Genomic DNA, 288,358 nt, shown 5'->3' with positions numbered 1-288,358 from the left:
CCACCTCTAATACCTCCCACCCCTCATGCAAAAACCTGAAATTCAGTGCCTGAATTCAGGCACCTGTGACTCAACAACTTCCCATCCACCCCTGTCAGGGATGATGCTTGCACCTGCTATATACAGTGCTTCACCATCCAGCTGCACCCAGTTTCACCAATCACTTCGGGACTGAACCTGGAACCTAGGCTATTGTAGGATTTATGGATGGGCATATTTTCTGGGACACCTGAGAGGAATTTATATAAAATCTTTGCCACTAAAAGCACCCACCCAAGAAGCAAAGCCAAATGACCCATTTCAACATACATTCTATTCACATTGTCAAGGGAGAAGAAAAAAATCCCATCCAAACAAAATAAATTAAAATATAAGAAGTTGACAGTCTCTCCAAATGAGAAACCAGTGTAACAATTCTAAAAGATGAAAAATACAGGGGACCTTATGACAACCCCAGAGAATTACATTAACTCTCCGGCAATACATTCTAACAAAAAATAAAATTTTGAAGTATCAGATAAAGATTTCAAAATATTAATTTTAAAGAAGCTTAATGATGAGACCAAAGAGAAATTTGAAAACCAATACACTACCAAGCAAAAGAAAAAATTCTCAGAATTCGAAGAGAGCTCTTTTGAATTAATCTAGTTAGACAAAAGTATATAAAAAAATTTGACAAGTATAGGGCTATGTAAAATGTCTGAATCTATAAATCAAAGTATTCTTAAGGGAGAAGAAAAGGTAAAAAGTGTGGACAACCTATTTGAGGAAATAATTGAGAAAGACTTCCCTAGTCTAGCAAGAGATATAGACATCCAAATGCAAAAGGCTCAGAGAAATCCAGGAAAATACAGTTGCAAGAAGTATCTCACCAAAACACATAATCATCAGACTATCTAAGTCAATGTGAGTGGGGAAAAATAATCAAATTAGTAAAAGTGTCTGGTCACTTATAAAGGAAAGGTCATTATTAGACTAACAGTGAATTTCTCGACAGAAACCTTAAGAGCCAGAATATCGAGATTCTATTTTCAAAGTGCTTAAAGTAAAAAACTGTCAACCTTAAACTTTGTATCCTGCTCAAATAAGGTTCATAAATGAAAGAAAAATAAGGTATTTATCAGAAAGCAGTCACCAAGAGAATTTATCACAAGACCAGACCTACCAGAAATGGTCAATGGATTTCAAACATGGAAACAAAGGTCAATACTCTCTATCATAAAAACACACAAAACTATAAGGTTCACAGTTCTCATAAATCAGTTACACAAATGGTGAACAGAAAGATATCAATGGCAAAACAACAAAAATGCCACCAAACCCACAAAGGCAGATACAAATAAAAAAGGAAGAAATAATCTACTAAGCAACTAAATAACAACAGCATTATGACAGGAACAAAACTTTACATATCAGTATTAACCTTGAATGTAAGTAAATTAAGTTCTCCATTTTGACTGGAAGTTGGCTTACCAGATGCAGCCAGGAAGTGCTGACCCACAGAGAGCCACTGGAATTTCTATTACACCAGCACAAGTTGAACAGATTTTAAGAGCAAGAACCCTGAATGTGGATGAAGATGCTGAGGCTAAATAGGAAGGAAGCTGGGGACCCCACATCGAGTGTCTAAATGCTAGTACTGAATGCTCTTGGGAAGGGGTGAGTACTGGGTATGGGTGAGTACTGGGAATGGGTGACTGCCCACTCTCACTGCAGACCTTTGGGATCCTCACTGCAGAGGACCCCACACTCGTTCATGAATATTTGAGCTGACAGGCAGATCTCTCAGGAGATAAACTGAAATACAGCTGCAGCAGGCACAGAGCTGGGGACCTTTGTGCATGAGAAAGCTGGAGTAGATTCTGGTCATAAGTGCACATATACCATGTTTCCCCATATCCCTTTGAGAGGCCTGCACCCCAGCTAACTTCAAGACAAGGATAAAGTAGGGTTGACTTTCCCACAGCACTGGTGCGTGTATGTTCTGCATAGCTGCCTGTCCTCTAGCCCCTCCTTGGTGTCCTGTCTGATCACCTTGTAGGAGTGTGTACACAGTGCAGCCTTTACTGCCCAGCCTGGGTTCTTCGCTCCATCTGGTACAATCCAGAAGACTGGAAGTTCTTTAGACTCTGCACTACTCAATAGAACCCAGTCTCAAGGGTCTGAAGGAGGGAGCTGCAAGCAGGTCCTGACACTCCAGGGCTGCAGCCCATAGCTAGGGAGTACTGAGCTGGGATCTGTGCACTGGGCACTTGAATTGAGGAGTCTATACTCTCAGAAAACTTGCTGGGTAAATGCCATGTTTTGTACTTTGATAGCACATGGGTGATACAGGTTGCTGGTTGCTTTCATCTGTCAAAATTGTATGGCTACAATTTGTGTGTTTAAATGCAGGTAAATTTTATCTCTAAACTGAACTGTAATGTGGTTACAGTGAAGCAATAGTGAGCAGTGGGTAGACATATAGATGACATAATGGCAGAATGTTTGTAATAGTTCAGTCTTGGTAATGAGTACATAGGATTTATTAAAATTTTATATAAAGTATTTAAATTATGTATATGTATTTAATAAATTATTAAATTATTTAAGAAAGTTATTAAATTAATAAATGATTCAATAAAATTTCAATGAATAATTTGATAAATTAAGAATTATTCAGTTATTTAATACATATTTTATTAAACATTAAATTATTAATAATCATCAATTAAAGTTTATCATAATTATAATTACTTTTAAATCATTATTGATTAGTAATAAATGTTAATATTCAATTATGTTCGTTAATTATTTGGTGGTCAAATAATATCATGTGTATTAATTAAATACTAATTAATTAATAATTACTTATTAATAAATAAATAAAATTTAGCATTGATAACATTAAATTAATAATAAATACAATTAGTTAATACATAATTTATCAAATTATTTTGCATATATTGTGTTTTAAATCTTTTACAATAAAATATTAAAATAAACACTATCAGAGGAACAAAAAAAAAAAGCAAGAATAATTTTTTTTTTCTTTTGAGACAGTCTCGCTCTGTCGCCCAGGCTGGAGTGCAGTGGCGCGATCTTGGCTCACTGCAAGCTCCGCCTCCCGAGTTCACGCCATTCTCCTGCCTCAGCCTCCCAAGTAGTTGGGACTACAGGCACCTGCCACCACACCAGGCTAATTTTTTGTATTTTTTACTAGAGACAGGGTTTCACCAAGTTAGCCAAAAAGCAAGAATAACTTTTTAAATGTTCAATGCATACATTCAGAATTCTCTTGGTCAACTGCAGAGAGTGACAAAGGAAATTCTGTTCAAACCTGAGAATATAGGCATAACTATGTAACTTAGTGGCTGACCTGCTTATAGATCAGTGCTTGAAGAAAAGCTGAACTTAGCTGGCTGGTATGTCTACCACAGGGGGCCTCTCTCCCCGTGGGAAGACAGAACTTTGCTGCTTGGTATGTGTGTTCACCTCTCCACATGGCTTTCCATCTGCTTCTTAGTCTCTCTGATTAGCAACTACAGATCAAGTGCTCTATATTCCTGATCAGGGGCAGCGAGGACAAACCTGGGCAGCAGATACCACATGTAATGGGCTGGGTCAGCTCACACTACTGATAGACATAAGATGGTTTATGACATTTTTAAATTAAGCTAATAATCTCCAGTAGTATGTTTAAATATTTGTTATTTATTAATTTTATTTAAAAATTATTTTTTGAACAATTTGGTTTTCTCTCCTTAAACCTCCATTTTATTGCCATTTCAAAGACATACACTTTTTTAATTTTTTTATTATTTTTTATTTTTTATTTTATTTTATTTATTTATTTTTTTTTGAGACGGAGTCTCTCTGTGTCACCCAGGCTGGAGGGCAGTGGCGCGATCTAGGCTCACTGCAAGCTCCGCCTCCCGGGCTCATGCCATTCTCCTGCCTCAGCCTCCCGAGTAGCTGGGACTACAGGCGCCCTCCACCACGCCAGGCTAATTTTTTGTATTTTTAGTAGAGACGGGGTTTCACCGTGTTAGCCAGGATGGTCTCGATCTCCTGACCTCGTGATCCACCCACCTAGGCCTCCCAAAGACATACGCTTTATTTTTTAAAACCTTTTAAAGGCCAGGCACAGTGGTTCACTCTTGTCATCCCAGCACTTAGGGAGGCGGAGGCAGGTGGAACACCTGAGGTCGGGAGTTTGAGACTAGCCTGACCAACATGGAGAAACCTCATCTCTATTAAAAATATGAAATTAGCCGGGCGTAGTGGTGCACGCCTGTAATCCCGGCTACTCAGGAGGCTGAGGCAGGAGAATAGCTTGAACCTGGAAGTCGGAGATTGCAGTGAGCCGAGATCACGCCATTGCACTTCAGCCTGGGCAACAAGAGCAAGACTCCATCTCAAAAACAAACAAAAAAAAAACTTTAGAAAATTGTGGTATGAAAAGATAACATAAGATCTATCCTTTTAACACATTTTTTAAGTGTATAATACATATTGCTAACTATAGTCACAGTGCTCCACAACTATAGTCACAATGCTGCACAGTAGAGCTCTAGAACTTACTTGCTTAACTGAAACTTTCACTTCTTGGACAGCACTCCCTGTTTCCCCTTTCCCAGCCATTGGCAACAACTATCCTACTCTCTCTTTCTGTGAGTTTGACTCTTTCAGACACGTCACATAAATGAAATCATGCAGTATTTGTCTGTCTATCCCTTGCTTCACTTAGCAGAATGTCCTACAGGTTTATCCATGTTGTGATTTATCCATATGGCAGGATTTCCTTCTTTTCAAGGCTGAATACTATTTCATTGTTTATAAATATCACATTTTCTTTTGTATTTTTGTATTCAGTTGAAAAATAATAATTATATCTATTTATGGGGTACAATTTGATGTTTTGATATATATATACATTATGGAATAATTAAATTGAGCTAATTAACATACTCTTCACCTCACATACTTATCTTGTGGTGGTAAAAACATTTAAAACCTACTCTTTTAGCAATTTTGAAATGTACGTTACAATATTATTAACCGTAGTCACTATGTTATGTAGTCGATCTCAAAAATATTTTCTTCCTCTCTAGCTGAAACTCTGTACTCTTTGACCAACATCTTGTCAGCCCCTTTCCTCTCTGCTCGCAGGCTCTCATAACCACCATTCTACATTTTATTTAATGAGTGCAACATTTTTTACATCCCACAAATAAATGAGATAATGCAGTATTTGTCTTTGTGTGCCTGGCTTCTTATTTCCTATAATGTCTTCCAGATTCACCCATCTGTTTACAATTGATACAATTTCCTTCTTTTTAAAGGCTGAATAGTATTCAATTGTGTGTATATAACACACTTTCTTTATCCATTCATCTGTAGAAAAACATTTATGTTGTTTCCATAATTTGGCTACTATGAATAAAGCTATACCACACATAGGAATGCAATATCTCTTCAAGATCCTTATTTCAATTCTATTGTATATATGCCAAGATGGGATTGCTGGATTATTTGATTATTGTTTTTAATTTTTTGAGGAAACTTCATACTATTTTTATAGCAGTGTCACCATTTGCATTCCCATCAAAGTGTACTAGGTTCTAATGTCTCTACATCTTCACCAACACATTGTATTTTGTTTTTTTAAGTGATAGCCATTCTAACAGGTTTGAGGTTATATCTTACTGTGGTTTGGATCTGTATTTCTCTAATGACTGTAATGAAGTTGACCACCTTTCCATATGCCTGTTGACCATTTTGAGAAATGTCTACTCAGGTGCTTTGCCCGTTTCTAATTATTTTTTTGCTGTGGCATTGTAGGAGTTGCTGATTTTTTTATATTAATTCCTTATCAGATATATGAGCAAATATATTCCATTCCACAGGTTGCTGTTTTACTCTGTCGGTTGTTTCCTTTGCTGTGCAGAAGGCTTTGAGTTTATTATAGTCCAACTTATCTAACTTTGCTTTCTTGCCTGTACTTTTGATATCATATTCAAAAAATCATTATCAAGCCCAGTATCATGAAACTTTTCCACTGTGTTCCACTGCAGAGGTTTCACAGTCTCAAGTTTTCAGTTTAATTCTTTAATGCATTTGAGTTAGTTTTTGTGTATAGTCTAAGTCAAGGATCCAACTTATTCTTTTGCATGTGGCTGTCCAATATTTCCAACACCATTTATTGGAGAGATTATCTTTTTTCATCATTGTGTTTCTTGTCTCCCTACTGGAATGCAGATCAGTTGAGAGTATATGTATCGATTTATTTCTGGGCTTTCTGTTCTTTTTCACAGTCTTTTTGTCTGTTTTTATGACGGTGCTATAATGTCCAGAATGTTACAATATATTTTGAAATAAGAAATGTGATGCCATCAGCTTTGTTCTTTCTCAGAATTGCTTTGACTACTTTGAGTTTTTTGTGTTTCCATATGAATTGCATGATTGTTTTTTCTATTTCTACAAAGAAAGGACACTGGGATTTTAATAACAATTATATGAAATCTGTAGATTGGTGTGGGTAGTGTGCATTTTAACAACCTTAATCCTTTCAATAAAGGAACACAGATTTTATTTCTCTTTATTTGTGACTTCAGTTTCTTTCATCAATATGTTTATAGTTTTCATTACATATGTTTTCCACCTCCGTAAGTTTATTGCTAAGTATTTTATTCTTTTTTATGCTATTGTAAATGCAAGTTTTTTCTTATTTATTTTTATTGTTTATATTTAAGGTGTACATATATATGTACATGTATATATATTAAGATGTACAACAAATATTTTCATATACATATACAGAGTTAAATAATTACTACATATCTATCATCCCACATGGTTACCTCTCTGTGTGCTTGTGGTAAGAACCCTTACAGTCTAGCCTCAGCAAATTTCCAGTACCCAGTGCAATATTGTTATTGTTAACTATTGTCTCAGTGAATATTCCATGTGACCTTGAGGAGATTGTGTTTTCTACTATTGATGGATGGAGTCATTTATGTGTGTCAATTGTATCCCTTTGGTTGGTGGTGACTTTGAGTTCCACTATGTCTTTACTCATTTTCTGACTGCTCAGCCTGTTCATTACTGATAGATGGATGTTGAAGTCTCTATGATAGTGGATTTGCCTATTTTTCCTTGCAGTTCCATTAGTTTTTGCCTCATGTATTTGATGCTCAATTGTTAGGTCTGTGCACATTAAGAATTGTTTTGTGTCCTTGGAGAATTGAACCCTTTGTCATTAGGTAATGGTCGGCTTTTTTGAAGACAACCTTCCTTCCTTTGAAGACACTCTGTCTGAAATTAATGTAACTACTCTTGCTTTCTTTTGATTAGTGTTAGCTTAATATATTTCTCAATGCCTTTATTTAAATTTAAAGTGGGTACTGTTTTTGACCAATTTTGAAAATCTACATTCGTTTAATTAGTGCATTTACACCATCGACTGTTCATTTAATTAAAGTGATTATTGACATAGTGGGATTAACATCTATCGATTTATTACTGTTTCCTTTCTTGAGAAAATTTACCATTTTATTTTTCAGAGCTCATATTTGAAATATGGCTCAGAGTGATTCCCTCCACCCAGAGAACCCCTCACTCCTGCTGGTGTTTATCTTCTAAAAGTGACCCAGGCCTGGAAGCCATAGTTAGCTCCCAGAAATTGTGGCTTGTCTATTAGAGTTTCAGATGCATGAGATGCTGCTGTTGGAGAGCCAGGTTCGCAAAAGTGAGCACATGCATAGCTGTGGCAGAGCTAGGGTCTGGAGAATGTGTATGGATGTAACTGCCTTGGTTCTGGGTCAGTGGTGGGCACAGGATTGCGAGGGGTTAGTGGCTCTAATACCAGGGTTCTTTCTTACTGGAGCGAACCACGGGATGTCTCTCAATCTGGGGATTCCAAGGTATGGGTGGCTATTGTTACCTCAGTTGTGTGTGTAAGTGTGCCAGTATCCTCTGCAAACAACCCCTGGGGACTGCCTTGGCACTTGCTGCTTGGTTGACCCTGATAGCCACCCTTGTTCTTTGACTTAGCCATCTGCAAACATCACAGGTGTGCTTGTTTCCCCAGTGATTCATTCTGTACTATTATTCTCTATTTTGTTGTTGTTGCTCCACTGTTTTGCTACAGGTTTTTAAATGGACCTTTGAACTCAACACAATTTTGTTCATGAATAGCTGAACATGAAATCTACAATTATTCTGAAAACAACAAGCAAGAGGATGTAGAATAAGCTGGGAATGCAAGATCCCTTGATCGGGAGGAACTACCTAAAACAGCCCAGGCTTGTTTCTGCCCTTCCCAAAGAAAGTAATATTTTGAGAGAGGGAAGAATTGCCCCCAAGAGAGCCCACACTCTGTTTCTGTCTGCCTTAGAAACAAAACGTCAACTCCAGTTCAGCAAAACGAGTTGCCCCTGGGAAATAGATATGGGCTAACTCCCAGGGTCCTTGAAGTAGTGCATGCACAGCCAAGATTCCTTCTGCCCTTGGCAGATTTTAGGAGCCTTGGGATACTGGCTTATCATAAATCCTAGAGTCTGCTGTCCTTTCTTGCCTACCTATAAGTAATAAATCTGCTTCATATAAGTTATGTGTGTGAATGTTCTGTTTAACCAGACTGGGACAAGTGGTAAAGCAGCATTGTAGGCTACAGTGGGCTGAATTCAGTTACTAGACTCCTATTCCTGGTGGTTCTTATAGTGATGATCTTTACTATTCTCCATGCAGTTTGTGTCTTTTCTTAGAACTGATAACCAGTAAATGTATTTTGCAGCTATCTCTTACTCTGCCATTTTGCTGATATCACTCTCTGCTGTTATTAAAATGCAAAGTGATGATAAAAGATTTTGCAAGTTGTTTCAAGAAAAAGAAGAAATGGAGGTGGAAAGAAGTAAGTAAAAATGGAGGGAAGAGGAAATTTCTGTCACTTTTTTATTTTATTGATCAGAAAGACAAGTTTGGGGGTTTTCCATAATTCAGAGCTAAGTATTTTGATGAACTTTACTGAGGGGTTCCCTATCTCTTAACTTTGCAAGACACTTACTTCACTTTTCATTTTCTTTCTTTCTTTTTTTGAGTCTGGCTCTGTCGCCCAGGCTGGAGGGCAGTGGCGCAATCTTGGCTCACTGCAAGCTCCACCTTCCAGCTTCACACCATTCTCCTGCCTCAGCCTCCCGAGTAGCTGGGACTACAGGCACCCGCCACCACGCCTGGCTAATTTTTTGTATTTTTAGTAGAGACGAGGTTTACACCATGTTAGCCAGGATGGTCTCGATCTCCTGACCTCGTGATCCGCTTGTCTCGGCCTCCCAAAGTGCTGAGATTATAGGCATGAGCCACCGCGCCTGGCACCTTTTAATTTTTCTAATGATCTATTTAAATGTTGTAGGCCTATAAATATCTTAGCTGCAATTAAGCACCTGAGCTATGCTTTACACTCCATCCAATTTCAAAAATAATGAATCATTTCACCTGTATTTTTGAGAAACAGTAGGCATTCATGTAATTTCAAAGTTCATCTCATTTCTCCTCTTCATCCTGTTGGCATTTATATATTTCATGAATGCTCCGAAATCTTCTCAGATATTACATTACCTTCCTCAAAACAATAAACTCTTTGTACTCAGAGTTTTCTAGTTACAAAATAGATTGTGTTTCCCTACATACCCTTGGACCAAAACAAGCTCCTGCATCCCATTTATTACCTTTTACTCCAGGCTTGATGAAAAATATTTGAGAGATGATTATGATGCTGAAGATAACCAAAATAGTAATGACAAAACAAAGGCTGGTCTTTCTGATATCTCACATTCATGTTTATCTAACTAAATGTCAGATGCCGTGCAATGTGCTAAATATAAATTACAGTGCTTATAGAACATATAAACCCTAAGAGGTGTGCATGATTATGCTCATATTGCAGGAGAGAAAACAAATATATTCTCCCTTCCTTCTTTCATCCTGTAATCTGTCCCACCCAGAAGGTCATAATGCCCAAACTTGTTTTGAAGTCTGCTGACAGGCTTCTTCTTTCCATGAAATTCTTTACTGTCTCCTGACCATTGACCCAACTGCAGTGACCTCAGCATTTCTCACAACTTTGTGGTCCATTTAATAATACTCTGTACCACATGAGTATCCATAATTTGGAGCAGTTGGAGCATAGAATTTGTTAAACAATATAATGTGAAAAGTGATTCCTTATTGATCAGGGTGCTGAGGGATACCTTATCTACATTACCATTCTCCCATTACAGTGCCGAAAACTCCTGGTGTTTAAGTTTCAATTAAATAAAGGGGTGATCATGAGGCTGCATGGGGTAAGAGAATGGGTAAAATTTTTATTCTTTTAAATTCAAGTGTGTTTTATTATACACACAAACCTTGTAAATTAACATAAGTAGGTGTAAACCTTTTATAAACATTTACACAAAGGTATAAAATATTTACATTGACTCTGTAATTGATAATGGTTACAGACAACTAAACAAGTACAATCAATCTTCTGTTGCTCTTCCTGAGCACTCTGTGGGATCAAATTCAAGTTAAAATGAGTAGTAATCATGCTTTAATCAGGAATTTGGTACTGGTGAATACAGCAAATTGATTCATTTTATTTGACCAATATTGCTAAAGATTCTGAATCTACCATTGAATTTCTCCATTAGAAAAAATAATTTTTCTAGTGGTTTTAAATGGATTATACCTACAGTCCATGGTTTTTTAGACCATTGTGCCAAGTTCATGACACTTGAACATGCCTGCCTTTACTAAATCTCTAAGTACACTGAAAATATTTAATGCCTACACCCTTAGTAGTCACATGCTATAAACTTAAGACCACCATTGCCAAGTGTTTAAGATCTAAATATTTTTCTCTGAATTAAATAAAGGCTGCAGTAATGGGTATGTCATTTCCAAATTCTCTACTAGACATTTCATGCATGAGCTATAGAACTCCGGAGAAACATTACAGAGTACTTCAAGGAGAATCCAGGGCATAGACTCTCTATGGAGGATATAAGTTTCTTTTTCCATGGCTATGGATTCCTATGTCTTAATCAAAACCTTTGGAAGGAATGGCCATACATCTAGTCAGATTGCCATCATATTTATGACTATTCCATACTTCCAACAGTGAGAGAAAGATATCCTGGAATATATTCTGGCTACTAATAGAAAATTAGTTAACCCTACTTAGACTAGGCACTCTGGTGAAAGATTTAAAAATGTGGAACATCTCTGGTGCTCATAGAGCATTCAGGAAAAAAGATTACAATTATATCAGTGAGACAAAGATAACAATTCTTTTAACATAGAGGAAAAAGATACTATAGGAGCCCAGCAATAGGTATACACAGTCCATCATGATTGATAATTTGGCATGTGGTTTACCATACAGCTTTAAAAACTTTATTTATATCATATCTTATTGCTACTGTGTCATTTTGGATAAGAACTTTATATTCCCTGAAACTATACATTTAATTTTTCTTACAAATTTAGACATAACTGAAGCATGATATACAACACATTTTTATTGTACAATTTTATCATTTTGACAAAGACAACAAAAGCTTCCATCACTCAAACATTTCTCACACCACTTTGTAATTCATCCCTTCACTTAACCCATCCTTATTCAACTAGTGATCGGCTTTTCTTACTATAAAACAGTATTTATATTCTAGAATGTCATAATAGACACTCAGTTTCTTTTTTAGTGTAATAATTTCAATATCCATCCATGTTGTTGCATGTATCAATGATCATTACATTTTATTTCTAAACAGTATTAATAAATGTAACTCACCATGTAAACAGAATTAAAAGCAAAAATAATATAAATCATCTCAAAATCAAGAAACAGTCAAATACCACATATTCTCACTTACAAGTGGGAGCCAAATAATATGTACACATGGGCATTGAGAGTGGAATAATAGATATTGGAGGCCTCGAAGGGTGTGAAGGTTGTAGATGATATCAAATAACTTAATGGGTACAATGTACATTATTTGCATAATGGTTGCATTGAAAGTCCAGACTTCACCACTACACAATATATCCTATCCATGTAACAAAATGGACCTTGTTCTCCTTACCTACAAAAAAAAAAAAAAAAAAAGACATACAAACTGACAATAGGTAATTTTTTTTTTTTTGAGACAGTCTCACTCTGTTGCCCAGGCTGGAGTGCAGTGGTGTGATCTCAGCTCACTGCAACATCTGCCTCCTGGATTCAAGCAATTCTCCTGCCTCAGCCTCCCGAGTAGCTAGGATTACGGGCATTCCATCACATCCAGCTAATCTTTGTATTTTTAGTAGAGACAGGGTTTCACCATATTGGCTAGGCTGGTCTTCGACTGACCTCAGGTTATTTGTCCACCTAGGCCTCCCAAAGTGCTGGGATTACAGGCGTGAACAACCGCACCCCGTCGCCAATAGGTAAACTTTTAAATGCTCGATATGACTAATCATTAGTGAGATATTAATAAAAACTACTGTGAGATATCAGCACACCCCAGTTAGAATAACTATTATCAAAAGCCAAAAGATGCTAGCAAGGCTGTATAGAAAGGATGTATAGATGCTGGCAAGGATGTATAGATGTGGAAGACAGTGTGGCAATTCCTCAAGGGTCTAGAACTAGAAATACCATTTGACCCAGCCATCGCATTACTGGGTATATACCCAAAGGATTATAAATCATGCTGCTATAAAGACACATGCACACGTATGTTTATTGCAGCACTATTCACAATAGGAAAGACTTGGAACCAACCCAAATGTCCATCAAGGATAGACTGGATTAAGAAAATGTGGCACATATACACCATGGAATACTATGCAGCCATAAAAAAGTATGAGTTCATGTCCTTTGTAGGGACACGGATGAAGCTGGAAACCATCGTTCTCAGCAAACTATCGCAAGGACAAAAAACCAAACACTGCATGTTCTCACTCATAGGTGGGAATTGGGCAATGAGAACACTTGGACACAGGAAAGGGATCATCACACACCAGGGCCTTTTGTGGGGTGGGGGGAGGGGGGAGAGATAGCATTAGGAGAAATATCTAATGTAAGTGACAAGTTAATGGGTGCAGCACAGGAACATGGCACATGTATACATACGTGCCAAACCTGCACATTGTGCACATGTACCCTAGAACTTAAAGTATAATTAAAAAAAAAAAAAAAGAAATGGGAACTCTGTTGAATGGAATGCTAATTAGTACAATCAGTGTGGAAAACAGTCCAGAGGTTTCTCAAAACATTAACTACTTGGTATAATACTCAAAAGAAATGAAATCAATATGTTGAATAGGTATCTGCACTCCCATGCTTACTGCAGCACTGTTCACAATAGCCAAGATACGGAATCAAACCATGTGTTATCAGCAGGTGAATGGATTTTAAAATGTGGTATATATATGCAATATACTATTCAGTTATAAAAAATAATGAGATCCTGTCATTTGGTAATTGACCTAATTGAATGACTTTATAATGTATACATAGATTAAAAGATCACATTAGGCCCCATAAATATACACAATTATTGTCAGTTTAAGCATTTAAAAAATCTAATGGCTGAGATGACTAAGCTGAAAGGGCAATAGCTATTTTGTTTTGTTTTGTTTCAGTTTGGTTTGTAAATAGACTATTTTAGTCACTATGGCTTTTGTGTTGCAAATGAGAGGTTCTTTTTAAGAGCAGATTTTCTCTCTAAACTTACCTATTTTCTTTAGATTAATGATAGATGGCATGGGTGCTTTCTTAAAATATCAGTATTTCTGAGATATTAAATCTAACAAAATCTACTTAAATCTAGCTTTTATAAACCATATTGTAATAACACAAAAATTATTTGTATTCTTAAAAAGTAAATAAAAATGTTCTCTTTGGTTGACTGTTATATGGGACTTTTAATCACTTATTCAACCTTAAGAAAAAAGGTTAATAAATACCCTCTAATAAAACTTCTTAAAGTTGAGCAACTAATAGCCAAGTGTTTTCTTACTTACACTTTCCATTTCATATTGCCTACATTTTGAACCAAAACATTTGAACATCAAGAGTTTGTACCAGTTTACTTTTTTTGTATTGTTCACAGCTATCTTTTTTCAATTTTTAAAATTATTTACTTCTTAAATTGTGGTAAAATATAGATTATATAAAACTCACCATTTAACTACTTTAAGTATATAGCTCAAAAGTATTAAGTACATTCACATTATTATACATGGCAAATTATAAAGAGTTTCTTACATCTTTGTATATGATTGTGATTTCAATCTGATAATTTTGTGTGGGTGATTAAAAACTCAGACATTAAAAATCTTATAGATTTTCTTGAAAAAATGTAATGTTGGTAAATTAACAGCATTATAAAACTAACTAAAATACGAAAAAAGTGCTAAACAATAATATTCTGGCATTTATAAACTATTCTTAGATTTGAAAGATGTGTATCTCTTAAACGGCACACAATAACATTAAGAAAATGAACATAAATATCACTCTGGCTTGATATCTCAATGCCCATACGTTAGTTATTTAATTAAATTTCATATTAAATTAACATAACTAAATGTAAGTTGGTTATTTAGTTAACTAAATATAAAAAGTCATGTTGCTTGGCCAGGCGTGGAGGCTCATGCTTGTAATCCCAGCACTTTGAGAGGCTGCGGTGGGTGGATCACCTGAGGTCAGGGGTTCAAGACTAGCCTGGGCAAGATGGTGAAAACTTGTCTCTACTAAAAATACAAAAATTAGCTGGGCATGGTGGTGCAAGTCTGTAATCACAGCTACTGGGAAGGCTGAGGCAAGAGAATCACTTGAATGGGGAGGCGGAAGTTGCAGTGAGCTGAGATCATGCCACTGCACTTCAGCCTGGGTGACAAAGTGAGACTCTATCTCAAAAAAAAGAAAAAAGTTATATTGCTTAACATTAATATATGTAACTTTTACTAATTAATTTACAAATACTTTAAAAATATAATATTCTAGGTATAAATATAGAGGCATGTTAAGTTGGTGCAGGAGTAATTGTGGTTTTGTCCTTGTAATGCCTTTTTAATGGCAAAACCCACAATTACTCTTGCACCAACCTAATAAATAGTTGGATTTCTCAAGCTAGGCTTACAGACCCATAAAAAGTACCTTGGGAAAACTGGCCTCATGTTTTGTGTACACAGTTCCTGTACAAGATTCCTAACCTGTGGTAAGTAAAGAATGTCACTTCCCACCAGGCCCAGGAGCCCCAATTGTCTTGGAACCTCAAAAGAAGAGAAATCTACCCAACTTATAGGTATTTGACGGGACAAACCCATGGCTGGGCTGGGTTTTAAAAATGTCTTATTTGAGATTACTTATACAACAGAGTTCCATCAGAACCCATTTTAAAAGCCTATGTGAAAATAATTATTCCTGCTGCACTTTATGTAAATAGGCCAAGTTATAGTAAGACTGAAGTATATTTTGCGAACAAATCAGTCCCATCATTATTACTATTATTATTTTTAATTGTGAGATGGAGTCTCGCTCTGTCGCCGAGGCTGGAGTGCAGTGGTGCGAACTCAGCTTGCTGTAAGCTCCATCTCCCAGGTTCATGCCATTCTCCTGCCTCAGCCTCCAGAGTAGGTGGGACTACAGGCACCTGCCACCAAGTGTGGCTAATTTTTTTTGTATTTTTAGTAAACCCAGGGTTTCACCGTGTTTGCCAGGATGGTCTCAATCTCCTGACCTCATGATCTGCCCGCCTTGGCCTCCCAAAGTGCTGGGATTACAGGTGTGGCCACTGCACCCAGCCCATTTTTTATTTTTAACAAAAGTAAGAAATGGAGAGAAAAAACTATGTTTCAAAAATTATGATATACCTCTCATTAAATTCTGGTCTCATCAGTTGTTTTTAAGTTTTTGTCAGTATTTTAGACTAAGCATGCTTATTCCTGTGAACCAGCCAGTGATCTCTGGCTGCTGATCAGAAGAAACAAAAGGGATGAGTAATGTAAAAGTCTAGATCAATATTCTAGTTCTAGGTACATATTGGAATCAGGTGGCAGCCCCATGCACCCAAGTCTTAGCAGGACTAGCTACCAGTTACTGGGGCATGTAAGCAGCCTCAGGATTTTTGGAGCTGTCCTCACTCTCTTCTTTTGTTTTGAAATCTCTGCATGTTTCAAAACCCAAGGACTCTTTTATATTTGTGGCCAATCAGCTCACCAATGTCACCCTGCTAACTGAACTGGAACTTGTACCATAGGCTATTGATGGATTTGGCTCTGCAACCCCACCCAAATCTCATCTTGTAGCTCCCATAATTCCCATATGCTGTGGGAGTGGCCCAGTGGGAGATGATTGAATCTTGGGGGCAGGTCTTTCCACTGCTATTCTGCTGATAGTGAATGGGTCTCATGAGATTTGATGGTTTTAAAATGGGAGTTTCTCTGTGCAAGGTCTCCCTCTTCGCCTGCTGCCATCCACGTAAAATGTGACTTGCTCCTCTTTGCCTTCTGCCTTGATTGTGAGGCCTCCCCAGCCATGCGGAACTGTTAAGTTCAATAAATCTCTCTCTTTTATAAATTGCCCAGTCTTGGGTATACCTTTATCAGCAGTGTGAAAACAGACTAATGCAGCTACCCATCCCAAGACATCTTTACAGACCCTGGCAACCTCTCTTCCAGTTCCAATGACCAGAAATTCCATCCTTCCCATGATAAAAAGAGCTATCCAATTAATTCCCCTTCTTGTGGGACTTGGCATTACAGCCAGTACAGGAACCAAAATTGCTGGAATCACAAAAGCCCCCTTAACCAGCTCTCAGAGGGAATACCAACAACATTAACATCATGACTAGAACCTTAACTATTATGCAAGAACAAATTGACTCTTTAGCAGCTGTAGTTGCCAAAATTGTCAAGGAGTAGATATGCTAACAGCAGCACAAGGAGAAATTTGTTTAGCCTTAGACTAAAAGTGTTGCTTTTGGGTAAATCAACAGGGAAAAGTATAAGACAACATCAAATACTGCTTAAATCGTGCCTCCAAGTTATGGGAACAAGCTTCAGAGAGTTGGTTAGATTGGGAATAAATCTGAAAATGGTTCTGGGGGGTTCTTCTTTTGTCAGGACCACTTGTTACTCTCCTACTTTTGCTCTTTTTTGGTCCATGTCTTCTAAGTTTAATAATCCAATTTGTCTCCTCTTGCCCTCAGGCCATCAAGCTCCAGATGATCCTCAATGAAGAATACCCTCCTCTCAATATTCAAGAGGCACCCTGATACAGGGGACCCCTGGACTGCGCATCAGTGGGACCGAAAGGAGATGAAATCCTGCCCTTGAGTCTAAGCTAAACTATTTTGTAAGTTCCTGCCACTTCACAGACCCTGGTCAGAGTTAGAAACATTCCATGGGGCCATAGAAATATCCTGCCCAACCATCTGACTTTCTGATCATCACACCCTACCAGAAAAAGGGCCAACCACGTGATCACAAGAATTTTATCCACATCCTTCCAGGCAGCAAGCCATATTGCCCAGAGCCCTCCCACTACACCTATGATTATCCCAGCCTGTAAGTGGCAGATGGCTCTGGCATTAAGCTGGTCCCCACCTCTGCAGGTTACTCTGGCAATAAACCTGCATTGCCATAGACCTGTCATCTCTGTCTTTCTTTAACCCTTGCATTTCCTTAAAAACCTAACACCTTGGACCTGGCTGGATACCGCTTTCACCAACCCATGCAGTCACCCTGCCCTGACAGCTAGGAAGAGGACAAGACCTAAAGAACAACCACCACCATCAGTCAGTCAGCAGGAAGCAGTTATAGAATATTGACATTTGCTCAAAGATTTGGGGTCTTGGGCTCTTGAGGGGGAAAGTGTTACAAGAAGTTAGTCGGGCATGAGCAGGGCAGGAGAGGGCTCACCACCCCCACCTGCCAGGGATGTCAGGTGATCAGGAGATGGTTCCACTGTTGTCACATTGCCTCTCTAAGAATGGTAATTGGGCAGCCAGCACCAGGGAGAGACAATCTGCTGCTGATCAACAGCTGTTAACATTAACTTGTTAATTGAATGCAGGCACCAGAAGAAGCAATAAGGGTTTCCAATAAAATCACACGTATTGGGGTAGTGAGCCTGAATACGTGCATTAGGAGACAAAATGGTAGAGTATGACCTTTTGGGGGCACTCCACCAGAAGAGGAAACAAAGCCTCAGATGGGCATGCACACAACTTCCTAAACACACTGAGTGTGCTTACTTCCCAAGCAGAAGGAAGGCATTGTGCATGTGGACAGCCACTCTAAAGGAAAAATCATGGGAAAGTGAGAGGTGGGCCACCCTCTAAAGTCCTGGGATCAAGGTTAAACATTGCACTTTGTCCTTCACATCACCACTTGGGATTCTTCTCAGTGTAACTTCCCTTTCTTTCCTGCTCTAAAGCCTTTTAATAAACTTCCATTCCAGCTGTTAAAAAAAAAAAAAAGTAAATAGCAGGATTTCTGAAAAATAAATAGAAAAATCATGCTGTAATTCCAGTGGTCTTTAGGTTGATTTCATAATAAACTATATATTACTCTTCAAATGTAATTTTTAGAGTTAGAATATTTATAGAATTTGTTGATAAAATAAAGTGCAAATACACACTCAGATTTGAAGTTAACATTTATATAATTTATTATATAAATTTCTATATACATATATATATAACAGAACATGAGCGAATTTACTCACAATACAGTCTTAAGGAACAGTAAAACTACACAACATTTACAATCTGGTACCTTAAATGAAGTATTCAGAAATCTGGTATTTCATCAAAGCTACCATTGTGACAACTCTTGCGTGCTATACATTTTCCTTTATAATATATACTAAGTACACTTGCATATCAAACTCAGAGCCTTGAAATGTATACCTCCTAAAGCACTATTTTGATTTCATATGTTGTGTTCACAAACATAAGATTTAAATTCCATTATTTGTCCCTCTAAAGAGTGAAATACTAAACATAAAAAGCAAATGTTTAAATAAATAAAACCTGCAATGAGCACGAGGCTAGCCTGCCCTGCGCACCTCCCAGAGACCTGCCACTCCCAGTGTCTCTGCCACACATCCAGAGGCTTAGGCCCACTCACCTGCTTCTTCCACCGTACATACAGAACAAAATCCTGAAAATTGGCTTACTCCCCCTGCTGAGGTTGTTGGTTCCCACACATACTCTCCAGGAGGTCAGAGGGAAGACCAGACCACCAACCATACCAATAACTATAGATGTAGTCCAGGAGCCTGAGGATTGGCATATCCTATGTGCCACCACCACTGATGTGTACACATGCCATCCAGGGGCCTGAGGATAGGCCAGATGCCATTGTCACCAGCATTCAATGTCCTGTCACCTAACAGACTTAACATACCCATCACTACCCACCACTGTGGACACCCATGTATGTCATCCAGGATCCTGAGAACAGGTCCACTCTACTGGCTGCTCCTTGTGCCCATGTGCCACTGCCAAGGAAGGGAAACCAGCTTGCCAAGTCTGCCACCACCACTGCTGACGCCCATTCATGTTTGCCACTTGGGGCCTGTATACAAGCCCACCTAGTCAGCTACCACTATGACTGATGCAAAGGTATGCCATTGTGAGGCTTGAGTACCAGCCCACAAGGGACCCCCACTGCCACCTCCAGCACCCTTGTATGTCACCCAAGAGCTCAAAAGCCAGCACATCATTACCAATGCTCATACTAAATAATGGCCCTTCTGGTGTTCCCATCTCCAGGAAAGCCTACAACAGCCCCCACAAAACCCACAGCCTAAACCTCTAAGGAACTTATATAAAACACTAAAACTACTGAATAAATCATATGGAGAATACAGTAGAGCCCTCACCAGAATCAAGCCAAAGTACATTATGCAACCAACACTTTTGATACACATGCAGAAAAATAGGGCTTACTCTATAAAAGACAATTTATAAAATTATAAGAAGCAACCAGATGTGCATATATCAAACAAGAATTTTAAAATTGTGAGAAAGCAAAGGAACATAGCACCTCCAATGGAACATAATAATTATCCAATGACAGATCACAAAGAAAATAAAATTTATAAAATATAAGAAAAAGAAATTGGAATAATAATCTGAGTAAGAAAACTCAGCAAGACACAAGAGGACACAAAGAGATAATACAAAGAAATCAGAAAAACAATTTATGATCTAAATAAGAAATTCAATAGATAGAAATGATAAAAAGGAACCAATATCCTGCAACTGAAGAATTCAATGATTAAAATTTAAAAACACAATTTAAGCTCAATAATAGAGTAGACCAAACAGAGGAAAGAATTTCCTACTTGAAGACAGGTCTTTTTAAATAAACTAAACCAAAAAAAAAAAAAAAAGAATAAAAAATGCCAAGGAACCCTACAAGACATATAGAGCAAAATCAAGCAAACAAATAATTGAATTTGGAGTTTAAGGAAAAGCAGAAGAAATAGGAAAATAAATGGAAAATTTTTAAATAAAATAATAGCTGACAACTTTCCACATCTTGTGAGAGATTCAGACATCCACATGTATACTCTGAGACACATTATAGTCAAACTTTCAAAATGAAAAGGCAGAAAGATAATTCTCAAAACAGTAAGAGACAAGCATCAAGTCGCATACAGGAATTACCAGCAGACTAACAGCACTTTCTAGCAGAAACATTACAGAAAAGGAAAAAAATTGTGTGATATATTCAAAGTGATAAAATAAAAAAACCCTGCTAGTCAAGAACACTATATTTAACAAAGATATTATTCAAAAATAAAGAAAAAATAAAGTCTTTCCCAGCCAAGCAAAAACTGAAGAAATTCTCTACAACTATACCTGCCCCACAAAAAGTTACTTAAGGGAGTTCTACATCTGGGAGGAACTCTCAAAATTAGACATAGAAGAAACATAACTCACTTGAGTTATGCTGAGGTTGTTCGTTCCCACACATATTCTCCAGGAGCTCAGAGGGCTGTACTGTATTCTCCATATGATTTATTATCAACATAATAAAGGCCACCGATGATGAGCTCACAGCTAACATCATACTGAATGTGGAAAATCTTGAAAGCTTTTCCTTTAAAAACTGGAACAAAACAAAGATGGCCACTTTCACCACTCTATTCAATACAGTCCTGGAAAGCCTAGCCAGAGGAATAAGAAAAGGCATCTAAATTGAAGAGGATAAAAGGCATCTAAATTGAAAATGAGAAAGTCAAACTGTCCCTCTTTGCAGATGGCCTCATGTTATATGGAGAAAAAGACTTAACCAAAAGATCTGTGGAATTGATAAACAAATTTAGCCAAGTTGCAGAACACAGAATCAATGCACAAAAATTAGTAATGTTGTTTTACACCAATAATGAACTACTGGAAACAAAACCAAGCAAACAGTCTCATTTAAAATAGCTAGAAAAATAATAAAATATCAACTGAGTGCAGTGGCTTATCCCTATGATCCCAGTACTTTGAGAGACTGAGGCTAAAGAATTACCTCAGGACAGGTGTTTAAGAATAGCATGGGCAACATAGTGAGAGCCTGTCTGTACGAAAATGCAAAAATTACCCAGGCTTTCAGGTAATCCCAGCTATTCAGATGGTAGGGTCGACTGAGCCCAGAAGGACAAGTCTACAGCAAGCTGTGATCATGCCACTGCACTCCAGCATGGGCAACAAAGCATGATCCTCTCCCCACCAAAAATAATAATAATAATAATAACAAATAAAAATAAAATACCTAGGAATAAATTAAACCAAGGAAATGAAAGAACTCTACAATGAAAAGTAAAAGAACATTGATGAAAATTATTGAAGATGACACAAACAAGTGAAATGGCATTCCATAACCATGTACTGCAAAAATACTGTAAATATGATGAAAATACCCAAAGTAATCTACAGATTCAATGTAGTTCTATCTAGACACCAATTACATTCCTCACAAAACCAGAAAAAACAATTCTAAAATGTGTATGAAACCATGTAAGACACTGACTAGCCAAAGCAATACTGGACAAAAAGAACAAAGCTGACAGCATTACACTATTTGACTTCAAAAAGTACTGTGAAGCCATAGTACCAAAAACAGAATAGTAATGGTATAAAAAGACACTAAGGATAATAGAAAAAAATAGAAAACATAGAAATAAATGTTTACATTCAACTGATTTTCAATAGTGGTGCTAAAAATGTATATTGAGGAAGAGATACCCTCTTCAACAAATGGTACTGGGAAAACTGGATATTCATATGCAGAAGAATGAAACTAGATTTCTATCTCACCATATACAAAAGTCAACTTAATGTGGATTAAATAGTTAAATGGAAGGCCTGAAATTATGCAGCTAATAGAAGAAAACCAATAGGAAAGGCTTCAGGGCATCGGACTAAACAAAGATTTTATAACTCAGCTAAAACACCAGACAGCAAAACCAAAAATAGACAAATGAGGCTCTATTAAGCTAAAACAGTTCTGCACACCAAAGAAAGCAACGAACAGAGTAAACAGACCACCTATAGAATGGGAGAAAAGTTACTCAAGTTATTCACTTTGATGCTGGACAGGCAAGCCCTAAAGCAGAGCTTAGTCCACAAGGGTTCTTGGCTTTGCACAGGAGAGAGTGTAACGCCAAGCCAGAGGTAAAAGAAAACAGCTTTTCTGAAGCAGCAGTGTTACAGCTCCAGTGGTGTTACAGCTCTGTGAGTGCTCCTGCAGAGTGGGGCTCCCCCATAGGCAGAGAACAGCAGCTTAGGGCAGTTCTGCAGTCATATTTATACCCACTTTTAGTTACGTGTAGATTAAGAATTGGTTTATGCAGAAATTTCTAGGGAAGTGGTAGTAACTTTTGGGTCATCTGGTCACTGCCCTGAAAAGAGGTGGTAAGTCGCAGTCCCATTTTCATGGTAATGGTAAACTAACATTGCACACTGGGGTCATATCTCATGGAAAGCTGCTTCTGCCCCATCCCTGTGGGCGGCAAGCCACCCAGGTGCCAAGGCAAAAGACCAAGGGCACGAGTAGTTCCAGTATTATAAAATATATAAAATAAGAATAGTTATACTAGATATAGATCTTAGATATGATTATATATGAATATCATTAATCATTAGTTTGCAGCAATTCCTCTTTATTTCTCTTTATGACTGCCTTTTAGATAGCAGTAACAAATTAGTGAAAGTACTAAAAGTCTCTAATAAGCAGAATAATAGCGTAAGCTGTCTCTCTCTCCTCTCTCTCTCTGCCTTGGCTGCCAGGCAGGGAAGGGCCCCTGTCCAGTGGACACATGACCTTACCTATCATTGGAGATGGCTCACACTCTTTACCCTGCCCCTTTGTCTTGTATCCAATAAATATCAGCACAGCGTGGCATTCAGGGCCACTACCAGTCTCCGCGTCTTGGTGGTAGTGGTCCCCCAGGCCCAGCTGTCTTCTCTTTTATCTCTTTGTCTTGTGTTTTTATTTCTACACTCTCTCATCTCTACACACAGGGAGAAAACCCACCAACCCTGTGGGGCTGGACCCTACATCTGGTGCCATACAGAGATAGTTGACCAGATGTATTTGGGATCAGTGCCCTGGTTACATCTATATATCCATGTCGCTTGCTCATATATTTTTTGAATGTTAACCTAAACCTCCCCAAAGTTGCTAATATATAATAAAGGCAGCGGCTTTTAGTAATAAGTACATAGACTCCTTCTTGTTCAACTGGTAAATAATCCAATGTTAGTCTGTTATCAAAAACCACATTTGCGAGAGAGTCAAGGTGCTCATGAGTTCCCTTTAATACCTGATCTGTGTTGATTTAAGTTCTTTAGAGTTGACTCATGGTAAGCAAAGCTGCCCTGGAGTGTTGCTAGTCCTATTGCTGCCCTGATTCCTGCCAGAATTAATTCTACGGCTTGCTTACTTCTGGTATTCTTAGGTTTTAGGGTGTAATAGACAGAGACCCCCGCAGGGGCAAGGATGGCTAGTGTATATTCACCTGTGTTTCAAGTTTCTTATATACAAGGGAATGCTACTCCTAAAAAAACAGGTGGCTCCCTAGAGAGTTGACGGTGTTTATGGGGTGTGACACCTTCCTATTCATGGCCACAAACCAAAATGAGGCCAGCTGGGGCAGAAACACTCTGGAGGGTGTGATGTTCATCCTTTGCTGCCAAGTTGTGTCTATAGAGATATTTCCCTTCTGTTCCAGTGAGGGTGGTCAAAAAATTTTTTTTTCCGGAAGGGGGAGTACTGCAACCTTCCCAGACTAAGCAGTTGTTTTTCCCTTGTTTGTTCTGAAGTGACAGAAGGCACCATATATGGTCTCCTCACAGGTAGAATTCCATTTACCTTGCTGTGGCCTTGGGAATTTGGCAGCTAAAGTTGGATCATAGCATCACAGGGAAACTTCCACTTCAGTGTCATTAACACAGTAGTGGGTGCAAAACACAGAACTGTTAGTACACTGGAAACATAGGTACCTAACTTCCTAGGCCCACATGATAGTGCTGGGAGGTGCAGGTGGAATATATTATGTGGGGGAGGGTTTCACTTAGCAAGTAGGGGTTTGGTTATTTCAGGATCACTATGGTTAGTTAGGAGGTCTGAGGTCTGGTGGTGAGATTTTCCTAATAAGCCAGAAGATGCAATTCTCTATCCTGGCAATGCTGATAAATCCAGGAGGCATGAAGATGATTTCCTGATGCTATAATTGTTGAAATATTTACTACAGAGTTGTGTTCCCACTCACATGGGATCAAGGTAGTTGAGAGAGCAAATAGGACCAAGAGTGACAACATGGGGTCTGGCTGAGTGGGGCCTCTACACCCAAGAAGAACAAAAGCTGTTTCCTGGGAGGTTGGCTAAAGTGATAAAAAAGTAATGTTACAGTCGGGAAAAAGAGAATAGTTAAAGCTTTTATTGCCACCCATAGCATCATGTTACAAATTCTGGATGAATGTTGATTCTTTTAAATAGGTAGCAGTACTCCTCCAAAAGCTCTTAGATGTAGGTTATGGTGTCCTCCATTTGTGTGCCTACAGTTTGTGAGCAACAGCTTTAATCCTGGACAGTTGTACTGAACTAGGTAGTCCCTAAAGTTTAACAGGACTGTGACACTCAGCAATACCTGATAGGGGCTCTTCTATTTTGGTTATATCTTCTGCCATTATTGAAAGTTTCCTGAGCCCTCCCCAGAAGCTACTATACTTACTGAGCAAGCTGCAAAACCATGAGCCAGTTAAACATCTTTTTAAAATAAATTGCCCAGTCTTATATGTTTCTTTGTAGCAGTTCAAGAACACACTAATACTGCTGTCAAGTAAAAGGACCTGATATTGAAGTAGATGACCTCCTGTTAGCCACTGGTACTTTATTGCTCCTAGAGCCACCAGTGTTCCAAGGATCCCTCAGAGTATTGTTCTTTCCAAGTTTTTAGCAGATAGGGGGTCAATTATCAGCTTTGTGAGAGGGGGCAATAATTTGTGTCCATATGCTTGGAGGGCCTTTTGAACCTGGCTTAAGTTGATATTATGGGTGAGCATTCTATGTATCTTTTTATCAAGCAAAAGGTCAGAAGCTAAAAATGGCCTCCCATAAATCAGCTCAAAAGGACTAAGTTTTAGAATGTCCTTTTGGGGACATCCTTACTTGTAAAAGTGCTATGGCTAGGAGAGAAGCCCAGGCCTCTGAAGTCTCCTGAAGGGCTTTGCTAATGTCCTTTTTAAAACATAATTAGCTTTTCTATTTTACCTGAGGATTGAGGACTCCCGGAGGAGTGAAGGGGATAGATAATGCCTAAGACTGAAGAAAAGCTCCTGGGCCACTTTAGGAATGCAGGCATATTTATTATCTATCACTCTGCAGACTTTTAGGTAATCCAAACGTTTCAGAGATCTCATTAAGTAAAAATTTTGACCCTCTTTTTTTTTTTTTTTTTTTTGAGACAGTGTCTTGCTCTGTCGCCCAGGCTGGAGTGCAGTGGTGCTATGTCAGCTCACTGCAACCTCCACCTCCTGGGTTCAAGCAATTCTCCTGCCTCAGCCACCTGAGTAGCTGGGACTACAGGCACATGCCACCACACCCAGCTAATTTTTTTTTTTTTTTTTTTGAGATGGAGCCTCGCTCTGTTGCCCAGGCTGGAGTGTGGCAGCCCAATCTTGGCTCACTGCAACCTCCACCTCCCAGGTTCCAGTGATTCTCCTGCCTCAGCCTCCTGAGTAGCGGGATTACAGGCATGCATCACCACACCAGTTTATTTTTGTACATTTAGTAGAGACAGAGTTTCCTAATGTTGGCCAGGCTGGTCTTGAGCTCCTTACCTTAGGTGATCTGCCCTCCTTGGCCTCCCAAAATGTTTGGATTACAGGTGTGAGCCACTGTGCCCAGCCAAATTTTGACACTTCTAATATCTTCTTTGTCATTGTGGGGAAAGTCTCAATCCACTTGGTGAAAGTGTCCATAAATACTGGCAAATATTTCTATCCCCTGTAGGATGGTATCTAAAGAAAGTCTATTTGCCAGTCTTTCCAGAGCATGTCCCTCAATGTTGTAATGGTTTGAGTAGAGCTGGGGGTATGGGGTAGCTTCCTGGATCATTACAGGCACAAAGATCACAGGCCCTGGTGACCCTCTTTGCAGTGTAGAATAGGTTTTTTTCCTAAAACTTTGAGAAACTAACTTGATAGTTAAGTCATGGAAATGCCTAACTATCTCTCACCGCTCAGCCTCAGGGAGGAAGTTTGTTGCTTCCTACTAATCATCCCAAGGGATACTTTTGTAAGCCTTTCTGCTCTGCCCATTTAATTTCCTCAGGGGTATAGTGTGCTGTTCCTAACATGGGTGCAGTACCTGGCATTACTCAGTGTCCTATAACACTGGTGTTTCTCTAGCTGTGGGCTTAGCTACTCTGTCTGCCAGAGGATTTCCTCTGATAACGGAGATGTCTTCCTTTTGGTGTCCCCTGCACTGACTCACTGCTACTACTTTTGAGAGCTAGGAAGCATCTAAATGTTCCAAGATCTGAGAATGATGTTGTATGGGGGACCCCTTAGCTGTTAGCCCTCCATTGTTTTTCTGTATAGCAGCATGAGCACAGAGCACCAGGAACCCATATTTGGAATCAGTAAATATATTGACTCTTAAGTCCTTCCCAGCTTGAGGACCCTGATTAGAGCAAGTAATTGTGCTTTTTGAATAGAAGCTTGGAAAGGCAGTTTTGACCTCGATGACATCTTGTTGACTAAATACAACAAAACCTGCCTTTTTTACTCCCTCATGCATATAAAGCTATACCCATCTATAAAGTACTCAACATTAAGATTAGATAGAAGGTCATCTTTGAATTCAGTCCTACTACAGAAGTTTGGTTGTATGGTTTCCGCACAGGAGGGAAATGAGTTAACGATCTGTTTCCTGGGATGTGAACTCTGGGAACAGGGTAGCAGGGTTTAAAACCCAACATACTTTAAGGATTACAACTGAGGTGTTGATATGGTTTTACTCTGTGTCCCCACCCGCCCAAATGTTATGTAAAATTATAATCCGCAATGTTGGAGGTGTGTCCTGGTTGGAAGTGATTGGATCACAGGGGTGGACTCCCGCTGGGTGCTGTTCTTACAATAATGAGTGAGTTCTCATAAGACCTGGTTGTTTAAAAGTGTGTGGCACCTTCCTCCTCTCTCTCTTCCTCTCCTGCTTTAGTCATGTAAGATGTGACTGCTTCCCCTTCACCTTCTACCATGATTGAAAGTTTCCTGAGGCCTCCCCAGAAGCCATTATGCTTCCTGTGCAGCCTGCAAAACCGTGAGCCAATTAAACATCTCTTTTAAAATACATTGCCCAGTGTTAGGTGTTTCTTTATAGCAGTTCAAGAACACACTAATACAGGTGTCAAGCAGAGGGCCTGATATTTAAGTAGGTATCTTCCCGTTAGCCACTGACATTCTTTTTCCTCTAGGACAACCTGTATTGTTTAGGGGGTCATAACATTTAGTAATTGTCCCAAGATAAAGTAAAGTTACTGGTTTTTTACTTTGGCTCACAAGCATCCTGGCTGCCCAGCTGCCACCTGGTTTAGCTGTTTAGAAAAGTAAGCCACTGGCCTAGGGCTATTCCTGAGCCTTTGGGGTAAGACATCCATCCTCATGCCTTGTTTTTCAGTCACATAGAAGGTAAAAGTATTTTCTAAGTTAAAGGGCCCCAAAGCAGGAGTCGTTTTTAGTCTTGGTTTTAGGGTAAAGAATGCCTGTTGGCAGGTTCCATCCCAATTCAAAGGTGCATGATTACTGTCTTTTAGAGTTTCATAGAGAGGTTTTGCTGTAAGACCAAACCAAGGAATCCAGATCTGGCAGAATCTAGCCATTCCCAAAAAGCGTCTTGACTGTTTCTTAGTCTGAGGTAGTTGGACGGCCAAGATTGTCTCTTTTCACTTTTGGTCCAACGTTCTTGTCCCAGGTGTGAGCACATACCCCAAATATTTAACATTTTGCACAGAGATCTGGGCCTTGTGGAGCATACATGATATCCTTGCTTTCCCAGAAAATTAAGGAACTGAATTGTGTTTCTGTTGGAGTCTTCCGTAGTAGATGTAGAAATCCATCTACATGTTGCAAAAGAAATCCATTAGTTAACTGTAGTTCCCTTAACTCCTTGGCCAATGTATTGCCAAAGAGATGGGGACTGTGTCTAAAACATTGGAGAGGAACTGTCCAGGTAAGTTGAGATGTAGCTTGAGTGTCTGGATCAGTCCATTCAAAAGCAAAAATATACTGGCAGTATGGTGTAAAGATATACAAAAGAAAGCATCCTTTAAGTCTAACACTGTGAATCAATGAATGCCTTCAGGGATCTCAGTCATTATACAAGCATTAGGAACTAATGGGTGAACTGGGTCTACTGTCCCATCAAATCCCCTTAGATTCAAAACAAATCTATATTCCTCATTTGATTTTCTAACAGGTAAAATGGGGAGTTACATGGATACTGACAGGACTGTCATAATTTGTACCTTAGGACCCCCATTATTAAGGGCTGGATGTCCCTCTGAGCCTCAGCATTCAAAAAACACTGTTTTTTCCATGGGTAATTAACATTGGGTTTTAGGAAAATCTGGACTGGGGGTACATTAACAGCTCTACCAGAAATTTCCATGTCACAAACAGAAGGACCTACTAAAGAAGCAATATGAAATGGAAGGCAGCTCTTCTCCATATCTGTGTTAATGTAATACTTGGAGCTAAGAGGAGTTTTCCTTCTGGCCTGTTGCCTTCTCATGGGGCACTTTAAAGTGAATTGTGATCTGTAATTTGGAAAATAAGTTTCTCCCTAATAGAATAGAACATTCAGGTATAAGTATTAAAAAACCTCTTGGAAAATGTATGGTGCTTCACAGTGGAACCAAGCGAACGGGTACATCTCCTCATTCTTGGCTGGCCATTAATTCCTGTTACTGAACAAGAGTGGGAAAACAGCAGCCCTCAGAAATGGGTTAAAACTGACTAGGCAGCTCCCATTTCCAATAAGAACTCAATATTTTTGTCTCCTATACCAAGGGTTACCTGAGGCTCCTCTGTGGAGATGGTAAGGTGTCCAGTCAGAGATATAGAGAATCTGAAGCCTATCAGTCTTCTACTTTTCGGGCTATTACGAGTCTGAGTGTCTCAGACTATCTTTTAATCCTGGTGCAATCCTTCCAATGGCCTTCTTGCATACAGAAGACAAGTGCTGATTTAGGTCTAGAGGCTGGTAAGTGGGGGACCTCATCTGAGCATCCTAGATGCCAATGTCACCATATTTCTTTGAGAGGGGTAACTCTGAGGCAACAGTGGTCCTAAAGTTGCCACTAACAATTGTGGGTTTTGGCCAGTTCTTCTGGTTTTTGCCTCTTCCTCTGCCTTGTCCTGTTGCGGGAAGTCAGGGACCCCAAACAGAGGGACCTGCTGAAGCCATGACAGAAGAACATAAATTGTGAAGATTTCATGGACATTTATCACTTCCCCAATCAATAGTCATAATTTCCTATGCCTGTCTTTACTCTCTTAATCTCGTCATCTTCATAAGCTGAGGATGTATGTTGCCTCATCACCCTGTGGTGATTGCGTTAGCTGCACAAATTTTTTGTAAAGCATGTGTGGTTGAACAATATGAAATCTGGGCACCTTGAAAAAAGAACAGGGTAACAGCGATGTTCAGGGAACAAGGGAGATAACCATTAGGTCTGACTGCCTGGGAGCCAGGCAGGACAGAGCCATATTTCTTATTGCCAAAAACAGGTAAGAGAAATATCGCTGAATTCTTTCCCCAGTAAGGAATATTAATAATTAACAGCCCTGGGAAAAGAATGCATTCCCAGGCAGAGCCTCTAAAATGGCCACTCTGGGGGTGTCCACCTTATGCAGTTGTAGATAGGGATGAAACACGCCCTAGCCTCCTGCAGCGCCCCCAGGCTTATTAGGATTAGGAAATTCCTGCCTAGTAAATTTTAGTCAGACTTGTTGTCTGCTCTCAAACCATGTTTCCTGATGTTTATCAATGACAGTGTGTGCACAGCAGGACCAGGAACCTCATTAGTAATTCTAGTTTCACCCTGGCCTTGTGACTTTGCCCTGCCCATATGACTTGTGATATTTTGTTGCCCTTGAAGCATGTGATCTCTGTGACCCACATCCTATTTGTACACTCCCTCCCTTTTGAAAATTGTTAATAAAAACTTGCTGGTTTTACGGCTCAGGGGGCATCATGGAAACTGCTGACATGTGATGTCTCCCCCAGACACCCAGCTTTAAAATTTCTCTCTTTTGTACTCTTTCCCTTTATTTCTCAGACTGGCCAACACTTAGGGAAAATAGAAAAGAAACTACGTTGAAATATCGGGGGCTGGTTCCCCCGATACTGTCCCTATTATTGTAAACCCCAAGGGCAATGTCTAAGAGTTGGCTCAGGGCGGTTGGTGTCCCACTGCTACTTTTTGTTGCTTTATCCAAATGTCAGGGGCAGACTTAGTAATAAAATCACACCCAAAAGAGCTCACACTTCCAAGGGGTCAGGGTCTATATTAGTATATTTCCGCAGTGCCTCATACAAACAGCCCTGAATTAGAGTGGGATTTTCATCTTTTTCTTGAGCTATTTCTCTTACTTTATCATAATCAACTGGCTTAATCCCACAGTTTTTCTTACTATTAAACAAGTTAGTATGTAATTTCTGCATTTGACACCTTGAGACCCTTTCTAGTAATCCCATTGAGGTCTGGATCTGGAACTGCCTCTCTTCCCACAAGATAAGTGGCATGGCCTGGGTTACACAAAGCCGTTCTATCTGTATGTTTATAACAGTACCTGGAATTCTTCGTTATTCATCTACATTACATTAAGTGTATAATAGGCTGGGCACTGTGGCTCACACCTGTAATCCCAGTACTTTGGAAGACCAAGGTGGATGTATCACCTGAGGTCAGGAGTTCAAGAACAGCCTGACCAACATGATGAAACCCCATCTCTACTAAAAGTACAAAAAATTAGCCAGGTGGTGGTGGGAACCTGCAGTCATGGATGTGGTGGCAGGCACTTATAATCCCAGTTTCTCAGGAGTCTGAAGCAGGGATAATCGTTGAATCTGACAGGTGGAGGTTGCAGTGAGCTGAAATTGTGCCACTGCACTCCAGCCTGGTGACAGAGCAAAACTCTGTCTAAAAAAAAATAAAAATAAAAAAAGAGGAAGAAAGGAAGGAAAGAAGGAAATAAGTAAATAAGTGGATAATAATATTTGCATGTCATACCAAGTTAAATCAGTCAACTTTACAAACTCATTTACAAACTACCCCGGATCCTTTGAAGACTGAGCAATTTATTCCTTGCATATGGCCAAATCCGACATGCAAAAAGGCACATGTACTTCAATTGTTCCTCCATCTCCATCAGCTACCTCCCACAGTTGACACTAGTTTGATTTTGGGGGCTAACATGGGGCCTCAATCCTAGTAGACTGTTTGGGCTCACTTCCTTTGCAGTGAGGCATATGAGCCAGCGTTTGTTGGATAAGATGGAGGGGTGCCTGGTGACCTTGGGGTGGAATCCTGCACTAAATAACTAGTGGGGCTCCCTCAGAATTAGGGGACTGAGGAAGCTCTGAAGGAGAATTACAGGCCTTCTAGGAGGAGCAGCTAGGAAGAGGTCATCTAGCATATCTGATGCAGCTTCTGGATATCTGGGAGTATCATGAGCCAGACACATTCTACAGCTAGCCCTTAGGTTAGGATCCTGGTAGAGGGCCATAAAAGCCTACACATAAGTAAATTCTTTTCCTTCCTTTTTATAAAGCAAATCTAATTGTACAATATCATTATAATATAAAGAACTATTCCTAGTCCGAATGTATTAGTTTGCAAATTTGTATTGAACCCAAATATTATTGCTATAGTAAATGAGGTTTTCTTTTTCAATTAGTCTAATAATTTAAACTTACTTCAATTGTCTAAAAAACACCCTACTGGTAATTATTTTGGGATGCTTGCCATTGTCCATATGCCTAGGGTCACAATAAGCTAACTCAGCCTAAGTTTAGTAAATGACTACTGACTTTTCACTTTCTATAGATAGTAAGGTGTTACAAAAGTGTTATCAGGAGCTTCAAATGGGCATTTGGATGTTGAGCCTAAATTCCACAGAGAGTGAGCAATGGACAGAGAGGAGGGATGGTATCTATGCAAGAGAGGAGGCAAAGGGGTAAACAGCATTGCCCAAGGGGCAACATCAAAGGCCCTGACTTGTCAAAGAACCTACCCAGTAATAGAAATATAGAAAAAAAAAGTTGGGTGGCCACTTGACTACTGCTATAGGTGGCTGTCCATCAGACTAGGTGCCTGGAACCTCCTAGTTCCTTTGACCAAGATGGGCTTGAACAAGGCAGTTGTAGGATAGTACATAGAAAGCAGCTTGCAAACTTCTAATGCTAGGGCAGAACAAAGTGAGACCAATATTCCCCTAGGAGGAAGGGCTATAACCCACAATCCTAGAGGGAATGTCAATACCAAGTACTGCAGAACATCTGGGATGGAGGAACTGGGGGACCAAAAATATCAATGCTGAAAACTCAGAGTGCCCAAGTTTCAGCCAATGAGGGATGCCTCACCAAATGACAAAAACGTTCAGGCACCTGGGGGAGAGAGGCCAGCCAACAGTGAAACCAAGAAAAAGTTGGGGTCACAGAACACTACAATGCTTACATCCCAGGGTCAACACAATGGGGAACCTCACACAGCCAAGTGTCCTACCTTAAACAATTGCCCAAACATAGTTAACAGAAAGTTAAAAGTAAATGTAAGACTGCAAATAAAACACACACTTTAGATCTGAAAATAAATAACTGATAGAACAATAAAATAAAGTCAGAAGGGAAAGGACTGGGGGAAGAAGCGACAAGGACATGCTTTGGGGAATTTAAGTGAGTGGGGACTTCTAACTGATCACCTAGCCAAAGGCTTTTATTTTATTCCCTAGTTCTGCTACTATGCAGATGGGAACAGAAAGGACACTCAGCCATCCACCAGAGCAGAAATGGCACCAAGTGATCTTCCACATGGGACCCTGGTGAAGATCTCTCCAGGATCCCTTAGCTTAGGTAAACTCAGCTGCCATGGTGGTAGGGGTCAGCATGGGGACTGGTAACCCACCAGCCATTTCTCACTGTCTCAATTACTGCCCAGCTGTCTGCTGTCACGTCAATCACCAACTGGCTTCCTGCTGATGGCCAACTGTTGTCTCACTGACTGCTGTCTCACCATCACCTCACTGACAGCCACTTCTCAACCCACTTCTCACACCATCACTTCGCCATCTCTCACGTCACTGTCTTCTTTTCTCATGTTGTCTTCTCTCCTCACCCCATGTTGAGCACTACACTGACACAGGACAGGTGAGTGCCAAAGTATGGCTTAGCCCATGAGAGTTCTTGGCTTTTGTCAGGAAGGCTGAGGCAGGATCCCTTGAGCCCAGCAGTTTGAGGCTGTGGTGAGCTATGACTGTGCCACTGCTTTCTAGACTGGGTGATGAGGAAAAACCCTGCTACTTTTTAAAAAGTCATATATATATACACACAATGCAATGCTATTCAGCCATAAATAATGACTCTTGTCATTTGTACCAATATGTGTGGGCCTGGAGACATTACGTTAAGCTAAATAATTGTAGCATAGAAAGATAAATACTGCACATTCTCACTCATTTGTGAGACCTAAAAAGATATAAATTCATGAAAGTACAGAGTACAATTGTGAGTCTTAAGAAGTATAGCAAGGAGAGCAGCATGAACAGAGGTTGGTTAATCAACACAAAATGACTGTTAGATAAGAAGAATGAGTTCTAGTAACACTGCCCGGCAAATACGGCTAGCCATAATTTATCGTATATCTTCATAAAGCTACAAGAAAGGGGCCAGGCATGGTGGCTCATGCCTGTAATCCAGCACTTTGGGAGGCCAAGGCGGGTGGATCACCTGAAATTATTTGTTCAAGACCAGCCTGACTAACATGGTGAAATCCCATCTCTACTAAAACTACAAAAAATTAGATGGGCGTGGTGGTGGGCACATGTAATCCCAGCAATTTGGGAGGTCAAGGTGGGCAGGTCACCTGAAATCAGTTGTTCAAGACCAGCTTGACTAACATGGTGAAATCCCATCTGTACTAAAAATATAAAAAATTAGCCAGGCACGGTGGTACACGCCTGTAATCCCAGCTACTCAGGAGGCTGAGGCAGACGAATCGCTTGAACCTGACAGGTGGAGGTTGCAGTGAGCTGAAATCACACCACTGCATGCCAGCATGGGCGACAAGAGCAAAACTCTGTCTCAAACCAAAAAAAAAAAAAGCTACAGGAAAGGATTTTGAGTTTACAAAGCACAGAAATAAATATTTGAAGTAATAGGTATGATAATTACTCTGGTTTGATCATTGTAAGTGGTACAGTATACACATATCAAAATCTCACTCTGTATCCAATAAGTATGAAGAATTATATGTGCCAACTAAAAATGGAAGAGAAAAAAATTAAGAAATATTTCCAAATAAAAATAAACCTAAAATAATATCTGAACTGTTTTTATTGCATTTAAGATTCTAAGTTGTATATAGACGCACTGACAGTTGTAATGTAGGCACTTTTACCAAAAAATGTGAGTGTATAGTCCCTCTATTTTCAAATGTACTATTTTATTTTCAAAACCTATTACAAATACCAGTGTTTCTTATTCCAAGGCAATTACACATTTATGACTACTTACAGTGTCTTCTAAATATATGCAAACTTAAAATGAAAAGCATCTTTTTATAATTATGAGCTATAGTTGATTTGTAATAAATTATTTATACTTATTACAGGTAAAGGTAGAAATTATATTTACCCAAATAATTAACAAATTAAAATGATAGTTTTTTTTTCTTTAATTTTACTTTAAGTTCTGGGATACATGTGCAGAAAGTGCAGGTTTGTTACATAGGTATACATGTGCCATGGTAGTTAGCTGCACCTACTGACCCATCATCTAGGTTCCTCCTATCACCCCCACCACCCCAAAATAGCTCTCATATGTGTTGTTCCCCTCCCTATATCCATGTGTTCTCATTGTTCAACTCCCACTTATGAGTGAGAACATGCAGTGTTTGGTTTTCTGCTCCTCTGTTAGTTTGCCGAGGATGATGGCTTGCAGCTTCATCCATGTCCCTGCAGATGGCATGATCTCATTCCTTTTTATGGCTGCATGGTATTCCATGGTGTATATGGACCACATTTTCTTTATTTAATCTATCATTGATGGGCATTTCAGTTGGTTCCATGTCTTTGCTATTGTAAATAGTGCTGCAGTAAACGTACATGTGTAGTATGTGTCTCTATAGTGGAATGATTTATATAGTGGAATGATTTATATACCCAGTAATAGCATTCTGTTGTTGTTGTTGTTGTTGTTGTTGGTTTTGTTGCTTTTATTTTGTTTCTGAGACAAAGTCTTGATCGGTCACCCAGGCTGCAGTGCGGTGATGCAACCTCAGCCTCTCAGGTTCAGGCAATTCTCCTGCCTTAGCCTCCCAAGTAGCTGGGATTTCAGCCATGTGTCACCATGTGCAGCTAATTTTTGTATTTTTAGTAGAGATGAAGTTTCTCCATGTTGGACAGGCTGTCTCAAACTACTGACCTCAGGTGATCTGCCCACCTCGGCATCCCAAAGTACTGGGATTACAAGGGTGAGCCACCATACCTGTCCAAAATGATACTTTTTTTTCACTTTTGGGCATCAAAAATAAAGTGTTTCTTGTCTTAGAAGATTCTGTGTTGTATTATCTTCTATCTTTGGTGCATTTTTGCTGATATTATCTATATCCTATTTGTATTACAAATGTTGACATATTGTTACTAGATTAATCTCATGTATACATCATCATGGCATCCTTTCTTGTAACCTTCAATTTTATAGATTTATATAAGAGAATAATTTGAATAAGATCTAGCCAAGGTTGACAACATCCCCTGTAAAAAAGAAGCTAGTATTTAATTTAAAGTTGGTGATTTTGGGCCAGGCGTGGTGGCTCACGCCTGTAATCCCAGCACTTTGGGAGGGCGAGGCAGGCGGATCACCTGAGGTGGGGAGTTTGAGACCAGCCTGACCAACATGGAGAAACCCTGTCACTACTAAAATTACAAAATTAGCTGGGTGTTGTGGCACATGCCTGTAATACCAGCTACTTGGGAGGCTGAGGCAGGAGAATCACTTGAACCCAGGAGGTGCAGGTTGCAGTGAGCTGAGATCACGCCATCGCACGCCAGCCTGGGCAACAAGAGTGAAATTCTGTCTCAAAAATAAAAATAAAAAATGAATTAAGTTGGTGATTTTCTCCAGATTATCAGTAACTGGTAGCCAAGTAAACTGGAAAACAGCAAGTTGAATTGCAGGTTTCAGTTTTTCCTGAAGACCTTCAGAAAAGATGTGCTTGCTTTTGTTTTCTACAAAAATAGAGGCCCCCCATCAGTTTTTTTTACCTTTTTTTTCTTCAGGATCTTACTCTATTGCCCAAGCTGGACTACAAGGGCAAAATCTTGGCTCACTGAAACCTCAACCTCCTGGGCTCAAGTGATCCTCCCACCTCCGCCTCTAGGGTAGCTGGGACTATAGGTGTGTGCCACCATGTGTTGCTAATTTTTTGGTATTTTTTTGTACAGACAGGGTCTTGGCATGTTGCCCAGGCTGGTCTAAAACTCCTGCCACCTGCTTTTCAACTCAACAGGATTGCTTGATACAAAATCCTTATTAATATATTCTTGCTTTTCTGGCCCAGTAAGATTCAAATAAGTCAACCGGGAATTTCAAATCCTCAGTGTCTAGTAAATTCCTTAGTTCCAGAGTGGGGTCTTTTAAAGAGACTATCACATGGCTACTTATTTTACAGATAATAAATAGGAGAACCAGGATGGGCATGGTGCCTCACACCTGTAATTCCAGCACTTTGGGAAGGCAAGATGGTGGATCACCTGAGGTCAGAAATTTAAGACCAGCCTGCCAACATGGTGAAACCCTATTTCTACTAAAAACACAAAAATTAGCCAGGCATGATGGTGCACACCTGTAATCGGGAGGCTAAGGCAGGAGGATGAATTGAACCCTGGAAACAGAGGCTACAGTGAGCTGAGATTGCACCACTGCACTCTAGTCTGGGCAACAGAGTGAGACTCCATCTGGAAAGAACTAGAAGAACCAGAGAAAGGCTGATTAATTAATGCATATCACATCAGCAGATTTGGAGCAGAAAATATGAATACAGCCATCCACTCCTATATTCTCTATAGAAGCATTTTCACTACTTTATACTAACATTTCTAATGTTTTCTTTCTCTGCTTCCCTCCATGCTGTCACCATCCTGCCCCAGATTCCAGATCAGCCCAGAGACAGGGTAAGACACACAACTTCAATCTTCTGTCTCACCAAGTCAGCACTTCTGGCCTCAGGAATCACACCTACACCTGCAGATACAGGTTCTGGTTTACAAAATGCTACTTATCTTTTTGGCCCTACCTTTCTGCCCTGCCCTAATAGCTTTACACTCCAGGAGACCCACAGTCCAGGCCAGTCCCAGTAAACCTTGGTGACAGGTTGGCCTTCATAGATTAATCATTTTAAGAAAGCACAACATAACAAAATATAGAGAAATAATTCAGTGAGGTTAGGTAAAGAATAACCAAAACTAGAAATAAAGCAGAGAGATTAAAATTATTTTTTAACAATCAAAGAGAATTTATGGAGCTGGAAAATACAATGAATGAAAATTTAAAAGACGTGGAGAATATGAACAGCAGAACTAATCACACAGAAGAAAGACTCTGTGAACATACGGGTTACTTGAAAATAAATGATCAGAAGAGAAGATAGAATATAAACATTAAAAAAACTTATGGGATTGACAGAACAGCATCAAAAGAGGAAATGTTTTGAGATACAGAAGTTCATGAAGGAGAAAAGAAAAAGTTATAAAAAGCATTTACTTTTTCCTAAATCTTTGCCTTGTAGTATTTTATCAGTTAGATCTTAGTAAAGTAGTAAAACTGCCAAAATTTAAAAGGAAATCATTAATCTTGTTAGATAAGTTTAATTGTATAAGTAGTTCTCTTATTACTATCTTCAAACTATTTCTTGAACTTTATTAAGAAAATTTTTATATCCTTTTCAAAAAATTATATTAGTGCACACAGTGTTTGGAAAAGACACATTAAAACACCTTAATTAGGCTGAGCAACATACTGAGAACCCATGTCTACAAAAAAAAAAAAAAAAAATTAGACATAGCCAGGCATGTGCTCCTGCAGTCCCAGCTACTGGGGAGGCTGAGGCAGGAAGATCACTTGAGTCCTGGAGGTGGAGTGGGCAGTGAGCTATAATCATACCACTGCACTTCAGCTTGGGTGACAGTTAGGCTGTCTCTTAAAAACAAAGAAAAAAAACTCCTGATTGCAAAGCACTCAAATTGATTTTCACATCCTTTTCCATGTAAGTGATGCTTCCTTGTCTTTGAATTTCACTGTTTGTAATCTATTAATTTAAATTTTTTTTCGGATTATATAATAACTTCATTATTTTTAAATCAGAAAATAGAAGGCCAAGCATGGAGGCTTACACCTGTAATCCCAGCACTTTGGGAGGCCAAGGGGGTAGATCACTTGACGTCAGGGGTTCAAGACCACGCTGGCCAACATAACAAAACACAATCTCTCCAAAAAATACAAAAATTAACCTAGCATGGTGGTGTGTGCTTGTAATCCCAGCTACTCAGGAGGCTGAGGCAGGAGAATCACTTGAACCCAGGAAGTGGAGGTTGCAGTAGGCCAAGATCACATCACTGCACGCCAGCCTGGGCAACAGAGTGAGACTCTGTCCCCACCAAAAAAAAAGAGTCATAAAATGAAGAAAGAAGAATGACTCATCAATTATCTTTCTACACTCTCTGCATCTCACACAGTGATATGGCTGTAAATATTTTGTATATGTCCTTCTAGGCTTTTCTTATGCACATTTATTTCATCTTATTTTATTTTTAAATAAATAAATAACATATATATATAATGAAATAAACATAGGCTTATATATTCTGTTTTAACCTACTTTCTCCCAGTAGCAGAAAGGCACATTTTAATGGTTATACAATATCCTATAATGACAAATGGTTTGTAATCAGTCCTCAAATTACTTTCTATGATTTTTAATACCAATTCCATAAATTATTATTATGTATTCTGCAGAATTTTTAAATGGAAAGATTTTTATTCTCTTAATTTTATTCCCTTAATTCTACATCTTTTTCTTAATTTTTTGCCCTTACCAGTTCCTAATAAATGTCCTCTGTTAAGTGAAAGTAATTTATGCTTACAGGGTTATAAAAAATATAAGAGAGAATGTAAATGAGACCACTCAGTGGATGCTAGATTAAAAAGTAGCCATCTTTGTTCATTTAAATTTGACATTTGAAAACTTTCTAGGAGTCAGAACCTTGCAGAAGATGAAAAGAGTCAATGGAAATAATTTTTTTAAGTGAAAGCAAAGACTTACATTTCTAGGAGCTGGAATAAACATGCTTTTCACTTTTTAGTACACCCATTAGACTTTATGTATAAAACAACAATAAGAAGATTCTGAAAGATACACAAAAGGAAGAGTAGCTAGGAACCTTAGGACCCAAAGAACAATATTATGGTGTATTATGGTGATTACCTGAATTTTCTTTTTGTCTTGTGTGTCTCAGACTTGAAGCGGAAGATTCCAGCAACCTAGACATGCCAAGCAGTACAAACCAAAACCATCTCAAACAAAGCTTTATCTCAATAGCCTAAGGAAAAGAAAACGAATAATCTAGCAAGGCAGAAAACTTTAAACAGAAACTATTCTGCTCTGGTGAAACACCACCAAAAACAAGTGCAAACCTCACATTCATTCACACTGGTAAAGGCCAAATGAAGAACATGGACTTCTGCCCTTAGAAGCCTATCCTAGCCTCCCAGCCAGGGTGACAATGGAAAAGTTTAAATAGAAAACAAGACTTTTATCCCCACCCAAAACCCACCTACCACCTCAAGTGTCAATAGGTTATGGGGTGGAGAACTAAGTTCTACCTTCAACTGTGAATAACTATTCTCTCCATGACTTCTATCACCACCCAGGTGCTGCTACCTCCTTTCACTTTTGGAGTACTATCAGACAAAGCCATCTGAAATAGGTTTTAATAACACTCAGAATGTTATAATACTAAAATGTCCAAGTTTCAACTGAAATTTATTTATTACACAAACAGGAAGATCTGAAACTGAGCAAAAGCAGGCAGTTAATAGATGCTGACGTCAGGATGACAAACATATTAAAATTATCTTCTAAAGATTTTAAAGGAGTTGTCTTAGTCCATTTGTGTTGCTATAAAGAAATGGCTGAGACTGGGTGATTTATAAAAGAAAATAAGCTTATTTGGCTTACAGTTCTACAGGCTGTACAGGAAGCACAGTGCCAGCATCTGCTTCTGGTGAGGCCTCAGTTTGCTTCCACTCATGGTGGAAGGTAAAGGGGACCTGGAGAGTGGACAGACACATGGAGACAGAGAGAAAGTGAAAGAGAGAGGGGAGGGGAAGTGCCAGGCTCTTTTTAACAACTAGCTCTAGCAGGAACTGAGTGAGAACTTACTAACTACCATGAAATTGATACCAATCCATTGACACCATAAATGAGGGATTTACTCCTATGACTGAAAGACCTTCCACAAGACCACCTACAACACTGAGGATCATGTTTCAACATGAGGCTTGACGGAGCCAAACAAAGCATGTCCAAACTACAGCAGAAGCCATGATAAAAATGATGTGAAAAATTACAAACACACTTAATTTTTTTTTTTTTTTTGAGATGGAGTCTCACTGTATTTCCCAGACTGGAGTGCAATGGTGCATTCTTGGCTCACTGCAACCTCCGCCTCCCGGGTTCAAGAAATTCTCCTGCCTCAGCCTCCCAAGTGGCTGGGATTACAGGAGCCCACCATCATGCCCAGCTAATTTTTGTATTTTTAGTAGAGACAGGGTCTCACCATTTTGGCCAGGATGGTCTTGAACTCCTAACCTCAGGTGATTTGCCTGCCTCGGCCTCCCAAAGTGCTGAGAGGCCACCAGGCGCAGCAAAAACAAATTAATAATAGAAAGTTCCAACAATGTCTTAGGAAATAAATGGAAAATATGATGGCAAACTGAAGGGAATCTTTAGAACTAAAGATTTTAAATAATCAGTATATGAGCTCAATAGGAGAATGAAAGGGAAAGAATCAAAGAGAGTAAGACAAAAATAATGGACACTGCCTACTCTAAACAGAGATAAATAAACAGAAATAAAAATGTCTACAGCCCTATAGGCACTGGCCAGGAGCAGTAAAGAAATTTCAGCTCTCAGCATCAGCTGCAAAGATTTCACCTTTGCCATTCTCCTTGTCACCTTCAGAGCAGTTCCGCCATGCAGAGGGAAGCTAAGCTGTTCTTTAACCTCTCCTACCTGATGGGAATGACTTGGTGAGACACAGCCAGGGCAGCTTGTCTCACCAAGTAATTGTGATACTGCATCCCTCAACATGCTGGCTTCCTGACATGTCAGTGCTAGCAGTTTGATTTCTCACAGAATAAGGGGCAAGTATCCTCCCACAGCTTCTTCAGAGTTGCCATAGTTATGCTTGCCTTCTGGGCATTTGGTACACCCAGTCACTTACTCCACCCTGGCCACTCTCCTCTTCCATCAGCACCCACCTTCTTCTTGCCCCTTCCCCTTTGCTGCGTCTCTTTGCATGTGCCAGTGCAGCCCCTGCAGGGCCCTGGAGGCCCTAGTCCTGGTAGTTTTTGGATTTCTTGAAAGCCCATGTGGGAAACTCCCCAATGAATGTTGAAACCTTTTTCGGATTAACTGTACCAGAGTAGGGACAGCCTCAATTCTATTCAGGGAGGATGCAGAAAAGCAGATTTTCTGTGGTATATCTTTCTGGTGCATCAATTCTACTGCAAGATTTGGAACAAACGAATTTATTTCCAAGGAAAGGCAACAAGTACAGAGGAAGCATCTACTGCAGAAGTTCCTGAGGAGACTTCAATTGAAGCATCAGCAAAACTGAAAGAAGGCTGAAGCTTGTCCACACATTCAAAAATAGATGTGTCCTGTATCTGTTCTCACAAGCCAGCCAGCTGTCAAGAAACATGAGATGTGATTCTTCCATCTTACTGAATCTCTCATCAAGACGTGAACTGGGCTCCCTCTTACATTATGGACAGCTGGTGCATGAAGGTGGGTCTCTGGACTGGTCTCATGCTGAAGTCAAGCACTTTGGCCAGGGCTTATTGCCAAAATGAAAGCCAGCAATTTGGTAGTTTGCTTTTATGATGTTTCCTAGCCTACACCCAAGACACTTGTCCTGGCCACTCCCTTAACACTGACATAAGGATGTGCTGATATAAATGAAAACCCAGCTCTATGTGGTTCAGACTGCAAATTGGGCATTCAAGTACCAGGCAAGAGGCCTTAATGAGGTTTCCAACCAGACTTTCTAGAATTTCCCAAAAATACTGACTTTCCCCCTTTCAGGCTCCATCTCCCAAAGGAAGTCAAAGAGGGGCTCTAGACACCATTAAGACTCTCAGACTCTTCCCTAATGAAAATGGATCTGCCTACAAAGAGGCAACCTACTGACCTCAAAGACACCAGCCCAGATTCTGAGCATTGACTTCCTGCCTCCCCATGACAGACATCATCTGAGTACACCAAAGCCCACACTGTTCCTCAACATTCATCTTCCAGACATGTTCCAGAAGAGCCCCTCAAAATTGCAGCCTCATTTCTCCCTCCTGAAAAGTCTATACCTGCTGGTTAGACCTCTCATACTTTAGGGGGCTTAGTAGGAAGTTTGCCAGTTTTGATTATTAAAATAATAAATAATAAAACTGTTTGGTTAGTTTATGTTACAACAGTAACCAAATGCTCCCACAGATAGCATATTGCACAGATGTTTTGATTTGTCCTTTCACCTTAGGTCAATTTTCCTTAATTGTATTCATCAAATTATATTTACTTCAGATAAGAGAGACATTGTAGTTACCATGTGCTCTATGGATCTGTACTTTGTTAGATATACAAATTCTCAGTCAAAACTCAGACCCATTTTATTAAAATTTGGATTTTAAATGATACTTTGAGGTAACATATGCACACTAATGATTGTTACATGGAGTAATTGTATTCTTAAAAGGGGAAAGTTTATATAAGTGTATTGATCTGTAAAAAAGGTATAGGTAAGATCATACATTTCAATGTATATGCATTTTATCTTTTAAAAAGTAGAAAACAAATGAAGTGGGGGGTGGGGAATGGATTGACATATAGATGAAACAAGAATGGCACATGACTAGTAGCTGTTAAGGTTGGATGATAGGTCTATTATACTACTTTTTGTATTTTGTATATGTTTTTAATGTTCTGTAATTAAACACTTGTACAAAATGACAAAGTTGATCTACACTTAGCTCTTAATATCTTGTTTACCTTTGGGAAGAATGAGAAAGTGATTGTCAGGGGCATGAGCAAGTCTGATTTTATTTCTAGGTTATACAAGTGTATTTACTTTGTGATAATTCAGCAAGCTTTCCACAAATGTTTTGTGCATATATTCCTGTATGCATGTATACATTAATAAAAATTCGAATATTGAAAAAAAATGAACAAAGATTTAAGGAGCTGTGGTCCCCTGAAAACAAAACAAAAGACCTAACACTTGTGTCTTGCATCCTATAAACACAGCTGAAAGACAGCAAGAATTATTTCTTAATGAACTTAAATAAATAGTGGCTGAAAGATTCATAAATTTTGCAAAAGATATGAATCTATACATTCAAGAATCTGAACAAACCTAAAGAGGATAAATATGCATGTGTGTGTATATATGTGTGTGTGTATGTGTGTGTATATATGTATGTGTATATATGTGTATGTGCACATATGTATATATACATACACACACACTCTTCTGATTACATAATAAATCTAATAACAATAAAATCCATACCAAGATACATAATTGCCAAACTTCTGAAAGTTAAACTCAAAGAAAAAGTTTATTAAAATAAGTGACAGAGGCGGGTGCAGTAGCTCATGCCTATAATCCCAGCACTTTGGGACACCAAGGCAGGCAGATCACAAGGGTCAGGAGTTCGAGACCAGCTTGGCCAACATGGTGAAACCCTGTCTCTACTAAAAAATATACAAAAATTAACCCAGCATGGTGGCAACTGCCTATAATCAAAGCTACTCAAGAGACTGAGGCAGGAGAATCACTTGAACCCAGGAGGCAGAGATTGCAGTCAGTGGAGATCACGCCATCGCACTCCAGCCTGGGCAGCAAGAGCAAAACTCTGTCTCAAAATAAATAAATAAATAAATAAATGAGAGAAATGACACCTTAGCTACACAGAAAACAATTTGAAAGTAGATTTCTTATTACAAGCCATGGAGGTCAAAGAAGTGACTCAATAAAAGAAAATAACTGTCTACTCAGAATTCTGTATTTACTAAAAAAATATTTTTCAGGGTGGGCATAATGGCTCATGCCAGTAATCCCAGCACTTTGGGAGGCCAAGGTGGGCAGATCACTTGAGGTCAGGAGTTTGTGAACAGCCTGAGCAACATGGTGAAACCCTGTCTCTACTAAAAATACAATAATTAGCTGGGTGTGATGGCACACACCTGTAATCCCAACTACTTGGAAAGCTGAGGCAGGAGGATGGCTTGAACCCAAGATGGGGGTGGTGCAGTGAGCCAAAATCATGCCACTGCACTCCAGCATGGGTGATAGGGCACAATTCCATCTCAAAAAAAGTTTTTTTTCCAGAAATAAAGGGGAAACCAAGCCATTTTCATAGAAAGGAAAATTAAAATACTTCGTTGCCAGAAGACATATGCTAAAAGAATGGCTAGTAGAAATGCTCTAAAAATAAAACAATAAAGAACTCTGAAACATCAGGAAAGAAGAAACAAAGGAAAAACAGGAAAATACAATAGACTCTGTCTCTCCTTTTGGGTTTTTTTGCCCATTAATGAGTGAAAATGTTCGAGGAAGCAACTGAGATTTTTTTTTCAACAGGTGAATCATTAAACAAACAGTGATAATCCATGGAATACAGCTCAGCGATGAAAGAAGATGAACTATTGGTTTCCAGAGAATTATATTTGGTCAGGAAAAAAAATGGCCATCTCAAAAGTTACACACTATACAATTTCACTTACATATTTTTGAATTGATACATTACAGAAATAAAGAACAGACTAGCAGCTGTCAGAGGTTTGGGATGAAAATGGGGATTGGGAGGAAAGTGAATGTTGTCCTAAAAGTGCAATTCAAGGGATCTTTGTGGTCATAAAATTTTTCGGTATCTTAATTATATCAATGTGACTATCCTACTTTTGACATGTTCTATAATTTTGCAAGATATTACTACCAGGGAAAACTGAATACATAATACACGGGATCTTTATTGTTTCTCACCACTGCATGTGTACCTACAGTTATCGTGAAATTAAAGTCTGATTTTTTTTAGACTGGGCTACGAGAAAATGTGAAGATAGACTCCACTTGAAATGCCTTCAAATGCTTTTCTGAAGCATGTCAGGAAGACTGTTGGCAATTTCTGCTCCCCTCAGAGCTGCTGGGCTTTATAAGACTCCTGCAATTATCTTGTTTCATTGGTTGATTGGTTTTTTATTTATATTTACTATTTTTTTGAGGCAGAGTCTCACTCCTGTCCCCCAGGCTGGAGTGCAGTGCTGCCATTTTGGCTTACTGCAACCTCCGCCTCCGAGGTTCAAGCAATTCTCTTGCCTCAGCCTCCCTAGTAGCTGGGATTACAAGGGCAGGCCACCATACCCAGCTAATTTTTGTATTTGTAGTAGAGATGAGGTTTCACTATGTTGGCCAGGCTGATCTTGAACTGCTGACCTCAAGTGATCCACCTGCCTTGGCCTCCCAAGATGCTGGGATTATAGGCATGAGTCACCACACCCGGCCGGCCATTTGATTGACTGATTAATTTTTTTTTTTTTTTTTTGAGATGGAGTTTTGCTCTTTTTGCCCAGACTGGAGTGCAATGGTGCAATCTCAGCTCACTGCAACCTCTGCCTCCCAGGTTCAAGGAATTCTCCTGCTTCGGCCTCCCGAGTAGCTGGGATTACAGGCACATGCCACCATGTCCAGCTAATTTTGTGTTTTTAGTAGAGACAGGGTTTCACCATGTTGGTCAGGCTGGTCTTGATCTCCTGACCTCCAGTAATCCACCTGCCTCAGCCTCCCAAAGTGCAATTTATTTTTAAAAATTCATTAAATTTGGCTATTAGTAGTTACATTTTTGGAATCTAAAATGCAGATTTGGGCTGGAGTGGTGGCTCACATTTGGAATCCCAGCACTTTGGGAGGCCGAGGCAGGTAGATTACCTAAACTCAGGAGTTGGAGACCAGCCTGGCCAACATGGAGAAACCCCATCTCTAGTAAAAATACAAAAATTAGCTGGGTATGGTAATCCCAGCTACTTGGCAGGCTGAAGTAGGAGGATCACTTGAGAAGTCAGGGCTGCAACCCAGATCACTTGAACCAGTGCACTGCAGCCTGGGTAACAAAGCAAGACTCTGCCTTTAAAAACAAACAAACAAACAAAAAATTGCAGATTTTGGAGCAGATAGGGTTTGGTGCCCCTAATCCCTGCATTGCTCAAGGATCAACTCTATTCAGGGGCAGGGGAGTATATGGATAGTTGCATCTGTACTGACCGTGTACAAGAAGACAAGCTGAGAACAGGAAATTGGTTTTTTAGGCCAAAAGTGGCTCAAGAAAGCAGAAAGGGAACAAAAAGTGAATTAATCATTTCAAAGTTATTTTCTTATAGTGTTAAAACAGATGGGACTTCCTTATTTTGCTAGTTCAGATAAGCCAGGCCCTTTCTATTAGTACTGTCACTCTTGTTTTTTTGAAAATTGGTCCATTCAAAGTTGATTGTGTGGCACCTAGCCGTGTTACCTAGCATCAGTGACTGAATTCTGGTTTTGTCTGGTCTTTTGGGCCTAGTTCCTGAAAAATGCCACATTCCTGAAAAATGATAACATATAAATCCTGGCATATATAAAACAATTACCTGGTAGTGTCATGTGAATCATGTAATCATGTATATTAGATTTCTGATTCTTCAAAAGGGATTAGTAACCTACAAGAATTTCATATCCACGTAAAAGAGAGCAGAAGTAGGTATCTCTTGCCAAAATCAACTCTAACTCTACTACATCTGACTTCAGCTTTTTAGTATAACAATACCAATTAGTAATTTTGTTAGTGGTTTTTAATGCCTTGGCAGAAAACTGAAATAGGACCCAGAGGTTTTCAGCTTGAAAACCCTAGTTTCGTGCTGTTACTCTGCTGAAGTTCTGTGCTTGACCATAGCCACCACTTCTTAATAGCAGTTTTGAGATTAAAAAAAAAAAAAAAAAAACCCAGACTCCTGATTCCAATCTCAGACAATGTCTCCCATACTGCCAGGCTTCCTTCTCAGTGAGCCTCACAAGGGCCTTTCATTAGGGAAACTTTAAATGCATTACGTAAGTGTGAATGCAGCCCTCACATTTATGTAAGTAGCAAGTACTTTCCACCCCTGGTTGGCAATTTGAAATATGGTGAAGTGGATCTAAATCAGTACTGAGACCAGCCTGCTAATCCAAGTCTACCTAAGAATTCATTTCCTATAAGCTAACATCAAAGCTAAAATGAATAAGTTTATATATATGGTTAACAATTCAAATCAGCATTAACTTTCCTGAGGGGGAAAAAAAGATTGACAGAAGAGATTTAAAATAAATGTTTATTTTGTATATTTTGTTCTCTGGGTGGCTATTGTGTATCTTTTAGAAAAAAGTATAGGGGCCAGGGCAGTGGCTCATGCCTGTAATCCCAGCACTTTGGGAGGCCAAGGTGGGTGGATCACAAGGTCATGAGTTTGAGACCAGCCTGGCCAAGAGACCAGCCTAGCCAATATGGTGAAACCCCATCTCTACTAAAAATACAAAAATTAGCCAGGCATGGTGGCAGGTGCCTGTAATCCCAGCTACTCGGGAGGCTGAGGCAGGAGAATTGCTTGAACCCAGGAGGTGGACGTTGCAGTGAGCCAAAGATTGCATCATTGCACTCCAGCCTCATGACAGAGCAAGACTGGCTCATCCACACAGAAAGAAGGAAAGAAGGAATGAAGGAAAGAAAGAAAGAAAGATAGAAAGAAAGAAAGAAGGAGAGAAAGAAAGAAAGAAAGAAAAAAGGAAAAAAAGAGACAGAAAGAGAGAAAGAAAGAAAAAGAGAGAAAGAGGGAGGGAGGGAAGGAAGGAAAGGGAGAGAGAGAAAAAGAAATAAAGAGAGAAAGAAAGAACGAGAGAGAGAGAGAAAGAAAGGAAGGATGAAGGAAGGAAGGAAGGAAGGAAGGAAAGGGAGGGAGGGAAGGGAAGGAGGAAGGGAGGAAAGGGAAGGAGGGAGGGAGGAAAGGGAAGGAGGGAAGGAGGAAAGGGAAGGAGGGAGGGAAGGAGGAAGGAAGGAGGGAGTGAAGGAAGGAAAAGGAAAGGAAGAAGGGAGGGAGGGAGGGAAGGAAAGGAAGGGAAAAAATAATAGTTAATGAATGAAATCATTAAATGACACAAAATATAAACCAAGGGCCTTTTTTGTTTTGGTGTTAATATTCCACACACTGATTTTTAAGTTGTACTGGGAAATTCTTACTGCAAGATCTTTCCTTTTTTAAACAAGCATTAAAAGTCCCGAGAACCGAAGAGTTTGCTTATTTTTTTTGTTTTTGCTGTTATAACTACTATTACCATAAGCTTAAATAAGAGTAATAGTACTTTTTCTCCAGGTAAGTACATCCTGTTCATAGGATTCATGCTTGCTGTGCACACAAGACAAGTTTGTTTTCATTAAGACAAACACTCTGTGCATTGTTATTGATCCTGAGAATTAACAGTTCCAGAATCTGAGATGCTCTTTCTCACATAAGAAACTAAGCAACATAAGTAATATGGTTCAGAATCCTCAGACAAATAAACACATTAGTCTTATGCAGAGTCTAAACCATATGTTAGTGTACATTTACAACAGAAGTCTATTGTGGTATAAAGAATGATTTATAGAATAGTCACTCATGATTTTATTCATAAGTATAGCTCTAAAATGTGGAGAACATAAAAATATTCTTCCAGGCCACAAAGTCTCCTGAGAATTTTGAGTCCCACAATGTTTTCAGCCCATTTATTGTCCTAGTAGACATATACCAAGAAAACAGCAACCCAGGCCCAACTTTGAAGTGGAGATGGAAGTGGGTGAGGGAGGAATATGGGAAGAGATAGGAAAGGAAAGAACTCTGTGTCAAGAGCTGCTTTACCGGAAGAAAGCTAAAACAGATTCAGTACCTTGACGTAGCTACCTAGGTTCCTCTAGGCAGCTCCTGAAGTAAGCATATGTGATATTCATATCAAGACCCCTGTTGATTACCAAACTTAAAAATGAATTGGGTTGTTAGAGGGGAAAGAATTCAAATAGCAGCTGCCACAGATATGGCATCTGCAATACTTGGCTGTGCTGTCTTGTAACAGGTCTGCTTAGAAGGCCTTCTATTGCTAGTAGATAAAAGAAGGGTATTATTGTGCCTGGTAAGCATAAGTTTAATCGAAGGAGAAGACTGCTAAACAAAATTGTTATAAAAAGTACTATCTTTGGAGATGGCATAGACTCTCAGAGTACTCTTGGTTCTGTTTGGTAGACAAAAAAAATTGGCATAAACTTAGCCAAGGAATACATAATCTTGTCCTTTTACAATCCTTTAACAATTCAGGAAAATCGAGGTTTGCAAATATTCATTTTTTGCACTTTCACAGAAGATTAAATGTTTAAATTCACCAGTATAATTCATATTTTTGTTCCCTATTTCGCCATTTTATTTGGAAAAGTTGTGTTCCTTGGTAAAATTCTACCACTGTATTCGGTAACAAACATGTTTAACAGTCCATACTGTGGTTTCATTTTGTCCTTTTATTACCAAGTATTTATCTTTAATTATATTATTTTCTTCTATGGCACTTACTTTTCCTTTTATTAATTTCCCAAGCTGCCAAAATGGTGTTGAAATTGCCGCTGAATATCAGTTATAGAGAATGAGAAAAAAAACTAATTTGATTAAATATATTCTTATATATTTTAGTAGTTTTAATATATTTATATTTAGTAGATTGGTTTTGTTTCATTTGTATTTGCTTTTGCTATTAGAATAAAATAATTTTAGACCAATGGAACACAAGAGAGAACCTAGAGATAAGGCTGCACATCTACAAGTATCTGATCTTTAAAAACCTGACAAAAACAAGCAATGGGAAAAGAGTTCCCTATGTAATAAATGTGCTGCGATAACTAGCTAGCCATATGTCCAAGATTGAAACTAGATCCCTTCCTTTCACCATATACAAAAAATCAACTCAGGGTAGATTAACAACTTAAGTGTAAAACCCAAAACTATAAAATGTCTGAAAAACAACCAAGGCAATACCATTGAGGACATAGGCACAGGCACAGATTTCATGACAAAGATGCCAAAAGCAATTGCAACAAAAGCAAAAATTGACAAATGGAATGCAATTAATCAAAACAGCTTCTGCACAGCAAAAAAGACTATCAACAGAGTAAACACAAAACCTACAGAATGGGAAAAAAATTTGCAAACTATGCATCTGACAAAGGTCTAATATCTAGCATCTACAGGGAATTTAAACACATTTACAAAGAAAAAAAACAAACGACTACATTAAAAAGTGGGTGAAAGATATGAATGGACACATTTCAAAAAAAGACCTGTATGTAGCCAACAAGCATATGAAAAAAAGCTCAACATCACTACTTATTAGAGAAATGCAAATCAAAACCACAATGAGATACCATCTTACACCAATCAGAATGGCTACTATTAAAAAGTCAAAAAATAATAGATGTTGATGAAGTTGTAGAGAAAAAAAAGAATGCTTATACACTGTTGGTGGGAGTATACATTAGTTCAATACATTGTGGAAAACAGTGTGGCAATTCTTCAAAGGTCTAAAGACAGAAATACCATTCAACTGGCCAGGCACGGTGGCTCACACCTGTAATCCCAGCACTTTGGGAGGCCGAAGTGGGCAGATCAGGAGGTCAAGAGATTGAGACCATCCTGGCCAACATGGTGAAACCCCCGTCTCTACTGAAAATACAAAAATTAGCCGGATGTAGTGGTGCACGCCTATAGTCCCAGCTACTGGGGAGGCTGAGGCAGGAGAATCACTTGAACGCGGGAGGCAGAGTTTGCAGTGAGCAGAGATAGCACCACTGCACTCCAGCCTGGCAACAGAGTGAGACTCCATCTCAAAAAAAGACAGAAATACCATTCAACCCAGCAAGCCTATTAGTAGGTATTTATCCAAAGGAATAGAAATCATTGTATCACAAAGACACATCCATGTGTTATGTTCATTGCAACACTAGTCACCATAGCAAAAACATGGAATCAACCTAAATGCTCATCGATGACAACTGGATAAAGGAAATGTGGTACATATACACTGTAAAGTGCTATTATGTAGCCATAAAAAAGAACAAGATCATGGCTTTTGCAGGGACATGGATGGAGGTGTAGGCTATTATCCTTAGCAAACTAACGCAAGAATAGAAAACCAAATACCACATTCTCACTTATAAGTGGGAGCTGAATGATGAGAACACATGGACACATACAGGGGAACAACACACACTGGGGCCTTTCAGAAGGTGGAGGATGTGAGGAGAAAGAGGATCAGGAAAAATAACTAATGGGTACTGAGCTTAATACCTGGGCGATGAAATAATCTGTACCACAAACCCCCATGACACACAATTACCTATGTAGCAAACCTGCACATATATCCCTGAATTTACAATAAAGTTTTAAAAAAAGAAAAGTATTTTGTTGTTATTAACTTTCATTAGTAAACCATGCTCACATGAAAGTTAAGCACACATACGTAGCCAGAGGTTGACTATCTGACAAATTTATGTAGATCTACATTTTAGGAAAACAAGTTTTATATTCTTTCACTGGAAGAAAGCACTCCTATCTTTGGGTGAACATGTTTCCTAAAATAGAGATTTTTAATATTGTCTTTATTGTAAACCACAGTGAAAATGCTATGCTTTTAAGTAATAGCAAAAGGTATGTCCATATGCTGTGAGGTGATTATTATAAATTGATAATAAACTATCTAAACTTTAATAGTTAATGCCTGACATTGTAAATTTACAATAAACTACCTAAACATTAGTAGTTAATACCTGACATTAAAAGAATGTTATATCCTAGTTTGAAATTCCTGTAGAGATATTAAAACTGGTAAGAAATTTCTCTCCTTAGCTTGTCAAGATAAACAGATTAAGTTCTAAACTGTTCTGATGTCTGCCCATCTCCACTGGAGAGATGCTAAGTAGAATTAACTCAGTCTCTCAGTCCTCATTGTCATACTTCTGATCTCCTTTCTATATGGCTGTGTCTAGATTCTAGGTTTAGTGGCGTCAGTGTCATCATATCAGGCTCATTAGAGTCTCTTATAAATAAAAGGCCTCAAGGAAGTGTAAGAATCCTAAGACAGTGTTAAGAAGTACTGCTGCTAAGTATCTGAAGGCATCAAATCTTTTAATTTTTCCCCCAAAATCTGTCTCTGTCAACCAGAGACATCATTTTTTTTCCCCACTGTTCTATTTATTCACTGTAGATTTACTTGTTCATCAAATCTTACAATGATCAGTATCAGTAAGCCAAATAACAACTCAAATGTTTTTCAAGCATTTCCTATATACAAGGTACTATACCAATTGATGGACTATAGTAATAAAGCAAGTTCACATTCTAGTCAAGGAGCAAATACTGACCAAATAAGTATGTATTTAATTAAATCATTGTACCTATATATCTCTATCTCTATTTCTATACTTCAGAATGAGCAAAATAGCTTTTTAAACTTCCAAAATGCATTCCCTGCTTGAGGTTCACTGTATATAACTGAATGTATAAAACATGTTGAATCTTTAAATAGAAAACGAGAAAAAACTAATTTGTAATGCCAAAGTCAGATATGTATTGGTACAAGTAAAACTGAGCTCCAGAATTTGTTTCCAAAGAACGTTTTGAATATAAGGTATCAAGCAATGAGTCATGAAAGACCTCTGTTAGGAGAATGAAGTTAAAGTAGCTTCTAGGTCTTCTTGTTAGCCTGACTATAGAAATACCAATGAATAGCTTGGGTTATAAAAGCCACTGGTAACCGGTACCTCTCATGGACTTATCCTGATTAGTTCTGGGATAAACACAGATAGGCCTGGGGGTTTGAAATGTGTTTGCTGAAGAATGTACATTCTTTTTCTGCTTTGTCCCCTTCCTCCATACTATACTTCCCATATCCTGGAGATAACCAGTAATGCACATTGAGCAGTTTCTATGGCCAGTGTTTGTTGTACAAATTTGCCATCATAGGGAAAAATGTCTCCTTTGTCATGAAACAGATTTTGTTTCATACTTATATGTAATACATTGAGGTTTGACTTTGGCTAATTCTGGCAACGGTGCAAAAACAAACACAGAAATGTAATAAATTCAACTGACTTCCGCATGCTTTTTCTTTCCCCTATGCTCACTTCACCTTCAATCCCTCATCATGTGGAATGAACCTCTTCAGCACCTGCAAAGGGAGTCTGAGATCTTAGAGGGAATATATGCATACTACTTTGATCTAATAATTTTCAACAATAAAATTGATGAAAATGATTAGACATCTGGGAGAAGCTGTTGAGTTCATATGCACAGACCCTCCATGGGTCCCAATCCCCTAGAGCCTAGATATCTAAAGAATTTTAGTATAACTAGAAATCATCTCTTACCTCATCATCTGTCCTGTTTCAGCAGGTCTAACTAGAGACTAGTTATAGTGTTGCCTAAATTTACAATTATTGTCATGCTCAAAAAAAAGAAGGAAAAAAAAGTAATTTAAGGAGACCATATATTTTAAAACTAGTTCTCCTAAACTTTAATTAAATATATATTTAAGTGTATAACTATTTAATTATTTGGAATGATTAGAGATAGTTGGAAATCATAGCTTTTTATTGTCAAGGCTCCAACAGCTGCACAAAATAGCTGCTGCTTTCTATAATCCATTTTATTAATAAATTCTTTTATTAACAATAAGAAAGTTGTCTTGAACTGAGAACACTGCATTTTTTAGTCTGATTTTACTGATTAAAAGGTTTTTCTTAATTTATTTCAAACAGTGATAAAGTTATAACTTCTGAAAAACTTTTTTTATTTACATTCTTTCATGTAACTTCCAGATATAATATAGTATCTTCTCAATACTCTGAAAATCTTTTAAAGATATGAAGTTGAGTCTTGAGTAATGCATGTCAGAGCACTGTGCCTGTACCAAAGAAAAAAATCTGTAGTCTTTTTTAAAAAAATACTTTCTATCCTTGTTCTATAAACAAAATGTATAGTCTTTTATCAAAGTGCGTTTTATCTACGGCATACTCATTGGAAATAAAATGTTCTATAACTAAGCTATAAACCCATACACATCTCTTAAACTGGGGGAAATCTTTTTAATAACTGACTTTTACTACTAATAATTATATAGTGAAATATATTTGTAATTTTGTCTCAATTTCATTTTTGTAAGATTTTAGTTTTTTTTTTGAATCAAACTCTCCCTCTGTCACCCAGGCTGGAGGGCAATGGCACAATATCAGCCCACTGCAACCTCCACCTCCTGGGTTCAAGCGATTCTCCTGCCTCCGCTTCCTGGGTTCAAGTGATTCTCCTGCCTCAGCCTCCCAAGTAGCTGGGATTTCAGGCCGTACCGCCATGCCCAGCTAACTTTTGTATTTTTAGTAGAGTCGGGGTTTCACCATGTTGGCCAGGCTAGACTCAAAGTCCTGACCTCAGGTGATCCACCCGCCTCAGCCTCCCAAAGTGCTGGGATTACAGGCATGAGCTACGGTGCCTTTCCAGATTTTACAATTTTGGAATGTATTATCTGATAGTAATGTTTTAATTAAGCAAAGACTTGTATATTTTTAGTTTATTTTTTCACTGCAGCTTCAAACCCTTGGGCTTAAGCAATCTTCCTGCTTCAGCCTCCCAAGTAACTAGGACAGGCAGGCATGAGCTACTGAACTCAACTCAGATTTTCTGTATTTTAACCCAAATCAGTTTAGGCATTAGCTGTCAACTGAATTATTCCAAATAATTCACCTATCAAACAATGCAAACTTAAAATTAAGCTAGCAGGACAGTTTGAGTAGTTTTACAATATATATACTTACTCATGTGTTCAATAATTAAACATAGTTGAGTTCTTCATTTTATTATAGATACATCTAGTTTTACCACCCAATAATCTTTTAGATTTTAGAATTTGTTGGTGATCCTTTAACTAACAGAAGACCAGGGAATGAATAACAGCTGGAAGGACAACAAAATAATCTGAAATAGCACAGTTTGGGTCACTTCCAGAGTGGCTTCTGCTCTCTTGCTTTATCCTTGATACAGGAGAACAATCATTTCATATTCATTGAGAAACTATGTCATGATTTTAACTATCCTCCTGCTGTGAGAGGCACTCAAACCAGAGTGACTCCATCTTGATCAGGGGCTGGGTAAAATATTTTACTCCCTTCACATCCCTGTGTCATCAACCTATAAACCTTTTAAAGTCTGGCCGTGTATTCCCTTCCCTGGTGCGCCACCTTCCTTATGAAGTGAGTCAGGGCAAAGAAAACTTTTCCTTTTCCTTGTACTTGTTGCCAAATCCCATAAGACAGTTGAGATAGGGCCAATATGAGTAATTTCATAATTCTCAACTACTGCACGCTTTCTTTCCTTCTTACATCCTGGAGCTTTCTTTGCCCTGAGATGTGGCCAAAAAAATAAATGAATTTCTCATAGGCTGCCTCAAAGCTTGGCTACATTTTGATAAGCATCTCTCATCACTTTCTTTGCCAGATGTCATTAATTAACCTATTTTAATTTCTAATCCTATGCTTTTCAGAAATAGAAACATAACTTCTCTGACCTCTCATGTCACTTTCTGCTAGTCAAAGTATAACTAGAGAGCTTCAGTCTAGGTGAGGGCTCTTAATTCCTAAGGGAAGCTAGAAATCTCTTGTAATAGTCAACAAAATGTTCTGAGATGAAAGCATTGGGTCATTCTAAGACAAAGCTGGCACTACATGAGGCCACTGAGAAATTAATTTGAATTAGAGAATCCACATGAAACCCCATGATGTAGGAAGTATTTGCCCCAGTCAACACCTAAACTTTATCTAGGTCCAATAAAAGCGTCAGAGCTTAAATGTACCTACAATGAACTTCGTAGGGCTTCAGCCTCACTTCTTTGGTTTGCCAGTAAAAAACAAAAACTGACAATCCAGCTTGACAGATGATGATCACATCCTCCCTGGGAGCAGTTTCTAGCCTGGTATTAGCACCCCTGCACCTGGCATTGACAATTCTTAAGACCCCATAGCATCATCAAGGATGACAATGATTGGGAAATGGATCAGAAGAGTGCCTGATGCTCCCCTACCCAGATTGCTCCCCTACCCAGATTGCTCCTGGCCTAGTCACGTGGAAAGAGAATATTATTTTCCAGGACAACATATTGGTTGACAATTTAACCTCAGGAAGAAAGGCAGAGACTATCACTGTCCTCTTTGCCATCTCTGACACCATGGGCATGCAAAAATTATCCAGAGAAGAGCTGGTAGTACCAACAGACAGGTTCTTAACCTGCTCTGCCAATGTTCCTCAATGGTGACATGGAGCCACTAATAGCACTAATCTCCTAAGTTTAAGATGAAATACAAAGTTCTTAGGAATGCTAGAAATATTCTGTATATTGATCTAAGCGTGAGTTTATAACAACAGTGTATTTGCCAAAATTCATGGAGCTGTTTATGTAAGGTTTTATAAAATATTACTTTTGGGGAAAAAATCATCTACAAAATACATCTGGTGAAGAGAAAAATGCATGCATAGTAAATGTACAGGTCAATGAATAAAAGGTGAACATGTATCTCTGAACTATACCTACAAAAAGAACATCAGTTATCGATACCATAAAAGCCCTCTCTGTTAATATCCCTTCAAGGCTTCTATAACCATAGTTTTGCCATTTAAACTTTCTATACATGGAATCAGACAGTATGTACCATTTTGTGTCTAACTTCCTCAGCGCATCAGTTTGAGACTAACCACATATCAATTCTCATGAACATGATATGGGAGGGGTGGCAAGGAAGTGCTGGGTAGAGAAAGGTGGGGTCCCTGGTGAGGGCTCCACCCTCAGGCCTGTGCCCACGAACCTAGGTGAGGACTGGGACTGTTTTCACACTCAAATGTTGCATTTCCAAGACCACCTTGGCCCACCATACCCCCCATATTGTGCCTATAAAAACCCTGAGACCATAGTGGGGATGTCAAGAAGAACACACCGGCAGACAAACACACAGACATCAACAGGCCATCAACAGTGGAACCATACAGACACTGAGGGAAATTCAGCTAAGGAGAGCCTGGCCAATGAGTGGCCCGACTCTAGGGAAAGACCACCTTCCCACTCCATCGCCCTTCTGGCTCCCCACCCAACTACTGAGAGCTACTACCACCACTCAATAAAACCTTGCACTCATTCTACAAGCACATGTGTGATCTGATTTTTCCTGTGGGCTAGGGAAAGAACCCCATGATATAGAAAGCTCTCTGCCCTTGCGATAAGGCAGAGAGTCTAACTGAGCTGATTAACACAAGCTGCCTGCATACGGTAAAGCTGAAAGAGCACACCGCAACACATGCCCACTGGAGCTTCGGGAGCTGTAAACACTGAGTCCTACACACTGCCATGGAGTTGGACCCCACACTGCCCACAATCTGCCCATCTGCATGCTCCCCCTATGGGTTTGAGCTGCGGGACACTGAAGAGGAGGACCACTCCCAGAGTCTGACACCCTGCCAGGGGGATAAGGGAACTTTTCCTGTTTCAACTGGGGGTCATCTGGGATCCCAGAAGGTAAGAGCAAATGTGAAACTGTCAGATCTGCCTCTTTCCCAAAATCCTGCCACCTCTCTCTCTTTCCTGCAGATAAAAGGATCTGTTTCCTTTCAAGAAGATTTAATTTCCCTAACCGGGCTGGTCAAAACCCCGACTTTGTCTCTTTTCTCTCTGTCATGGTTTGAAATGGCTATTATCTCTTCCTTTATAATGTTAAAGAATTTTGCTACAGGCTGTGGCAATGCTCAGCTGCCAAAAACGCAAATCAGACAAATTGTTCTTAGAGGTGCCATCTCTGCCTCCACCCTGACACGTGCAGACGCACACAGCTCAGGGAAACTCCCCTTACCCTTTCTCCTTCCAGCTTGGGCACCTGGACATGTTCACAGCATGCAAAGGCTGTACTTAACAGCCACCAGCTGACGAAGGTAAGAGAAAACCACGGTGGTAGCCGGGACCTCACAGAGCTGGCAGGTGGGCACTTATGGCCTGTCATGCCAACAGAACCTTTCTTCCCCTGGCCAAGGAATTCAACACAGTCTGAACCCGGGAAAGGATACAAGGATTAAAAGGAACCTCTTACACTGAGCAAGGAGTTCTTTCCCCAGGACATTCCCCTTTTGACCCTTAAACTGTTTTTTCTATTTTTTTCCTTTTCTAAGTGAGAGGACTCCCTCTTCCCAACATTATTTCTGATAGGGAAGTTAACAAAGGAAATCCCTTGCTGGCTGATAACCAAATTCAGCAGCACTCATTTGAGACACTATCTAAATAGAAAGAGTCTCTGAAATATCTTTTCAGTCCCAATCCTGATTCCAAGCTTCAGGCTGAGACCTTAGAAAGACCAGGCTGGAGGGATCCAAAGCCAGGCCACAGGCACAATGTAAATGGGTAGCATCAGTTCCTGTAGACTAAACCCTCAACCCATGGAAGAAGACCATACTCCATGGCATAAACAGGCCTAGGGAACTCAAAGTTTGCCAACAGCAGGGAGAAAAGGAGGCAGAGGTGAGGGTGGTTAATTCCTATTCTCCAGATTTTCCCTGCTTCATGGGAACACACCACATTGGTATCTGTGGCCAGCACCTGCCACGGTCCCTGAGACTCAGGGATAAGAGGTGGAAGAAAAGGGAGGGCACTAGCTTTCTTTCTCCATCAAACCCTGAGTTTTTGCTTCAGCAAAACTGATGAAAGAAAATGATAAATTTCCTGTCTTTCAGAATGGGTAACCAGCTCTTTTCACCAACCCCACCTTCTACTCCTCTGCAGTGTGTCCTGAACCATTGAGACCATTTTGACCCTCAGAATCTGGAGCAAAAATGCCTCATATCCCTTTGCACAAAGGTTTGGACAAATTATAAACTGGGTTCACCCCAAGAAGGAACCACTCACCCTTATACCATCTGACATTTGGAACTTTTTCATAGACGTGAAGACATATGGTCTGCGTCCCACATATGCAGGCTTTCTATACCTTGCAAGGCAATCCAGAACTTTGCCAACAGTGTAGGATTGATTGCCATCTCAGGGAAGGCTGGAAGGGGCAAGCCCAGGGGAATTAAAAGATCTGAGTCCCAGAAGCACCCCCAGCAGAGGAGCCAGCTCCCTCCAGCTCTGCTCCTCTGGGTCCACACCAACCTCCCTATCGAGCTTCAGCCTCTCACTTGTCCTCTCCTAGAAATCCCTCCCCTAAACAAGCCCCAGTTATCACTCTTGCCCCTCCAACAGATGTCCAGTGAATTTGGCCCAAGTCCAGGTCCCCTTCTCCCTATAAAACTTAAAGCAAATTTCCAGAATTTCACCCAAATATTTGAACTCTCCTGGAAAGATGTTATGTTACTTTGGAATCAGATCCTGATGCACACTGAGAAGCAGGCCACTCTGCAAGCAGCAGACAGATTTGGGGATGAGCTTTGCATCACATATAGTGTCAGGGAAGGGAGCAAATATTATCCAACTGGAAGAAAAGCAGTATCAGTGAATGACCCTAAATAGGATCCCAGTCATGAGATGGCAGGCTGGAAGAGGAGATACTTTCTGGTGTGCATAATGGAAGGCTTACATAGGATGAAGACCAAGCCTCTCAATTATGCTAAGCTGTCCATGACTAACCAGGGATTCGATGAAAATCCCGCTGCCTTCTTTGAAAGGCTGAGAGAGGCCCTAGTAAAGTACACCTCTCTATCTCCTGACTCAATCAAGGGACAGCTAATCCTAAAGGATAAATTTATAACTCAGGCAGCCCCTGATATTAGGAGGAAGTTGGAGAAACAGTTCCTGGGGCCAGGTAGTATATTACAGGACCTCCTGAAAGTGACCACCTCAGTCTTTTACAATAGAAAAAGGGAGGCACAAGAGAGGCAGAAGCTTTAATGACCACCACACAAGACTACAAACACCAGAATTTCCAGGCAGGGCACACTTGTTAATTGCTAAAGATATGGCTACAATAGCTACCTCTCTTCTAAAGTTTAACTGACCCTATACAAGATTTAATTTCTTTCACCAGGGTAAAACAGCTAAGGATACAATGTTGTTGTTAGTATATTTCATTTCTTATCTCTGTAATCTTTAGCACTAAATTTTTCCTTGTATAATACACATTTAACGCATGCATACTTAACCTTATAAAGTTTTTTTTTTCCTCTCACATATAGAGGTCATCAAACTCCAGAAAGGCAACCAGAGCCTCAATGTGAGCCCTTAGATAGACCTCTGTCTGGGAGGAATCTGTTTTCCCAAAAACAACGCCCCATCAGCAGGAAGCAGCTAAGACTGGTTGTCTCCATATTTTTATGGCAGTTACATGTACCTCTTCAGAGGGGAAAAATGATACAAGAAGAGGGCAGAAGTGCTGGGTAGAGACGGGCAGGGTCCTTGAGAGGGCTCCAACCTCATGCCCACGGCCCTAGGTGAGGACACGCACTCCTGTTTTCACACCCAAATGTTGCATTTTTCCAAGACCATCCTGGCCTCCCATGCCCCCCATCCTGTGCCTATAAAAACCCCAAGACCATACTAGGCACACACACAAACATCTGGACATCAAGAGGAACACACTGGCAGAATACACAGACGGCAACAGGCCACTGACAGTGGAATGACATGCATGCTGAGGGAAATTCCATAGAGGGGGGTCAAAGGAGACAGCCCAGGCACTGAGCAGCCTGACTCCAGGGGAGACCACCTTCCCACTCCATCCCCTTTCTGGCTCCCTATCCATCTACTGAGAGCTACCTCCACCACTCAATAAAACCTTGCATTCACTCTCCAAGCCCACATGTGATCTGATTTTTCTGGTCCACTAAGACAAGAATCCAGGACACAGAAAGTCCTCTATCCTTGCAATAAGGCAGAGGGTCTAACTGAGCTGATTAGCACAACCTGCCTGCAGATGGCAAAACCTGGAGAACACACTGTACGACATGCCCACTGGGCTTCAAGAGCTGTACACAACAGGTCACATCCCACACTCGCCAAGACCTGCCTGTCTGCATGCTCCCCCTAAGGTTTGGAGCTGTGGGACACTTAAGGATTGAGCCACTCCCCAGTCACACACCCTTTGTGAGGGGGATACAGGAACTTTTACTGTTTCAAATACATAGTATCTCATTATAGAAATCTATTCATCTCCCCTTGCAACTATTAAATAACAGCATCATTGTGAATATGTTCATTTTTTGTAAACATACTGTTATTGTCTTCAAAGTTCTAAAAGCTCATTTTTCATACAGAGAACTGCTACATAGCACACATCAGTACCATTTCAAGTTCACATTTTCTTGCAGGACAGGCTTGTCTAACTTTTCTCGTGACTGCTGTAGAGATGCATCCACTTCATTTGTCCAATAGGAATGAGATCATTCCAGCTATACTTCTTGCTGGAACTCAGATCCTGACTGATCAATTATTCTCTGAATCTAAAGAACTCATACTCCTAAAAATGGACATTAGACCACTGTGGTCTTCAAAAGACAAATACACATACTTGTGCGCAAACACACGCACATTCAATTTCTGAGCCCTCAGTCCTGGAGAAGACAAATACAATGATTCAGTGGAAAATCACACCTAAAAATCACCTGAGCAGGAGGGAAGGAAATGGGAGACCATTTCCATTGCTAGAAAAAGTTACCTTAATTTGGTCACTATTTGGCTAGTTCACTGCAGAATTTCCACATAGTATGTGTTCTACAAATATTTATTTACTAATCTTCAAACATCAATAGTAAATTGTTAACTAAACTGTATTACCATCAACCAATCTGAACAACTTAATTGCAAATCCAATTTTACCTACATTGTATCTTTTATCGGGAGATAGCAGTACCCAAAAATCAGATCATTTACTAAGTGTGCCTGTAATTGATAAGGACAAATTCTTTTTAACTGCGTGAACCTCAACACAGCTCGTGTCGTATCAATCGTCATCAGGATGATAAATACAAATTAAAATAACACACCTACTTACATATATAAGGTGTGTAAGAAACCAAGTAATGTTGAGAATATAGAGCAACCACAAATAAACTGTGAGACCAAGTGCAAAACGGCATAAATACTTCTGAAAACCAGTAGTACCTACTGAAAACAGGTAAGACATGAAGGAGCATTGGCGTTTACCATAATCATATTAAAATAGTTTGTTGCTGCTACAAACTAGAAATTAGGTGCTATTTACACAACAGAATTCCACACAGCTATCAGAATGTTAAAAATCTAAGGAACATTGTAATTCCATCTCACGAACGTTAACACTTAGTGCAAAAAATGAGTTAAAAAAAACTGTTCATTTTCACCAAGTTTATTAGACTAAAGCTTATGTGTGCTGTTAAAAGAACAGTGCTTATCCTTTGCAGTTTGAGGTTGGTTGCCAAAAGGGGACACAAAGGGACACTGAGGTTCTTGATTTCCTTAAAAAAAACTATTTCAAACATTAACACGTTAGACCAGTTTGCCTATCGTGTTTGTTAAGCGGCACTAACTGCTGCAATGTGTTAAAGGGATTGTCAGCCACCAGAAAAAAGAAGTTGGACAAAACGTGCTTATGCGATTCTCAGCTATCATTAACCTACTCCAATTAATTCTTGACCTTAAGTAACTACTTACAATCAAAAAGTAATTTGTTAGGCAACTGACTTTTTACCCAATTCATTTAGTTCAGCCATCTTTCACATCAAAAATGCTTAAAATAGCAATCACACTCATATTAAGTTGCTTAGACCAAAATGCAATATATGCTGCATGTATAGACCTTTTAGATTCACATCAGTCAGAACACAAATCCTGCCTCACAACTCCAACCTTCTACCACCTTCGTCATTAAGGCAAAGAAGTACTTCTAGCCTCAGGACGGTATTTCACAAACAGCTTTGGTAGGTAGCCAAGAAATCAGATTTCCAATCTTCAGGTTAAGAGCACAAGTTCATCTTCAACTCAACATTAAGCTACAAGTGACAGCAGGAAGACTTTTGAACTTTTTATTTTAGTAAAATCAGAATAAACAGAGCACATGCAGTGCCAGCATCTAAAACTAATACAATAAGCAATTACTGAACTTTTACAGTGACTCGAGGTTCAATGATTACATTCAGCAATTCCATTCTTTATTTACTGAAGAATACTGCTGGCTGATAAAACCGAATGTTAAGTCACTGACAGAAATAACCATGTTTGAGGACTGTAAATATACCAGACAATCACTGAAAATCAAACACAACAAAACACATAACAAAACTCAAGAGAAACTTTGTGGATGTGGACACTTCCTATCAGTGTTCAGAAGTGTTTCATTAATATCTTAAGACAAGTATATCAAAACCTTGGCATGTTTTAGTTTCAAGTTGACAATTTTGTCTTAAATTTTGTCAGAAAATTACAGCTACATTGCCAATGCCGGGTCTGCTTAATTTGACTCAAGTTTAACAGACTTAACATTAAAAGCTCACACTACCCCAAAATATATTATTTCACATACGGTGACATTCAACATTCAAGTGCCAGTGTTTTTTGTACTGTCTTTTGGTCAAGTTTCTTTAAACTTTCAAAGAATCATTTTTAGGCTTACAAAAATAAATATTTGTCAAAATGTTCAATAAATATTACACAACTAGCAGCAAAAAGTATCTAAAATCTGTTGTGTGCAAATAGTTTTCTTCTCAACTACCATTCCATGGTCCCCAATAAAATTTAGGAATCTACTTCTTCACTGGCTGCATTCAACAATCTCCAAGAGACGAAATAAGATTGGAAGGTCGAGGACACCCACACAAGACATATATATATAAAATTCTCTGAATGTGCAACAAAATACTTTGTAAAAAGTTATGGGAGAAATGTACAAGAGTCTAAACCTACACTAATTGAAATAGCACCTTAACAAATGACCTCAATACTGTCAAGTGCACCTACTTAAAAGTTTTAGAACAAGGCACAATACACTTGAAAATCTATTGCACTTTAAGAAATTTTTGTCAACTTCTTATGCCATTGAAAAGATTTGTTTTTAAAGATCATTGCATCTGGCCACAAAATCAGTACAGAATTCCAAGTGGGAGAGGCATTTTTAGTGGTGGACAATCATCTTTGGCCAAATTTAGCACAAGAGACTATAAATACCATGGAAACCTATGCAACTAAAATACGCTAAAACTGCACATATAGAACACACACCTTGTGCAGTTTAGTACGTATTTGCAAGCTGTGTGATTTCAAGGATTTGTTAGTCTTAAGATTTGCAAAGTCTGCAAGTGTAAGCCATTTTAACATTTCAATGCAGCTTTAACAGAGCAGTATGAATCTACATTAAATTAAAGCCTGCTGCACAATCCTTCCTGTTTAAACCGTTCTTGACCAAAAAACATCAACACTAGCATGCATTAAAGACCAGAATCCAACCAGGCCTGTAGTGAGGCCTGGTCACTGCCATGGTCGGCCATTCTAATATTTCAAATTTTTATAGCAGGCATTAAAAAAACTGATTAAATCTCCCCCATTTTATCAAAGCTTTAAACCTTTCTTGTGATAGCATGCCGTTTGCCTAGGTTAGAATAAACTCCCTAAACATTACATGAGAAATTGCTGTACTTAAATTAACCTAAAAGAGCTCTTTCAAAAATATTAATTGGTATACTGATACATTCCACCTCATCATGACTGGAATGGCTTAAAGAGTGTAAGTTCCCAAGTGCCTATCCAGGATAGAGTGAGCAAGTCAGAACTTAATTTAGTAAGGTTGGCCATACAAAAAACTATGCTTTAATGCTTTAAGATGTTCTCCCAACCCCAAGTCTGCAAAACTCAAACAGTCCTAATGCAGACTACTGCCTTAAGTTTTTTTCCCTTTTTATATTTATGGATGAATTGATGACTCCTGTTAAAGTTGTATCATACCTCTGTGCCAAGGTTTGATTTTAGGCCAAGTTTAGTAAATTTATTTTGTCAAAACAATTGGTATCGTGAGCATTACTGAGCCAACAGGACATCAAAGTAGTAAGTTGTCTAAAGTTAAAGTCACAGTACGTTAACAAACAAACGATCCTCAGTCACAAAATTATAAATGCAGTTTGGGGTGGCACTAAAGCAGGAGGGGAAGAGTTTAATCCAAACTAGAGCAATTACATCTTCAAACCAATTTCTGAATAGGGCTGCTGTTTTTTCCTTTCATTTTTCTTCTTGTGACTTTGAGCTCCCTTGAATTATCAGGAGAATCACAGCTGGTAATGTACTGCAAGTTCTTGAAGCTACACAATATAGTCTGGCTAAGTTACATGTGGTTTCCATATTAGCTTCTTTGTAAGGGTGACTTTGCTGCAAAGCAGATTCAGTTGCCCCACCAGTCAACCCCCTGGGAGTTATAATTTCCTCCATATCCATCACTATTGTAGAAGCCTCCATAGCCACCTATCAAGAAAAATGTTTAGAGAGAAATTAAGTCATTCGTTAATACCTTTTTTTTCTCAAGTACTTTAACATAAAACCAGTAAAAGAAATCTAGAGTTGGATTTTGTGTCCCTCAGAAATCAAATCTCCCCAATGAATTATGCTTTGAAAAAGAGAACTCGTAAGAAAAACAAAGAGCCTAGGCCAGGCACGGTGGCTCAAGCCTGTAATCCCAGCACTTCGGGAGGCCAAGGTGTGTGGATCATGAGGTCAGGAGGTAGAGACCAGCCTGGCCAACATGGTGAAACCCCATCTCTATTAAAAATAGAAAAAAATGAGCTGGGCATGTTGCCACCCACCTGTAATCCCACCTACTTAGGAGGCTGAGGCAGGAGAGTCACTTCCAGTGAGCCGAGATCAGGCCACTGCACTCCAGCTTGAGTGACAGAGTGGGACTCCATCTCAAAAAAAAAAAAAAAAGAAAAACAAAAAGCCCTTCCTAAAAGAAAAATTAACATTACCTCCACCAAATCCTCTGCTGTTGCCGTAACCACCTCCACCACTGCGGCTGCTGCTTCCGCGACTAGCACCAAAGCCAGAACTGCTGGAACCACTACTTTGTCGATAGTCTCTGGCACCAAATCCTCCACTGAATCTATTACTGTAAGCAAAAATATGGCATGGCAGTGTTAAGTACAAAGTTCAATTAAACTGAAAATTACTGCTTAAACCCTGCAATTCCCAATTTGATTTTTCAGTTCAATTCCATTATGTTCCAATGGGAACCATCCCATTAATGTCCCAATGTGTTCTAACAGTGTTTCTAAAGGACTCAGGAGTAAGGACCTAACACTTAATTCCTTGTCACCCTCTCTAATAATCATCCCTTGCCCAAAATGTTTATTATTGTTGAAAATAACTGTTTAACACTTTTAAGTTAACTCTGAAAGCTTCTTGCCCCTAGTAAGCAATAACAAGAGTGAAGGCTCGAAACAGTGTGTACCTTTTAGATCGTCCACGACTGCCACCCTTGTAGTGGTGTTCATAAGCCATATTTTCCAACCAAGAAGGCACTTCTTGTTTAGCTTCTACAAGAAGATCCAACAAATCCTTTGTAATATTCATATTTTTTTCATTAAAGAATGAGGTGGCAAGGCCTAAAGTGTTCAAAAAAAGTACATGAAGTTTCCATAAAGTAGTGGAGTATTCTTATATTCCTGTATAAAATATAGTAAGAAAGAAACTAAAATACGACATTGTAATTTGTAATATAACCAAATCAAAGATACTGAAAGAAAAACTTTTACTTGGCTGATTAATCTGATATGAAATTTTACCTCAAAAATAAACATTCTATTTTTAAGATTCTGTGTCAAATCCTGGCTGTATGCATCACAATTAAAAAAAAATGAACTAACAAACCCCTTACCCAGGTTTCCTACACGTCCTGTACGGCCAATACGATGCACATATTCTTCAATATCACTTGGCAAATCAAAATTGATAACATGTCTCACATTTGAAATGTCTAGTCCTCGTGCTGCCACCTGAAAAATTAACTTCTTTTAAAAAAAAAAAGCACTATCCACACATGATAAATTAAAAAATAAAATATACATACAGCTGTAGCCACTAGAATTGGGCTTTTTCCTGAGCGAAACTGGTGAAGGGCCTCCTCTCGATCTCTCTGTGACCGGTCTCCATGAATACTAGTACAAGCATATCCTTCATGGTATAAGAAATCCTCCAGGGAATCTGCTCCCTTTTTGGTCTCCACAAACACTAAAGTAAGTGAATCACTCCCTGAAAAATTATAAGGCTTTGTTTACTCACAGTGAATTAGCATCACTACTTAATCTAAATTATTAACTGGCTTAATTCTAGTCCTTGTGCTAAAATACATCTTGGATGCATGCAAACAGAGCCAATTAATGTAAGCATTGTTTTAGCCATGTTTAGAAAGACAGGAAAGGCCAGAAGATATGTAAAGAGATTATCTTTACATGTAACTGACACTATTCTTATTCATAATTTACCTGTTGCACCTAAAATGTCCAGTAGAAATGACCGTTTATCTAAGTCTTCCACCCAAACTACTTTCTGTGTGATGTTCTCAGAGGTAGAGCCTACTCTGCCTACAGCCAAAAAGATATATTCATCCAAAAAGTCACGAGCAAGCATCTGAAACAGTGAGAAAAATACTCAATTACCTATTTTAATACATAAATTATCTGAAGATAATGAATAAACACAAATGTTCTGAATGAAAGTTCAAACGTCAAACAGTACCTGTATTTCCTTAGGAAAAGTAGCACTAAACATCATGGTGTGACGAACGCCCTTTGGTGGCATAGTATCTTGTTCAACTATACGACGTATCTGAGGTTCAAATCCCATATCCAGCATCCTATCAGCTTCATCCAACACTAAGTACCTATTACGAAAACCCTCAGTTGATACTGGATTATTAGATCTGAGAAACTAATTACTATATATAGTTGTGTAATTAATTGCACTAATATAGTAACTCAAGTAGTAACTATTGCAGTGTCACAATTTGACATATACTCAACAAATGCATACACACACAAACACACACAAAATCATGAGATGAAATGCTCAAGGTAACAACCGAATTACCCATGTTGATTGTTAAAATGAAGCTCAGAGCCTCAAATAAAATTTCACTTACTCTTTACAAAAACGTTAACTGCAATTTTCAAAACTATGTAGAAAATTAAATTATTGAAGTTAAAGCAGTACTAGTAAAATACAACAAAAGTAATCAACTTTTAATACAGAAATAGATGCACCCCATATATAAAAACTGACATACTTGCAGAAGTCTAATCCAATCTTTCCTCTTTCCATCATATCCACTAGACGTCCTGGAGTGGCTACTAACAAGTGGCATCCACGTTCTAAGTCCCGAATCTGCTGACCAATATCAGCACCACCATAAACTACACAAGGACGAACTCTAGATCGGTAGGAAAACTTTAAGCAAAGAACATGTCAGTGACTATAACAACATCATTTGACAAATAAGAAAAGCAATAATCACTAAAATGAATATTTTACTTTTCTGGCTTCCTCATAGATCTGTACAGCCAATTCTCTTGTTGGGGCTAAAACCAAGGATATTGGATATTGTTTGCGGCGCCCATACCTTCCATTTTCCTAAAACATAAATATAATTTTAAATTCATAACCCAAAACTTCAATTGTTTTTAAAAATTCATCACTTTCTCTTTATAATTTGCAGATTACATCTACAAACTTATTTTCAGTGGGTGAAAGGGGTAAAAAAAAAAAAATGAAAATAAGGTGTATCTGGCATCCGTTAGAAAAGTCAACAGGGCTTTGCAAAGCTTTTTAAAACAAAAATGTCTGATTTTATAACAAAACCTTTACCTTCACAGCCTTCAAAGCTTCTCCTGGACCATCTGTATATATCTGACTCAGTATGGGTAAAAGAAATGCTGCAGTTTTCCCAGATCCTGAAAACAAAACACTGGCTTATCATTTCTGAATATTAACAGATGACAAAGGGTTCTAAATGCCCTTGAATTGTAAGAAAATTTTTCTTACTTTATTTCCAATTTTCTAGGAAGTTACAGTAAATTTATATGGCAAACCTAAAGTGAGTACTGTGCTTTATTTTTAAACAATGTATTTCAATTTGTACAAAACACAACCATTTTTCTGAAAAGTGGCATCAACTTTCAGTTCAACATTTCTTTGTAATCACTACATACTGTTAGAAGGTAAAACAGGGGTCAGTGAACTTTCTGTAAAGAGCCACATGGCTCTTGCAGGCCAGTCTCTCTGCCACATCTCTGGCTAACCTCTACAGCTATAGACGTAACCAATGGGTATGGCTATATTTCAATACAGCTATTGAAAAATAAACAAGAGCTAGGTTTGACCTAAAGGCTGCAGTTTGCTAACTCCCGTGGAGTTAACTGTAAAATACGCAGTTCTATTTCTTAAAGAAGATTTTGCCATAAGCTTCCTCAAGATGTCCAGATAAAAATATTAGTTTCATCCCAAGGATCCAAAGGTATACACAAAAAGACACATCCTCAGCTAATCTTTACCTACCTCAAATGCTAAACACAGGATTCAGACATCCCCTTCAGAACATACTACTTTTAAAGTAAGTCTGATCAGGTATTCTTAACTTTCACTTTGTATTGAGTAAGCTTACCTGTTTGGGCACAAGCCATTAAGTCTCTTTTTCCCTTAATAATAGGAATGGCATGTTTTTGCACTGGAGTAGGACGAGTATAGCGAGTAAGTTCAATGTTCCCCATGATAATTTCTCCCATGTCAATATCGCTAAACTGCCAAGAAATTTAACCAGGTTAATCAAATACAAGTAAATACAGAAGTAAACATAGCAGATATAAAATGCTGTATCTGTCGCAATTTCTGTTTTATACTAACATATTAATGGAAGTAACCAACTAAACTGTCTGATTTAGTTTACAGATGCTATGATTTCAGTAAAAGATTCATGGCATTTTTTAAGAAAATGCCTGGGTTTAATCTACATTGAAAAAAGTTTTTGGAGGCCAGGTATGGTGGCTGATGCCTGTAGTCCCAGCACTCTGGGAGGCTAAGGCATGAAGATCACTTGAGATCAGGAATTTGAGACCAGCCTGGCCAACATGGCGAAACCCTGTCTCTACTAAAAGTACAAAAATGAGCTGGGTGTGGTGGTGTGCACCTGTAGTCCCAGCTACTTAAGAGGTTGAGGTGGGAGAATGGCCTGAACCCAGGAAGGAGGATGCAGTGAGCTCAGATCATGCCACTGCACTCCAGCCTGCGTGACAGAACAGAATCTGTCTCAAAAAAATAAATAAATAAAAATAATGGATGCTTCATAAGTTTGGTAAATTTTTAATTCCAGGATTATTCTTAACAATGACATTAATTTTTTTTTCATAATCCAATGGGTTTGCATTAATAACTTTAAGAGTCAAACAAAAAACTTACATTCTCAATATGTGGAGGACAGTTACTGCCGGTTGCCTCTACTGGTATATCATCATATTTCTCAAAGTTAATCCCCGTGTTTCCTCCAGAAAACAGTTCTCTGAAATCAAACAATTATTACATACATGTTATACTAAGCAATAAATTTCATAACAATTAACATACATTTCAAAAACTTACTGCTCCAAGCGTTCACTTGGTGGAAGTGGTTTTGACCAATCATCTTCAACTGACTTGTCACACCAACGACTATGTCCACTCCGTTCAAATCTGCCAAAGCCAGGTCTTTCACGATTGCCAATACCATCATAGTCACTCCGTCCACGATCATCAAATCTGAATAGCACAAGCAATCAGAAGTACACGATTTAGCCCATGTTAGATTATCATCGCTCTAGAAACGTACTTGGGTATCAGTTGAATTACTGAACACAACCACCCTTCGAAGATACTGGCAATTCAATATTCGTTTCTCATGTGAAGTAAGGCCCTCTAATTAACCAGTACTTAAAATGTAATTTATGTCTTCATTTTTAAGAAAATTATAAAAATTTTTATAAAATCACACAGCTTAGACCTCACATGCTAAGAATTAGGTTTTTAGATACTTATAACTAGTTACGTACTTTACATCTTCATTTAAAATAGTATCATCTAAATATATTTACTAGTAGGAAAGCAGGAATAACACTTGAATTTCTCCTTTATATGAAAGTAGACATGTGACAAGAGAATATTTTTAGAGTTTTACTCCTATTTGTGAAAAACAGAAAGGATTAAATACAGCCATTAGGTTTTTAAGATCAACTTATAACACACATCAAAAATGAAGTGTTTAAAGCTGTCACAGACAGGCTTTAAGTATCATTTAAGTTGAAACAGATTTCACTGTGTCAAATACCATATTCATCTAATTTAATAAATTAATAAAGACCTCTTACTGCTAACAAAACAATGAGTAAACCAACATTCTGCTTTAAATCCATTAGTAATCTGTTAAAGATATGCTTGACCACTGAAAGTATGAAGAATGAGAACCTACCAAATTAAAATTTCTAAATTTCTACTGTATACAAACACAAGCTGAGATTTACCTTCCCCTTGATCCACTTCCACGTTCACTGAAATAACCAGGCTTTCCTCTAGAATCTCGAGACCCAAAACTGCTATATGCATCCTTATCTTTGCTGCAACTCCAACCTGAACTGTCTTTATCATGGAATCCTTCAATAAAAAAGCAAAAATCAGAAGGTGACAAGACTTTTGAATAATTTGCATCTTTCAAAATATGAAGTCCTTCACATGTAGTCTTCCTTTATGTTATCTTTATGGGACCAATGGTCTACAAGTCCCATAAGCAGAATTGTTAAAAGCTTTAATGTTTTCTTCCACCAGAGATTATTATATGAAGCAAAGTAATCTCATGACCTGAGAACAAGGTAGCTTGCATGTAACATAGCTATGCTATTAATACTATACTATCGTAACAATTTTTTTCATTCATTTTTTAAGTGTAAATGTTACATATCCAAAATATAAACCTACTCCAATTAAATTATTTAAGATGAGTCTTTTTTTAAGCTATGACTAAGAGGGATTCCAAGTTCCCAATTTTTAAGCTGAACTTGTAGCTAGTGCAAGCCCATTGTTAGTTTCTTAGTTATGTCCCATCCTTGACAAATCCTGAATAATACAAAAGGTGTTAAACCTAAACATTTAACATATGCTATATATAATACACATTTTGGGAAGGCCCAGCTAAGTAAAAGATTACCTCAGGGACTGTGGGTTACCTACAGAAAAGCTTGAACTAAGAGAGCTACATAATCAGAAGAAATATGTCAGATGGATTAAAACAGGGATGGCTCACACCTGTAATCCCAGCACTTTGGGAGGCTAAGGCAGGCAGATCACAAGGTCAGGAGATCAAGACCATCCTGGCTAACACGGTGAAACCCCGTCTCTACTAAAAATACAAAAAAATTAGCTGGGCATGGTGGCGGGCACCTATGTAGTCCCAGCTACTCAGGAGCCTGAGGCAGGAGAATGGCATGAACCCAAGAGGTGGAGCTTGCAGTGAGCTGAGATCGCGCCACTGTACTCCAGCCTGGACAACACAGCAAGACTCCGTCTCAAAAAAAAAAAAAAACAGCTCCAACTCTATGCAGTTTATGACCAAAAACTACTCATACATAGTAGTATGTAGCAACTGTATGTAGCAAGCATCATAGTAAACAAGGACTCATTCAATGAAGAACCTGGAGAAGTCAACTTGCTATCTATCAACAATACTATAAACAGGACTAGTTAGCTGAGCATCTTAATTCATCTTTTAAAATCTAGCTTTGTCTAGTAACACCAAAAAGAAACAGATCAGCTAAATGGAAGTAGTCAATACAAAACAAGGAATTTCCATGTTGTCTACTTTGCTCTACCAGACCTCTAAAATAGCCTCAAATTCTAAAAGTCCAAAAGTAACTATGTAATCTTAATATGCTCGTTAAGAATAAGGTATACTTGTGTTAAAACAAAAAAACCCTCATTGTTGCCTACTTTCCATGTCTACAAACTGATAAAAAAAAAATGACAAGAGTAAACTCACTTCACAACCACACACTTACCTAAATTCAAACATTTCAATGAATGTTTAAAGTTACAAGTTAATAAAGTTATTTTCCCCTGCTTTTAAATCTCCAATATTAGACAAATGAATAATTGTACTTCCTAAATCTAGATCTATTGTACTAAATCGATTGTACTTCCCAGATTTAGGAAGTTAGATGTTTAAGGTCTCTTCCATCCCCTCAAATACTAAAATATTGCCAACTCTCCTTAAGGCAGTTAATAAACCTTTGATGCAATTCCAGCCAGATGCAATATTTTTTCAGAATAACAATTCTCCAGTTATTCTGAAAAAATAATACAATCATTAGCTAAGTGGTCTTCTGATAAACAGACCTAAAGAGGCTACAGACTAAACATAGAAATACAAACCCACTCCACACCCCTTTATCATTACCTTCTTTCCTTTTGGTTTTAAATACTTTTCCTGACCTTTCCTTCTCCTAGAATTTTTTTGATGTATATGCAGCACTCAAAACATCACCCCAATTAAACTTTTCTAAATTACAAATTTAATAGTAAACCATCCTAAGTGTTTTAAGGCATTTCATGCAACACCTTTCAAATGAAGTTGTTTAGGCTGAAACCAGACAATCTCACCAGCTTATTGGATGTGGCCAAAAGTGGTAATCTTAACAACTGTTAACTAGTCTAAAAAAAAAAAAACCCACTTTTGCTGTGCTAACTTTTCCAGACAGCAGCAAGCAGGTCTTTATCACTACACAGTTTCTTTTACGTAAGGCATTTCCACAAATACACTGGTTTCAAATTTCAAAACATAAATGTTTACAAACAGATAAACCACTATACAAAACTCAGATTCTTTGGGCTCAGTTTGCCAAAGGAAACAACTATCCATCATTCAACATTATACAAACTGTTCCAAAAACAGAAAGTGCTAGTTCTTAAAGACAGTCTGAAAGAGGCACAGGAGGGGACAAAAAACATTTATAGACCTCCTAAAGTTACTTTCTTCCCTAGGCTTTGATTAGCTGCTAAAGGTTAGGTCTACAAAGTTGCCTTAAAGACGTACCTTTAGATGCTTCTCTGTTCCTTAAGTGAGGAGGTATATAGCGCCCTTCTAAAAGAGAAAATGTAAAATTAGAAGCCTATAACATCGCCAAGATACTGCTTTTAGAAAATGTCTATTAAAAAATAGGTCCTGGAAAACAAACTTTTAAAACCTGTATTTTATACAATAAACTACTTTGCAAGATGAGCGGAAAAAATGCTTACTCTAAAATACATTGCAAACCACAAATATTTCAGTAGCTAGTAGTGGTTATCTAACAATTATCTTTTAAAAGGATCTATTTCCAATAACTGCTTCATGAATCAACACTGACCATTAAACATGGTAATTACCCCAGTATAAAAGCCTACTAGGGAAAAAAGACTCTTATGTGCTATACTAAATTAACTAACCAGTAAGAGGCTTTTAAAAAATCTGTACTGGGCTGGTCACGGTGGCTCACGCCTGTAATCCCAGCACTTTGGGAGGCCAAGGCGGGCAGATCACGAGGTCAGGAGATCGAGACCATCCTGGCTAACAAGGTGAAACCCTGTCTCTACTAAAAAAAAATAGAAAAAATTAGCCGGGCATGGTGGCCGGCACCTGCAGTCCCAGCTACTCAGGAGGCTGAGGCAGGAGAATGGCATGAACCTGGGAGGGGGAGCTTGGGGTGAGCCGAGATCGCGCCACTGCACTCCAGCCTGGGCGACAGAGCGAGACTCCGTCTCAAAAAAAGAAAAAAAATTCTGTACTGGTAGATTAAAGTGATACCATAAAAACACATGAAAAGTTGGAAAGTGAAAATGATCTGGAAAACAAATCAAGTGTTTTCAGTTAAATCAACAGGCCAGTCTATGATTAAGAAGTAAAAGAACTTATGAAGTAGACAGTACTTAACTACCTGATTTTGTAACTCAAAAATCCAAATTTGAACTAAACCTCCTACTTTTGGATTTAACTAAATATCCAAAAATGTCTCTACCATTTAAATATCTGTAATGTTCATATAACGACAAAGTTTGAAATAAATTTATAAAACTTAAAAGTGTTCTGTTTTGTTTTGTTTCAAAGCATACCAACTACTTTCCTTGTTGAACAACAGTAAGAAACCTGGACTCAAACCAGGGATACTACTGAATAACCACCAGCCTTACTCTCCTATCCAAATACTAACCTCACCCAATCTTCCAAAACCAAACAAGACCAAGTATTTCAAAAGAATGTCTTTATAACTAATTTCCTTTCACAGGAATATAGCTAACTCATCACCTTAAAATCAGATGAGCTTGGTTTTATCACTGAATGTTAGGTTCTTCGTCGGCAACAGCAGTAGGTGTAGCACATAAATGCACAGGTTAAAGTTCTTTCATTAGGTTTAACACAATGCAGGTCAATTCACAAGGATGGGCTTATATCCCATGCTGGGCCAGAAATGAATGGCACTGCTTTTCTAAAAATAATGTGTATTACATTAAGGTTCTTGGTTTTTTGTTTTGTTTTTTGAGTCAAGGTCTCTGTAGCCCATGCTGGAGTGCAGTGGCCTGATCTCAGCTCACTGAAGCTTCCAGCCTCCCAGGCTTAAGCAAATTCTCCCATCTCAGCCTCATGAGTAGCTGGGACTACAAGCACGTACCACAGCGCCAGGATAATTTTTTGTATTTTCAGCAGACATAGGTAAACAGTGTATTTTATTACCCAGACACACCAAAATATCTCATATTTTCATATAGTCAAGTTGTAAAGAAAAAAATGTAAATTTAAAATTAACAAGTCCAGTAAGACATTAACATTAAGCTCTGATAAACACTCCATTTTTAAAAAAAGTTTTACTTACTGCTCGCTGTACTTGCTCCTCCACTCTGTTTTTCAGAGTTCAGGTCCAGATTAGCAAGCTAGAAGAGATATCAATAGCTCACATGCTGATACACAAGAACAGATAACATCACAAAAGACAAATGAGACCTAGATTCCAATCTTATCCTGTACCACAAACTTAGCTGCCATGTCGGCCTGGTATTACCTGCCAAATTTTAAAGATGTCCAGGTCTACCAACCATGACAAATGCAAATGGCATCAGCTGAATACCAGCAGTTTCACAGTAATGAGTTCAAATTCATTAATTCAAAACAAATTTTCCTTAACAATTTTCCGAAGTGAAAACTTTCCTAACTAAAAAAATTTACCATCAATTTCTCAGTAACTTCAACATCCAATTTAGCTACAGTCATGATAGTGAAATGTTCCCAATGACAGTGGTTTTCTTGATATTCTAACCCTAAAAATAAATGGACATTAAAATCATTTGAAGATTCCTTAATTTATCTTTGCCCTGAAGACGGTACAACTATTTTTAATGCAGATAAATTCCTAAACATCAAAAGCTCAAAAAAAAAAAAAAACTTCACTATGTTTTGAGTACTACGCGGCTTTACACAGCTGTCACTTAATGTTCGATACTTTATGGAGATGGTAGCATTTATTTCTCCCATTCTAAACATCAAATTCGGAGGTCTTTGGTTGCGAAGTTAAAAAGCAACACATCTCGTATTTAATGTTTCTAAAATGACATATCCAATCTCAATTCATGCCTCCTTATACTGATGGATTTTAAAACTAGAAAAAAGGTTATTTCGCTTTAAGGGCTTTCAGCATAATACCTTACCTAGAACAACTCTGAAGCGGTGGCGGGGGTGGGGGAAAAAACCATGTACGTTAAAATAGATTTTTTTCAAAAAACACGTTAAGACCAATGCCAAGAGCACCTTGGTCACCTTTTTGCACAAACTTTCTATGCCGTAGAAAGCTTACATATATAAGTTCAAGATACTATCACATTACATGAATCATCAATTAAGATACTACTGTACTTAAAAATCTTGCCATCTGAATTTACTACTTAATTCTAGTGAACTAGACAGCACGGTTTATCAAGAGTTAAAGGGATGCCAATTACATAGAAAACATAAATGCGTATTGCCCAGGCTCTTAATTTTCTATTTCTGTGGTCTATTTAACACGTCAAGTCTCAGTAAACTGCAGGCGTTAATACGTCGTCAGTGGAAAAATAACCTTCAAAGGCAGACCATTAAATCCCTCAAACGACACCTAACAGCAAAATTTAAAATCATTTAGCATCACTAAGCTTTAATTACAACTAAGAAGTTCCGACGGTATTTTTTGGTTAAAAAAAAAATGTATGCTCTTTATTCATTCTCTCCCCTAGACTTGGGAGGCAGAAATGCAGGGATAAGCTTGCAAACGACTGGTGTGCCAAATGCAAAAGCGCGGTAGGTTCCTGACACAGAAAACGAGCCTGATCTAACACGTAGACCACCTATCTTCTGCCTCATCGCCCAAACTTCCAAAGGATCTGCCCTTAATGGAAACACAGTTAAACCTATATCAACAATCCTTCGGCGATAACAAGAAAGTAAACCACAAATAACCTGTCCCGCTAATCAACATTCGAGGTTAGTTTTCTACCGGACGACTTCTGCATGTATCGCCTAAAGTAAAGATACAATACCATATAAAAACCGCACAGCTCTCGGCTAGGCGGCTGTCCAGTGACTGAATTAACAAAGGGGTGTAGCGCAATGCTGGATCTCTAACCTTCCAGGTGTCTTTCCGCGGGCGTCCAATTTCCATTATTTCTACAGGGTCAAGAGAAGCACGCGGCAGCCATCCTTCCCTACCCTCCCCACCATCCCTTTCCGGTCCTTCTGCGTCACAAAACTTTCCATACCGGAAGCCCAGTTTCGGCACGCTCAGCACCCGGGCAACGGTTGCTCCGTGGCTACGGGACCCCACCAGAAACAAGATACAGGATACTTGTTACGTTGTGCTATATTATAGTCACTCGTCTTCAAGAATTCCACAGGCCTGGCCCCTCTGCTCAAGGAACACAGCGCTGCCAAGTCACACAATTGTATACACAAAGACTCTGGCCATTTGCCCGAGCAAAGACCATACTACTCTTTCTTCTCGCTACACAAACTGGGTGGCCTGAATACACTTTCTTCTTAACAATGACACTACTGCGAATACGTCAGGGGCGCCAGATAAGAGCCTCACCCTGGACATAAAAACGGTCCGCTTTTGCGAACCGCCTCCCTCCCCCGCCCCCTCACAAACGGGTTCGTGGTCGCACATGCGCGTCTCCACGGGACAAGCAAACACAAAAGCCGCCATTGCGTGAGGCCCAGTACTATACCAGAATACCAGCGTAACCACTACCATTAACGTTACTGCCATCGCACGATCCCTTCCGTACGTGGTCTTGTCATGGTCTCATGCAGTTTCTCTCCCCATTTCCCTAGAGTCCCAGTCACATAACACACGAACCCACCAGAAGTGAAACTGAAAAACCAATTAACAGTGCGCCACAAACCGTCAGGCCAAGTAAAGGGTCCCGTAGAAAGCCTCGGTAGGCTTACTTTGACTCACCTGCTGGTCCAGTTCAGGGTCATTTTTCACCACCACATGACTCATCCCTGAAGAGAAGCGAAAAATCGGGTAGTCCACTGTAGGTGTGAGACCGAATAGCGGAACTCTTACACTGGACCTACAGCTATTAAGCGCACTGGTTAGCCTACGCGGTAATATGGCCCCTCCCACAGCTATACGACAGCACGCACAACGTGCGTAATCGTTGGCTCCACCCCTCCACCACCACCACCCAATCCCTTTATCGCTACCGTTACTTCTCCCTAAATCGCGTTCGTTTAGTCATAAGATCGCGGGATTACGTAGTCCCAGCGCCTCTCAAAATTCGCGCGATGTTTGCTATCCCCGCCCTCTCCTAATGCCTTCGAATTCTAGGGATCTAGCAAGATATCTTTCGCCTTTTTCGCCTTGGGGAAATCTTAAACACAGTGACAATCTACCACTAACTCCCGCTCCCTCCTTACCCACCCTCAACTTCCCTTCTTCCTTAAGCACTCTCTCTTCCCTTTTACTTCTGAGAATAGGAAGTTTCGTAAAATTTTTCCGTTCCAACTAGCCGTCACCTACCTTTGACAAGCTTCAGCAAAGTTGGAACTAGTCAAAAAACTCTCTGAAGCCAAGATAGATAAGGGTTACGGGATCCCAGGTGTTAGGCGCAGTGACCATTTTACGTGAGCGATCCACGGTGGTTTGAATACAATCTTCAGGTTAGGGAGGTGAAAGAACAGGTCCGCAGAAGGTCCCTCTGCAGGATGGACCTGACTGCACCTGAGGAAAGCTGAGTGGATTCCGCAGCACGTGTGACCAGCCAGAGGCTCGACAGACTTGACAGGGTTAGGCTGCTGGGGTTCACCTAGGAACTCCAGACCCCTCTAGTTTTTCTACCGGTGTGCCTGCGCTTTATGAGCATACGGCTTTAGCATCACAGGATGAAGAAACAATGAAACAATTACATACTGAATGACGTTGATGATAACACACCTACCAGGGGACCTAGGCCTAGGCCCTTAACGCACCCTGGCATAGTGATGAAGAAACAATGAAACAATTACATACTGAATGACGTTGATGATAACACACCTACCAGGGGACCTAGGCCTAGGCCCTTAACGCACCCTGGCATAGTGATGAAGAAACAATGAAACAATTACATACTGAATGACGTTGATTATAACACACCTACAAGGGGACCTAGGCCTAGGCCCTTAACGCACCCTGGCATAGGTCCCTTGTTTTCACGAAACAATGAAACAATTATATACTGAATGACCCTGGTGATAACACACCTACCGGGGGACCTAGGCCCTTAACGCACACTGGCATAGGTCCCTTGTTTTTCTGGGCACCCTGCAACCTAGGTTAACCAGTGCTATACTACGTCCCCAAAGCCAGCCTAGCCATGGGATTGTGAAAGACTCTTTTGGTTGCCCAAAAGAATGAGGGTTGAGGGGGATCGGCCTACTGAAGGAACCACTACACCAAAGTTGTCCTACGTTCGTAACAACTTACAGGCGCTGCAGTGGGTGGGAAATAGTCTTTTGCCCTAGAAGGAGTTACTTTTTTTGGCCAAATTCTCAGTCCTCCCTCTAGTCCAGATTCAGCAGACAGGCAGGAAAAAAAAAAAAAAAAAAAAAAAAAGCTTAGTACTAGATTCCTGGCTTTAACTAATAGCCATATACGTGGTTTTACAAACACTTCTTCCCTCTGAACTCTCAGCGAAACCAGATTAAATATCCAGATTTTACACCGTCCTTCAAAGGGTTTCCTAGTGCTAAAATTCAAATACCTCCATTCTCAAAACATTATCACAAATATTTCTGCTTTTCCGAATTTAAAATTAAAACATTCAAAGTGATTGGAACATACACTTTCTATTCAGTGTTCCCAGAGTGAAGTTGGTTTACTGCTTTGGCAAGTTAAAGTTGTCAACTAGATTTCCTTTTTTATAACATATTTTGTGTCGACACCTTTACCATTCTCAAGTTAAATTCACACGTGATATAAAATAAATTTATTGGCCTTCTCCATTTTTGACCTTCCTTTCCTCTCTCTTTGCCTCCCAAAGAAATAAACTCAAATGATGCACAATGACACCCCTCTGGCCCCTAACAAACCTAATTATTATATAATTAAAAGAATATTTATAATAAAATATGTATTTTGGCATGTAAATGACCGCCACTGCTACACTGACAAATACACAAGTGGTTGCCTAATTTAGCTGCAAATACAAACAGAATGTATTCACAACTCACTGTATTATGAACAGGGTTGCAAACGGTAGTATTTCTAAAATGGTAAAAACAATATAAATTTATACAGTCGTTGCCTTCTCGGGGGGAAAAAAAACACTCCCTGTATGTTTAAAGTATTCAAAAATCCTTTTGGTTTGTTTGTTTGTTTGTTTTTGTTTTTGTGACAGGATCTCACTTCCTCATCCAGGCTGGAGTGCAGTGGTGGGATCTTGGCTCACTGCAGCATCCACCTCCCAGGTTCAGGTAATTCACCTTAGCCTCCCGGTAGCTGGGACCGCAGTTGCACACCACCCACCATGCCAGGCTAATTTTTTTTTTTTAACTGAGAAGGGGTTTTGTCATTTTGCCCAAGCTGGGCTCAAACTCCTGAGCTCAAGGGATCTGCCTGCTTTGGCCTCCCAAAGTGCTGGGATTGCAGACACAAGCCACTGCAACCAGCCTAAGAATACTTTTGAGTTTATGTTTAAAGCAATTTTGTAGGTTTAAATCCTAACCAAAGTATTTTCTACTGTGAATGTCCCTGAATTACAGGACATCTAACACCCTGAGCCCTGCCTGCTAAAATGTCAGCAGCCCATGCCAATCATTGTGATATTCAAAACTGCTAGCACAAGTTTACAAAATACGATCTTGAGAAACTAGGCTTGAAGACCTCAGGGTCTATTCCAGCTCATTTATGAGATTCGTATTATGGAGCACTGTTAAAGTACATTTTTGGCCTCACTTATTTCCTTTTTGTATAGACCAGGGAAAACATGAGCTTCTGATATTCAGAAGCTGTGAATTCTGACAGCTCTCATTTGTATATGAAAATTAGCAATAAATAGGACATAATGACTAACCTGGCTCTGGGACTTATTTTACTTTTGAATAGTGCTGAAATGCAGGTATTGCAATAGGAGTACCTGAAAAAAGGTTATATATATTATACATACATATATATATAGCAGTTTCCTATTTTCAGTTATTCTACAACTACTCAAGTCCAAACAGCTAGTGTGGTTTGTTAATTAGTATATTATGACACAAGTATCAAATTAGGAAGAAAAAAGATAAACTTTTGTCTTAGAATGTATACAGGCTAAAAAAGCTAAAGTTACATACTTAGGTAGGTAAGTGAACAAACTTTCACAGCACCTCAAATGACTTTTATTAAGTAATCATTCCTACTCTATATTTTCCTATATTGTATTATATTTGTCTTTTTTCACTACTCTGTGGTTCCAAGTCTCTTACTATCCATGTAATATTGAGATATGTAAGAAGCTGAAATAATAGTAATCATTATTATTGATATTACTGGGATAAACTGAAATGATGAAAATAAATAATGTGCTTAGGTAAACAAAATCATGCTGAAAAAAGATCATAACAAAAGGTAGAGTAAAAGTAATTTCTGGTGGGGCACAGTGGCTCATGACAGTAATCTTAGCACTGTGGGAAGCTTAGGTGCTTGGTGAGTTCGAGATCAGCCTGAGCTACATGACAAAAGGAGCAATAGCATTTGATTCTCACATAAAATATCTAGAATGTGCAAATTAATAAAGACAGAAAGTAGATTAGAGATTTGCCAGGGTCTGAGATGAGAAGGTAATAGAGAGTTATTGCTTACTAGTTACAGAGTTTCTGATTAGGGTGATACAAAAAGTTTTGAAAAGTGATAGTGGTGACAGTTACACAACATTATGCCTGTAATTAATGCCACTAAACTGCACACTTAGAAGTTATTACAACGGCCGGGTGCGGTGGCTCACTCCTGTAATCCCAGCACTTTGGGAGGCTGAGGCGGACAGATCACATGAGGTCAGGAGTTCGAGACCAGCCTGACCAACATTGTGAAACCTATGTCCACTAAAAATATTTAAAAATTAGCCGGGCATGGGCCGGGTGCGGTGGCTTAAGCTTGTAATCCCAGCACTTTGGGAAACCGAGGCGGGCGGATCACGAGGTCAGGAGATCGAGACCATCCTGGCTAATACGGTGAAACCCCATCTCTACTAAAAATACAAAAAATTAGCTGAGCGTGGCGGCAGGCGCCTGTAGTCCCGGCTACTCAGGAGGCTGAGGCGGGAGAATGGCGTGAACCCGGGAGGCGGAGCTTGCAGTGAGCGGAGATCGCGCCACTGCACTCCAGCCTGGGCGACAGAGAGAGACTCCGTCTCAAAAAAAAAAAAAATTAGCCGGTCTTGGTGGTGGGCACCTGTAATCCCAGCTACTGGGGAGGCTGAGGCAGGAGAATTGCTTGAACCCAGGAGACAATGGTTGCAGTGAGCCGACACGCTCGCACTGCGCTCCAGCATGGGCGACAGAGCGAGACTCTGTCTCAAAAAAAAAAAAAAAAAGTTATTACAATGGCAGATTTATATTTTATATGTGTACTACAATTTAAATTAGTAATTTAATAAATTTTGGTATACTATGTTAATAATAATATATATTCTTTATACTGTATTAATATTTAATTATATAGTATACCAAAAGTTATTAAACTTAAAACTTTAGGTGAATTGTATGTATACTTCAAATAAATATAATTGTATTTGAATACCACACAGTATTGCTGTTTTATAAAAGTTAATTGCAGACCTAAGATCGCCTAGATTTTCTCCTTTGTCATTTTTGTTTTTGTTTTTGTTTTCTTTTTGAGACAGGGCCTCACTCTGTTGCCAAGGCTTGAGTGCAGACACACAGCTATGGTTCATTGCAGCCCTGATCTCCTGGGCTCAGATGATCCTCCTACCTCAGCCTCCAGGTGGTTGGGGTTACAAGCGTACAGAAACACACCTGGATAATTTTTGTATTTTTTTGTGGAGATGGGATTTCACCATGTTGCCCAGGCTGGTCTTGAACTCCAGTGCTCAAGCAATCCTCCCACCTCAGCCTCCCCAAAGTCCTGTGATTACAAGCCTGAGCTACTGCTCCCAGTCTCCTATGTCTTTTTTAATAAGTTTTATAGTTATTGGGTTTATAATTAGGTCTATGATTCATTTTGAGTTAATTCTGTAAAAGGTATAAAGTCTGTGTCTTGATTTTTTTTCTCATGGACAATTGTTTCACTATCATTTGTTGAAATGAGAATCTTCTTTTTTCTTTTTATCTTTGCTTCTATGTCAAAGATGAATTGACTATACTTATGTAGGTCTATTTCTGAGCTCTCTCTCCTCTATTCCATTCATCTGTGTGACTATTCCTTAGTATGCTAAGCAAGACAATATGATTCCTATAGCTTTCTAGCAAACTTTGAAGCCAGAAAGTGTGAGTCATCCAATTTTGTTCCTCACTATTGTGTGAAATTATTATTATTATTATTATTATTATTATTATTATTATTATTATTATTTTGAGACTGAGTCTCGCTCTGTTGCCCAAGCTGAAGTGCAGTGGAGCAATCTTGGCTCACTGCAACCTCTGCCTCCTGAGTTCAAGTGATTCTCCTACCTCAACCTCCTGAATAGCTGGGATTACAGACACCCGCCACCATGCCTAATTAGTTTTTGTATTTTTAGTAGAGATGGGGTTTCACCATATCGACCAGGGTGATCTCGAACCTCTGGGCTCAAGTGATTCGCCAACCTTTGTCTCCCAGAGTGCTGGGATTACAGCTGTAATATTAAGTGTTCTTGAGTAATTCTTAGAAAATTGGCCCATTTATCATTATTTAACTGAAACCAATTACTGGTATCATTGTTTCGCATGTTATCCTAGGTTTTTGTTTCACAACTGAGAAAATTAAGGAGCATGGATGCAAAGGGTGAGGTTGGAGTGAAAGTTTACTAAGCAAAAGTAGAAAGCTCTCCACAGTGCAGAAGTGATCCCAAGTGGATTGCAGTTTTACTGTTGAGTGCAAAAGCTTTTATATGAAACTCTTCTCACCACTGTAGCTGTTTGAATAACCGGTCTTATCTATAAAGCCATCTGCACAACTCCCTATCTATTCAGCTGTGAAATGTCTTTAGGTAAGCACAAATCACAGCTTTTCTTGTTTATATAATTGTGGGTTTGTTTTAGTTAAGTCCTTCTCCTGCCAGTGCAAGTTCCTGTAGAGCTCTCCACGTATATGCCTGAAAAGAAGAGGAAACTTCTTCCTGAGAACCCACTAATCACTCAAAGAACAAAAAGTTTGCTATGCTGAACCTTGCCTGCCTTGTCTGCTTATCTCTGTGCAGGTGCAGCCTGAGTTTACCCCAGGCTGCTGTATTTTTGCAAGTACCTGTGATTTTTCAGGCAGGCAGCTTCTCTGATGACTAGTCTTAGTTTACCCAGTTGATTCTTCCTTTTCTTCTTCATTTCCCCTCTCAGGAGTGGAGACCCTAACTGCTATTAGGGAAGTTGGGCGATGGTCTTTCTAGCTACTTCCTGCTGGAGAGGGGCATTGTGTGGGGAATAAAAGCTAGGGCTTTTCCTGGGGCTGGTCCAAGGGTCCTTGGAAGAATGCATGTCCATGTGGGGTTCCATTTGCACCACCATTTGGAGTTTAATAGCCTCAGCCAAGAGGAAACAATTGGGTTACAGCATGGACTATACAGGCTCCAAACATTAATGCAAGACATTAAAAAAAAAAAAAAGATCCCAGTAAAGGAGCTAATCAGGTTCAAAAAGAAGATTGAGATCCTTCAAGAGGGGATTGTAGCCAACTCAGACTAAAGCCCACTCATTCTCTCTTAATATGGCAATGATTCTGATTTGATTCTTAAGCACCTGTAAATTTTCTTCCACTTGATTAGAGGTGTTGATCCAAAAGCAACATGTTTTATTTAAGAGTGCATAAGTGCCCCTACTTCAGCTGTAAGAACATCTAGGGCTCTCCTATTTTGCATTACCACTGAGGCTAGAGAGTTTATGGATTGTTGTTATGCCTCTATGGGTTCTACTGTTGCCTTCCACCCTCACCACATCATAATAGAGCTATTAAGCCCTGATTTCTCAAGGAGACGAATGTTGGCAAATGAAAATGGCCTTTAGCTCTAACATGTCTCATTCCTGGTCTTTTCAATTCAGTATTGTCCTGTGCATGTCCTCCCCAGTCCTCTCTCAGTTAGATCTCCGTACAATGGCATGGAAATGATAGATCTGTTTGTTTGCTGTGCCCAAGATAGGGCACTTTCTAGAATGCCAGATTAGGAATTCCACCAGATGATGTTGCCATGTTGGAGGAGTTTAAAAATAATAGGTCAGGGACCACTGCCACTATAGTGCATATTCCCATCCAGTACCTAGGGAGGATTAGGTATAACCAGGAACCAAGAAGAAAATAAAGCTCTGTTGCTTGAAAAGAGGGTTCTAGGTTATAATGTGTAATAGATCCAGCTTGTCTTTGCCCAGGCCTCATAAAGAGGTTTCCCATACATTTAATGGGAGCATCTTTGGTATAGGGATAATCATAAAAAGTATAGTCATGTATGGTGCCATTTACACACTAGGTGGAAAGGATCCTTCTGACAGATGGAGTTTTGGAAGATTATGGACATAATATGTCCTGGCCAGTAACTCAGCTGATTCTTCCTGCAGTGGCTCTCAGTCTAGACATTTCCTGTCCATGAACAGATGTGTCATTATTAGTCATTATTAGGTCATTAATAGTATCAAATAATATACAGAGGTTCAGGATTCCCTGAGGTGGCATGTTTGAGAAGCACCATGTGTTATTTATTATTGTGACATAATAGTGGTAAGAGGAGTTATTCAGGGGCTTCCACTCAGATTTGGAATTCCAGTTAGGAGGTATGGATAGGATTTTAAGGGTTTTGCAGCAATTTATCTTGTGTTTTAGGTTAGCTTTCTCCTCTTTTTACCCTCCAGACCTCCTCATTTTTAGAGATTGTAAATGTAATGTTGCAATATTTGAGATCCCCCCAGGTATAGTCCTTTTCCTCTGCTTTAATGCAGAGGGAGGTGTTTGTTATTATTCTGTCAAGTGTGCCTGGTCTAAGATTCACAAGGATGTGAGTCTTAGATATGTCTTCCCACATGGAGTTTTAACTGGTATGGGGTGCTCGCATACCAGGTTCCATTTATATCTGACAAGTCCTTGATGTTTAGGGGCAAAGCTATCAAAGGGAACCCCAGGATGGTGAGTTCAGGATCATCATGAAGCCCCCTAGTTTTAGTGTTATTAAAATAAGCAAATCATTTAGGGCAAGCCATGCAATTAGTTGTATATATGGGCAATGGCTGACATTGTAGGGGCCAAAGGATGAGAAGCGTCGCTGCCTCTAACAGGCTGATAGGAATAAAGTCTTCACATTTGCCTCTTATCTGTTACTACTGTCCCTGCAATAAGGAGGATAACTAAATAAAATATTCCGGCAGTGAGACTTTCTGTTTGATAGTCCACTCAGGAAGTACCACAGTGTATAACCCCAGCACAAAAAGCAAAGTAAACAAGATAATTCCTGCAATTATGAAGTAGTAGATGGTTTCCACCTGAACTTCTATTTCTCAAAATATTGGATTTCTCTATGGGCATCTATGAGTCACAAATTTAGTCCCACAGAAAATTAAAGTTTCTCTGTAAATATGCATCAAAAAGAAGCTGCGATACCTGACAGTGGATCTCAAAATGAAAAGTGGAAATAGCTGAAAGAATATGTTAAATGTGGTAAAGGTGAGAGTGAAGACAGGTAGTCCTCAATCACTTACTTATCTTTTGTAATCCGGTTTGAAGTTCCCAAGTTCTTTACCTTGATATCCAGGATGTTCTTCTGGACTGTCAGGGGTTGCTCCTCCTGCATTCCAGGACTTGAGTGTGATGAATCCAAGAATTGAGTCCCACAACCTTCACCACCAAGGGGGTAGAAAGGAAGATGATGTAAGGTCCCTGGAGTCTAATGGGGAGGAAGAAGAGGGGAGAGCCTTCACCACTACCAAGTCTTCTGGGTTGAATAAAGGTAGTCCTATTTCTTGGGTTTGGGCTTCTGATAGTTGTTTTAATTCTTGCTGGAAGTGGGCCACAGAGGTTATATGTTTACCCAATTTACAAGTTTACTGGTTTAATAGGAAATTATTGGTAAGGAAAGGCCAACCATACATTATTTCAAAAGAGCTTAAACCCAATTAGAAGGGATGTTCCTCACAGTAATAAGGCCATGGGAAGAAGAGTAACCCAAGGGAGGTGAGTTTCTTGAGACAGCTCTCTGAGGTTCCTCTTAATGACATTATTTGTTTTTTCTACTTTTCCTGAAGTCTATGGTCTCCAGGCCCAATGTAGATGGTATTGTATGCCCCAGTGGTTTTGTTACTTAGAACCTCTGAGTAACAACTGCCTTGAATGAGGGGCCATTGTCACTTTAGAGTTACTTGTGGAGTCCAAATCAAGTTATCTCATTAATTAGCATGCTCATCACCTCACAGGACTTTTCTGTTTGGCATGGAAATGCCTCCACCCTGTTAGTAAATGTATCTAGCCATACTAAAAGATATTTAATGCCTTTTACTTTGGTATATGAGTTAAGTCTATCTGTCGGTTTTCCCGCAGTAACTCCCTATCCATTGAATTCAGGGTTTGAGGGAGGAGCTGCCTATTGAGATTTTTTTTTTTAAGATGGAGTCTGGCTCTGTCACCTAGGCTAGAGTGCAGTGGCGCAATCTCGGCTCACTGCAAGCTCTGCCTCCTCCCGGGTTCACGCCATTCTCTGCCTCAGCCTCCCGAGTAGCTGGGACTACAGGTGCCCACCACCACGCCTGGCTAATTTTTTGTATTTTTAGGGCTAAAAAGTGTGTCCTTGAAAGGTGGCCCATTCTATCTTTGCAGGAGAATACTGAGGTCTTATTTTTCTTATGGAGCTATCCCAGATTAGAGGGGTGTCAAGTGTGTCAGACCTCTTGGTCTTTTTGCCACTGATTTGGCTGCTTGATCTGCTAGTCTTTGTCCCTTGGCCATGTCATCAATCCCCTTCTGGTGTCCTCTGCAATGTATAACTGTCACTTCCCATGGAAAGAAAACTGAAGATAACAGTCTACCTATTTCCTTAAGGTATTTACTGGGACATCCATTGGCCATGAGAAAGTGTTTTTTCTTCCAGATAGCACCATGGGCATGAAGACCCAGGAAAGCATACTTAGAATCAGTATAAATGTTAACTGACTTTCCTTAAGGGCTTAATTCAAGTATTTTGTGAGAGTGACTAGCTCAGCTAGTTGAGAACTGGTGCTCGGTGAGAGACGCATGCTTTCAACAATGTCATCCTAGGTGACTACTGCATACACTGCCATGTTCTGCAAAGGAACTTCAGTCTGTAAAGAGAGTCCAGTCTGAGTTTTCTAGGGGACTTTCTCCGAGGTTCTCTCTGACTGCATAGGTGTGCACCACTATCTGTTTACAATCATGTTCAGGTTCTTTAGTTTCCTCTGGGAGGAAGGTGGCAGGGTTTAGGCAAGGTCAGTTATTTAACTGGACGGCAGATCCTTCTAGCAGCAAAGCTTGATATTTGAGGAGGCAATTTGTCTATTAGTCAGAGACTCTCTTTAAAAGATAATCAGTCCTGCTATATTATGTGGAGTGTAAACAGTCAAATTATTCCCCATGGTTAACTTGATGGCTTCTGGCACAAAGCGCCCACAGCAACTGCTCAGAGGCAGGCTGGCCATCCTTTAGCCACCAGGTCAAGCTCCTTGCTTGGTAACCAACTGGCTGCTGGGCTGGACCTCAGGCCTGAGTTAAAACTTCCAAGGCTAGTCTTTTTCTTTCTGAGACATAAAGATTGAGTGTGTTTCCTGTGGGAAGACATAGGACAGGTGCTTTAAGCAAAGCTTGCTTTAGATAGTTAAAGGCTTTTTGGGCTTCAGGTTCCCAGGTCAAAGAATGAGTTTAACTGCTTGAGTTTTTTTTATAAGGTGATATAAATGGTGAGCTATTTTTGCCATACCCAGGTATCCACAATCTGAAAAAGCCTGTATTACCCAAAAATCCCCTTAGCTGTTTGAGAGTTTTGGGAAGGGGGAAAGAAGGAATGGGCTTAATCCTGTCTTCACCCAACATTCTTATTCCCTCTGACTAGACAAAGCCTAGGTATTTCACTGAGGTTTGACAAAGCTGGGCCTTAGATTTTGAAACTTTATACCCTCTGTCAGCTGGAAAATTAAGAAGAGGTGAAGTGCCTTCCTGAGAAGCCCCCTCAGTTGAGGCAAAAGGAGAATGTCATCAGCACATTGTAAAATTTTAACTTAAGAATGAGAGAACTCAGAGATGTCTCATGACAGTGCACAATCAAACAAGTGAGGGCTGCCTCAGAATCTCTGAGGCAGCAACATCACGGTTAACTGGGTGGTCTGTGAGGGGTGGTCCTTGAAGACAAACAAGTATTGGGAGTCAGGGTACAATGGTATGCAGAAAAAGGCATCTTTCAAGTTTAGTACTGTGAAAAATTTTGTTCCCTCAGGAATTTGAATTAGCAATGTATAAGGATTATGAACCACTGGATGAATTGGTTAATGAGACAGAGGTCCTGAACAAGCCTCCATTCCCAGTGTGGTTTTCTATACCCCTCACATTGGGGTGTCACAAGGGCTGCTGCAGGGCATAAGGAGGCCTTGCACTTTTAGATGATCAGTGATGGCTTCCAGCAATTTTCTAGCTTCTGGCTTTAGGGACATTACTTCTGGATAGGAAAAGAAGTGGGATCCTTAAGGTGAATCTGGACTGGTATAACTGTTGTAGCCTGGCCAGCCTTTCCCTGAATTGCCCATACATCTGGGTTAATATTGGTTTCCATTAAGGGAAGGCAAAGAGTTTATTCTGGAGCCATTAGGATGGTGGCTCCCATAGAAACAAAAATATCCCTGCCTAGCAAAGGAGTGGGACTTTCAGGCATAATTTAAAATGCGTGGGTAAACAGCAGGTCTAATTGTTGGATAGTATTAAAATTAACACTTCCCTAAAGAGGCTGGGCTATTCCACCCTGGCACTGGTAAGAAGGCGATGCCCTTATACAAAGAATATGAGTTACTTTTTCTTCAGGGTGTGAGAGTCAAAGGAGTCCCAGTGTCTCAGGATGCATGTGAGAGGAGTGCAGGCTGAAGAGGATTTGTTACACATTTAGAAAAGAGAAGGAGAAGGCATTCATTAGTTTCCTTCTTTTTGGAGTGACCCAGGGTGGAGAGAAAAGGCCAAAATGGCATCCCCCTTCACCCCTTTCCACCCAGCCTCTGGGTCCTGGCGACCATTACAGGTGCCACCCATGGATGCACGCATGACCTTCACTCATGGATTTGGAAGAGTTAGTCAACAGGAATAGTTACTGTTATCTGTACAACATCCTAGTCACCTATGGCTCTTCCCCTTTAATTACTTAATTTTGCATGAATGGTATGGTCCCCAGGTCCCGCAGATGGAGGGATCATGGAAAAAAAACATATAATAGTTGTGCCTGGGCCAGGCCCCCTAATGAAGGGAAGGTTCTGTCTCGTAACATATTAATTACTCTTATTTTAAATTCCAGGTCTCATAGTTCCAAAAATCTTGAGTTTTATCTAAGTCTAGTTTTAATGCTTACTTGGTCTCCTCAGACTGTATTTTCTTGCTTCTTGTCATGCTTTGTAATTTTTGGTTGAAAGCCAAACATGTTATATGTGATGATAAGTTCTGAGTTAATTAGACATTTAAGTGTAAGGTTTTATTTGGTTTTGTTTTTGAGACAGAGTCTTGATCTGTTGCCCAGGCTGGAGTGCAGTCATGCAACCTTAGCTCACTGCCACCTCCACCTCCCAGGTTCAAGCAGTTTCCCTCCTCAGTCTCTCAGGTAGCTGGGAGAGTTTAACCTTACAGTGTTAAAAGAATTTTGCGTGTGTGATTAGATTAAGGACCTTAAAATGGAGAGGTATCTTGGTAGATCCATAGTCAATGTACTTAAAGACAAGAATTTTTTTTTTTTTGAGACGGAGTCTTGCCATCGCCCAGGCTGGAGTCCAACAGCACAATCTCGGTTCATTGCAGCACTCTGATCCATGATCAAAGTGTTAAGATCAAGCTATTCTCCTGCCTTAGCCTCCCAAGTAGCTGGGACTACAGGTGCACGCCACCATGCCTGGCTAATTTTTTGTATTTTTAGTAGAGATGGGATTTCGGCATGTTGGCCAGGCTGGTCTCAAACTCTTGGCCTCAAGCAATCTGCCTCACTCAGCCTCTAAAAGTACTGAGGCCCAAACCTGGGCCAAGTGTAAGGTTTTATGTTAAACTGGGTAAGGATTGGGCTATGTTTAATGTTTACTGTAGCTCTAGGTATCAGGAGCTTCCTCTGGCATCCTGTTTTTCTATGCCCTTTTATATTTGCATTTCCCCAGTAGCTCCTTCTTAATTAGAGGATACAAGTGCTGATTTTTCCTTTTCTTTCTTTCTCCATCTTTAGATAAAACAGAACAGCTAAAGGATGATTCAGCATGGTGGCTCAGGCCTGTAATCCCTGTCACTTTGGGAAGCTGAGGAGTTTTGAGACTAGCCTTCCTAGCAGACCCTGTCTCTCAGGAAAAAAAAAAGTAAAAACAAAAAAACAAAAACAAAACAAATAAAACCACTAACCAGTCATGATGTCATGCACCTGTAGTCCCAGCTACTCAGGAGGCTAAGGCAGGAAGGTCACTTGAAACCAGGAGGTCAAGGCTGCAGTGAGTTATATGATCACATCACTGCACTCCAGCCTGGGTGACAGAGAAATTCCATGACTCAAAAACCCAAACAGGAAAACTAAAGGCTACTGGATTTTGGTAATTGCCCTCTGCCTAAGTAGAATAAGTTTCTGTTAGTTTTTTCACAAGACAGTAGATCTCTGTGATGGAAAATGTACTGGGTATTTTTCCATTTTTCTTGACAAAATCAAGAGGTCATTTTTCTGGGCTATTAAATTTTAAAAGTTGATGGGATTTCTGTGGCCAAAATCCATGAAATTAAAGCCACTTTCCCCCACCCCATTCACTGTAAGACAACAGTTCCAGGAGGTTTCCCACTCTTAAGCTAGTCTAGACATACTCTCCAAAAATTCATTAAAATTTTTATTTAATTGTTTCTACAATTTTATAGCTCCAGTAGCTTCTGCTTGAAGTAAACTAAACTCAGTCACATTTTCCTGCATTTGCCTATTGCTCCAGATTTTAGGATCACAGTTGGCCCTGCAACCTTAGTTTTCTAAATTGAGAACAGTCATTTATTTTCAGGTTTTGGGGGCGTTTTCCTTGTTGAAAGGATGGAGTGACAACTTCCAAGCTTTTTACATGCTGGAGGTGAAACAATAAATTCTTGAAATCCATTTTATATGTCCTTTATAGCGCACAGGCTAACCTGTCTCAAATTATGTGTAATAGTACACAACTGTTTCTGCCAGTTACATATTGACTGAGAGCGGAAACTATTTTTACTTTGGGAGGCCGAGGCGGGCGGATCACGAGATCAGGAGATGAGACCACGGTGAAACCCCATCTCTACTAAAAATACAAAAAAATTAGCCGGGCGCGGTGGCAGGCGCCTGTGGTCCCAGCTACTCCGGAGGCTGAGGCAGGAGAATGGCGTGAACCCGGGAGACGGAGTTTGCAGTGAGCCGAGATCGCGCTACCCTATTCCAGCCTGGGCGACAGAGCGAGACTCCGTCTCAAAAAAAAAAAAAATAATAACTTTCACCCAACTTGTTGGTTCAATATAATTAACAGTCCATTCATTTGCATTCTCTTCTGTATTAGGTTGGACAGATTGTAATACTTGCAGACTAAATGAAAGTTTGTTTCTATAAACCTTAATTTAAATAATGTTTACTTATGTGTTACTTTATGCTATAAATAGAAAAAGTAAGCAGAGCTTTGTTTCTTGTAATAATTGCTTTAGAAAAGGGAAAATATTGCCATTCACAAATTGGTACTCCTTTCTTAAAATATTTCAAATCAATTTTTTCACACAACTTAATCTATAATACAACAAGAAGTGTTTAAAAAATGTAACTTTTTAGTAATTTTGATAAAATTTGAATGTAAGTAATAATAAGACATAATTTTATCACAGCACCTAAGAGTGATATGTAAACATGGCACCATAAAATTATGTCTGTCTTTCATGTATGAAGCTGGAAATCATCATTCTCAGCAAACTAACACAGAAACATGAAACCAAACACTGCATGTTCTCACTCATAAGTGGGATTTGAACAATGAGAACACATGGACCCATAGAGGGGAACATCCCACACTGGGGACTGTCAGAGTGTGGGGGCAGGGGAGGGAGAGCATTAGGAGAAATACCTAATGTAGATGACAGGTTGATGGGTGCAGCAAAAGACCATAGCACATGTATACCTGTGTAACAAACCTGTGTGTTCTGCACATGTATCCCAGAACTTAAAATATAATTTAAAAAAAGAAAAAAAAATTATATCTATCTTTATTTCCAAACCAATCTACATTTTAAGTAAAATTAAAAATAAAGTACATTTGTATGAAGAAAAGCATCAATGATTCACTAATAGTCTGCAACAATTTATTGCACCATTCCTTCTTCAGCTTTCCCCTTTATACAATAAAGATAATGAGAACTATTTCATGACATAATGAGAAATTTGTTTATCTTTGTGGTAGAAAATTAATTCAGATTACTGTTGCAAGCAACAAAAAGATTTTTATAAACATTATGGTAGAGGAGAAACCAATAAGTTTAAAAATTGCTTTTCCATCATAAAACTGAAAAAACAAGATGTATAAGCAAAAATAATACTTAAAATAATATGAGGATATATGTGGTAAATGTCATCTAGACTGCAAACAGTTTTATAGTGAAACCTGCATCTTATTTACCTTTGTAAATGTAAGAAATGTATAGTAGAAATTACAGCTTTTCAAAGGAGGAGGATATATCAATTCACTGGGAAGCTAGAAAAGTCTTTACAGTTGTTAAGATTTTAGTCAAACCTAAAAACACCAGAAGGATTCAGGTTATCAAGGAGAATGAGAAAGATTAGTTTTAAAATGGTGGCAGTGGAGAGGAAGGAGAAGACACTGAGATGTGCAGAAATTTGACAAGAATGGTGAAGGCATTTTGGAAACAGTTAGTTTTGAAAACAATGGCCAGGGCCGGGTGCGGTGGCTCACACTTGTAATCCCAGCACTTTGGGCAGGCTGAGATGGGTGGATCACTTGAGGTCAGGAGTTCAAGACCAGCTTGGCCAACATGGTGAAACCCCATCTCTACTAAAAATACAAAAATTAGCTGGGTGTAGTGGCACACGCCTGTAGTCCCAGCTACTCACTCAGCAGGCTGAGGCACGAGAATCGCTGGAACCGGGGAGGTGAAGATCACAGTGAGCTGAGATTGTGCCACTACACTCCAGTCTAGGCAACAGAGTGAGAAATAAATAAATAAATAAGAAAACAATAGACATGGAATTTAGAAGGATAGTTGATTTTATCAACTTAACATGCAATCATTAAAAATCCACAACACACCTGGGTCCTGTGGCTCTGACCTGTAAGCCCAGCAACTCAGAAGACTGAGGTGAAAGGATTGCTTAAGGCCAGAAGTTTTAGATCAACGTAGCAAGTTCCATTTCTTAAAAGAAAAACAAAAGAAAATTAGCAGGGCTTGTTGACACACACCTGAAGTCTCAGCTACTCAGGAGGCTGAGACTGCAGCATCCCTTAAGCTCAGGAATTTGAGGCTACAATGAACTATGATTCCATTACTGCACTCCAGCCTTGGCAACACAGCAGGACTGTGTCAAAAGGAAGAGAGAAAGAGAGACAGAAAGAAAGAAAGGAGAGAAAAAGGAAAGAAGGAAGGAAGGAAGGGAAGAAAGGAGGGAGAAAGAAAGGGAGGGAATGAGGGAAAAAAGGGAAGGAGACAGGGAGAAAGAGAGGGAGGGAGGGAAGGAAGGGAAGGAGGGAGGGAGGAAGGAAGGAAAGAAAGAAGGAAATGGAGAATCCACAACACATTCCTAGGGGCTGGAAATATAATGTGGTAGACAAGACATTGAACCCTTGACCTAATGAAGACACTTTCAATGTTTTACTTGGAAGAATGTCTAAAAAACTAGTGGAAAACAAAACTTGGAATGTTCGGCTCATGCTTACAATGTAGTATAGTGTGTAAGAACTTAATATTGTAAGCAGTGAGAAGTATGTGAAGAATTCTGAGCAAAGGACTGACAGGAGGAAATGCTGCATTTAGATTATCTGTCAGTGTTGTATACAGGGTTAATTAGGGCAGAGAGAAGCTAAGGCTAGGACTTAGCTTGATATCTCAGGTGAAAATGCAATAGGTAGAAGAAGGATGAGAATATGAGCAAGCATGTCACACAGAACTGACAAAATGGGAAATGGGTTACTCATTTGGTGGGAGACAAAAAAGCATTATCAAGTTACAAGCCTCAAGTGTCTGTTATAATGATAATTCAATTTCTTGCTGTTAGTTTTTTCCAATATTTTATTGTAGTAAAGACAAAAGAGTTAAGAAAAGTGAACAGGGCCTAAGGGATGCAAATCAAGCATAAAAACATAAATATTGTGAGAGTGTCCAAAAAAAGAAGGGATAGAAAAGGAAACTGAATGAATACTTGAAGAAATAATGATTGAAAACTTCCTAAATTTCATGAGAAACACGAGTATAAATATCCAAGGAACTCAAACATTTCAAAAAAGATTAATTTAAAGAAAACTTCACCAAAACACATTACAATCAAATTTGAAACTCAAAGACAAAAAAAAGAACCTTGGAGGCAGCAAGAGAGAAGTGATTCATCACGCAGAAGTGATCTTCAGTAAGATTATTAGCAGATTTCTGATCAGAAATTTTGGAGGCGAGAAGGCAGTGGATTTAAATATTCAAAGTGCTAAAAGAAAGACAATGTCAACCAAGAAGCCCTTGTTTGGAAAACTGTCCTCTAAAAGTGAGAAGGAGATTGGGCATTGTGGCTCACACCTGTAGTGCTGGCACTTTGGGAATATGAGGCAGGTGGATCATTTGAGTCCAGGGGTTTGAGACTAGCCCTGGCAATGCAGTGAAATCCTGTTTCTACAAAATAGAAAAAAATTAGCCAGGCATGGTGGCATGCCCCTGTAGTCCCAGCTACTCAGGATGCTGAAGTGGGAGGATTACTTGAGCCTGGGAGGTCAAGGTTGCCATGAGACATGATTGTGCCACTGCACAACAGTCTGGGTGACATGGGAGTCAGGCAGAGTAAAAAGAAAGGATGCTAGACAACAACTTGAAGCCTTATGAAGAAGTAAAGAGCTCATTAAAGGTAAATACATGTCTAATTATAACAGCTAGTATTATTGCAACAACCATATGTAACTCCATTTTTAATTTATATTTTACATTTTTTAAAAAGCAATTGTAAGAATAAGTGCTAGTATTTTTGTAACTTTTGCTAGTAAGTTTACGTTTTGTTTTCTACATAATTTAAGACACTAATAAATTTTTAAAAATTGTTAGGTTTACATTTTGAGGCACAAAGTATATAAAGATGTGGTTTTATGACATCAATGAAAATGGGTGGGACACATTATAAAGAGGCAGTTTTTGTATGTTTTTCATGTGAAGCTGGTATAAATTTAAATGAGTATTATAACTTTGGAATGTTACCATACTTTAGGATGTTAACCACAAAGAAAATAGTTAAGGAATATGTACAAGAACAAATTAGAATGGAATTTAAACATTTTATTATAAAAAATAACATCATAAAAATAAACACTAATGTAGAAAATTAGGGCCAAAAAAAGCTATAATGCATATGTGAAACAAGTAGCAAAATGACAGAGGTAAGTCTTTCTTATTAGTAATTACTTTAAACATAAACAGATTAAACTCTCCAATTAAAAGGGAGAGATTGCTGAATGGACAAAAAATATGGTTAACCAGGTGCTATCTACAGAAACTCACTTTAGATCCAAAAACACACGTAGATTGAAATATATTAATAGGAAGAAAAAAATGTTCCAAGGAATAGTAACCTTCATCCCTGAGAAGTCTGAGGAGAAAAAAAGAAATAAGTGATCAAGTAAGAGCAGAGATGCAGTTAGACCACAAAGCAATGTACTAATATCAGACAAAACAGATTTTAAATAAAAAAGGCTATAAAAGATAAAGAAGGACATCATATTTTAAGGAAAGACTCCATAGAGGAAGAAGACATAACAATTATAAATGTTAATAAATATTTTTTTACCTAATGACATATCTTCAAAATACATGAGGCAGAAACAGAAAATTGAAGGAGAAATAGATAATTCTGCAATAATAGTTGGAGACTTTAATACTACACTCTCAATAAGTTATAGAACCAGAGAAAAGATAAATAAGAAAATAGAGAACAACACAATAAACAAGTAGATCCAAAAGACATGCAGAATACTCTACCCAACAATAGAGGAAAATCAAGGAAACAAAAAGCTGGTTCTCTGAAAAGATGAAAGAAATGGACAAATCTTTAGATAATAAGACTAAGTAAACAAGAGAAAAGTCCCAAATGCCTAAAATTAGAAATCAAAATAAGGACTTTAATACTGATTTTACGGAAATTGAAATGATTATGTGAGTATTATAAACAACCTTTGCCAACAAATTGGATAACCTAAATCAAATAAAAAATTTCTAGAAACAAAATTTCCCAAAACTAAGCCACAAAGAAATAGAAAGTCTGGATAGATCTATAATGAGGTAAGAAGATCAAATCAGTAATCAAAAATATTTTGACAAAGAAAAACTCCAGACCCGATGGCTTCCTGCACAAATCCTAGGAAACACTGAAAGAATAATACCAATGTGTTTCAAGCTTTTTCCAAAAACTGAAGGGAAAGAAACTTTCTAGTTCATTCTATGAGGTCGACACTACCCTGATATCAAAACCAGATTATAAGGACACTACCAGAAAGGAAAACTACACATTAATATCTTATAAACATTAATGCAAAAATCCTCAATAGAATACCAGCAAATCAAAATCAGCATTTCAAAAGGGTTATACACTGTACCCATAACCAAAAGGGATTCATTTTTAGAATGCCAGGATGTTTCAACACGTGAAAACTAGGGTAGCAATCCCATTACTGGTATATATCCCAGTGAAAATAAATCATTCTACCAAAAAGACACATGCACATGTATGTTCATCACAGCACTATTCACAGTGGCAAAGACATGGAATCAACCTAGGTGCCCATCCACAGTGAATTGGATAAAGAAAATATGATACATTTACAGCATAGAATACTATGCAGCTGTCAAAAAGACTGAAGTTGTGTTTTTTGCAGCAAATGGATGGAGCTGGCAGACATAATCTTAAGTGAATTAATGCAAAAACAGAAAGCAAGAAGCCACAAGTTCTCACTTACAAGTGAGAGCTAAACATTGAGTACACAGGGATACAAAGGAGGTAACAACAGACACCAAGACCTACTTGGGGGTGGAAGGTGAGTGGAGAGTCAGGATCAAGAAACTACCTATCAGCTACTATGCCTATTAATTGAGTGACAAAATAATGTATACAGCGAACCCCAACAACAGGCAATTTACCCATGCAACAAACATCCACATGTACCCCCTTGAACCTAAAATGAAAGTTGCAAAGATAAAAGGAGTTTAAGGTATTTCACTAGATTAACAGAACAAGGTGGGGAAATCCATGATCATTTCAATGGATGCACAAAAAAGCATTGTAAAGAATTCATTTCCCTTTCATGATAAAAACATTCAACCACTGAGGAAGAGAAGAAAACTACCTCAACATAATAAAAGCCCTATATGAAAAACACACAGCAAACATAATATTCAATGGTGAAGGAGTGAAAGTGTTTCCTCTAATACGTGAATCGAGGCAAGGATGCCCTCTTAAGGCACTTAGTTACAGCAGTTAGTTCAATAATAATAATAATAAATATGTTGGGTACAGTGGCTCACACCTGTAATCCCAGTACTTAGGGAGGCTGAGAAAGGAGGATCGCTTGAGCCCAGGATTTTGAGACCAGCCCCGGCAACATGGTAAAAATGTCGTCTCTACAAAAAGTACAAAATCCTCAGATGGGAGGATCACCTGAGCCGGAGGAGGCTGGGGCTGCAGTGAGGTGTAATCACATCACTACACTCCAGCCTGGGCAACACAGTGAGAATGTGCCTCCAAAAGTTAATTAAATAAATAAAAATAAAGAAATAAATAATAAGGCATCCAATTTGGGAGAAAAAAGTAAAATGATCTCTATTTTCCAGATGGTATCTTATACGTAAAAAAAGACCTAATGACTCCACAAAAGCACTGTTAGAGCTAATAATTAAATTCAGCAAAGCAACACACACTAAGTTCATACAAAAAATTAGTTGGATTTCTATATAGTAACAATGAATAATTTGAAAAGAAAATTACAAAAACAAGTCCACAAACATTAGAATAAAATAAAATACTATTTTATTTCATTAATTTTAATAGCTAAATAAAATACTTAGGTATTTAAGATATTTAGGTATTTTAATATTTAATACTAACTACTTAGGTATTTTATATACTAACTACTTAGGTATTTAAAATACTTAGGTATTTTATATACTAATTACTTACATATTTAAAATATTTAAGTATTTTATTTAGGTAGTAACTCAACCAAGAAGATGAAGGACTTATTCGGGGAAAACTATGAAACATTGATGAAAGAAGTTAAAGCAGACATAAATAAATGGGAACATATCTTACATTCATAAATTGTAAGACTTAGTTCTATGAAGGTGTTAATACTACCCAAAGATCTACAGATTCAGTGTGATCCGTATAAAAATCTCAATAACTTTCTTTTGTAAATATGGAAAAACTAATATTAAAATTCATATAAAATGCAAGGGATGCTGAATAGTAGCCAACACAATCCGGAAAAAGAACAAAACTGAAGGACTCACACTTCCTGATTTCAAAACTTTCTACAAAGCTTTAGTAATCAAAACAACATGGTACTGGCATAAGACAGACATATGAGCCAATGGAATAGAAAGCCTAGAAATAAACCTTCACATAAATAGTTAGATAATTTTTGACAACATTATTCAATGGGAAGTAACGGCATTTTCAAAAAAGCACTGGAGAAACTGGAAATCTGCAAAAAAGTGAAGTTGGAACTTAACAAATGTTGCATGCAAAAATTAACTTAAAATGAATCAAAGATCTAAACATAAGATCTAACTATAAAACTTTTAGAAGAAAACATAGGGCAGAGCTTCACGACATTGGATGTGGCAATGATTTCTTGGATATGACACTATAGGCACAGGCAATGGTGTCTCATGCCTGTAATCCCAGTGCTTTGGGAGGTCGAGGCTGGAGATTGCTTGAGTTCAGGAGTTCAAGAGCAGACTCGGTAACACAGTGAGACCCTATCCCTATAAAAAATTTAAAAAGTAGCTGGATGTGGTGGCACATGCCTATAGTCACAGCTACTGGGGAGGCTGAGTCAAGAGAATCACCTGAGCCCAGGAGTCTGAGGCTGCAGTGAGCCATGATCATGCCACTGCACTCCAGCTTCAGCGACAGAGCAAAACCCAATCTCCAAAAAAATAAAAATTAAAATAAGGCACCCCCCAGAATGAAGGGCTTGAAGAGAGCTTTCTTCAAAAAGATATAAAAATGGCCAATAGGCACATAAACAGGTACTCAGCATCACTATTAATGAAATGGAAATAAAACTACAATGAGCTATTTCTTCACATGTATTACAATAGCTACTATAATATAAAATAAAAACAGAAAATAAGTGTTGGTGAGAATGTGGAGAAATTGAAATTTTGTGCATTGTTGGGTAAAATGGTAAAGCCATTATGGAAAACAATATAGTGATTCCTCAAAAAAAAAAAAATAAAATTACAATTTGCTCCAGCAGTTCCTCTTCTGGATATATACTTAAACAATTAAAAGCAGAATCTTGATGAAATAGTTGTATACACTAGTGTTCACAGCAGCATTATTCACAATAACTAAAATGTGGAAGCAATCCAAATGTTTATTGATGAATAGATAGCAAAATATAGTATATGCACAATAGAACCAGCCTTAACTTAGCCTTAAAAAGGAGGGAAATTCTGCACTATGCCATAGCACAGATGAACCTTGATGATATTATGCTAAGTGAAATAAGCCAGTCACAAAGACACAGTGTATTATTCCATGTGTAGGCAAATATATGATTCCACTTCCAGGAGATATAGTCATGCACTGCATAATGACATTTTGGTCAACAGTGGATCCCACATCATATTATAATACCATATTTTTACTGTATCTTTTCCTTTTTTTTTTTTTTTAAGATGGAATCTCACTCTGTCACCCAGACTGGAATACAGTGGTTCAATCTCAGCTCACTGCAATCTCCTCGTCTTGGGTTCAAGCGATTCTCCTGCTTCAGCCTCCTGAGCAGCTAGAATTACAGGTGCATGCCGCCACACCCAGCTAAATTTTGTATTTTTAATAGCACGGGGTTTCACCATGTTGGCCAGGATGGTCTCGATCTCCTGACCTTGTGATCCGCCAGCCTCAGCCTCCCAAATTGCTGGGATTACAGGCATAAGCCACTGTGCCCAGCATGCTGTATCTTTTCTATGTTTAGATACACAAATACTATTGTGTTACAGCTGGCTACAGTAAAGTACAGTAATACAGAAAAGTACAGTTACTTTTCTGTATTAGGCCATTTTTGCATTGCTATAAAAGAATGCCTGAGGCTCAGTAATTTGTGAAGAAAAGAGATGTGTGTGTGTGTGTGTGTGTGATGGAGTCTTGCTGTGTCGCTGAGGCTGGAGTGCAGTGGCATGATCTCGGCTCACTGCAATCTCTGCCTCCCAGGTTTAAGCGATTTTTCTGCTTCAGCCTCCCAAGTAGCTGGAATTACAGGTGCACACCACCATGCCTGGCTAATTTTTGTATTTTTAGTGGAGACAGGTTTCACCATGTTGGTCAGGCTGGTCTCAAACTCCTGACCTCGTGATCCACCCACCTAGGCCTCCTGAAGTACTGGGATTATAGGATTACAGGCATGAGCCACCGGGGCCAGGCCAAGAAAAGATATTTAATTGGCTCAGAGTTCTGCAGCTGTGCAATCATGTCAATGGTATCTACTCACTCTAGTTTGAACCTCAGGGAAGTTTTACTCATGGCAGAAGATGAAGCGGGAGTAGGCACATCACATGGTGAGAGTGGCAGTAAAAGAAGTTGAGAGAGGGTGCCACAAAGTTTTACACAACCAGATCTCATGAGAAATCATTATCATAAGGACACCACCAAGAGGATAGTGCTAAATCATTCATGAATCAATCATTTCCCATCAGGCCCCACCTCTAACATTATGGATTACATCTCAACATGAGATTTGGCAGGAAAAAATATCCAAACTATATTAAGGAATATTGTCAGGTTATATTCATATCAGATTGTTTCAGTAGTAGTTGAGACAAAAAAAAGTAGGCTTAAGATGAGTACACACATACAGCAGATCACTTGGAGAGTCCTGAAATGTGATTCTTGCAGTTTGGAGTTTCAGGAGACTGGTATCAGAGTCTGAGAAAGCTAAAGTGGATAGGAGGATCACCTGAACCCGGGGCTGGGGACAGAGGTTGCAGTGAGCCGAGATGACACCATTGCACTCCAGCCTGGCAACAGAGCAAGACTCCGAATCAGAAAGAAAAAATCATGAGAAAATTTGTGGCAAATAAATGGCAAAGGAATTCCTGATACTTTTTGCAAGAGATTCTGTTCTCCCTTAAATTCCTGCAGGTGACTATCCATTGCACAGCAGGAAGTGGAGACATAGGACTAGGACCCTAAAGAAAGCTTTCTCAAAGAAACTTGGAGGCTGTTATGTAAGCCTGAGACTTACGATTTAGTTTTCTGATTTACTAAGTGATAATTAACCTGAAGTCAAACAGCAAATGTAGAATGAGGGCCCAGGAGTACTTCAGCCTGAAAGAATACTTCGTATCAGCCAGGACACAATATCTGCAGAGCTTTGATTTTCTCCCTCAATGGTGAACCACAGGCAGAGTTCTTTTAGCCAAATTTGTCTCGTGTTCTTGACAAGCTGGACATTCCCAAATTTTTGCTGTCTGGATGTGTGATATCTAGACCTGAGCTTCCCAAAGAGAATGTCATCACTATGTGCTGGGAATATATTATAGTTGTGTCATAAAATACTGATCATTATATGTTTGTTTGTTTGTTTTTTATTTTTTATTTTTATTTTTTTATTGATCATTCTTGAGTGTTTCTCGCAAAGGGGGATTTGGCAGGGTCACAGGACAATAGTGGAGGGAAGGTCAGCAGATAAACAAGTGAACAAAGGTCTCTGGTTTTCCTAGGCAGATGACCCTGCGGCCTTCCGCAGTGTTTGTGTCCCTGGGTACTTGAGATTAGGGAGCGGTGATGACTCTTAATGAGCATGCTGCCTTCAAGCATCTGTTTAACAAAGCACATCTTGCACGATCCTTAATCCATTCAACCCTGAGTGGACACAGCACATGTTTCAGAGAGCACAGGGTTGGGGGTAAGGTCACAGATCAACAGGATCCCAAGGCAGAAGAATTTTTCTTAGCACAGAACAAAATGAAAAGTCTCCCATGTCTACCTCTTTCTACACAGACACGGCAACCATCCGATTTCTCAATCTTTCCCCACCTTTCCCCGCTTTCGATTCCACAAAACCGCCATTGTCATCATGGCCCGTTCTCAATGAGCTGTTGAGTACACCTCCCAGACGGGGTGGTGGCCGGGCAGAGGGGCTCCTCACTTCCCAGGAGGGGCGGCCGGGCAGAGGCTCCCCTCACCTCCAGGACAGGGCGGCTGGCCGGGCGGGGGCTGACCCCCCCACCTCCCTCCGGGACGGGGCGGCTGCCGGGCGGGGGGCTGACCCCACCACCTCCCTCCCGGAGTGGGTGGCTGCCGGGCGGAGACGCTCCTCACTTCTCAGACGGTGTGGCTGCCGGGCGGAGGGGCTCCTCACTTCTCAGACGGGGCGGTTGCCAGGCAGAGGGTCTCCTCACTTCTCAGACGGGGCGGCCGGGCAGAGACGCTCATCACATCCCAGACGGGATGGCAGGGCAGAGGCGCTCCTCACATCTCAGACGATGGGCGGCCTGGCAGAGACGCTCCTCACTTTCCAGACTGGGCAGCCAGGCAGAGGGGCTCCTCACATCCCAGATGATGGGCGGCCAGGCGGAGAGGCTCCTCACTTCCTAGACGGGGTGGGGGCCGGGCAGAGGCTGCAATCTCGGCACTTTGGGAGGCCAAGGCAGGCTGCTGGGAGGTGGAGGTTGTAGCGAGCCGAGATCACGCCACTGCACTCCAGCCTGGGCACCATTGAGCACTGAGTGAACCAGACTCCGTCTGCCATCCCGGCACCTCGGGAGGCCGAGGCTGGCGGATCACTCGCGGTTAGGAGCTGGAGACCAGGCTGGCCAACACAGCAAAACCCCGTTTCCACCAAAAAAATACGAAAACCAGTCAGGCGTGGCGGCGCGCGCCTGCAATCGCAGGCACTCAGCAGGCTGAGGCAGGAGAATCAGGCAGGGAGGGTGCAGTGAGCCGAGATGGCAGCAGTACAGTCCAGCTTTGGCTCGGCATCAGAGGGAGACTGTGGAAAGAGAGGGAGAGGGAGACTGTGGGGAGAGGGAGAGGGAGAGGGGCAGGGGGAGGGGGAGGGAGAGGTATATGTTTGTTAAGTGGTGGTAAAACTGCATAAAATTGACCATTTGAATCATTTAAAGTGTATAATTCAGTGGCATTAAAGACATTCACATTGTTATGCAATGATCACCACTATCTATTTCCAGAAATTTTTCATCACCCAAACTGAAACTCTGTACACATTAAACACTAACTCTGTACAATATTAACCTCTCACTTAGTCCTTGGCATTCTGTCTCCTACTTTCTATCTCTTATGATTTTGACTCCCCTATGTACTTCACATATGTGAAAACCTGCAGTATTTGTCTTTTTGTGACTGGCTTGTTTTACTTAGCCTAATGTTACCAAGGCTGTTGCGTGATGTAGTATGTGTCAGATTTTCCTTCCTTGTTAAGGCTGAATAATGTTCTAATGTATGCTATACTATATTTTGTTTATCCATTCTTCTGACATGGCCACTTGGATTGCTTCTACATTTAGGCTACTGTGACATAATGCGCTATGAAGTATCTCTTCAAGTGCCTGCTTTCAATTCTTTCAGGTATATATATCCAGAAGTGAAATTGCTGGATCATATGGTAATTGTATTTTTAATTTTTCTGAGACATTATCATGCTGTTTTCCATAGCACCTGCACCAGTTTACATTTTTCACCAATAGTACATGACTCTTTCTTATTTCTCTATATCCTTCCCAGCACTTATTTTTCATTGTTTTGATAATACCTGTCTTAATGGAGATGTAAACTGGTATATTATTGTGGTTTTATTAGCGCTTCTCTTTTTTTTTTTTTTTTTTTTTTTTTTTTTTTTTTTTTTTTTTTTTTAGACAGAGTTTTGTTCTTGTTGCCCAGGCTGGAGTGCAGCAGCATGATCCTGGCTCACTGCAACCTCCACCTCCTAGGTTAAAGCAATTCTGCCTCAGCTTCTCTGGGATTACAGCTGCGTGCCACCGCACCTAGCTAATTTTCTTTTCTTTTTTGTAAGACAGAGTCTTTCTCTGTTACCCAGGCTGCAGTGCAGTGGCATAATCTCGGCTCACTGCAACCTCCACCTCCCAGGTTCAAGTGATTCTCCCGCCTCAGCCTCCTGAGTAGCTGGGACTACAGGCATGTGCCACCACACCTAGCTAATTTTTTGTACTTTTAGCAGAGACTGAGTTTCACCATGTTAGCCCAGATGGTCTCGATCTCCTTACCTCATGACCTGCCCACCTTGACCTCCCAAAGTGCTGGGTGAGCCACCGCACCTGTCCTAATTTTTGTATTTTTAGTAGGGAAAGATTTTCACCATGTTGTCCAAGCTGATCTCGAACTCCTGACCTCAGGTGATCCTGCTGCCTCAGCCCTGCAAAGTGCTGTGATTACAAGTGTGAGCCATCACACCTGGCTATTTGCATTTCTCTAGTGCTGAGTTATGTTGAGCAGCTTTTGAAAAGCTAATGATTGTATATTTTATAATAGCTTCTTTTGCAAGTTTTATACCAGTTTGATACTTAATATCTTTTCCAACATTTTATTAGCATAACTACATAACAAAAATAAAACTGTATCATTCACTTTATTTTAGGCAGTCCTTCATAGACCCTGACATATCCTTTGCAATTTACTCCAGTGAGATGTACAAATATTACCATTTCCTGAGTATGCTGCAGTGTGAAAAAGTTTGTGGAGTGATGATCTAGACTCTTTGCTGATCTTCTATGCTATATTCTTTCTTTGAATAGGATCAGAATATAATTACTGAGGGAACTGCTTTCTTTGACTCTCATGTTTCCCTGAGACTACCACTGAAAATGAACTGGGCTGCAGTTCCAATTTCTTACCTGAAAGCTCAAACCATCACCTCTTGAGCCGAATGAAGAGTGAAATGGATATCCAGAGTAATATGTGAGCTATTGCCAGCCTCACAATTCAAAATTTTCTAATTTTCCTTTGCACTATTCCTGCTAAAACCAAGGGATTGGTTCTGTTTCTCAGCCTATGTTACTTAGTTGAGGGGCATCAGCCTGCCGGAACTTGGGGCAGGTTCCAAAGAACAAGAATTACTAATCAGAAATGACCAACAACTTTGCTTCATCTCTTCTCTTTTAATTTTTGAAGGCAATATAGTGATGGTTCTTAAAATGTGGCACTATATAGCATCACTGAGAATTTAGAAATGCAAATTCTTATTTTCTATCCTAGACATACAGTATCATGGAAAATATGGGAGGACAGCAGGCAGCACTTGGTTCTTTATCAGACTTTTCAGGTGATCCTCATGTAACTAAAGTGTGAAAACTACTCTGGTAAAAAAAAATTGAAGGCTCTTTAAAGTACATATCAGTTTAGTTTTAACTCGTCAAATGCTGTTTCCCTAGATTTTTATTAGATTGCAACTTTCCCCACCATGAAGTTTTTGAGGCAGACAAAGCTATTGACCGGAGTAGCCAATGTTAGACAGGCCAGACTCCCTCATGGTCTTGTGCACTTCTAAGCAATCACTAGGTTTCTTCCTGGGATGTGTAGGTGGGGGAATCACTAATCTCTTAGTAAATTCAATCTCAAAAAAAAAAAACACACACACACAAATAAAGTTCTACAGTGAGTCTCTCTGAGAGAGAAAAGCAGAGTTTAGCTTTTCTCATTCTTCCTTCCTTTCCTCCTCTCTCTATTTCTTTTTCTTTTGTTATCAGGTGCAGAGATTCTTAATAACACTCTCCTGTTAATGAAATATTATCATGACTTGTGCACACCTGGCACCTTGTGGGTTTGTTTTCTCTTATCTCCATTTTCCACTTCCACTTCCTTGTCCCATATAGGTAAGCAATCATTTATATATACTTATTTTCATAAGTACTTCCAAAACAGCCATTATTTTGTAGGTATGCATTTTTATTTTAATGTAAATTTCATAGACATAATACTGTCAATGCAAAAAAGTGAACAAATCACAAACACATAGCTCTACAAATTTTCAGAGTAAACACCTCTTTGAAACCAGCACCCATGAGCCAGAAATGTGACACAACCAGAACTCCAAAAGACCCCCTCTGGCTACTCTTCCAGTTATTAATCCCAGGGATCACTAGCATTTTGACCTATAACAGCATAATTATTCTTTTTCATATTTATAAAATTTATTTTCTTTCTTCTTTTTCTTTCTTTTTTTTAAAAAAATAGATATAGGGTCTTGGTGTGTTGCCCAAGCTGGTCTCAAACTCCTGGGGCTCAAGTGAGCCTTTTAGAGTGCTGGGATTACTAGCATTAACCATTGAAACTTGTTCTGTAATTGAAGTTTCTATAGGGGTGTGTGTGTGTGTGTGTGTGTGTGTGTGTGTGTGCATGCTATGTGTGTGTGTCTGTGTGTGAGAGAGAGAGAGCAAGACAGAGAGAGTGTGGGAGAGAGACCGAGAGAGAGAGAGAGAGAGAGAGAGAGAGAGAGAAAGAGAAAGAGAGAGATTGGATCTGTGTCTATTCCCCAAATCTCAAGTTGAATTGTAATCCCCAATGTTGGAGGTGCGACATGGTGGGAGGTGACTGGATCATGATGGCAGTTTCTCTTATGAGATCTCTGGTTTTCTTGGTTTTGTTTTGTTTCTTTCTTTCTTTTTTTTTTTTTTAGATGAAGTTTCGCTCTGTTGCCCAACCTGCAATGCAGTGGCGCAATCTTGGCTCACTGCAACCTCCGCCTCCTGGGTTCAAGCAATTCTCCTGCCTCAGCCTCCCAAGTAGCTGGGACTACAGGCATGTGCCACCACGCCTGGCTAATTTTTGTATTTTTAGCAGAGACAGGTTTTCACCATGTTGCCCAGGCCGGTCTTGAACTCCTGATCTCGTGATCCACCTGGCTCAGCCTCCCAAAGTGCTGGGATTACAGGTGTGAGCCACTGCACCTGGCCGTGAGATCTGCTTTTGAAAAGAGTGTGGCAACTTCCCAGTCTCTTGCTCCTGGTCCAGCCATGTGAGATGCACCTGTTTCACTTTGCCTTCTGCCATGATTTTAAGTTTCCTGAGGCAGAAGTCGCTATGCTTACTGTACATCCTGTGGAACTGTGGACCAATTAAGCTTCCTTTCTTTATGAATTACCCAGTTGCACTTATACTTTATAGCAGTGTGAGAACAAACCAATACGGTATGTGTATTCCTGAGAATAAGAAAGTATTAGTTTGCAAAGAGAGTTTTGACTGCTCTTTTCCCTGTAATCCTCCCTAGCATAGGGAACCATGCTACTCAATTGCTTTGAACAAGGACTTCAAAAAGAAGCTGAACTCTGTTCTACAAAGAGATTTATGAGGAGGCTATGATACAAGATAACAATATACATCAGCAGTACCCAGTTATTTTGTCTTTGTAGTTTTATTAGAAAATAATTTCTTGGCTGGTAAAGTTCCTGCTGGTATACCTTGTTTCTCTGTGATTAGATCTGCCCACTCAAGTGTCTGCCCAGCAATCTGTAACAGTCTGGGGCTCAGAGAAAAACATGACAAAGTTCTTTGCAGTCAATTTACCATTTGTCCCACCCTTTCCCACCTTTGTAGCAAAAAAGCAATTTATTTGACATCTGGGAAGGTTTAAAATCCTGGCTTATCACGTATCTGTGTTTTGTTATTATTTTTTTCATTGTGGTAATATATGCATTAAAAAATTTACCTGTTCAACCTGTTTAAACTGTAGAATTCAGTGGCATTATGTACATTCACAACACGGTATGGACATATATTTTTAATTTACATAAATAGTACTGGATTACCTGTTTTATCTTATTTCTTACTGTATTTGTAAGAACAAAGCTTTTTTTGTTGTTTTTTGTTTGTTTGTTTGTTTTTGAGACAGAGTTTTGTTCTTGTCACCCAAGCTGGAGTGCAGTGGTATGATCTCAGCTCACTGCAACCTCCACCTCCCAGCTTTAAGCAATTCTCCGGCCTTGGCCTCCCAAGTAGCTGGGATTACAGGCACCCGCCAACACGTCTCACTAATTTTTTGTATTTTTAGTAGAGGCGGGGTTTCACTGTGGTAGGCAGGCTGGTCTCGAACTCCTGAGTTCAGCTGATCTGCTCACCTTGGCCTCCCAAAGTGCTGGGATTACAGGCATGAGCCACTGGGCCTGGTCAGAACTAAGTTTTAAAGATCAATTTCTTTTCCTATGTATATATCAAACCCATTGCTTCCAATTGTATTATGATATTCTGTGGTGCCCCCCCCCCCCAACATTGAACCCAACTAAACCTCTGAAGTGGACACAGAGACTGCCTCACAATCTCTGCTGCAACAAACCACACAGGAATAGGCCTCTTGTAAATGTCTCCATGGGCCTGTATAAATAGTTAGGTAGGATACACTCAAAAGAGACTGCTGGGTCATGCAGAATGCATGTGGTAAAACATTAAGTGCTGGCCAGGCGCGATGGCTCACACCTGTAATCCCAGCACTTTGGGAGGCTGAGACATCGTATCACAAGGTCAGGAGATCAAGACCAGCCTGGCCAACATAGTGAATCCTGTCTCTACTAAAAATACAAAAACTAGCTGGGCATGGTGGTGCACACCTGCAGTCCCAGCTACTTGGGAGCCTGAGGCAGGAGAATGGTCTGAACCCGGAAGGTAGGTGGAGATTGCAGTGAGCTAAGATTGCGTCGCTGCACTCCAGCCTGGGCAACAGAGTGAGACTCTGTCTCAAAAAACTAAAAATAAAAAATTAATAAGTGCTGTTAATTATACTTCTTCCTCCACTTTAACCCTGTTATCTCCTTCTTTTCCAAATCTGTGGCTTTTTTCCTTTAAATTTTTCTTATGCATCATCTCAGTCCATTAAATAAGATTGATAATTTGCTTATTTTAATATGTTGATTATTTTAATATGATAAATAAAACGATGATTTCCAAAAGATATCTATCTTCTAATCCTTAGAATGTGTTAATATGTAACCTTACAGTGTTAAAAGAATTTGGCATGTGTCATTAGATTAAGGACCTTAAAATGGAGAGGTATCCTGGTAGATCCATAGTCAATGTATTTAGAGCCAAGAATTTTTTTTTGAAGCAGATTCTTGCTCTGTCGCCCAGACTCGAGTGCAATGGCACAATCTCGGCTCATTGCAGCACTCTGATCCAAGATGAATGTGTTAAGATCAAGCGATTCTCCTGCCTTAGCCTCCCAGGTAGCTGGGACTACAGGCACATGCCACTATTCCCAGATAATTTTGTATTTTTAGTGGAGATGGGATTTCACCATGTTGCCCAGGCTGGTTTCAAACTCCTGACCTCATGATCCACCTGCCTCAGCCTCCCAAAGTGCTGGTATTACAGGCATGAGACAAAGCACCCAGCCTCTTTTTTCTGTGTGATTATGAGCAAGTTTGCCAATATCTCTAAAATGAGCACAGCATCTACTTTGCAGTATTGTTTTCAGATAAAGTGAGTAAAGTGTTGTCTTACTCAGGCTTCATAAGATACTTGGACTGGGTGGCTTAAACAACCAAGAATTTATTTCTTCCAGTTCTGAAGGCTGGGAAATCCAAGATCAAGGTGGTAAGATGAAGGCTGGTTAACTTTTTCTGGTGAGGGCTCTCTTCATGGTTTACAATCTGCCATTTTCTTGCTATATTTACCCATGGTGTAGAGAAATCCAAGTTCAGTCTCTTTCTCTTCCTACTGAAGACAAGACATTAACTCTATTATGCAGGTCCCACCTGTACCTCATTTAAACCTAATTACTGCCCACAGGTATTCTCAAATGCTAATATTTTGGGGGCTAGGACTTCAACCTATGCATTTGTGGGAAGGGGAACACATTCAGTCCATAAGAAGGATTTATGACTATAGTTCAAAAGTAGGTAACAATTACTGTTAAAACTAGATTAAATTTAAGTATGATTTTTTTCTATTACTTTATTGTCAATGAAAAATACTCGTGGAGCACTTACAATGGTGTATAGTATAGGATATTATCATTACCCTTATAGCACTCACAATCTAAATGAGGCTATCTTTTTCCATAGTACCTGCTAGAATGCATAAAATAACGGTAACCAACATTTACACAAGGCTTTCTGTTTGTACCTCTGGGATATTTTTAGGTTTCCTTAAGGGCAACACCCCTCTGTTTAGCCCCTTATTGCTTAGTAACAGTCCCTTTGTACTCATTAACCTGCATTGTGTAGACAGCTTTCTATGTTAAATTCTAGCACAACCTCTGCCTAGTTGTGGTAACTTGAGTGTGTAATAGCTTCTCTATGCTTCAGTTTCATTATTTATTAAATGAAGAATAATAATAATAGTACTACTTCATGAGAGCTATGTCAGAATTAGATAGGTTGATACATACTGTAACAGCACCTGAAATGTGGTAAGTGGCCAATAGATAATGCCGTTATAATTTCACTTCTGTGAGTGGTGCTACTGCTAACAAAGGATATGGACAGCATTAATGGGGAAAATACTAGTCAGTCATATATTCGGCATATATCCTATGGTGGAAGCAGTGGTGATTGTGAGGCCAATGATATCTACTACTCATGCTTCCTGAACCAGGTTATGAGGTATTGTAAATGACTACTTTTGCTTGTTCTTGGTCACAATTTGCAGCATTTCTGGCAAAACATAGCCATTAGCTATAGGTGAATTTGATAGAGGTGGCTTGAAACATGAGTACCCCTAACATTACAGGAACAGCACATATTTTATACTTCTGCCTCATCGAGTTTCCTGATACTTCACAGTTATTTGGATAGCATTTTGTATTCAGAAGGGGCTACAGGATGATCTCAAAATCATGGTATTTGGAATAAAGCTACACAACAATGTTAGAAAATAAAATATTGGCTGAGTGTGGTGTCTCATGTCTGTAATTCCAGCACTTTTGAAGGCCAAGCAGGCAAATAGCTTGAGCTCAGGAGTTCAAGATCAGCCTAGGCAACACAGGAAAACCCTGTCTCTAGTCAGGTTTAGTGGTATGTACCTGTAGCCCCAGTGAACTGGGAGGCTGAAGTGAGAGGACTGCTTGAGTCCAGGAGGTAGAAGCTGCATTGAGCCATAATTGTGTCACTGTACTCCAGCCTGGGTGACAGAGCAAGAAGCTGTCTCAAAAGAAAGAAAGAGATAAAGAGAGAAAGAGAGAGAAAAAGAGAGAGAGGGAGGGAGAGAGGGAGGCAGGAGGGAGAGAAGGAGGAAGGAAGGAAGGAAGGAAGGAAGGAAGGAAGGAAGGAAGGAAGGAAGGAAGGAAATAAATACTGCAATGCCTGAGAATTTGAATTGTTATCTTTTTTTTTTTTTTGAGAGAAGTCTCACTGTTGCCCAGGCTAGGGTACAGTGGTGCAATCTTCGCTCACTGCAACTTCCGTCTCTCAGGTTCAAGCGATTCTTCTACCTCAGCCTCCTGAGTAGCTGGGATTATAGACGCGCACCACCATGCCTGGCTAATTTTTGTATTTTTAGTAGAGATGGGGTTTCACCATATTGGCCAGGCTGGTTTCAAACTCCTGACCTCATGATCCACCTGCCTTGGCCTCCCAAAGTGCTGGGATTACGGGCATGAGCCACCTCACCCAGCCGCTTCTGTTTAATCTTTAAATTATTTTTAAGGTAACATTTTTGATAATTCTCCCTTCAAACCATGAATTTCCCTCTCCTTCAATGTGGCTGGATTTAGTGCTTTCCTTCTGTATTCGTCAGGGTTCTCCAGAAAAATAGAATCAATAAGACAATAGGGTGTGTGTATGTGTGATTTATTATGAAAAACAGGCTCATGAAATTATGAAAGCTGAGAATTTGCAAGATCTGCAGTCAGCAAGCAGGAGAGGAGGTGTAAGTTCCAATAGAATGACCAAATGGCTCAAGCCCCAGAAGAGCTGATGTTTCAGGCTGAGTTCAAAGGTAGAGGAAAAAGATATCCCAGTTTGGCCTACATGCAGTGGCTCATGCCTGAATCCTAGCACTTTGGATGTCAAGGTGGGCAGACTGCCTGAAATCAGGAGTTCCAGGCCAGCCTGGGCAATATGGTGAGACCCCCACCTGTACTAACAATACAAAAAATTTTCTGGGTGTGGTGGTGCAGTCCTGTAATCTGAGCTACTGGGGAGGCAGAGGTGGAAGGATTACTTGAACCTGGCAGGCAGAGGTTGCAGTATTGCGATCTTGGCTCACTGTAACCTCTGCTTAGCAGGTTTGAGCCACTGTACTCTATCCTGGGCAACAGTTAGAATATGTCAAAAAAAAAAAAAAAGATATCCCAGTTTGAAGGCAGTCAGATGGGAGAAATTTCTGTTAACTTAAAGGAGAGTTTTAATTTTTTGCTTAACTCAGGCCTTCAACCGATTGCACAAGGCCCCTATCTTAGGCAAGCTGATCTGTTTTACTCAATCTACCCATTTACATGTCAATTTCATCCAGAAACACTCTCACAGACATACCCAGAATAATTGGCCAGATATGTCACGGCCCCGTCAAATTGACACAAAATTAATAATCACATCTCCTAAAAACTGAATGTGGCAAAAGTATCAGGTGCCACACAGTAAGGGCTTCCTCATAAATATTTAATCTGGAGTGAACTTTGGAGCTGATCTTTTTGGAGGCTTTTGACAAAAGGAACCAGAAAAATAAATGCTTATATGTAAAAAGACAGATATCTACATTTCAGTTATTGTGGGTTTGCAAGCATCAGTTCACTGAAGTCAGCCCCTAATGACCAAAACTGTGAAATAAAGAACTCTGAGATCTCCCCAAACCCGCTATGCCAAAGAGAAAAGTTAAGGTTGGAAAATGGGTCACACAGACACTCTTTTCTAAACAGAAAGCTACAAGACAGTAGGCCATATCATCTCCCCAGGTAGCCTCTGTCATCTCAACAATGCAAATGAACAACTTATCTTCCTAAGTCTGGGACAAGAGGAGCCTAGAAATAATGGAATGCATGTTTGACTTTTTTCTCTACTCCATGTTGACTTTATGTTGTGTAAAGTGCAGATGTACCGAGTATGAGATCAATACAAAATTGCATGTTTTTCTACCCATTCCCTTTCACATGCAACATGTAGAATCAATGAGTGCTAAACAAAGCCTCAAGAGAATACAACCGTCTCACTTGTCTGCCTGCCCCATTTTTTCCTGCCTCCCTTGCCTCTTGCCCCCCTTTTTTTCCTTTAAATATTGAAGCCCTCAAAACCCTCTTTGGAAAAAGTGTGAGCTACAGATCCTACTGTGGCCTGTGTTTCTTTTTCCCAAGTATGCCCTCAATGTAGGCAAAATAAACTGATAAACTGATGGAGACTTGTGTCAGATACTTTTTTAGTTCTGTTCTTTGGAGATCTGTTCTTACTTTTGGAGATCTCTTCTTACTCTAGAATTCTAGAGTTTGCCTTGAATTCAGGCTTCTTAAGTTCAAGTCCACAGTATGTCGCTTATGGTTATGGGATCTCCACCCACTCCATGTCTAACTTTTCTTACTTGCAAAGTGGAAATAGGAACCCTTATATCCATTTGAGAATGATGTATGCAAAATGTTTACAGCATATTAACAGTTGACTAATACTGAAAGAATGCTGGCTGTTTTTTTTTTAATCTAGATTAGTGTATTTATATAAAAGATTTTAAAGTTGTCTAAACACTGGACTCTTTCATTAATAGCTCTTTTATTTGTGAAATAAATTGTTTTAATATGGAGGTAGCTCACATGTAGCTAAAGAGTTAATATCACACATAGCTCAAAAGTTATTACCAAAAGCTCTTATCACTTTTCCCACAATTAAGTAGGGGTGGATGGTAACATTAATAATGAAGACAAATGGCAGGCATGAAGACAAATTGGCTTAATGGAAGCCACATCCTAAAGTGATTATTAAAAAGGCTGATTACAATTAAATACAGCTATGAAAAAACATTAGGGAAAATTTAAAGCTACATTTTAAAAAAAGGGAATTAGCATTAAAGCACGTAGGCATAGGAAGTGGCTGGGATGTTTTTCTAAATGTTTATTTCAACATTGTTACCTACTTGCATATTTGTACCTTGTTGCAGGAATAAATGAAGCGATTCCCATAACAATGGAAAATACTGTTATGGATTGCTCTGGGCTATGTTGAAACAAAATGCAGTATATGTATGGTCTTCGATTTATCCTTGAAGTACAAAAAATGTCTAAACAGTAAGAATAATATAAAGATATATGTTTTTATCATATGTCAAGTACTGTTTTTAGCTGTTTGTGTACTTTAATCCTCATATATTTATCCTAATTTTACAGGAGAAAAATGAAGCACACAAAGGATCCACTAGCTGCTGAATCCAACAGAGCTCCTATTGCTAATAATAGAGCTCCTACTACTCTTAACACTTCACTGTATGCTAGCTTTAGCATAATGGCCACAAATTGTGGGTTTTCTTAATTGTCTTTAGTCATATTGATTTCAGATGAGGGTAAGAAGGAAAGTCAAAGGAAATCTATGGTAGTTCTGCATACAATGGAAAAGCACTATTAACTAATTTAGTTACCTATGTTCTTGCTTCTAGTACAGAGAGGTACTAGAAAGCAGGAGCAGTTAAGTTTGATTTAGTATGATGCTAAACACTGAGAATGTTTATAATGATATGGTTAAAAGATGAAGGTACACAAGAAGAAATAACATAGTTTTGGAACTGTTTCCAAACTTACTACCTTTAATTTGCAGCTTTCAGCAAGAAAGTTACTTCTTGCCATAAAAAGACTAATAGAAGCCAAACTAAAGCTGCCTGGCTTTAATTCTAAAACACATTTCATTTGAAAAAATGATGTTCTTGAACATGGAGTTAGAAAAGTATTTCAAGTTTTGTCTGGGACCCATAGCATTGCTAATCTTAGCATTTAGTAGAATGATGAATAGACAATAAACCATGACAATTGTACTTCTCATTATTTTATTTTTAATTAATTAATTTTGTTTTATTTTATTAATTTTTTGGAGACAGGGTCTCACTCTACTGTTGAAGATGGAATGCAGTACTGCAATCATGGCTCACTGCAGCTGTGACCTCTAGGGCTTAAGTCAACCTTCTGACTCAGTCTCCCAAAACAGTAGCAGGTAAAACAGGCCTGCACTACCCTACCTGGCTAATGTTTTATTTTTTGTAGAGATAGGGTGTTGCTATGTTGTCGAGGCTGCTCTCAAATGCTTGGGCTCAGGTAATCTGCCCACCTCAGCCTCTCTTGGTGCTGGGATTATGTGAGAGTCAGTGTGCCAACCTCATTATTTTAAATGCACTAAAAACAGGTGTGGCTTACTGGGTACATAAGGAAATACAAAAAGACAAGTAAGCTAAATATACAATCCCTTGGTTATTGTTGTCTGTAATAGCTAAAAAAAAAAAAAAAGTAAAAGAGCGTTGGGGCAAATTCTAATACTGGGCCAAGCTCAGATTTCAGGTATCTTTACATTTCAGTCTCAGCTTTGACTGATAGCCTGAGGACTACTATGAAAGGGGAAAATTGGGCCGGGCACAGTGGTTCATGCCTGTAACCCCAGCACTTTGGAAGGCGGAGGCAGGCAGATCACGAGGTCAGGAGTTCAACACCAGCCTGACCAACATGGTAAAACTTTGTCTCTACTAAATACACAAAAAAAATTAGCTGGGTGTGGGCATGTGCCTGTAATCCCAACTACTCAGGAGGCTGAGGCAGGAGAATCATTTGAACCCAGGAGGTGGACGTTGCAGTGAGCTGAGATCATGCCACTGCACTCCAGCCTGGGCAACAGAAAGAGACTTCATCTCAAAAAAAAAAAAAAAGAAAAAAAAAAGAAAAAAAGAAAAGGGAAAATTGTATCAACACAACAGCTAACACATCTAGGACTACACATCACCAAACCAATTGTCTAGGTAATCACTTTTCAGCCTCTTGACTAAGATCAAGTGCAACACTCCAAGTAGAAGAAGGGTAGAACCAATAAGCTACAAGAAGTAAGCAAGTATAGAGTGCAAAAGGGTTTTATTATTTTGTGGACTGGTATTGTCAGCTTTCTGAAGAATCTTTACTAAATGGATTGTAAGAGCAACAAACTTCTCCTAAGAGCAGTGCATTTGGTTCGGAATGCTATTAAACAGAAGACTGTGTTTTGATTGATATAAGATTCACAGCTTGGTATGAACAACAGAGGGCTGTACGTGATTTCCAGGAGAAAGCTAGCTTCTGGATAAAAGCCACTGTAAAGTTTGATTACCATGAGAAGTCGTTTTCCTTCCATCTATGACAAGTGATATACTCATGGGCATGCAATCCTGCACTGGCCTCAAGATGATCTGGATATTCATCTACTGAGTAAGACCCCTTATCCAGCTACCAGCAAATGCTGTCTTATTGGGGTGGGGGTCCCTTTTTATCGATATATCCTATAGCCTTACTGAATCAAAACTAAGAAACAGTCCTAGAAGTCATATTGGATATGTTGTCTCAGATTCCTTTTATAGGCCTTACAGGTACTCAGAAGATTCATAGGAAAGGGAAAAAGCAAAAGGAGGGAGACATTCATTCACAGACTGATTCACAGAAAAGAGATATTCACAGAAAAGGAAAGGAAAAGGGGCCCTAAATAAATCTGCACGATTTATCTCAGTTTCCAAGTATTTAAAAAGCCAGGAGTAAAAGATAACAATAAGAAACTTGCCTTTGAATTGTCTGGGTAATTATCTGATGGACAGATGAATCAAGATGAAGATTGGCATAGGGTCAGGACATACTGATTTGATTCCAGACTGGGGACCCAAAGCACATATATATACATCAAATGTGCAGAGGGTAAGTATTTTTCTGGGATTCAATGACATGGGAACACCATGCACTGTGATTCCAAGACCTGGTGGGGACTACAGTTGAGAGGATAGGGGATCCAACAGTGATTAATTTAAGGTGAATATCTGCAAGAAAATTTGAGATGAAGAAACTTTGTGATGTGGTTTGTCTGTGATGGTACAGGCCTATCCAGCTTCTCCAACCTCTCTCCAGTCTGGCTCTGTCATCCAAGTTGTAGAGCAGTGGCGTGATAATGGGTCACTGCAGCCTTTACCTCCTGGGTTCAGATGATTCTCTCACTTCAGCCTCCAGTAGCTGAGATGACAGGCACCTGTCACCACACCTGGCTAATTGTGTTTTTTGTAGAAATGCAGTTTTGCCATGTTTCCCATGCTGGTCTCCAACTTCTGGGCTCAAGCAATCTACCTGCCTTAGTCTCTCGAAGTGCTGGAATTATGGGCATGAGCCACTGCACTCACCCTATGCTACTTCTTATAGTAAAATAGAAGGCATGAAATTTGCCCTCAGTCCAGACTTGATTGAATACATTAAAATAGGAACAACTAGAACTACCTATGCTCATAAAAATTGTTGAAACAGCGTAGGATACTTTGTGGACAACAACAATAAAACCCCAAACAAAAAACACTTTAACTAATTTAATTAGAAACGAAAGGACTAGTACTGACAAATTATCTAGAGTAAGCTTTTTGTGACCTAGGAGAAAAAGAGTTGGTTCATGGAAACAAATCTAGAATAACGTAGTGCTGCATATACCATCAATAGTGTCGACATTCCTTTCCACAGTACAACAAAGAGACTATAGGATAGTGATATGCATTCATCTTGCAAATGTTTTTCTTTGTCTCAATCTTACAAGAGTCAACTGCATGTGGAAAAGATCCCAAATGACATTAACTATTAATATTTTGCCATAAGATTACTATCATAACTTGGTTATGAGAGATTTGGGCTTGATGCAGTTCTTCAATGTACTACTACAACATACTGAAGATGACATGTTAAAACTGAAACTGAAGAGCAATCTAACACAGACTTATATATGTTGATTCACATGACCAACAAGGAGAGATCATAAATCCAGAGATGCACCCAAATGGTGAAATTCTTAGAAACACCTGGAAAGAGACACTGTGACACTTCATAGGTGACCTAGAATGAATTTCTGTCATTACGTACTCCTAAGCAAACAGGAAGCCCAGCATTTGGTTGAATAGGATTTTGGGGATTCCTATTACACATCCGAAAATATTTCTAGCTCCTTTCCAGAACACTACCCAAAAGAAGTTTCATTGAAGGGACATTAATTGAAAAAATCCAGGAATGTTTTCATTCATAGATGGGAAATAAAAAGTTGATCTCATGAAGGTAGAGAGTAGAAAGATTACCACAGGCTGGGAAGAACACTAGGCAGGGGAAGAGATGAGTTAGTTAATGGGTACAAATAGCATTAGAAGGAATAGGTCCTAACGTTTGATAGTATAGGAGGGAGACTATAGGTATGAATAATTATATTTCCACATAACTGCAAGATTAGATTTGGAATGTGCTCAACACAAATAAATGATACATGTATGAAGTGACTAACATACCAATTACCAATACACCAATATACCAATTAGTGATTTGGTCATTATTGTCTACATGTATCAAAATATCATTTGAACCTCATAAATATGTACAATTATAATGCATCAACTTAAAAAAAGAGAGTGGGGTTTCTTTAATTAAGAAATTGCACTAAGGCAGGCCATGTCTGAATTTCAAAAAGTGCTCTCTCTCAATATTTTGGGGCGTTATGATCCACAATCTGATTTTGGAAGTGCTTGCAGGTTATTAGGCAGACTGAAACTATGGTTAAACAAACAAACAACTGCACATGCCACTCTGCAGCAATAGCTGGGAATTTTGGACCAGGAAATTCCTGGATGCCATGATATAATATGTGCCATTTGAGAGATACTTAATAGCTTGCCTTGCATTGGTGTAGTTCGCCTTGACAAGCTAATTACTAGCTTGTCTTGCCTGCTTCTGAGACTGAAGACCATAATCTTAAAATCTGAAACACCTATAATGTGTTGCGTGAATTAAGAAAACATTCTAATGAGGAAGTGCTCAGAAGAGGTCCAAAATAACATGCAAAATGGATTTATAGACGGACATGTTACCAGGAAAGTGCAAGGAGGTGCTAATCATGTTAAAGAGCAGGTAGTCTCTTTTTTCCTATGATCAAGTTTGGAACCACTTCAGGAACTACTGCATGCTACTTTTGCATGGGCAATACCCTTTGAATAGCTCCCTACTGACGAAGAAAGACCTGCTTGGTTTACAGATGGCAGTTTCAAGGTGGGTGAACAATGTCCTGTTGGCAGGCTTTCATAGAGACTAGAAATGAAAAGACCGATTGAAGATAGAATAAACAAATTAGTTGAATGGTTGAACTGCATGTTGTTTTCTTATGAGTATTAAAAAATTTACAATTTTTTTTTAAACACTGCATTTGTTTGAATTCTTGCCAATTCATGAGTAGTGACTGACGGCTTGGCCACAGGGACAATGGAAAACTGAACTATTAAGCATATGCCAGTATGTGACACAGCCCTTTGGAAAGTACAAGGTGGAATTTAAGGGGTATGTTAAAGAAGGGTATGTTGACATCCACCCGAAGGACCCTCTCCAGGACGATGGGGAGGTGACTAGAACCAGCAAGTTGATATCCTGGTGGATTTGCTTGAGGTGGTCACCTTACAGAGATGCAGCAGTAATGCAGATGGGGTGAATCTAGACATATTCCTCTTGTACTCTGTGAGGAACAAAATCCCAAGATACATTTCCAGGTGAGAAGAGAGACACAGACTGCAAATAACTATGGCCTGAATAGGAAGGCCCTTAACATAGCTGGATTACAATGGACCAATGGCAGTAGCCCTGCCAGGGCATTAATGGATCCTGACGACTGTATTCGCAGAGGTCAGTGATAACGCTTAAAATGCTATATATAAAAAAAGATATTATAACCAATTTGGACAAATGAATTGCATTTCTTCATACTAAGCAACACATTCCAGGGTCTACTGTGTCCAACAATGGGCAAAGAGATATTACATCAAATGAACATATTACACAGGTTACAGAGTGGTAGTTTGGGAGAGTATAAGCATTTTAAATATTGATTGTATAAAATAGTTCAACATTTGCTAATTTGGTATTCATGGTGACTTTATAACTGTGAATAACAAGAATCAACTATGTAAAAATGTGCCAAAAGCACAAAAATGATTAAGCTAGAAAATTTTTTTACAAGGCCAATATCTTAATTTTTTTTTCTTTTTTTAGGTCCTTAATGAAAGGCCAAGGGCCAATTTTTTTATGCATAAAAACTCAATGTGTCTGAAATGCTGAATTCAGTGTCATGCCAACGCATGCCATGCAAATAATTAATTTAAATGCGTAGTCCTTAAGAATACTACAAGAGAGTAACAAGAAACAAAAACACACCACAGGACAAAAGTCTTCTTAAATTTTATTTGTGAATTCAGCAAAATAATTTCTATAAAACAAAACAGCCAAACATTTAAATAGTATAGGATAGGCTGTATCTATTTGCAGGTATATTTGGTTTTTAAACAGGTTCCAAAATATTACACACATTCAAAATTTACCAATTCTCTTTTAAATATAGTATTAACTCACAGGTTTCTTGGAATCTTAAAACAAATGTTTTTTCTAAAATGGTACCTTAGAATTACATTAAATAAGCAGGAGCTTAGATCTTAATTAAATCTTGTATCTAACAACAAGAGTTTTAGAATAATGAAAAAAAACTACAACAATTCTTTCTTTCAAATAAAAGTGTGACTATGAATTCAGTCAGACATCTTGGTGCAATGGTACTTCAAAGTACTATGGATTCTTATGATGTACACTTCACCGGGATCAGGAGAAGCAAAGTTTTAGAAACTTCACTTAATAAATTCTATGGAAAAAAAAAATCGCAAGCACACCAAATACAATCTATTATGCTCCACCACATTCTGACATAGGAAAATTTTGTGTATTGGTTTTAATATTTTAAAATTCGTATTATCGATACTTTGATATTCTTCAGCTCAAGAAATTGAACTATCAAACATTAAATGTGAAGAATATGTGTGCAATGAAAAACTGCTTGTCTGTCACATTTTTCCCCCATTTTATATTTATTCTAGGTATAAGAAATAAAAGCTCTGAGCAATATACAGCTGTCACTCTGGGCACTGTCATTCATGTAATTCTGTCCTCTTGGCTACACAAACAGTGTGAAGCCATGCTAACTGTTACAGCATAAGAATAGCTTTAAAGTGGTTAGCCTATATACCAGAATAAAAAGGTAATGAAAAGTATCTAGAAATGTTACACTGCCAATTTTCCACATCAACCATATAATTCAAAAGTTACCACCAGCCTTATATATCCAGGAAAGAAGGATTAACAAGAAACTATTGGTGTAAACTGACAAAGATGGGCTCTTTTATGTTCCCTTTTTTGGGGGGAAGTTGGTAAGTTGACCAAACTGCTCAAAGCAGGCAATATCAATTGCACAATGTAGTGAACACAACAAAAAATAATTGTGTGACTGTGTAGATCTGACTTGTTTTCATCAAAAAAAGTTTCTTGCTTAAGAATTAACAGTCAGACATTAACATAGTATATATACCTTTCTCATTTACAGATTAGGACCAGTCATTTGTTACAAAACTCTGTACACTTCACCCTGCATGTGTCTTATACACTGACAAATTGCAAATTACTGCAAATAAACCAGTGAATATGCTCTTTACTCCATGTTGGTTTGGAGCAGTTTATCTAGTTTTCAATACTAGCCAGACACAGAGAAAGTTTGGACTATAAGACCTTAGTGCATAGTCATAAAGGAAGCAGTTAATTATTGCTTTTCACTGATCCTTCATCTGAGGTGAGGATACTTCTTCATTGCCTTCATAATTTTCTTGTGTTCGTTGGCCTGTTTTCTGAGGGTTGTTCAAGTGATGTGCTGCTGGTCCTGTATATGGCTGTCCATGTACATGATTATTCTAAGAGGGTGAAAGAGACCAGCATTGTAACACTTTTCAAATATTAACAATTAAAAATTTAAAACCATGGGGTAAGGTTGGTCAAAAAGTAGACATTTTTAAACCTGGATCTTTAAAAAAAAAAAAAGAACTTACAATCTGATTTTTATATTTGAAGAGAAGAAGTACCATATGAATAAAGTGTTTTGAGAAAGTGCACACACATAAATGTGTCAGCTTCTGATAAAAATTCATTTCACCTCCCTAGAGAATGTACCCAAGAGTCTTGGCCAGGTGCAGTGACTCATACCTGTAATCCCAGCATTTTGGGAGGCCAAGGTGGGCGGATCACAAGTTCAGGAGTTCAAGACTAGCCTGGCCAACACAGTGAAACCCTGTCTCTACTAAAAATGAAAAACTTAGCTGGGCAAAGTGATGCAAGCCTGTAGTCCTAGCTACTTGGGAGGCTGAGGCAGGAGAATGGCTTGAACTTGGGAGGTGGAGGTTGCAGTGAGCCGAGATCAGGCCACTGCACTCCAGCTTGGGCAACAGAGTCAGACTAGGTCTAAAATAAAAAAGTCTTGGATGGCCAATTATTGTGCTAAGCAGAAAGGTTTTCCATGTGTTTTCCCCAGAGCAGCAACACTTGGAAATTTATAAGAAGTGACAATTGTTGGCCAGGTGCAGTGGCTCACGCCTATAATCCCAGCATTTTGGGGGGCCAAGGCGGGCAGATCACAAGGTCAAGAGATTGAGTCCATCCTGGCCAACATGGTGAAACTCCACCTCTACTAAAAATACAAAAATTAGCTGGGCGTGATGGTGCGTTCCTATAGTCCAGCTACTCGGGAGGCTGAGGCAGAATTGCCTGAACCCCAGAGGCGGAGGTTACAGTGAGCTGTGATTGCACCACTGCACTCTAGACTGGTGACAGGGTGAGACTCTCTCAAAAAAAGAAAAAAAAAAGGCCAATTCTTGAGCCCCACGATAGCCCTGTAGAGTGACAATTTCTGGACCCTGCAATTGCTGTTCTCAATCAGTGCATTTACATGATTATGATGTACATTAAATTTAAGAACCATGGCCTTAAAATGACTGCATTAGCCACATTTGCGGCTAATCTTCCCAGAATCTTTTCCCAAATATACCTGTTTTGCAAAAGAACTTATCAGAAAGTTTATTTATATTTTTCCGAAGTTATATTTTTTCAGTTAACCATCTATTAAAGCCAGTCAAACTGAATTTTTACTGCCACTGAATCTCAGATACTTTTGCTTTCACATTTCTTCAACAATTACTGAAATATCACACAATTTTATTAACCATAGCAAATAGCAAAAGGGGGTAGTACCTGGTTACAAAGAACATATCACAATGGCAAAATAAAACATGACGTCATTTCAACTAACACTCTACTGATCATCTTGTCAAAGCTGTTCTAGATAATTTATTACTTTACAGTCACAGTGGATCCATCTTCACTCCATGTTGGTTTGGAACAGTTTATCCAGTTTTAAATATCAGCCAGGTACAGAGAAAGTTTGGACTTTCAAAATATTTAAGAAAATAATAATTGAAGACCTTTTAAGTAAAGCATCAAAATGGGTTTGGGGGATAAAAATGAAAAATCCTTTTTACCTGTTGATACTGAGAGGCAGGTGAATGAGGATATAATGGGGCATCTTCTGATGGAGAGGGCTCATGCTCATCTGGGGCATCCTGGTCATCTGGCTCCTAATTTTAAATATTTAAAGAGATTAAGCATTAGATTATAAAAGTAACTTCAAATTTATATTTAATTTCCTTCATTTAGAATAAACTTTTAAAAAATGCACAAAGCTGGCCTCTTTAACATCTTTGCATTTACTGCAAATAATTTAAAATATAAGAAAACAGGCCGGGTGCAGTGGCTCATGCTTATAATCTCAGCACTTTGGGAGGCCAGGCAGGTGGATCACTTAAGGTCAAGATTTGAGACCAGCCTGGCCAACATGGTGAAATCCTGTCTCTATTAAAAATACAAAAATTAGCCAGGCATGGTGGTGGCTGCCTGTAATCCCAGCTACTCGGGAGGCTGAGGCAGAAGAATTTCTTGAACCTGAGAGGTGGGGGTTGCAGTGAGCCGAGATCACGCTGCTGCAGCAGCCTGGGCAATAGGGTGAGACTCAAAAAAAAAAAGAAAAAGCAAAAGCAAACAAAGACAAAAAACAAACAAAAGAATATCTGAATTCTCTCAGGTATGTGATTTTTAGACAATTTCACAGAAATTTTTTCCAAAAGGAAACTCCTTTGTTAACTTAAGATCAAACAAATCAAGCTAACCACTAAAGCAAACAAAACTGCACATGATTTTTTTAAGCACAATATTAATAAACATGGGCCTACACATTAAAAAAATACTTTTCTTTTTCCCATTTCCATCTGCTGTCCATTGGTAGCCTTTTTTTTTTTTACCTCTTCTGGACAGAGTTCACAAGCTTTTGCAAGTGTCATCCTAGCACTATGTGATCTTTCTAAGAAATAACCATTTGCTGTTTCATTGCTTTGTACTGGAGGAGACCAATTGTTGTAACTATACTGAGGATTGCCAGTATATGGTCTTCTTTCAAGTTCATCTCCTAGCCATTCCACTGCCCAGGTCCATTTTCTTTTAAGATCTCCGTTACCCTTTAGAAAAAAATAAAACTATTTAGAATTTAGAATGATTTTCAGTATCAGCTTAAAATGCTAATACAAAAATTTCACGATCATTTCCTTACTTGTGACAGAGGTTTCTACAAATTTATAAGAGAAAAACCCTCACCTGTAAGATCTGGTAAGCAACAGGACAACTGCTAAATAGAGCTACCATACATTTTATGCACTGATATGCTCGTTTTTGATAGTGATTCTTCGAGCGCTGTATTGTATCGAACAGCCCATCTCTGTCATCTGGAATTCCTTTAAGTGCATTATGAATTCTAAAACAGAAGCAGATGTAAAACTTTGTAATATCCAATAGTAGCTAACATTTGAGTTCCTAATTATGTGCCATTTAGTACTTTTTTGATGTAATCATATAATCTAATTAACATTAGAGTTACTTTCCTAAGTAGGTAGGAACAAATTAAAATTAGGAACATTTTAACAAATGAGAAAACAAGTACAGACAGCACAAATAGCTTGCCAAATATTACAGATCTGGCAACTTGAGCAGCTGGTTAGCAATCTGACTTAGTCAGACATAGGAATCTCACTTAGATTGCTAACCAGCTGCTCACAAAAATTACTAAGAGCAAATTAAGGACAATGATGCCACATAATTTTTCATATTTCTTTTCCTTTCTTTCTTTCTTTTTTTTTTAAGAGATAGAATTCTTGCTCTGTGTCCCAGGCTGGACTGCAGTGGCATGATTGTAGTTTGTGGCTCACTGTAGCCTCAAAACCAGAATACAAGGAATACTTTCACTTCAGCCTCCCAAGTAGTTGGGATTACAGAAACACACCACCATGTCCAGTTCACCACATTACTTTACTAAAGCTATTAGTCTTTTAAGACTTCTTTAGTTGAAAAAAACTTACTGATTATGGAACAATGATATAAATTGGCAGTATAAAATTAACTTGAATTCTGATACTGTGAAAACACATACATGACGCATAAAGCAATTTTCACTGACAATGATAAAATCTGCCTGATTTGCTAATGATCAATTATTTTATTTCAGGACTGCCTAACTGCAACATATTTACATAGCCAACTCTTCCCTGTTTCTCCTTAATAGTCAATTTAAAAAATTGCAAACGAAGGCTGGGCGCGGTGGCTCACACCTGTAATACCAGCACTTTGGGAGGCAAAGCTGGGTGGATCACCTGAAGTCAGGAGCTTGAGACCAGCCTGACCAACATGGTGAAACCCTGTCTCTACTAAAAATGCAAAAATTAGCCAGGCATGGTGGTGCATGTGCGTAATCCCAGCTACTTGGGAGGCTGAGGTTGCAGTGAGCGGAGATCACCCCACTGCAATCCAGCCTGGGCAACAAGAGCAAAACTCTGTCTCAAAAAAAAGTTACAAACAAATATATGCTTTCTTTCTTTTGTGTCATTACCTACACAGAAAAATAACTTGAAATTTCTTTTCTCTATACCATGTATCTTACTTAACAAAGTATTTTTATATTCCAGGTCAGATGTTAGGTTTTTTTTGTTAGCTTCAGAGACATTTATAATACAACTTTTGTTTGGAAAGGGCAACTTTTGAAATCTAATCATTTCAGACAAAAAATAACATGGATATGCTTCCTGCAACACTTGTGATGTATCATATTCCATTTTCTTATTCTCTTACAGTTTATAATGAAGTGATAATAACACTGCTTGGCACACAGCAGATGTTGATATATATATCTGTTGAATACTGTTTACTGAATAAACTCAATGTTCATTATACAAAACACTTCAAGCTTATGTTTGTAAGGACAATATTAATTTTGTACAAAAGTCTACTATTTTCCACATTAATCCAACATGTGTACCTTTACTAAAATCACTTCCTTGGATAAGATAAGAAGGCTAAAAATGTGATTTAGCCTTATAGTAACTACAAGATGTACATAGCTGGCTGGGTGCAGTGGCTCATGCATGTAATTCCAACACTATGGGATGCCCAGGCAGGTGGATCACGAGGTCAGGAGATCAACACCACCCTGGCCAACATGGTGAAACCCCGTCTCTACTAAAATACAAAAAAATTAGCTGGGCGTGGTGGCATGCACCTGTAGTCCCAGCTACTAGGGAGGCTGAGGCAGGAGAATCACTTGAATCCGGGAGACGGAGGTTGCAGTGAGCTGAGATTGTGCCACTGCACTCCAGCCAGATGACAAAGCAAGAAGGAGTCTCAAAAAAATAAAATAAAATCACATAGCAAACAATATTTGTCTAAAAATTCTTTCAAACACAGTAAAAATTTTAAATAAAAATTGGAACCCATTAAAACAAATGAGATCTAATATAAAACATTACCCATCTAATGCCACTTTTACATTATTTGATCTGCTTGATGCTGGACTGAATCACAACTTGAGAATTTTAATTGTTGAAATCTAATATTTTCGGTTCTCTAAAATTCAAGATTACAATGATTTACCTTTAAGCACTGTGTTCTGCAGCTTTATAATACATTTGTTTTCGGGTTCTTTTGCTTATTATTATGTCTAATAGGTGTGTTTCTGTGTGTGTGTATGTTTGTGTGTGTTCCTAAAACAAGCTATATTAAAATTCTCACGAGGAGAAAAGTTAGAATTTTCAGGCAGAATTAGGCAACTAATTCTACAGTATAATTCTTAGACTGATTTTACTGAAGAGAACACAATTGAGAATTCTAGGGGTATGTTTATAGACCTGTTAGTAGCATAATCTCAGTTCTGAAAAATTACCACTCCGATTTCTTATATACTAATACAACTACTTAGAGGCGATGGATTAAGTGTTACCTATTGTAACTAATTCTAGAAAAAGTACATCATAATCCTAAAATATTAACAGAACTTAAGGAGGTATCAAAAGCCTTACTGGGTTCCTTAAAAAAATAAAAACAGTAAATGGAAGACAAAACCTAATATTAAGGATGAAAGTGGAACATTAAGAGAAAAGAATGTGATGGAGAAATAGGAACAGCTCTGGTCTGCAGCTCCCACTGTGATTGATGCAGAAGATGGGTGATTTCTACATTTCCAACTTAAGTACCTGGTTCATCTCACTGGGACTGGTTGGAGAGTGGGTGCAGCCCACGGAGGGTGATCCGAAGAAGGGCAGGGCGTCACCTCACCTGGGAAGCTCAAGGTGTCCAGGGATTTCCCTTTCTTAGCCAAGGGAAGCTGTGACAGACTGTACCTGGAAAAAAGGGATACTTCCGCCCAAATACTGCGCTCTTCTCAAGGTCTTAGCAACCAGCAGACAAGGAGATTCTCTCCCATGCCTGGCTCGGTGGGTCCCACATCCACAGAGCCTTGCTCACTGCTAGTGCAGCAGTCTGAGATCGAACTGCAAGGCAGCAGCCTGGCTGGGGAATGGGCATCCACCATTGCTGAGGCTTGAGTAGGTAAACAAAGCAGCTGGGAAGCCTGAACTGCTTCCGCCCACCGCAGCTCAGCAAGGTCTGCTGCCTCTAGACTCCACCTCTGCGGGCAGGGCTTAGCTGAACACAAGGCAGCAGATAACTTCTGCAGACTTAAACATCCCTGTCTGACAGCTCTGAAGAGAGCTGTGGTTCTACCAACACAGTGTTTGAGCTCTGAGAATGGACAGTTTGCCTCCTCAAGTGGGTCCCTGACCGCCAGGTAGCCTAACTGGGAGACACCTCCTAGTAGGGGCCAACAGACACCTCATATAGGCGGGTGCCCCTCTGGGATGAAGCTTCCAGAGGAAGGATCAGGCAGCAATATTTGCTGTTCTGCAATATTTGCAATTCTGCAGCTTCCACTGGCGATACCCAGGCAAACAGCGTCTGGAGGGACCTCCAGCAAAGTCCAACTGACCTGCAGCTGAGGGACCTGACTGTTAGAAGGAAAATAATAACAGAAAGGAATAGCATCAACATCAACAAAAAGGACATCCAACACCAACACCCCATCTGTAGGTCACTAACATCAGAGACCAAAGGTAGATAAAACCACAAAGATGGGGAGTAACCAGAGCAGAAAAGCTGAACACTCTAAAAATCAGAGCGCCTCTTCTCCTCCAAAGGATTGCAACTCCTCGCCAGCAACGGAACAAAGTTGGACAGAGAATGACTTTGATGAGTTGACAGAGGTAGGCTTCAGAAGGTTGGTAATAACAAACTACTCCGAGCTAAGGGAGCATGTTCGAAACCATCGCAAGGAAGCTAAAAACCTTGAAAAAAGGTTAGACGAATGGCTAACTAGAATAAACAGTGAAAACCTTAAATGAACTAATGAAGCTGAAAACCATGGCACGAGAACTTTGGGACACGTGCACAAGCTTGAATAGCCACTTGGATCAAGTGGAAGAAAGAGTATCCGTGACTGAAGATCAAATGAAAGAAATAAAACAAGAAGAAAAGTTTAGAGAAAAAAGAGTAAAAAGAAACAAACAATGCCTCCAAGAAATATGGGACTATGTGAAAAGACCAAATCTACGTTTGATTGGTGTACCTGAAAGTGATGGGGAGAATGGAACCAAGTTGTAAAACACTCTACAGGATATTATCCAGGAGAACTTTGCCAACCGAGCAAGTCCAGCCAACATTCAAATTCAGGAAATACAGAGAACACCACAAAGATACTCCTCAAGAACAGCAACCCCAAGAACATAATTGTCAGATTCACCAAGGGTAAAATGAAGGAAAAAATGTTAAGGGAAGCCAGAGAGAAAGGTCGAGTTAACCACAAAGGGAAGCCCATCAGACTAACAACAATGGCTTTCTCAGCAGAAACCCTACAAGCCAGAAGAGAGTGGGGCCAGTATTCAATGTTCTTAAAGAAAAGAATTTTCAACCCAGAATTTCATATCCAGACAAACTAAGCTTCATAAGTGAAGGAGAAATAAAATCCTTTACAGACAAGCAAAGGCTGAGAGATTTTGTCACCACCAGGCCTGCCTTACAAGAGCTCCTGAAGGAAGCACTAAACATGGAAAGGAACAAGCGGTATCAGCCACTGCAAAAACATGCCAAATTGTAAAGATCATCAAGGCTGTGAAGAAACTGCATCAGTTAACTGGCAAAATAACCAGCTAACATCATAATGACAGGATCAAATCCACACATAACAATATTAACCTTAAATGTAAATGGGCTAAATGCCCCAAATAAAAGACACAGACCAGCAAATTGGATAAAGAGTCAAGACCCATCGGTGTGCTGCATTCAGGAGACCCATCTCATGTGCAAAGACACACACAGGTTCAAAATAAAGGGATGGAGGAAGATCTGCCAAGCAAATGGAAAGCAAAAGAAAAGCAGGGGTTGCAATCCTCGTCTCAGATAAAACAGACTTTAAACCAACAAAGATCAAAAGAGTTTAAACCAACAAAGAAGGCCACTACATAATGGTAAAGGGATCAATTCAACAAGAAGAGCTAACTATCCTAAATATATATGCACCCAATACAGGAGCACCAAGATTTGTAAAGCAAGTCCTTAGAGACCTACAAAGAGACTTAGACTCCCACACAATAATAATGGGAGACAAAATTATTATTTTGTGTGACAGTGGAGACTTTAACTCTCCACTGTCAATATTAGAAAGATTGAGACAGGTTAACAAAGATATCCAGGACGTGAAATCAGTTCTGCAACAAGCAGACCTAGTAGACATCTACAGAACTCTCCACCCCAAATCAACAGAATATACATTCTTCTCAGCACCACATCACACTTATTCTAAAATTGACCACATAGTTGGAAGTAAAGCACTCCTCAGCAAATGTAAAAGAACAGAAATCACAACAAACCATCTCTCAGAGCACAGAGCAATCAAATTAGAACTCGGGATGAAGAAAACTCACTCAAAACTGCACAACTACATGGAAACTGAACAACCTGCTCCTGAATGACCACTGCATAGTGAAATGAAGGCAGAAATAAAGATGTTTTTTAAACCAATGAGAACAAAGACACAATGTACCAGAATCTCTGGGACACATTTAAAGCAGTGTGTAGAGGGAAATTTATAGCACTAAATGCCCACAAGAGAAAGCAGGAAAGTTCTAAAATCAACACCCTAACATCACAATTAAAAGAACTAGAGAAGCAAGAGCACATTCAAAAGCTAGCAGAAGGCAAGAACACATTCAAAACACATTCAAAAGCTAGCAGAAGGCAAGAAATAACTAAGATCAGAGCAGAACTGAAAGAGATAGAGACACAAAAAACCCTTAAAAAAAAAAAAGTCATGAATCCAGGAGCTGGTTTTTTGAAAAGATCAACAAAATAAATAGATCACTAGCAAGACTAATAAAGAAGACAAGAGAGAAACATCAAATAGATGCAATAAAAAATGATAAAGGGATATCACCACTGATCCCACAGAAATAAAAACTACCATCAGAGAATACTATAAACACCTCTATGCAAATAAATTAGAAAATCTAGAAGCAATGGACAAATTCCTGGACACCTACACTCTCCCAAGACTAAACCAGGAAGAAGTTGAATCCCTGAATAGACCAATAACAGGCTCTGAAATTGAGGCATTAATTAATAGCCTACCAACCAAAACAAGTCCAGAACTAGATGGATTCACAGCTGAATTCTACCAGTGGTACAAAGAGGAGCTGATACCATTACTTCTGAAACTATTCCAATCAGCAGAAAAAAGAGGGAATCCTCCCTAATTCATTTTACGAGGCCAGCATCATCCTGATACCAAAGCCTGGCAGAGTCACAATAAAAAAAGAGAATTTTAGACCAATATCCCTGGTGAACATTGATGCAGGAATCCTCAAGAAAATACTGGCAAACCAAATCCAGCAGCACATCCAAAAGCTTATCCATCATGATCAGGTGGGCTTCATCCCTGGGATGCAAGCTTGGTTCAACATATGCAAATCAATAAACATAATCCATCACATAAACAAAACCAATGAAAAAAACCACATGATTATCTCAATAGATGCAGAAAAGGCCTTCAACAAAATTCAGTAGCCCTTCATGCTAAAAACTCTCAATAAACTAGGTATTGATGGAATGTATTTCAAAATAAGAGCTATTTATAACAAACCCACAGCCAATATCATACTGAATGGGCAAAAACTGGAAGCATTCCCTTTGAAAACCGGTACAACACAGCGATGCCCTGTCTCACCATTCCTGTTCAGTATAGTGTTGGACGTTCTGGCCAGGGCAATCAGGAAAGAGAAAGAAATAAAGGATATTCAATTAGGAAATGAGGAAGTCAAATTGTCCCTGTTTGCAGATGACATGACTATATATTTAGAAAACCCCATTGTCTCAGCCCAAAACCTCAAGCTGATAAGCAACTTCAGCAACGTCTCAGCATAAAAAATCAATGTGCCAAAAATCACAAGCATTCCTATACACCAATAACAGAGAGCCAAATCATGAATGAATTCCCATTCACAATCACTTCAAACAATAAAATACATAGGAATACAACTTACAAGGGATGTGAAGGACCTCTTCAAGGAGAACTACAAACCACTGCTCAATGAAATAAAAGAGGACACAAACAAATGGAAGAACATTCCATGCTCATGGATAGGAAGAATCAATATCATGTAAATGGCCATACTGCCCAAGGTTATCTATAGATTCAATGCCATCCCCATCAGGCTACCAATAACTTTCTTCACAGAATTGGAAAAAACTACTTCAAAGTTAGTATGGAACCAAAGAAGAGCCTGCATTGCCAAGACAATCCTAAGCCAAAAGAACAAAGCTGGAGGCATCACGTTACTTGACTTCAAAGTATACTACAAGGCTACAGTAACCAAAACAGCATGGTACTGGTACCAAAACAGATATATAGACCAATGGAACAGAATAGAGGCCTCAGAAATAACCCCACACTTCTACAACTATCTGATCTTTGACAAACCTGAGAAAAACAAGCAATGGGGGAAGGATTCCCTATTTAATAAGTGGTGCTGGGAAAACTGGCTAGCCATATGTAGAAAGCTGAAACTGGATCCCTTCCTTACACCTTATACAAAGATTAATTCAAGATGGATTAAAGACTTAAATGTTAGACCTAAAACCATGAAAACCCTAGAAGAAAACCTAGGCAATACCATTCAGGAGATAGGATGGGCAAGGTCTTCACGACTAAAACATCAAAAGCAATGGCAACAAAAGCCAAAATAGACAAATGTAAAGTAAAGAGCTTCTACATGGCAAAAGAAACTACCATCATAGTGAACAGGCAACCTACAGAATGGGAGAAAATTTTTGCAATCTACCCATCTGACAAAGGCCTAATATCCAGAATCTACAAAGAACTCAAAGAAATTTACAAGAAAAAAAAACAAATAACCCCATCAAGAAGTGGGCAAAAGATATGAACAACACTTCTCAAAAGAAGACATCTATGCAGGCAACAGACACATGGAAAAAAGCTGATGATTAGAGAAATGTAAATCAAAACCACAATGAGATACCATCTCACACCAGTCAGAATGGTGATTCTTAAAATGTCAATAAACAACAGATGCTGGTGAGGTTGTGGAGGAATAGGAACGGTTTTACACTGTTGTTGAGAGTGTAAATTAGTTCAACCATTGTAGAAGACTGTGGCAATTCCTCAAGGATCTAGAACTAGAAATACCATTTGACCAACTGATCCCATTACTGCGTATATACCCAAAGGATTATAAATCATGCTACTATAAAGACACATGCACATGTTTGTTTACTGAGGCACTATTCACAAGAGCAAAGACTTGGAACCAACCCAAGTATCCATCAATGACAGGCTGGATAAAGAAAATGTGGCACATACACACCATGGAATATTGTGAAGCCATAAAAAAGTATGAGTTCATGTCCTTTGCAGGCACATGGATGAAGCTGGAAACTATCATTCTGAGGAGACTGTCACAAGGACAAAAAACCAAACACTGCATGTTCTCACTCATAAGTGGGAATTGAGCAATGAGATCACTTGGACACAGGGCGGGGAACATCACACACCAGGGCCTGTCGGGGGGTGGGGGCGGGGGTGGAATAGCATTAGGAGAAATAGCTAATGTAAGTGTCAAGTTGATGGGTGCAGTAAACCAACATGGCACATGTATACCTATGTATCAAACCTGCATGTTGTGCAGATGTACCCTAGAACTGAAAGTATAATTAAAAAAAAAAAGAATGCAAGTAAGTGGCAATTTTTCTTCATATGTTTTTAAAGACAACATTAAGCGGAGTATCAAAGATAAAAAATGTGTATGGCAAATGACAATTCCAGTCATTTCAAGAACTTGGGAAATTCTAATTATTCTGGTGGCAAAAGGGTATTCACCTGTGAGTCTGCCAGGAGTCCTCAATCAGTAAAATTTGGAAAAGTAGATCTAAATATGGCCGAAGTTCATAGGTATATGAATATGCAACCTACAAATAGGTAAGAGATAGTGAATTATGTATTTTTAAAAAATGAATAGAATTACAGATATATAAATGTTTATTTTTCTTTCACCTGCCAGAGAAGTTCGCTGAGGACAGTAGATGAGAACTGAGGATTCTCCCAAGAGCAAAAGCGAAGTAATTTGATGGTATCCTCTGAGTTACTGCAGTCTTCAATAATTTTCTTCACATAACTTGTTCTCACAAATAAAATGTCTAACACATTCTGCTGAATTGGCATTATAGGCTGTGATAAATTAAGGTCACCGAAAGGATTGGGGAGAGGGGGATTACCTAGAACAGATTTGTTATCAATGAAAAACCAATAGAATTCCTCACAAAATTATAATAATAAACTTCTTAACTTAAAAAATACAATCTGATTTTAAATTAAATTAAAAATTCACCTAAATGGTCAGGTATATACCAAGATGATAAAATGCAAAATATAAATGCTGACACTAAAGACAAAGTTTATCATTTTTACACTAAGCATTTCATAAGATATCACAGTATCCTACATTTAAAAAATAAACTCCCTATTAAACATATGAAAAAGCTAAAACTTAAGAAATATAATATTCTAGAACATAGGCCTTCAGACTAATTTCATTTTTATAAATCTTCAGAGCTACTTTTTATCAAGTGCTACATAAAGCTAGCATTATTTTTAAACTGCTGTAAAAGAAATGGAACATGCTACTTTACCATTGATTGAAGACTGCATTGTTGATGACACATTGCAACAACGAATCAGCTGAGACACTACTGAATATAACTTGCCTAATTCAGCATACTGATATTTGATTGGAGGACCTGGTCCTTCGTCTAAAGACACAAGCATAAAGGTAGCAGGTACATTCAATTTCAGAAGCTGTGTTTTTTCTGCCACACCTATAAAAAAGGACAGAAAAATAATATGTAGAAAAAAAAACTAAGAGGGTAAGTACTGCAATAATTAAAAATTAATTATTATAGCTCTTTGTAAGTTATATTACTAAAAGCTCATTCTCTTTGCTTAGAATAGAAACAATACAGGCAGAATGCTGACAGAACAGAAAATACACTGATATAATTAAATAAGATACAGTACCGTAACCCTGAAATAATGATCATGACTATGGCATTCCAATTAGCCTAGGTACTAAGGGAAATGTATACTTTCTAGGGCCTAGAGAAGCTGGAAGGCCCTAGCTAAAGAATAACTTTCATCATAAGAAAGTAAGACAGAAACTAGCTGGGAATAGTGGCTTACACCTGTAATCCCAGCACTTTGCAAGGCCAAGGCGGGTGGATCACCTGAGGTCTGGAGTTCGAGACCAGCCTTTTCAACATGGTGAAACCCCATCTCTACTATAAATACAAAAATTAGCTGGGATGTGGTGGTTGGTGCCTGTAATCCGAGCTTCTTGGGAGGCTGAGGCAGGAGAATTGCTTGAATCCAGGAGGCGGACGTTGCAGTGAGAGGAGACTGTGCCACTGCACTCCAGCCTGGGCGACTAAGCGAGACACTATCTCAGAAAAATAAAATAGATAAATAAAAATAAAACAAAGTAAGACAGAAACTAAATAAAATGAGCCATAAAAACTGTTCTAGAAAAAGTTTCCATTCTAGGACATTCCCTTACGTGGCTTGTTTTTTGTAACTACATCTATAGTAATAGATGTATCCAAATGATTTTAGATGATTCCAAATTCTGGACATATGTATCCCACTACTGGATTTCTTTATATAGGTATCCCATATGTTTTTAAAATGCAATCTGCTCACACAACTCCTTTTTCCTCTATCAGAAAATGGCACTACTATTTTCTCAGTTCATCAAGTCACATGCTGGATGTAGGCTTAACATCTCTTTCCTGCTCCGCTTTCTCAAATATCAAATTACCAACTCCTGCTGATTCTAACTCATAAAGAGCTCCTGCATCTGTTCATACCTGTCTTCCATACTGCCAGTTTCCCTAATATAAAGCAGCCGCAATTTTTTTCTATTGATAATTTTTAATACTTTCTTATCTTGGTCTATCGTAAGCCATTCTACGTTATAGACAGTGTGATGTTTTTAAGTTAAGCTTCTTGTGATCCTCTAGTGGTCCATTCATGCCCTCCTGATAATGTCCAGAACACTTTACAAAATCAGAGTAGCATAATTAGAGAATCCTGGAAATCAGTCCTGCTATTCTGTATTCTTCACTGTATAAAGTCACACTGAATACCTCACACTGTGTCTAAGAAGCAAAGTTATGTCAATACTAAGCCTGCATGCACCAACCACTCTGTTTAAAAAATCCTAACCAACCCCTTTCTCCTGGCAAGCTGCTTCTTCCACCCTTAAAGGAAATATTAATTATTCATCACAGAAATATTAGCATGTTTGATTGTAGGGTACTGCCTGAGGCCTTACTGGGAATCTCACACGACGTGTGGCAAACGCATTGTCTCATTTTTCTGAAATCCAAAAACTTCTAAAACCTAAAACATACTGCCCTAATGACTTAAGAGTCATAAATCTACACTAATTCTTGGCAGGGAAAATTATCATTAAGTTGTATTATAAACCATCAATGTGTTGTATATGAGCAGCCAATATCTAAAATAAAATAGTATAAAATAGGATTTTTGTGAATGCATAAACTTAATACTTTTATATTTAAAATATAAAAGTGACTTCATTTATGTTTGTGTAATATCTGCTTCTTACTCTATTACAAGTATCCAGGAATCTCATATGTAGTCAGGCAAGGCAGAGAAAGAGAAAACACAGAGATGATCAGAGAAGGAAGAATAACTGATAAAATGTTCTTCCTGCTCAAGTTAAAGATTAATAACACATATAACACTTTCATTAGAAGAATGCATGACTACAGAACTTAACTTTAGGTAGTAAGATATTTGTGATTTTTAAAAGTTAGCTGAATAACTTTTAAAAATCACAAATACCACAGATATAAAAGTGTAATATAGATACACAGTTATAAAATTTAACTTTTAAAAATCACAAATATCATAGATATAAAAGTGTATGTGCTAATTTAGTCAAATCTTCAAAAAATGTGATCAAATACTTATTACTAACACTAAAATTTTAACTAGTCAATAAATTTTAATTATATCAATAAATTATTAATTTTGAAATATTGTTGTACTAACACCTGAATTGCTGATATTCAAATTGGATAACTACATCTGTAATAAATTTACTCTTCTTTCCACACAATAAAAACAACATAAAACAACATTGAAAACACTATAATGATTTTTGATGTGGATTCCTGGCAATCTATCCATGCATTCAACAATGACTGAGTTGTTCTATGCAATCCCCACTCATTGCAAGAATTCTGCTACCTAGCTGGGGAGTAAGGCAAATATTTTAAAAACCATCAAAACACAATGGAATAAGCCAAACAGAATTTTTTGGGTAAGCATTCTAGAGGCACTCAAAAGAAGAAATAAATAGGTTGATGTGAGAAAAAGCAGGCTACCTTAAGAAAGATATACTGAAAATCACATTTCTTAATTGATGTTAATATTAATATCAACAGAAGAATTAAAGTGGATTATAAATTTGCATTATTATTAATTTCAATTTAGTTTATTTTAATAAAACATATGTACATGTCAAATTCTTTAAAGAAATAATTCTTAAACCTGATAAGCAACACAAGCACTTGGGGTCCTTTAGAAATATGGATTCCTTATCCAAGCCCTAGGAATTCTGATTCAGATAGTGTGGGGTATGACCAGGAAGCCAGTATTTTTCAAAAAGCAATGTTAAGAGATAACATCAATCAGACAAAGTATGTGATCTTAAAGATTACCAGAGAAATAAAACAAGTGCATAAATTACCATATAATATGAGAAATGCCATTAAAGTTACACAGAAAATTTGCAATGCATTTTAAGAATATGAATATGGTATATTGCTTCTACTTCAGAACAAATTACATGTAATCACTTGATTAAAATGTGCTTCCCATTTAATATTTGAAATTGAAACAATCATTAATATAGTTGTGAAAAATTCTTACCTAAATTGGCATACATTACAAACAAATTAAAATATTGCTGTAAATGATGTCCATGCTCTGAAACTTCCCTTCTCAAGAGATTTAGTGTGGCTCTTAGTAAGTGGTCACTCAAGCTCAAGTTATCACATGCCTGTGAAAAATGAAATATTATTTTATCAGCATCAAGATGCAGAAACAGCTTTTATTTGCATACAAAAGGTTATGTTCCTATACGGAGCAAATCTTTCAGAAAGAAAATTATTAAATATAGTTGCTCTTTGAGAGAGAGAATGAAGAGCTCGGCTAGACTTCATTGTAGATCTTGTATGTTACTGTAACTGTAAAACAAACAAACAAACAAACAAAAAGCCCTGGCAACTTCAACAGAAGAATTTAAGTGGATTATTTATTTACATTATCACTAATGTCAATTTCATGTTACAGTGTTTCACTGAAAAGCCTTTAGCCATTATAAAAATAAATCTTAAAAATGTCAAACTTAAGGATTTACTAAATAACTAAATAATTGAATACACAAAAGGAATTTCCCTTCTTTTTCAGAATGCCCAGCAATCACTATTACCATGAAATAATTTTACGAACTCACAAGTGTCATAACATACGTATGAATTTGTTTATGGTGAATACATCAAAGAGAGGAACATAAATTTGCTAATATGAATTTGCAGAAACAGAATTTACTTCTAAGTATTTAATTGCTTAAAAAAAAAAAAAAGCCATGCAATTACCTGACTAGAAGGTCCTGGAGATGCAAAAGGAGAAGGACAAGACCCATCTTGCAAGGAAAAGTGTGCAATAAACACTATAAGTTTTGCAAATGCACCCCTCACTTCTGCACTAGGGCACTCCAGAAGGTATTCAGAGAAGCGATTTGATACATTAAAAAGGACATTATGAGTAAACCAAAAACGTACATTTTTGCTGTGACGGAGAAGAACGCACAGTGCATCATACCTAAAACAGAAACATCTATGAACGTCAAATTTTAGTGATGTGTTTATTTTGCTTGGTACATGGAAGAAACAGATTTTTATGAACCAAACAACGATCTGAGATGTTCTCTCCAATTAACGGTCAGTTGGTTTTAGTACAAATATCAGATTGATAAAGCTGTGTGACTTTAGTCCCACAGAGTCAAAAAAAGGAATGAAATACGAAATATATGTAGCTCTCTGCAAATCCATGATCAAACTCTCCCCAGTGAAGTAACATTTCTTTAATATCTTTCAACGTGAGCAATGCTAAGAGTTGTTAAATCAAGGCATTATAATGTATTCCGTACTTTTATAATTAATAGTAACTTAAAACTATACAGCTATTTTAAAATTGTCTTTTTTTAATTTTTAAAGAGGCAGAGTCTCTACTGACCAAGCTGAAATAAATGTAGTGGTGCAATTACAGCTAACTTCAGCTTCAAACTCCTGGGCTCAAATGATACTACTGCCTCAGCCTCCCAAGTAGCTGGCTCTACGTGAACAAGCTACTAGCTAATTATTTTAATTTTTTTTTTTTTTGTATACAAGATATCTTGCTATGTTGCCTAGGCTAGCCTCAAACTCCAGGCCTAAAGTGATCTACCCATCCCAGCCTGTGGTGGATTAGGTGGATCCTAAAGTGCTAGGACTACAGGTGTGAGTCACCACACTGAGGTAATTTAACTTTTTGTTGAGACGAGGTTTCACTATGTTGCCCAAGCTGGTCTTAAATTCCTGGCCTCAAGTCCTGCCACCTTGGCCTCTTGAAGTGTTGGGATTACAGGTATAAGCCACCACACCTGACCTAAAAATCATCTACCTTTTTAACTATAAGTGAGAATTTCATCTAGTAAAAATAAAATAATTAAATGATGAAATAGACTCAGATATGATACAAATTCACAGGACTAGGAGCCAGTTTTTAAATAAAGGCACATTTAATTTATCTCATGACTACTGCCAAGATTTTTATTCTATATTTTAAATTTGAAATGATATTTTCATGGTTAGGAAAAAATAAAACAGGAAAAAATAAAGAACCAAACAACTATAAGTACTATAAGAATGAAATCCAAAACCATGTACCAGTCACTGGCAGGACCACGAACTATTTTCTTGGTGTGAAATCCAGTGGTAAAGAGGAATCTAGCAGCAAGCTGAATACTAATCATAGTAATTTCTTCTGCTTCAGGCAACAAATAATCCTGCCCTTTAAATAAAAAGTATATATATGGTTAAAAACATTTTTATCTTCAAACTCTATGTTAAAAAATCTTAGTTATTCTTAGTGATTATCTTACCCCTTCCCTAACCCATATTTCAAACTAATTCTTGAGTAAAAAATAGTAATTACTACAACAAATGCTTTTCTATATTTCCATATATTAAGAATCACTGTTCAAAGGTACAGATATCATAATTTTTTCATTTTAAAATAACTATACCAAAAAAGCCAACACATTCATATAAAATGAGGTTAAAGATTCTATGAAAAAATAAAAGAAAACTGAAGAAAAAGGTGAAACACATTTGATGCCCTGTAAGGTATCCTAGAAGCCAAATAAAAACTATTCTTTATTAGAAGAAGCTACTTTCAAAGCTTACCTGGAGCAGGGTTTAAATAAACACCATTACATGTAAGCAGTTTTTTCACAAACTGAAAATACTCTAAACTATATTGCAATCGGTTATGCATAAATTTCACATTTTGTTTCCGTACACTTCTCTCAATGGCTGGTGACATAATGATCTGATGGGGTCTTGCAATAGTTAGCTCTGATATGTATCTTATCATCTCATCATCTTCATCTATCATATCCATTTGTTCATAAAAAAGTATGTAAGCATTCCACCACCTCTTCTGTCGCCTATATGACATGCGCTTCATCATGTGATCAAATACTTCTCCCATGTACTCTCCACCAAAACACTGATTTTTCATTTCTTCATCATCATCCATTTTGCATTCTGTTACATCTCCATCATCAAATTTATACCAGTGATCTGTCTGATCATCTTTACCATTCCTTTGAATGATGTAAGAATAATAATGCCCACCGCTTGCTTGACCACTGTGTACAAGCACTCCTACAAGTCTGTACTTTGTGCCTCCTGCAGTTTCATTGTCAGACTGCTCTTTCTGTTCAATCAACTCATTTTCTGAGTTTACATTATCCCTTTCCAGGTTTGCAACACCTGCTACTGTGTAAGGTCCCATATCCAGCTCTCGAGGAAATTCAAAATAATCATTGAATTTAATTGCACATTCTCTTTCCCAGTCATAGTCAAATCGTTTGAGTTGGATAGCAAGAACCCGAGGCAATTTTTTAATTAGCAGGCGCTTTACTGTGTCAACCTATAATAAACAGAGAATATAAACAAATGTTCTCTTGTAACTAGAACAGAAACTAAAACAATTTCATGTTAATTTTAAAGTTTACAGTCTATTTAAATTTATTTATAAGCAGATGAGTAAATAAAAATAAATACCATCAGGGTAATTATGTCATAACTGACTTAAAGAATCCTTACTTACCAAAGCTAAAAATATATAAATATACTCATCCTTTGGTATCTGTAGGGGACTGGCTCTAGGACCCCCATAAATATCAAAATCTGTGTCTGCTCAAGTTTCTGATTTAAAATGGAGCAGTATTTACATATCATCTACAGACATCCTCCTGTATAGTTTAAACCATCTCTACATAACCTACTTAATACAATGTATTAAGTATGCTATGTAGATGGTTATTACACTGTAATGGCTTTTGAATTTATATTACTTTTTATGGTAGTACTGTTATTTTTTGTTTTCAAATATTTTTCATACATGTTTAGAGGAAATGGTGTTTGCAGAAGCTGTGGATATGAAAGGTCCTTCATTTCTTGCAAACTGGAAAACATTACTGATAAAGACACTGATGGCTATGTAGTTCCATATGGCCACTATTACTTGACTGTGTTACTCCTCTGATGTTTTCTTTTATGCTAATGAACAGAATTTGCTGTGAGTAAACTGAAGACATATGATAAGCAATTTTAATAGCAGCTAATATTTATAGCACTTAAAAACCAGGTAATACACTAAGTGCTGCACACATATTAATGAATTTAATCCTCACTGTCTTATAAAAAGGTACTACCTATGTATAATTATTTTAAAACATGTGGATTAAGAGTAGCAGAAAGGGTGAGAAGAAATAGTCCCAACTGTCAGAAGTGTGGGTAACAGGCAGTATGGCTTTATAAACAAACCACAATCTAAGTGGTGCATAAGTTCAAAACCATGTAGGCAGCTTGAAGGTGAGGGGTTTTGAAGGTCAAGGAAAACACATACATTTTTTAATATATAATATCTTAAAAGACATGTTATCATTCCATCTCCCAAACTAAGTGCCAGAGATAAAAATTAGCTGGCTAGGCCCAAAAAATGAAATCTGGGCTGGGTGCAGTGGCTCACGCCTGTATTCCCAGCACTTTGGGAGGCCAAGGCAGACAGATCATGAGGTCAGGAGTTCAGGACAAGCCTGGCCAACATAGTGAAACCCTGCCTCTACTAAAAACACAAAAAATTAGCCTGGCGTGCTGGCAGGTGCCTGTAATCTCAGCTAGTTGGGAGGCTGAGGTGGGAGAATTGCTTGAACCAGGAGGCAGAGGTTGCAGTGAGCCGAGATCACACCATTGCACTCCAACCTGGATGACAGTGCAAGACTCCGTCTGAAATAAAAAAAAAATTCAAAAAAATGAGATCTGTTAGTGAAACTACACGTGGTTGTGAAAATCTGATGTAACCCAATAAAATTAGCAAGCTTCCCTACTTCAAGAGGAAACTAGAGTAAGAAAATAATGTTTTCTACTACCAACTCTTCAAGATTGAAGCATTCAATTGCAATTGATTTCAGGGCAGAGATGGAAAAACTTGTAAGATTCTATGACTTTCAAAATTATTCACCCAATAAAAATGTTCTGTTTTTCCTAGTCTGCCACGCACTGTATTTTCTCAATGTTATTTTGCTTTAAACCAGTTATCATGTTGACCACCTCTCTGCTACCACTGTAACAGCAGAGATAAAGCAGAAGTTAATTTTGAAGATGAGCATAAACAACTCCAATGTCCTCCTATTCTGTTCAATGCAATCATTATTTTTCAAAAGTAAAAAAAAATACCTTTTTATCACATTTTTCACAATGATATGCATTTGCACCTTCCAATAAATCTCCTTTGATATACTGTTCCAAAGAGTCAAGAAGATTTTGATGATTTCTAATATCCACATTCAAAGTTGTAAAAGATTCTTCACATTCATACCTAAAGATATTATTAATGAAACAAATTAAAAGAATGTATTCTATAGGTTTAGTTTTTTTTTTTTTAATCTTTTAGAGACAGGGTTTTTCTCAGGCTGGCGTGCAGTGGCACAATCAGCTCACTGTAGCCTTGAACTCCTGGGCTTATGCCAGGGATCCCCAGCCAGTACTGATATGTGTCCTATTGGGAACTGGGCTGCACAGCAGCCAGTGAGTGGTAGGCAAGCTGGTGAAGCTTCATCTGTATTTAAACCACTCCCCATGGCTTGCATTACCACCAGAGCTTCATCTCTTGTCAGATCAGGGACAGCATTCGATTCTCAAAAGAGCAAGAACCCTACTATGAACTACACATGTGAGTGATGTAGGTTGTGCACTCCTTGTAAGAATCTAAAGCGTGATAATCTGTTACTGTCTCCCACTGCCTCCAGATGGGACCATATAGCTGCAGGAAAACAAGCTCAGGGCTCCCACTGATTCTACATTATGGTCATTATGGTGAGATGTATAATTATTTCATTATATATTATAATGTAATAATAACAGAAATAAAGGGCACAGTAAATGTAAGACACCTGAATCACCCCAAAACTACCCCCCATCCTCAGTCTGTGAAAAAAATGATCTTCCATAAAACTGGTCCCTTGTGCTGGAAGGTTGGGGACTGCTGCCTTTGGTGATCCTCCCACCTCAGCCTCCCTAGTGGCTAGGCCTACAAGTGGGTACCAACATGCCCAGGCAAGTTTTTTTTGTTTTTTGTTTTGTTTTTTGTAGAGATGGGTTCTTGCTCTTGACTATGCTGTCCTTCAACTCCTGGGGTCAAGTGATCCTTCTGCCTCATCCTCCCCAAATGCTAGGATTACATGTGTGAGCCATCGTGCCCAGCCTGGTTTCTAAATCTTATCCTTCTGGGTGCCGTGGCTCATGCCTGTAATCTCAGCACTTTGGGAGGCCAAAGCAGGCGGATCGCCACAAGTCAGGAGTTCATGACCAGCTTGCCCATCATGGTGAAATCCCATCTCTACTAAAAATATATATATATAAAAATTAGCCAGGTATGGTGGCACATGCCTGTAATCCCAGCTACTTGGGAGGCTGAGGCAGGTGAATCACTTGAACCCAGGAGGCAGAAGTTGCAGTGAGCTGAGATTGCACCACTGCACTCGAGTGTCTGGGAGACAGAACAAGACTCCGTTTCAAAAGTAATAATGAATACATCTTTTCCTTAACTGTGAACTTGATGAAAAACACATATGCAGTATTTAACACATCATGTCAAGTATATTAATCATACAATGTTATTAATAAGTAATATCTTTTATCAGTTGCTTATTTTGTACTGGGCACTGTATTAGATTCCTTACACAGATTATAGCTCATCTTTACCTTGATAAAAGCCCTGTTAGAGGTACATATCCATCCCTACTTTAAAGCTAAGACAATGGGGTTGAGTAGGGAAGTCAAAAAGAATAATTTGATACAGTTTATTAGGTGGAATGATGCTTTGAAAACCAGCTTGTTTGGCCTTACCTCTTAAGTTCTTTATGTTCTATCACACTATGATACATATTATCTGTTTAAACAGTAATTCATGACGAGGTAAAAATAAGAATTAATCAAGCTCTAAAAAAAGCCTATACTAAACCATTAATGAACTTTATTTTTAAGTGTCCCTCAATTTCTGTCATAAACACTTTCCTAATGTGTAAGTTCAAACACTTATCATGCTTAAATGCCTCTGGTGTTCTTGTCTATAAAGTCGTAAACATAAGCAGAGAGCCAGGTGTGGGGTGGCATTTGTCTGTAGTGCCAGCTACTCAAAAGGCTGATGTAGGAGAGGGTCACTTGAGGCCAGGAGTTTGAAGCTGTTGTGTGCTATGATCACACTTTTGAATAATCACTATACTTCAGCCAGGGAAACATAGTGAGACCCTGTCTTAAATAAATAAATAAATAAATAAGTGGAGTAGAGAGTAAATAATGTGGGACTGAGTCAGCATCACAGATTATGGTAATTTTCTACAAACTCAGAAAATGAGATGGGGCAGGCACGTCAACCATCAAATCCATTCATCTAACCAATATTTTCAAAATGTCTAAACAGTATCTCACTCTCTTGCACAGTCTAGAGCATAGTGGTGCGATCTCAGCTCACTGCAACTTCTGCCTCCCGGCTTCAAGCAATTTTACTGCCTCAGCCTCCTGAGTAGCTGGGATTACAGAAGCCTGCCACCATGCCCAGATAAGTTTTTTGTATTTTTAGTAGAAATGGGGTTTTACTATACTGGTCAAGCTGGTCTTGAACTCCTGACATCAAGTGATCTGCCAGTGCTGGTGTCCCAAAGTGCTGGGATTGTAGGTGTGAGCTACCACCACTGGCCAGTTTCTCACAGTTGGAAACTTTTGATTTATTCAGGAAAAACAAGACAGTCACAAAAATGAAATTACATTTATAAATGACTTATGCAAGTTGCTTTTGATCAGGAACCACCCCATAGAGAAGTATAAGGCTATCTTAGAGAATAAAATAATTAAAAGATCCTACAATTAAAAGTGATACTCTGGCAAGGTGTAGTGGCTCATGCCTGTAATCCCAGCACTTTGGGAGGCTGAGGCAGGAGGAAAGCTTGAACCTGGAGTTCGAGTCCAGCCTGGGAAACATGGTGAAACCCTAATTCTACAAGAAATACGAAATTTAGCTGGGTGTTATGGCATGTGACTGCAGTGCTAGCTACTTAGGAAGCTGAGGTGAGAGGACTACTTGAGCTTGGAAGGTTGAGGCTGCAATGAGCTGTGATTGTGTCCTTGCATTCCAACCTGGGTGACAGAGTGAGACTCTATCTCAAAAAACAGAACAAAACAAAACAACCCCCAATGCCTTATAATATAGAAGTCTTGGATGCTAATAACAAGTTTAGTTAGAATAAATATTTTATTTATGCTACTGATATTTTTACTGTTTCCTGTCTTGTCAAATCTTGCTAAGTGGTTTGATGTGCAAGCATATGTAACACTTCTCAAGAATAGTAAGAATTGAGAGTAATTTAAGTCATTTAAATGTTACTTCCTTCGGAGATGTTTCAAAATCCAAGAGATGGCTAAAACCTCAGATAGCATTGAACTCTGTATACTATGTATATTCTGTTTTCTTCCTAAACATACATACTTAAGTGTGATTATGTTTAATTTATAAATGATGCACAGGAATAGATTAGCAGCCGCTTTTAGCCTTTTCTTTGGCGCATCTGAATTACCAGAATATTACTAAGTAAAATAAGAGGTATTTGAACTAAGTTGTGTGATATCTTTGACAATCAATCTGACAACTGAGACAGCAACTAAGTAGATAACAGGCACAGAGACAGTATGGATATGCTGGAAAAAGGGATGATTTACATCCTGAGAAGGACAAAGCAGGAGAGCCCCAAATTTGATCACATTATTTAGAATGGGGCACAGTTTAAAACTTATAAATTGTTTATTTCTGGAGTCTTCCACTTAATTTTTTTTTTTGAAGAGTAGCTGGGATTACAGGCACATGCCACCACACTCAGCTAATTTTTGCATTTTTGTAGAGATGGGGTTTCACCATGTTGGCCAGGATCGTCTCAATCTCCTGACCTCGTGATCCACCTGCTTCGGCCTTCTAAAGTGAACGATGAGGTGGAAACTGAAACCATGAATAATGGGTTACTACTCCAGTCTTGCCAATTATCTTTGGAAGTTCCATCTAAATATTCTGATTGCTAGTTAGAACATAAAAAGAAAATGTCTATTTAAAGAATAAGTGTAGATTTATGGAAAATGCCATTTTAAGACACAGGATAAGACAAAGCAAACAAGAATGAATTGAGGAAGTAATGAAGTACTAACCAAATGTTCCTGGGAAGAAAAAAATCAGAATAGTGTAGTATGCATATGAATTTAATTCATTCATAGTCCTAGGCTTTTGGTACACTCTGCTTTTATATAAGTACTAATGAAAGATTTACACTATTATTAAAAAAAAAACAACACGAAGTATACATTAAAAACATAATTAGCACTTACCTATGTGGGCAGCCTTGGCAGATCTTCTGATCAGCAAAGGAGCCTCCTAGGACTTTACTTAGTATAGCCGGGTGTCCTAAAGCTTTTAAAGCTTCATCTAAACTATCCACCAAAGAATTAAAAAACTCTAAGGCATCATGTTGTTCACGGAGATTAACAGGTTCACCCCAAAGCCTAAGAAGGAAAGGAAACAAAATGAGTTATGTAATACATGCCTAGAATATCCATATTTTATAACAACAAAAATAACAATGACAAACATAAGCTGAGAGTTTAAGCCACATAGAAAGGAGAAACGCACATTGTTTGCAGATGCAACACAATCGAAGTGCTTACAGTAATAATGATACTACAGTGTCAAAAAGTTATAAATGGTGTGACTAAGCTGGATAGTAGGTTTAGAATAATGTTTGCTTCATAAAGCACAGTATATTCAAGCACTTTCAATTCAAGTAAAAAATGACATTTACATGAGAAAGAACCTAATGCTTATGTGGATGCTATAACTACTGCGTTAAAACTTTATTCTGCTTATTTCTGGTGATATAGTGAAAAGATCCTACCACTTAGTTACCATTGTTCATCAAAGCAATTTTTCCAAGTGAAAAGTGAAAGGTTTCCCCGTTCTAGAGTAAACATATTTTCAGTAATCTAAATAGGCATAAAAGGTGAACCAATCCTAAGAAAATACCAATGATAAGTATACAAAATGAGAACTAATGCTGCTGAAAGAGGTTATTCTGGAAGCTATTGAGAACATCTAACAATATTTTCCTAATAATAAGCATCAGAAAATGTCATTTTTAGCAAAAGGTATGGGAATATTTTGAACTTGCTAAGGTGGTACACTGTGTTTTTCTTTGCGGTGAACTTTCACAATTAAAAAAATTGTTATAAATTTAAAAATAAATTTTAAATATTAATACATACAATAAAATTCACATACAATAGAAGCTACTCTGTTGAAGCCATAGGATGTGAGTTTTACAAATGGCAGCCAGCTGTGTAACCACCACAATTGGAGTATCAAACAATCTCTTAAGTACCTTCCTAAATTTCCTAATAGTAGCACTTTGTAAGCCAAATGAATCTCCTGCTATTAATTCCTGGCAACCACTGATCTGTTCTTCATAAATCTGAAGTAGCCTTTTCTAGAATATTACATACAGGAAAGCATATAGATTTAGTGTTTCCATCCTTTTTATTATTGTGGTAGAGTTTACATAATTTACTTTTTATCCTTTTTAAAAAAGACATTAAATTTAATCAGGAAAAATGTAATCGATAATTTAGAAGTATGACAGCAAATTAAAGAGAGAGGAGCACAGAACAAGTAGGATTCTTTATAAAACCAGGAGATTTTAGTTTGTCAGTACAAGTCAACAGGACAATGTAACTAATAAAGGGGTAAAATGCTAATGTGTTAGGCTTCACTAATACATAAAGAGAAATCTGGTACCACATCTGGAGTATTCATTCAACTTTAAGGCCACCCTTTAAGAATACTGATGAACTGGAATGTGGCTTTATTCTTTTGTTTTTAATTAATATTACTGTGGTAAAATAAATACAACACAACATTTACTTTTTAAATCATTTAAGTGTAAAGTTTAGTGGAATTAAGAACATTCATGATGGCTGCTGTACTACCATTACACCATTCCATCTCAGACCTCTCTTCATCTTGCAAAACTGAAATTATACCCATTAAACAACCCCTAAAAACTTCTTATTGACAACCTCTGAAAATCAGCATTCATTTGGTACCTATAAATACAACCTCATGTAAGTGGGATCATACAGAATTTGTGTTTTTGTACTTGGATCATTTCACTTAGCATAAAGTCCTCAAGGCTCATCTATGTTGTAGCATATTACAGAATTTCCTTCAATGGTGAATAACATTTCATAATATGTATATAGATTTATCAATTTATCAGATGATACAAACTAAAAATATTTTTACATTTATCAACTGTGAATGTCACTAACTACCGAGTGTACACTACCTCTTTTGAGACCCTGCTTTCAATTCCTTTGGGTTTATACCCACCAGGGAAATAAGAGAAATTGCTGGAGCATATGGTAATTCTACTTTTATTGATTTATTTTTGAGACAGAGTCTTGCTGTGTCATCAAAGCCAGAGAGCAGTGGTGCAATCTTGGCTCACTGCAACCTCTGTTTCCCAAGTTCAAGTGATTCTCCTGCCCCAGCCTCCTGAATAGCTGAGATTATAGGTGTATGCCACCACGCCCAGCTAATTTTTGCATTTTTAGTAGAGATGGGGTTTCCGGCTGGTCTCGAACTCGACCTCAGGTGATTGTCCGCCTCCACCTCCCAAAGTGCTGAGATTACAAGCATGAGCCACCACACCCGGCTGTACTTCTACTTTTAACTTTTTGAGGAAGCACTATATGTTTTCAACAGTGGCTGTACCATTTTACAATCCCACCCTTAGTACACAAGGGTTTCAATTTTTTCACAGCCTCACCAGCAATTACTATTTTTATAATGGTCATTATAATACATCTAAAATGGTATTTCAATACAGTTTTGTTGTGCATTGCCTTTATGATTAGTAATATTGAACATTTTTATATGTACCTCTTAGCCATTTGTATGTTTCTTGAAAAAACATTTATTCAAATCTTTTGGTCATATTAGTCTGTCTTCACACTGCTGTTAAGTACTGAAACTGGGTAATTTATACAGAAAAGTTTAAGTGACTCGGTTCCACATGGCTGTAAGGAAGCAAGACTGATAGGCCTTAGGAAACTTAATCATGGTGGACAGGGAACCGGAAGCAAGCACATCTTATATGGCAGAGCAATATAAATCTTTCACCACCTTGGTTAAATTAATACCTAAGTATTTTATTTTTTGATGGCTATATAAATGTTTTCATACTTTCTTTTTGGGACTGTTTACTGTTATTGTATAGAAATGCAACTGATATTTGTGAGACTTTGCATTCTGCTACTTTGCCTAATTCAATTATTTACTCCAACAGTTTTCGTAGGAGTATCTTCAGAAATTTATACATGTAACATCACAGCATGTGTAAACAGAGATAATTTTTCTGCTCCTTTTCCAATGTGGATGCCTCTTCTTTTTTCTTGCCTAACTGTGCTGGGTAGGACTGCCAGTATTATATTAAACAGCGGTGGTATAAGTGGGCAGCTTTGCCTTGTTCGTTATCTTAGAGTAAAAGCTTTATATTACAAATATGCTTGCTCAGAGTTTTTTATACATGGCTTTTATTAAGCTGAGGCAGTTTCCTTCTGTTCTGTATTCACTGCATGTTTTTATCATGAAAGGCAGTTCTGTTAAATGTTTCCTCCATCTCAATTGAGATGACAATGTGCTATTTTTTGCTCATTTATTAAAGTGGTGTATTACACTGATTAGTTTCACTTGTTGAATCATGCACATATTCTTAGAATAAACCCCACTTGGTCATGATATAATATTCTTTTAACATGCTGCTAAATTGGGTTTGCTAGTATTTTGTTGTGGAATTTTGCATCCATGTTCATAATGGATTACTGGTCTATAATTTTCTTGCAGCATCTTTGTCAGGCTTCTATATGTTAGATGTAGATTTGAGGCTTTCCTTTAGCACAATGAATGTGAACCTTTAACTCAGCTCAGTGTGTCAATAGCTTAATCCTTTTTCTTTGCCGTGTTGTATTTCACCATATGAATGTACCAGAATTTACTTATCTATTAGCCATTCAAGGGACAAAAGTTGTTCCCAAAATTGCTGGGACACAAGCAATTTAGCACTGCTGATAAAGCTGCTATAAATACCTACAGACAGGCTCTATCTTAGTCCTCAGTTCATTTTGATAAATATCCAGGAGTCAGCCTGCTTAGTTGTACATTAAGTTTATGAATAAGTTTGTAAGAAACTGGCAGTTTCCCAAAGGATCACAACTTTGGAAAATTTTATCAGTAACGGCTGAGTATCATGTACTCCTGATCCAAACCAGCACCAGAAAAAAACAGGGGTGTAGTTGTATCTGTTGTGGTTTTAACATAAAAACCCCTAATGAATAATGATGTTGAACACAGTTTTATACCATTTATCTTCTTTGGTTAAGTTTTCAAATATTTTAAGAATTTTAATTATGTACTTTTTAATATTGAGCTAGGAAAATTCTTTATTTTGTATGTATTTTGCAAATATTTTTCCCATGCTATGCCTTTTCATTTTCCTAATGTCGTCTTTGGAAGAGTATATGGCTTTCCTTTTGATGAAGTCACACGTATCAACATTTATGAATTATCATCTAAATATTGTTTGATAACAATTCAAAGTGACAAAAGGTTTTTCTTCAATATTCTCACATTCTAGGTCTGAGTTTCATTTTGCATTAAATTTGTATAAGGCACAGGTTGAGGTTCACTTTAGGGGAAAGGATATGAATGTCCAGTTGTCCCAAATCACTAAAAGTGAAGACTTTGCATTCTCTCCCCAAGATGGGAAAAATGCGAAGTCTTTTCATTAAATGATCTGGGACATTAGTCATATTAGTATACATTATTTTCCAAAGCTACACATGGTATTAATCTTTGTGCCTATCCTTTTATTAATGCCATGTTTTAATTTTTGTGGCTTTAATGGCAGTCTTGAAATCACGCAGTGGAAGTTCTCCAATTTGGATCATTTCCTTTCCCAAATTGTTTTAGCTTTCCTTGTCCTCTTTCCTTTCATGCTAATAATTGGTAAATTAATATATGTAAATATCCTGATAGAAAACATAGGTTTATAAATCAATTTGGGAAGAACTGACATGTTAGCAATATTTCATCTTTCATTAAAGGGATAGTATGGTATCTGCATGGTCTTGTGGGAAAAAAAAATCGTTGTGAGTTTTTTTCTATCAATTTTTACCTTCTTTGATCTCTGCAGTTTTTTTTCAGTGTTCAGCATTCAGAAGCTGCAATTAGTTTTCAATGTTGTTGGTTTTTTTGTTTGTTTCGGTAAAGAGTGTTCATATACAGTAAACAGAAGCATAAACGATAAATTATAACAACACACATACACACACCCCTTGTAAAATCACCTCAGTCAAGATAATGAATGTATCCAACACTCAAATGATTTTCCTTTTTAACCTCTCCATTTTGCCCCTGCCATCCCATTCTTCCCATCTCAAGCAACCACTTTGTGCTTTCTGCCAATTAGAATATTTCCATTTTCTATAATTTTAATACTAATACAATCACACGATATCCACCATTCCTGTCTTTTTTTTTCCACTCACAATAATGAATTTGCATTCAACATGATAGCTGTAGGCTGTCTGCAGATGCCTTTTATCAGGTTTTCTTTCATTATTAGTTGTGCTGATGTTTATCAGGAAAATCTATTTTGTCAAATGTTTTCTTACATCTACTGAAGTCATCATATAAGTTTCCTTTTTAGTTTGTTTAATGTAAGTATATTAATTGATTTAAACCAACTAAGCTTTCCTAAAATATATTCTCCTTTGTCATCAGGTATTGTCTTTAACATTGTTCACTTCAACTTCCAAAATTATTTTTAGAAACCGTGCATCTAACACCAGAAATGTGGTCTGTAGTTTCAGTATTTTTAAATGTTTGTCATATTTTGCTATCAAGCAAAGTAGTTCTTGAAGAATCTTAATAAAAACTTTTTATTTAGTTTTAGGCCATCATATCTTCTAATGCCTTTTTTTTTTTTTTTGATTTCCTTCTCCTGTTTTGGGGAAATTAATTAGATCATCTAAGGTTGTCCCACAGCTCAGTGATACTCTTTTGTTTTAGAAAATCATTTTACCCTTGTGTTTTATAATGAATACATTTAATAGATCTTTTCTTCTGCAGTGTGTTATCAGCTGTTAATCTCATTTAGCGTCTTTTTCTTTTCTTTTTGAGATGGACTTTCACTCATTGCCCAAGCTGGAGTACAATGGCGTGGTTTCGGCTCATTGCAAACTCCACCTCCTGGCTTCAATCGATTCTCCTGCCTCAGCCTCCCAAGTAGCTGAGATTACAAGCATGCACCACCACACCTGGCTAGTTTTCTATTTTTTGTAGATATGGGTTTAACCATGTTGGCCAGGTTGGTCTCAAACTCCTGACCTCAGGTGATCCACCGGTCTCAGCCGCCCAAAGTGCTGTGATTAGAGGCATGAGCCATGACCGCGCCCAGCCTTAGCGTATTTTTCATCTCTTTTAAGTCTTCATCTGCAGAGCTTTGTTGTAATTTTGCTTATCTCTAACTTTTTGAACATATGAATATACATTACAAAAACTTTTAAAAGTTTTTATCGTTTAACATCTGAGTCAGTTCTAGGTCAGGTCCACCTATTTGTTGATTCTTCACATGGTAGGTCATATGTTCCTGCTTCTTTGCATGCCTGATAATCTTTGACTAGATAGAGATATTTTGAATTTTACCTTATTCAATGCTTGATATTCTGTACTCTTTTAAACTTTCTCTAGCTTGGTTTGAGACGTAGTTTGATTTTCCTGTTCACACTTTAGGTAGCCAAAAACAGTGCATAGTATAGGAATAAGTATTCCTTGGTACCGAACAAGGCTCTTCTAGATACTCTATACCCTGTGAACTAACAGTTTTTCTAATGTGGCTGGGAGGAACAGCTATTTTTCCTGTTCTGTGAGAATTTAGACTGCTCCCTCTAATTCTTTCATGTGTTTCTTTCCTTACCCCAATTTGTTTCCCGATTTACATGTAGTGCTTAGTTCTCTCTTGAATATTCAAGGAGAAATAAAAATTACTAGAATTAATGCAGCTCTCTGATGCACTATTACAAACCTTAGATCCTTTAGTCTCCTTGGATTCTCCACAATGTTTCCTTAAGTCAGGAATTCCATTGGTCTGATTCACTGTCCCACCCTACACTGTAGACTAACTAAGGCTACTGCAGGGCTCTCATTTGTTTCCTATCTCAAGAATAATATTCCTTTTTTGTCTGATGCCTAATGTGTTGAAGCCATAGTTTAATGTACTTTATCTGTATATTTTTAAAAAATTGTTTCACCAAAGGAGGCAAATTAAGTCCAAATTACTTCAAGCTGACAAGAAGTAAAAACACATTGTTTTCATTTTTAGCACTACTCTAAAGTTTCTTTCTCTATCACTTCTTTTTTTTTTTTTTTTTTCCAACTTCATTGGTTTCTAGTACTTCTGAAAAATCTTTGCTTGTTTTGGGTTTAATTTACTATTTTCTCCACTGTATTTTTTTCTTTCCTTTTTTTTTCTTTTTCATTTTTGTTTTTTTTTTAAGATAGGATCTTGCCCTATTGTCCAGGCTGGAGTGCAGTGATATAATCACAGCTCACCACAGCCTCAACTTATTGGGTTCAAGCAATCCTCTTCCCTTAGCTTCCTGAGTAGCTGGGACTACAGGTATGCATCACCATGCCCAGCTAATTTCTGTATTTTTAGGAGAGATGGAGGTTTCACCATGTTAGCCAGGCTAGTGTTCAACTCCTGGGCTCAAGTGATCCGCGCACCTTGGCCTCCCAAAGTGCTGGGATTACAGGCATAAGCCACCATACCTGGCTGCTCCCCTAGTTTTAAGGTACAAAACAGGTTAATAATTCCTATATGAAAATATACCGTTTACTGGCCTGGCATGGTGGCTCATGCCTGTAATCCCAGCGCTTTGGGAGGCCGAGGCTGGTGGATCACCCAGGGTCTGGAGTTCGAGACCAGCCTCACCAACATGGTGAAACCCTGTCTCTACTAAAAACACAAAAAATTAGCTGGGCGTGGTGGCAGACGCCTATAATCCCAGCTACCTGGGAGGCTGATGCAGGAGAATCGCTTGAACCTGGGAAGTGGAGGTTGTGGTGAGTCGAGATCACACCATTGCATTTCAGCCTGGGCAACAAGAGTGAAACTCCATTTCAAATAGAAAAGAAAAGAAAAGAAAAGAAAAGAAAAGAAAAGAAAAGAAAAGAAAAGAAAAGAAAATATACTGTTTACCGTTCAACTATTCCCCACTAATTTTGGTAATCAGTGAATCTTTCTTGCATCAGTTATTACTGTGATGCTCTAATGGTGTTACTCTATTTCCTTCATTTATTTATTCAGTTATTTGCTTCTATCAGTATGAGCATTTATTTTATGCTAAGTATTATAATCTAATACTATTATTATTTATCTTTTTCCTAAAATTGTTTCAATATTAAACACGAGAGCTTTTCAGTTGGCTCCTATGCTGACTTGGTATTATTTCTTTTCTTTTTTGACAATTTCCTTAATGGCTTGCATCTAGGCCAATATGCTCATAGTCGTCTGCTCCTGCCTGGGAACACACCAACTTTCCAGGCAGGTCTGGTTCCTTTTCATCAGAAAATGGTACTTACAAATTAAACTCTAGATACCAACTGCTAGATACCTATGTACAAATTAAGCTCTAGATACCAACTGCCTAGATAACTATGTACAAATTAAGCTCTAGGTACCAACCGTTAGACACCTACATTATTGGGGTCATTATTTTTAGACATTCTCAGTGCACAGAACTTGGAAATATATGTGTATATACCACATCAATGCTCACACACACATATCTCTATTGCTACGCCTATCTGTATGTATGTGTCTAAACTTAAAACATATATACAAGACGCATGGTGGCTCAGCTCAAGCTGTAATCACAGCACTTTAGGGGGCTGATGGGGGCAGATCACTTGATGTCAGGAGTCCGAGACCAACTGGCCAACATGGTGAAACCCCATCTCTACTAAAAATAACAAAAAAAAATTAGCTGGGCATGGTGATGGTTGCCTGCGATCCCAGCTATTTGGGAGGCTGAAGCAGGAGAATCGCTTGAACCTGTGAGGTGGAGGTTGCAGTGAGCCAAGATTGCACCACTGCATTCCAGACCAGGCTACAGAGCAAGACTCTGTCTCAAAACAAACAAACAAACAAACAAACCAACAAAAACACAACCACCAAGAAGCATACATACATATCACACCACGTATGTAGTTTAAAATAAACATGACTACAACTACATACCACTGTTCACTCAAGCCACCTACCTTCCCTTACCTGTAACTTATCTTTACAAAAATTACAATCCTGGCTGTTATTATCTGTGCTAGATTTGTTCACCTCTAATAAACATCTAAAGTAGTTCCAGAATTGGTAACACTTGGAAATAGAATTGCAGAGATTAGTACTTCTGTACAGTTCTTTTTATTTAGCTTTACAGTACCTACTCAATACACTGTCTTCCAGAGTTACTTGGGATGGTTCTTTCAACTTTTCTTGGTTAGTGATTTCCTATTTTCTTTTTCCAAGCTTGGATTTTTTTTTTAAAAAAGTTGAGATAATTGTAGAATCACATGGAGTTTTAAGAAATAACAGAGATGCTGTTTTCTCTGTTTCTGTATTTTAATAAAGATATCTTTTATCCAATTTCCCCAGCAATAGCATCTTGCAAAACTATGTAACACAGTATCACAATTGGGATACTATTATTGGTACAAGCCAAAATCTTAAATTACATTTCTCTAGGTTTTACTTGTACTTATTTCTGTATGTACGTTTAGCTGTCTATGTCTGTGTAATTTTACATAAACACACACAAATATATATGTATGTAAATACATATACAGAATATATGTATAAATTATATACAATTGCTTTATGAATTACATTATCACAGTGTTAATATTTTACCACTTCCATTAAGATACAGAAGCTTCACAGCCAAATAATAAGCATTTACTTTTCTCCATATATAATTGTCAAACATACTAAAACCATGCATAATTACCCCTTAATGTTATTTTTATTTTCAATACTCATAGAAATTTAAACAAACTAGGAAAGAAAAATAAGACTACTACATATACCATTTCCTGCTTGTATTCTTTCTTGCAATTACATGTGTCCCTGTGTTTAACTACCTTTCTGCCAAAACTTTTGACAGAATTTAGAAATTTCTTCACAAGTTTCCTTTCTCATGAGAATAAATGTATATCCCAGTAACTACTAAGAGATATTTTCACTGGATATCAGAATATGACTTTTATTCTTTATCTACTTTTTCTTCTGCTGCCTGTACTTTTGATGTAATCAAACAAATCACTGCCAAATCCAATGTCATAAATTTTCCCTTTAAACTTATAAAATTTTATTTATTATGTTTAGCTTTGATTCATACTGAGTCAATATTTAAATATGGTCTAAGGCAGGATTGTCCAAGGGAGAGAATACACTCATGGGTTCTGAGTTTCTGTTTCTTGATAGGCCAGTAAAGTTCCTTCCTCACCCTCGTTTAATCTTATCACTAGACACAGAAACTAAAAACCCATGGCTTCAGGCTGCTTTTAGCCTAAAAGAAAACAAAACATAACAATGAAATAAGGCAGGTTGGACAAGCTTGTCTAAGACAAGGTTTTAATGATGAAAGACTAAGAGCTTTTCCTCTAAGACCAGGAACAACTCAAAGATATGCACTTTTACCACTTCTATTTGACACAGTAATTCTCCTAGACAATCATTAAAGAAATAAGAAACAAAAAGCATCCAAATTGAAATCCTAACGATTACACACAAGTATACATCACTATGATAAAATAATTCAACAAAGTTTCCAAATCAGCACCTCAAAATCAATATGGGGATATGAGGGAGCTATTATTAATGAATATAAAGTTTCAATTTAAAAGAAGAAAAACTGGCAGGGCACGGTGGCTCAGCCTGTAATCCCAGCACTTTGAGAGGCAGAGCGAGGTAGATCACCTGAAGTTAGGAGTTCTAGACCACCCTGGCCAACATGGTGAAACCCTGTCTCTACTAAAAATACAAAAATTAGCTGGGCGTGGTGGCAGGCACCTGTAATCCCAGCTACTCGGTAGGCTGAGGCAGGAAAATTGCTTGAACCCGGGAGGTGGAGGTTGCAGTGAACTGAGATCACGTTACTGCACTGCAGCACAGCAAGAGAGCGAGACTCCGTCTCCAAACAAACAAACAAACAAACAAAAAAAGATGCAAAACCTTCGGATATAGTGGCGTAAAGGTATATAATGCCAGTCACCTGGACAACTAAAATCTATTAAAAGGGTGAATTTTTATGTTATGCACATTCTGCCACGATAGAAATAGTAAATCACAGGAGGAGCCTGAAAATGAAAAGAAAAAAAAAGATAAGTATGATTTCATCAAAATTTAAAACTCTTGCCTGGGTGCTGTGGCTCACGCCTGTAATCCCAGCACTTTGGGAGGCCAAGGCAGGCGAATCATCTGAGGTCAGGAGTTCAAGACCAGCCTGGCCAATGTGGTAAAACTCCGTCTCTACTAAAAACACAAAAATTAGCTGGGTGGGGTGGCACAGGCCGGTAGTCTTAGCCACTTGGGAGGCTGAGGCAGAAGAATTGCTTGAATCTGGGAGGCAGAGGTTGCAGTGAGCCAAGATTGCACCACTGCAATCCAGCCTGGGTGACAGAGTGATACTGTGAAAAAAAAAAAAAAAGAAAAAACCTCTTAAGCATAAAGTGTACTATAAATATACTGAGAGGATAATCCACAGATGGGAGAAAATATTTCTAAATAATTTATCTTTAAGGGCCTAATATCACAAATACGCAAAAAAGATACAAAGAAGTCTTACAATGCAACAACAAAAGGCAATCAAAAAATGAGAAAAGTACTTCAACAGACATTTCCTCAAAAAAGTACAGAAATTGCTAATAAGTACATGCAAAATGCTCAATAGTACTAACAGTCATTAGGGAAATGCAAATCAAATTCAAAATAAGATACACTTCACATATTTCAAGATGGATATACTAAAAGTAAGGAAACAGCAAGTGTTGACAGATGTAGAGAAACTGTAACCTTCATAATTTGCTGACAGAAAATGTAAATGTCTGGGCCAGGGCCAGTGGCTCACACCTATAATACCAGCACTTTGGGAGGCCAAGGTCGGCAGATCATCCGAGGTCTGGAGTTTGAGACCAGCCTGGCCAATATGGCCAAATCTCATCTCTACTAAAAACCCTGTCTCTACTGAAAATACAAAAATCAGCTGTGGTGGAGTGCTGATGGAGCACTCCTGCAGTCCCAGCTACTCAGGAGCTGAGGCAGGGAGGCTGAGGCAGGACGGTTTCTTGAACCCGGGATGTAAAGGCTGCTGTGAACTGAGATTGCACCACTGTACTCCAGCCTGGGTAACAGAGTGAGACTACTTCTCAAGGAAAAAAAAAAAAAAAAGAAAATGTAAAATTCTACAGGGGCTTTGGAAACCAATTTGGTGGCTCCACAAAAAATTAGACATAGAATTACCACATGACCCAGTAACCGCATTTCTAGGTCTACTCCAAAAAGAAATGAAACATGGATCCACACACAAACTTGTTCATGAATTTTCACAGAGGCACTATTCACAATAGCTCAAAGACGGAAACCATCCAAAGTTAATCAATGGATAAATAAAACATGGTCTAGTCATACAATGAAATATAATTCAGCCATAAAATGAACAAAGTGCCGATACATGTTACAAAATGGACATACCTTAAACACACCATATTTAACATTAGAAGCTAGACAGAAAGGCCATATATGCTGTGATTAAATTACAAGAAATATCAAAAATATGCAAACCTATATAGAGAGAAAAGTAATTTTTTGTTGTCGGGGTAGGAAGAAGAGAAAAGTGGGCTGAATGATTCTTTAATGAGCAGGGAACCTCTTTTTTTGGTGAGGAAAATGTCCTGGAACCAAATGGTAGTGATATTTTCACAAAAATTCTGAATGTACCAAAAAGCACTGAATTGTACACTATTAAATGGTTAAAATGTTGAATTTTATGAGAACTTTACCACAAAAGAAAAAAATGTAATAGGAACATATGTGTCTACAGTTTGTGTAACACAAATGTTTTAGGACAAATTGTGAGCTCCACACTTATTTGGAGAGAATCACTGAGAGGACAAAAACATACATATTTAAGTACAAACACATTATAGCTTAATACATTTAAATACAGATTATAAAGAAGCAAAACGATATATATCTATATATGTGTGTATGAAATTCCTCTATAATGTATATAATTATGTAACTGTGTATTCAGTTATCACACATATATTATTAAGTGAAAGATTTGAAGACAAATCTAAAAGTGTTATAGTAAATTGGAAGAACAGGAACAGAATTGTTGACTAGATTGCAGAAAAAAGTCGAGGTAAAGAAAGCATACGCTAGGGAAAGAAAAAAACAGTTGAAACAGGTAAAAAGGGGAGCAAGGCACGTGTGAAGTTACATAACTGAAAGAGGAAAAGAAGAATTATATATGCATATCGTACTTATAATCTAGGCTTACAGCTCAGCTACAGAATACAGAAATTTATACTGAGAGATATAATGGGGAGTCAGTGTACTGTAAGTTTGTGACTTTCAAAAGGAATCAAAGTGATATGCTAATACATATAAGGGTGGCTGCCATAAGTGCAACAGAAAAAGCAGCTCAGAAATCAGAAGAGCCCTTTCCTTTCCTATCTCTGAGCTATCAAGGAAGTATCTTGTTGAAAGAACTCTAAATTCTTATGAGGGGCAGCAGCATTTTTCTACACATTAGGAAGAGCATGTATTACAGTATATAGTAAAAAGTTGTGCTACAGTGTTTAGTAGCATGTATAACACAAAGTAGGCCTTGATAAAATAGGTGAAACAAACAAACAAAAAAGACAAGTTCAAGATGTAACTGAGCTCTTTCTTTGTTTTTTTTTTTGAGATAGGGTCTCCCTCTGTTGCTGAGGCTGGAGGCCAGTGGCTCCATTACGGTTGAGGTGATCCTCCTGCCTCAGCGTCCCAGGTAGCTGGGACTACTGGCACAGGCCACCACGCCCAGCTAAGTTTTTGCATTTTTAGTAGAGATGGGGTATTGCCATGTTGCCCAGGGTGGTCTTGAACTCATGGGCTCAAGTGATCTGTTTGCCTTGGCCTCCCAAAGTGATGGGGCTACTAGTGTGAGCCACTGCAGCTGGCCTAATTGAGGTTTTCCAAACCTAAAAAGAGGCCAAATTTTATTGGTCACTTTTGGAGGATGTTAGGGAATCATCACTTTACAAATTTGTAAAGAAAAATATACCTATATATATAAAAATATAAAGTTATAATTATATATAATATATACAGTATATAAAGATATATAATAATACACATATATTTTTTGTTGCCAGACTAGGAAGGGGGACTTCCTTTCTAGTGGTGAAAATGTTCATTTCTTTATGAGTAATGCTGGTCTTCAAGGTGATTATGATACATCACCTCAGGGATCAACACTGCTCCAGAGACCAAAAGATATCATTAATGCACTAATCTAACTTATAATGAAAGAAGTTGAAAGAAACTAAGAACAAAAGTTAGTGAATGAAATGATATTCCACTCACTAAAGGAGCTGAGACTACAGGTTCATATTACCATGCTTAATTTTTGCATTTTTTTGTAGAGACAAAGTTTTGCCATGTTTCCCAAGATTATAAAGTAATTTTTATTATATGTGATAATGTACCATGATCATCTTCTTAAAGAAAAATGTTAGGGATATATAAAAAAATCTATATAGATAAAACAATATATTTGACATTTGCTTCAGCAGAGAGCTGTTTAAGCAAGGGGATGACTGTTTTAGTATTTTGCTTTTATATCATTTTTTATTAAGATTGAGTTTCCTCTTGTTGCTCAGGCTGGAGTGCAATGGCACAATCTTGGCTCACTGCAACCTCTACCTCCTGGGTTCAAGCGATTCTCCTGCCTCAGCCTTCCGAGTAGCTGAGATTACAGGCATGCGCCACCACACCCGGCAAATTTTGTAGTTTTGGTAGAGATGGGGTTTCTCCATGTTGGTCAGGCTGGTCTTGAACTCCTGACCTCAGGTGATCCGCCAGCCTTGGCCTCCAAAAGGGCTGGGATTACAGGCGTGAGCCACCGTGCCTGGCTGCTTTTATATAATTGATGTCTTCCAAAATGAAGAAGTAAATTACATCTTAAGAGATTAAAGAACACAGTGCCTTTCTTTACTGTGACAAATTTTACTTCTTTCTATTGGGATAATAAAACATTCTATTGGGAAAATAAAACAAAACTATGACCAAGAAGGATAATTAGAATATTAGTACAGTTTAAATATTAAATATAAAACTAATTATGTATTCTAAGCTACATTTTAGAAGTTTACTGTATTGAGGTTTTTATGAAACTTAAATGATCACCCACCCATAATTTACCTGAACTGTTTCCAAAATCCTCTGGGTACATAGTATTGTAGTTGGGAAGCAGCTAAATGACCAAAGATGACCTGAAGGTGTCTTAGGACACCAATATTATACTCTTTCCTATCTTCTGTCTTACTTAATGCTGGCTTGTCTTCAAATTGATGAGGATATCCAAATACATCATCTCGGGGATCAACATTACTCTAGAGACCAAAAGACATTATTGATGAGCTAATCTAACTTTAACAGTATAACGAAAGAAGCTGAAACAAATACCAGAAGTTAGTAAATGAAATGTTATGCACTTTTTTATATTTCTTACTTCCAAAGCACTTAATTTTTAATATTAGTGCTCATTTCACAGATGGGTTATGATAAAAGATTTCACAGATAAGTTATCATAAAAGAATAGTTAAAAAAATACATTAGAGGTAGTGTAATATAGTAAAGTTTGGTCAAGTATACAGCAGTAAAGACAAATGAGTGCTCTGCCGTAAGTAACTTCAGGGGAATAAGTTACTTGGTCTTCCTAGGACTCAGTATTTTCTTGTGAGCATAATGCATTTTCCAGATTCATGAAGTAATTTACATAATGTTATCACAATTATTAACAATAAATAAAGTTATTAAGAGTAGCTGTGGAAGGTACGGGAGCATATACAGAAGCTCCATAGGTCATAATCTCATTGTAGCTACAGAGCAAAATACAGCTACTTTACAAATATCTAACATGTTTCTATATGCTTTGCTCTGTATCTGGTATTTGTGATACAGAAATAAATAATACCCAGTTCCTGCCCTGGAGAAGCTCATTGCATAGAAAAAGTAGGCAGACACATGCATGCCATAGTACAGTGCTGAGACAACATAAAGCACAAGCAACCAAGCACAAAGGTGGGTGACCTAATCTGAAAGTTTATGTTCTGTTGGCCTCACTTACTTCTTGTCAGTATGATTTGCCATCCCTATCTGTTTTAAATTCAACACCCTATGGGTAACATGGGCTATAAAAGTAGGACTTAATTTCCAATTTCCTTTCAGTAGTGGCTCTTAACCTGGTATTGGTCAACAACCCACATGGAGATTCTACTGTAAGTATAGTTACCCAGATAGGAATGCCTGGATGGTGTGATTTATTAGATCTTGAAAGGCGGCAGCAAGTGTTTGTAATCTCCATAAATGATACACTACAATCTGAAACTCAAACTATTTCTGATCACTGAAGGGAAGATATGTAGAAATTGGAGAACCATTTCCTGCAGTTACAATTTTTGTTTCTGCATTTAGTTCCTATCAACATATATGCAAAAAAGTAAAAGATAAACAGTCTAAGTATAAACATGACCGAAATTTTTTTTTCTTTTCAGATGGAGTCTCACTCTGTCACCCAGGCTGCAGTACAGTGGCACAATCTCAGCTCACTGCAACTTCTGCCTCCTGAGTTCAAGTGATTCTCTGGCCTCAGCCTCCTGAGTAGCTGGGATTACAGGCATGTGCCACCACGCCTGGCTAATTTTTGTGTTTTTAGTAAAATCGGGGTTTCGCTATGTTGGTCAGGGTGGTCTCAAACTCCCCACCTCAGGTGATCTGCCCGCCTTGACCTCCCAAAGTGCTGGGATTATAGGCGTGAGCCACATGCCCAGCCAAAATATGACCAAAACTTCAAATTTTCCATATACATGTATTTAAGACCTGCATCTTAAATATGTGATCTGCCACTAAAACCTAACTTTTTTACTGCTTTATTTTCAACTGGATACATTTCATAGGCAGCCTGACTGCAACTGTTAACTAATATTGTTAACAGGTCCGTGAAGCATTAGCTGAGAAACAAATTTGTTTCCTTAGCAGAAAGAGCTCTAATTTGAGAAAAATAGAGAATCCTAAAAATAAGTACAGCTTATGAAACACAGACAATATAAAAAGTGAAAGAAATGAAATAACAGATTTTAAAAAACAAGGCAATGAAAATGTAATTATTAAAAATAAATAGATTCATCATTTTTCAAATACCAAATTACATTTACCATGTCACACAAAATGCGATTATATTAACTGTGCTTTGGAGACAAACAAAAAAACAGTGTTTAATTATCAACTGGAGTTTTAAGTCTATTACATAGTGAGTACTACAAGTATGCCAGACATAGTATCTCAGAGATTCTGTCTGTATCATCAAAATGTAGTCCCCATAACATCCCATGAAAGTATAGTAATCTGAGGGAGAACAACAGCATCTGCTATCAGACTCTTCAAAGAAAACAGTATTAAAATTTACCTCACTGTCCTGCTTCTCATCCCCGAACATATCATCGTGTAAATCACTACCTGTGCCTTCAATTGCAAGAATACTGTTCCTGATAGAAGGAATCATGTATAGCTGCTGGATCACAGAGTTCATGTAACACGTAGCACCAGCATTTTTGAGTCCCACAAATCCTTTTGGTGGGCGGGGTCCAACAGGGGGCAGATATTCCCACTCAGTAAGTGCTTCACAAGCTGAGTTGAAAAGAGAAAAGATGCTTATACTATGAAAACAGTGATTCTGTTCACCATTTTCAGGCTAACAAATTAATAATAGCAACACCTCCTTCACCACCACAGCCACTTTGAAACAGTACTTTAAATTTTGACACCAACAACATAAGCCACCATACAGATTTTAACTACAGACCTTGTTAAGTTGATGTTTTTAATGATACTGCTTCTGTAACAGTTTTAAGAGTCATATAAGATGATGTAATATTGGCCAGTGCCGTGCCTCATGCCTGTCATCCCAGCAGTTTGGGAAGCCAAGGCAGGCAGATCACCTGAGTTCAGGAGTTCAAGACCAGCCTGACCAACATGGTGAAACCCTGTCTCTAGTGAAAATACAAAAGTTAGCTGAACACGGTGGCATGTGCCTGTCATTCCAGCTACTTGGGAGGCTGAGTCAGGAGAATCGCTTGAACCCATGAGACAAAGGTTGCAGTGACTCCAGCCTGGGCGACAGAGACAGACTCTGTCTCAAAAAAACAAGATGGTATAGCATTAAATTTCCATGTGTTAAACACAGGCTTAGTGTTAACCATTATTATTTTACTAATTAAAAACTTCTAGCCGGGCATGGTGGCTCACGACTGTAATTGCAGCACTTTGGGAGGCCAAGGCGGGCAGATCACGGGGTCAGCAGTTTGAGACCAGCCTGGCCAACATGGTGAAACCATGTCTGTACTAAAAATACAAAAATTAGCTGGGTGTGGTGGCATGCACCTGTAGTCCCTGCTACTAGGAAGGCTGAGGCAGGAGAACTGCTTGAACTCGGGAGGTGGAGGTTGCAGTGAGCCGATATCGTGCCACTGCACTCCAGCCTGGCAACAAGGCCAAGACTCCCTCTCAAAAACAAAAACAACAACAAAAAAATAAACTTCTGTACCTAAGTGTATTGAATTCACTGTGGTCAGAACTCTATATAAACAAAATACTATGGTTTTCTCACTTTTAATTGCATATAGGACCACTTTGTTTTATTTATAATGAAAGTATGTATACATTACAAACTTGACTTTGTCAAGTCGTGGTTCTGATTCTTAAAAAAGTATAACCTTCACGTAAATATCTGTTTCCTTCCTTAGTAAATAGTGATAATTGCTTTACCAATATCCAGTTTTATTGTGAGATAAAGTCAATGGGATGGTGTATTTCAAATCACTGTGAGAACTATAAATCCCTCTCTTACTTGCATAAAACCAAAACAACTTAAACATCAATCACCATCAGAGATGAATTACATAAACTGGAGCACATTGAACTGCAAGTTATGTAGCTAAAAAACAGAATTATACAGACCTTCATGTGCTGACAGGTGTGTCACAAAGTACAAAACAAAATTAACAATATTGTATTTTGTACATTCTCATTTGTACAAAACGAATAGCTATACATACATATAAATGCATAGACAGAGATAATCTCTGGACTGGAAACATAAAACCTGTAGGAAGTTAATAACTGTTAACATGTATCCTCTTTTGTATTTGAAAATACATATTTACCAGGTATAAACTTTAGTAAAATAAACAAGTGTTTCTTTTTTTTTTTTTTTTTTTTTTTTTTGAGACGGAGTCTCTCTCTGTCGCCCAGGCTGGAGTGCAGTGGTGCAATCTCGGCTCACTGCAAGCTCCGCCTCCCGGGTTCACGCCATTCTCCTGCCTCAGCCTCCCAAGTAGCTGGGACTACAGGCGCCCGCCACTACGCCCGGCTAATTTTTTGTATTTTTAGTAGAGACGGGGTTTCACCGTTTTAGCCGGGATGGTCTCGATCTCCTGACCTCGTGATCCGCCCGCCTCGGCCTCCCAAAGTGCTGGGATTACAGGCGTGAGCCACCGCGCCCGGCCATAAACAAGTGTTTCTAAAAAATAAACTCTTTTGAAACTACACTTACCACATAAATACATTAGCTAAATAAATTAACAAAAGAAGCGTTTTTAAAAAAGAAACTTTTTAAAAAAGAGTGACTCACACATGTAATCTCAAGTAGTTACTCACACATGTAATCTCAGCGCTTTGGGAGGCCAAGATGGGTGGATCACCTGAGGTCAGGAGTTCTAGACCAGCCTGGCCAACATGGTGAAACCCTGTCTCTCTAAAAATACAAAAATTAGCCAGGTGTGGTGACAGTCGCCTGTAATCCCACCTACTTGGGTGGCTGAGGTAAGAGAACTGCTTGAACCCGGGAGGCGGAGGTTGCAGTGAGCTGAGATGGCGCCATCGCATTCCAGACTGGGGAACAAGAGTGAGACTTCGTCTCAAAAGAAGAAACTCTTCTCTCTATGCAGATTCAAAGCGACAAAAAAACATCTGACCTTCTAAGCAGGGAGTTTAGCTAGAAACTCCTACAATGTGATTGAAAACGTCCTCACCCAGAGAAAGACATAAGCAAAGATAAATTCATATTTATTAAAGATTTATAATGAATGCTGTTATTAATTATATTTTTAAGCCTTGGGTTTTTCCTTGAAATGAACTAAATTTTATATTATTATCTGTTATTTTACTTATACCACCTCCCACTCTGAGTTTCAGTTCTATGTAAGATCTGAACATAGGTACTCACTTTGTGGGACTGATGTAGGCATTTAGAACTTAGTAAAATACACTCAAATATTCTCTTCTCACACTGTGATCTTTAAAACCATACCTTCCTTAGAATTCAACTAAAATAACATTAAGCAACTTCAGTGTTAGGATTATGAAAATCTTTTCAATACATACATTTTAAATATAAACTTTTTATGGCATTAAATTTGCCTTCCTGTTACTCTGAAGTTTTGGTTTTATTTCACATATGATTAAATAAAACTCATCTAAACAAACTATAAGGAGCATTTAAAAGACACAGCTAAAAATTTTTCTGAATTAATGTTCTCTGACTAAAGTGGTTTTAATTGTATAACTGACAGCTAAAAAATGTTAAACTCATTGGATCAAAAAAAGTCCATCACAAGTTAATTTTTTCTAAAACACCAAATAAAATTTTACAGTGAAGTATTATTAATGAACAAAACAGCTTTATAATTTAAAATACTCACTAGTAATTGCTGTGCCCATGTAATACATTTCAGTCAAACAGTCTACTATCTGTTTGAGATTCCTCACACAGCCAATAGCTAATGCTACAAGTAGCTCAAAACCGGCATTGATGGTAACGGGTGAACTACAGACTGGAATAGCCTGCTCAGCTGGTAGTTCTCCACTTCTTAAATACTGCAGGTAAACTTTGGATGCGGGAAAGATGAAATCATCAATTAATTCCTAGTAAGTTAGAAAAAGACATTACATGTTATTAGTAGAAAATATAGGTTAGGAACAATATGTTTCTTCAAAGGGAATACTTTAGTAATTATCTGACATAATTAAATATCTCATTATATCTCAAAACAAAACCCCACAAAAAAACCCGAGTACAATTAATAAATGTAATCAGTTTTCCAGATTAGATTTTTTGAAGTGATTTAAACAATTTTATACCAAAGAAAAGTGACATTCTAAATAAATTTATTTCTTTAATCAGATATAAACAGAAACAAATTCATTTCAAACAGGAACAGAATGCATCAAAGTTATATTCTTTTTCTTGAATTGCATGACATATAAAGAAGCTCACCAAGAAATAGTGTATAAAAAATGAAGTTTTGCAAGACAGAAATTTCTCTCATTTAGAAATCTAGTCAAGAAAAATTGAGATTTATTCAACATGAAAATCACCTCAATGCTGCTTACTGACTTTTCATACCACTTTATTGTAACTCTGATTTGTAATTACTTTACAAAATCTCTTAAAGTGAGGCACACGTTTTAAAGTTACTGTAACCTCTTCAGAGATCCTTTTTAAAAGAGAAGTGGGACAAGAAAAAAGAAAAAATATCAAGATTATGTCTCAAAGACATTATACAGAGGTCAATCAGACAGATTTGCTAACATTTATGAGGTCATGATAAGAAGTTCAGTAACAAAATTCAGAACTTACCTTAAAGAGGCTGGGTGCGGCGGCTCACCCACTTTAGGAGGCGGAGGTGAACGGATCACTTGAGGTCAGGAGGTCAACACCAGCCTGGCCAACATGGTGAAACCAGGTCTCTACCAAAAATACAAAAATTAGCCAGGTCTCTACCAAAAATAGAAAAATTAGCCAGGTGTGGTGACACATGCCTGTAATCCCAGCTATTTGGGTGGCTGAGGCACGAGAATCACTTGAACCCGGGAGGTGGAGGCTGCGGTGAGCTGAGACGGCACCACTGCACTCCAGTCTGGGCCACAGAGCAAGACTCCATCTCAAAAAAAGAAAAAAAAAAGTACTTACTTTAATGAGATTAGCACCTCCTTTTTCACAACCAAAGTGATACTTTTTCTCAGAAGTTTGAAAGGCCAATAACTCTTTTGTTACCCCAAGGTGGCCTTCCAGTATTGGCTCTTCGACACCTGTTTCACCTGTGTTTTTAACATTATCCTGCAAAAGGAAAAATATTATAGGCCCAACTCACAACATGGAGATAGAAAAGGACAAGGAGTTAGGAGAACAGAGAGCTGGAAGGAAATGAGATCTTCTATACAACTTCCCCAAACTGTTCAAGTGGTTTCCTATTTCTTTTTGAGAACTCTCTAGAACAGTAAATGCAAGCAATTTTGCTTACACAAACATATTTGGGATTTACAACCACGAGGAAAGGAGGTTACTACAGCACTGAGTGGAAGAGGCCCGAAATGCTGCTTAACATCCTACAATGCACAGCAAAGCTCCTCCCCAAAAGGAATTATCTGGGTACACAACGTCAATACCAGGGTTCAAAAACCGTGCTCCGTAAGTAAGCTTTATAATCTACTAGAAGCAGCTAACCTGAAGCCCAAAGCCATACACTTTAGAAATATACTCTCATAGAACTTTGTGAAGTAAGATATCAGATGGTTCAATGTAAATACGAATCTCTCAAATTCGATTTTTTAAAAAGTCTTCAAATGTGATAATTTCCCCAAAAAAGGCCAAGAAGCACCAAAGTGAAAGAAACAGAATTATCAGCATTCCAAGTTTCAAGAAAAGTAAAACACATTGAACAAAACTAGCTATGTTTGTTTCTATGAATCTAAGTTACCAATTCACTAGTGAAAAGTACACATTTTGTTTGTATTTATTCTCAGAGGCATTTTGAGAATTTATTCTCCTAAGTTGTCAAATAAAAATAGAGACTAAATAAAAGACTACAAACCTCCTTTTAATAAGACAGCTGATTTGGTCATGACATAATAAACTAAATACTATTCAACTTACCCTAATCCTTTTGAGCCAATCAATTTCACTGACAAGAAGAACTTCAGCATTGGGTATGTTAATATTGCCATTGTAAGCATAATTGAGAAGGTGCCGTAAAAGTGTGAAATAATCACCTGAATATTTACCCTTCTCTCTTGCTGTGCTCTGAAATATTAAATTAAAACAACATGAATTCACAAGTCTACACTCAGAGTCCATATAATTTTTTTAAACCCAGAAAAATTAAAATTGGCAATATTTCATATCAATGACAAAGATGTACTATATTTTTCCTACAGACGTACTATATACATAAAATAAATATATAGTACATCTATAGACCTACTATATATTTTTCCAAGACGTAGTGTATTTTTCCCAAGAACTGTAAAAAAACAAAAAGCCAATCTACAAATAGTAAAAAATTATAATACTGCATTTATTAATTATGCCTGTTCTAAATACAATAAAAGCTATCGTAGTAACTTTCTGAATGTCTCTCATGTTAAGAATGCATTATATTGATAAGTTCATTTGAAAACTTCTCACCCCCAGTATGGTAAAGAGTAAAGTAATGAAGAAAAGCAGAGGCCTGTGTCCCATGCAACATCTGGTGCACATTAAAAAGAACTGCTCCTGTGCCAACTGACGAACAGTTCTGAAATAAAAACAAAATGTATCTTATGAACAACAACAAAATAATTCCAACACTGATCTATCTTTAATAGGAGGTATATACATCAATAGTAAAATACAAGGTAACCCCCATTTTAGCATTTGGCTAGCAACACAGAATGAATGAGTTTAAAATACTTGTCAGGGAGCTAATCCTCAAATTGTTACCTAGTAGGCTAGGAATATTACTACTTACTATTTATTGTTCAAGTTTGTTAATGTATGATTTCTTAGATCTTCTAATATTTACTGTGAATCAGGGGTCGGGGTGGATCATGTCAAAGGTAAGCATCAATCAATAAAATATAAGCCTCTTATTTTGCAGGACATATTTTTAACAACCTCTCTCGGAAATGCCTGGAAACACCCTCTAGATACTATACAAAGGTGCTATGAATTAAGCTTCTGTATATCTTTTTTAGCCTCCCCAGAATCACTTTCAATGAACCGTGCATTGGAGCAAGCAACTCATGGAAATGCAACATGGCTAAAGATATGTCTGATTGTATCAATGATTCTCAAACGTGATTATCAGACCAACAGCATTAACATCATTTGAGAACCTCGAAGACATACAGATCCTCAGATTCCATTCCATACTTACTGAGTCATTAATTTTGGAAGACAAACCCAGAATCTCTTTTTCTCTCTCTCTTCTGTCTTCTCTTCTCTCTCCCCTCTCTCTCTCTCTCCTCCACCCCACTCAAACTTTAATCAACTGAACTTTTCAAGGGCTTATAAAAGTCCCTCCTATTTATGAAACCCACAGGTTGGGCTCAGAAATCTTCAAACTATAGTATCAAAGAATTCCACATGTATGCCTTTTCTTCACAATTTTCTGGAGAGACAGTCCAACTGTGTTAAATTCCTAAAGGTGTCTGAGACTCTAGATTTAAGGATATTTAGCAGACTTCCAGCCTCTCACCACTAGATGCCAGTAACAACCTTACCAATCCCACTTCCAGTTATGAACCAGGCTTAGAGTAAAATCTAAAGTAATATCTATTGACCTATATAAAACATGACCTATATAAAGCTATCACATGGACTGTCCGTTATCTCTACGAGCTCTTCATCTATAATTGTTCTCCTTTTTCATCCTGCCTCAGCCACACCGACCTTGCTATTTTTCTAACAAGCTAAGTAGGCTTATGCCAGGGATCTTCATACTTGTTGATCCTGCTGCATACTTACATGATTATTCCCTTGTTTGTTCATTTAGACATTTACTTGAAAGTCACCCTGGCAACGAAGTATTTTGTGACTCTCCTATATAAAACCAAACTGTACTTTATAACAAACAAATCCTGCCTCATGCATTTTATATGGAATCGATAATCTTACTTAAAAACAAAGCAAAGAAAAAGTTTCATACCATATCCACTAAAACAAAAACCTAACATCTAGGAACCCAAATTAGGAGGTTAATATACTACTTAATTATTTTAAGGAAAATTTTTAAGGCACAAAAGTGTAAATCTCCTAAATAAAAATGAACTCTGAGATCGGAAAACAATCAGTGCTTCATAAATTAAACTGAAAGCAAAGCTACAGGACAGACACTTTCAAACCCTCCAAAGAAACAGCACATCAACCCAAAACTGACAGGACCCTGGAAATCAACAATTTATATCAACCAAGCAAACACTGAGCCAAGAGAGATAATTTTTAAAATGGTAGGAAAGTCTTGTGGTGTTACCATACCACCTCCCAGGCACAGCTGAAGCCTTCGAAAATGCAATCCACATTCTCAATGTGAGGCCCTGACCCCTGATTCTAGAAGGAGTAAAGAAGACCTTAGGTGCTAATTTATTGTGTTTTATTTCTAGTCTGTCTAGGAGTTACATAAAGAATTGGTGAAACACACATATCTCTGTTTTGCCTAACTCAGAACTCACTCATGGTTGAAAATGCCAGGCATTAGTCACAAATATTTAAGTTGCTGGGAGCAAAGTATATGATTAACCCATAAAACAGACAACCTGAAAAAGAGGGCAAAAGCTGGAGAGATCTTTCTTTTGGAGAAATCAGAATATTTGAAAGCAGTTAAATATACTAAAGAATTTAGAAAATCATGCACATGCTCATGACAGGAAACATTCTCAAAAAACATGTAAAACTCTAAGTGTTAGCCCTCAGGCTTAACTATAGCTTCAATGTGAGAAAAAACTGAAGGCTGAGGCAGAATTGTAAACAGTCTCCCTAAGTATTAAAGGGGTGTGTTAATACAGATCCAGTTGTAAAAACTGATAGTTTTTATATTACACTCAATTAAAACACTGTTGCAATGCAAGCTAAGCCTTCAATAACTAAGAGGACACCTTGGAGAAATGAAGACTTCCAGAGTTAACACACTGCAACATTTCAAATATAGTTTTCTACAAAAAAACAACAAAACACACAAAAACAAACAGGAAAATATGACCAATGTGAAGTGAAAAACAGAAACTGAAAATGTCCTGAACTTTATACACAAAGACTATAAAAAAACCAAAGTTTTGGCTGGGCATGGTGGCTCATGCCTATAATCCCAGCAGTTTGGTAGGCCGAAGCAGGTGGATCACGAGGTCAGGAGATCGAGACCATCCTGGGTAACACAGTGAAACCCCGTCTCTACAAAAAATACAAAAATTAGCAAGGCGTGGTGGTGTATGCCTGTAATCCCACCTACTCAAGAGGCTGAGGCAGGAGAATCGCTTGAACACGGGAGGAATAGCTTGCAGTGAGCAGAGACCGCGCCCTTGCACTCCAGCCTGGGTGACAGAGAGAGACTCTGTCTCAAAAAAAAAAAAAAAAAAAAAAAAAAAAAAAAAAAAAAAAAAAGAGTTAAGCCTAAAGAAAAAAACAGCAGACAAATGATAAAAGAACACGAGAGTATCAATGAGACAAATTATAGAAGAAAATATGGAATATCTAGAGATAAAAAAGCACAATGATGCAAATGAACAGTTCATTAAAGGAGTATATAACAGCAGGTAAAGATTAAGTCTGAAGAAATGAAAATTGAAATAACCCAGTGTGAGAACAGAAAAAAAGAAGAATTTGAAAAAGTGGGAAAAACCTAACAAGTACACAGAACGCCATGAAGCAGACCAATGCATGCAATATGGGTGTCCCATAAGTGCAGAAGGAGAAGAGGCAGAAAGAATATCTGAAGACATAAATAGCTGAAAATTCCCAAACTTGATGAAATATCTGAATGTCCAAACTCAAGAAGGGTAAAAATCTCCAACAAGAACATAGTCAAAAACAGCCAGCCACACCAAGAAAATTATAGTCAGTCAAGAACCAAGACAACTGTAAAAACAGAAAGGGAGAAGCAATTTGTCATGCAGAAGGGAGTCTTGACTGACAACAGACACCTCAGAATGGAAGCCATTTGTTATGTAGAAGGGTGTACTGATTAACAACAAACAGCTCAGAAAGCATGGAAAATACAGAAGCCAGAAAGCGATAACAAAATGTTAATAGAAAAAAGCTATCAAACACGAAATCTGAATCTGGCAAAATGATACTTCAAGCAAAAATACTTCAAGCAAAAATGCCTAGATACAGAAAAGCTAACGGAATGCGTTACTACCCCTGCTCTACAAGGATTGCTAGAAGGAAGCCATCAAGTTAAAATGAAAGGACATTGGACAGTAATTTTAAGCCACAGGAAGAATTAACATTGTAAAGAAAGCTGCTATTACTATTATAACAACTGGGAAAAGTAACTATTACTATTGTACTTCTGGTAGGCAGCTATTACATAAAACAATTACAAATCCATTTTAATGGACACTGTGTACAGATATAATCTGAGACAATAACATAGATTAGGAAGGATGGAAAAGTACAAAAGCAGCATATTTATATACTGTTGAAACTAAACTTCATATTATTCAAACAAGTTAGTATTACTCAAAGTAGGCTATTTTAAGTTTAGAATATTAACTGAAGTCCCAAATATAATTAATAAAAAATATAAAATATACAGAAAAGGGAATAAGCACATTTTTTTTTAAAAAACAAATTTTTAAAATGAGCATCAAGTAATAATATAGTGAGGATCAAATATATAGTGAGGATCAAATATATAGTGAGGATCAAGTATATAATGAGGATCAAATAATATAGAGAACAGGCAGAAAATAAGTAGGTAAATGTCGGAGTAAACCATTACTTGCTTGTAATAACTTGAAATGTATGCTCTGTGTGAAAAGGCACAGACTGGCAAAATGCATTTTTAAAAAATGGATTCACCTATATGAAATTTATGCAAGTCTCACTTTAGGTGTAAAGACACAGAGGTTAGAAGGAAGAGGATACAGGGTTCTGGGAAGAGGGCAACAATGAACTACAGAGCACCATGAATCTGTCTCTCCAACTAGACAATAGGTGCAGTTGGCAGAATTGTGTGATACAATTATTTTGGAACCCTACAGTCTATCTCAAGGTTTACAGCTTTCAAAAGAAGACTTGGATAGTAAACTACAATTAAATTTGATCAATTTCATAGCTTGGCTCAACAGCAGCCACCTACGCTCCATCAACTACCACTGTGATATGCTGCCTTGCAAACACTTCTGGAGCAGCCTGCAAGAGCCAGGATGGACAGAAAGAACCCTGTCCTCCAAATCTCAGGAGGACTTGTGCACTGATTGCCGCTTCTGATTAAGATGGTCCCGACAAAGGTGGGCAGTCATTGTTACATTCCCCAACCATTTTGCAGGAGCTTCCTCCTCCTGCTGAAGCAACTTTCCAGGGATTAAAAGGGCCAGAGCATTTTCCTTTCTCATTTTTCTATTCAGATTTGAGCAGACAGAAGGGGGGAAAAAGCATACCTAAAGAAAAGGCAGTTAAAATTATCAAGTCAGTAAGAGAAAGAAAAAATAATAAAGAAAAGTGAACACAGCCCAGGAACCTGTGGGACACCATCAAGCAGACAAACTTACACATTTTGGAAGTTCAAAGAGAAGAGAGAAAGAAACAGAGTATCTAACGAAACAGTTGTCAAGAATGTCACAAATTTTAGGAAATAAATAAACACCAAGAAGCTCAAGAAATTCCAAGTAAGATAAACTCAAACACACACAAAGATACATGCTAATTAAACTGTCTAAAACAAAGACAAGGAGAATCTTGAAAGCAGCAAGAGAAGTCACTAGTCATGAACTAAAGACCCGCATTGATAATCAGAGGATTTCTTTTTTTTTTTTTTTGAGATGGAGTTATGCTCTTTCTCCCAGGCTAGAGTGCAGTGGTGCGATCTTGGCTCACTGCAACCTTCGCCTTCCGGTTTCAAGTGATTCTCCTGCCTCAGCCTCCCGAGTAGCTGGGATTACAGGTGCCTGCCACTAAGCCTGGCAATTTTTGTATTCTTAGTAGAGACCAGGGTTACACCATGTTGGCCAGACTGGCCTCGAACTCCTGACATTGTGATCCACCCGCCCCGGCCTCCCAATCACCAGCACGTTTCTTATCAGACACCTCAGAGGCCAGAAAGCAGTGGGCTAACATATTGCAAGTGCTGTAATGATAAACTGTCAAACAGAAATCTTATGTCCAAACAAGCTGCATCAGTGTGAGGGAGAAATTATGACATTCCCAGATAAAAGCTGGAGAAGTTTGTTACCACTAGATTACCCTTCGAGAAATGCTTTATGGAGTACTTCAGGGTGAAATGAAAGGACACTATACAGCTGTCTGAATAAAGATTAAGGTAAAGATAAATATATGGCCAATTATGAAAGCTATCAAAGCTTTTAACAATGTGCAACTCCACTATTTGTTCTCTACATGATTTACAACAGTATTATATTAAAAGGCTATCACCAGCTTATGTTTTTGGACATAAAATGCATCAAGGTGTAATTCTGTGAACTTAATAACTGACATGACGGGGTCTGAGCTATTAAGGAGTGGGGCTTTTGTATGCTACTGAAGGTAAACTAGTGTGACTTTAAAAGTGTTATAACTTTCTTAAATGTAATTGTCACAGCAACCACAAAAGGGAATAGTAACAAGCAGGTAGGACGCTTTCTGCATGACACCCGAGACCAGGAGCTGGGGATCCAGCTGCTCTTACCTGAGGCATCTGCCTAGCCCTGCATCATGGGACCATGGCCCCAAGCCCGAGCTGGCCCACCAGGGAGTAAGTGTGGAGAGCCAAAGGCAGTTTCTCCACACAACTTCTTCCCCACCAGTGGCCACAAAAGCAGGAGAGGCTCATACGTGCCCAGCGCCTGGTGGAGCAGTGGAGGCAGAAGTGGTGGCTATGTGGGGACACAACTGAAACAAAGTGTTGGCCACCTGGCACAGCACCTGCCCCAACCCTGTCCACCCATCCATGGTTTCCCAGGAGTTTGAGGTTGAAACGACTGTTGACAAGACAAGAAAGGGAAGACAGATTATTTGGTTTGGTGGAAAGGCTATGACAACAAGGATGACACTTGGGAACCAGGGCCACACCTCATGAACTGTGGGCAATATATTCACGATTTTAACACATCCCACACTGAAAAACAGAAAGACAACATACTGGCCAGAATAGGTAGAACTTCTTCAAACAATGCCAAAAAAGAAATCTCCAGCCTTACCAAAACCAACTTTTCTAAGAGCTCTTTTAAGATGCTAGCGATTAGCAAAGACCACAAGTCCAAAAACAGCCAGTTGTCTGCTGCCAGCCAGAACTTTGGGGAGAAACACAGCTTAATCTCTCTCCAATCCAAAGAATATGGAGCTAGTAAATTCAACTATCAGTTGAATTTGCTTGCACCTCAGAGCCCCAGTAACACCAGGAACACAGTGGGTGGCTTTCAGGAACCTGAAAAACTGGACCCTGTTGAGCCACATCAGCAGGACACAGTGGTGCTCAAGGTGGCAGCAGAGAAGCCAGGCAGAGCTTTATCAGACCCCAGGGAAAAAAAGGCTGGGATGGAGAACAGACCCCAGATCTACCCACTAATGCCTCAGATGTCTGGCCCAGTGACTGCTGCCAGGGCCACAGGCTCAGCTAACAAGGAAGAAAGTACATTGCTATTAATCGATCCATTAATAGCCCATGGAGCAACAAACATGCAAACATCCGTACCAAGAGTGAGAGGTGGGAAAAGAAAGGTTGTTGATGACAGGCTGGGTGTGGTGGCTCTCTCCTGTAATCCCAGCACTTTGGGAGACTGAGGCAGGTAGATCACCTGAGGTCGGGAGTTCAAGACCCTCCTGACCAACATGCAGAAACTCCGTCTCTACTAAAAATACAAAATTAGCTGGGCATGGTGTCACATGCCTGTAATCCCAACTACCCGGGAGGCTGAGGGAGGAGAATAGCTGGAACCCGTGAGGCAGAGATTGCGGTGAGCCAAGATTGCACCATTGCACTCCATCCTGGGAAACAAGAGTGAAACTCCAGAAACTCCATCTCAAAAAAAAAAAAAAAAAGAAAAAAAAGAAAAAAAGAAAGCTTATTGATGACAGAAGAAACCAGCCTTTTGTCAAGAGGGTGCGTTTCAGCACAAAGCTAACAAAGTGCCGACAGATACTGAGATACTGTGGTGAGGAAGAAAGATGGCTTCACTCAGATCCTGCTATTAACTAGATCAACAGAGAATAACTCCCTAAATACAGAAGTAATGAAAGAAATTCAGGGTACTCTGAATAGGGCTGCTGCCAATGACAGCAAGCTCCTGCTACTCAGCGTAGCTGACAGTGTCTTTGCTGTGGCCTTGATTTTGTGTTCTTTGTGAAGCATTTAAGAAATGATAGAAAAAGGGAAAGCATTAAAAGAGTGGACACTAGCGAAAACTTTGTGAATACTCTCATTTAGGGTAAGAAGCCTATTATTTCATCAGTCAATGGCCCAGCCATTGGACTCGTCACATCCATACTGCCTCTTTGTGATGTGGTTTGGGCTAATGAAAAGGCGTGGCTTCCAATACCTTTGGTGTTTGGAGGCGTGTACCAAATGCCTGGTCTCTCAGGCGTTTTGGACGACACCTTTCACTCAGAAGGTTATGGTTCAAATTAAGGAGCTTGCCTCCTACAATCCTGTTGTGCTTGAGGAATCCAAAGCCCTTGTGCACTGTAATGTGAAGATTGAGTTGGAACAGGCCAATGAGAGTGTGAACAGCTGAAGAAAATCTGGGGCTTCGCACAAGGGATAGAATCTGTGTTAAAAGTATGTGCAGAAGAAAATCTATCAGTTTTGATTGTCAGTCTGTCTGCTCATGACACTAGTACTGGGCTGAGCAGAATACATCATTAGCTACAAGACGCCCTAATCCAGCCTCATAGCCTGAAACAAGTTCACCCATAGCTAACACTTGGAAGCAGGACTAGAAATATCCAAGCTCCTTATTTAATATTACAAGGCATTTTTAAGCACTGTAACTTTAAAATAAGTAACGACAAAGCTTCTTTGCCCAAATGTCATTATTTTATGCACATATACACCCAAATATAAAAGCATACTGGTGAGCACTAGACTGTTCTTGGAAGCTCTAATTTTTATCTACAGCCAGTGATATATAAAAGACCACAATTGTGTTTTATTACTTTTGGATGACAGAAAAGTCTGAAATGATGTTTGTTTTTCTTATTTCTTCCTCCTAGAATGCCGAGTCTAAAAGGGTATGAAGCAGCCTCCCTCAAATAGATACACAGAAACTGAGATACTGCCTTTGTCTTTATGAAGATACAAAATACCTCAGAGACAGAAAATTCTAAATCAAAAGACTTATTTTTTAGAATAAATATTTCTGACAAAAATTCCACTGAAGATCATTCCCGCAAACCAAACATACACTTAGGATTCATGCTGACATATCGATTTTCCTTTGTTTTTAAATACCTTGTTCTTACCCAGTTAACATGAAGAAACCATTATCACTCTAGAATAAAACTTCTTGTGCAATATTAATGAATCATGGAATCGTTTAGGTATTGTTGCGGGATTTTGTAAGGAATCAGAGAAACCAATGGGGTTCAGGAGGATATTTATTACTTAGGTACTCCGGCCCAGTCGGATTGACATCCAAAGGACTGAGCCTTGAACAAAGAGTTAAGTTACCTTTTAAGCATTTCTTGGGGTGGGGGGAGATCTGTGCATGGGGAAGCATTACAGAAGTGAGAAACAAAGGCAGTTTTTCAATTAACTGAGACATGCATTACATCATTTCTTACTTTCCAAGGAAAAACATGTTTTGCGATTTAAGTTTATCTGTCTAGTGACCTTGCAGCTGCACAGCTAGAGAACCAGGGTCTTCACAATGCCTTGAAAAGGAGAAGAAATAAGGCTCACTAGCCACAGAAAAACAGGCAGTTACTTTTTAAAGTACTCCAGCTCTTTCTCTTCCTCAGGGGAAATTGGGTTTTCTTACATACAACTGAGTTTTTGCTTACACACTCTTTAATTTCTTTTAATTCCTGTTCCAGTATAAACATCTAAGTTATAATGTTTATAAAGTCTAGTTTTTAGGTTCAGTTGGAGTATTTTTAATATGTGAAAATTCTTGACACACTTAAATGCAGAAACTCCTTTCAAAACAAAACAAACTACCTTACATTTGGCATTAAAGTTTCTTGATGTCTGCTTTTATGTGCACACCACCCTCCAGGAAACTACATGTTCAGCTATCTAGAAGCTCTCTGAAGCCTGTCTTCTTGTCTGTCTAAGGACACGTCATTAAATAGGCATGATTAAATAATATTCTGGTCACCGGCGGTCAACTTGACCTTCAGCCACTCACTCTTCTTTCCTAGAAACTGCCCCGTGGGGCTGAGCATCCCAACTCTCTGTTAGCGGTGGGTCTTTGTTCTTAGAGCTGCCAAGATGGTGGCAGGCTGCTCCAAAGATGGCAGCAAGCCTTCCATTCTCTCACCTGGGGTTCTTGGCTTCACAGTTTCTAAGGAATGGAACCTTGGGCCATGCAGTGAGTGTTATAAGTCTATTAGAAGCCATGGGTCACAGAAGAGAACCGTGGAACCCAGCCACTAGTTTTCAGCTCGATTAGGACAAACCCAGGCACTTAGCCACGCAGGAACAGTAGCAAGCCTCTAGCCTGATCGGGAGCGGCAATGGGCGCCTCCCTGGATCAGAAGTGCAGTGGATACCCTGCCAGATCTGGAGGGGTGGAAGTCAATGGTGGGTCTGCAATGGCGGCATTCAGCAGTGGTGGAAGGCGAGGGAAACCTCAGCTTGAGCCAGAACAAACACAGACCAGAAAGGTGTGCAGTTGCAAGATTATTTAACAGAGTGAAAACAGAGCTCCTATACAACGGGAGGGGACTCAAAGGGGTTTGCCACTGCCGATTCAAATGCCTGAGTTTATATCCCGATCATTGTCCCTCCCCAGTGTACTCTCAGGCGATAGATGACTTGACTATTTCTTTACCTCCTGCTTTTAGCCTAATTGGTATTTTAATGACTTCTCTTTATTACCTGATTGGTCAGGTGTGAGCTGAGTTACAAGCCCCATGTTTAAAGGTGGGCGCAGTCACCTTCCCCAGATAGACTTAGGAATTCTTAGTCAGCCTAGGAAATCCAGCTAGTCCTGTCTCTCATAATCATGTCTTCCTCTTTCCAGTCAACACTAGCATATAAAGAGACAACACTTTGGAGATTCCAAAGATTTTAGAAGTTCTACTCCAAGAAAAAGGGACAAACACCAAACTCATTTCACAAGCTCACATCTATTAAAAAGAAAACCCCAGTGATACAGGAGTTAAGAAGAAATTACTCAGGCAGAGAGTAAGGGTGTGGGAGTCCTCCATAAGGCTCTTTTTCATGACTAGCAGCCCCAAATCATTTACCAACAAATGGCGGCCTGTAAAGTCGAGTTGCAGACATAGACAAGCAAGCTGGAAGCTTGCACAGGTGAAGGCCGGCAGGAACAGGGACTAGACATGTTCAAGATGGCAGCTCCATTGTCCCTTCTCTGCCAGCCATGTGTACAATAATGAGCAGACAAGATGGCTCCGATCAACTGGCACAGCCCAATATGCAAAATAACCTTAGGGTGGGGCCTCTGGATGTCGTGGCTCACCCCTGTAATCCCAGCAACTTTGGGAGGCGGGAGGATCACTAGGTCAGGAGTTCCATAATGGCCTGACCAACATGGTGAAACCCCATTTCTACTAAAAATACAAAATTAGTTTGGTGTGGTGGCACGCGCCTGTATTCCCAGTTACTCAGGAGGCTGAGGCAGAATTCCTTGAACCTGAGAGGTGGAGGTTGCAGTGAGCCGAGATCCCACCACTGCACTCCAGCCTGGGGGACAGAGCAACGCCCCTTCTCAAAAAAAAAAAAAAAAAAAAATTAGGGTGGGGCAACCAACCTTCCTCACACACTATGTAAATGTCATAGCTGATCAAACCAATCTGTGAACCCTATGTAAATCAGACACAGCCTCCTCAAACTGGGCTAGAAAATCCAGCACATCGGCTGCCAGCCAGTCCTTTCCCCTTGGAGACCCCTCTGTCTATAGAGACAGCTGCTTCTCTTTCTCTCCTCTTCTGTCTATTAAACCTCCGCTCCTGAACACCTTGGGTGTGTCCATGTCTTATATCTTCCTGGTGTATGACCATGACCTCCAGGGTGTATACACCAGACAATGTAGCTGTTTCACCAGGACCAGAGTGTTCAACTGTTGAAATCTACCAAATGTTCAAATTAAAACAAATTTTTCCCTTTTCCAAAATCATTTATTTTAAAACAAGACAGTACAGGTTGACCATCGCTAATAACAAAAATTAGAGGTGTTCTCTAACCTGAAACTTGAGGGCTGACACAAGTGAAAAACTCCATCCCTCAGTCTTAACGCAATCTTTGTTTCACGCACAAAACGAATACACAAAATTACCTTCATGAAGATAGATGAAAAATAAATGAATTTCCTGTTTAGACTGGTTTCTCATCACCAAGATATGCAAACATTCTAAAATCCAAAACACTTCTAAGTCCCAAGCATTTCAAATAAAGGATACTCAACCTGTACTTCTTAACTTATAAGACCAATACTATTCACCTAACAAAGCTAGACAAATATTTTTTCGAAAGAAGGAAGGACGGAAGGAAGGAAGGAGGGAGGGAGAGAGGGAGGGGAAGGGGGAGGGAAGGGAAAGGGGAAGGGAAGGGGAAGGGAAGGAGAAGGGAAGCAAAAGGGAAGAAAAAGGGAAGGAGAAAGGAAGGGAAGGAGGGAAGGGGAAAGTAGAGACCAACACAATACCTTTTAACAATGAGGACGAAGATCTGACTTTTTATGTTGCCCAAATTCCTGTCTAAAGGGTCTGGGGAGTCATTCCCTACAAATCATAAATCCTCATCAGATGGCTTTTATTTAACCCTATATATCGTGACTTACTTTTCAGTCTGACTCTGGCATAACATTACGATACAAGGAAGAAAATCAAAATATTTTACCCCAAAACATGTTTCTTAGCCATATCTTGAAACAGCTCTGCAAAGCTTTCCTTTGTGGGAGAAAACCTGCATCTGTTAAGAATCTCTATTAATATAGCCAAGTGTTTTTCTTCCAAGCCCTGTCAATCCTAAAGAGATTAACTGAAGGTCCAGCACCTTTTCAAGATCTGAATAAAAAACATTTGTCATTTATTGTCTCTAAGGGCAGCCACTGTAAAAAGACTTCACAAGAACCTTGGTCTCCACAATCTTTTATCTTAACCTGAACATGTGCTTTCTATGATCCCAGGTCTTTGCATAAAACCAATTGTCAACCAGAAAATGTTTAAATTTACCTATACCCTGGAAGCCCCCATCACCCGCTTTTGAGTTGTCCCGCCTTTCTGGACCAAACCAGTGTATTTTGTACATGTATCTGATTGATGTCTAATGCCTCCCTAAAATGTGTAAAACCAAGCTGCACCCCGACCACCTTGGGCACATGTTCTCAGGACCTCCTGAGGGCTGTGTCACGGGCCATGGGCACTCATATTTGGCTCAGAATAAATCTCTTCAAATATTCTATAGAGTTTGATTCTTTTCATTGACAACAATATACATGCAAAAATCCTCAATAAAATACTAGCAAGAAATCCAGCAGCATATTAAAAGTACAAGGTACCACGATGAAGTGTGGGATTTATCAAGAACGTAAGGGTGTTTAAACATATGAATTGATTCCTAATATATTGTCAGAAGCCTCTGAACCAGAACAATTCCATCTTGAATAGGGGCTAGGTAAAATAAGGCTGAGATCTACTGGGCTGCATTCCCAGAGGGTTAGGCATTCTAAGTCAAAGGACGAGACAGAGGTTGGTACAAGATACAGATCATAAAGACCTTGCTGATGAAACAGGTTGCAGTAAGAAAGCCAGCTAAACCCCACCAAAACCAATACGGCAATGAGAGTGACTTCTGGTCATCCTCACTGCTGCAGTCTCACCAGCGCCATGACAGTTTACAAATGCCATGGCAATGTCAGGAAGTTTACCCTATATGGTATAAAAATGGAAAGCATGAATAACCCAACCCTTGTTTTGCATATAATCAACAAATAACCACATAAATGGGTAACCAGCAGCCCTCAGGGCTGCTCTGCCTTTGGAGTAGCCATTTTCTTATTCCTCTACTTTCTTTTCCCCTGCCCCTCCCCCACCCCTTCCTGACAGAGTCTCACTTAGCCGCCCAGGCTGGAGTGCAGTGGTGCAATCTCAGCTCACTGCACCACCGTCTTCCAGGTTTCAAACAATCTCCCGTCTCAGCCTCCCAAGTAGCTGGGATTACAGGCACCTGCCATCATGCCTGGCTAATTTTTCTATTTTACTAGAGATGGGGTTTCACCAGGTTGGTCAGGCTGGTCTTGAACTCCTGACCTCTGGTGATCTGCCTGCCTCGGCCTCCCAGAGTGCTAGGATTACAGGTGTGAGCCACTGTGCCCGGCCTATTCCTCTACTTTCTTAATAAACTTGCCTTTACTTTATGGTCTCACCCTGAATTCTTTCTTACATGAGACCGAAGAGTCCTCTCTTAGGATCTGGATCAGGAATCTTTTCCAGTAACAGTATCATCAGAAATACAATAAAGAAAATAAGGCTTAAGGCTATCTCAATTGAGTCAAAAAAATTATCCAAACTAATGTAAACACCTTTTCATAATAAAACTGATTTTGAAAACTTGGAATACAAGAGAAGTTTCTCAACAGCATAAAGGCCGTATATGAAAAACTAATAGCTAACATGGTCACAGGTATTCGAACCAGAGCGACTCCCACAGGAAGTCCACACAAAATGCAGGTCACAAAGACCCTGCTGATAAAACAGGATGCAGTAAAGAAGCTGGCTCTTTGTACGCTAAATATAATGCATTAGCTTGCGAAAAGACACTCCCACCAGCGTCATATCACTTTACAAATACCGTGGCAACCATCCAGACTTTATCCTATATAGTTCAAAAAAGGGAGAAACCATCAGGTGGGTTGGGAGTGGGGAGCAGCAGATTCCCACCCCTTTCCCAGAAAACCCATGAATAATCCACTTGTTTAGCACAAATAAACTTTGTTTCGCATGTAATCAAGAAATCACCACAAAAATAACCAACTAGCAACTCTCAGGGCTGCTCTGCCTATGGAGTAGCCGTGCTTTTGGTTCCTTACTTCTCTATAAACTTGCTCTTATTTTACTCTGTGGACTTGACCCAGGTCCAGGAACCCTCTCTAGGGGTCTGGATCAGGAATAACAACATCACTAAATCGTGAAAGACTAAAAGCTTTTCCTCAATCAGGAACAAGATAAGTACGCCTGCTCTTACTACTACTAATCAAGGCAGTAGAGCATATAGGCAAAAAAGGGAAGAGATAAATTTGGTCCAAAAAGGAAAGAAAAAGTAAAACTATGTTATTTGCAAGTGGCATGATCTTACTGTAAAAAAACCTCTAATTCATAAAGAAATTTAACAAAATTGCAGGATAAATAAAATCAATATAAAAAAATTAGTTGTTTTGATATACTAGCAATGAATATCCCAAAACAAAATTAAGAAAACAATTCCATCCACAAGAGCAGCAAAAAGAGTTAGCACTACAGTACTTAGAAATAATTTCGCAGAGAAGAAATAAGAGTGTTGAAGAAGTAAACAGAATCTAAGTAAATGAAAAGACATCCCATGTTCATGTCTTGGAAGACTTAATACTGTTAAGAGGCAATCACTCTTTTGAGAGAGATTCAATGCAATATCCAGCTTAAAATTTATATGGATTTTTATAGAACCTAGAAGGTCCAAATAACCTCAAAAACAAATAAAAACCTAGGCAAAACCAAAACACAAACAAACTAAAAACCCCAACAAAGCTGAAGGACTTATATTCCCTGATGTACTAATCAGGAGTGTGGCATTGGCCTAAGGACAGGCATATAGACCAAAGGAATATAATTTAGAGCCTAGAAACAACCCCTTGTATCTTCAACAAGGTGCCTAGACCACTCAATGGGGTAAGACCATGTTCATCATGATGGGAAAGCTGGATATCCACATTCAAAAGAATGGAGTTGGACACTTAGTTTCACATCATTCACAAAAATCAACTCCAATTGGATGAAAGATCTAAAATTAAGAACTATAAAAATAAAAAATTCTTAGAAAACAATGTAGGAGAAAATAGCTTTTGCTCTGGATTTGCCAATGATTTCTATACTGAGGATGATGGAAACACAGGAAACCAAAAAAGACATAAATTAAACTTCATGAAAATTAAAAACTTCTGTGCATAAAATAACATTATCAGCAGAGTGGAAATAAATCCTGAAGAATAGGAGAAAATGTTTGTAAATCATTAGTCTGGAAAGGAATTAATATCCAGAATATATACAGAAACTCACTACAAAAATAATCAAATTCAATAATGCTATAAAAACTGGAAGATACATTTCTCTAAAGCAGATATACAAGTGGCCAGTAATATCACAAGAGCCAATGCTCAATATCACTACAATAGTCATAAGGAAATGTAAATACAAACCACAATGAGGTTACATCTTACATACGTTAGGATGGCCATTAACAAAAGTGAAAATAGTGTGGGAGAGGATTTGGAGAAACTAAAGCCTGTGTAAGGTGAGGTTGGGAGTGTAAAGTGGTGAAGCCAATGTTAAAAAAGTTCAGCAGATCTTCAAAAAGTTAAACACAACTTACCCTATGACCCAGCACATCCATTTCTACAAATATACTCAATAGCTCTGAGAATAAGAACTCAGAGATCTGTGCTCATAGTAATATTCACAATAACAGTAATCAAGAGCTAAAAGGTAGAAATAATCCAGGTGTCTATCAACAGACCGATGTATAAACAACATCTAGTATACACATATGAGAGAGTATCCCCTGAAAATGAATCAAGTTCTGACCATGCTACAACATAGATGAACCTTTAAAACATTATGCTAAGCTAACAAACTAGACACAAAGGCACAAATTTGTGTGATTTCACTTATGTGACATACCTAAAATAGGAAATGCATAGAAACTAAATGAATATTTTAAGTTATCAGAGATTGGAGGGTAGTGAAAATGGGAGTCATTAGTTAAAAAGAATTTGTTGAGGGTGATAAAATATTTTGAGGGTGATAAAATATTTTTGAGATAAAGCAGGAGTGACTGCACAATATTGCAATCATTCAATATACACCAGTCATAACTGCACAATATTGTGCAATTAATGCCACTGAATAAAGCTAACTTAAAAAAGAGGTTAAAATGGCTAATTTTGTGTTATGTATATAATTACATGATTTACTACAATAAAAAAAAGTAAAAGAAAAAAATCAATGCTGGCATCTTGCAGAGAAAAAAATTCAGGTTAACTGGAAATGTTTTTAAAAAAATGCTTCTACACTTCAAGGTATTACATGGGCAAGTAAAAGGGTTCCTTCCTTCACTTCTGGAAAAAAATTTTCTTCAGAAGTCATTCATTTCTGCTTGGAACGGTAAGGTAAGCCTTCCTTCAAATTACACATAAAAATCACATACTTGCTTGGACAGTGCAATAATAAGTCAATGATGAAGGTCTGCCAGGCTTTTTCTTTACTAAGTGCATCCAACGCTGTTGGAAGTAAAGCAAAACATAAGGTCATCACTTCCAGTGCTTCACAGCAAACTTGTTCATCTTCCACCTCCAGCTTATTGCTTCCATTGGTGGTCTGCAAAATTAGAATCAGGAGCAAGTTACCTAGAGACATATTCAAGAAGAAATTCACAAACCCTCTGGTTAACATTTACAATTGCCTACTTGGTAAAGACCATGCGGCCTCAGACTCTTCACTTGCGGCTAGAGAGGCTCTTTGGGATATACTCCAAGGGGGATTTAAGAAGCACATTCAGTGATAGGTACTCCTCACTTTTCATGTTCTTCTGGATGTGACTGATCTGCCTCAATCATAACTGCTACTACAGAATCACTTTGGCACTGCAGTTTGGGTCTTTGAGTAGTTCTATTGTAGAGCCTACCTACAAGTCATTTCATTCAAAAATTGATCATAATACAAATGTTCAGGAAGCCTATGGAAGACTTCTGCAACCTAAAATATAACTAGGTAGCTAATAATTTTTAATCTGTCACTATCCATCAAAATGTAACTAAGACTTGTACGTTTGGAACAGAATAACCATTCAACTATTCCTAAAACGGAAGTTGTATAATGCCATGACACACTTTCTCATTTTAACTATACTAATGTATATTTAAATACACTAATGTATATTTTAATGGAGACCATCAGGGTTCTATATGGGTAGGTAAACACCACAGACAACAAAGAGCTAAACAGTCTTATTTCTGTAAATAGCTTGCTTAATGTACCACAAGGCTGGTGATAATACCTAAATGTTAGACACTCTTCCTGCTGTTGAGTGTTCTAAAAGAACCACGTAAAATGGATTGATTGATTGATTGAGACAGAGTCTTGCTCTGTCACCAGGCTTGAGTGCAGAGGATTTCCACTCACTGCAACATCTGCCTCCCAGGTTCAAGTGATTCTCATGCCTCAGCCACCCATGTAGCTGGGATGACAGGCATGCGCCACCATGTGTGGCTAATTTGCCCCCTTCCCCCGCCCCCCACCTGCCGGAGAGATGTGGTTTCACCATGTTGACCAGGCTGGTTTTGAACTACTGACCTCAGGCGATCCGCCCACCTTGGCCTCCTAGAATGCTGGGATTAACAGGTGTGAGCCACTGTGCCCGACGCCAGGTAAAATTTAAATGCCATAATTCCCAAAGAGACAATTACCAAAAATTTACACAGGACAAAATCAAGAAGAACTAAAGAAAATAGGGAGAGGTGGATTCATTACAGTATAACTATATTTGAGTCAATGAGAAGTCTTTTTAAAAAAGTAGGAAAAGAAAGCTGCCTCATAGCAGGCTTCTAGAGTATTTTATTTCCAAAATAAAACAATATATTCTCATTTTATTTATAGGTAGCAATAAATTTTAAACCATTAGATACAAGCGACTTGGTCTATAAGGTGACAGAAATGATGAAAATTTAATCACATGTACAATGAAGCAACATTTTCTTAAAAATCTATTTCTGTAATAATTCTTACCATCTGATAAATTTTAGTTATTTCTTCATTTGGGCTAAAAACTAGTCCTAATGCCCCACATGCTGATGCCCAGATAATTTTCTGTATAGCCCTAATTACACAAATATCAGGCATATATCTTGAAGCCTGCAGAAAAGAAATAAATAATTAAAAGTGCTGGCAGAACATTAAAGTGAATAATCAGGAAAACAAAATATTTCTCTTAGTGAAAGAAGTGGAAATGGAAGTAAAAGTAAACATGCATCAGACCTGCCTTTAAGGACCAAAGTTCCCTTGTTCTCATTTTTTTAATATCTTAACATTAAGTCAAAAAATATGGCTTCCCATATGAACGGAAGACACAGCAATACCCACCAAGTATGCTTCAGGTTCAAGTCTGATATGGCTTTATCCTATTTTTCATAAAATTTTAAAAATAACAACAGTCAAATTACTTAGCCATGCTATGCAGAGGTGTTCACCCAAGAGATATAAAAATGTATGTCCACAGAAGCACTATGACTTGATGAGTTACCCAAAAATTTTATTCACAACAGTCAAAACTAGACTGTTGTGAATAATCCAAATGTCCATCAACACACGAATGAATTAGCAACATGTGGAGTAACCATACATGGACTATTACCCAAAGTGAAATAAACTACACACATATATAACAACATGAATAACTTTCAAAATTTTGCTGATGGATATAAGCCAGACCCAAAAGAGTACAACGTATATGATTCCATTTATGTAAAATTTAAGAGAATAAACATCACAAGAAAACTTCTGGAGCCATTATAAACGTCCTATTCCTTGCTTGTGTGAGCAGTTTAAACATATACTAAAACTTATTTGATCTAGTTTGTGCAATGTAAATTATAACTCAGAAAGCTTATTTAAAAATTTCAAAATTTCTAAAGCTCTAATATTAATATTATCAGCAGCTATCAGGTCAAACATAACTTTATGAAATTTTAAATAAATTGAGATAGAGACTAAAGTGTTTTGGGTCTACAATATTTAGCCTCAAATTCTCATAGCTTAATTTATTTACGTGTTAAGTAGAGATCATTCAAGATCCCAGAACTGTCTAACTTTCATACTAACCTCATTAGATATTTCCTGAGCAAGAAGTATGGACTCATTTCTAAGTACGCACTCGGATGAGGGATTAGGAATGCTCTGAAGGGCACTTTGTAGCACCACTGCTTGATCATGAGTAACTTGGTTAATCTGAAAAAAGTGAATCATTTTACGTCAAATGAAAAAACTGTATATACCATAATCCCTAAAATTTTTACATTAAAAAAATTTTTACTCCTCATCCATCACCACTTCCTCGGCATGTTATTCCTTCACTTACCCCTGTGGAGTTTATGGGGGTTTGCATAAAAATTATTTCACATTGCCAACATTATGGAGCTGTCTTTCAAAGTGATAGACGTACGGAGGTGTTTACCCAAGAGATATAAAACCATATATCCACAGAAGCTCTATGATATGTTGATGAGTTTCCTAACAGTTTTACTCCCATCATCAGCCAAAACTAGAAACAATCCAAATGCCCATCAACAAACGAATTAACAAAATGTGGAATTACCATGCCTTGAATATCGAATATTACTCAAAGTGAAATAAACTACACACGTAGTAACACCCTGGAAACTCCAATTTGAGATGAATTCTATTATTTCTGCACTTGGGCTCATTTGCAGGGGATAAATGATACAACATGTCTCTGGGTAGAAACTTCTCCTGGTCCCCCTTTGCCACAGGTGACTAGGCCTACCATAATACAATGGAGAAAACTGAGGATACCATTAAACAGTCCTTTAAAATCTACAGACTTAGTCTTTAGGAAGCTACTTATTTTGCCCAAGGCTGATTATGCCACCTGCATTCTAATGCTCATTTCACAGACAGGCTAAAGCTTCTCGCAGCTTAACCTATTATCCTCTCTACCGCTGTTATTTACACAGTAAAGTTTTATTTTATTTTCTTAAAATTTGAGACAGAGTCTCAATCTGTCACCCAGGCTGGAGTGCAGTGGTGAAATCTCGACTCACTACAACCTCTCCCTCCTGGGTTCAAGCAATTCTCCTGCCTCAGCCTCCCCAGTAACTGGGAATACAGGCACACATCACCACGCCCGGCTAATTTTTGTATTTTTAGGAGAGACAGGGTTTCGCCATGCTGACCAGGCTGGTCTTGGACTCTTGACCTCAAGTGATCTTCACCCCTAGGCCTCCCAAAATGCTGGGATTATAGGCATCAGCCACCACACCTGGCCTAAAGTTTAAAAAAAGTTTAAAAAGACCATATTAAAACAGATATTTTAAGAGATTCGAGAGCCTGGGGGAGATGTTACTGCAACTGTCAGGCGGTCAAAGCGTTAAGACTGAACAAATCAAATACTTCCAGCCACTGTTTCCAACTTCAACCAACGAATTTTAAAATTTAACTGTTATGTACATATTATTTTCATTTTTCAATAAAGTTTTCACAAACAATTTGCCAAGTGATACTACATAAAATTTCACACACAAAAAAACTAGTATTGCAAAGGTGGTAAAAATATAGTTTCCAAGTCAGTGGCCTCATGGAATTAAAAATTTCAGCTGGCCGGGCGTGGTGGCTCATGCCTGTAATCCCAGCACTTTGGAAGGCCGAGGTGGGTGGATCACCTGAGGTTAGGAGTTTGAGACCAGCCTGCCCAGCATAGTGAAACCTGTCTCTAGTGAAAATACAAAAATTAGCCGCGTTTGGTGGCACGCGCCGGGAGTCCCAGCTACTTGGGAGGCTGGGGCAGGAGCATCACTTGAACCCAAGAGGCAGAGCTTGCAGTGAGCCAAGATGGCGCCCCTGCACTCCAGCCTGGGTGACAGAGTGAGACTCCGTCTCAAAAAAAAAAAAAAAAAAAAAAAAAAATCTCAGCTGACGGTTATCATTTTGGACCAAGCTACTTCATGGCTCCAGGTCTCAATTTTCACTTACTAAATAGAAAGTAATAGCAGAGGCTCAACAAATATAGCTGTCTTCGTGATTAAAGGAGATAAAGCATAGTGACTGGCATACAAGAAACAGCTCAATATATTTTGACCATTAATATCCAATAAATTTAGAAATTATGTGAGGTCTACATGCATCTCTAGCAATTATCTGTTTTATACTAGGTACTAAGTACATACATAATATCAATTACTTGTTGAATAAAAAGTTACACAATGCTTTAAAACTGCAAATTGAATTTTGCTAATCCAACTAGAGTTTTTCATGTCAGCAAAGTCTTGTGTCACTTGTTCTTACACCAAAATTGTCTTGTTAACATTACTGGTAATATATTAACTCTCTAATTCAACTCAGTAGCAAAAGAAGGATTAGGAGTGCTCCAAAATGCAAAAATAACTGTGTTTACTCTAATACTGGCAGAACCAAATATTCTCTATTCATAACTTCTCCATGGAAAGGAATTATAGTAATCAAGGATTAATAAGTGTGGAATGTGTAGAAAGTACTACAACATCTTACTTAATAGCATAAAAAGCTTTTAAATCTATGAGAGAAACCCCTCAGAATTTTCTTTGCGTTTTCCAATTTCTCAAAAGGTAACCTCTTGTACGTATTGTAGACAGTCGTACATTAAACATATTTTAAAGACTAATTTTCCTTAAGCTCCTTACCAGAATATGATTAGAGATTATTATGTATCTCTGTGTCCTTTGGTAGCACACTTCTTAAACATGCATACAGAAAGAAATATGTAAAAAGATACAAAAAATATCTTGTTTGTATTTCAGTAAACTCCCATAACAAGGACCATAATAAGAACCCTACCTTTTTTTATGTAAATATGCATGAAGCCCACAATATAAAGCAATAAAACTTACTCAGGATGGAGACAGAGCTTTGTAAATTAATATCTAAATTGACATGTACAAGACCACTTTCTTCTTTTTGTCCTTTTTTTGAATGAAACATTTCAAAAAATATATAAAAGCAGATAAAAGAATATAATACATCCTCAAATACCCATTATCTAGCTTCAATAATTATTAACAAATGTTTAAACTTGTTTCACTGACTCCCCAAGAAACAAACCCAGAATTATATTACCCCAGAATTATTTTGAAGCAAACCTGAGACATTTTATCTTAGGTCAATAATGACAGCATGACTCATACCCAAAATAAAATTAATCAGTCTAGAATATACAGATAATCCAGTCACTATCCAAATTTCCCTAATTAACACCTCACATATATCTAAATGTAATAATCTGTATCCCTGAACCATTTTATCTTCAAGCAGTAATTAGTAAAACCATCCTTTATAACATAAGTGAGTGAACTCAATTTAGTTAGAACTGAATTCATCTTTTGCATCCAATCTAAGCACTTCTTGAGAACTGTTGGTGATGCTGCTCAAGGCTAACAGCAAAGGAGAAAGAGATTCACAGTTGTGGGAAGAGAGGTTTGCTGCATGGCAATTATATATTCTCCTTTATGACGAACTGTCTTTATGTATCTTTTTGGTATGACTTAACAAAAGATTCAGGTGAAGTTTTCATTACACTTTAAACAACTGAAAGTAAAAAATGATTTAAAGAGACTGGGAAGTTCACTCAAAGTAGGATAGGCAACAGTCAATCTTTACATTTTTAATATAAATACAACTTAATCAAAAAAATCCCTAAGATAATATGCTATCTGTTGAATTATTTCCATCATCTACTTAAAAGTTTACATTTATTAAATAGTAATAATTAATAATTATTACAGAGTTTACATTTATTAAATAGTAAGGACTAAATATTTTTAAAAGTTTCTTAACATTTATTACCTGTGTTATGGGGTCTGTACCATCTACAACTGGCTGACAAGCTTCTGCTACAGCTCGAACATGGCCATAGCCAATCGCAGTTAACAACAGTTTGGCTATTTTAAGAGCATTTAAATAAGCACCCCTTCGAGTTTCCATATCTGTATTTGGCAAGAAGTTATTTCTTATTAGCATACTCAGTACAAGAGGTAAGCCACCACTTTTCAAGAAGTGAACTTGAAAGTCAGAGGACCCATCAGTTAGAGGCACACCAGCAGGCATTAACAAGGCATAAACTACCTGGAAAAAAAAAAAAAAAAGGAGAGTATATTAAAAGGGATTTAAAAAAAAACTTAGTAACATCTATTTCTCCTCTGATCATTGCTAAGAAATTCGACTATTTAAAAAACTTTCTTTACAGTCTTATCAGTGTTCTTCACATTACCGTATAATATAAAAATTACATTTTTGCAAAGGCAAAAACCAACCTCTGTTAGGTATAGAACTTGGGAGGCAGAAGGACCAAAGAAAAGAGAGTCAAGGGGTGGACTAAGTTTGCCTTCTCCAAGTTTTGCATGGTCCAAACAAACAGCTCGTAATTTTTCTACAGCTGTTCTATCTGCAAAGGAAAAAGACACAGACTAAAATAAAGTGTAACTCACGTGTTATTAATGTTTCACATTTGCCATTTTGAAGAGTATTATCTTAAATAAATAAAAATTATATCCACAAATCTCATTAAGCTGAGATCAAATGTTACAATATATAACTAGAACTGAACTGACTGATTAGTGATCAATCAGGACTCCTTAACTGCCAACACAAAATATGAAGGGAAGGGTTTCCTATCCAGAGAGTTCAGATCAATAAATCCTCCTTCATCCACTGCAGACAGAAAGGAAAAAAAAAACCCAAAACCAAAAACTGGAAAGAGAAATAATACAAGCATTGACCACATATAATTGAATAATAAAATGACAAATTATCAATTAAAAATGAGCAAAGGATGTTAACAGACATTTCTTCAAAAATAGATAAATGGCTAGGAAGCAAATGAAAAATTGCTCAGCATCATTAGCCATCAAAGAAATGCAAACAAAACCATATTAACATCCCACTTCAACATCAGTAGAATGGATAACCAAATCAAAAAAACATTTAAGTAGTATTGGTGAAGACGAGGAGAAACTGTAACACTCCTACCTTACTGGGAGGATTGTAAAGTGGTACAGCCACTTTGGAAAAACTTGGTAGCTCTCAATAAGTTAAACATAGACTTACTGTCATCCAGCCATTTGAGTCCCAGATATAAAACCTAGAGAATGCAAACATAAGCCCCCAACAAAACTTCTACACAAATATTCAAGGAAGTATGGTTCATGGTAGTCAAAAGCTGAAAACAACTTTACTGTCCATCAACAGATGAGGGGATCAACAAAATCTAGTATACACAAACCGCACTATATTATTCAGCCTTAAAAACAAAACAATTCTGCCACATGCTAAAACATGATGAACTGTGAGGACATTACTGAGCGAAACAAGCTGGTCACAAAAAGAAAAATACTGTATTATTTCATTGGCATGAGCTACGTAGAGCAGTAAAACTCAGAAAGAGAAAGTAGAATGATGACTTTGAGGGTAGGGGAGCAGGAAGAAATAGAAGAGTTGTTTTTAGTGGGTACTGAGTTTCAGCTTTGTAAGAAGAAAAAAATTCTGGAGACTGGTTGCACAACAATGTGAAAACACTTATTACTAATGAACTATACAATTTAAAATGGTTAAGATGATAAACTGTATGGTAACTTTTCCACAATTTCTTTTAAAAAGTGAATTGCCTGATGGTAATAGTCAGAAGGCATGCAAGCCCAATTTGAGAAATATTGTACAAAACTGGTCTTTTTCAACAATGTCAATATCATCAAAGGTGTTGTAATTCCTGATATTGATAAATTCTTCTGTGGTTATATAAGAGAATGTTCTTGTTCTAAGGAAACACACTGAGACAGTTAGGTAAAAACACAGGTTATGTGTAACTTCCTCTCCAAATGTTAGAAGAATTATATGGAGGAAAGAATGATACAGCAGGTGTGACAACATTTTAACAGTTGCTGAATCTGGAAGTGTATATGGAAGCACTCTGTATTATTCATGATGACTTTAAAACTATTACAATGTCAAAAGTTGGTTATATTTTAATAGAAGAAAAAAAAGATTCAGTGGACAGGGGCGACCATGCAAAACAGAAGAAACCAAGCAAAACTCGGTACAGGCGCTGGAGAAATAAGCTTGCTTGTTGTATAACAACACATTTCTATAATACCAATTAGCTCATTTCCAATCGGCAAAGAGGGTCATAATATTAGTATAATGTGTAAGCTAAGCTTGGCAGATGGGATCCCTCATAGGCAAGAAGAGCCAGAGAGTAGAAGTATAACCTTCAGATAGAAAGAAAGAAACCATTAGCTTGAGTGCTACATACATAAAAGCTTTCAGCTCTACCTTAAGAAATAAAAAGGGAACACCTATTCCCATCCTTGTAATGCTCTCAGACCACATCACCTGCTGATGCTTTTTATGTTCCACCTATATGGCAGTCCCTCTGTTTCAGAATATTCTATCATTCACTTGCTTTATCTCAATGCTGTTAAGCCAACAATTTCTCTTTTCATTTTGTGCATACTTAATATCTTCCAAAACAGGAGCTGGTCACAGTGAGGCATCTACCTGGGCCATCCAAATTATACACAAAGTCAGTAACTCTTATTTCTAGTAGTACTCTGCTTAAATTGTATGTTGCATGGCAGCCTGGCATTAGAGGCTGAAGCCAGAGCTAAGTGAAGAGGAGGTTATCTAGGCAAGGAAAAGGTTGGTAGAGAAGATAAATAATTGGTAACTATAGGATTAATCAAACAAGTAAATATATTAAAGAATAATACTCAGCCAGGTTTCTCACTCCTGGAGACAAAACTTTCGTATAGGGAAAGAGAAAAGAAACAAAAAGAAGCTTGTGGAACTGAACTAAAATTGGAGGTAATGGTGTGATCTCATTCATAGATAGATAGATAGATAGATAAGCCTGGCTTTATTGTGCTCTACTTCACTATCCTTTGCAGATACTGTGTTTTATACAAATTGAAGGCTTATGGTAACCCTGCATCCAAGTCTATCAGCACCATTTTTTCAATAGAATGTGGTCATTTTGTGTCTTGTGTCACATTTTGGTAATTCTCACAGTATTTCAAAGTTTTTCATTATTATCATATCTGTTAGGTGATCTGTAACCAGCAGTCTTTGATGTTCCTATTGTAACTGTTTCAGGGCACAATAAATTGCACCAGTATATCACAGCAAACTTAATAAATGCTGTGTGCATTCTGACTGCTCCACTGACTGGTCTTTCCCCATCTGTCCTCCTTCTCAGGCCGCCCTATCCCTGATATACAATAATGCTTAAATTAGGCCAATTAATAACCCTACAATGTTCTAAGTGTTCTTGTGAAAGGAAGTCACATATCTCTCACTTTAAATTAAAAGCTAGTGATTAAGCTTAGTAAGAAAAGCATGCCAAAAGCTGAAATGGGCTGAGAGCTGGATCTCTTACACCAGTTAGCCAAGTTGTGAATGCAAAGGAAAAGTTCTTGAAGAAAATGAAGTGTTGCTCCACTACACATAGGAAAGATTAGAAAATGAAACAGAATTATTGAAAAGAAGAAGAAAGCTTTAGCTGTCTGGATATATCAATAACAGCCACGCCTTCCATTAAAAGCCAAAGCCTAAACCAGAGTGAAGCTCTAACTTTCTCCAATTCTATAAAGGCTGAGAGAAAAGAAAGCTGCAGAAGAAAAGCTTAAAACTAGCAGAGGTTAGTTCATGAGGTTTAAGGGAAGAAGCGATCTCTAAAACATAAAAGTACAAGTTGAAGCACCAAGTGAAGCTATAGCAAGTTACCTAGAACATGGAGCTAAGATAATTGACGATGGTGTCTACAGTAAATGGATTTTCAGTACAGACAAAACAGCCTTGTAGTAGAAGAGGATTCCATCTAGACCTTTCTTAACTGTAAAGGAGAGATTAATGCCTGGCTTCCAGGCTTTATAAAACAGGCTGACTCTGTTGTTAGGGGCTAATGTCATGGGTAAATTTAATTTGAAGCCAATATTTATTTACCATTCCCGAAAATCCTAGGGTCCTTAAGAATTACGCGAAATCTACTTCGTCTGTGCCCTACAAGCAAAATAACAAAGGCTGGATGACACCACATCTGTTTACAGGATAGCCTATTGAATAGTGTAAGCCACTGTTGAGACCTACTATGCAGAAAAAAAGATTTTTTGAATGTATTACTGCTGATTGACAATGTATCTGGCAACCCAAGAGCTCTCACGGAGATGTATGTGGAAATGAATGGTGTTTTCATTGCTTGCTGACACAATGTCCATTATGCAGCCCATGGAGTAATTGTGAGTTTCACTTTATCACTTAAGAATAGCTGGGTGTGGTAGCTTACACCCATAATCTCAGAACTTGGGTAGGCCAAGGCAGGCAGATCACTTGAGGCCAGGAGCTTAAGACCCAGCCTGGTCAAAACAGTGAAACCCCATTCCTACAAAAGATACGATAAATTAGCTGCACGTCGTGGCACACACCTGTAATCCCAGCCACTCTGGAGGCTAAGGCAGGACAATCACTTGAACCTAAAAGGCGGAGATTGCAGTAAGCCAAGAGGGTACCACTGCAATCCAGCCTGGGTGACATAGTGAAACTGTCTCAAAAAAAAAAAGGATTACATTTTGTATGGCTGTTGCTGCCATAGACAGTGATTCCTCTGTTGAATCTGGGCAAACTATGTTGAAAGCCTTCTGGAAAGTATTTTCCCTTCTAGATGCCACTAAGAACATTCACGATTCATGGGAAAAGGTCAATATAACAACGTTACTGGGAGTTTGGAAGAAGTTGGATGACTTTGAGACATCAGTCGGGGAAGGAACTACAGATACAGTGGAAACAGCAAGAGAACTAGAATTAGAAGTGAAGCCTAAAGATGTGACTGAATTGCTGCCAATATCACAATAAAACTTTAACAGAGATGAACTTGCTTCACATGGCTGAGCAAACGAAGTGGTTTCTTGAGACAAAATCTACACCTGGAAAAGATTATATGAATACTGTTGAGATGACAACAAAGGATTTAGAATATTACACTACATAAGCTTAGTTGATAACGCAGGAGCAGAGTTTGAGAGGACTGACTCAAGTTTTGAAATAAGTTTTACTTGGGGTCAGATGCTATAAAATACTATCCCAAGCTACATGGGAATCTATCCAGAAAGGAGAGTCAATAGCAGAAAAGTTCACTGTTGTCTCCTTTTAAGAAATCAACACAGATGTCCCCAGCTTCAGCAACCATCACCCTGATCAGTTAGCAGCAGTTGATGTTGAAGCAAGACCCTTCAATGGCAAAAAGTTACAATTCGCTGAAGGCTCACAAGATAGTTACTATTTTTTAGCAATAATGTATTTTTAATTGCTGTATACCTTTTAAAAAAGATATAATGCCATTGCACATTTATAGTGTAAAAAACTTTTATGTGTATAGTGTATAAAACTTTTAGTTTTATACTAGTGTAAAAAACTTTTATGCGCACCGGGATACAAAGAAACTTGTCTGACTTGATTTATTGAGAGGTACACTTTATTGTGGTGGTATGGTAATGGAAACCACAGTATCTCCAAGGCACATCTATAGACATATACATATGGTAGATTTTATTTATATGTTAGAGAGCCCATATTTTATCTTCTATGGAACATGTTACACTAAAAGAAATCAGTGATCAGGTAAATGGCCAATTTAGTCTTGGAGCTGGAAAATGGCTCATTTGTAGGCCAAGAAATACAAGCCATTTAATGACAGTAAGTTCAAAATCAGATGCTATTTATACAAAAATACCAATTTCTCACAGCTGAAGAAACTACTCTTTCAACTAACAAGATCTGTTGATTACTTAGTACACACAACAAACAACAAAAAAATCAAAGTAAAACTACCATTCCAAGGCACTTCATCATTAGATTTCAGAACTAAAGAGTTAAAAACAAAGCTTCTAGACAGAAAGTTAAGACACAACAGGTTCAGTCCTCCCAGCAGCCAATATTGCCATGAAACTGCAGATGTTCTACTTTCAGCTCTATGTTCAACCAACTCCAAGTAAAAAAATAGAAAAAAACAAAACAACCAAATAATAAACTACTGCATGTGGGAGAGTTTAGGTGCATTCAGAAAAGTAATGTCTTAACAAAAAAATCTTGTTTTCCATGTATCGATTTTTAGGAGGGTGTGCTTCGGCAAAATGAAGATTAACTCAAGAAAGATGCAAGACCAAGGAGCACCAGAAGACCACCAAAGGAAAGGCTGTATACAGAAGTCCCAGAATGATAGCTGTGTCAAAGAGAACAAAGCACAAGGCAGCAGGAAGATGAAATGCTCCAAGAAAACATGATATAACAGATCTGACCACATGAACAATTGTTGTAGGAAATTACTGGAAGGAGTATGAGAAAATTTAGTAATTAACACCAAGAAAACCAAGCAAATGATAAAGGCAATATTAAAATCTAGTATAATCATGTGTGAGTAACTTAGGAGATTGTAGTATTTTCACATTGTGTTAAAAATGTGAACAATGCATATAGATTTAAACAAAAACTGTGACATGACCAGAGAGTAAGGATGCGGTAACGCATAAGAAATACATTTTCACAAGTCAATACTTAATGTCTAAAACCTGACACACAAAAATAGCATGGGCATAGTGCTTAGAAAAAAAGTGGTATATCCAGTAATGAAAGGTAAACCTTGAGGGTGAGTTTTCTTTGATAGATGGATGAGGTAGGAGACTGTTGTTCATCACTGGGAGCCTTGAAAGAACCCTGACTTTCTGAAGTATTAGTTTTCTAGAAGTATTTCATGAAAATTACATGCTCCTAAATATTTTCCCATCCATGAAAATATTTTCATCAGCAACACTATGAAAGACACATGTTCAACATTAGAGACTATTCCACAAAGTATATTAGATTTGCAAACAGAATTTGTTAATATTTTCTTTTTCATCCATCATGTAGTTATGAGCATCCTTTCTGTGGAATAGGGGGATGGACCATTTTCTTACCTGGTGGCATAAGTTTCATAAGTACTCTTGCTCCATCTCTAAGAGGTGGCATATTCAGGTTGCTACCTAAGTCTGCAACTTGCCAAAGGAAAGAGATGTATCTGGGATGCACTGACATTATCTAGAATACAGAATATACAAAATATTTACCTGCAAATTGTGCTACAAAAAGTTTTTTGTTAATGAAAATTTATCCACTCTCTATCCTTCAAATAAGGTTTCTATTGGTCAATCACATTTCTGGATATACCATTTATACCACCCCAAATGACTATTTTTACATTGATAAATCCATTGATTCAACATGCAAATTTATACATTACATATTAAGCTTTCTAATATACTTTGAGTAATTTCATTGCAACAGTTTTTCGATTTTTTTGTAAACTGTAGTTTCACATAGTACTCAGATGCTGATTATACAAAAGGCACCTCACTCCCTCAGGAATTAAATTCCTAATCCAATTTTTTCAGAGACTTAAACCTCCCTAATGCTGAAGTGACTGGTATAATTGTAGGCATAATTTTTAAGAGGCTGAGGGAAAGGCTAAGAAAGGTAGAAGCTGTTGTTCCTTTACATATGAGATGTATTTCTAAGAATCATAGAAAATAATACATCCTATTTTTCTTTAAAACTATCCTAAAAGACTGAAAATATAGTAGTACCTTCTAGAGCTATATATTTAATACCATACGTAAGCTATAACAGATTAATTCTACCTACATAATTTTATTATAAATTCCTACAACTAAGAAATTCACTCAGAAGTTAACAGTTGACTATACCGTTGACATTTTGACCCATTTATGAATCTCTATAAATCTATGAAGCTCCTCAGAAAAAGAACTATTCTACACATTTCTTCATATTTTGAATAGAGAATTACTCACCACCCCAGGCAAACAACTTTCCACCTCTAGATTGGGACCATCATTGTAATGATTACGGTGGTTTCCAGGAGATGCAGTTGAGGAATCGGAAGAGCTATCAGGACTTGATGGCATATTGAAATTTATTTGTGTAAGTTTGGCTGTAATTAGCTGAAAATAACAGTGTGTTTATTAGCAAAGACAAGGCAAAACATTTCTACAAGTAATGGGAACTAGATACATTGAAAGGTTAAAATACACCTTAGGCTTTAATTTTAGAAATACATTTAAAAATTACTGTCTAACATAACCATTTAATTGTATTTCCTTTAAGTTCTGTGACATCTATCTTATTCAAGGTGATTATAATCTAGATACCAACACAGAAGTTTGTACATAATAGTTAGATGCCCAACAGACATTTACTAAATAATACGTTAATAATAAATGTTGAGGCTTACTAATATAGCCTCAACATTTAAGTTTCATGACTTATTTAAAAGCTGTATTTACTTACAGATTTATCTTTTAAGTTTAATTGTCCAATTAGCTTTCTGTCATCTTCAGAATCTATCAGCTCACCACCCACAAAAAGTTCAATTTTTTTGTGGGCTACATTGGCTTTAATACGATTAACAATACATCGCCGTACTGAACCAATTGTGTCATTCGTATGAGACCATATATCCAACTCATCAACCTGTCTGCCCTGGTTTGGAAACCGAACTATAAGAGAGAGGTGTTTGCCACGAAATGCTCTGAAAAATAAATAAGTAAATAAAAAGAATTTTAAAAAAAGAAAAAACCACAATGATATTCAGCAGACTGCTAAAAAAAACCCTGAAAATTTAATATTTTATTATTAAGTCAGAGGATGACAGTTAAAACAACTTATTTTGTATTTAGGATCTTTAGAACACCATGCTTCTTTTAAACAGTGAACAAACATCACAATCTTGGAAATGCAATAATCAAATTCTGTTGTTAATCTTATCTCTGTGAAGGCTGAAAAAAAGCTTCCTACTTATGATAGATCACAACAGACATGAATAATGCTTCAGTTATTTTCATGCCACAAAACTCAACTCACTAAGACTATTTTCAAACACGGAATATGAGTTTCGGCTTGAACATATCAACAAAAATGCTAAAATGCACATTTCTGTCAAAATATACCCCAAAATATTTATCTTGGTATAATCTTGCTTACTTTATTCTCTTCTGATAGGTAAGATGCAAAATAAACAGTATTAAAAAGCAATTTTACATTTTTTCAGTTAAGAAAGTGGAATCAGACTTTTAAAAAACGTGATTGTGCTCATTCTGTAAACTTTCCCCAAAACTGTAATTGCCATTAAATTGTTAATAAGTAACTGACTTTAGTTATACTTATATGATTTAGTTATATGATTATTATTCGTATCACATGCTATAGAATTTGGATATAATTTATGATTATATTAATATCTGACTATTAGATCATCTAATTATTTTATGGTAATTAGTTTTTAAATTTAAAGGAATTTTAGCAAACACCATTTAAAAATATTCCTTCTCATACTGGCTTAATAAGCAGTTCTTAATTTTATTTTTAAGAACGTTCAAATAAAAAAACCATCAAATGCAAAATAACTCTATCACACTTAAGGAATGATAACAACTTGGAAAAATAAAAGAGACACTGTTAACTAAGGAGTGAAATACCTTACCAAAATATAAATCAAAATAAAAATGTACCCTATCAAAAAGCATCTTTTTTAAAAAAGATATAGCTGTTTTTAAAGGTGAGAATATTGGAATTCAGAAATAAGAATATCCCCCACTTTCCTTTTAACCTATTATTACTTTCCTAAGTAAATTTCTAAGAAAATATTAAGTAATTGTAAATTAACACTAGAGATCAACTTCACACAAACCTCGACATAGGTAGAATCATTCTTTCCTTGTGATAATCACTGTCACATTCATTAATGTACTCTTTTATAACAGTTAATACTCTAACCATTCGAATGGCTTCTTGTCTTGCACAATTAATGCTGTTTTTGTCACCATCAAAAACACACAGTGTATCATATGATGCTTTTAAACGATCAAAGCAAGACTGAATGAAGTCTTCATGGATAACCACCTATAAATAATGGACAAATACAGATAATCCAGGTTGTTTACAAATGAAATGTGACATCAATCTAATAAAAAGCAGTAAAATGTCAATTTAAAGGTAACTCAATCATAGTCATATTTACCCAGTAGTAAAACACAAGTTTCCTGAAAAGGAAACTGATTACGTGAAACTAGCAAGTATAAACCAATTTTGTTTTTAAAAAGTGAATGTTGGCCAGGTGTGGTGGCTCACGCCTGTAATCCCAGCTCTTTGGGAGGCCGAGGCAGGTGGATCACCTGAGGTCAGGTGTTCAAGATCAGCCTCACCAACATGGTGAAACCGTCTCTACTAAAAAAATACAAAATTAGCCAGGTGTTGTGGCAGGCGCCTGTAATCCCAGCTACTCGGAAAGCTGAGGCAGGAGAATTGCTTGAACCTGGGAGGCGGAGGTTCAGACAGCCAAGATCCCGCCATTGAACTCTAACCTGGGCAAGAAGAGTGAAACTCCATCTCAAAAAAAAAAAAAAAAAGTGAATGTCCAGTCGGGCACATGTGGCTCATGCCTGTAAACCCAGCACTTTGGGAGGCTGAAGAGGGACGATAGCATGAGCCCAGGAGTTAGACACTAGCTCTGGCAACATAGTGAGGTCTCATCTCTAACAAGAAGAATGAAAAAAAAAATTAGCTGGTGCGGTGGTGTGCGCCTATAATCAGAGGCAGGGAGATAGCTTGAGCCTGGGAGTTCCAGGCTGTAGCTGAGTTGTGGCTGCACCACTGCATTCCAGCCTGGGTGACAGACAGGAATCTCAAAAAGACAAAAAAAAACAAATGCCTAGACAAAAGGCCAATCTAAGACAAAGTTCTGGCCATCTCAACGTACGATAATGAATAATTACATTTAAAATTATTTCAATCACCTAAGGATAATTATCAAAGAAACATTTCTTTAGTCAGCATTGGGCAAGGGAGAAAAGTGGATTAAACACTGAAAAAATATTTTTGACAAGAGTTAAAGATTATTTTCTAGTTATTTTCAGGTTAAAAAAGATACTACCCAACAACTTAACCCAATTGTTGTGGATCTTTTTAAGCACTTCAATTCTCACCTGATTGGCTTTTAATCTTGGGCCAAGGTTTGTGTATATCTCTTTAAGAAGATCTATAGCTCTGTTAGCAATCTCGTCACTACTCTGAATCACAACCTGGTTCCAAAAATATTACAGTATTAAAACCATTCAAGATACAGTTTAATTTGGTATTTAAATTTAAATCATATCCTTAATTATTTTTAATATAATCTTCAATAACTTAAAGATAAGTTGATTGATACTTAATATACAATAAGGGATCTTAAGAATTCAAAGATTAATAAAAAATACAAGTTTTCTGAACAAAGCCGTTTGCTTAAGAATGAAAGACACAAATACTTCAAGTGATAATATTTAACTTGTCAACTTGTTAGTCAAGCTGATAGGTTTTCAAGGGTTAATTCAAGTATGCTAAAAAAAAAAAGGTGCGAGAAATACTATTTAACATAGAGCTGTCCTGCTGGCCCCAGCAATTTTTGTAAATCTTTACCAATCATTTAATAAATCAGTGTTTTTCAAACTAAGTTTAGAATCCTTGCACCTTAGAGTATTTCAGGAATGAAAATTTGGGGAGTTTGAAGACAGAAAGGAAATGAATAATGGGAAACTAAGCAAAGAAATGCAAGCTTTCCTCTCTTACTTCCACTACCTGTATATAGTTTTTTAATTGATAGGAGTTACTACTAGTTAAAATGTTTCAAAAACCACTGGTTTTAATGGAACACCGTAGCAACTTCTCAGTTTACATAAAGTTTGTCCAGAGAATAAGTAAATAATAAAACCCAAATATAAGCTGTGACACAACAGATTAGATATATCAAGATGGCAACAAGATATATTACACTATTAATATGGGAAAGTTAGCTTTATGAGCATGCAACATTTATTCCAGCTATTTAAATATATACAAAGTGAACAATATCAATAAAGGTATTGATTCATAATGATATCCTAGTAATAGTCTTCTGTCCATCGTTCATGTCAGCATCAAATACATATAAACTTCAAGATCTATCTTATATAAAAAAGAGAGAATAACTTTCACAAAGGAGGGGAGAATAGAAGATGTAGTCAGCATGTAGAGGGTTACTATAATTCTTTTTTTTTTTTTTTTTTTTTGAGACGGAGTCTCGCTCTGTCCTCAGGCTGGAGTACAGTGGCGCAATCTCAACTCACTGCAAGCTCTGCCTCCCAGGTTCACATCATTCTCCTGGCCTCAGCCTCTCAAGTAGCTGGGACTAAAGGAACCTACCACCACGCCCGGATAATTTTGTTTTTGTATGTTTAGCAGAGACGGGGTTTCACCGTGTTAGCCAGGATGGTCTCCGTCTCCTGACCTTGTGATCTGCCTGCCTCGGCCTCCCAAAGTGCTGGGATTACAGGCATGAGACACCGCACCCAGCCTACTATAATTCTATACATCTGAAAAGGGTGACAGATTCTAAGTTAGTACAACAGGGTGAGAGAAAAAACCAGTAATGAATAAAATATAAGAAGGTAAAGAAGAGCAATTATCCTTGCACACCTAGATTTCTAGGACAAGCATCAAAACAGAATATAGCCATGAAATTCTCAGGCAAAATTATGACTCTTGAATTATTTTTAAAAAGTAACCTCAGGTACAATGTTGGCATATGAAAGTTCTTACTACTCACTTACCCTCCAAAGGTAGTCTAGTCCAATTAATTCCAAATCATCCATCATATAGGATCTTCTTTTTGCTATTAGTTTCCTTTCTCGACAATTGACAGCTTTGAAAAATCTTTCAAAGCATTTCATTCCATTTTCAGTTAAAAGGGAAGGATCAAGCTGAAGTACATTACTTTCAAAGAAGTCCTTATTAATATCAGGATCCAAGTCTGGTTCATCCCCCATTAACTTGGAATACCACTTAAAACAGGCTTCACGATCACAAAGATAAACTGCATTTTCTGCTAAGCACTTCCATATTTGTTTTGCCTGAGGAGCACAGAGCCACAGTTGGCCATCCTTCAGTAAAAATCTTGGAGAAACATAAATCAGTAATTAGGGTCAACATAGTTTTTTCCTGCAAAGCAAGTTTTGACAGGCACAACATAATACTTCACCACAATTATATTTTAATTACAGCTTTAAAAATATGAATTCTTTCAAAATAATTTGTTAAACACATATCTGGAATTTAAAATGTGTCAGGTATTCACATTTGTTTAACAAATATATATGAGGCAGCTACAAAATGCCAGCAACTTTGCTGGGTGATGTGCCCTAAGTAAGAAGACTTCTCCTCATTTTCAGCTCTCCTTCTGAAACCCAATACTGATTTAGCTCTCCCTTAAATTATATCATTGCAAAATAAGGTTATTACACTAAATGACTTTCAGAGATAACTAAATATCACCATGAATTTAAAGCGGCTTAAACTGCTTACATTTCTGAAAATATTGCACTCATAACTAGCCATATGAAACAAAAAATCCACCAGTAATTAAAAATTATGTCTATCTCTGTAATCATTAGTGTGTCCTCAGTGATGTCCTCGAGCTTTTTAGTTGTTTCACTATTTATTAGTTCACTACAATAAAACAATGATTAGTCTGCTTTAAGCAGTCTCTTTATTTGGTTGGCTTCCACTTTCTCTTAGCACTCTTCCACCCACTCTGTCTACTATTTCTGTGAATGACAATGAAAGGAAAAATAAGTTTATTTTAATTTGAATAATAACTTCACACTTAGTTAACAAAATGACAGTGGCTTTATTCCAAAAAGAGTGTGGTGTTTTTATTTAATAGCAGAAGGTTTCTTCTTCTGGATCTTTTTTTTTTTTTTTTTTTTTTTTTTCAGACAGACTCTCACTCTGTTGGCCAGTCTGGAGTGTAGTGGCACAATCTTGGCTCACAGCAACCTCTGCCTCCCGGGCTCAAGCAATTCTCCTGCCTCAGCCTCCTGAGTAGCTGGGATTACAGGCGTGTGCCACCACACCCAGCTAATTTTTGTATTTTTAGTAGAGACCCAGTTTCACCATGTTGGCCTGGCTGATCTTGAACTCCTGACCTCAGGTAATCCGCCCACCTCGGCCTCCCAAAGTGCTGGGATTACAGGTGTGAGCCACCACGCCTGGCCTGGATCTTAATTTTAAGTTGTTAATATCTCTGTAAGAGTGCTGAGCATGAAGGGACCACCTAGATTAAATCTACCTAATCTCTCTCATCCTAATTTATAAATGAGCAACAAGAGATCCAGCAAGATGAAACACAGCAGTTTGTAAACTAACGTTTCAGTGTAAATGTCTGAAAATTCACTGGTGTCATAGGGCAGACACTTTTAAAAACTTCTATATGGGTAATCTGGTCTCTATCACATACCAGCTGTGTGATTTCAAAGCACTTTGTTTTCCCCAAATGGAATCCCAATGAGGAGTTAACACCTGCCTCACAAGGCTGTCATGATGAGTAAAGTGATTAGCACAAGGCCAAATATATACAGCCGGCATTAGCTCTTATAGCTTCCCCCTTTGATTAACTGTAGTACTGTAATATGAACTCTGGAAGGTCATCTGATTCTAAACTTTACTAATAGAATGAATAAATTCTAACTAATTTTTCCAACCCAATAAACCTAAGGAACACATTTACCAAAAACAATGGCTCACTTTGGAAGAGATACTCAATATTAAGAGGCAGATTGTTTTTCTATGTGGTTAAAAAAAAGGTACTACAAGTGTCAGAAAACCTGATACTAGAATATTTTGCAAACTGAAATCCTATAATAAAGATGAGATCTATCTGGCAGACCGTAAAATCCTCAATAGTTATGAACTGACTGAATAAAAAAAAAAACAGACTTTATGTCAAATAAATATTGTCCCATAAATTATCTGATTGATCAGCAAACAGAATTACATGCTCTGTAAAAAGAAAACTAATCCCAGAATTAATAGAGAGAAACAATGAATTCAGTAAATTTTATAAAACACTGATAAATAGTTCTGGCAACTTTTCTTAGTATACTTATTCAAATACTTTTCTTGCAATAGTATGGTAAACTGCATTTCTAAGAGATCTCTCAATACTCAAGCTATACATACATAAAAAAATACATGTCATTAAAAGCTATGTATTACTGAGTAAATTCAGTTTGGAACATAGGTTTGGCTTAAAGGACAGACAACTTTACTTATCCCATTTAAAGTAATGTTATTATACATAGTTAGAGGTTGCTTTTGTCTCTATCATTGTTAAAATATTCACAAGCCACTCAGGAGGCTGAAGTGGGAAGATCACCTCCTGGAGAGGTTGAGGCTTCAGTGAGCCTAGATTGCCCCACTGCACTTGAGCCTGAATGACAGAATGAGATCCTGTCTCAAAAAGAAAAAATAAATACAGAATAACCCTGCATTCCTTATCACTGCAGTGCCTTAAAAGAATAGCACTGATGGTTTAAAACAAACCTAAGGAAGTTTAGTCGTTCTTGAACTTCTTGAACATGACTGTATCGACTTCCAAGCCTCACTGTTTGTGGATCATAGTCTTCATGATCTGCAAATAAACCAAAATTATGCATTATACACATGTATATCCACAACATTATTGACTTAGGTAAAAAGAAATTATTAAGTTAATAATCATTCTCATTAACGGAAACTTGTAATTATGGTATGTTTATTTAAACCCTTTACTCCCACAAAAATACAGTCACTTTTTACACAAAGAAAAATATAACTTGCTGAACACGTTATCAAAAATATTTTTTTAGTCTTAATTCCCCCTTCATTCATCACACACACTGGCGCAATTTGTGAGTACAGCCTACGATTTTTTTACCATCATGTTTCCATTTTCCTTCCTTCTTTGTAGGCAAAATATTTCCTTCCTTCTTTGTAGGCAAAGTATTTCAACATTAAAAATATCACTTCTTTATTCACTCAAAAAAATTAAGATGAGAGAAAATGCTGTATTTTATAAAGTTATCATATGAGTATCTCAATCACCAGGGTATGAACTGGCTCAAACAGTCTCAGATACTCTGAAAAACCTACCTTGTCATTATGATTATAAATACTTGTGTTGGAAACCAGGCCTAGCCTATGTCAGAAATCTTTATTTTTTAATATAAAATTGGTAAATGCTTTTTATTTACTTTATTAACATCATCTACTGGGTGAAAATCTCAGTGTTTGTAAAGAATTTTTTTTTTTGAGATGGAGTCTCGCTCTGTTGCCAGGATGGAGTGCAGTGGTGCGATCTTGACTCACTGCAACCTTTGTCTCCCGGATTCAAGTGATTCTCCTGCCTCAGCCTCTCAAGTAGCTGGAGCTACAGGTGCACACCACCATGCCCAGATAATTTTTGTATTTTTAGTAAAGACGGGGTTTCATCATGTTGGCCAGGATGGTCTTGATCTCTTGACCTCATGATCTTCCTGCCTTGGCCTCCCAAAGTGCTGGGATTATAGGCGTGAGATACCATGCCTGACCTGTAAATACATTTTAAACAGCAAAGATTAAGTTCAAAGCTACTGTCCTGGCTAGGCACGGTGGCTCACGCCTGTAATCCTAGCACTTTGCTAGGCAGAGGCAGGCAGATCACAAGGTCAGAAGATCGAGACCATCCTAGCCAACATGGTCTCTACTAAAATATATAACATTAGCCGGGTGTGGTGGCACACGCCTGTAGTCCCAGCTACTCAGGAGGCTGAGGCAGGGAAATCACTTGAACATGGGAGGCAGAGGTTGCAGTGAGCCAAGATTGCTCCACTGCACTCCAGCCTAGGTGATAGAGCAAGATTCCATCTCAAACACACATACACACACACACACACACACACACTTATTCAAAAGGTAACACTCAACTAAAATATGAATTTACTCCAACACAAAAGCCATGCTTTTAAAGAAAAGTGCCCTAAGGTGGCTTATCCCAATACCTAGCAAAATAAAAGTAACAGAAGAAAAGCATTAGAAGAATACGATAAAAACCATATGCCTGAAAATGACTGTTTGCGAGATTAAACAGAAGACAGTTGAAATACATGCCAATACCAAGTGTTGTCAGGAATGAAAGACCTTTATCCCGAAACTTTTAAACATAGTATGGGAGGAAATATGTTGTTTTTCTTCTGCAACAGACACAGGTATTTCTCAGGTATACATCTCTTGGACCTTGTAACGTTCACACTTGGTGCCAAAAAACGTTCTTCAATTAGAAGCAAAATCTTGACTTGCAATAAAGATGGAATAGAATGTTTAGAATGTGCACTATTTAGTGAAGAAAGAAATCTCACATATTTTGACTCGTGGCTTTTTACTTCTATATACAGGAACACCTGCTAACTGTTGTAGAAACGTACAGCTTACTTCCATGAGACTGACAGATTGCACCAAATCTCAGAACCTCAAGTTTTCTTTAAAAATCTGGCACAATAATATAAAAAGACTTTCAGTTGCATATATGTTTTCTTGTTTTTCCGACCACTGATACTGAAACATCTGTTTAAACATCAGACTGGCACTCGAGGTACTTTTTCATCCCCTATACACTTTGAACTAAAAGCTATTTTTTTTTTCTTGAGGGGGAGTGTGTGGCATGGGGTTGGTTTATGTGTATGACTTTACATTTTAATGTAATTTCAAATTTATAGACGAGGTGCAAAAATAATACAATGAACTACTGTTTATCCAGATATATCAACTGTTTAGATGTTGCCTATTTGTTTTTACAGGTATCTCTGTTTATATGTATATGTCATTTTAATGAACCATTTGAAGGTAAGCTGGACACATCACCTAATTTTATTCCTTAAAGTTATGTTTATTTCCCAGTAACAAGTACAGTTGACCCCTGAACAACATGGGCTTGAACTGCACTGGTCTACTCATTAATATATATGGATCTTTTAACATAAATGATGAGTATTGGAAAATTTTTAGAAAATTTGTGACAATTAGAGAAAACAGATGAACAACATAGCTTAGAAATATTGAAAAAAAAAATAAGAAAAGGCCGGGTACAGTGGCTAACGCCTGTAATCCCAGCACTTTGCAAGGCCAAGGCAGACACATCACCTGAGGTTAGGAGTTCAAGACAAGCCTGGTCAACACAGTGAAAGCCCATCTCTATTAAAAATATAAGAATTAGCTGGGCATGGTGGTGGGCACCTAATCCCAGCTACTCACAAGGCTGAGGCAGGAGAACTGCTTGAACCCAGCAGATGAAGGTTGCAGTGAGCTGACATGGTGCCACTGCACTCCAGCTTGGGTGACAGTGAGACTCAGTCTCAAAAAAAAAAAAAAAAATTTAGAAAAAATGAAATGTCATGAATACTTAAAATATGTTTATTTCAGTGAGCTCCAGTGTTGCTGAGTATACTTAAAATGCTGTGTGATTCTAAACTCCTGAGTGAGCAGTTAGTCTCTTCAGTAAATTATGTATCATGGTAAAAAGTAATCTCTTGGCTGGGCATGGTGGCTCATGCCTGTAATCCCATAATCCCAGCACTTTGGGAGGCCAAGAAGGGAGGATCATGAGGTCAGGAGTTTGAGACCAGCCTGACCAACATGGTGAAACCGTGTCTCTACTAAAAATACAAAAATTAGCTGGGCATGGTGCAGCATGCCTGTAATCCCAGATACTCAGAAGGCTGACGCAGGAGAATCACTTGAACCCAGATGGTAGAGGTGGCACTGAGCTGAGATTGTGCCACTGCACTCCAGCCTAAGCGACAGAGTGAGACTCTGTCTCAAAAAAAAAAATCTCTTGCAGTTCTCATGTATTTTTTGTGTTTAGTGCAATAATGGAAACAATGAATGACACCAGAGGACCTAAATGATGTGCTTCCCCCAAAATAGTGAAAATCATGATATCACAAGAAAAAGCTGAATTGTTTGATATGCATTGCAGACTGAGTTCTGCAACCATGACTGCCCACCATTTCACGATAAATGAATTCAGTGTAAGGACGATTGTAAACACACACACACACACACACACACACACACACAGATACACACACTCTTCATGAAGCTGTCATTGCATCTATGACAATAGAAACAAACTTTGCACTTTTGTGAAATATCTTCAATTTTGTATTGAAAATGCAGTTTTTTTGAGTAAGACTGCTATAAAAAAGGCACACTTATAGACTAATCTAACGGGAAAAATCAAAGTCATATGACAACTTAAAGCAAAAGGTGTAGGAGTTCGGTCAGGGTAGTGGGAGAAATTATAAGAAGAAATTATAGGAAAAGATGCAAACCTTCTTGGAAGGCTGGGAGGTTTTGCAAAAGCTTTGAAAGATAATTTGGCTGAAGGCAGCCAAATTCTCTTATCCAGAGCCTGAGAGCAAAAGGTAGATAACAAGGAAGTGTAAAGGAATTGATCTAGGTAAGTTAAGTTTACTTAGGCCTCAGAACCTGGCCTTTAATCATGTGCGTGCAGGACTGCTCTCTCCAGGTAAATACCCACAAGTTGTGTTGACTGAAAGCCTTTGTCATTAAATGTGTATTAAATAAATGCCCACTTCTCAGGGCTGCAACTGCTGTGACTCTTTACAGCACCTTCCTGGGTGTCTGTGAGCGGTCAGTCCCCTAGCCGTGTGCCCAGGCAAAAAAAACCTGTGTCTGCGTACATTTTCTCATCCGTCGCTTGGCCAGAGTCTGCGGGTCAGACCCAGCAAAAAGGAAGGTGAAGGATTTGAAACTGAAGAACTGCCAGCTTAGGATGATGTGATAATTTCAGAAAGTGGTTTGTCTTTAAAAATATCAAGATAACAGGAGAAGCAGCTTTTGCCAAGCAAGAGGCAGCAGTTGAGTTCCCAGATGGCATTCGTAAAAACTATTGAGAAAAGATCTCTGCCTCAACAGACTTTTAATGCAGATGAAAGTGCCCTATTCTGGAAGAAAAAAAAGGCACAGAGGACATTTGTTAGTAAGAAACAGGCAAGTACTAAGATTTAAGGCAGGAAAGAGTATGCTAACTGTAGATGCAGTCAGGCTAATGATCAGGATGGCTCTTTTCCTATAAAGTGTTAATGCTCCACCTTGAAAGGAAAAGATAAACACCAGCTGCCAGTCTTGTGGTTGCACAACAAGAAGGCTTGACAAGTAGAAGAACCCTTTCTCTGGGTTGGTTCCATCAGAGCTTTGTCCCTGAAGTCAGGAAGTACCTTGCCAGTAATGGGTGCCTTTTAATGTTCTTTTTGAAATTAGACAATGCCTCTGGGCAAAGGCATCAATGTGGTCTGCTTGCCTCCAAACACGTCTCTAATTCAGCCTCTAGATCAGCAAGTCATAAGGAACTTTAAGGCTCATTACACATGGTACTCTCTAGAAAGGACTGTGAATACTGTGTAACAGAACCCTAACAGAGAGAAGATCATGAAAATGTGGAAGGATTACACCACTGCAGATGCCATCATTTTAACAGAAAAGATGATGAAAGCCCTCAGGCTGGAAACAACACATTCAAAACTATGTCCAGATGTTGTACATGACTTCCCAGGATTTACAACAGAGCTCATTAAGGTAATCGCATGAAAGAGATCATGCAAACAGCAAAAACCGGATGGGTTAACGGTTTAATGATATGAATCTTGGACAAATTCAAGAGCTAATAGACACTACACCAAGGAATTAAGACACAAGACAACTTAATGGAAATGAATGCTTCTGAACCAGTGGCAGACAATGAGGAAGTAGTAGAAGCACTGACAGAAAACAAACTGACATTAAACAAGCTGGCAGAGGATTCTGATCACTAAAGACTGCTTTTGCCTTCTTTTATGACATGGACTTCCATAATACAGGTGCTGAAACTACAGCAAATGGTGCAGGATGGATTAGTACTATACCGCAGCAGTCCCCAACCTTTTTGGCACCAGGGACAAGTTTCTTGGAAGAAATTTTTCCACAGACTGGGTGGGGATGGTTTTGGGATGAAACCGTTCCACATAAGATCATCAGGCATCAAGTGCAATGACCACTCAACCTAGAGAGCTCGCATGTGCAGTTTACAATAGGGTTCCCGCTCCTATCAGAATCTAATGCCACCACTGATCTGACAGGAGGCAAGACTCAGGAGCTAATGCTCTCTCACCTGCTGTTCACTTCCTGCTGTGTGGCCCAGTTCTTAACAGGCCAGGGACCAATCATGGTCCTTGGCCTAGGGGTTTGGGACCCCTGTTGTATAGAAACATTTTTTGAAACATGACAAAGCAAAAACATCAGCCAGAAATAATATTTCCCTAAAGTTACACGAGTGTGCCTGCCTTTCCTGCCTCGCATTCCATTTCTTCCTCAACTGACACCCCTGAGACAGCAAGACCAACACTTCCTCTTCCTCCTTGTCCTCAGCCTGCTCAATGTGAAGACAACCAGGATGAAGGCCTTCAGGGTGATGCACTACCACTTAATAAACAGTAGAGGTTATTTTCTTTCTTACAATATTCTCAGTGACATCTTGTTTTTCTAGCTTACTTAATTGTAATATAGTGTACAATATGCATGAATATATAAAATATGTTTTAATCAGCTGTTTTGGTTATCATTAATACTTTCCAGTTAACAGTATGCTATTAGTAATTAAATTCTGAGGGAGTCAAAAGTTACACATGGATTTTCTGACTTTGTAGGGTGTCCCCTACAAAAGTTACACATGGATTTTCTGACTTTGTGGGGTGTCTGACTTTGTAGGGTGGCCCCTAACCCTGTGTTGTTCAAGGATCAATCACGTAACATTTTTCATAACCACAGTATATTTACCAGGTTTTAAGACTCCAAATAAGACTGCTATCAGATCCATGGTGCATTTAGAAACTTAATGAAGTGTACCAATAATGTCATCACTTTATGCTTTCTTTTCTGCAAGTCTAGAATAAAACTCTGGCTCATATACTACAAGTAGCTTTCTTTTACCTAAAGTTTCCTTTTATCTTTTCTGTGTTTCTTTATTTTAACCATTTTAAGAATAAAGCCACTTACACCACTCAATTTGCATTCTGTATTTTCCATAGATTCAGGTTTTGCAATGATTTGAACAAAATACCCCAAAAATATCCTATGTTCATTTCACATATTATCAGAAGCCATGTCAGTGTGTCCTTTATTAATTATGTTTTAACTTAGATCACTTATTTAAGGTGTTTCTGCCACGTTTCTCCACTGAAAAGTTAGTATTTTTCTCTTTGTATAAACTTCTGGGAGGATACTTTGACACTGAGTCAGTAATCTGTTTCTTATTAGACTTTCAGCTACTTCTTTTATCATCTATTGTTTTTTTCCTATGTTTCGTTGGCATTGTTCTCCATTTATTTTAATCAACATAAAGGACTCATATTGTAAAGCAGTTATGTCATAAGTATAATTATTTTGATGCCCAAATTGTCACAGATTTGACTACTGAGAGGCAAATCCTATGTCTTTTTGATATGTCAATATGATTTTCTAAAAACTTTTTACAATTTCTGGCACAGTAGGATGTTTAAAGTTCATCCTGTACTTTCCAGTACAAAGCCTACATTGTCAAAGAGATACAAACTTCATGAAATTAATCACTTCAGTTCAAAATATTTTTTAGATCAGAAAAACCCACACTGAAGATTTAATAGTACTTCATAGCTGGCATGCAAAAATGAGGTAAGGACAGGCACAGTAGCTCACATCTGTAATCCCAGCACTTTGGGAGGCCAAGGCAGGCAGATTACTTGAGGCCAGGAGTTCAAGACCAGCCTTACCAACAGGATGAAACTTTGTCTCTAATAAAAATACAAAAATTAGCCAGGCATGGTGGCTCATGCCTCTAATTTCAGCTACTTGGGAGGCTGAGACAGGAGAATCACTTGAACCTGGGAGGCAGAAGCTGTAGTGAGCAGAGATCATACTGCTGCACTGCAGCCTGGGTCAGACAGTAGGAACCTGCCTCAAAAAAAAAAAAAAAAAAAAAAAAAAAACACAAAGAAAATGAGGTAGAATTAGTGACTGAATCAAAGCCAGATTCTGCATTTAGCACTGACATTGTTGCTGAGTGACACTTGTGAAGAGACTTTTTTCCTGCGGCAACTTGTCCCCAAAAGAATCAAGTGTCATAATGAAAGTAGAAAGAACAGAAGACATTTAAATGACAATTCTTAGAAAAAGACATTTTCTTGAACAGTAATGTGCCCTGTAACTAGTGTAAATCCTACAAATTTTATTCAGAAATCAGGAAAAATGACATATAATACTCTTGTAAGTAAATCATCACAAATACCATCCTTTCAATGAGATAAACAAAGTGGTTGATAGTTTGTTGATGCACATAAAGGTTTTTGAAAAATGTCATTCAGGAAGTATTCCTGGCTAAATTCAAGTAGTGAGACAAGGGTACTCATTTTTGCCATAAGTAAAATTTTAATGTTACTTTGTTATCTAAAATAACATGAAATTAGCTGACCATGCCACTGGTGAAATGTTTTTACAAAAATAAACAACTAGTAGTATCGTATATAGTCAGAATACAGACTAATGAAATGATTATCAGAAACTAAGAAAACATTAGTGAACTGTAAGAACTTCAAATCTATTTGCATATTACATCCTATGCTTGAAGAAATTTCTAAGATGCAATCACCATAGTTTTTGTTGGTATTGGTTTATATAATCCTAATCATATAAAAGTTTTAGTGAGAGAAATTGTGTCCCTATATTTAAGAACAAACTGACATTATTCAGCAACATTACTCAGAATGAGCAACATTACTCAGAAATGGAAAATATTAAAGGTAAATGATTAGTTCTAGAAAACATAATCAATGAATTCAGGGGACTGTATAATTACAGAAAGTGTTCAAGCATGTGCTGTATACAGGTAACATTCTGGCAAATACTATGTTCTAGAAAGTATTAACTCATTTATAAAGTAGGTATATACTACTGTTATTCTTGTTTTACAAATTTGGTAAATCTTAATCACAGAAGACTTAAGTACTTTGCAAGTCACTCAGTTGGAGGTAGGTTCAACTATATAAACTATATAAATCTAATTGTGTATTTAACTATATAAACTTTATAGCAGTTTAACTATAAAGCCTACATTCCAACTTCAACTTTATAAACAAATAATATGAACATGAGAATGTGGAATTTCTTCATTTCTTGACTCATGATCATAAGACATCAGTCAAGAACTCAACTAGAATTTGAACAAATAAACAGAGCACCCTAGTGAGGCTGGAATGCACCTATGCCTTTCCTCTTGACTGAATTGGAAATTAGGTCTTCAATTGTTGACGATAACATTACAATTACAGACAAAACCACCCAAAATGAATAAAATTATCATTGGAGTTAAGTATCTAGTTGTGATCACTTTTGGGGAGGGTCTTCATTGGCATCTGGGAGAGCCTTTGTACCTTCAAGAAGGTACAAGCAAGGCTTGAGGTGATACAGAATTTAAGAGAACGATATGCAAATTTTATGTTGCTTTCACTGGTTTTAGCTGCTCTTGATAAAGAAAGGGGCCAGCAAGCTTGGTTACATGCCTATATGGGCTTGCCTGTCATACCACTTTTGTCTTCGAGCTTCTGAACCTGACTGGCAGGATTGAAATGCAGGCAGCACCTGATGCTCAGATTGCTTTTATAGTTCTACAACAAGGGTAAAAAGAGTGGGTAAAATGTGAGAGGAACAGAAGCCAATGAAATAATTAGAGGTAACTGGAAGTTACTTAAGTTTTCTATTATTTTATGTGACTTTAAAAGGAAGCATTAAGCAAAAACTTGAGGAATTTTACAAACTCAACCATACCAAGACTCTACTATGCTTTTCAAACAGTTAATAATACAAATATCCACATTTTCAACATATATGATTGAATTCCACAGATACTAATGTAGCGTATCAATTAAGCAGCAATTTCAGTCCAACATTATGGTAAATCTTGGCTTCAACATGGGACAATAAAAGTTTGTCTCCTCTATAATCATAAAAATTGGGCCTGTGAAGTGGTTGATTTGGGACGCAGATGTTTTATGAACTTTTGGGGAAAGGGGCATACAACTATACATGTAGAAAGCCTACTGTGTGCTCCAGCACACAAAATGTATTAAAACTGTTAAGAGTACAAATAACATTCAAATTAACCTTCAACATGCCAAGATAGATCTCCACATAGCATATACGAAAAGACTGTTGAGAAGTATAATACAAGAAACAGTTTTAAAATATTTCATAGTCTAAGAACCAACGACACATCTAGTGATAACAAATCCAATGAATTTCTAATAAGCTCTTTAAACAATGGATAACAATATTTCAGAATTATTAAGAACTATAATATATGTAATAACAGAATCAGGCAAAATTAATAACAAATTAAGCTGGGCATGGTGGCTCAGCCTGTAATCCCAGCACTCTGGGAGGCCAAGGCAGGAGGAACACTTGAGCCCAGGAGTTCAAGATCAGCCCGGTCAACATGGCGAAACCCTGTCTCTGCTAAAAATATGAAACAGCAGGGCATAGTGGTGGGTGCCTGTGGTCCTAGCTACTCAGGAGACTGAGGTGGGAGGATCACTTGGGCCGGAGAAGCAGATGCTGCAATGAACTTAGACTGTACCACTGCACTTTGGCCTGGGCCACAGAGTGAGACTCCGTTCCCCTCAAAAAAAGAGCAAAAGCGTAATGACTTGAGTACACACCAAAGAGACCCAAGAGAATTATAACCTACCATAGATACTAACAGGCAGAGCTCCCAGGTATGAAAGAAAAGATACCAAGAAGAAGGATGAGTAAGTAGACATGCATTTAATAAAGACACTGGGAAAGGTGGCCTAGAGTTTAGGTTGCCTAAGATTTGGGATACCAAGTAGATCATATTCCTTAAGTGAATGCAATATGAAGTATAAATCCACTTCTATTTTTTCTCATTCAAAAATAAATGTTGTTATTTCTTAGGTTATTAACATTTAGAGCAAAACAAAGTTGATTCCCCATAGTTAATTTTAGCTTATCATACATACCTCCAGCATACAATCTGATGCTATTCATGTAGGTTGCAAGGTTTTCTGCTACCAAAGTAACTAAAGCATGATTTTGTTGAAGCTGGTTGATTAAATCATGGCGATAAAATATGTGGGGACTTCGCTGAGTTTGACTGAAATAAGAAGAACTTAACAGTATAATAAGGCACATGAAAATTGCTATAATTAAGAGAGTTTACAGAAGCTAAATTCTAGCTACTACTTTAAAAATTTTTAATGCTATACATTCTTAACAAAATGTGGTCAATATCCTCCCCTTAACAAAATATCAAACCCTGTAAAAAATATAATCCATGCCTCCAACCAAATATCCATTTCAGTATTCTTATTTAAAAATAAAAAGTATCTATTAGTATCAAAGCACATGTGTTGCATGATGAAGAATATCAGACATCCAGGTACATTCTGGAACAATGAGTTCACACCCTTCTACCTGGGGTTATCACAAAAAATACATAGTTCTCTTTTCCTTCCTAGTTTGTCATTATTGACGAAACCAATCAACTCACAATCGTTACTAATCTACTGGTAATGAGGTCACCAGTCTTAAGAAAGTGTATGTACTGCATCTATCTATAGTAAATAGATAAGTCTGATAAAAGACAAACGATATAGATAGAGAAATAATCAAAATGTGTCCTTCATAAGTATTTTTTCCAGTGTTTATTCCCATGAAACTTTCAAATTTCCTGTAATATTTCCAACGTTAGAAAAATAGAGTCAAAAGTCAACTTGAAAAAAAATCACAAAACATAAATAGCATTTTAAGCTTCTATCAACACAAAAACTCTCTTTGGGGCATAATTATATCAATCTAAGCTATAAAGCATCTTGATTAATCGTCATCTGATACACAAGACAAATGTCCATACACCATGAGACAATCTTTTTTTTTTTTTGAGACAGAGTTTTGCCCATGTTGCCCAGGCTGGAATACAAGGGTGCAATTTCGGCTCACTGCAACCTCAGCCTCCCAGGTTCAAGCAATTCTCCTGCCTCAGCCTCCCAAGTAGCTGGGATTATAAGTGCCCGTCACCACGCCCAGCTAATTTCTTGTATTTTTAGTAGAGACGGGGTTTCACCATGTTGGTGAGGCTGGTCTTGAACTCCTGACCTCAAGTGATCCACCTGCCTCAGCCTCGCAAAGTGCTAGGATTACAGGCATGAGCCGCAGCACCCATGAGAGAATCTTTCTAAGATTACAGCTAGTTAGATAAGCCTGGAGTTCATCACTGGGAATCCTAACTGCACTGAGAATTTTCTTCAACTAACACAGGTTTCTCCATGTTATTTTTCCTTTTATTTCATTAATTTTCAATATGTTACAATAAAATAAAATAAATTATTTAAATAACCACAATTTAACATATAACACCAAACATTTAAAATTAAAGAAAATCTAGCTAAAATAAATTATGAGTAAAAAAATCTTTAAACAGTCTTGTCATGTTTTATAATTTAAATCACTTTGTAGTCTAATTTTTAAAACTCAAGAAAGAGGTGTTCCCCCCTACAAATGTTAAAAATGTTAGATTAAATCAATTAAATAAATAACAAATAATACTATTTGTAACTACAAGGAATATTGAGCCAAGACAGAGTTAACCGTGGAAAGGATAGAGTAAAATGAGGAGTAAGATAAATACAACACATGGCATAATATCTGATACATCTGCTGGAAGTCAGAGACAATTCTGAACTAAGACCTGAAAGGCGGTAATGTCGCTATGATACTTAATTGCTATTTAGTATTGGATATATCACTTACCTATCTGTGTCATAAAATACAAAAAAGTTGAATATCATCAAGTATCCTTATTTTGTTGTAAACAAACTCTTAGAAATTTCTTGTTTTCCCACCATGGTTTTCTTTCTTTAAAATTTGCTTTCATACACCATTTCCAACATAATATACAGATAAAAATAAGAAAATTCTCTATTAAAAAAGTCTTACCTCAAATTTTGAGATGCTTCACCAAACAAACTACAAATTTCTCTTATTTGTTTCAGAGCAGGAATTACCCACTTGTCATTTGTGCGAAGTTCTTCTATAAAGTGATCTATCCACTGGATCTTCTGTGCATCTCGATCCTTATACATGAAAAAAATTTATACTGTAAGTGGATCAATACTCAATGTAATTCTACCTTCAAAATTATTTTGAGACTTATAAAATAGGAAACCTTCTAAACCTAGCATCACCAAATTTATGATGTAATTGTAAAAGAGTTCAAACAAAATGCTCTAAATATATTATTTTGAAGTTATAAAGAAAACACCAAAATGTAAGGCGCTTCTATAAATTTAATGTTCCATGATTCAGAAATACCTGTACCAAGACACAGTTCCCAAATACCAGCACATTTACAGTTAGTATGATTTTAAAACATTTGTCTGAATGGTGGCTACTGCATTTCATTGAGTTTTGTGAAGTTTTAATACTTAAAATTTGTAGCATAAGGCACATCGGTTAAACATTGGGAAGCTGTTGTGATTTGCTGATAGGGAAGCCAATATGTTCTGTTAATCTTACTAACTTCTTACTAGCAAATAAAATGTAATTACCCTTATACATCTAAAGTCACTTAGTGCTTTTAAATCTTTATGATCTGTATTAGCACTACATATTTAGTTACAATATGAATGTAATATGTTCTACCTATTAACATCTTTGTCTCAGTGAGGCAAAAATGCTTAGTGAATGATATATAAAATCTGGCTGGAAAACCCAAGGGTGGAGAACGGGTAGCCAGGCTTATACGACAATAGTATGCCAATTCCTCGAGATTACTTTAGAAATAAAAAATGGCAGGCTGGGTGCGGTGGCTGACGCCTGTAATCCCAGCACTTTGTGGGGCTGAGGTGGGTGGATCATGAAGTCAGGAGGTCGATACAATCCTGGCTAACACGGTGAAAGCCCGTCTCTACTAAAAATACAAAAAATTAGCCAGGCGTGGTGGCGGGCGCCTGTAGTCCCAGCTACTGGGGAGGCTGAGGCAGGAGAATGGCATGAACCCGAGAGGCGGAGCTTGCAGTAAGCCGAGATCGCGCCACTGCACTCCAGCCTGGGACACAGAGCGAGACTCTGTCTCAAAAATAAATAAATAAAATGATAGAAAAAACTGGAATCATCTTGTAACTAAGTTATCCTACTTGTGAAGGAAAGTCAGAAAACTGAACAAAGAAACACTCCCATACCTGGGAACAACTATAATCTAGTATTTTTATGTGGGCACTAAGAGCAAGGTCCATGATGTCTACAGGCACATCATCACTCTGAGCCAGGTTCCAAAGAAGGTTCAACACTTTGTGTGCCATCACACCATCTTTATCATCTTCTGCAAGACGGCGTATCAACTCAAGGAGCTTTTCACGTTGCTTTTTACTTGCATTTGTCCAACTTGCCTAAAGAAAGTATTTAAATGATATAAATACCACATAATTTATTACGTTTGTTTACATTAACCACTGCTTTAAGTCTTTGAATAAACTACATTCATCACATACACACAGGGGCGTGTGCGCACACACACACACCCCAAGAGCATATCTGAACAAAGGTGTTAGTAGAGGAAACAAAATAGTACTCGCGAGACAAAGTAATTGCAACTCCAGGAAAAAGAGCCTCTATTTCCAATATAAACTTTGTTACTTTTAACTTGAAAATTACGTAATTAAAAAATAACAAAGGATACCTGACACAAAAATGCTGTTATACATAAAGAGAGCAGATGATTAAGTAATCCTCATTAAACATTTTACAACAAAAAGCAAACATAAGAGGTGAAAAATGTTTATTAGAAATTATGTTACAGACCAAAAAATCCAAACAACAAAAACCTCCAACTTACAAAGAAATGATGAACAAATGCTGTCTACATGTAGGAGATAAAATGCTCACTGAAAAGAATTAAGATCATTTTGATTTGTGAAGGTAAAACAGATGTTTCATTATTCTTCCCATTAAATACAACCAAAACTCCTGGACATTATACATAACACGAACTTTGGAGTCTGAAAAGAATAGGGAAGAAAATAGTCCCTGAAAAGTAAAGAGAAGAATGTAGACCTCACAGAGACTTCTAAATATAAGGAACAAGAAGGTAGTGAATTCCCAGAATTTTCTTTTATTTCATATATTCCAGATTTGAAGCTAAAAGATCTAGCAACCTGCCAACATTAGTAGGTGCAGATAAGAAAAGCACCCTCCCTCCCCACAGCCACCCCTATAGCCTATGGATCAGGAAACATGCAAATTGAAAACTTAGAAAATAAATGTCCTACTCCAAGCAAAAACTATAGAAAGAACTATGACTCACTCCCCATGCATACCACAAAAAGTTGAGTGAAAACCCTAAAGTTCTTAAGGCTGTAACCAAGCATGCCAAAATCTGTGGGAAGATAAAGAAGGCCAACTAGTGAGCTGGGGTTTCTATGGAAGATAAAGAAGGCCAAGTAGTGAGCTGGGATTTCTAACTCCACTTGACAATAACAAAGAGCCAGCACCTGCCTGATTCTGCTGGAGTGGTGCCTAAAAGAGAATCAGAACTTTCATCACTGCCCGTTGCAAAAAACATCACTCCCACCATGGTAGAAGTTAGAAGTGTGGACCACACAGGGGGTCAGAAATTCCCCCCCACATAGCAGTAATAAGGAACACCCCCTTCGAGTGTTAAGGAAGACAGTATAGGGAACTTGGAGTTCTACTTCCAAGTGGTAACAACCAAGGGTATCCCTCCCTTCCCTTGCCTGAGTGTTGCCAGACAAAAATCAAGGAAAACAGAAGTTTCAATATTCCTTGAGTCAAACAACATATGAATATCTCTGGGTTTCCACTGAGTATTACTTGACATATCAAGAATCAGGAAGACATCAACATGAATGAAAAAAGAATTGACTGGTGCCAACACAAAAACGACAGATGTTAGAATTATCAAAGATTTTAAAGTTACATAAACAGACACAGTAATGTGCTACAGAAATTTAAAAAATATTCCAATAACCCTCCAGAAGGCAGGAAAATAAACACAGAGAAATGAAAAACAGAAGAGAATAAGCAGAACATAAAAATATGATAGCAAGGGGTAGCAGGGATTCTTTGTATTATTAAGTGTAACAAAATAGGCAGGTGAGGCTGGGCGCGGTGGCTCATGGCTGTAATCTCAGCACTTTGGGAGGCTGAGGTGGGTGAATCACCTGAGGTTGGGAGTTAGAGACCAGCCTGACCAATATAGAAATCCTGTCTCTACTAAAAATAAAGAAACATCAGCCGGGCATGGTGGCAGGCGTCTGTAATCCCAGCTGCTTCGTAGGCTGAGGCAGGAAAATCGCTTGAACCTGGGAGGCGGAGGTTGCAGTCAGCGGAGACCGCGCCATTACACTCCAGCATAGGCAACAAAAGCAAAACTCCCTCTCTTAAAAAAAAAAAAAAAAAGAAAGAAAACAGGTTGAAAGCAAAAGAATGCAAAAAGATAAAACCGGCAAACATTAAAGGAAAGTAGAAAAGCTATTTTAATGAGATTAAAATAGATTTCAGCACAAGAAAAAAATGTCATAGGTCACTAAACAATGAAAAAGGATCACTTCATCAAGACACGACACAGCAGTTCTAAACATGTATACACCAAAATGTGTATACTGCAAAATATATGAAGCAAAAACTAAGATAATCAAAGGCAAAAGAGACAAAATCATAATTAGAGAGACATCAACAACCCTCTCTAAACAAACGACAGAACTACACAGAAAATTTGCAAAAATATCAACGAAAGTATCAACCAACAGGATTTAACTGACATTTATAGAACACTCCACACAACAGCAGGATAAACCTTATTTTCAAAGTTCCTACAAAAGAAAACACACAAGATAGACCACCTCTTCAGTGACAAAACCAACCTCAGGAAATTTAAGAATGAAAATCATATAATTACACAGGAATCAAAGTATAAATCAATTACATTACGATGACATGAAAACCTCCTATTAATTGTTGTTCAAGTCCTAGTTCTATGTTCTCAAAGAGTCATCTTCACAGAAATTAATATAATTGAGGCTAAGCATGGTGGCTCATGACTGTAATCCACCACTCTGAGAGGCCAAGGAAGGAGAATCACTTGAGCCCAATAGTTTAAGGCCAAGCAAGTTTGAGTCCCAGCCTAAAAAACACAGTGAGACTTATTTCTATAAAAAAATTTAAAAATTAGCTGGACATAGTGATTCATACCTATAGTCTGAGCTACTCAGGAAGCCTGAGGTGGGAGAATTGCTTGAACCTGGGAGGCTGAGACTGCAGTGAGTGTGATTGTACCACTAAACTCCAGCCTGGGCGAACAGATTGAGGCCCTGTCTGGAAGGAATACATACACACACACACACACACACACACACGCAACATGTATATCTATATATTTATAATATGTATATTATACTGGTATATATGTATATATATAGGCATATATATATATACATATACATAAGCCTGTTTGCATATATATGCTTGTCAAAAAAAGCAAAATTTGGATAAAATATGCAACATTTAAACATAGTGGAAGATGGGAGTTCCTAACACCAAACACACAGATAAGAGGAAATGCTGAAGTGAATCATCTTAACTCCTACTTTAGGAAACTACAAAAAAAGAGCAATACAAGCTTGAAGAAAGCAGAATAAAGGACACACTAAAGAATTAACAAAAATCCATAAACTTTAAAAGAAACAACAGAGAAAATTAATTAAACAAAGACTTGTCTTTTCAAAAGGATGTATAATTAAACTTCTAGCGCAGTGAGTAAAACAAAATCTTATTAAAGGTAATACACAAATTACTAACATCAGTAATAAAACAGCTATGACTGCAGACTGTGCTGACATCAAAAAACAATACGGAACACTAGAAATAATATATAATTTGACAGCCTAGACAAAATATATCACATCTCTTAAAAACAAATTACAGGAACTCAATCAATATAAACAATTTTAAAAGAACAATTATTATGAAAAACTAAATTTGTAATGTTAAAACTCCCCAAAATAATCACCAGACCAGATAGTTTCAGTGAGGAAAAAAAGAAGAAACACTTCCCAATATTTTATAAAGTAAGTAATGTTCTGACTGCAAAACCTGAACATTACAAAGAAAACTACAGACTGCATCCCTCAGAAATACGAATGCAAAATTCCTTAACAATTATTAGAAAAGGAAAGTCAAAAACACACAATAATAATGATATATGATTAAGTATGGTTTATTCCAGGGATACAGGCCTAACTAACTAATCAAAAAACAATCACTGTAATCCACCACATTAAAAGGGTAGAAAAGAAAAACTGGGCTGTACATGGCTGTTCACACCTGTAATCCCAGTGACAGGAGGCGAAAGTTTGGGAGGACAAGCCTGGGCATGACAGTGAAACCCCACTTCTGTAAAAATAAAAATTAGAAAAAAAGTTAGCTTCGTGTGGTAGGGTGTGCCCTTAGTCCTAGCTACTCAGGACGCTGAGGGAGGAGGATAGCTTGGGCCCGGGAAGTCAAAGCTGCAGTGAACTGTGATCACGCCACTGCCCTCTCACCTGGGTGACGGAGTGAGACCATGTCTAAAAAAAAAAACTCACTATCACAGCAACAGATACAGAAAAAAACACTTGGCAAAACATCCATTCATGACAAAGAGTCTCAGAACAAAAATGGAATGCAATTTTCTTAAACCAATTAATGGCATCTACAAAAAAGGGGGAGATAACATTATTCCCTCTGTACTTGCTTTTCTGTTCTAAAACAGACAGGGTGAGATCTTGGCTCACTGTAGCTTCTAACTCTTGGGCTGAGGCAATCCTCCTGCCGTAACTTCACAAAGTGTTGGGATTACAGGTGTGAGCCACTGCTCCAGGCTAACGTTATTAACAATGAAACACTGATAGTTTTCTTACCATGAGATCAAAGCAAGACTAAATTGCTCCCTCTAGCCACTTCTATTGAGCTTTATACTGGCAATTCTAACCAACATAATGAGGCAAGAAAAAGAAGTAACAGGCACACACAAGGAGAAGGAAGATGCAAAATTCTTCCTACGTGCAGGGGTATGATTTTCTATATAAAAGAAAATTGCAAGGATCCTCAAAGAGAAAAAAAAAGCCTCATGGACTTTAACACGATTGCAGGACATGGAATATACATATAAAAATCAAACCTATACAGGAGTAGTAATAAATGTATAAACACAGCATCAAAAACATTCACAATTACTCAAAGTAAAACCAGACACATAAACATTTAACTGTAAATTTAACCAAACATGTATAAGGTTTGTATGTGTGAATAAATAATTCAAAGGTCTGAATCAATGAAGAGGTATATAGTATTCTGGGGCTCAAAAATCCATGCCAAAATTCTCCCCAAACCGATATACAGAATTTACGTACTACTATTTAAAACAGTGTATCTCCTATTACTGGGAAGCAGATATCTAAAATGAAGATCAGATTATCTAAAATTTTTACGGTAAGCAAAATTTAAAAACAACTAAATAATTTGAAAAAAAGATAAACTGGGATGAGTCTGTCTACCTGATTTTAATACTACATTATGTACTTGCAGTAATCACAATTCTGAGGCACAGGAACAAAGATCAATGAAGAAAACAAAAAATGTATAAATAAACCCACACAAATGTGACCAACTGATTTCTGAAAAAGGTACAAGAGCAACATAATAAATTAAAAATGAAAGACAGCCTTTCACAAAATGGTTCTGGAATACCTGGGAGAAGAAAAAGAAGTTTAGATCTAAGTCTCACACCTAAAGAATGCAAGAAAGCATCACTCAACTGGATCAGACCTGAATGACATAAGTAAAACTTTTAGAGAAACAATATAAGAATAAATAGGATTTATGGGTAGGCAATAAGTGCTCAGAATTTGACATAAAAAAGCATGATTTCTAAGAAAAAATAAGTCGGACCTCATCAGAATACAAACTCAACTGGTAAAACACCTGTTAAAGCGGACAAAAAGATATGCTATAGACTGTTTGAAAATATTTGCTAACTGTGTTTCTAATAAATGACTATCATCTAGATTACATAAAGAACTCAGTAATAACAAACTTAAATTAGCAAATGAACAAAAAACATAAAAAGGCATTTCACCAAAAACTCCACATAGAAACTAAATATATGAAAGATCTTCAACATCATTAGTCATTAGGATAATGTAAATTAAAACCATTAATGGGATTTCACTGCACACCTGTCAGAATAAAACAAGTTTAAAAAATAGTGTCACTGGGGTGGGCACGGTGGTTCACGCCTGTAATCCCAGCACTTTGGGAGGCTGAGGCTGGCGGATCACGAGGTCAGGAGATTGAGACCACCCTGGCCAACATGGCGAAACCCCGTCACTACTAAAAAAATATAAAACAATTAGCCAGGCATGGTTGCAGGCACCTGTAGTCCCAGCTACTTGGGAAGCTGAGGCAGGAGAATGGCATGAACCTGGGAGGCAGAGCTTGCAATGAGCCAAGATTGTGCCACTACACTCCAGCTTGGGCGAAAGAGTGAGTGAGACTCCTGTGATCTCAAAAAAAAAAAATAAATAAAAAATAAAAAATAAAAAATAGTGTCAATACCAAAATGTAGAAAGAATGTGGAGAAACTGGATTATTCATATTCATAAACTATGGGTAGAAATGAATAAGGTTAGTCATTCTGGAAAACAGTTTGGCAGTTTCTTAAAAACCTAAAAATGTCCTAAACAAAACAGAAAGAAAATCCAGCAACAAATAAAAAGATTATAGATCATAACAAGTATCGTTTATTGCAGTTTAAGAAGCAACACATATAAAAAAAGATTATACACCAAGACAAGTATAATTTATTCGAGAAGTATAAACCTGGCTGAACATACAAAAATCAACTAATGTAAAATAGGACATAAACACATGTAACATCTCCATATACCAAGACAGTTAATAAAATCCAATATCCTTTCATGATAAAAATACTCAATAAACTAGGATTTGAAGAGAACTTCCTAAACCCAATAAAAGGCATCTACAAAAGCCCTCCTTTTTACATTGTATTTTATGCTGAAAAATGGAAAGCTTGCCAACTACAATCAGAAACAAGACAAAAATGACTGTTCTCACCATTACTTTTAACATTGTACTAGAAGTTCTTGTTAGGGAAATCAGGCCAGAAGGAGAAGTTATATAATTGGAAAAGAACAAGTAAAACTAACTGTATTGCAAACAATATGATGCCATACATAGAAAAATTTAAGAGTCAATAACAAACTACTACAAGAAAGAAATGTAACAGAGTTTCAGTATGCAAGATCAATAAACAAATATCAACTGTATTTCTACATACAAGATACATGTTTCTTTACATTAGATGTTAAAAAATCCAAAATGAAATTAGGAAAACTTCCATTTATATTCACAACAAAAACAAAAAATTCTTTTGGTATCACTTTAGCACAGTTGAACTGAAAACTAAAAAAAAAAAATTGCTGAACAAAAGTAAGATAGACCCAAATAAACGGAAAGACATCCCTAAATAAATGGAAAGACATTGTATGTTCCCTGATTGGAAGACTAATGCTGTTAAGATGGTAGTACAATACAAACTGAATAAGGTTTATCAAAATTCCAGCTAATGTCTTTGCAAAAATCAACAAGCTAATGCTAAAACCAATATGGAAGTTCAAGGGACCTAGAATAGCCAAAACAATCTTAAAAGATAACACAATTGAAGAACTGTCGCTTCATAATTTGTAAATGTTCTATAAAGCTGCAAATCAATGCAATGCAATTCTGGTTTCACGACAGATATATCCAAACAATGAAACAGAACATAAAGCTTGTAAACACTTCCATCTATGATTGACTTATTTTCGACAAAGATGCTGAACAATATTCCCAACAATCTTTTAACAAATGCTCCTTGGACAACTGAATATTCACATGAAAAAAGTAAATCTAAAACTCTTACCAGCATACTATACACACCCATCCATCAAGGAGTCACACAGACCACACAAGTCTAGGAGGTCAAAGGGTTATCACCAGCAGAGCACTAAGGCCACATGGGTAAGCATGACTAACCCCACTGCTATGCTCCTCTGGTATCACGGTTTGGGGGTGGCACATTCAACATGGTGCTGGGACACAGTAACCAAAGAGGGAAAACAGTTGGCAGTGGGTGGGGGTGCTGCTCTCACTGTCTTCCTCTCCACTCTGGGTCACTGAAGAGACTGAGGGATGCCTCTTCTCTTGTCTCTTTTCTAGATATATAATACCCCATCCTCACACCTGCAATCCCCTTGATTGCAGACTGGTTCTCCTTTAATCCTCAGACCCTAAAGTTCACTCTGGGAAAGCCCCAATTTCACTCACATATAAAGGCCTTCCAGGATGTAAGCCAAGTATTTAAATTCTCCATGAAGGATGTTCCAGGGAAGGGAAAGCCATGAGAAAAGTACCAGTGACCTTAAAGAACTCTAAATGGGACTATGATGATAACATCAGAAAATGGAGATGGAAACTTTTACAAATGTGTATGCTGAAGGACTTGCAGGGGATTAGAGCCAAACCTATTAACTGCTCTAAGGTTTCCAAGATAGATCAAAAACTAGATGAAAATCCTTCAGCATTTTTGGAAAGGATGAGAAAAGCTTTAGTGAAACACACCTCCTTCTCTGCTGGTTTATTACTCAGGCAGCTCCTAAAATGGGAAGGAAATTAATGAAACACTCTGTTGAAAAATCTAGTTTTTCTCACCCTCAAGTAAAAACTTTGCAGTGTATAAATGACCCTCTCCTCTGTGCCCTAATTAAGGATGTCTCAGGAAGGCACTGAGGCTATCCTCAATCTCTTAGCTTAAAGTGGATATAGGGTCTAAAAATCTAACACTCAGCTCTGTCAGACTTCAGTAAAGTCACTAGGTCTAGTCTCAACAGAAAGGACCAGAGAAGTAGGTAAGGAAAGGATTGAGTCTATTTTCTTTACTAGTTAAGGGGATTCATAGGTATTACCAGATTTTGTAGACTGTGAATACCTGAGTACAGGGAAATGGCTCTCCCTTTATATTACCTCATAAAAGAAACTCAAACAGTTAAAACTCACCCCCACAACTTGGGACCCTGAGACTCAAAAAGCCTTTAACCAGCTAAAATAAGCCTTACTTAAAACACCAGCCCTCAGTCTTCCCACAGGGAAAGCATCCAGTCTCTATGTATCAGGAAAGAAAGGAATGGCCCTAGAATTTTTAACTAAGGCTTGAGGTCTGGCTCAACAGCCAGTGGGTTACTTAAGCAAGGAACTTAACTTGGTGGCTAAAGGATGGTCAGCCCACCTGCAAGCAGTTACAGTGTGGCCTTGCTAGTGCTAGAGGTCAATGGGTTAACCATGGGGAGTAACTTTTTTTTCTTTCTGTTTTTTTTTTTTGATGCATGGTCTGGCTCTGTCGCCCAGACTGGAGTGCCGCAGTGCGGCTCACTGCAACCTCGGCCTGCAGGGTTGAAGCCATTCTCATGTCTCAGCTTCTCGAGTAGCTGGGATTACAGACATGTGCCACCATGCCCGGCTCATTTTTTTGTATTTTTAGTAGAAATGAGGTTTCACTATATTGGCCACGCTGGTCTTGAACTCCTAACCTCAGGTGATCTGCCCCTGTCTCAGCCTCCCAAAGTGCTGGAATTACAGGTGTGAGCCACCATGCCCAGCCTAATTTAACTGTTACCACCCCACACAAAATAGAAGAACTGCTGTCCTCCAAGGAAAGGTTCTGGCTAACAGACAAATTGCCTCCTCAAATATCAAGCTTCGCTGCTAAAGGGATCTCCTGTCCAGTTGAAAACCTGCCCTTGCCTAAGTCCAGCCATTTTCTCCCAGAGAAAACTGGGAACCCGAATATGACTGTGAACAGGAAGTGAAGCAAACTGGTAAAAGAAGTAAGAATCACTATTTACATTCTCTGTAAAGTTTTAATTAATGAAAAAGAATTTTTTTAAAGAGCACTCAACTTAATTGAAAGTGGGTCTCTAAGCTATGGGTGTATTTAAAAGGCCCTGGTGTTTTTCTTTTCATAGATCTTGTTTTTCTGCAAAAGGTTCTTCTTCAGTCAACTTTTTTCACTCTGTCTTGCCACTCTTGGTGCATGCATGAAAGACCCTAGAATGACTTCTGGTGGCCCAGGACTCCTTGAGAAAACAGATAAGGTGCAACACATCTCATTTGGGGAGAAATTTCTGTTTTCTTCATACAACCCCTGTAATTAGAGGTGGTAAGTCCTTCTAATCTGTCTTTGTCTTCCAGCTATGCTTGTTTACTAGGCACAGGAGACTGTATTCCTAGACTGCTCTTAAAAGGGCTCCACTCTAAGCTGTTGGATCTTCTTCTGTCTGTGTAGTCATGTATGTGATATGTATGTGATGTCTATAAAAAGAGTTCTAATTAATTGGCCTAAGTAAATAAGCACTTAAATACTTTTAAAGAAAAAGCAAAAGCTTGTGGTACCTTTCAGTTCACATGACTTTCATCTTTAAAAATAAAAACATTCTGGGCCAGGCACAGTGGCTCACGCCTGTAATCCCAGCACTTTGGTAGGCTGAGGCAGGCGGATCACGAGGTCAGGAGATCAAGACCATCCTGGCTAACATGGTGAAACCCTGTCTCTACTAAAAATACAAAAACTTAGCCGGGTGTGGTGGTGGGCGCCTGTAGTCCCAGCTACTCGGGAGGCCGAGGCAGAAGAATAATGTGAACCAGGGAGGTGGAGCTTGCAGTGAGCCAAGATCAGGCCACTATACTCCAGCCTGGTCAACAGAGCGAGACTCTGTCTCAAAAAAAAAAAAAAAAAAATTCCTAGAGTTACCGTTTTGACATCTAATTGAAACTCTGGAAATAGATCTACATGCAAGGTATATAAAAACAGTAAAATATGTTTTTAGTAAAAGATTATAAGAAAGCAAGGAAATGTACATTGTGCCTAAGAATAAAGGACTGTCTTAAATTAGATAAACTGGAAGGTTTAAGCAAACTGAAAAAGATTGCAAAACTTAATCTTACAAAGGAAACTGTGTATGAACATATTAACTAAATTAAAAAGGGTATTTGTTTTTTTCTGTAAATTAAATATTGAAATAAAAGCACAACAAGGTATTCCTAAGATCCCAATCTGCTCTTTAGCAAAACTTGTAAAGGGTTATAACAGGTTTGCAAAAATCTCACCTCATGGTCAAACTGGTTAAAATTGAATAGGAGTGCCTACAATGTTTCATTAAAAACTGAGGCTAAATAAATTAATAGTAAACTAATGCAAGGGTGAAATTTTAACTTTCTCTCTTCAACAGGATTTCCATATAATAATAAAGGCTGATGGGATAACCGTATGGGATATCCAAGATTCTAGGCCCAGAGTATGTGCTGTTAATTGCAATTAAGGTTGTTATGTTGAGTTATTTTAAGTCATGGAAATAATCACATTTGTCAATCATGTTCTTGACTGTAACCACCTTGGACATTTTGTCTTTACAGACAATTGTTGTCTTGCTTGAATCTTCTTCAAAAAAATAGTTTATAATCAGCTATGGAACTTTAACAGGTGCTCTCAAATGCAGGTTTCTCATAACAGAAAAATGTACAGGACTTACGAAAAGCTGAAATGTTTACAAATATCAAGCAGAACAATAGTTAACAGAATGGACTGAACTAATAGAAAACTAAAGCAATCTTTTTGGTTTATGCTTACAACAGTGCTGATCCTTATTTTGTTTTTCAGAGTCAAGGAAACTTGTCTTGAGCTAGCTACAGACTAACAACTGAGTAAGGTATACTCTTGTGAACAAGGTTTAGAGCATGTTTGTTTCTTTCTGCCTGGTTCCTTTAAAATTCAGATACTTGTTGTAAGTATTCTTGACTTATAATATGGTTGTTTGCGTCAGTGCAGTAAGAATCCATTTTATTTTGCACACAATTTGAAAAACTGGTTGTTTTACCAAGGTTTTGACTGGAGGGTTTGTTTCCACTGAAGGAGTCAGTCTTGACTTGCAGAGCCAATAAAAGCCCTTTGGGAAAAGTGGCCTCACACCTTGTCTACACAGCTTCCATATAAGCTTCCTAACCTGCGGTGAGTAACAAATTTCACTTTCTCACAGCCCTAGGAACACCATGCTCTTGGAACCTCAAGAAAAGAAAAGTTTACCTAAGTCACAGGTATCTGAGGGTACAAACCCGTGGCTGGGCTCAGCTTCAAAGTCCCATCTGAGAGTCCTTGTGGAAGAAAGTTCCATCAAAGCCTATCTAAAAGGCCTGTGTAAAAATAATTATTCTTCCTGCATTTTATGCAAATCTCAGACCAACTTTAAAACTAAAGTCTATTTTGCAAACAACTCAATCTTATTTGTTTTTAACAGAAATGAGGACTGGAATTTGTTTTTAACAGAAATGAGCACTGAAAAAAGGGAAATTATGTTCCAAACTTATCACATATCTGTCATTGACTTCTAGTTTCGTTAGTAGTTTTTACATTCCTGCCTACATTTTAAACTAACATTGCTTATTCCTGTAAACTAACCAGCCATCTCTGGCTGCAGCTCACAGGAAACAGAAAGGGATATGTAACGTAAAAATCTGGAACAATGTTCTAGTTCAGGGCGATTATCCTACAAATGCTGCCAGGTAACCTATAATCCAGACGTTTCCATTTTGGGAAAGTAAGACCAAGGAAGCTCAACAAAGCCTAGCCCCATGCACCCAAAATCTTAACAGGCATAGTTATAGCCACCAGTTATCAGGGCATGTCAACAGCCTCAGGATTTTAATGCTGTCTTTCCCCACTTCTTGTCTCATTTTAACATATGTCCACTAGTAACCCAAATTGTTTCATTTCACTTAGAAGCTATCAAGCTCCAAATGGTAATGCAAATGGAACCAGGCATAAACACTTCTTTCATCTGAGTGCCTTAAACCATCTCCTGGAGGAATCCTAGCTTCTGTTCCCCACACAATGCCTGTCTCCAGCAGGAATTAACCAGAAAGATCAATGCCCAATCTTCCCAACAGCAGTCAGGGTTTCCACTCCTGAAGCAGGGAATGAGGGAGAAGCAAAGGAAAAATCAGTTTGGAAAACCTCAGGCTGCACCTGCACATAGGTAAGCAACTTTGTATAATTAGTCAGCTCCCAGGAAAAAGTTTTTCAGGCATACAAATGGTGAGAACTTACACAGGGAGGTGAGGGGCTTATCGAAAACAAACCCTCAGTTATATCAAGAAGAGAAGTGGCACTCTGTGCTTGCCTAGAGACATATCCACAACTGCTTAAGATAAGAGGAGTTGCACAGACAGCTTTACTGATAATAGAAGTTATTCAAACTGCTACAGAGATGAGAAGAGCTTCTTATAAAAGCTGTTAAATTCAGCTATAACCCAGCAATCCACTCGGACTCCTCTCTGCTGAAGAGAGCTTTTTTCTTTCACTTATTAAATTTTCACTCCAATCCCACCTTTGTGTCCACGTTCCTTAATTTTCTTGGACACAGGACAAAGAACATGGGGTACTGATACAGAAAATGAGAAAATGCTACAATAAGGTGCATTAGGAAGACTGCAACATTTCCACATTTCATCTCACCTAGAGAAATAAGCATTGCATTAAAACACAAAATAAAAACATAAAAAAGCCAAAAACCCTGCCCACCAAGGTTCACAGCATTAGGAAGACTGCAACATTTCCACATTTCATCTCACCTAGAGAAATAAGCATTGCATTAAAACACAAAATAAAAACATAAAAAAGCCAAAAACCCTGCCCACCAAGGTTCACAGCAGTTTATAATAGCCCCAACCTGGATATAATACAGATGTCCATTCATGGTGAGTAGTTCATACCATGAGTACTACTCGTCAATAAAGGAAGCAAATGTCAGATACAGTATGCCTAATGTGAAGATCTGAAATTTAAATACTCCAAAATCTGAAACTTTCTGCATGGTGACATGATGCTCAAAAGATATGCTCCTTAAAACAGTCTGGGCCAGGCATGGTGGCTCACACCTGTAATCCCAGCACTTTGGGAGGCTGAGGCAGGCAGATCAGATGACAAGGTCAGGAGATCAAGACCATCCTGGCTAACACAGTGAAATCCTGTCTTTACTGAAAAAAAATACAAAAAAGTTAGCCGGGTGTGGTGGCAGGCACCTGTAGTCCCAGCTACTCAGCTACTTGGGAGGCTGAGGCAGATGAACGGTGTGAACTCAGGAGGCAGAGCTTGCAGTGAGCTGATATCGCACCACTGCCCTCCAGCCTGGGCAACAGAGTGAGACTCCATCTCAAAAAACAACAGCAATAAAAACATTCTGGATTTCAGATTTTTAATGCAGAGATGCTCAAGTAGTCAGTATGAGGCAAATGCTCCAAAAAAAAAAATTCCAAAATACTTCTGGTACTAAGCATTTCAGATAAGGGATACTCAACCTGATAGATACATACATCATTCTAGTGAGACTGCAAACAATTAAATAGAATGAAAAAAAAACTAACCTCAAAAGTCCATATTATGTTCAATTCCAGTTAGTACATGTTTAAAGTAAAAGCAAAAGACCTTTAGAAATTGAGCCGACTGGCGGTCTGGTTAGTTGCCAGGGGTTAAGAAGGAAGTTGGGGCAGAAGGCAAGCGGGTGTTGCAATAAAAGGGCACCATGAGGAATCCTTGTGATGACACAGATGTTCAGTATCTTGATGGAAACAATGTCAAAATCTTGGTAGTGATCAAAATCTTGGTTGCAGTGATTTTTAAAGATGTTAACACTAAGAGTAACAGGGTAAAGAATATATGGGATTTTCTGCATTACTTCTTAACATGGTACGTGAATCTACAATCTTCTTAGTATAAAAAATTAATTTATTAAAGTAAAACAAGTGTTCTAAATGCCCAGCAATACAGAGGAAGCTATATGTAGTATTTTATTAGTAGTTATTAGTGAGAGGTGAAGTCAGCTGAGCTTCTAGTTCAGATGGGGACCTGGAGAACTTTTGTGTCTAGCTAAAGGTTTGCAAATGCACCAATCTGCACTCTGTGTCTAGCTAAAGGATTGTAAACACAACAATCAGCACTCTGTAAAATCATACCAATCAGCACTCTTTGTCTAGCTAAAGGACTGTAAACACACCAGTCAGTGCTCTGTAAAATGGATCAATCAGCAGGATGTGGGTGGGACCAAATACAGGAATAAAAGCTGGCTACTCAAGCCAGCAGCACAACTGGCTTGGGTCCCCTTCCACCCTGTGGAAGCTTTGTTCTTTCGCTCTTCACAATAACACTTGCTGCTGCTCACTCTTTGGGTTTGCACTACCTTTATGAGCTGTAACACTCACCAGGAGGGTCTGTGGCTTCATTCTTCAAGTCAGCAAGACCAAGAACCCACAGGAAGGAATAAATTCTGGACACACTAGAACTAAAGAACTGAAATCCACTTAAATGTCCAATAATAGGAGAAAGGACTACATCACCTTAACCTAGTAACTGTACAGCACTTTAAAATGATAAATACAGAATTTCTTAGGAAGACAACTGTAACACCTGCTTTTAATTCCCTCTGGTGTCCACAAAATTCCCACTGAAATAACAAAAGGAATACAGAAACTACTAACAAAATAGCAAATGATGAATATTATTACAAGAACAAAAAAATGTAAGGAGGCAACTACAGAATCAAAGAGGAGTGATTAAAAGATAGAAAACTAGACAGTGAGGAATGTAGTTAGATCCTGATTCAAACAAACTGTTAATAAAACCTGTGAGAAACTATTTGTGATACGGTTTGAACAATAAGCATTTAGATACACAAAAACTCCTAGGAAACAAATTAGGACAACTACTGGACAGGAAAAATAGACATATTCTAAGAAGGAAGTGAGAACAGCTCAAAGACCTGTAACAATGTTCAATCTCAGTATCTAGAAATATTAAAATTGATGACCACAAAGAGAATCTCATAACCATGGGACTTTCAAAAATGAAAAATTATGCCAAAAATAAACGTTGGCAAGCACTGAAAATTAGTACCAACACCTCAGAAGACAAAGGCTTACTTAGAATTCAAATCTTTATCACCTAGAGTTTGAGCAAGCACATTAACTACATGTAACTGAGAAGAAAGATAAACTTGGAATCATCCAGCTGCAGCCCACGAAGAACTGATAATTGGCGTATACTCATTGCCTCCTTAAAAGCACCTTAACAAAGACCTTTGAAGACACACTGGCATGCTGTGTAAGAACTGCCAGATTTACCAACACCTCAAAAATGCAATGCTAGTCACTGAATAACAGACTTTTGATAAACAATAGGTAAGCCAAACAGCAATACAGAAATGACAGATTTTTTTTTTCTTTTGTGACAGTCTCCCTCTGTTACCCAGGCTGGAGTGCAGTGGTGTGATCTTGACTCACTGCAACCTCTGCCCCCGAGGTCCAAGACATTCTCCAGAGTAACTGGGATTACAGGCATGCACCACCATGCCCAGAGAACTGTTTGTATTTTTAATAGAGATGGGGTTCCATCATGTTGTCCAAGGTGGTCTCGAACTCCTGACCTCATGTGAGCCACCCTCCTCAGTCTCCCAAAGTGCTGGGGTTACAGGCCTAAGACACCGTTCCCAGTCAGATAATAGATTTTTTATTTTAATTATCTTGAAGTCATCTTGAGAATTTATGAATTAAAAAGGAGAGGGAGAAAAAAAAAAGAGAGAAATTGACACCAGATCCTCCATCTATTATTATGGCTGTCTTGGTGCATCACTGTTTCAGAAGTTATCTCAGGACTAAAAACAATAGGAAATAAAGAGTATCAAATATAACTTCTCAATATTGATGTCCTTGCCTACCTCTGATATACATCCAACAGATTAAAACATATAGTCATCTCAAATAAATTCTTATTATGCTGACATGATTAAAAGTCTAGTCCCTTTACATGGTAATTCTGATTTAACACATCTGGGGTGTAGTCAGAATTCAAAGTGTAACAGTTGTGAAACTATTATCCAGGTCACTTCTGACTTCTTGTACATCATTTTCTTCCTTTTTTCTATATTCTCCATAATGGCAAGATCCATCTATGTGCCAAACTGTTACAATGTGTTAACTTTCATTGTCACAAAGTGTTCCATATAAAGGAGTCCACAGTTTACTTATCCTTTCATAATATATAGACATTTAAGTTGTTTCCTTCATTTCGGGACTAATAAAACAATCCTGCTAAGATACTGTTGAAAACATTCCTTAGTGAACATATTCAGGAGTTTACCCAGGGCATAGATTCAGAAATAGAATAGTTGGGTGATAGAACGTAAGAATCTACATTTTAAAAGAACAATGCCAACCTATTCTCTCTTGTAATTAGCAAGTAAAGCTCCCACCAAAAATCTAATTACTATTTACTGAAATATTTATTCCTGAATAATGACATATGGATTTATATTCTTGATCCATAAATTCATCAACCTTAAAAACCAGCGAGACCATTGTGCCAAAATGTCTTTAAAAGTGACATTATGATATTAGAAACCTCTTGTTTTTTGAATTTCATTTCTATATGCCATATACATAACTCCATAGAACCAGAATGTTTTATGCCTCATTTTCCAATTATTCTCTGCATTTCTACAGGTTATTTTAACCAAAGTCAAAATGAAAATTACCAGTGGAAATGAATTCAAAGAAATAATGTAAGTGAAAAAACATTAAGATTCTGCATTTGTGATGAAAACTATTACAACAAATTACTGTTAAACTCTGATTGGAAGAAACAACAATGACCAATTCTTTTTCATCAGAGATTCTTCCATGAAAATGTTAGTTAAGCACACTAGCTATAAGCAAAAGAAATCTAACGAATTAAACTTTACTTAGAATTAACTGGCAATATTTACTATTTGGCAATACTTTACTATTCAAGCTACTACCTTAAAGCAATCAAAAAGATGATCAAGTTGTCCAGGAGAAAAATCCCAAGCCAACTTTGCTAGCAGATCATGTACATTCTTCACAATGGCTTCATGTTTTCCTGCCTGTTGAAAAAACAAAAGTAGAATAAATAAAAGCAAAAAAAAAATTATAGTATACTTAAATTTTAATAACAAAAAAATAGTTCTACTACAAGAATCTCCATTACTTAATAAACATTCCTACTTCATTTGAGTAATTAACAGAATTCTTAATATTTGAAATGCTTTAGAACTGTCATTTAATACCTGGCAACTCAGTTTTTTTGGGTACAAATAGTAAACTTCGGAAATTAATATGAAAACTTACTAGAAGGTATTTACAAATAAAACTAAGAGAAAAAGAAGTCAAAATATTAGATTGTTTCAAAACTCCAAGCTTAAGTGCTCAATAAAAGCAAGATTAAGTATTTTGTTGTTTCTCTTAAAAAAAAGGCAAAAAACAAGCTTTATGAGCCAGTGCCTAACAATACTCCCCAAGTGACCCAGGAGTAGAAACCTGCCATTAAGATAATATAAAAACATATGCATTAGTATATCTGAAACCAGGGTTTTTTATTATGGAAAGTCATAATCTTCTATAATAATCGTATGTTTTTTAAAGTCACTGTAATGGAACTCGTGACATTTGTTTCTTCTATGCATTACATAGGTGAAAACCTCCAAATATAGATTCTTTATCCTCTTTCAATAATTGTTCCTTTAATCATAATTATTTTGCTATATAGATCTTTCATTTAAAACCATGTATGGCCAAGCGCAGTGGCTCACACCTGCAATCCCAGCACTTTGGGGGGCTAAGGAGGATGGATCACGAGGTCAGGAGATCAAGACCATCCTGGCTAACAGGGTGAAACCCTGTCTCTTCTAAAAGTACAAAAAATTAGCCAGGCCTGGTGGTGGGCGCTTGTAGTCCCAGCTACTCGGGAGGGTAAGGCAGAGAATGGTGTGAACCTGGGAGGCAGAGCTTGCAGTGAGCTGAGATTGCACCAATGCACCCGAGTCTGGGAGGGAGAGCAAGATTCCATCTAAAAACAAAACAAAACAAAACAAAAAAAACCAAAAAAACTACCTATAAGCTGCTACCATGAATATATATACAAAGACAGAAAAATGTTATTTTTTGTTTAAAAATTCTTGGTAAGATTTCTCTACATGAACAGCACATGCATTAGTAAAAGTCAGGCAATACTAAATTGCTGGCCATTATATAAGGGTTACCAAAAATTTTCTCCTTTTTGGTATCTTTCTTAGAAAATAGCTATCATCTCACTTTCTTACCTGTGCTGCCCAGATATTATCAAGGTCCTGTAATGTAAGAGCCTTTTCTTTAATCACAAAACGAAGAATTTTCTCTAGCTTTTCTACATATTGTGGTTGATGAAGACTGTCTTGCAAGACTATGGATAAGATATTATTTTGCTGTATCCATTCCTAAATGTAATACAAAAATTCAATGCTGAAACTAAAAAGAAATTTTTTTAAAAAGCGAAATAAAAACATGTCTCCAACTTCTAAATAATATTAAGTAGGAATTCAAAAGTCCAAATTATGTATACATTCACAAATTACAGCACAGTAGTGTAACATTTAAGTGTTGTGTTAATTCAAAATTAAACACTAAAATAACTTATTTCACAAAATTTGGCATATAAAATCTTTCCATAGGTGTACTAGATTCACAAATTATAATTCACTAATATAATGAATTACCTTGGTGTTGTAATCTGCAATTAGTATACATTAACATAAATAATTTTACAGAATTTTACTTCTGCAAATAAAGATTCCCATATGTGATACAACAGTACACTTCTCACACTATCCATTGAAAACAACCAGTTTTATATTCCCAATCTTAGATTCTTCTGTAAAATACAATAAAAGTGCCACAACAATGTCAAATTTTGCTAAATACTTTCAATGTTGGTGTCTCTCAAGAACCAGTAATAATTCAAGGACTAGTGAATATACTGAGTAATTCTGTTTAACATTCCACAAAGCAGGCAAATTGCATACATAAAACCTGACCACCAGCACTGAGTATGAGCATGGGTCTAAGGTAAACACTATTAAGACCACCCAAATGTCCTTAGCATATCTTTTTTCACATTCTAATCCTTTCCACTAGCAACCTGAAGGTTATTTTATGGTAAAGCTTATTCTACAGAAATGATCTCCACTATGCAAACCACATACACTCAAAAAAAGACTTTTTAATACTTTGGTGAAGTATTTGCTATTTATTTTGAAACTAAAATGTATGAAAATTTCTATGGTAAACAGTTTCATTACCTGTCAAAATGACATACATAGTGATTTTAAAATGAAATTATTAAGAAATTAATCTTACACTTTGGGAGGCTGAGGCAGGTGGATCATGAGGTCATGAGTTCAAGACCAGCCTGGCCAAAATGGTGAAACCCCATCTCTACTAAAAACATAAAAATTAGCCAGGCGTGGTTGCAGGCGCCTGTAATCCCTGCTACCTGGGAGGCTGAGGCAGATAATTGCTTGAACCCAGGATACGGACGTTACAGTGAGTGGAGATCGTGTCACTGCACTCCAGACTGGGTGATGGAGTGAGACTTTGTCTCAAAAAAAAAAAAAAGAAATTAATCTTAATATTCTTAAAATCATGATAAAGCACTACTCAATTATCCCATTAGTTATAATCCCTATTTATTAATCTTCAAATGGAATTAGGAAGTGATCACTACGTTAGTTCATTCACCAGACTGCAGATCCACTCAACCCCTCCGAAAATCACATCTTACTATTTCATTTCAACCAAGCCATCTATTTACATCAAAGCTACATTCAAAAATAATAAATTTACCTGAGAAACAATTAAGTTACCTCAACAGTTTCAAACAACTAATCATTTATTAAACCTTTTATTATTATTATAAAAAGATCTTACAATTAGTCATAAATCTTTCAATTTTAGTTTTGCTATTGTTGCTTCTAACAATAATTGGTAATAATGTAATTTTCCATAAGCAGTGTCTTATTCACAATAAAAGATTTAAGAGGCTTACTGCCATTCGCTCAGCTGTCAGCCATTCTTCCTCCTCAGGATTACTATGCCGATGAGTATAATATGATACACTAGATATAACCTTATTTATTTCATTCAGTGCATTCATCTTTCCATTAAAAGAGGAAATTTGCAACAATCTATGAGAAAAATTTGGAGTAAATGTTATAACCTTATTTATTTCATTCAGTGCATTCATCTTTCCACTAAAAGAGGAAATTTACAACCATAAATGAGAGAAATTTGGAGTAAATGTTATATCAGAATTCACACAAATAATTTAAGGTGGAAAATATCTTACCTGAGTATCATCTTTAACCTAAAAATTTCCAAATTTTTTATAGTCTCATCTTGTCCTGAAATTCTTGAAGCTAAGTTCTTCAAAGATTTAATAATCATTGAAAGGGCATCATTTTTGGCTTCATTCTTTGCCTCCTTTTTCAGTTCTTCATCAGTTAAGTTTTCCAATAAATGTGGAACTATTTCTATAACTGGAATGAAGTACTTTTTCAGTGTATGTTGACTGAGAAACTCATAGCATTGTCCAAATGGTCTGAAATACGAAGGACACAAAACCTCTGTAACATTCATGTTTTTTAAAAGAACTAAACTTGCCAATTACTTTCAACATTTAAGACCACACAAAAACAGGTCCTCATTTTACAGTGAGACACAACCCACACTGAAAAAAATGAACAATGATTTTTAAGTAAATAAAATAGTAATTTGTATAATGCACAGAATATGAAAACATAACTTAATAAGAGCTGCAATTATTTGAACAAACATGAAATTATTTAACAAACATGAAAACATAACTTACTTAATAAGAGCTGCAATTATTTGAATATTTAATGCTGATCCATTAAAAAAACGATCATGCAAAATCTGGAACCCATTTAATGTGCCAAATTTATTGATGAGATCCACTAGCCAACCCTGTAATACAGTTAATAATAAAAATTAATTCCCCCCTTTCAGAAAAAAAGTTACTATTTGAAACGCATTTGTGTGAAGCATACTAGAAATGGAAAATTTAATTAAAAAATTATACTAAATTATCTTTAAAAAGAGTACAAGACATGTTTACTATATATACTTACAGAGATTTAAACCTTTTATATTGTATTTTGTTTTCTATATCTTTCAGCTGGACACAGCACAGGCAGAAATTATATCATAGTTCATGGGGACACAACTGGTATTGTTTATATCTCATGTATCTGGTACGAGTAAGAATCAGGTAAAGGTTGTATATCTAAAAACATCTCTAAACGTTAAGATGCAATATGAATTAACGACTTCAGAAGTTATGAAAAGAATGAATAAACTAAGAATTAAGAAATAAGGTAAAATGAAAGATTTTTATATCATTTTCTAGAGTCAAGTTTTAGGAGAAAAATCAAAAAGAGGGAGTAGAGAACAAAGGATGTTTTACTACCAATCTTTTCTTCCTCCTCTTTTTTTTTTTTTTTTTTTTGGAGACGGAGTCTTGCTCTGTCACCCAGGCTGGAGTACAGTGGCATGATCTCAGCTCACTGCAACCTTTGCCTCCCAGGTTCAAGCAATCCTCTGGCCTCAGCCTCCTGAATAGCTGGGATTACAGGCACCTGCCAATACACCCAGCTAATTTTTGTATTTTTAGTAGAGATGGGGTTTCACCATGTTGGCCAGGCTGGTCTCGAACTCCTGACCTGAGGTGATACACCCACCTCGGACTCCCAAAGTGCTGGGATTATAGGCATGAGCCATCATGTCTGACCATACTACCAATCTTGAGAGAAATAATTTCTCCAGTTTGAACAGAAAAACATATTCAGGACATGTGGAAAATGTGAAATAAAAAATAACTTTTAAAGAATACACTTGTATAACTCTAATCCTACGTTTGATACGATGAAAAACTGAATTTTAAAAGCTTTGGTAAATATATTCCTGAATGATTTTACTATAATATTATATTTTCCTACCTTTTTATTATTTAAAAAATCAGTTCATGGAGTGACATCAGCAAGATTGTGGACTAAAACACTCCAAAGCCTTGTTTCTGTTCAAAGAAAAAACTTCACTGCAATTCTGAAAATCAGTCAAAAGTATACAGCTATCAAGAAAATGCCCAGTTCAAGAAAAAGCCATATTCAAAGGGAACAGGCAATTTTGTGTTATTTCACTTATCCTTGCCCACTCCCTTCCTACCAAGGTACAGTTTGCAGAACCAGTGATCTGGTCACCAGTTCTGTATGAACTGGAGGAATCAAGAGGGCTAGATTTACAACATTCTAAATTTGTCTGCAGGCTGCCTGTGGGATTAGTCTCTGCATACTCAACCTGAAGGGCAAGGGGCCAACAGTGGCTTAAAACTCCGACTAGAAGCCATGGGAAGACAATTTGTGAAGTCTCCAAGGGAATTACAAACCTGTAGACTACTGAGGCGAACTACTGAATGAAGAATGCACATGACAGGTAAGGCAGCAAAAATAAACAGAGGTGAGGCTCATGGAGGAATTGGGAAATTTTTACAGCAACCATCATGGAATGGAATAACCAGAACCATGTGAAATACATGGGTAAAAAAGACTCACGGAAAGTCTCAAGAAAGACAAATACCTAGAAAAGGTTAAAGCAGGCTTTAAGCCTGCAAGCTGAGCTGATTAATAAAGGGAATTCCCCTGTACCAAGCCAGTTCACAAAGACTGGGGAATATAAGTGCTTTTTCAAATGCTCAAAATGACTCAGGAGGCCAGTCACGGTGGCTCATGCCTGTCATCCTAGCACTTTGGGAGGCTGAGGTGGGTGGATCCCCTGAGGTCAGAAGTTCAAGACATGCCTGGTCAACATGGTGAAACCCCTGGCTAAATATACAAAAATTAGCTGGCATGGTGGTGGGTGCCTGTAAACTCAGCTACTCGGGAGGCTGAGGCAGGAGAATCGCTTGAACCTGGGAGGCAGAAGTTGCAGTGAGCCAAGATCACGCCATTACACTCCAGCCTGGGCAACAAGAGGGAAATCTGGTCTTAAAATAATAATAATAATAATATAAAAATACAAAAAATTAACTGGGCATAGTGGTGGGAGCCTGTAATCCCAGCTACTTGGGAGGGTGAGACAGGAGAATTGCTTGAACCCAGGAGGCAGAGGTTGCAGTGGGCAGACATGGTGCCATTGCACTCCAGGCTGGGTGACAGAGCAAGGCTTTGTCTCAAAAAAAAAAAAAAAGATGACACAGCCTACAAAAAGTAGACAAGATAAAATAAATCTTTTTTTTTTTCTGTCCAAGGACAGAAACTGTCCTTGGAGAAACACAGCCAGACTCACTTGACAAACATTTTAAAATATCAGCGCAGTGTCTCACACCTTTAATCACAGCACTTTGGGAGGCCGCGGCGGGCGGATCGCCTGAGATCAGGAGTTCAAGACCAGCCTGGCCAGTATGCTGAAACCCCATCTCTACTAAAAATACAAAAACTAGCTGGGCATGGTGGTGCACGTCTGTAATCCCAGCTACTCGGGGCCAGGGGGAGCTGAGGAAGAGAATCGCTTGAACCAGGGAGGCAGAGGTTGCAGTCAGCCAAGATCGCACCACTGCCCTCCAGCCTGAGAGACAGAGTAAGGCTCTGTCTCAAAAATAAAATAAAATAAAATAATTTAAGAAAAAGTCAAATACGCCTAATGAACTAATGAAAAAGGAGGCTAAAGAAAATTAGAAAAATGATATACAAATAAAATGAACATGTCAACAGAGAAAAAAAATAATAAAGAAACAGGGCCAGGTGTGGTGGTTCAATCCTATCATCCCAGCACTTTGGGAGGCCAAGGCAGGCAGATGACCTGAGGTCAGGAGTTCAAGACCAGCCTGACCAAACATGGAGAAGAAGACCCCATCTCTACTAAAAATACAAGTAGCCGGGTGGCCAGGTGTGGTGGTTCATGCCTGTAATCCCAGCACTTTGGGAGGTCGAGGCAGGCGGATCACAAGGTCAGGAGACTGACACCATGCTGGCCAACATGGTGAAACCCCATCTCTACTAAACACACAAAAAATTAGTGAGGCATGGTTGTGCGTGTCTGTAGTCCCAGCTACGTGGAATCCTGAGGCGGGGGAATCACTTAAACCTAGGAGATGGAGGTTGTGGTAAGTCGAGATCGCGCCATTGCACTCCAGCCTGGGCAACAAGAGCAAAACTCTGTCTCAAACAAACAAAAAAACCAAACGTAAATTCTGCAGATGAAAATACGGAAACAAGATGGGCTCAACAGAAGACATCAATAGGCAGGACTGACAATCACGACTTGAGAAAAGGTCATTTAAAATCAGAGTAAGTGGAGAAAAAAAGAAGTCAAAAGTGAATAGCCTGAGAGACTTAGGGAATACCACCACTTGGAAAAATGCAAACATTATGAACGTCCAAGAAGCAGAAGATAAAGAAACAGAGGTCTCACATGCAGAAATAGTGGCCAAAATAGTGGCCAAAACTGTGCCATATTTGAGGAAAGACATGGATATATACAAATAGAAAAGGCTCAGTACCTCTAGGGAAGGCACACCCCCAAAGACCACCACCAAAAAACGTTATAAAAAGAAAGAATCTAGAAATTAGTAAGAAAAGTAACTCCTCACATAATGAAAACAAAACAACAGCAGCAACAACAACAACAAAACCCTCAAAAATAGCTAACAGCTGAGTGCTCATTAGGAAGTACTGAGAGGAAAATACTATCAAATAATAATTTGGTACTTGGCAAAACAGTCCTTGAAATTAAGACATTTCTAGACCAACAAAAGCTGCTAGAGTCTATTACCACTAGACTACAAAAATGCTAAATGGCGTGCAAGTTGAAATACAAGGGCCCTAGGTGATAATTCAATGTATTAAAAAAAAATTACCAAATCTGTGGTAAAGAAAAACATACAAACATTTGTAAAACTCAGTATTACTGTAATTGTCTAATAACTCCACTTTTTATTCTCTTACAGAATTTGAGAGGCCAAAGAATTAAAAAACTTATGTCTGTATTACATATAAAAATATATCATTTGTGATATCAATAACATAAATTGCAGCAGGTGAGGTGTAAAGGACATTATGTATGCAACTGAAATCAAGTTGGTATGGGTTTAAAATAGACTGTTACAGCTATTATAATAATATACAGGCATACTTCATTTTATTACGCTTTGCTTTACTGAATTTTGCAGATAGTTTTTTTTTAAGAAGTGAAATTTGTAAAATGTCACATTTTTTAGCAATGAAGCATTTTAAAATTAAGGTGAGTACATTTTTTAAAGATGTAATGTTACCACATACTTAACAGACTAAGAATAGTGAAAATTATATATATATTGAGAAACAAAAAACTTGTGCAACTCCCTTCAATGTGGTAATTGCTTTATTGCAGTGGTCTGGAACTCAACCTGCAATACTATCTCCAAGGTATGCCCCTATGTAATCTCCATGGTAACCAGGAAAAACATGTTTATGGAATATGCCTAAAAGGAAATGAGAAGAATCACAACATGTCTGTAAAAGACAATCTGAAGAATTGAAATTATGAAGATAAAGTCAGTAGGTAAGAAAATTATACAGAAAAAAAGCTGTAAGACATCAGAAAACAACAAAATGGCAGTGGTAAATCCTCTTTATCACTAATTACTCTGAATATAAAGTAGGTTCAACTTCCCAACCAAATGATACAGATTGGCAGAATAGATTTAAAAAACAAAAACAGAATCCAAGATAAACTGTCTACAAAAGACTCACTTAAATATAAGGATGCACACAACTTGAAAGCTAAGAATACAAAACATCTGGGAGGCCGACGTGGGTAGATTACCTGAGGTCAAGAGTTTGAGACCAGCCTGGCCAACATGACAAAAGCCCGTCTCTACTAAAAATACAAAAATTAGCAGGGCATGGTGGTACATACATCGTGGTGCACACTCCCAGCTACTTGGGAGGCCGAGACATGAGAATCACTTGAATCTGGGAAGCAGAGTTTGCAGTGAGCCAAGATTGCACCACTGCACTCCAGCCTGTGCAACAGAGCGACTCTGTCTCAAAAAAAAAAAAAAAAAAAAATCCACACAAACAGTAACTAAAAGAGAACGTTTTGCTAATATGAAGCAAAATAAATTTTAGGTAGCATCCTCTCACAAGAGGCAAAAAAGGATGTTATATGATCATAAAAGGGTGAATTCACTGCAATTATAAATATGCATACACCAAACTTCAGAACTGCTGACTGTGTGAAGCAAACATTATGAGACCTAGAGAGAAAGTTATACAAAATTAGTCAGACACTTCAATACCATATTTCCAATAATCAGTAAACAATCAGACAAAATGTCAATAAGCCGAGGTGGGAGGATCACTTGTCATCAGAAGTTCAAGACCAGACTGGCCAACATGGTGAAACTCTGTCTCCACTAAAGATACAAAACTGAGCCAAGCATGGTGGCGGGTGCCTGTAATCCCAGCTACACAGCAGGAGAACAGCTTGAGCCTGGGAGGCAGAGATTGCAGTGAGCTGAGATGGCACCACTATACTCCAGCCTGGGTGACAAAGCAAAGCCCTGTCTCCAAAAAAAAAAATAAGGAAAAAAAGGCCTTGCACAACACTAGAGAACAAGTTGACCTAATAAACATTTATGGAACACTCTACACAAAAGTAGCAGAATAAACATTCTCGTCAAGTGCACTTAGAACATCCATCAGGATACATTACATAACAAACAAAACAAATCTTAACATATTTAAGACTGAGCTCATACAAACTATCTTTCCAGATCAGGATGCAAGGAAACTAGGAATCAACAGCAGAAGAAAAACTGAAAAATCAGCCAGGTGCATTGGGAGGCCAAGGCAGGTGGATCACTTGAGCTCAGGAGTTCAAGACCAACCTGGCCGACATGGTCAAACCCCATCTCTACTAAAAATAGAAAAAATTAGCTGGGCGTGGTGCCACACACCTGTAATCCTAGCTACTCCGGAGGCTGAGGCATGAGAATTGCCTGAACCCAGGAGGTGGAGGTTGCAGTGAGCCTAGATCACACCACTGCACTCTAGCCTGGGTGAAAAAGCGAAACTCCATCTCAAAAAATAAAAAAAAATAAAAACTGAAAAATCCATAAATAAGGAGAAATTAAACAACACATCTTAAACGACCCATCGATCAAGGAGGAGAACTCCAACAGAAAGTATAATATTTGAGGCAAATAAAAATGAAAACATATCAAACTTATGAGATGCGGCAAAAGCTGTGCGAAGAGAGAACTTCATAGTACAGAGGATTTTTTAAAAAAGATCTCCAATCAACAACCGAAAATTTATACCTTAAAGAACTACAAAAAGAAGCTGGGAGCAATGGCCCACGCCTGTAATCCCAGCACTTTGGGAGGCTGAGGTGGGCAGATCACCTGAGGTCAGGAGTTTGAGACCAGCCTGACCACCATGGTGAAACCTCTTTTCTACTAAAAATACATAAATCAGCCGGGTATTGTGGTGAGCACCTGTTAACCCCAGCAGCTATGGAGGCTGAGGCACAGGATGGGAGGCAGAGGTTGCAATGAGCTGAGATCATGCCGCTGCACTCCAGCTTGGGCGACAGAGCAAGACTGTCTCAAAAACAAAAACAAACAAACAAAAAATAACTACAAAAAGGGTAACAAAATAAACCCAAAGATAGCAGAAGAATATAAATGCCAAGAGATTAGCAAACAGAGCAGAAAAACAACAAAACCAAAATTTGGTTCTTGAAAAAATAAAGAAATTGCCAGACCTCTAGCCAGTTTGACTAAGAAAAAGAGAGAAGACTCAAATAACTAATAGCAGAAACAAAACAGGAGACATTACTATGTATATTATAGAAATAAAAAACCATCTGAGAGTACTAAGAACCACTGCATCCTAAAAAACTGGATAACCTAGATAGGAGGACAACTTTATAGAAATATACAATCTACCCAAGACGCAACCATGAAGAAATAGAAAACCTGAATAGGCCCATAACTAATCAGACAGAATCAGCAATCAAAAATACCCCCATAAAGAAAAGCCCAAACAAAACCCAATCACTTCACTGGGGGAATTCTACCAAATACTTGAAGAATTAAGACCAATCATCCTCACAGTCTTCCAAAAAACTGAGGAGGAAAGAACATATCCAAACTCATCTATGAAGACAGCATTACCCTGAACATCAAAACAAGACAAAGAAATTACAAAAAAAAAAAACCCTACACACTAATCTCCCTTATAAATATTGATGCAAAATTCTGCAATACTATAATAGCAACAAAATTTAAAACATATTAAAGAGATTATATACATGACCAAGTTATTTTTTTCCTGGAATGAAAGACACTTCAACATACAAATATTGATCAATACGACACACAATCTGAAGAGAATGAAAGGAAAAAAATCACATGATCATGGCCATCAATGCCGAAAAAGCTTTGACAAAATTTACCACCACAATGATAAAACCACTAAACAAATGAGGAACAGAAATAATTGACATTAACATAATAAAGACTTTATGTAAAAAGCTCTTGGCTAACATCATACTCTATGATGAAAGACTGAAAGCTGTTTATCTAAGATCAGGAACAATCAAGAATGCCTCCTTTCACTATTTCTATTCAATACACTAATTAAGTCCTCCTACCTGTGGAGGTAACACAAGAAAAAGCAGTAATAGGATTTATCCAATGTGAACCAATGGGAAAGAAAAAAGTAAATTATGTCTGTTCACAAAAATTTTATACTATTTAAAGGAATTCTGTATTATTTTATCTTTTTGGATTCTGCGAGTTTGTGTGTGTGTGTGTGTGTGTGAGCACACGCACATGTGCATATGCAGTATACTTGCTAAAGCCACGTTCTATTTTCTTTTTCTGTTGCTGGTTAAGTTTTTTTTTCATGCGCTAAATATTAATTGAATTTAATATGATCAAACTGACTTTGAGATATGAAATAGCCACTACAGTAATATTAAAGATACTGACACATTAAAGTGAAAATATACAAAATTGGGTGACTTTTCCATAGCTTTGACTGCTAGTGCAGTGGTTTTGGCTGTTTTTTTCTTTTCTGGCTTTTTGATGTGTAATTAGATTTTGCTGTCTTCTATCCCGCTTCCTTGAGAAAAATTGTTAATTCTGGCAAGTATAAAGCAGATCTAACTTCCCTTTGAGGTACAACTACAAAGATTACTTACATGATCCAAGATTTAGCTGTTGAACACTGAACCATCTTCTCCTAAGAAAATTAGGCATTACAGGAAACGCCTAATGGTATGTCATGAAAGCAAAATGGTACAATTTTTAAATCTCACTGAGGTTATACAGTCTGTAAATATATGTAAGCATTCTGCTGCTTTAATAAATATATACACACAGTACAAACAAAGAACAGCCCATGCTTATTTGCAGTAATTACAGTCTCTGAAGTAGCTGTGAACAATGAATTAGCAAATACTGACTTCTCCTCACAGAAACACAAACACTATGCTCCAAGGAGCATATTCAACCAATCAATACATAATAAACCCTGTTCAGGCATGAGTTATATGGTTATTGACCATGAGTTCAAGGTTATACATATTAAATAATAGGTCTTTAAACAGAAATCCACATAAAACAAGACTATGTATTGACTTGATCATTATTTAAAGACAGGTTCACATCACTAATGGTCTGTGGCAAATGCAAATAAAAAAATTAATATTTAATCTTGAAAATAACAAACCAACGCACTTTTGGTGATCGAGGATCTGAAGAACGAGCAAATAATTCATCTTCAGGCAACTGAGCATTTGAGGAAATTAATTCACACGGACGTGTACCATTGTAGATATGAAACTTGCAGTGAGGATTTAAGGCCATGGCGAGAAGTTCTAGAAGTGGAAACCAATCTTGGGACAACTTGGCCACACAAAGCTCCACTAGGCGATGAGTATTGTTAATAATACATCTCTGTTACATGGATAGGATATGATACAGTTTATAATAAGAACACATTGCAATTTCAAACACATTTAATTTTTATTAATAATCTCTTTCCATTTTTCTGCACTGGTCATCTTAATTCTGCATAATTTCACTAATATTGGGATCAAAGTAATACATTGGTAAAGATAAATTAATATTTATTTCATAAATTTGCACTTAATTTCAAAAGCTATTTGAGAAATGTAACAAATAAAGTAGGTACCACAGTTTGTCTATTTCTGCTTTATGTCTACAGGACACACAAATTGCCACTTTTCTCTCTGGAATTTGTACTTTAGAGGAAACCTTTAAAGTTTTGTTATCAACATCTCAACTCAAAAGTCACATATTTTCAAAATTTCAATTTCCACCCCTACAAAAAAGTTATAGGTCAATTCAGAGCTGCTGGCATATGCATGCCATGGTCATTTGTGGAAAATGTCTAAGTTGTATTTTTTAGGTTGAGGTCATCAAAAAGTATATATTTGATTCATAACTTTTGGTTAACTGCATTTTCTAAAAAAGAACCAGAGGCCTGAAGTATGTACAGTAATTCAGTAAAGATACTTTAGTTTTTGTCATTTTTAAAATCTCTGAAATATGAAGGTATCTTATAATAGAATCAAGATAGTTGGCAGACTGCAATATATACCTAGGTACTAGATTTGCAATATTACCTGAGATTACTTGTGTTTCCTTTTACCTGTCACTTGAAGATACTGCTAATCTGAGAATGTATTAAATTCTATTTGACTTTTTTGGCATCAAAACTCTAAGTATGAATTCGTATCACAAAATTGTGTGAATACTGGTTTCTGGTCTAAATTTCCAAGACAGGGGGTCTTCTTTCTCTACCAATCTTCTTTCTTTCATTCTCTGCACATTACATAACTGACTTTAGAACTATTATACTCTGGAAAATAGTTTCTTTGCTTTACATTTGTGCATAGTGAGTTTCTTTACCATTTACATTTGCACTGAAATTATATCCTTTGTTATCCCAGCTACATTGAGAGTCTGCTTAAGTATTTTTGACCTCAAGTGCTACAAAATAGTAGTGCCTCTTCCAATCAATACTATCTTGCATTTGATGAAATACACTGTGTTGTGTGTAAGGTTACAAGGTTGTTGAAATTTCAGGGGACAGGTTAAACAAAGGTTTACTAAATCAAAACCGCAAGCTCATTCTTAAAGACCATGCTAACCTTCAATTATGCAGTATATATCAGCAGACTTGATATGTTAATATGTTACGCACAGAAGTATTTTTCAAAAACAAATCCACAGGAATCACCATGTAAATCTGAGTCCCAGAAATGAAATACAAGACTCACATGAATTTCAAACTTCCAGCCACTCACAGCCTCATCCATAAGAATTTTAGTGAAAGATATTGTTAGTCCATCTCGAAAAAAACGTTGGCATGCTTCACTTTTAACATCAAGGCCTAAAAAACGAGCCAAACAAAGAATGTTTAAAAAAAATTATTTGGCCAATTATGATTAAACATAGTAAATTGCTAGAAACTATTATGGTCTCCAATTCACAAATAGTGTTGTGGCTTTTGAAATGAGACATGACATTATAAAATGTTAAAAAGGTGAAAAAACATGGGATTTCAGAAAAAGGAAGGAAATATAATATTCAGGAAATTTTAGAAACAGTTGTATAAACTACATCAAATCAAGTAATGTAACTCAATGAAACAGCTTGAAAATATGACATCAGAAAAAGAATGTTCACTAGTAGACAGGGAATTGAACCATTTCATAGAATTTTAATTACTGAAATACAGTAAAAAATCTGTGAAAATTAAAAAGTGACAATTAAAAAATCTGATTTTTCCCGGTAAATTGCCCATTTATCATCAAATTTAAGAGGCAAATCTTAAGTTTCTTTTTTCTTTTTACCTTTACCTGATTTAAGAAAAGCAAGATCCATGTGCCTCTATCAAAAAATAAAACTTACAAGTGTTTTCTGTTGAAGAGTCTTGCTCTATTTCCCAGACTGAAGTACAGTGGCACAACCTCAGCTCACTGCAATCTCCACTTCCCAGGTTTAAAAAATTCTCCTGCCTCAGCCTTCAAGTAGCTGGGATTATAGGCATGCACCACCATGCCTGGCTACTTTTTGTAGTTTTTGTACAGACAGGGTTTTGCCATATTGGCCAGGCTGGTCTCAAACACCTGACCTCAGGTGATCTTCCCACCTTGGCCTCCCACAGTGCTGGGATTACAGGGATTACAGGATCACTGCACCCAGCCAGAAAACCTGTAACTCTTAAAGCAACTCAAAACATATTAAATATGTACAAGGAGATATATTTTGATTTGAATTATATACATACTACTCTATCATTTAAACTAGTTTTATCTTACAGTAATCACGATCTCAGAATAACAGAGGAAAAGTCCCTGCAAATGACATACATCCACTGAATATCAATGCTATGAAATGAAATACCATTTCCAGTTTTTGTTCATTTTGTAGTGTTAGACCCTAGAACATACCTAGTACAGAAGTCCTTGACATTTGCTCAATTAATAAATATGCAATTAACAAAAGAAATTTAAATGAGGAGAAATATTTTCAATCTGGTAAAATATTTTCAGAGGTCACTAGATCACATATTGGTAAGATCAGTAAAACAACATAACAGTCGTTAAATGACAGTAGGATAGTTATTAGTTAAATGAAATTATCAATACCACCACAGAGTCAGACTCGGCAACAGAAACACTTTACAGGATACCAAAGGAATTAAAAATTTGTCTAACAACACTGACAGTTAAGTTCCTGCTGAATGACACAAAAATTAAATACTTCTGACCCTTCTTACAGCTTTCAAGTCCTTAAAAAAATACACAGTATTCACCGGGGGCGCTGGCTCACGCCTGTAATCCCAGCACTTTGGGAGGCCGAGGTGGGCGGATCATGAGGTCAGGAGATAAAGACCATCCTGGCTAACACTGTGAAACCCCGTCTCTACTAAAAATACAAAAAATTAGCCAGGCATGGTGGTGGGCGCCTGTAGTCCCAGCTACCGGGAGGCTGAGGCAGGAGAATGGCATGAACCAGGAGGCGAAGCTTGCAGTGAGCCAAGATCGCCCTACTGCACTCCAGCCTGGGAGACAGAGTGAAACTCTGTCTCAAAAAAAAAAAAAATAAAATAAAATAAAATATAATAAAATAAAATAAAAATAAAATAATACAAAATATTACAAAAATGGCTCATCCATGAATTTTATTGCACCTATTATTACAACAAAATCATCCAAAATGCTTCATTCAAACCCAAAGCTTTTACTTGTGGCTGAGAGTAAAAATATCAAATTTTCTTCATAGGTTGCTTTTTTTTTTTATATTAAGGCTTCATCTTTTAAGACGTTTTTCTTTTTAAGAAAAACGCTTCAACTCTGTGTTAAGAAGAAAAAAAAGCTAAATATGTAAGCTAGACAGTTTACTAAACATATACACTCAATATTAGTGAAATAGTGATTTGCATGTAAAAAACAAATAGATGGGGCTGGCCGGGTGTGGTGGCTCATTGCTGTAATCCCAGCTACTTGGGGGGCTGAGGCTAGAGAATCACTTGAACCTAGGAGGCGGAGGTTGCAGTGAGCTGATATCACGCCACTGACTCCAGCCTGGGTGACAAAGTAAGAATCTATCTCAAAAAAATAAAATAAAATAAATAAAAATAATTGGCAAAATTATTTACAAATTAACATACTTCTCAATCACAAATTAACATATTTCTCAATCACATGTGACTTAAGTGTAAAAAGGTCACCAAATATATATGATGTCATACAATAAACCCTCTATGCAGCACTTTGTAAACTGTAAAATATGCTTTAATGCACATTACTTCATATAGCAGACTTTAGAACTATCATATTCTGGAAAATATTTTCTTGGTCCGCAGTCTGATGCTCTAACCCTGAGCTATATCCCCTCCTCATATTCTGGAAAATATTTTCTAACTTCTGGATAACAATCTTTTTAAAAATTTAAAAAATATATATTCTCACCTTAGAAATATGGTTGTACACATAAAATTATACATAATACTTAAATGGCTCCAGGTATCCCTAAAGGCTATCTAAAGATTTCTATGAACCTTTACTATAGGGAAGTATGTATATTTGTCTGTGTGTGTGTATATATATATATGTGTGTGTGTGTGTGTGTAATAAGTATATATAATATGCATGTATATATGTAAAATAATCCTTACCAGGAAGGTTTGTGACACATTATAAACTAGGAATAAACAGTACCTTTATAACAGAGGGATGAAAAGCCTTTAAGAACAAGGTGTAAGTATATATAGGAGCACGTATTATAGAAAATGTACATCCACACTCACCTTTTACACTAAGATCAATAGCAGCTTCTAAAAGCACTTCTAATTCCCCTTTTGGCAAAACAGGAACCACCCATCGAGGCCTAAGGATTATTATAAAACAAAAAGAGGCTTTACTGGTTTCATAGTAAAGGAACACTATAAATAAGTTACCTACCATAGTTACTGTTACTATGAAAAAGTGAGAAATTCTGCCTATATTATATTCACCATATAGACTTCTAAAAAGAAGTAGGCAAATTATCTACATTGGAAAACTAAGAGACATCTATTGTGTCTATATACTGAATTTTTTTAGGCACTGTCAAATGAGATATAGCAATGGCAGGGAATTCTTTTAATAGCTTCTCTAGAATACTAAAACTAACCTATACAATTATCAATTAAATGTATACCTTTTATTAGTAGGAAAACGCTCTTTGGGGGCTCATATTTATTAGTGAAAGGACACACTGTGGCAAGTGTTTTGTTTTACTCCTCTTCACAAAGACAAAAGAAATTAGATCTCAACAAAACATTTATCTCACCTTTTCCTAAAGATCACGTCTCAGGTGTGGGCCTCTAAACCTACTGTCATACGTACATTCCCATATCAAAAGGCAATACAGAAAGCCACTATGCCATCTTAAGTACACTCCCACATTAAAAAGTGATGCAAAGGGCACCACACACTCACCTGGTACATTCCTTACTTTTGTAAAAAGTTCAGCTTTCTGCAACTATGTCTACTGACAAACCCACTACTCCCCAGAAATAACTTTCTTTCACCTGTCCCTTAATCCCTGTACTAAGAAACAGCAAAATTCCCAAATATCTCTTTTCGTTTTTAAAAAGATGCCTCAATACATATAATCTATTAAAGGTAAACTGATTCTATCCTTTTTGTTGCTTTTATATATACAAAAAAAAAAATCTTTTCTGTCTGCCACTAAGGATTTACTAACAGTTTCAGTTCTCTAGTCCTTATGAAAAATACACTCTAACAGAAATCAGCAACCGCTAAACAAAACAGAGAAAGAAGCAATACAACCTTCTGCAATAAGGTCTCTGCTGTAGCAAATGGACATTCCACAAGTGAGAAAAGTTCTCCAGAACTCTGGTATAAAGTTCTTATCAAAGAGAAATGTTTGTAAACATTCAAAACAAAATACCTACCTATTTGTCTAGGCTAGAAACACAGGAAGGGTTCATAAAGCATCATTAATCTGAAACTGTATTCATATTGTCATTACCTTCCAATATTTAAAATCCATAAGAAATGCCTGCATTAAGTACAATGAGCTGCAAAGTGTTCAGCTAGGACTAAAATGTTCAGGCTATTAAAATAGTAAGACTTGAGACACTACAATCTACTCTTTTCTTTTTCTCATTTACTACTAGTTGCAATGCTGGAAGTAGTTTTGCTTTTCTAGTTTACTGCATCCATTAATAAAACAAATCCAAACAAATGCACCTGTTGATCATGTCATCCAGGTTTGCCAGCTCAGTATGTGGAAATGCAGGCTCTTCATCTTCATGCTGTGGTGGGGCATCACCTTGCCCTTGTTCCTCTGGAGGAGGAGTTGCTACGGAATTCTCATTGGAAGAATCAGGTGATGAAGTCTTAATTAAAAATTAAATATTCCAAATTTAAACCACAGATTAAGGAAAAATATCTATTTTTAAGTATCCATATATATGCCCAAATATTTAATAAAACTAGGGTCACAATGTTTATCTTTTTAAAATTTAATTTGGTTAATACAGAAGTATTTTCCCTCATGATTAAGAATCTTTTTTGGGGTGGGGGATGGAGTCTCACTCTGTCTCACCCGGGCTGGAGTGCAGTGGTGCAATCTCGGCTCACTGTAACTAACCTCTGCCTCCTGGGTTCAAGCAATTCTCCTGCCTCAGCCTCCTGAGTAGCTGTGATTACAGGCACCCGCCACCACACCCGGCTAATTTTTTGTATTTTTAGTAGAGACAGGGTTTCACCGTATTGTTCAGGCTGGTCTGGAACTCCTGACCTCAGGTGATCCACCCACCTCCGCTTCCCAAAGTGCTGGGATTACAGGCGTGAGCCACCGCACCCGGCCAATTAAGAATCTTAAAAATTAACTAATGGCGGCCGGGTGTGGTGGCTCACACCTGTAATTTCAGCTCTTTGGGAGGACAAGGCGGGCAGATCATGAGGTCAGGAGATTGAGACCATCCTAGCTAACATGGTGAAACCCTGTCTCTACTAAAATTACAAAAACAAAAACGGATATGGTGGCGGGCGCCTGTAGTCCCAACTATTTCGGAGGCTGAGGCGGGAGAATGGCTTAAACCCGGGAGGCGGAGCTTGCAGTGAGCCGAGATCACGCCACTGCACTCCAGCCTGGGTGAAAGAGTGAGACTATGTCTCAAAAAAAAAAAAAAAAACAAATTTAATGGCAACACATTACTGCATGAGTTGACTAAGTAAAAATTAGAGGATATGTTTTTGTCATGTTTACTGTTAATAAATACATTCATAATAAACCTTATGAATTATCTCCTTAAGGATAGGATACTGAAGTAATGACTAACTAAACAAGATAAACTATTCCTTTTAAGGCTATATTCCCAAACTACATTATCAAAGATAACACTAATCTTCACCCTCACATGCACCTTTGTGTTTACAGTGTCTTCATCAATTTAGGTTCTAATAATTTAGTTTGACTATATACTACATAAATTCTGTACAAACCTACTTTTTTAAACTTAGATTATAGATTATAATTATAGATTCACAATCTGTTCCAAAAAAACTCTTCGTTCCTTAATAATAACCAATAGTTTAGACACAAAAATTCCTAACTAGGGATTACAGGTTCCTATTGCTGTTACTCTTCTTCTTCCTCAGTTTCCCTTGAGAGAGACAAATAAGAAAAGGCAATGAAGCTGGATTCCTCAAAACATCAAGAATTAACACCTCATAATTAAAGAGATTAAAATATTTAACTTAAGCAACACATAAATGTCTTCCTTACAAATACCAATTATGTTTTAGGAAGATGAAATTGAAAAGTATGTCTGGAAGAGGACTGTATAGAATTGACCTCATTTCTTAAATGTTTAATAGAACTTTCCTATGTTTTCTTTATTGCAAGATTTTAAAACTGTAATATCAGTTTCTGTACTCAGAACCATTATACTGGTGGTTACAAGTCTGTACTCAGAAACTGAAATTATAGTTATTTATTTCTTTTTCAGTCTTTCAGTCACCCAACTGTCCTTCAACAGGCAAATGGACAAACTAGTACATTTATGCAATAAAATACTACTCAGCAATTGACAGGAAAAAACTTTTGTTGCATGTAACAATATGGAAGAATACTAAATGCATAATGCAAAATCTCGAAAGATTAAGTCAGCATGATTTAGAAAAGACAAACTATGCGGTATGGTAGCTCACATCCGTAATACCAGCATTTTGGGAGGTGAAGATGGGAGGACTGATTAAACCCAGGAGTTTGAGACCAGCCTGGACAACATAGGGAGACCCTATCTCTAGTTAAGGAAACAAAAGAAAAAGAAAAAGGCAAAACATACAAATGAAGAGCAGATCAGCAGTTGCCAGGAACTGAAAATGGAAGACTTAAATATACAAGGGCAGTGCAAATAAATTTTTGTATTTTACATGTTCATTATACTGCTGGTTACAGTCTTTCATTTGTCAAACCCAATACCTGTATATTATGCATACATTATGTATAAACCAAGTGACGTTTACTGTCTGTAGCCAAACAAATAGAAATTTAAAAAGCAAGAGAAACAAAAAGCACATGCACGTGGGTTTCAACTTCCAAGTCAGATGTGATACTTAGCAACAGATTACTGCATCTGCCTATAACTGAGAAGTGGCTAAAATTAGTTGCTTGCTTAAAAAACTGCAGAAGCTACCTGGGTAAGAAAAACGGAATACTCCAGAAACATATAGACAAGATAACTGCGATTAATGATTTCATTCCAATACAATTCTGCCTACAGTGGATATGGGCAGCAGGCTCAAAACTAGCTCAAAATCCACTGCAGATGCAGGTGGAAAATCACGGAAAGTGTGGAAAGTCACAGAAAGTGTGGGAAGATGAGCTTCAGCATAACTTTAACACATTATTTACAAGGCTTGAAGCAGAAAGTTTGATTTCCTATCAGGATATAGGAAATCAGGATTTCCTATCAGGATATTATGCCATAGTTGGGAATAATAAAACCTAATGGTGGCCTCCAAAGAAGAGAGTGAAACATTTCACCATTGTTTCACTGAAACAATGGGAAGAGCCCCACTATGGTCTACTGAAAAGGAAGAACAAAATAGAAGACCACTGAATCTTACCTATCTCTGATTCAACAGTCTCTAAGCTTGAATTAACCAACCCCATTCTGGCCAGTGAGAAAATAGTTATATTCTCTAAAATGGAAAGGTAATAATAATGTAAGTAAACTTTCAGATTAATGATGTCATATGAACATAACCCTTAGGTGTGTTTCTGGCCTAGAACGTACAGATAGGGATACTTTGGAAATGACAATGTGATTTGTGAGTCTAGGTCATGAAAGGTATCATGGCTTTTTCTTCCCTCTCTTTTAGGTCAATTTCTCTGGCAGAGGTTAACTGCCATGTCTGAAGTCACTCAGGCAGCCCTACGAGGGGATCCGCATGGTTAAGAAACAGGCCTCTACCCAACCGCCATGTGAGGAAACCATTGTGGAAATGGACCCACCACAGTCACAGTCAAGCCTATCCATACATATCTATGATAAAGTTAAAGTTCATAAATCAGGCACAGTAAGAGATTAACAACAATAATTAATAATTTTTCCATGGATGGAGCCAGTTGAGGGGTGGGAGGGTTCAGGATGAAACCTGTGATCATGAGATACTAGATTTCTCATAAGGAGCACGCAACCTACATCCCTCACATGCATAGTTCACAGTAAGGTTCATGCTCCTATGAGAATCTAATGCTGCCATTGATCTGACAGGAGTTGGGGCTCAGATGGTAATGCTCGCTCACCAGCCTGATGCTCACCTTCTGCTGTACGACCTGCTTCCTAACAGGCCACAGTGTGGTACTGGTCCGACCTGGGGACTAGGGATTCCTGCTCTACATACACAACAGTAGCAGAATACACATTCTTTGCAAGGGCACATGGAACATGCATCAGGATACGTAATGCCACAAAACAAATCTTAACAAATATAGGAAGACTTAACTCATAAAAAGTTTCTTTTCAGATCAGGATACAATTAAAGTAGAAATCAATAGCAGAAGAGGCCGGGCGTGGGGGCTCACGCCTGTAATCCCAGCACTTTGGGAGGCCGAGGCAGGCAGATCATGAGGTCGGGAGATCAAGACCATCCTGGCTAACACGGTGATACCCCGTTGTCTACTAAAAATACAAAAACAAAATTAGCCGGGCGTGGTGGCATGCATCTGTAGTCCCAGCTACTTGGGAGGCTAAGGCAGGAGAATGGCGTGAACCCAGGAGGCGGAGCTTCCAGTGAGCTGAGATGACACCACTGCACTCCAGCCTGGGCAACAGAGCGAGACTCCGCCTCAAAAATAGAAAAAGAAAGCAATAGCAGAAGAAAAACTGAAAAATTCATAAATAAGTAGAATTTAAACAATACATCTTAAATGGCCCATCCATCAAAGAGGAGAAATCCTATAGAAACTATATAATATGTGAGGCAAATGAAAATGAAAAAATGCCAAATTTATGGGATAGAGCAGAACCAGTGCTGAGGAAACCTTATAAAGTACTTTAAAAAAAGATCTCAAATCAACAACCAAATTTGCACCTTAAAGAACTAAAAGAATAACAAAATACATCCATGCTCCACAAAACATTTCATTCAAGATGAACTAAATATACAATGGTCATCTCATAATATTGCAATAGTCCATTTTTACTAAATTTTTTCTGTTTAGAACTTACCATTGTATTACAATTGCCTACCATATTCAACTCATGCTAACAGGTTAGTAGCCTAGGGCAATAACTGGCCTACATGTGTAGTAGGTTATACCATCCAGGTTTGTGTAAGCACACTATGATGTTTGCAAGACAGTGAAATCACCTGACAATGCATTTCTCAGAACATATGCCTTCATTAAGTGACACATTAAAGCAAAAGCGAGCACAGATGTAAGCAAAATAGAGACTAGAAAAACAACTAAGAAAAACCAATGAAATCAAAATTCTGTTCCTGAAAAAAATAAAGAGCTGCTAAACCTTTAGCTAGATTGACTAAGAAAAAGAGAAGAGTCAAATAATTAATATTAAAAATAAAAGAGGCATTAATGAATTTTATACAAAAAAGTTAAGGATTATCAGTGCATCCTATAAACCACTGTATCTCAGCAAACTGCATGACCTGGATAAAAGGACAAATTCCCAGAGGCATACAATCTACGCCAAGAACAAGTTATAAAGAAATAGACAATCTGAGTAGATCTTAAACCTCTGTGGCAACCAGTCCCAAGGTATGATAACCTAAACTGTAATTAAAGAATTATTGAAGGCTCATGGTGGGAAGTATGCAATGCAAGTTAAAAACCACTAAGAGGCTGGGCGTGGTGGCTCACTTGTGTAATCCCAACACTTTGGGAGGCTGAAGTGGGTGGATCATGACGTCAGGAGTTCAAGAGCAGCCTGGCCAAGATGGTAAAACTCCATCTCTACTAAAAATACAAAAATAAGCTAGGGGTGGTGGTGCTTGTATTCCCAGCTACTCAGGAAGCTGAGGCAGAGAATTGCTTGAACCTGGGAGGCGGTGGTTGCAGTGAGCCGACATCGCACCACTGCACCACAGCCTGGGAAACGCAGCGAGACTCCCTCTCAAAAAAAAAAAAAACTACTAAGAAGCCAAATTTTATGGGAATGAACAATTTTTTTTTTAACCTTTCCCTGAAAAGATAAGAAAAAAGTCCCTTGAGCTTCTCGGAGGGAAAGATGCAAAGTAGCCATTTTGAAATACATAAGGACATTCTGTTCTGTTAAAAGAAAGCCCTCAAGAGAAACTAGTTTATACTACTGAGGTTTTTTAATGACTAAGAGACCTAAAGGAAAAAAAATACTCAACTCTAGCCTGCTACAGCATTCTACATGGTAGAACTAAAAACTCCAATTCCAGCTCCCTATACCCATCATGTTCCATCTAAGCCACAGCCCAAAGGCCACAGGCTCACTACGACATTGAGACTTAATCGTAAGATTACAGATTGCTTCCCCTACCCGAATACCTTACCAGTAGTACATTACTAGAGCCCATCTGCCAAAGTTCCTTTCTACATAGTACTTAATGTGCATCTCTGAAGAAAAAATTACAATGCATACTAAAAGACAAAAAAACTGTTTGAAGAGACAGAGCAAGCATCAAATTCATACTCAGATGTAACAGGAATGTTAGATTTAACAGATGGAGGCCGGACGCAGTGACTCAAGCCTGTAATGCCAGCACTTTGGGAGGCGATTGCAGGTGGGTAGCTTGAATCCAGGAGTTCAAGACTTGGCTGGGCAACATGGTAAAACCCCATCTCTACAAAAAAAAAAAAAAAAAAACACAAAAATCAGCCAGGCGTGGTAGCACATGCCTGTAGTCTCAGCTACTTGGGAGGCTGACATGGGAGAATAGCTTCAGCACACGAGGGAGAGACTGTGGTGAGCCAAGATCCCGCCACCGCACTCCAGCCTGGGAAACACAGTGATAGCCTGTCTCCAAATAAAAAGATTTATCAGATGGAAATATAACTACCATTAATGCACTAAGGGCTCTAATGAATAAAGTAGATGACATGAGAAGGTAGTTAATGTAAGCAAAGAGAGAGAAATTCTAAAAAAGATTCAAGGTAATACAGTATAGATCAAAAACACTGCAACAGGAATGAAGAATGCCTTCATTCCTGTGCATTTTAATGATGCACTCGTTAAAAAATTAGACTTTGAACACTGAAGAGCAGAGAAAAATAGGCTGAAAATTAAAAAAAAAAAATTGGCCTGGCACGATGGCTGTAATCTCAGCACTTTGGGAGGATGAGGTGGGCGGATCATGAAGTCAGGAGCTTGAGACCAGCCTGACCAACATGGTGAAACCCTGTCTCTACTAAAAATACAAAAATTAGCCAGGCGTGGTGACACGTGCCTGTAATCCCAGCTACTCAGGAGGCTGAGGCCGGAGAATCGCTTCAACCTGGGAGGTGGAGGTTGCAGTGAGCCGAGATCACACCACTGCACTCCAGCCTGGGTGACAGAGCGAGACTCCGCCTCCAAAAAAAAAAAAAAAAAAGAAGCAATTATAACTAAAAAAGTCCCCAAATTAGTGCCATACAATAAACAAGAGATTCAGGAAGCTCAGAGAATTCCAAGCTAGATAAATGCCAAAAAAAAAACAAAAACAAAAAAAAGAGTACATCTAGAAATACATTCAAATTGCAGAAGATGAAAAATAAAAAGTTTGAAACATGCTACAGGCAAACATCTTACCTATAAGCAAAGCAATGATTAGAATTACACTGGGTTTGGTCTAAGAAATCATATAAGCAAGAGACTGGAATAAAATATCTATAAGTGTTGAGAGAAAACAACTACCTATCTAGAATTCTGTATTCTGCAAAAGTATACTTAAAAAGTGGAGAAATAGAAACTTGCTCAGACAAAAGTTAAGAGAATTTGTTGTCAATGTATCTGCTCTGCAAGTTTTTCTGAGAGTAGAAAAATGATATACAACAGAAACATCTTCAAAAGAAAAGCATTCTGTAAGTAATGCATGAAGGTAACATAAAAACTCTTCTTTTTATCTTAAATGATCTAAGACATAATGGTTTCTTTAAAATAAAATTAGCAGCTGGGCACAGTGGCTTTTGTCTGTAATACCAGTGACTTGGGAGGGCTCAAGTGGGAGGGTTGCTTGAGTCCAGGAGTTTGAGACTAGCCTGGGAAACATAGTGAGAGCCTCTACAAAAGTTAAAAAAAAAAAAAAAAAAAAGCCAGATATGTTGGTGCATGCCTGTAGTCCTAGCTACCTTGGAGGCTGAGGTGGGAACAACACTTGATCCCAGGAGTTCAACACTACTGTAAGCTAAAATCATGTTACTGCATTCTAGCCTGGGTTGACAGTGATGCCTGTCTCAAAAAATAATAAAATAAATTAAAATAGCATTAACAACAACGTATTCAATGATTACAGCTTACGTAAAAATGAAATGAAAGACAGCAATGATACAAGAACAGGAGGAAACAATTACAGATATTTTGTTATGATAGTACATGTACTCCACTTTGGAAAGTGGACTTACGGATTTGGTATAAATGCATATTGCAAATTCTAGGGCAATCACTAAAAAATTTAAAAATAAAAAATAAAAGCCTATGATTAATAAGCTTAGAAAAGAAAAAAATATATAGAATGTTCAATTACAACCACAAAAGGCAGAAAAAATGGACACAGTAACAAACAATAAGGGTAACAAATGGAGAATAATAACAAATAGTGTAGTTACTAACACAACTATATCAATAATCACCTTCAATATCAATGGCCTAAATATACCTATTAAAAGATTATCAGAGTAGATCAAAAAACAAAAGTCAACTATATGCTGTCCATAGGAAACCCACTTTAAATATAAAGATGTAGATTAGAATTAAAGGAATGAAGAAAAACATACCAAGCTAATACTAATCAAAACAAAGGAAAATTAGCTATACTAACTTCACAAAGTGAACTTCAGTGAAGGAAAATTATCAGGAATAAACAACAACATTATATATGTGGTCAATTCAAAAAGCTGGAAATATCTTTAATGTATATGCTCCTAACAATATGGCCCCATAATATGTGAGGCAAAAAGTGATATAAATGCAAGCAGGACTAGATTGATCCATTAAGATAGTTTGAGAGTTCAACACTTTTCCATGAGAAATGGACAGATTCAGCAGACTATATCAGTAGAAACATAAAAAACTAAACAGCGTCATCCATCAACTGGATCTAACTGATATCTCTAGATTATTTCCCCCACAACAGTGAGTATACCTTCTTCCTAAGTGCACTGGGAACATTCACCAAGATAACCCGCCCAGTGGCCATAAAGCTCACCTTAATAAATTTAAAATAAAAATAATAAAACACATGCTTTCAGGCCACAATAGCATTAAACCAGAACTCACTAAAAGACAGTTGTAAAATCCTAAAATATTTCGTTACTAACACACTTCTAAATAACGTGAGTTATTTAGAAAGAAAGAGAAAGGGCTGGTCACAGTGGCTCATGCCTGTAATCCCAGCACTTTGGGAGGCTGAGGCAGGTGGATCACAAGGGTCAGGAGTTCGAGAACAGCCTGACCAACATGGTGAAACCCCATCTCTACTAAAAATACAAAAATTAGGTGTGGTGTCGCACACCTGTGATCCCAGCTATTCAGGAGGCTGAGGCAGGAGAATTGCTTGAACCCAGCAGGCAGCGGTTTCAGTAAGCCAAGATCAAGCCACTGCACTGCAGCCTGGGTAACACAGCAAGACTCAGTCTAAAACAGAAAAATAAAAGACAGAGAGAAAGAAAGCTCAAGAGAAATAAAAATAAAATTTGTACAAAGTGAAAATCCAACTTAAAATTTGTGGAATACAGCAAAAGCACAACTAAGACAAAAATTTATACCATTGAATGCATATATTAAAAAGAAACTCTTAAATCAATAATCAAAGCTTCCATTAAAAAAAAAAAACTATCAAGAAGTACAAATTCCAAAGTAAGCAGAAAAAAACTACAGCAGGAATGAAAATGACAAGAAATTAACAGAAAAATCAGCAAAACCATACACACTGGTTCTTTGAAAACATCAATAAACCTCTAGCCAGACTAAGAAAAAAGAAGACACAAATTATTAATTACAGAATTGAAACAAGGGACATATAATACAGATGCCATACTCATTAAGGGATCCCCAAGCCTCAGGTCACAGACGGTACCAGTCCGTGTCCTGTTAAGAACCAGGCTGCACAGCAGAAGGTGAGTGTCAGGTGAGCCAGCATTAGCACCTGAGCCCCAACTCCTGCCACATGAGCAGACACATTAGAATGTCACAGGAGCCTGAACCCTATTGTAAACTGAATCAATGTGAGGGATCTAGGGTGCATGCTCCTTATGAGAATCTAACTAATGCCTGATGTTCTGAGGTGGAACAGTTTCATCCCAAAACCATTTTACATCCCCCCATCGATGGAAAAATTGTCTTCCACAAAAGCAGTTGCTGGTCCTAAAAGGGTTGGGGCTGCTGCATTGAAGGATAATAAAGGAATACTATGAACAGCTCTACACCTACCAGAAATTCCTTTAAAGACATAATCTGCCAAAACTCAGAAAAGAAACAGATCATTTGAATTGGCAATATTTTCTAAATAAACAGTCAATAAATAACAATCTTCTGAAACAGAAAGCACAATGCCCAGAAAGGCTCAGTGGTAAATTCTCTCAAATATATCAATTCTCTACCGTTTTTTTCCACCAGATGGAAGCAAAGGGAATACTTTCTTTCTAGGCCATTCTATGAGGTCAGCATTACCCTCACATCAACAACCAAATATATTGCACGAAAACTAGACCAATATATCATAAACATAAATCCAAATATCAACAAAATACTACTTCAAGGAACTAGAAAATGAACAGCAAACAAAACCTAAAGAAAGCAAAAGAATGAATCTTAGAAAAAGGAAAAAAAAACACACAAATGGGAATTAAAAAGCCAAAACCCTGAAAACATTAGCTCAATGCAATTAATGAATCACCCTAGGAAAAAAGCCAAGAAAAAGTAAAGGCAAATTACTAACATTAGAAGCTTCATGTATCTTACAAAAAAATCTAACAGTATAGTAAAAGAAGTAATTATTTCCAAATAGGTCAGCACAGAACTTTGATATTAAATCTATGTTAAACCTTTTAGAAATATTATTTCACTTATCCTTGTTTTATAGATATGAAAACTGAGGCTTAGGTATTATAGCAGTTAGAGTCATAAGATAATCTTATAAAGTGGGGTTTGAATATAAATAGCTGCCTGAAGTCTGTGCTTATAACTAAGGTTACAGGGACTAATTTAATACTTTTGCCCTCAGATTCACATGGGACCTTAGATACAGAAAAACACAGGGCTACATTCTCAACCATGTACAGTAATCAAGGTTTCCTTTCACTAAATGCCAGAGTCACTTTTTTTTCTTTTCTTTTTTTTTTTGAGACAGGGTCTCATTCTATCACCCAGACTGGAGTGCAGTGCCTCGATCATAGCTCACTGCAGTCTTGACCTCCCAGGCTCAGGTGATGCTCTTGCGTCAGCCTCCCAGGTAGATGGGACTATCTGCATGTGCTACCATGCCCAGCTAATTTTTGTATGGGAGACAGGGTTTCACCATGTTGCCCAAGCTGCTGTTGAACTCCTGGGCTAAAGCAATTCTCTCTTCAGCCTCTGAAAATGCTGGGATTACAAGTATGAGCTACCACACTTAGCCCACAGTCACTTTTTTCACGTGTAACTTAAAATAACCACATATTTTATGATTACTTTACAAATCATTCAGGACATGTTTCACAATTTTGTATTTCACAGTACTCAAAACAACACAGTCTTACTCCTACCTGGTTCTGTTGGAAGAGATGCTGAGACTGGCCATCAAGAACCTGGCCCTGGCTGTCGTTCCCTCCTACTGGAGAGCCATGAGTGATGGCTGTCATACTTGACACAGCACAGATCTTTGCTCTTTTTTCTTTTTTTTGTCTCTTTATGTAGTTATCCTAAGGGAAGAAATTATAGTCCACATATAGAAGATGAAGTACCAGCATATATCAGCCTTAAAAATTTCCAATTCAAGGACAAAACATCTTGCAGAGACCATTTCATAACCTAAAAGGAAAAAAGGTACCACTGTCTTACATATTAAAAAGACCAGTAAGAGTCTGGGCATGGTGGTGCATGCCTGTAATCTCGGCACTTTGAGAGGCCAAGGCGGGTGGATCACCTGAGATCAGGAGTTTGCAACTAGCCTGACTAACAGTGGTGAAACCCCATCTCTAATATAAAATACAGCTGGGTGTGGTGATGCCTGCCAGTAATCTGGGCTACTTGGGAGGCTGAGACAGGAGAATCGCTTGTACCTGGGAGGCAGACTTTGCAGTGAGCCGAGATGGTGCCATTGCACTCCAGCCTGCCTGGGCAACAAGAACAAAACTCTGTCTCCAAAAAACAACAAAAAAAGATGAATAAGAAATTATTACAATTTTAATATGTACACTAAAATCACCAGTCTTTACAGTTAATAACAGAGGATTATAAAAATGAGAGAAATAAAAAGCTAAATGTGTATTTACAGTTTTACTTCCCTTAAGAAATTCACACTATTGTACAAGCAGTTATGCCAGGAAACATGCCATATATTATATAACATTCCAGAAAAATAAGTAAGCTTCTTGGTTGTCATTTTTAACTTACAGAAGAATCTGTGAAAGGCCTATCAATTGCTGCCTTATATATACTGTGAAAATTTAATACCTAAACATAAGGAAACTAGTATTAGATTTTTACAAAGAATTCAAGACAATGCACAGTCAACACATCATTGTATCAGAGCGTTATAAATGGCTTTTAAGATAATTTTTTAAGTGATTTAAATATAAAATTTAAAACTTTCGGGTAACTTCTTTGGAAAGGGTTTAAATTATACCATATTTCTCCAAAACCATCAAATCTGTCAAGTGAGCTCACGTTTCCACTTTGACAAGTCTTTTTTCCCAAGGTCCTTTTTAATAGTCCTTCAGGAGAATCAACAGTATATTCAAAGAATCTTAACAGGACTAGAGGACACAGAAATTTACTGGTTAGGGTTCACTGCAATCTGATAGGAGTATGGGAAAACGCCACCAAATCCTTTACATTCCATATTCATTAGTCCAGTGGTTTTCATACTAAATTGCAAATTAGCATTTCCTGAAGTACTTCTAGAGGACTGCTAATGTCCAAGTTCCAGCCTAGACCAAACAGCAAAACATCTGAGACCTAATAATCAGCACTTCTTTAAAATCTCCAAGCTTAATCTGATGTGTCACTGATTGAGAACTAGGTTTGTTTCCATAAAAATTAAAACTTGAGGCTGGGTGCGGTGGCTCACGCCTGTAATCCCAGCACTTTGGAAGGCCGAGGCGGGCGGATCACGAGGTCAGTAGATCGAGGCCATCTTGGGTAACATGGTAAAACCCTGTCTCTACTAAAAATATAAAAAATTAGCTGGGCATGGTGACAGGCACCTGTTGTCCCAGCTGCTCAGGAGGCTGAGGCAGGAGGATGGTGTGAACCTGGGAGACAGAGCTTGCAGTGAGCTGAGATCACACAACTGCACTCTAGTCTGGGCGACAGAGTGAGACTCCACCTCAAAAAAAAAAAAAAAGAAAAAAATTAAAACTTGAAATCAAAGCAAGGTAGAAAAGAATAATCAGTGATATCTATGTGTCCAAAACACACTGCCAAGAAAAAAGAGAGAGAGAGAAACAGAGTAAGGCACAGTATATAAAAAACTAAAGTAAAACAAATCAAATAAACAAAAAACCACACATGACCAATACATATGTGTATAACAAATTTAAGAACAGCACTTTTTAGAAGTCAGACACTATGTGAAACACTTAATTTCACTCAGCAAATCCATTTAGTAGTTGTTATTAACCACCTTCACAGGTAAGTAGAAACAGAGAGTAAAAAAAAGTAAATTGCTGGGCCAGGCGTGGTGGCTCACACCTGTAATCCCAGCACTTTGGGAAGCCGAGGCGGGCGGATCACCAGATGTTGGGAGTTTACGACCAGCCTGACCAACATGGAGAAACCCTGTCTCTACTAAAAATACAAAATTAGCTGGGCATGGTGGCGCATGGCTGTAATCCAGCTATTTGGGAGGCTGAGGAAGAAGAATTGCTTGAACCCAGGAGGCAGAGGTTGCGGTGAGCCGAGATTGCGCCATTGCACTCCCACCTGGGCAACAAGAGCGAAACTCGATCTCAAAAACAAACAAACAAACAAAAAAGTTAATTGCTCAAATCAGTACTTAGTGGAAAAAGGGATTCTAACATAGGAAGTCTGCCATGATTAAACCGCTACACACATACCCTTTCAATCTCATTAATAATCAAGACAAAACGTTATAACAATGCAATACTATTCTGTTTTTCCTGACCATATTCATCAAAAAAAAACTAAAGACTGGTAACTAAACATTTAAGTCAGACATAGATTGTTCTTTAATAAATAAAATTGAAAACCAAGTTACAAATTAATATTATTCCATAAGGGCAGGATTGAAAAGAAAATGGACAAAAACCAAACGTGAAGTATATACACACATAAATCTACCTCTATATGGTCATCTTATCATATAGTCTTCTCTTTCATTGTTTTTTGATACATAAAAATTCTCATTCAAAATGTTTTATATGAAATAGGTTTTAAAACAAACAAACTAAAAAAACTCCCTCCCTCCCATTTTCTATTTTAGTTCTGCTGCTAATAAAAATGACTTAATAAGTTTTTCCTGCAAGTAAGAAAGAAACCAGCCACTTCACTAAACACTACTTCAAACTTGCTCATGTCTGTTCCTTTTGTCCCTTACCTGGGGGCTCCTGATCCCACATATATGCCCCACTTATGAAAAAAACCTTGCTCTAATCTTCTCTCAATTTTTCTCAGTTTCTTCCTGGATTCACTTTTCTTAGCCTATAAAATATGTTCAAGGCTCCCCTACTGAAAGCCACCCAATATCTGAACTTCTTCTTCCAGAAAATTCTTGAAAAAATGGCAATGTCTTTCCTTTTCCTCATCGATTGCCTTGTATACAAGCTGCTTTAAGTGAGGATGGTGTAAGATCTATGAATGACTTAGGAATTAATAACCAATTGCTCTAAAAGCATATGCAAGCTTTCTGTGGAGTGCATTTTTTTTTAGGGAGGAGAGAGATGAAGCATAGTCCAACATCAATTTACTATGTAAACTCTCTACAGGTCACAAGATCCTATTGCAGTTATAACCAGAAACAAAATACAGAATATATACCAATGAAAATGAAAACAGAATGAAACTACTTATCGCTACCAAAAAATAAATAAACAAAACACAAAAGGCAGTAAAAGAGAAAATAAGCAAAAATCCACAAGAAATACGAGGCAAAAGTAACTAACTGACAATAGTTAATACTTTCCTTTCAGTAAATACTTTAAGTGTAAATGGATTCTCCAATCAAACACATAGATGAGCTGCAAGGATAAAAAAGCAAGTTCAACCTTATCCTTCCCTATAAGAGACTCACAAGAGTCCTACAGTAGACTATGTGATCAAAGAATAACCATAGCTTCAAAGTGAAAAAATGGAGAAGGATATTTCATGCATATAATAACCACATGAGAGCAGAGTTTGTTATATTAATATCACACAAAATAGACTAAATAAAAAAATTCCACAAGAGACAGGGAAAGACACAATCATAAAAAGGTAATTCATTAGGAAGGTAAAAAACTGTAAATATGCAACAAAAAGCAGAGCTCTAAAATATATAAAGCAATATTAACAGATTAAAGGAAAAAATAGATAGCAACAAAATAATAGTACAAAATTTCCCTAACTCACTTTCTACCCAACCAGACAAAAAAAAAAAATCAACAAGGAAATAGAGGATTTCAACAATAAAACAATTAGACATATGCTGAACACTAACCCAACAACAGTAGAGTACACATTCTTTTCAAGTGTATATGGCACATTCCCCAAGACAAACCTCATATCAAATCAAGTATTAATAAGATTAAAATAACAGAAACAACATAAGGTATCTTTTCAGAAAACAATGGGATGAAAATAGAATCAACAGCAGAAAGAAAACTGGAAATCCACAAATGTGTGAAAATTTAACAAAACATTCTGAGCCAATGGGTCAGAAAACATTAAAATGACAATTAGAAAATATATCGAGAAAAACTAAAAATAAAACATACCAAAACTGATGGGACACAGCAAAAGCAATGCTAGAGGAAAAGTTCATAGTTTTAAAGTTTATAAGTTTAATACCTGTAAAATGCTGGCCTTAAATCTGAAATTAACAACCCAACTATAATCTTAAGGGAGAAAAAGAACTAAACCTGAAGCTAACTGAAGAAAGATCATAGCAGAGATAAATAAAATACAGAATAGAAAAAAAAGATCAACCAAATCAAAAGGAGGCTGTTTGAAAGATAAACACAACTGACACCACTACTTACATAAAGAGGAAAAAATAAAACCTCAAATAACTAAAACCAAGGCTGAAAGAAGGGATATACAACCAATGCAAACAGAAAAAAAGAGTCTAAGAAAATACTTTGAACAACTATATGTCATTAAATTAGATAAGCTACAAAAAATGAATGTAAGTTGCTAAAAACACACAATGTACCAAGACTAGATAATGAAGGATTAGAAAATCTGAACAGATTTATAACTAGTAAGGAGGCTGAATCATTAATTAAAAACTTTCCAACCAACAAGTCTGTGATCACATGACTTCACTGAAGAATTACACAAACATCTAAAGAATACGTATCACAAATCCTGAAAGTCTTCCTGAAAAATAAAGAAAACACTCACAAATTGACTTTGGAATAAAGGTAATGCAGGCCTCTTAGACTAAATCTGTGAGTGTTTTCTTTTCCACTTTCTTTTCTACTAAAAAGAAACTACAGACCAATGTTTCTGATAAATATAAATGCAAAAATCTTCAACAAAACACTAGCAAACCAAATTTAGCAGTATCATGAAAAAATTATAATCAGATGGGATTTTTGCAATGCAAAGTTGGTTCAATACATGAATACCAATCAATGTAATATACCCTATCACCAAAAAAAGGAGAAAAACCACATGATCTTTATCTTGATGTAGAAAAAAATATTTAACTAAATTCAACAACCTTGTATTACCATTCAACAAAACAGAACGTAAAAAAAGGTCATATAGCCAGGATGGTCTCGAGCTCCTGACCTTGAAAGGTGAAGCCGGCTGTACTTCCTGGGTCGAATGGGGACTTGGAGAACTTTTCTGTCTAGCTAGAAGATTGTAAATGCACTATTCAGCACTCTGTGTCTAGCTAAAGGATTGTAAATGCACCAATCAGCACTCTATAAAAATGCACCAATGAGCACTCTGTGTCTTGCTAGAGGATTGTAAATGTACCAATCAGCACTCTGTAAAAACATACCAATCACTGCTCTGTGTCTAGCTAGAGGATTGTAAACGCACCAATGAGCACTCTGTAAAACGCACCAATCAGCGCTCTGTATCTAGCTAAAGGATTGTAAACAGACCAATCAGCACTCTGTCAAATGGATCAATCAGCACTCCGTAAAATGAACCAATCAGCAGGACATGGGCAGGGACAAATAAGGGAATAAAAGCTGGCTACACCCAGCCAGCAGCAGCAACCTGCTCAGGTCCCTTTTCATGCTGTGGAAGCTTTGTTCTTTCGCTCTTCACAATAAATCTTGCTGCCACTCACTCTTTGGGTCCACACTACCTTTATAAGCTGTAACACTCACCATGAGGGTCTGCGGCTTCCATCCTGAAGTCAGTGAGACCACGAACCCACTGGGAGGAATAAACAACTCCAGACCCGCCACCTTTAAGAGCTGTAATGCTCACTGCGAAGGCCTACAGCTTAACTCCTAAAGTCAGAGAGACCATGAACCCACTGGAAGGAAGAAACTCCAGACACATCTGAAAATCTGAAGGAACAAACTCCGAACACCATCTTTAAGAGCTATAACACTCACCGCGAGGGTCCGCAGCTTCCTTCTTGAAGTCAGCGAGACCAAGAACCCACAAGAAGGAATAAATTCTGGACACAACCTCACATGTTAAAATCCCATCTCTATTAAAAAAATTTAAAAAATTAGCCAAGCATGGTGGCAGGTGCCTGTAGTCCCAGCTCCTCAGGAGGCTGAGGCAGGATAATGGCGTGAACCTGGAAGGCAGAGCTTGCAGTGGGCCAAGATTGCGCCACTGCACTCCAGCCTGGGTGACAGAGCAAGACTCTGTCAAAAAAAAAAGTCATATAAGACAAAGAGGAGTGCAAGACCTAACTTCATACCAAATGGGAAAAGGCGCAAAGCCTTTCTCTAAGATCTGGAACAAGACAAGGACCCCTCTAATTCAACTTAGTATGGAGAGTCCTAGTCAGAGCAAAGAAAGAAGAGATAGATATAAAATGGCATCCAAATCAGAAAGAAGGGAGTAAAACTGTGCCTATTCAGAGATGACATGATATTACATGTAGAAAAATCTATAGAATTTAATCAAGGAGACCAATGACTTATACTAAAAACAAAAATTTATTGTGGAGGGAAAAATAACTAAAGACAGAAATACAGGCAAAGACCTCTAATGTCCAGGTATTACAAGACTTACTACTGTTATCAGTACTACCCAAAGTGATTTACAGATTCAACACTATCTCCACAATATTGTTTTGCAGACAGAAAAATCCATATTAAATATACCCTCAAGGAACCTCAAGTACTACACACTTCTACTGTTCAAATCAGAACAACAAAAATTTCTCATAATATTTTTCCCAAGCAGGCTACAATAGATAATTCCCTAGGCCTCAACATAGGTACCCTTAGCTTGATAGCCAAGGCTTGCCCCAAACACTGAAACAGGCTTACAGATATATCCTTACAGCAAGGACATACCTCTTGCCAACTGCTAGCAAAGAAATCAGCCCTGCTGTCAGCAATCATGTGAGTAAGCCATTGTGGAAGTGGACATACCAGCCTTCAGATAAATAACTGCTACCCACAAAAACGAAAAGATATGTTTGTTGTTTTAAGCTGTTAAACTGTGAGCTATTTTCTTATGAAGTAAAAGACAAATATCCTGCCCCAGCTTAGTAATTAACTCAGTGACAAAAAAAGAAAAGATTGTATTAGCTGCCCCTCTATCAGACCATGGTAATCTCATAGGTCTCTGACTGTTCAGTTTTATTCCACAAAACATTTCTGTAAACATCTCTTACCCAAACTGCTAAAACTATTGTTTTAATTCTTCAGCTAGCAACTCACCTCCAACACATACTCCACACAGCCACCAGAATTATCTCCAAGCTCTCTGCAAAACAAAAAGCAGATTTCATCATGAATCCTTTCTTTTAAAAGGAAAAAATCTGACTTCAGTGCTTAAAAATAAAATCTCAGTGCCTTAATCTGGTACTTGAAATCACTTATGACCCAGTCTCATTCAAACCAGCTCTTAGTTTCAAGCTCGCTAATTCCCTCCTAAATATCTGGTGTGTCTTCCTCATTCTATTAATAGTATCACATATATCCTTTAAACTGTTTCCCTCCAGTGGAAGTATCTGACCTAATTTATGGAATCACCAAAATACCACAGTTTTTAAGACCAGCAAACAGTATTCTACCTCAAACTATGATTTTCTTCACCTCTTCTACTATTCCACATTTGAGACATGTATTTTAATACAGCAGTTATCATACTGTATAAATAAGTACCTATTTAGCCACTAGAACTAGAGCCTTAAAAGTGGAGACTAACCATTTTTACATCATGAGTAAATGAATACAATTCATAAGCTGCCCAGTAATGACTAAGTCCACGTCTACCACTTTACAATTTCAGTGAGTTAAACAATCTGCTAATTGGTAGAAAAGCTACAATGGCAAATCTAAGTTTCTTAACTAACATCACAACTCTGTTAATCACTACACTCTCTCAGTCAGTCAGAAATGCTGCTGATACACAAGGGTCAGTTTCACCTCTGAGCCCAGAAAAGTCTTTCCACACCATCTATAAAAACATTGTTTCATTAGGTTTTATAATGGAATTACCACTGCAAAAATATGGAGAAATAAACAAAGTTCAATTATTCAACAGTCTGATAGCTACAGAAGCCAGCCAAATGCCTAGACAGGGGCAAGTCCCTGGTGAAACCCCACCTGAAAGCCAAAAACAGGCCACAGGCTGAAAGACTGACTGCTAGTCCTGTATGAAACACAACCCAGAATGAGAACCTCTGTTCCTTTTTGCCTGCCGTTTCATTTATGATTGATTCTTTCTGAATAGTATCTTTTAACCAATCGAATGTTGACTTTTCCAGTACTACCTATGGCTTGCCCCTCCCCCATTCTAGGCCCATAAAAAGCCCGACTCAGCCATATTAGAGGGACCTTCCTGCCTTTGGGAAGGGGGACAAACCCCTCGTCCCTTTTCAGGTTTGCCTGACTAGTTCGTGACTCAATAAAACTTCCCACCTTGCTCACTTTGTTAGCACATCCTTATTCTTCATGGGTGCAGGACAAGAGTTTTAGAACCACCAAAAAGGGGTACAAGCTATAACACAGGTGAGCTGGGGCATGCCAGCATGGCCATGCAAGGCCCAAGCAGGGCATCACCAGCCAGGGTTCATCAGCTTACGAAGTGACTGAGAAGAAAAATCCTATCATTTTGGGGGCTCACTCAGGATACCTGAAGGGTGAGTAAATGTGGACCTAAATTTCACTTTTTTTCTGTGAACTCTTGTCCTCAGACATTTTTCTGAAGGCAGATGAAGCACCAACCCTCTGGTAAGCTAGTTAAGAACAGTGGTGCAACTACAGAGGACAGGATGCTGGAGAGGACCCTCCCCCATCACTCTTGGGGTTAGGGAATGTTGGCCTCATTCAATTCCCATTTTTCCTGTGGCATTTGTCTTCTTGTTTTTCGGGGATGTTATGGTACTTATCTCTTTTACAATGTTGCAAGTGTTGTTGCAAACTACAAACATATTACTAGGTGGAAAGAGCATTTGGACCAGCCATCAGGTATGTAATTCAGAACAATGCAGTTTCTGTTCCTAGAGGAAAACAGGAAGCAGAGGTTAAAAGTCTCTCTCCCTGCTCGAGGAATCTATTTGCATAAAGAGGCTTTTTCCACCCCAAGCACCTTCCCTGCCCTGAATGTAAGCTGTTTTTTTTTTTTTTTCTTTTCTTTTCTCTGCCACATACAGGGAGCTTTTCTATGCAAGAGGTTTTGTTTTCTTTTGGAAGGCATCTTACTAGGCCAGATCCCCAATTCTCCCTTTCTCTCCATTGTCTGAGTACAAACCCGTTGCACAGCTATACCTGAGTATTCAGCTTATAAGAAGATGGCAAAGAAGTAGCCCTCACAGCTGCTGGCTGCAGTCTGGTGAGGGCAACCTGGACTTAATGAAACCATGCCCCTTCCTAAGGAAGTTGCTTGTCCCAAACTGAACTCCAAGCTTCAGGCTGAAGCTCTAGAAAGGAAAATGGATCTGAGGGATCCAGCGGCAGACAATAGTCAAGGGGCACAGTGCAGGTGAGCATGACTAATTCCTGCCAATTGGAATCTCCACCCCCACTGCCCATTTTATGGATACAGGTCATGCTAGCATCCATGGCATAGATAAGTTACAGACAGCAGAAAAAATAGGCAATGGATAGGTGAATGCGGATAATTCCTACCTGTTACACGTGCGTGAAAGCACCCTGCTGAGTCACTGGGACTCAGGGATATAAAGACAGAAGAAATAAAGGGGACGCCTTTTCTTTCTCTCCCTCGTGTACCCCAGGTATTCACTGGAAACACACAGGAACTAAGGGATGCCGTTTTCCCCTCCTTCCAGGTAAGTAACCAGCCACCTTCAGTCTGCACTTCTCTTGGATACATCCTGAATCACTGGGACTCCCTTGAAAAAAAAAAAACAAAACCTTCTTTTTCCTTTTTCCTCCTCTCTCCTCTTTGCAGATGAGTAATTGTGTCCCCATGCTACAGAATCCCTACAGATTCATCCCCCAGACTGGGAAAAGTCAATTTCCCCAAACCTCAAACTGTTTGGCTTAAAAATAAACTGGGAAGGCTGGGCATGGTGGCTCAGGCCTATAATCCCAGCACTTTGGGAGGCCAAGTAAGGTGGATCACAAGGTCAGAAGTTCGAGACCACCCTAGCTAACACGCTGAAACCCCATCTCTACTAAAAATACAAAAAATTAGTTGGGTGTGGTGGCACACATGCCTGTAGTCCCAGCTACTCAGGAGTCTGAGGCAGGAGAATCACTTGAATCTGGGAGGTGGAGGGTGCAGTAAGCAGACGTTGTGCCACTGCACTCCAGCCTGGGTGACATCAAGACTCTGTCTCACACAAAACAAAACAAAAAACAAACAAAAAAAAACTGGGAAGCAAGCACCAATCTGAGTAAATATCTTGAGGAGGGACAACTTTTACAGTATCATTGCCTACTTCCCTTTCACAGGACTTCAGGATAGATAGGTCTTCACAACTTGGGGGAAGGGAACTCAAAAGCCTGACATGACAGATCAGCAAAAAACCGTTTTTCTTACCAAACTTCTGGCCTCGCTCTCCCTGTGTAAACTGGTAGAATGAGTTATAAAAATCACTATTTAAATCCTCTCTGTAGTTTTAATTAATAGAAAAAAGGATTTATTAGACTACTCTTAAGCTATAGCCAATCTGATATGCTTTATGTGTCTCTCTATATGGTTCTGTCGTAAGAATACCCTAGGATAGAGCACGGCCTATGACCCAATAAGCCCACTGTTCAAGCTAGGCCATCAAAGTGGTCAGTAACAAATTTTGCTCGTCTCCATCTTGTTTTAAGCCCCTGGGAGCTTGACCTTGTAAACCTGTGGCAGTACTTTCTTTGGGTGTCTGCCATTTTACAGTAGTGGTCCTGGTTCAATATTGGCATAGGGACTAAGTACTTTCTGGTTAGTGTGTGAATTTTACTATTTGCTGATTCTCTTCCCTTCCATGAACGACTTCTAGCTTCCTTTCTTAACTCATCCTATCTCTGAGCTATCTTTAAAGAGTCTAGGTTTTGTAAAAACTGCTTACCACCTCTTTGAAAATACCACATGCACTCTTCATTAAGTCATAACTTTGAGTTGAGGCTTGTTGGTTTCACCTGTGAGGTTATATTTTTGGTGAAGGTCAAAAGCCAAAAATATTGGCCTCTTGGCATAGCTAAAGTTGAGTAACAAGGGGTTTTAAATTATTTTCTTAAGGAATGCTATGCTTAATTAAAAGTGGATAACCAAGCTATATATTATTGACCTCATGATCCACCCACCTCAGCCTCCCAAAACTGCTGCAATTACAGGTGTGAGCCACCATGCCTGGACCAAGCTATAGGTATATTTAAAAGGCATCTATGTTTTTCTTCCTCTTCTTGGAACTTTCTGGAAAAAGTTTTTTTTTCTTCTTAGTCATCTGAATTACTTTTCTTCATTTTGTTGTGCCACTCTAAATGCATGCATGATAGGCTCTGAGATAACTTCTGAGAGCATGAGGCTGCTCGGAATAAACAGAAAATGTGACATGGACCCCATTTTGGGAAGGAAAAAAAAAACAACTCTGTTTTCCTCATGGAACTCCAGAAATTAAAAGTGAATAGATCCCTCTCAAAAATCTGCTTTTGGCTTCTACCTATACCTGTTCATTAGGCCCTAAAACCTCCATGTTTTCCTAGCTCTGTTTTTGGACAGGCTCCACCAGGTGGTAATCGAATTAGGAGATGAGCAAATTAAAAATCTTGCAAATATTGGATCTTCTGTTTGTGGTTTGTGTAGTTATATATATGTGTTATGTGTATTATGTTTATATAAAAAAGAGGTCTAATTAATTGGCTTAAAGAAAAATATGTGCTTAGATGAAATATTTTTGAAGGAAAAAAGCTATAATGCCTTTTTTGTTCACGACTTTAATCTCTCAGAAATTAAAAGTTTTAAAGATTATTGGTAAAATACAATTGTTTTCAAAATGTAAATACATAGTCTAAATTATGCAGGTCAGATTCTAGGTTTGCTAAATGTCAAGGTTATAAACTGCTTCTTTGGCTTTTGAGAATTGTTTGATTTGCCTGTTTCACAATTTGGTCAGGCCTGGGGACATATGTAATTAACAGTGCTCCTCCTAGCTATGCCATAAACTTTATCTGTGCCTGGCACATAATCAAAAGAGCTTAACCGGCTGGGCACAGTGGCTCACACCTGTAATCTCAGCACTTTGGGAGGCCGAGGTGGGCGGCTCACCTGAGGTCAGGAGATCGAGACCAGCTGGCTAACATGGGGAAGCCCCATTTCTACTGAAAATAGAAAAAATTAGCCAGGCATGGTGGCAGCTGCCTGTAATCTCAGCTACCCTGGAGGCTGAGGCAGAATTGCTTGAACCCGGGAGGCAGAGTTTGCAGTGAGCCAAGACGGCGCCATACAAACTAGGCAACGAGTGAAATTCAGTCTCCAAAACAACAAACAAAGAGCTTACCAGGTTTTACATTAAAATTACAAATTGCTGTGAATTACCCTTATGTAACTGAAGCTATTGAAAATAGATTTATACGAAAGGTGTGTAAGAAAAGTAAAATGTGTTAGCAGTAAAAAATATAAAAAGGCATGGCAAAGTAAATTTTTCCTTAGGAGGGTGGAAGCCTTATTTTAAATTAGATAAAATGGGTTTTGTCTATTTTAGTTTTGTAAAAATTAATCTTATAAAATAAATTCTGTGTGAACATGTTGACTAAATTCAAAAAGTATTTTTTTGGTTTGTCTCTAATTTGAGCATTTAAATAAAAAACACAACAAGGTTTTCTTAAGGCACTGATTTGCTCTTTAACAAAATTTGTAAAGGGTTATGAAAGATTTACAAGATTATCACCTCACGGTCAAACTGGCTAAGATCAGAGAGAATCATCTATAAGGTTTCATTTAAAAGTTGGGGTTGATGTTAACCGTAGACTAAATCAAGGGTGAATTTTGGC

The 288,358-nt window shown here is 38.0% G+C and overlaps 2 protein-coding genes and 2 pseudogenes across 20 annotated transcripts; 2 read left to right on the top strand and 2 right to left on the bottom strand.

The window, feature by feature from the left end:
* Nucleotides 36,502–54,831, top strand: CASKP1 (calcium/calmodulin dependent serine protein kinase pseudogene 1; annotated as a pseudogene).
* On the bottom strand, nt 64,209–80,688 carry DDX3Y (DEAD-box helicase 3 Y-linked). Of its 17 annotated transcripts, none has more exons than XM_047442775.1 (18): nt 80,273–80,688; nt 79,706–79,829; nt 77,093–77,150; nt 75,280–75,327; nt 72,719–72,848; nt 71,805–71,960; nt 71,625–71,724; nt 70,834–70,969; nt 70,038–70,123; nt 69,705–69,803; nt 69,460–69,620; nt 68,913–69,057; nt 68,660–68,804; nt 68,245–68,426; nt 68,053–68,170; nt 67,627–67,780; nt 67,145–67,284; nt 64,209–66,644 (listed from the first exon to the last, which is right to left on the bottom strand). In XM_047442775.1, exons 2-18 carry the CDS (start codon nt 79,748–79,750, stop codon nt 66,565–66,567), a joined length of 1,983 nt encoding a protein of 660 aa, XP_047298731.1. In that variant the 5' UTR covers nt 79,751–79,829; nt 80,273–80,688; the 3' UTR covers nt 64,209–66,564. The 17 variants fall into 17 exon arrangements, 8 of the variants coding, with proteins under 8 accessions (XP_047298731.1, NP_001116137.1, NP_004651.2 ...); NM_001122665.3 differs by having other exon boundaries at nt 79,706–79,752; NR_136721.2 differs by lacking the exon at nt 80,273–80,688 and having other exon boundaries at nt 69,460–69,603; nt 79,706–79,819.
* Nucleotides 123,848–283,456, bottom strand: USP9Y (ubiquitin specific peptidase 9 Y-linked). Of its 3 annotated transcripts, none has more exons than NM_004654.4 (46): nt 282,632–283,456; nt 275,994–276,053; nt 275,144–275,299; nt 263,950–264,098; nt 262,500–262,579; nt 259,462–259,574; nt 257,894–258,112; nt 248,960–249,075; nt 248,438–248,689; nt 248,138–248,276; nt 246,378–246,530; nt 245,058–245,162; nt 227,289–227,495; nt 226,045–226,181; nt 224,070–224,203; nt 213,532–213,619; nt 210,762–211,104; nt 209,121–209,216; nt 207,827–208,038; nt 206,428–206,668; nt 205,932–206,081; nt 205,041–205,161; nt 198,354–198,484; nt 197,887–198,165; nt 194,155–194,280; nt 193,063–193,188; nt 191,486–191,655; nt 174,400–174,508; nt 173,869–174,015; nt 172,906–173,052; nt 171,635–171,857; nt 168,343–168,563; nt 166,077–166,267; nt 150,826–150,999; nt 146,635–146,776; nt 144,073–144,823; nt 143,554–143,677; nt 142,222–142,447; nt 141,494–141,623; nt 138,169–138,354; nt 137,534–137,754; nt 137,360–137,448; nt 128,191–128,347; nt 127,842–128,054; nt 127,026–127,121; nt 123,848–125,408 (listed from the first exon to the last, which is right to left on the bottom strand). In NM_004654.4, exons 3-46 carry the CDS (start codon nt 275,237–275,239, stop codon nt 125,271–125,273), a joined length of 7,668 nt encoding a protein of 2,555 aa, NP_004645.2. In that variant the 5' UTR covers nt 275,240–275,299; nt 275,994–276,053; nt 282,632–283,456; the 3' UTR covers nt 123,848–125,270. The 3 variants fall into 3 exon arrangements, with proteins under 3 accessions (NP_004645.2, XP_047298728.1, XP_047298727.1); XM_047442772.1 differs by lacking the exon at nt 282,632–283,456 and adding an exon at nt 276,806–276,834; XM_047442771.1 differs by lacking the exons at nt 275,994–276,053; nt 282,632–283,456 and adding an exon at nt 269,898–270,048 and having other exon boundaries at nt 275,144–275,231.
* On the top strand, nt 180,429–183,346 carry CDY4P (chromodomain Y-linked 4 pseudogene; annotated as a pseudogene).

Source organism: Homo sapiens, chromosome Y (genome assembly GCF_000001405.40).
Source record: "Homo sapiens chromosome Y, GRCh38.p14 Primary Assembly".
In the NCBI taxonomy this organism is placed as follows: domain Eukaryota; kingdom Metazoa; phylum Chordata; class Mammalia; order Primates; family Hominidae; genus Homo; species Homo sapiens.
This window is presented reverse-complemented; position numbering and strand designations above follow the sequence as displayed.

Excerpts from the sequence above, each read along its gene's own strand:
- DDX3Y (XM_047442775.1), bottom strand. The coding sequence starts at position 79,750 with ATGAGTCATGTGGTGGTGAAAAATGACCCTGAACTGGACCAGCAG. Across the intron at positions 71,961-72,718 it reads GGAAGTGGATCAAGGGGAAG|ATTTGATGATCGTGGACGGA; the intron begins GTAAATCTCAGC and ends TGTGCTATTCAG. Across the intron at positions 69,621-69,704 it reads TCTATGAGGAAGCCAGAAAA|TTTTCCTACCGATCTAGAGT; the intron begins GTAAAATATTCA and ends CTTTGCTTAAAG.
- USP9Y (NM_004654.4), bottom strand. The coding sequence starts at position 275,239 with ATGACAGCCATCACTCATGGCTCTCCAGTAGGAGGGAACGACAGCCAG. Across the intron at positions 259,575-262,499 it reads TATTGATCTTAGTGTAAAAG|GCCTTGATGTTAAAAGTGAA; the intron begins GTGAGTGTGGAT and ends CTCGTTTTTTAG. Across the intron at positions 249,076-257,893 it reads CAGATCCTCGATCACCAAAA|GGTTGGCTAGTGGATCTCAT; the intron begins GTGCGTTGGTTT and ends ACTGTATTACAG.